The 288,358-nt window shown below is 36.2% G+C and overlaps 4 protein-coding genes across 8 annotated transcripts; 3 read left to right on the top strand and 1 right to left on the bottom strand.

Annotated features, from left to right (window-relative positions):
- Positions 1–48,720: 48,720 nt before the first annotated feature.
- Positions 48,721–50,066, top strand: HTR1F (5-hydroxytryptamine receptor 1F). The gene has a single exon (XM_067737277.1). The coding sequence runs from the start codon at positions 48,721–48,723 to the stop codon at positions 49,816–49,818; it is 1,098 nt and encodes a 365-aa protein (XP_067593378.1). The 3' UTR covers positions 49,819–50,066.
- A 50,386-nt stretch (positions 50,067–100,452) lies between these two features.
- Positions 100,453–107,487, bottom strand: CGGBP1 (CGG triplet repeat binding protein 1). Its single transcript, XM_067739185.1, has 3 exons — positions 107,290–107,487; positions 106,492–106,696; positions 100,453–104,574 (listed from the first exon to the last, which is right to left on the bottom strand). Exon 3 carries the CDS (start codon positions 104,553–104,555, stop codon positions 104,052–104,054), a length of 504 nt encoding a protein of 167 aa, XP_067595286.1. The 5' UTR covers positions 104,556–104,574; positions 106,492–106,696; positions 107,290–107,487; the 3' UTR covers positions 100,453–104,051.
- Positions 107,488–107,706: 219 nt separating this feature from the next.
- ZNF654 (zinc finger protein 654) lies at positions 107,707–201,770 on the top strand. Of its 4 annotated transcripts, XM_067739181.1 has the most exons (9): positions 107,707–107,985; positions 129,771–129,916; positions 166,575–166,656; positions 181,821–181,956; positions 184,649–184,851; positions 185,462–185,601; positions 192,009–192,150; positions 195,719–198,059; positions 198,653–201,770. In XM_067739181.1, the coding sequence occupies exons 1-9, from the start codon at positions 107,797–107,799 to the stop codon at positions 198,658–198,660; spliced, it is 3,387 nt and encodes a 1,128-aa protein (XP_067595282.1). In that variant the 5' UTR covers positions 107,707–107,796; the 3' UTR covers positions 198,661–201,770. The 4 variants fall into 4 exon arrangements, with proteins under 4 accessions (XP_067595282.1, XP_067595281.1, XP_067595284.1 ...); XM_067739180.1 differs by having other exon boundaries at positions 195,719–201,770; XM_067739183.1 differs by lacking the exons at positions 181,821–181,956; positions 184,649–184,851 and having other exon boundaries at positions 195,719–201,770.
- Positions 201,771–206,713: 4,943 nt separating this feature from the next.
- C5H3orf38 (chromosome 5 C3orf38 homolog) lies at positions 206,714–217,697 on the top strand. 2 transcript variants are annotated; one of them, XM_067739178.1, is made up of 3 exons: positions 206,714–207,219; positions 210,084–210,322; positions 211,795–217,697. In XM_067739178.1, exons 1-3 carry the CDS (start codon positions 207,093–207,095, stop codon positions 212,365–212,367), a joined length of 939 nt encoding a protein of 312 aa, XP_067595279.1. In that variant the 5' UTR covers positions 206,714–207,092; the 3' UTR covers positions 212,368–217,697. The 2 variants fall into 2 exon arrangements, with proteins under 2 accessions (XP_067595279.1, XP_067595280.1); XM_067739179.1 differs by lacking the exon at positions 206,714–207,219 and adding an exon at positions 207,303–207,477.
- The last annotated feature ends 70,661 nt before the right edge of the window (positions 217,698–288,358 follow it).

Genomic DNA, 288,358 nt, shown 5'->3' with positions numbered 1-288,358 from the left:
AGTCTGGCTAATGGTTTATTAATTTTATCTTCTCAAAGAACCAACTTTCAGTTTTATTTATCTTTGCTATCCTTTCCTTCATTTCTTTTTCATTTATTTCTGATCTGATCTTTATGATTTCTTTCCTTCTGCTAACTTTGGGGTTTTTTTGTTCTTCTTTCTCTAATTGCTTTAGGTGTAAGGTTAGGTTGTTTATTTGAGATGTTTCTTGTTTCTTACGGTAGGACTGTATTGCTATAAACTTCAGTCTTAGAACTGCTTTTGCTGTGTCCCATAGGTTTTGGGTTGGTGTGTTTTCATTGTCATTTGTTTCTAGGTATTTTTTAATTTCCTCTTTGATTTCTTCAGTGATCTGTTAGTTATTAAGTAGTGTATTGTTTAGCCTCCATGTGTTTGTATTTTTTACAGATTTTTTTCCTGTAATTGATATCTAGTCTCATAGCGTTGTGGTTGGAAAAGATAGTTGATACGATTTCAGTTTTCTTAAATTTACCTAGGCTTGATTTGTGACCCAAGATATGATCTATCCTGGAGAATGTTCCACGAGCACTTGAGAAGAAAGTGTATTCTTGTTTTTGGATGGAATGTTCTATAAATATCAATTAAGTCCATCCTGTTTAATGTATCACTTAAAGCTTGTGTTTCCTTATTTATTTTCATTTCGGTTGATCTGTCCATTGATGAAAGTGGACTGTTAGTGTCCCCTACTATGATTGTGTTACTGTTGATTTCCCTTTTATGGCTGTTAGGATTTGCCTTATGTATTGAGGTGCTCCTATGTTGGGTGCATAAATATTTACAACTGTTATATCTTCTTCTTGGATTGATCCCTTGATCATTATGTAGTGTTCTTCATTTTCTCTTGTAATAGTCTTTATTATAAAATCTATACTGTCTGATATGAGAATTGCTACTCCAGCTTTCTTTTTATTTCCATTTGCATGGAATATCTTTTTCCATCCCCTCACTTACAGTGTGTATGTCCCTAGGTCTGAAGTGGGTCTCTTGTAGACAGCATCTATATGGGTCTTGTTTTTGTATCCATAGAGCAAGCCTGTGTCTTTTGGTTGGAGCATTTAATTCATTCATGTTTCAGGTAATTATTGATATGTATGTTCCTATGACCATTTTCTTAATTGTTTTGGGTTTGATTTTGTAGGTCCTTTTCTTCTCTTGTGTTTCCCACTTACAGCAGTTCCTTTAGCATTTGCTATAGAGCTGGTTTTGTGGTGCTGAATTCTGTGAGCTTTTGCTTGTCTGTAAAGGTTTTAATTTCTCCATCAAATCTTAATGAGATCCTTGCTGGGTAGAGTAATCTTGTTTGTAGGTTTTTCTCCTTCATCACTTTAAATATGTCCTGCCACTCCCTTCTGGCTTGCAGAGTTTCTGCTGAAAGTTCAGCTGTTAACCTTATGGGGATTCCCTTGTGTGTTATTTGTTGTTTCTCCCTTGCTGGTTTTAATATGTTTTCTTTGTATTTAATTTTTGATAGTTTGATTAATATGTGTCTTGACATGTTTCTCCTTGGGTTTATCCTGTATGGGACTCTCTGTGCTTCCTGGACTTGATTAACTATTTCCTTTCCCATATTAGGGAAGTTTTCAACTCTAATCTCTTCAAATATTTTCTCAGTCCCTTTCTTTTTCTCTTCTTCTTCTGGGACCCCAATAATTCGAATGTTGGTGTGTTTAATGTTGTCCCAGACATCTCTGAGACTGTCCTCAATTCTTTTCATTCTTTTTTCTTTATTCTTCTCTGCAATAGTTATTTCCACTATTTTATCTTCCAGGTCACTTATCCGTTCTTCTGCCTCAGTTATTGTGCTATTGATCCCTTCTAGAGAATTTTTACTTTCATTTATTGTGTTGCTCATCATTGTTTGTTTGTCTTTCGTTCTCCTAGGTTCTTGTTAAATGTTTCTTGTATTTTCTCTATTCTATTTCCAAGAGTTTGGATCATCTTTACTATCATTATTCTGAATTCTTTTTCAGGTAAACTGCCTATTTCCTCTTCATTTGTTAGGTCTTGGGGGGTTTTGCCTTGCTCCTTCATCTGCTATGTGTTTTTCTGTCTTCTCATTTTGGTTAATTTACCGTGTTTGGGGTCTCCCTTTCGCAGCCTGCAGGTTCATAGTTCCCATTGTTTTTGGTGTCTGTCCCCAGTGGCTAAGGTTGGTTCAGTGGGTTGTGTAGGCTTCCTGGTGGAGGGACTGATGCCTGTGTTCTGGTGGATGAGGCTGGATCTTGTCTTTCTGGTGGGCAGGTCCACGTCTGGTGGTGTGTTTTGGCGTGTCTGTGGCCTTATTATGATTTTAGGTGGCCTCTCTGCTAATGGATGGGGTTGTGTTCCTGTCTTGCTTGTTGTTTGGCATAGGGTGTCCAGCACCGTAGCTGCCTGGTCATTGAGTGAAGCTGGGTCTTGGCGTTGAGGTGGAAATCTCTGGGAGATTTTCACTGTTTGATATTACATGGAGTTGGGAGGTCTCTTGTGGACCAGTGTCCTGAACTTAGCTCTCCCACCTCAGAGGCACAGCCCTGACACTTGGCTGGAGCACCAAGAGCCTTTCATCCACACGGCTCAGAATAAAAGGGAGAAAAAATGGAAAGAAAGAAACAAAGAAGATAAAATAAAGTTATTAAAATAAAATAATAGTTTTAAGAAAAAAATTTAAAAACTATAAAAAAAAAAAGGAGGACAGACAGAACCCTAGGACAAATGGTAAAAGCAAAGCTATACAGACAAAATCACACACAGAAGCGTACACATACATACTCACAAAAAGAGAAAAAGAGAAAAAAAAAAATATATATATATATATATATCTTGCTCCCAAAGCCCACCTCTTCATTTTGGGATGATTCATTGTCTATTCAGGTATTCCACAGATGCAGGGTACATCAAGTTGACTGTGGAGATTTAATCCTCTGCTCCTGAGGCTGCTGGGAGAAATTTCCCTTTCTTCTTTGTTCGCATAGCTCCCAGGGTTCAGCTTTGGATATGGACCTGCCTCTGTGTGTAGGTCGCCTGAGGTCGTCTGTTCTTCGCTCAGACAGGACGGGGTTAAAGAGCAGCTGATTCGGGGGCTCTGGCTCACTCAGGTCAGGGGGAGGGAGGGGTACGGATGCGGGTTGAGCCTGAAGCAGCAGAGGCCAGTGTGACGTTGCACCAGCCTGAGGCGCACCGTGCGTTCTCCCGGGGAAGTTGTCCTTGGATCACGGGACCCTGGCCGTGGCGGGCTGCACAGGCTCCCAGGAGGGAAGGTGTGGAGAGTGACCTGTGCTTGCATATAGGCTTCTTGGTGGCGGCAGGAGCAGCCTTAGCGTCTCGTGCCCGTTTCTGGGGTCCACGCTTTTAGCCGCGGCTCGTGCCCGTCTCTGGAGCTCCTTTAAGAAACGCTGTTAATCCCCTCTCCTCGCACACCAGGAAACAAAGAGGCAAGAAAAAGTCTCTTGCCTCTTCCGCAGATCCAGACTTTTTCCTGGACTCCCGCCCGGCTAGCTGTGGTACACTAGCCCCCTTCAGGCTGTGTTCACGCAGCCAGCCCCAGTCCTCTCCCTGTGCTCTGACGGAAACCCTAGCCTCAGCTCCCAGCCCCGCCCACCCTGGCGGGGGAGCAGACAAGCCTCTTGGGCTGGTGAGTGCCGGTCGGCACCGATCCTCTGTGCGGGAATCTCTCCGCTTTGCCCTGCGCACCCCTGTGGCTGCGCTCTCCTCTGCGGCTCCGAAGATTCCCCCCTCCGCCACCCACAGTCTCCGCCCGCGAAGGGGCTTCCTAGTGTGTGGAAACCTTTCCTCCTTCACAGCTCCCTCCCAGAGGTTCAGGTCCCGTCCCTATTCTTTTGTCTGTGTTTTTTTCTTTTGCCCTACCCAGGTACGAGGGGAGTTTCTTGCCTTTTGGGAAGTCTGAGGTCTTCTGCCAGCGTTCAGTAGGTGCTCTGTAGGAGTTGTTCCATGTGTAGATGTATTTCTGATGTATTTGTGGGGAGGAAGGTGATATCCGCATCTTACTCTTCCGCCATCTTGAAGCTCCTCCATTGATTCTTATATCTTGTGAAAAATAGCCACATTGTTACATTATTTTCACAAAATGTTTAGGCAGCTACCTAGGATTAACTAGTCAGGAAAGTCTTCTACAGAGTTTATCCGTAGAGAAATATTATTTGTTTACTTAGATGTATTATTTTTAAAATTCCCCAGTTGGAATAAATATCACAGCGATATTTTACTCATGTTCATGTAATTAATTTCCAAGAACTATTTGAAAACTTAAATGTATTTGGAGGCTACAATGTAGTTGCTATATTCTAAATAAAATTATATTTTGAGAGAGAATTCTAGAAATTTTTAGAGTCATGCCCATTTCCCTTCTCAAACCCTTCTCCCTATGCCCTGGTTTCAGTAGGTCTTATCTGAACTGTGCTTAACAGATGTTCCATCGGTATCTGCTAAATAAATGGATGAATGAACGTGTGGGTGTTTGTGAATCTTTAAGATTTAGTCTCATCTTCTCAAGCAAAGAGACTTATATCTCAGTCAAATTGCCTTACTCCTGCCAAAGAGAGATTAGCCTTACAGACATTCTCATCTGAAAATTGTTTATTTTTTTCTTTCTCATAGAAAACTTTTCTATAGAAATTAATTGTAGTGAAATTTTGTGACCAAAAGGTAAAAACATTATTGTGCATTAAAAGTTTTCACATAGATTCTTTTACATTTTAGTAGGGTAGTAAATACCATTTGTGTTTCTCAATATTTGGTTCTCTTCTGATTCTGGGTACAAGGAAGTCTATACTTCCTTACCCTTTAAGTTAGTCATGGCCGTATAACTAGTTCTGACAAATTAAATGTAAGGGGAGATGTATGTCACCAGCAGTAAATACTGGTGCCCAGCTATCTCCTCATTCTTCTTTTCTGTGCAAAAAACAAAAACTTTTCTTACAGTATGGAATGACTACATGGAAAAGGGCCCCTCGTCAACCTGTGTTGGACATGTACAGTGAGCAAGAAATTTTGTTTTAAGACATTGAAAGTTTGTCGTTATTCATTGCCACAGTACAACCTAGCTCATGTGCTTCAGAATACTTCTGGTCAGTCTCTGTATACAAGACCTTTCTTCAAGACTATGCATACATTCCCTAACAGTGGAAAAAAAACAGGTAGCTGGGTGTTCATGATATGCTTCATCTGCTTGAGTTAAAAGCGGAACAGTTTATTCATATGTGTTTAAAAGATTCATTACATCAAATCATACTTCCCATTTCTCTTTCCCTTTAGAAGCCTACTAGTGGTAGACACTATAGAAATTCAAAAACTAATTGTTCTTTAAATAAGAAAGGAAAGAAAATGAATATAAGCCTTTGTGCTGCAAATTTATTCTGATTTTCCTTTCCAACAATTTGTGCTATCTGTACACATACAAATCAGGATTTGCAAACACCTCACCTGGATTATTGCATGTGTTCATTTATTATGCAACAGATATTAATTGATGCTACCTTGTGTAAAGCATAGTACTAGATACTGCATACACAAGTAAATAAGACAGGGAACAGTGCATAGCAAATAAGTCTTCAATGAACTGAGTACACAGTAACCAATGGCCATGAACAGAAGCATAAGGCGCCTGGCACTCTACCGGTAGAGAAAGTGTAATGGTCCTCAGCAGAACAGTGATAGAGTTCTGCATCAGGGCAGAGCATCTTCTTGTTTCTGACTTTGACATGTCAGTGACAGTGTGGTGTCAGAGAGGGCATAATCTTCAGATGATAATATTAGGGCTGTGTCTGAGCATAAAGGTTTTAGAGACTCTCCTGCCACAGGGGGTATAAAGTCTTATTGGTACACCAACAGTAAGGCTAGGTCTTACAAATAAAATAAGTCAAATTTTTTTTTCTAAAAATGAAAACAAATGTCATAGTAAAGATTTGGAATCAGAAATCTTGTTATATTTTCCCACTTTTATTAAGATGTCAACAACTATTTACTGTATGTTCATTATAAGCCAAGGTAGTTACTCTTACTAACTGTAATTAATACCTTAGGCAATTCATTAACTCTCTTGAACTTCAGTTAATTCCTCTGTTTATGACAGGGATTTTTAAAACTCCCCTATCTGAGATTCAAATGAGATAACATATGAAAGACCCTTGTAAACTGAAAAGCACTATACTACTCTCAATTATTAAAAGTTCCCTTATTTTACAGTCCTACCTGAGATTGACTTTGTTCGGTAAACCATCTGGTAGATTGTAAGTTAATTTTTATGTGTGTTGAGTGATTATCTCTGGTGTCCACAAAAATCAGTGCTTGCGTTAAATGACACCAGAAGGGCTACCACAAATTAAAATATCAAAATTAGTAGCAGTTACCACAATTGGATTCTCAACTCTAGGTGTTCCAGACTTGAGTTAATCCAAAGTGATAGTTAACAATTGCTAGACAAGAAATCTTTCAAGCGAAAAACAGAATTTATGTTCAAAGAGAGAAAGAGTTCCTTTCTAAAAAAATATTTTAATAATAACTAAATTCAATGTATGAACTTTCATTGGATCCTATAATGCTAGAAAAATACAAATGGCATTTATTTGACAATGGAGGAAATTTGACTATGTTAGTTATATTAGATAAGAATATAAATGTATTGTTAATTTTCTCTAGTTGTGATAATGGTATTGTGATTACATAAGAAAATGTCAAGCCACAGAATGTGTGATAATCCACAAGACAGATAATTGACAAAATATTTAAACAGTAAAGTAATAGTAACAGAATGAACGAGAAGGAGAAATAATGTGAGGAGTGTAACAATAAGAGCTAACACATATTATGTGTTATTTCTTTTGGTCTTCACATCATCCTATGAGGGAAGTGAAGCAACTTGCCCTATGTACAGGGTTGGATTAAAATTCAAGATGTCTAGCTTTAAAGTTCATGCTCTTAACTTTCTTCACAAAAGTGGACTTTAAAGGCAGAGAACAACAATGTGAGGAGTATTGACAAGAAGCCAAAAACCAAAAGAAAAAGCCAAAAACCACATAGGAGTGTGGGTGGTACCTGACCTCCTCCATACTCATGTCACTGCCTCTCACCATAAGGATCCACCTCTAGGTAGCTTGGCATCTCACTGACTGTTCTTAAGAGTCACCTTCGAGATAGCCTTATCCACCAGAGGGCAGACAGAAGAAGCAAGAAGAACTACAATTCTGCAGCCTGTGGAACGAAAACCACATTCACAGAAAGATAGACAAAATGAAAAGGCAGAGGAATTTGTAACAGATGAAGGAACAAGATAAAACCCCAGAAAAACAACTAAATGAAGTGGAGATAGGCAAATTTCCAGAAAAAGAATTCAGAATAATGATAGTAAAGGTGATCCAGGACCTCGGAAAAAGAATGGAGGCAAAGATCAAGAAGATGCAAGAAATGTTTAACAAAAACCTGGAAGAATTAAAGAACAAACAAACAGAGCTGAACAATACAATAACTGAAATGAAAATACACTAGAAGGAATCAATAGCAGAATAACTGAGGCAGAAGAACGGATAAGTGACCTGGAAGACAGGATGGTGGAATTCACTACTGCCAAACAGAATAAAGAGAAAAAGAATGAAAAGAAATGAAGACAGCCTAAGAGAACATTGGGACAACATTAAATGCAACAACATTCGCATTATAGGGGTCCCAGAAGGAGAAGAGAGAGAGAAAGGACCCGAGAAGATATTTGAAGAGATTAGAGTCAAAAACTCCACTAACATGGGAAAGGAAATAGCCGCCCAGGTCCAGGAAGCACAGAGAGTCCCAGGCAGGATAAACCCAAGGAGAAACATGCCGAGACACAGAGTAATCAAATTGACAAATATTAAAGACAAAGAAAAATTATTGAAAGCAGCAAGGGAAAAACGACAAATAACACAAGGGAACTCCCATAAGATTAACGGCTGATTTCTCAGCAGAAACTCTACAAGCCAGAAGGGAGAGGCACAATATATTTAAAGTGATGAAAGGGAAGAACCTACCACTAAGTTTACTCTAGCTGGCAAGGATCTCATTCAGATTCCACAGAGAAATCAAAAGCTTTACAGACAAGCAGAAGCTCAGAGAATTCAGCACCACAAAACCAGCTCTACAGCAAATGCTAAAGGAACTCCTCTAACTGAGAAACACAAGAGAAGAAAAGGATCAACAAAAATAAACCCATAACAATTAAGAAAATGGTAATAGGAACATACATATCGATAATTACCTTAAACATGAATGGATTAAACGCTCCAACCAAAAGACACAGGCTTGCTGAATGGATACAAAAACAAGACCCATATAGATGCTGTCTACAAGAGACCCACTTCAGACCTAGGGACACATACAGACTGAAAGTGAGGGGATGGAAAAAGATATTCCATGCAAATGGAAATCAAAAGAAAGCTGGAGTAGCAATACTCATGTCAGATAAAGTAGACTTTAAAATAGACTTTAAAATAAAGAATGTTACAAGAGACAAGGAAGGACACTACATAATGATCAAGAGATCATTATAGCAATACAAGCCGAACTCAAGAAACAAGAAAATCTCAAATGAACAATCTAACCTTACACTTAAAGGAACTAGAGAAAGAAGAACAAACAAAACCGGAAGTTAGTAGAAGGAAAGAAATCATAAAGGTCAGACGAGAAGTAAATGAAATAGAAACAAAGAAAACAGTAACAAAGATCAATAAAACTAAAAGCTGGTTCTTTGAGAAGATAAACAAAATTGATAAACCTTTAGCCAGCCTCATCAAGAAAAAGAGGGAGAGGACTCAAATCAATAAAATTAGAAATAAAAAAGGAGAAGTTACAATGGACACCGCAGAAATACAAAGCATACTAAGAGACTACTACATGCAACTATATGCCAATAAAATGGACAACCTGGAAGAAATGGACAAATTCTTAGAAAGGTGTAACCTTCCAAGACTGAACCAGGAAGAAATAGAAAATATGAGCAGACCAATCACAAGTAGTGAAATTGAAACTGTGATTAAAAATCTTCCAACAAACAAAAGCCCAGGACCAGGTGGCTTCACAGGTTCTCAAACTCTTCCAAAAAATTGCAGAGGAAGGAACACTCCCAAACTCATTCTATGAGGCCACCATCACCCTGATACCAAAACCAGACAAAGATACTACAAAAAAAGAAAATTAAAGACCAATATCACTGATGAATATACATGCAAAAATCCTCAACAAAATACTAGCATACAGAATCCAACAACATATTAAAAGGTTCATACACCATGATCAAGTGGGATTTATGCCAGGAATGCAAGTATTCTTCAATATATGCAAACCAATCAGTGCGATACACCATATTAACACATTGAAGAAGAAAAACCATATGATCATCTCAATAGATGCATGAAAAGCTTTTGACAAAATTCAACACCGATTTATGATAAAAATTCTCCAGAAAGTGGGCATAGAGGGAACCTACCTCAACATAATAAAGGCCATATAGGACAAACCCACAGCAAATATCATTCTCCATGGTGAAAAACTGAAAGCATTTCCTATAAGATCAGCAGCAAGACAAGGATGTCCACTCTCGCCACTCTTATTCAACATAGTTTTGGAAGTTCTAGCCACGGCAGTCAGAGGAGAAAAAGAAATAAAAGGAATACAGATTGGAAAAGAAGAAGTAAAACTGTTACTCTTTACAAATGACATGATACTATACATAGAGAATCCTAAAGATGCCACCAGAAAACTACTAGAGCTAATCAGTGAATCTGGTAAAGTTTCAGGATACAAAATTAACGCACAGAAATCTCTTGCATTCCTATACACTAACAACAAAAGATCAGAAAGAGAAATTAGGACATAAACCTACCTAAGGAGGTAAAAGACCTGTACTCAGAAAACTATAAGACACTGATGAAAGAAATCAAAGATGACACAAACAGATGGAGAGATATACCATGTTCTTGGATTGGAAGAGTTAATATTGTGAAGATGACTATACTACCAAAGCAATCTACAGATTCAATGCAATCCCTGTCAAATTACCAGTGGCATTTTTTACAGAACTAGAACAAAAAATCTTAAAATCTGTATGGAGACACAAAAGACCCCGAATAGCCAGAGCAGTCTTGAGGGGAAAAATGGAGCTAGAGGAATCAGACTCCCTGACTTCAGACTATGCTACAAAGCTACAGTAATCAAGACAATATGGTACTGGCATAAAAACAGAAATATAGATCAATAGAACAGGGTATAAAGCCCAGAGATAAACCCACACACCTATGGTCAACTAATCTATGACAAAGGAGTCAAGGGTATACAATGGAGAAAAGACAGTCTCTTCAATAAATGGTGCTCAGAAAACTGGACAGCTACATGTAAAAAAATGAAATTAGAACACTCCCTAACACCATACACAAAAATAAACTCTAAATGGATTAGAGACCTAACTGTAAGACAGGACACTATAAAACTCTTAGAGGAAAACATAGGCAGAACACTCTTTGACATAAATCACAGCAAGAACTTTTTTGATCCACCTCATAGAGTAATAGAAATAAAAAGAAAAATAAACAAATGGGACCTACTGAAACTTAAAAGCTTTTGCAAGGCAAAGGAAACTACAAACAAGGCAAAAAGACAACTTTCAGAATGGGAGAAAATATTTGCAAATGAATCAATGGACAGAGAATTAATCTCCAAAATATATAAACAGCTCATGCAGCTCACTATTAAAAAAACAAACGACCAAATCAAGAAATGGACAGAAGACCTAAATAGAAGGTCTTCTTCTTCCAAAGAAGACATACAGATGGGCAAGAAGCATGTGAAAAGCCTCTCAATAACACTAATTATTAGAGAAATGCAAATCAAAACTTCAATGAGGTATCACCTCACACCAGTTAGAATGGGCATCATCAGAAAATCTACAAACAACAAATGCTGGAGAGGGTGTGGAGAAAAGGGAACCCTCTTGCACTGTTGGTGAGAATGTAAATTGATACAGCCACTATGGAGAACAGTATGGAGGTTCCTTAAAAAACTAAAAATAGAATTACCATATGACCCAGCAATCCTGCTATTGGGCATATACTCAGAGAAAACCATAATTCAAAAAGACATATTCACCCCAATATTCATTGCAGCACTGTTTACAATAGCCAAGTCATGGAAGCAACCTAAATTCCCATTGATAGACGAATGATATAGAAGTTGTGGTACATATATACAATGGAATATTACTCAGCCATAAAAAGGAATGAAATTGGGCCACTTGTAGAGACGTGGATGGATCTAGAGACTGTCATACAGAGTGAAGTAAGTCAAAAAAAGAAAAACAAATATCGTATATTAACACATATTTGTAGAACCTAGAAAAATGGTACAGATGAACCGGTTTGCAGGGCAGAAATAGAGACACAAATGTAGAGAACAAACATTTGGACACCAAGGGGGGAAAGTGGCGGGGGGAGGTGGGGGTGCTGGTGGGATGAATTGGGAGATTGGGATTGACATATATACACTAATATGTATGAAATAGATAACTAATAAGAACCTGCTGTATAAAAAGTAAATAAAATAAAATTCAAAAAAAAAAAAAGAGTCACCTTCACTCCCTCTCCTCTCCCAGAAGATGGGGGGCAGGCAACTCGTCTCCACTCTCCCCAGTGGGTGAGGCTCCAATTGGCCTGTCCTCACTAAGGAGTTTCCACTAAATCAAATTGCTTTGTTTAGTCAGAAGACCTACTCCTGAATTGGAAATTTACAACATAAAAATTTCAAACTGGGTTAAATATGTTACCAAACTCAGGTTCGGCTGCTCACCACTCAAAAGCCAATTATTTGAGAGGCAGGTGTCAGTAGAAAAGAAAGGTGCTTTAATCAGAAAAGCAGAAATCTGGGGAGAAGGTAGACTCCTGTCCAGAGACCAACTCCAAAGATTCTGCTCAGCCATGACAGTTTTTAAAGAGGAAAAGCGGGGGGGGGGGGGGGGGGGATGTCAATGAATCTTAGAGGCAGGAGGCTGTGTTCTGCATCATTCTCCATTGCACACAGGCTGGCTGACTTTCTCTTCAGATGTTATCTTGCCTACGTGATCTGCCTGCAGGATTGCTAAGGGGACTGTGGGTAGAGAGCTAGTCATTCTTTACTTACTTCTTCATACTTACTTCTTTTTATCTAGGAAAAGAGTCAGCAGGTTACTTAGGTTCTTTCAAAATTAGAGGGGAACAGAAATGGGCAAACAGGAAAGGGGCAAAAAAGCTGCTTTCAATTCCCCACTGTCAAAGATCATTCTATTTCTATGGGTTTAGGGGTGAAGGTTCATCTTCTGTAACTTCTATATGCTGACATAGGGTGGAATATTCTGAGTGCAATATGTCAACATGGGTCTGTAGCATCTCTCTGCTGACAACTTTACTTCCCAGTTAAATATACAGGCAGAGCAAGGTGAAATTATTTTGATGCCTACAAAGATACAGATCATTATGAGCAGTAATGTTAATCCCATTCTCTTGAGGCCAGTTCTTGGAATTGTGCTAGCTGTAGATTCAGTACTGCTCAAGATGGAGCCGCTTATGTCATGTCCTCTGGTGGCAGTTATAGTACTTGTAAAACAATAACAATACTCAGGAATGTGCATCAGACACTGAGTCTGTGACTCTATTAACTGATAGGTTTTATACTTGGAGGGTGCCCTGCAGGGTTCTGCTTGGTTCCAAATATTCTACCAAAAGTACTCCAGTTAAAAGTTAGAATTATGAAATAATCTAGAAATAAACTATTTTCGTGTTTCATTAATTTTGTTTTGTTGAAAGATATCCTAAAATCATAAAACTGTGAGAGTTTCATTAAATGTCTCCATGTTAGAAATTGGTTTAATCGCTGCAAATGAAATGATTTGGGCAAAGAAATTAATATATTTGAGAAGTTCAGGCTTAAAAACATTTTCCCACATCTTTAGGGTTTGTTAGTGTTTGCTGATCTCCCCTGTCTATCACATACTCTAAATAATGTATTAGTACTCTAACAAGTTTTACACAATTGAGAATTTTCAAGATAAAATTAGCATCTCAACTGAACAAATGATTTGTGTGTTTAAACATCCTAGTGTAAAACAGGCTCGTTATTAAGATTATTGGCACCTCTGAGCCCCAAACAAAACTATTTTTAGTTGTTTATGTCCCATGATTTCATGTATGAAATCAATTTTAAATTATGTGTTTTGGGGGACTTCCCTGATGGTGCAGTGGTTAAGAATCCACCTGCCAATGCAGGAGACACGGGTTCGAGCCCTGGTCCGGGAAGATCCCACATGCCACCGAGCAACTAAGACCATGTGCCACAACTACTGAGCTTGCACTCTACAGGCCATGAGCCACAACTGCTGAGCCTGCATGCCACAACTACTGAAGCCCGAGCGCCTAGAGCCTGTGCTCCGCAGCAAGAGAAGCCACCGCAATGAGAAGCCTGTGCACCGCAATGAAGAGTAGCCCTGCTTGCCACAACTAGAGAAAGCCCGTGCTCAGCAACAAAGACCCAACGCAGCCAAAAATAAATAAATAAATAATTTATTTATTTATTTATTTTAAAAATTACGTATTTTTGTGCTTCAAAATTCACTCTAGCTATTCTTTGTTTTATATTTTATAACTTACTGTCTTTCAGAAGTTTTGCTGCAACATTTAGTCAGAATCATCACAGATTTTGCCTCCAATTCCATGGTCAGTCTCTAACTGGAGTCCTATAAAAAAGAAAAATTGCTAATTTTTTCTAAGTCATTCACTAATTTATCTTTAAAAATTAAATCTTTATTATAGTCTCTAGTAGAAAATCATAGTATTGATTATGGGACATTTATTTCTCCTTTCCCCTGATCTGTAGTTTTCATACTTTTTGTAATAAAAGTGTCTTTAAGAACTAGAAATAAAGACATGTAGAAAATGGGAAGTATAATTGATTGATTTACAAAGTTAAAAACACTTATGGAATCTTAATTTATTCATATTTGGGGAAATACTGGCATACATTATTCATTCATTTAAACTATGCAGATATTGGTATTATATGATATTTGAATAAGAAGCAAAGAAAGGCAACTTGAAAATATTGAACATTAGCACCAGTGGGCTTCAAAGGATTATACTTGATCTTCCATAATAAATACTCTGTTCTAATATTCTACTTAGAACTTTGAAATGTTTCAAAGCTATTATTGTAAAAATCAATTATTATTGTATTTTTCTGTAGATACAGAGAGTAAAAATAGAGATAAAGCTAAAACTGCAATGCCCACTTTTTATTTATTTTTCATAGTCCATTGATTTATTTTGTTCTTAATTTAAATTCTAAGAATTCTGAAAGCTACTGAAGAACTATAATCAAAGAGTCTGTAATCTTGCCACCCGAAGAACATAGCACACTATAGTAGTTGAATGTATTTAGTTGATTGTTATTGATAAGACTAAAATGAATACAAGTTTTCTAACTTTTCTAAAATCAAATATTAATTTACATTAAAAAAGTTTAATGTTTCTGATAAATATGGATAAAAGAATAGAGATAATTCACATATATACTGATAAATCTAGGGAAGGAGTGAAAAAGAAAGAAACAATATTGTTCTGTCCCTAAATAATTTGATTTGTTAATTTTATAATTTAATGGTTGTGTTGAAAATGGTCATGGATATTTTGAGTCTAGGAACACATTTGGCCTTTCTTTTCAAATATTACTTTCAATGAGTACCTTTAAACGCCTTTTAAAATGAAATCTGTATTTTATTTTTATTCTTATTTTTTAAATGTTCATAACAGCTTTATTTACAACAGCCAAACCTAGACTAACCCAAATGTTCTTCAACATTTGGGGTAAATTAAATAGTGGTGCAGTATACAATGGAAACTACACAGCAATTTTCAGAAAAGGAATTACTGACACACTAATGAATGGATGGATCTCACAGACATTATGCTAGGTGAAAGAAACCAGACATAAATTCTGCCTGATTCCATTTTTGTGAAGTTCAAGAACGAACAAAACCAAATGATGGTGACAGAAGTCAAAAAACACAAGTTACTCCTGGGAGAATTATGGACTAAGATGGAAACTTCTGTGGTGCTGGAGTCTTCTACATCTTGCCTGGGTGGTGGTTACACAGATATAAGCACATAATAAACATTCAATGAGCTGCACAGCTAAGACTGAGATGAAATCTGTATTTTAAAATCAGCAATTTATAGTATTATTTAATACAATTATTTTGGCTACCAAAATAATATTAATGCCATCACAATATTTTCTTCTTGTTTTTCATTCAGAGTAATTTGAAATTTTCATTACTGGAAGGACTGTGCCAAAAATAGATGTCTTTTGCTTTCAGATCGTCTTCGTCTTTAAGTTAGATAAAGTACAGGAAAAAGTGGTTTCGGTAGATAAGCTAACATGATTATACATGGAACACTGGAATAGTTCTCTCTTAATTAACAAATAAAAAATAAATTCATCCTCTCAGAGTATTACTTTATAATTGTAAGTCTAAGAGGAAATTATTGATACTTTTTGCTCAGTGAACTTTAGAAGAACTATTTTCACATATGGTGTTACATAAAGTCATAAGATTTAGAAAGATAGAAATATTTTTGTTAGTCATAACCACAAATGTCAAAGGTACAGAAAGTATTAGAGAAGTTCTATAGTACGGCATTTAAAAGCTTGAATTTGGGAGTCCAAAAGACCAACAATAGCCACTTCCTAGTGCAGGCCCTTGGGGAAATTATTTAAACTTTCTAAGCCTTATTTACCTCATTTGTAAAATATGATAATAACACCTACCACCCAGGATTTTGGTGAGGATTGATGAAGATAATGTATGTGAAAACTAAAATGCCTGGGACAAAGTAACTGTTCAAAAACATTAGCCATCTTTATACTTATTAACATAATTATTATTATGTTTATTATTAACAAGGCTAATTACCATTGGACTTAACACTCTGATGTCTCTCCTTTAATACAGCCAGTTAGAATGATGTTGATGACTTTAGATTTGGCTTAATACTGAAAAACCAAAATTTGAGACTGTCAGGATGTTTTAAAATTTATTAAACTACTCATACATACGGTTTTGTGTTAGACTGAAAAAAAGATTCCTATCTAGTATACTAATATTCACTGAAAATAATTACATTCAGAAAAATATTCTAAAAAATGAAGGCTTATCCAAACATCCTAGAGGGAATAAAAAGTAAAAATAGTTGACCTCAATTTTAAAGGTTCTGAATTTTAGGTTGACTACTTTCACTGCTTCATTCATTTTGGATGGCCGCCCCCAATTTTCGGAGCAGCCTAGTTAATTATTATAATACCTTCTGTGAACTAAATGTATTTGAAAGACCAAAAGGCAGCTACTTTTGCTTAAAAAGGCAGAGGTCACTAGGATAAAAAGGCTCCAAGACAATATACTGTGTCTAAAGATTCATATCTTTGTCCTGTTAAATTACTTCTTCATTAAATCCATGTATGCATAATTGAAAGTCTCAAGTAAGATGAGGACTTAAGAAAAGTCACATTTCAATTCTCCTGCCAGGTGTTATCTTTTTTTATATACTGTTCTGTTAACATCACTATTTCAGGTCTATTCTGTGAAGACTTTGATTTTTAATATTGTTTGCTTTTTGATAACGGTACTGATAGCTGTGTTAAAAGGACCTTGCTTTAGAAGTACTTAATTAACCATAATAACACTCTCAATGTTGTTAAACACTAATACCTTACTCTAAATGTATTTACTAAGGTCTATAAAAGAGGAAGTCTGTTTTCAGATTAGTTACATAAACTATTCTGTTTTAAACCAAATTTTGTATCTCCAAATTCAATCAGCATTTACCTTAGTACTGATTAGGTTTTGGAAATGACAGTTTGCAAAGACAATTCTCAAACCAGACTCCCTGTTTAATAAAATGTGTGTCTAAATTTATTCTTCAGAGCCAAAGGAGTTTCTGTACACACAGGCACACACAGACACACACACAACAGTAGAAGTTAATTGTATTGCTAATAGATCAAAGATCCTTTATGGAGTAGTTTCTAACACTGCCCTACAAATACCTCCATTCTGAACACTCAGGAAATGATTAATTACTTAAAAGCATCTACTGCTGACAGATCAGTCAATTACTAAGAATAGCAGCAGCTTGAATATATGCATCTACATCTCAAGAAAAGGTCATTTTAGGATATGAATCCCTGCCTCTTTTGTCCCAGTCCTTGGGGAAGGACAACTCCTTCAGAAAGGTAAGCTACTGTAAGGACTTCCAAATTCCTTCAAGCCTGAAGTATGTGTTGAGGGAAATAAGTGACATTGGGAAAAGTGAACAGTTTAATAGTAGGTTATAAAGTTCTAATGAAAGCCACTATCATCTTTCTTCTTCCTCATGGAGCCAGGAGTTGCCACTTGCAGATCTTATTTTCATCTGACTCCAAAATCCTCTCCTTCTTGAAGTATACACCATTTTCTTTATATCACCCTTACTGTAACCTCACTATTACCATCTACTACCCTAAAGGTCCGAGGTCAGAGATTTTTTAGAATTGGTTTACGTAAGTCTTCTTTTTCTCCCATTCCCTGTCAGGACACTAGGAAATTGAAAACATAAGACACTGTAGTCTCACAGTTCCCAGTCTGAACAATTTTCATGTAGATTTTATTTTATCCTCCCACAAGTACTGCAACCTCTTGGACTTCTGTTATGCCAAACTAACCAATTGGAAACCCGTCTAATTCCAAAATCTGGTTTTCTAAAACCATCTTTCCTTTCCTACTTTTAATTCTTCATCCATACATAACCAGCTCTTAATTTCTTCTAGTCTTTCAGTTGATCAGTACGCCCCTGGTTTCACTTTCTCCTGGGCTCACCTTGGACCTCAGGGTCAATGTCAGTTATGTTCTGACAAGTCCTGTGAATTTACTGTTGCAAATTCCTCTGACCAGTGGCCAGCCTCTAAAACCTGGAAAACCCTATCAATTGTTTTTTCTCCTATTTCAGTACCACTGAGTGCAAGTGGAGTCAGTTATATAATGATCACTGTGATTTCAGACTATAAGCTTTTACCTAACATTTTATCAAAGACATCCAGCGTATTGCTTGGACTACTGTATTGTTTACACCAACACCACCAACACCACCAATAATAATAGTACATTAAAGTTTACTATGCTCTAGGTACTCTAGAGCAGTGGTCCCCAACCTTTCTGGCACCAGGGACCGGTTCATGGAAGACAATTTTTCCACGGACCAGCGTGGGGGGAGATGGTTCAGGCAGTAATGTCGTCGATGGCGGGGATGGTTCAGGTGGTAATGTGAGCAATGGGGAGCAATGGGGAGCGGCTGATGAAGCTTCACTGGCTAGTCCACAGCTCACCTCCTGCTGTGCAGCCCCAGGGGCGTGGGGGCGGGGGAGGATGATCCTAACAGCCCGAGGACCGTACCAGTCCACGGGCCAGAGGTTGGGGACCCCTGCTTTAGAGTTTAGATGTATCATTTTAGTTAATCCTCTCAACAATCCTAGGAGACACATTATCAATATCCACATGGTAAAAATCATCAAAGTAGGCATAGGAAGTCAAAACCATTCAATAAATACTTGCTAAAGAAACTAAATAATGTATATGGGTACATTACCCCAGAGTTTTTTTTTTTTGAATAGACTTTGTTTTCTGGAGCCATTTTAGATTCACAGCAGAATTGAGCGGAAGTACAAAGATTTCCCTAATGCCCCCCATATTCACAGCCTCCTCCATTATCAATGTTCCCCACCAGAATGGTTCATTTGTTACAATTGATGAAACCTATATTGACACACGATTATATCCTAGAGTTCATAGTTTACATTAGGGTCCACTCTTGGTGGTGTACATTCTGTGGGTTTGGACAAATTTGTAATGACATGTATCCATCATTATAGTATCAGAGAGAATTGTGTCACTGCCTTAAAATTTTTCTGTGCTCCACCTATCCATCCCTCCCTCCCCCCTCACCTCTGGCAACCATTGATCTTTTTACTGTATCCATAGTTTTGCCTTTTCCAGAATGTCATGTAGTTGGAGTTACACAGTATGCAGCTTTTCAGATTAGCATCTTTCTTTTACTAATATGCACTTAAGCTTCCTCCATGTCTTTTCATGGCTTGATAGCTCATTTCTTTTTAGTGCTGAATGATATTCCATTGTCTGGATGTACCACAGTTTATTTATCCATCATCTACTAGAATGATGTCACCAAGATGGTTACATAGGTTGTTCCCAACTTTGCTCCATTCACCTACTGAAGAACATCTTGGTTGAGAACTTCTTTTCTCAAAGTAGCATTAATTTATATCCTGTCCAGTCAGAGTTCCAAAATCAGTGATTTATTTACAGGAGACAAAGTCACATTCTAAGCTGACTCTAATAGATAAGATTTGAGTAAGACATGTTATTTATATTTTACTAAGCTGTAAGAACAAATTTTTATTACTTTATTTCACTTTTTAACAAACAGTAATGTGTACCTTTAATATTTATCATTTGTTATACTTGGTCTTTTAGTTTCTAAAAGTATTTGAATCCATCCTCCAAGGGCAGCCAAGGCTACCAGCATTTCAGAATCTGCTAATTCAGTGGAGATATTGACATGGAAACAGGCAGACTTTGGGAAACCACTCTGAGCCTCAGTTTCCTCATTTGTAAAATTGGGCATCTTCCTCATAAGACCATTGTCAGGAAAAAGACATGGTTCTGTCTTCAACCCCTCATCTTACTCCCATCTACATCTTTGTGTATTATCAGTCTTTCCAGGTTCTCTGAGATAAACTGGCTCTACTCTATGCTGTATGCTGCTTGGTGCATATTCTGGGCTGTGGTTGTCACTACTTTATGACAATAAAGTAGACAATACAATAAAGTAGAGACAATACTTTAGTCTCAATTATGCCTCCGTTTGTTGTCTTCTTTTGTTTTTGCCTTATCAACTTTATTGAGGGATAATTTGCATAAGATATATCATACCAATGTAAAATTCTATGAGCTATAATGGTTGTATATACCCTGAAACCATAATTAAAATACACTAACTTCAAAAAATTGCCCTTTGCAGTCTGTCCCACCTTCTGTCCCTGGACCTACATAACTGATCCGCTTTTTGGCACCTTTATTAGTTTGCATTTTATATAAACATCATACTACAACATGTGCCCTTTTTATTTGGCTCTTTAACTCAACACGATTTTAAGAGTTATCAGTAGTTTGTTGCTTATTACTAATGAGTAACATTCAGTTGTATGGATGGCATATCTTGTTTACAATTCACCTATTGATAGACATTTGGATTATGAGTAAAGTGGATTGAACATTCATGTACAAGGCTTTTTGTGGACATACATTTTCATTTCTCATGAGTAAAGACCCAGCAATGGAATTGCTGAATCATATGACGTGTTTATGTTTAACTCATAGAAATATGCAAATAGTTTTCCAGAGTAGTTGTACCATTTTATACCCCTATTCTCCCATGAGTTTTCCACTTCCTCCATATTCTAACCAACAACTGGTATTTTCCAATGATCTTTTTATCATCATCGTTTAAATAACATTTCCATGATGACTATGATGTTGACCATATACCATGGGATTTGGGCTATTCAAATATCTTTTGTGAAGTGTCTGTTTAAACCGTGTGTCCACTTCTAAAATGAGTCCTTTGTCTTCATATTATCAACTTGCAAAAGATCTTTATATACTTTGGATAAAAATATTTTGTCATTTATATGTCGAATGGTTATTGTCTCCTATTCTATGGCTGGACTTTTTATTTCTTGAGTGTTTTTCAGAAATCAAAAGGTTAAAACAGTAACACAGCCCAATTTAATGATTTTTTTCCACTATGGCTTGTACTAATTTATTCTAAGAAAGCTTTGCTTAATCTAAAATGACTAAGACGGCTTCCCTGGTGGCGCAATGGTTGAGAGTCCGCCGCTGATGCAGGGGATACGGGTTCGTGCCCCGGTCTGGGAAGATCCCACATGCCGCAGAGCGGCTGGGCCCGTGAGCCATGGCCACTGAGCCTGCACGTCTGGAGCCTGTGCTCCACAATGGGAGAGGCCACAACAGTGAGAGGCCCACGTACTGCAAAAAATAAAGAGAAATAAAATAAAAATAAATAAAATGACTAAGATTTTCTTCTACATTTTATAGAAGAAGTTTCAAAGTTTGTGCTTCTCCTTTTATGTCTATGATCCATTTCAAATTATTTTTGTATATCTGTTAAGGATCAGTATTCAACTTTCCATATGAATAACAGGCATTCCAGCATGATTATTGAAAAGACTTTTCTTCCCCTCAGTGGATTACCTTGGCACCTTCTTCAAAAATCAATTAACCATACATATATGTGGTGTTACCAAATGCGGGTTCGTTCATGTGCCCAATGCACAGTGAGGCCCAACAAACTGAAATGTCAGAGTTTGGAGCAGAGAAAGGTTTATTGCAGGGCCATTCAAGGAAACAGGTGGCTCATGCCCCAAAAGCCCCAGACTCCTCCAAGGGTTTCAGCAAAGCACTTTTAAAGGCAAGGTGAAGAGTTTGAGAAGGATAGGTGTTAGCTCTTCTATAATGTTTGATAGGATTCACCTGTGAAGCCATCTGGTCCTGGACTTTTGTTTGTTGGAAGATTTTTAATCACAGTTTCAATTTCATTACTTGTTATTGGTCTGTTCATATTTTCTATTTCTTCCTGGTTCAGTCTTGGAAAGTTGTACTTTTCTAAGAATTTGTCCATTGCTTCCAGGTTGTCCATTTTATTGGCATATAGTTTCCTGTACTAATCTCTCATGATCCTTTGTATTTCTGTGGTGTCAGTTGTAACTTCTCCTTTTTCATTTCTAATTTTATTGCTTTGAGTCCTCCCCCTTTTTTCTTGATGAGTCTGGCTAAAGGTTTATCAATTTTATTTATCTTCTCGAAGAACCAGCTTTTAGTTTCATTAATCTTTGCTATTGTTTTTGGCATGTTTGTTTCTATTTCATACATTTCTGCTCTGATCTAAACTTAAAAGCTTTTGCACAGCAAAGGAAACCATAAATAAGATGAAAAGACAACTCTTAGAACAGGAGAAGACATTTGCAAATGAAGCACCTGAGAAAGGATTAGTCTCCAAAATATACAAACAGCTCATGCAGCTCAATATCAAAAAAACAAACAAACCAATCAAAAAATGGGCAGGAAACCTAAATAGACATTTAGATGTGGAGAAAAGGGAACTCTCATGCATTGTTGGTGGGAATGTAAATTGATACAGACACTATGGAGAACAGTATGGAGGTTCCTTAAAAAACTAAAAATAGAGCTACCAGATGACCCAGCAATCCCACTTCTGGGCATATACCCTGAGAAAACCATAATTCAAAAATAGTCATGTACCACAATATTCATTGCAGCACTGTTTACAAGAGCCAGGACATGGAAGCAACCTAAGTGTCCATCAACAGATGAATGGATAAAGAAGAAGTGACACATATATACAATGGAATATTACTCAGCCATAAAAAGAAACACACTTGAGTTATTTGTAGTGAGGTGGATGGATCTAGAGTCTGTCTACAGAGTGAAGTAAGTCAGAAAGAGAAAAACAAATACCATATGCTAACACATATATAATGAATCTAAAAAAAAAAATGGTTCTGATGAACCTAGGGGCAGAACAGAAATAAAGACACAGATGTAGAGAATGGACTTGAGGACACGGGGAGGGGGAAGGGTAAGCTGGGGTGAAATGAGAGAATAACATTGACATATATACACTACTAAATGTAAAATAGATAGCTAGTGGGAAGCAGCTGCATAGCACAGGGAGATCATCTCGGTGCTTTGTGACCACCTAGAGGGGTTGGATAGGGAGGGTGGGAAGGAAATGCAAGAGGGAGGGGATATGCAGATATAGGTATACATATAGCTGATTCACCTTGTTATACAGCAGAAACTAACACAACGTTGTAAAGCAATTATACTCCAATAAAGACGTTAACAAAATTTTATCTACTGTTATATTAAATTACAAATGATTTTATTAGCTTGTAGCGTTCAACTTGGCAAAATTCACTTATTCTAATAGTTGACTTTTAGATTCCTATAGATTTTCTAAGTAGACAGGTTTGTCATCTACAAGTAGAGAAAGCTTTACCCTTCCTTTCCTGCCCTTATGCATTTTTTTCTTGCTTTTTTTGTTATGTCTATGACATACGATGTTGGATAGGAGCAGCGAGAGCAAGCTTCTTTGCCTGTTCCCAGTTTAAGGAGAATAATATTCAGACTTGCACAATTAAGTATGATGTTATCTGTAGATTTCTTATAGATACCTTTTATCAGATGGAGAAATTTCCCTTCTATTCTTACAGTTTTTCCTATGACTGGGTGTTGAATTCTATCAGAGATTTTTTCTACTTCTATTGAAATGATAACATGTTTTTTTCTCTTATTCTGTTAATATGTTGAATCACATTTTTAAATGTTAGTGTAACTGTGCATTCCTGAGACAACTCACACTTGGTCGTGATGTGTTATCCTTTTTTAATATTTCAGAATTCAGTTGCTAGCATTGTGTTAAGGATTTTAACATCTAGGCTAATGGGGACTTGGGGGTGTTTTTGTTTTGTTTTCATTTTTAATGTCCTTCTCTGGCTTTGGTATCAGGATAATATTGGCTTCAAGAAATTTGTTGGAAATGTTCCCACCTCTTCTATTTACTGAGAGCAGTTTTATTAAATTTATATTATTTCTTCTTTAAATATTTGGTATAATTCACCAGTGAAACCATGTGGAGTTAGTTTTCCTTGTGGGAAGGTATTTAGTGACTAAATCAATTTCTTTCACTGATATAGAGCTCTTCATGTTATCTCCTTTTTTCTTGAGGGAGCTTTACTAATTCGTGTTTTTCAAAGAATTTGTCCATTTTATCTAAATTGTTTAATTTGTTGACATTATTTTCCTAATATTCTCTTATTATCCTTTTAAAATCTGTATCATTTGCATGGAAAACCCCTCTTTCATTTTTTATATTGCTGATTTTGTTTTAATCTTTTATTTTTCTTATCAATCTAGAATTTCATCACATTTGATGATCTTTTAAGAGTACCATCTTTGACTTTGTTTTCTTTATTTTTGTCTATTTTTATGTTATTGATTTCTGCTATCACCCTTATTACTTCCTTCCTTCTACTTCCTTGGATTTAGTTTGCTATTTTTCTAGCTTCTGGAGATACAACCTTAAGTCACTGATATCTAATATAAGCAATAAGTTCTAAATTTTCCTCTAAGAACTGTTTAGTTGTCTCCAGAAATTTTTAGATATAGCATTTTTATTATCATTCAGTTAAGAATATTTTAAATTTCCCTTGCAATTCCTTATTTGACCATGGATTTTTTAGAAGCATGTTGTTCAATTTCCAAATACTTAGGGTTTTACTGAGCTCCTTACATATATTTTACAGTTGTTGGGTGTTCTGTAAATATAAATTAGACCAAGGTAAAAAAAAATGTATTGTTTAGATTCTCTGTGTTCTTACTGTTTTCTATTTTTAAAATATTTTTTGTTCTAATTGTTCTATCATTTGCTGAGATAGGTGGTGTTTTTTTTTTTAACTTCTAGTATGTTGTTTATTTCTCTCTTTAATTCCTTAAATCTGTGTGCTCTTGAGCATACAGAATTCCCAACTCAGGTTAACTCATTTAAAAACATGTAAAACCCTTCAATAGTGCATGGTCCATAGAGAGCACTCCACAAACATTAGCTACTTCTAAATTAAGACTCTTCATCTACTCAATAAGCTAACACCACCTCTATTCCAGCCCTACACGAATATTAAAATCATTCCTTAGAAGATAGCTAAAAATTTGCTAACATTCAAATACAGAATCCATGCCTTGTTCTAGTACATTTCTGTGCATTTGACAATGCTAATCACCATTTCTTTCTTAAAACCTCTTCCCTTGGCTTCTGTGATAGTGTATTCTGTTATCGTGCCATCTTTCTCTCCAATCCAGTTGCGTACTGCTTCACAGTTAGAGGTGTTTCCAAGGGATCCAGTGTTAAAACCTCTTCTTATTTTATGTATCCTCGGTTATTTTACTCACTACCACATTCTTAACCACTGCCTCCATACATATGGTACCCGCATCTTCTCCAGCTCTGAACTTTCTCCTGAATTTCAGATCCATATTGTTAAGTGCCTGATGAATACTACCTCAAGGTAAAATTCCAGCACCCCAAATAACATATGTCTAAGTACAAACTCATTACCTTGACACCCACCCTGAAACTATTAATTTACCTGAATTATATATGTAAGGTTTTTGACATAATGAACCCCTCAATCACTCAATTTTGAAGAAGGCAATAACATATAATGGTTAAGACTACAGCCTCTAGAGCCAGACTGTTTGAGTTCAAAGCCTGCTGAGATTCAATACACCCACCTGTATAGTTGGGATAGTAGTAGTGCCTAAATCCTAGTATTATAAATAGGGTTAAACAAGATCTTGACTATAATGCAATTAGTGCACCATAAATTTTTGCCAGCCTTATTACATCTAGATTCTCCCTTGCTTCATACACCCATCCAGTGCCATAACCTTGCAATTTGAGCTCTTTGTATTTTCAATAAATATCCATTGTTATTGTCACTATTTTAGCATTTGCTTTTAAAAGTTATACTATACTGTTTCTAAAACAAATCTAATAAAGTTTCTTTTTTTTAATTTTGATAATTAGAAAAAGCAAATTAACATCCAAAATTAAAGAATAATTTGAAAAATGTAGTTATATTGAGAAAGTGGTAGTTTGCTTAAGTTCTATTTATGAAACTTCTGGCAGGGTTAGTAAGAGAGAAACAAATATGAGATATAAAAAGTGCATTAATAAAAGGACTTAAGACATTACTATGGATATATTTCATGCTGTTTTGATAATGCAGTTTTCTTAGTGCGGTAATTAAATCTACACTGAGATGTGATGTGAGACCACCATGGTATGGGGAGGATTATGAGTTTTAAAGATTAAATAGGAATGACTCAGTAACCTAACTAATGAAATAAGTAAATATTTTACACCACAGTACTCCGAATGAATACAAATATCATTTAAATAGGAAAAGATACCAAGTTTCAACTTGCTGTTATTCCATCTGAAAAAGGTCTGACTCAGCAGCTATTTTTTTAAATGCGTTTATTAAGTTAAAAGTAACATTAACACATTTCCTTTGCTTCCTTATGGAAATACTTATATGTTCATCTTGATCCTAAAAACAGTTGTTCTCAACCTGACTGCACATTAGAATCACCTAGGTAGGTAGTGTTTTAAAATCCTAATGCCCATGCCACACACTAGATCAATTAAATCAGGATTTCTGGGGCTGAGACACAGAAATTTTGTTTTAAAGTTTTTTAAAAACTTTTTTTAAAGTCCCCAGGTGATTCCAAAATGGCAGCCAGCAAATTGAGAACAGTTGCCTTTTCACTACCTGAGAGCCTTTGAGTAGTGTGAGTAGTTACTGATCTGCAATTTGTAAAACACTCTAGATGAATCACAGAAAGAAGTGGTCATTGTAAGTTACCAGAAAATAGTAGCTGTTCAGGTAATTTAAAAAGAAAAGAATCATTGCTGTTTTACAGTGGTAGTTCTCAAAACTGAAGGAGTAGTCTGGGTAGTCCTAGAGTAGTAGGAGAAGCCAAAAAGAAACTGACTTTAGGTAGATTCCTATGAGTAGGGGAAAAATATGGGTTTGAAACCTAAAAAAACCTGTATCAAATCCCAGGTGTGCCAACTTAACTATATGTGACAATAAACAAATCACTAGACTTCTCTGAGGCTGAGTTTCTTCATCTATAAAAGGATATATCACTTTTGTTGTGACGGCATTATGAAAATAATATAAACAATACAAACAATACCTAATATAAACAAGCTATATTAGGCATCTTGTGTAGTCTCTAGGACTATGTAGGTGCTCAACAAAAGTTCTTTCCAATGTTCCTTATCTCTGTGGCTTCCCTATTCCTAGTTCCTGTTATTTGTTAATATGAGTTTATTCGATTTACATTAATCCAACAATGCTCAGAGTAAGTCATTTGAAATCTGCCCTGTTGATGCAGCCTGACTGATACTGTGGTAGACTGGTTTCTGATGATTGTCACACTACTCTAGTCCTCAAACCACCTGATATCTTGAAATCAGATGAAACATGAGCTGGAACCTTCTTCAGAATTCCGAAACTGTTTCTCCCAGAACTCTAGTGTCTCACAAAAATGTACTTGGTGTGCCACATGCACAAAAAGGTCTACAGTCCAAAAAAATTAAGGAAAAGCAGTATTCTGTTGTTACTGACCAGGGTTCTTGGACTCTTTAATCAACAGAAATTGATAAGAGGCCAGATGAGAAATTCAGGCAAGCCTTTATTGGGACTCATGCTAGAGCACAAGGGAGAGAAAACTAGTAACAGGTTCCTTTGTTTGCCCCCTGAGCAGGGGCGAGCTTGTCTCTTAAATGGGGTGAGGGTAGGGGTGGGTTCTTGGGTGGGGCTGGAAGCGGAAGGGTGGCTTAGGTGGTCTGCCCACCCCCTTGATGGTGCTGTGTGCTGTGTGCATGCACAAGTACCCTGCTTTTACTCCAGACACCTCAGAAGTGGCAGTTGGGTTTTTGGTCTTTTTGTATCTTGTTCCTAATTTGCCCCAACTGTGCATGTACACAGTTATTTTTAGTCCCTTCTAGTTTCTTTGTATTCTGTTGCTCAAGGAGATGTTTGTCCAGGTGCAAGCACTGCAGCAAAGGGTCCCAGGTCCCAGCCTGTCTCACTGCAGTCTCCTCTTACAGATGCCTAGTGAAAAGTAGCATACTTAAGCTTCAGAGAAGTTCTACAGTAGAGATATGCCTTTAACCCAGAATATCCCAATTTTATTTGACCACCCCGCCCCGTTAGGGCCACCCATTAACAGCTTTAGTGAGGAAGTCTGAGGAACATAGCTGAGAAATACTGTTGAATGATTTTGTTCATGACTAGCCAAAAGCCAGAAAACTAATTTCAACAACTCTCCCCTCCTTGTCATTGGAAGAGAACCCATCCCAGCCAACTCTGATCAAGAGAGGAAGCCTAAAAGCTGTGTGTGTGTTTGGGAGTGGAAGGTGGGGGTGAGAGGGGGAGGTTTAAAGTAAATTCTGAAATGAAAAGTTAAACTAGAGGTTTAGAGTTGAAAGTGTCATCAGGATTATGGCTACTTCTTGTAAATAATTTTAATGTATTACCTGTAAACACAGTATTTAGTATCTTACCCAACAAGACAATTTCTCTGTATGGCAAAAATTATAGAACTGAATTCACTGTTTTCTCATTTTGTAATCTAAAAAATGGGAAATGAAGATAGTATAAAAGAGAAGAAATAGGATCTAAAAGAAACAGAATGTTTACACAAAACTTATGAAATATGATGAAATGTGTTAAGGTTGCCAGATAAAATACAAGACACAAAGTTAAATTTGAATTTCAGGTAAACAATGAATATTTTTGTCAGTATAAGCATTCTAGACATACTAAAAATTTATTCATTGTTTATTTAATATTCAAATTTAACTGGTTATTATCCACTTTCTTATTTGTTAAATCTGGCAGCCTAAATGTGTTAAATATCTGAATTGCATCAAAAATGACACACATAGGGCTTCCCTGGTGGCGCAGTGGTTGAGAGTCTGCCTGCCGATGCAGGGGACATGGGTTCGTGCCCCGGTCTGGGAAGACCCCACATGCCGCGGAGCAGCTGGGCCCGTGAGCCATGGCCACTGAGCCTGCGCGTCCGGAGCCTGTGCTCCACAACAGGAGAGGCCACAGCAGTGAGAGGCCCGTGTACCACAAACCACGGACTCCCAACCACTGCGCCACAGGGGAAGCCCAAACATTTTTTTTTAAATGTTTCCTGCTCATACACAATGTTGATATCATTATCATGATTTTTTTTTAAGATGTTGGGGGTAAATTAATTAATTTATTTTTGCTGTGTTGGATATTCGTTTCTGTGCGAGGGTTTTCTCTAGTTATGGCAAGCGGGGACCACTCTTCATCGCGGTGCGTGAGCCTCTTACTATCGCGGCCTCTCTTGTTGCGGAGCACAGGCTCCAGACGCTCAGGCTCAGTAGCTGTGGCTCACAGGCCTGGTTGCTCCGCGACATGTGGGATCCTCCCAGACCAGGGCTTGAACCCATGTCCCCTGCATTAGCAGGCAGATTCTCAACCACTGCGCCACCAGGGAAGCCCCAGTAAGAACATTTTAATTTGCTTCAAACATTTGAAACATGTGTATGGAACTAACATGCAGTGGCTCCTCAATAAATGTTGCATTTGGACAATAATCAGAAAGTTATACTATTTATGAAAAAGTATCACATTATGGGAAAAAGTTTCTGCTACAACTGTCTCTAGGAAAGCTTCTTATAATAGAATATTATGTACAAAGGAGGCGCTGAGTTGTCCTGATCTGCCAAATTACCTAAACGTGACGAACTTAAGAAACCCAGAGTTACCCTCACTAGATCTTATTTGTCGTTAAAGTGAAGCCCACAGAGAAGAAAACAATGAGCCATTGGCTGTGTGTTGTACTCTACCATGACACTACTACACTCTCACCTTTCTCCTGCAAGGTGTTACCCCTGTAACCTCCTCTCCTGACATGTCTGTCAACCTCAAAATATTACCTACAACATTGGTTCCTGTATAGGAAATCCATGGTTTTCTAGTTCAGTTTTGTAAGAACTTCTGGTTTATGACTCCTCAAACTCCATGGTGTTGAAAGGATTCGGGAGAAAGCATCTATGCTTGCACCTCAGGGCCAGAGATATGAATTTTCTATAAATTTATGGTCTATCTTATCCAAACCTACCTAGCAATATGTGCGCTTGTGTCATTTCAACTGAGTTGTAAACCCCTTGAAAGCAAGGTCTGTAACTGGTTTTTATAGACCAGAGCACCGGACTTCATACTTGGTAGAAGCTCATTAAACATCCAGAGATTGATTCTAAGGAATCAAATCCATCTTTCTTCTGTTTAGCAACACAACCTTTCTCCAGTCCAGGCCAGTTTTCTGGGCTTTCCTTTCCCTCTTTGCAGCAGGATTCAGGAACTTAAACCAATTTCTTTTTCCTCAAAACCCACACAAGCTCCTTGAGGTTCTTTTCCCCTAAAATTGATTGCATAGTAGAAAACAATTATCACAGTTTTCTACTAACTTACCCACTTCTCCTACTTGAAAATTTAGATTAGCTCTTCTCAGAGAAGCAAGACAGAGGGAGGAAGGGCCGGCAAAAAGCCAGGCACTATAAAAAGCCATTTAATTAGAGTAATTTCCTCTGGAACTGCCTTGATATAGTCCTACAAATACAAAGTGACCTAGAAAAGAAGACTTAACCACATTTCAAAGAGATTGGGGCAACATCTGTACAAGTTGCCAAAAATATGGCCATCATATATTCATCTGGTTTTTCCCCTGCCTTGGAAGAATGCCTAGGTATTCAGTCTCCTCCAGCGCCCTTCTAATGGCAAGTACACATTCAAATGCTATAAAATTATCCACAAATATTAAAGTATAAAAATGCAGTATACCCCTTACCCTTATGCTGAATCCTCTCATCTTCAACTGAGTATACATCAGGTCAGAGTAAGTCACTCCTCAAGCTCTGATGTCATTTCTTTATCCTGACCGTAAACATTCCAACAAAAATCATTAACATAGAGTAATACATAATTCTTCAATACTATTGAATATTTAGACTTAGTTGACATGGTTCGGGGTAATTGTTACCGAATTAAGTTGTATGGACCCCTGCTCAGGCCCTAGCCTGGCCAAGGCCCTCTGCCTCAGTGGGAAAAGGTTTTTTCCTTTAGGGTTCTTGTAGCCAAATAACAAAACCAAAGCTGAGATCAATGCAGTTCAAGCTTTATTCAATGACCAAAGAATGGAGAAGCAGGAACTTAGTTCACAGATCATCTTCTGGCCCACATGGCAAGAGGGATTTGATTTTAAAGAGTAAAGACATAGGAAGGAGGACTGAGGCTAATGATGGGGAGATATAGGCATCAGTCTACTGGAGAAGGACCAGGGCTTTCTGAAGGAGTGGGTACCACCCTCTTTTTATCCTTTTTTGGTCCTTGACTTCCAGTTATGGCTGCCAGTAGATGTGTCATTAAAACACTAATGTAGTAAAATCAGTGTATTATGAGACCCAGTGTCTGTTGGAGGTCATATTCCTCGCCATCGTGGTTCCATCTTGTCATATCTGTTTTATTGTTTTTCTCTTCCTATAGCTTCCCTTCTTATCTCTGCACCTTGGGACTTAAAGATTTAAGTTAACTCCTGTTAAATGTGGGGCTTTGTGGATTTTGAGCAAGGATCTGGTACCAACTCTGGCAACATAATCACCCAAACAACATCTTACTCTAAAATTGATTCAAACTCTCTCCTCAGAATTTATCAATAAGACAGGGAGATACTAGTCAATTAACTGCTAGATGAAGCAGGACTTGAATGAAAAGGTTATCCAGCACTAGAGCCAGAATTTCATGTTGGTTGACATGCAAGCAGAGAAAGAAAACAGCAAAGAAAAATGCAGATGAGAGAGACCACTTGAATCTGGAAAGTAAGAGGATCTCCTTTCTATATCCCTCTCCAGTCCCCTGAGTGGCCCTTGTGTAATATAAAGTCATTTGTTCTAGTGATCCCCTTTCTTTAGCTGGCTTGATTGCATTTGTTTTTTCTTTTTTATAACTAGACATGTCCTTCATAAACTGAGATTAATACAATTAATAAAATGAATTTGCAGGAACTCTTTGAATTAGTGACACATGTTTCTATGCAAATAACATGCTACATTACATGGTCTTTAAAAAGATGTTCCAAAAGCTGTTTAATAGACATTTCCTATTATTTTTTGAACTATTCACTTAATTGTTCATATATATTACAAAAATAAATTTCAATCTAAAGGAGGCAAGCAATGTCAAATTATAAAACAGGAGAATAGAAATGATAAGATTGAACTGGACCATATAAAACCAAGGCAAGATTTGGGAGAGGCAGCCATTCCATTCTGGACCTTCTGTACGATAAAAAGCATTTTGATCATGTACTGCCTTTCGCACAGGCTCCGGACTCGCAGGCTCAGCGGCCATGGCTCACGGGCCCAGCCGCTCCGCGGCATGTGGGATCTTCCCAGACCAGGACACGAACCCATGTCCCCTGCATCGGCAGGTGGACTCTCAACCACTGCGCCACCAGGGAAGCCCCACGTACTGCCTTCTTAAAAGTAAAGTTAATAGACATATTCCAAGGTTACTAGATAATAATGCTATCTTTAGGAGAATAACTGGCAACATACCATATAAGCAGTACATTTTAGAAGACATTTTGAGGATATGACATGTGCAGAATTAATACAAATGTCAAGGACTATACCCACAAAGCACTACTTTCAGATGGCTTGTGCAGTACAAAATTTAGCTAGGAGAGATCAAAGCAAGGAATATCCATGTGCCCATGAGTTGTTCTTCAAGTCAGTGCCAAAGTGTTAATGACTAATTCTTTCGCTATCCAGGTTAAAGCCACGTCAGCTTAATATTTCACTCTTTTCTTTAGTTCCTCTGTATCTCAGATGACCTTTCAAGCTCTTCACTAAAATGTCCTTTAGGGACTTCATATTACATCTTTCCTTTTCCTAAACTGCGTAGCACACCAAGAGAGGTATCAGAACTGTTGCATGATTAACTCCTAAGTCAATCTTTCTTCCGTTTTTGTGAGCTTTTTCTTTCCAAAGGAGAAAATTGATTGCTAAATATGGTGTTTGATTTCTACCGCCTATTAAACTTTAGCTTTGATAGAAAAATAATGGTCTGTCACATGGACATCTTTTGCACTGTAATTTCATCATTTTTTGACAATTGATATCTGAAAGAAAATGGTAAATGCCTTAATTTTAAGTTGATGACTCAACTGACTCAACCCAAATGGCAAAAAAACAATTTCATTAGTGATCTAAGAATAAAATAAATACTTATTGATTATTAGATCATGTTAGTACTTTTTAAAACTCATAAGATAAAAGATGACTCTGCTTTGACAGGGCTTAGAAAATCTTTCAAATACAATAACTCATATACTCTTTACTAATTGTTTTGCTTGCTGAACCTACAAATGGAGTTTGCTTCCAGAATTATCTACTTGATTCACTGACCTTGAAAACTGCTATTAACAGGCAATGTAGTTTGGGATTAACATATACAAACTACTATATATAAAATAGATAAACAACAAGGACCTACTGTGTAGCACAGGGAACTATACTCAATATCTTGCAATAATCTATAATGGAAAATAAACTTAAAAAGAATATATATATAGTGTGTGTTTGTGTATATAACGGAGCCACTTTGTTGTACTCTTGAAACTAACACAACATTGTAAATTAACTATACTTCAGTTTTAAAAATGGGAAAGAAAGAAAGTATAGGCAACAAAAACATTAAGCTAAGTCTATCTTACTAGTAATAAAATTTAAATAGAAATGGTTTAAATGACATTTATTTAACTCTTGTTCATAGTACTGATGTTTATGGTTTTTAAACCAGTTTTGAGCAAAAAGATCAATACTTTAATAATCAACTGTGCTGGAAACAAGAATCTAAGAATAAATAGAAATTTTGGATACATTTAGTTTCTTGAGTGTTATTGTAGGTGTTCTATCACAGTAGAATACCATCACATGATACAAGTAAATGTTGTTTTAGAAAGGCTATTATAGTTTAGATGTGTTGAAATATGTGTCTATACAAAATAAGCAGTGACAGAAGTGGACAGAGTCTGGAAGACAAGTCTGAGTGGGCTCCCATGTCAACATCAAGCTCTTCAGACAGTGTAGAGACACCAGAAATGAGACACAAGTTCATCATCCGTCTTTATTACCCAACCACCTCCTTCCCTCTGCCCCTAGCTCTTTTCATCCTTCATTTGGCTTTACTTTAGAAGTCAGGAAACAGCCTCGGCATTCTAAAATTCTGCCTTACACTCTCTGGTTACCCAGACTCTCTCTGTGACACTGGATTCATTCTCTGCCTCCACAGAAGCCCTAACACTTTGCTCTTATATAACACATATCATACAACATGAAAATTTGGCTCTTTTTCTTATCTTTTTCATACTCTGAAAGTTTCTTAAGGGCAGGGACTAAATTTTTTTATCAAAATGCTGCTACTAATACACAGCCTGGCACCTAGGAAGCACGCAATAAAATGTTTGTCAAAAATATTTATTGAAGGGCTTCCCTGGTGGCGCAGTGGTTGAGAGTCCGCCTGCCGATGAAGGGGACACGGGTTCGTGTCCTGGTTTGGGAAGATCCCACATGCCACGGAGCGGCTGGGCCTGTGAGCCATGGCGCTGAGCCTGCGCGTCTGGAGCCTGTGCTCCACAACGGGAGAGGCCACAACAGTGAGAGGCCCACACACCGCAAAAAAAAAAAAAAAAAAAGTATTTATTGAAAGCTTACATATTAGATATTGTTCCTGGCACTGAAGTTACAGCATTGAGCCAACAAGTCTAGAGCCTTGCTTTCATGAATCTTAAATTCTAGTGGGGGAGGCAGAGCACACACAAGTAAGAAACATAAGAATTTCCAATAGCGATAAATATTATGAAGAAAAATAATATGATAGGGTCTGAAACTTTAATGAGGACAAGAGCAAGTTTTCTAGGGGAAAATCTTGCAAACAGGGGGAACAGCAAGTCCAAAGGCCCTAATTTAGAAGGGAGTTTGAATTTATGGAGTAGCAAAACTAAGAAGGCCTGTGTGGCTACAAGGATAGTGAGTACATAGGAGAGTGATACCATAGAAGACTGAAAAGGTGGACAAGGACCAATTCATGAAGGGTCTTGAAGGGCAGGGTTAAGGATCTAGACTTTATTCTAAGTACAATGAAAAGTCATTGAAGCATAGCACAGGGAGATCAGCTCGGTGCTTTGTGACCACCTAGAGGGGTGGGATCCACCCTAGGTGTGACCACCTAGGGAGGGTGGGAGGGAGACGCAAGAGGGAGGAGATATGGGGATATATGTGTATGTATAGCTGATTCACTTTGTTATAAAGCAGAAACTAACCCACCATTGTAAAGCAATGATACTCCAATAAAGATGTTAAAAAATAAATAAATCACACACAAAAAAAGAAAAGTCATTGAAGAATTTTAAAGAGCAGAATAAAATCATCTAGTTACGGTTTTAAAGGCTCACTTTGCCTCAATATAAAGAATGAACTGCAAAAGCCAAGCAAGAAGACCATGTAGCATGTAATAAAAACTGAACATTCTGATTTTGGCTGACACCCTAAGAAAATAAGTACCAGCTACCCCATATTCCAATACGAGATGCTATATGGAACCATGCCCTTTTCAGGACTGAGAAAGGAGCAGGGGAAAACCAAGTTTTGTATCTCTTAGGCCTTCACCAGCTCAATATTATGACAGAGTTGAAATTGAAGAGGGTAGGAATCGGAAAAGAGGGTGAGAGTGATCTTTGGAGAAAGTTACAGATTTCTGTGAGTTACCCCCTTTCCTATGATGACTTGTGTCTGGAGGTGAGGGTGCTTCGTGCTTCCCCCTCACCTCAAACAGAGAACGGAGCTTCAGTGAGACTGCTCAGACAGCATGATTTATGACTCCTGGAGTCTGGACGGCAGGGACTGGTGGGAGACCCACACCTGGAACAGCCTAAGGGTGGAGACTATTCACAAACTACTTCTCCACAAACCCAGCAAAGGTGGCTGCTTTGGGAATGGCTCTTTCTTGAGACAATGGACAAAATTCATTTGACAAATATTTATTGAGCTCCTACTAGACATCAGGCACTGTTCTGGGAACTTGGAATATATCAATGAACAAAACAAAGATCCCCACATTCAAATCAATTACATCCTAGTGGGTAGAGATAGACAAAAACATTCATAATAAATAAGTATATAATATAGAAGATCATAAGTGCTAAGGAAAATAGAAAAATTAAAGCAGATTAGGAAGATGAGGGAGGGGTACCATAAAGAAGAAGAGAGGTAAAGGCGGGTTGAAATATTAAGTAGAGTGATAGGAATTTTGAGCAAAGACTTGAAGGAAGTGATAGAGTCAATTAACCAAGTGGTTCTCTCAGGTAAGGCTGGTTCAGGCTAAAGCAGCCGGTGCTAACTTGAGCCTGCATCAGAACCCTCGGGAGGTCTGTTAGCCTCAGGATCCTCCCAAGAGTTTGTTAATGCACGGATGCACAGGTTGCTGGGCTCCACTCCCAAAGCTTCTGATTCAGTGTCAGGGAAGGAAGAAGAATTTGCATTTCAAAAAGTTCCCAGCTAATGCTTATGCTGCTGGACCGGGAATGGCACTAAAGAATCACTGAGCTAGAGGAAAAGCTAGAGAATGTGCTAGATGTTTGCAGATGTTTCCCCGAGTGAGTGAGGGCCACTCAGGGAAGAGCTAGCTGGAGGCTTTCTGAAAGAATTTTACTCTGGGAACCTACCTTCTGAGACTGGGTGCTGAGCAACAGAAAATCATGGGCTAAGGGAGAATCTAATTTCCCAACTGGTGTCTTCACTTACCATTTGATTTTAGCTACTTTTCTCCTATTATCCTCAACTTCCTTGCTACTTTGTTCTCCCACAGCAAGATATATAAGCTAACAATGTTCATTGTCCACTCTTATACCAGGGCTACTGAGCATTCTTAAAGCAAAACAGCACTGTAGTAAAGACTGATGCCTATACAGCTTTAAAGAATTCACAGAATTCTTTTATTTGCCTTTGCTCACCTCCTTTCCTACTCTCTATAGCAACTATGCCAAATGCTCATCATACTTTTCATGATCCCTCCCCCTCAGCTATTCAAAGAAACAACAGAGTCTATGACATGTGAAAGCCTCCAGGTTTCTGCCATTTCCGCCCGCTTCCCCAATACGTACAAGATCACATGTTCACTAGCTACAGACTTATTCCTTTCGTTTATTTTCTTCCTCCTGGTCTCAGATAACACCATACAAAGTACTTATGAAAGTGTTTGACGCAAACTAATGTGCTCAATAACTTTGTTTGCATTGTTAGTTTTTTAGTTTATTCCTTTTAAAAAAACATTATACAATTATACAAATGTATAATGAGTGTAAAATTTTAGAATCTCTTTCCAAACCCTGTTTCACTAGACACACATTTCTATTCCCTGGAGACAACCACAGTTTTCACCATCAGTTTCTGTATTTCTTTCAAAAATACTTGAGCAAAGACATCTTTGACAGTGCACAGATTATACAAGTATTTGAATAAGAAAGATGGCACATGTGTTCTGACGGGTGTCACCACACAGTGCCAATAGCCTGTTAATTCACTTAAGTACTTTAAAACAAAAAAAGTAACAGGCTGAAGGGTAGCTTCTCTCTGTTGTTTTCTTCTGAGCTGTGGGAGTGTCACTGATCATAAAGGAATTTGTGGATGATGACTGTTTGGGGCTATCAACAATCTTAGTTTCAATTTCAATCTTCAGCAGTATTTAAGGGAGAAAATACCTCTATTTTCATCCGGACAGTTACCAGTTGCCTGTGTATCCTTCTGGAGATATTCTATATACAAATAAGCATGTGTATTTATAAATATTCTTTATGTTACAGGAATAGTAATATACTATCCATACTTTTCTACACTCTGGTTTGTAACTTTAAAATATGTTTTGGAAATCTTTTCATATCGGAATATTAAAGAGCTTCTTCATTGAAGGATATACATACAATAATTTATCTGTATTGATGTTCATATTTATTTCTCACACGTGGAAAATATTTACAGGATAAATTCTTAGAAATAGAATGATTGTATCAAAGAGTATTTCCATATTGTCTCCATGGAGTTGGACCAATTTATGTCAGCAGCATGTAAGAGTGCATGCATGCTTTCCTTCACTCTCAATTAACAGAGTATTTTTCATTCATTCATTCCTTCATTCTTCATTCAGCAAATATTTTTTGAGTGACTTTTGAGCCAAATTTTGTTCCAGGCCCAGAGATTAAAGCCTCTCTCCTCTTACATAGCTTATATTCTAATGAGGAAACCCATAATAAACAAATAAATGCCAGTTAAACTTTTTACTTTGCCTGAGAACTTTAGCTTCCTTGTTGCATAAATATACCAAAGTATCTTTTCTTTTTTTTTCTTTGCGGTACGCGGGCCTCTCACTGTTGTGGCCTCTCCCGTTGCGGAACACAGGGTCCAGACGCTCAGGCTCAGCGGCCATGGCTCATGGGCCCAGCCGCTCCGCAGCATGTGGGATCTTCCCGGACCGGGGCACGAACCCGTGTCTCCTGCATCGGCAGGCGGACTCTCAACCACTGCGCCACCAGGGAAGCCCCCAAAGTATCTTTGTGTTAAAAAAAAAAGAAATCAAATTTCTCAACTTGGAGTTTTCATATATTTTTTGCCTTTCATAAAATTTCTAAATTTTATGTTTTCTTTACTTCACACTGACTTTCTCCCTTTCTTCATCTTCCATTCATTCTTTGATGTGTTGTCTTCACCAATCCCTGGTGATTTTATAGACGCACAGGGTTTCAACTAATGTGTGAATTATAAATTAAATTTCCAGTCCAGGTCTGCCTTCTAGACAACTCCATATAGGCTGTCCCATATGTTAACCTCAATGTGTTTGAAACTATCCATTACTTTCACCATGATCCTATCCTTTTCCATGCCTCTCAAACTTCCTTTCCCTGTGTTCCATCATCATCCAACTGGTTGCCCATCACAGAACATAGCAGTCACTCTAGGATCCTTCTTCTTCAAGCTTCACCTCCTCCCAAACCAAATAAACTGTCAAATCTTGTCATATATTAAAAAGGGATTTATCTCTCCCCATCCTCCTGTTTCATTCCTTAGCTGATGACTCATTGTCTCTCACCTAAACTACTTAATGATCTCTTATCATGACCTCTAATCTTTGCCTATCCTGCTTCCTATTCTCCAGTGGCTCTCTATGACCTCCCGGATTGTGGTATATATAAAGTTCTTACTTCCTTTCTGATTTTTCAGCCTCAACTATAATACCCATTCAGATTATTTCCCTACCATACTCTTCCTGATATTTCTTCTCTGAAAACAACTTCTCTGCCGCCTACTCCCCCCAACCATCTGTTGACCCAATAAATTTAATCTTCAAGTCTTAGTTTAAACTCCGGTGTAAGGGTTTTTCTGCCCCTAAGTCCCAGGCAGAAATGCTGCAACCTCATATGAATAATCATGGCTTCCTTTTTAATACACATACTAAATGCATGTATCACATAGTACATTTCAGGTTATAAGTACTGGCTTCATTCTCGGGCTTTATGTGGTGGCAAAGGCATTTCAAGAGATCCAAGCTTAAATACTCACATGTGGCTAGTTGAAAAATAAAATTGAAAAAACAAAAGTCCCCTTTCTGGAAACTCCCTTGTTGTTGGATTCACTTGTCTTTGGAGACAGGCCCACTACCAAACTGATCATTGTTAGTTACAGTCATTGCCAGGGAATTATGACTTTTATTATCAGTCAGGTTCCCAACAGGAAATAGATAGCACATTCAAATTAGGATAATTCAAAGAGAATTTATTTACAAAGGGACTAATTACAAAGATGCAGTGTGGGTAGGGGAACCAAATGGGAACCTAGATGTCAGAATCGCACATGACCTGGACCCAGAGACAGGTCTCAATGACAACAATGCCACCCTATGCTACCTCAGCATGCTGGACAGCTCTAGAGCAGCAGGGCAGCAATTGCTCCTGCCTCTGCTACCACCTCCACCTCCTCAGCAGCCAACTAAGGAAACCAGCTGCCATGCAGAAACAACACACAGGCCTATTACCCACCTCAATGGCACCAATGGACATCTTCGCAGAACTCATAGTCTCAAGAAGATTTCTTAACAGTAACAATGTTGTTCATCATGCAGAACCTCCCTCAACTACTGCTGAACTGATAGCAATGATATTCAAAACTCTGCCTGAGATTTTTCCATATTCAGTATCTCTATTATCAATTCTCAATAAAATAAGAGGGCAATTTTTCAATAGTTTTCTTGATTGACTTGGATTAATGAGATTATTTTAGAATGTATATTATTAGATTTACTGCTTATTGTAGTTTTTAATATTTTATTTACTGACTGGTAGAGAAATATTTCAGTATTTTAAAATATTGAATATCCAACAAATATGGCTGTTAATATCACTACTATTATAAAAAAGAAAAGGTTTGTAAATATTTTTTTAGTGACTACTATAAAGCACGTACCATCTTATCATAATACAGTGATTCATATAACCTGGTAGTGAGATCTTTGAAAAAATGTTTCATGACATACTCATTTTTATATCCAGAGTGCCAACTACAATACTGAAACTAAATAAATATTTGCTAAATAGGTGTATGTCTCTTTCCCCCAACTACTGATAAGTAATATACTCCTGGATGGCATGAATTGCATCTTTTATGCCTATGTCTCACACCCAACACACACTGTGCTGCTTAATGAATATTTATTTTACTTATTTATTTTTTGAGTAGATATCCTTTTATTTTGTCAAAAAAGGTTACAATTTTCTGTGACTTTCTATATTCACAGAGCACGTTAACACATATAGATTAAATTAATTCTGTTTTATTAAAATAATAAATATTTATTGATTGATGCTCAGAACTTAGGAGACAAATCAGGAGGTTCAACCATTGTGTTCTCTGATATTTTGTTATTCCATTCAGATGACAGTTCAGATTTGTCTATGTTGAATCCCAATAGGTAATATATAAATCATGTCATTTAACCATGTCATTTCTGAAATATCCAACCCACTCTTTAGAATTTTTTAATAATTTTCTCTAAAACACATTACTTTATTATTAGTTCCAAGTACATGTATTAAAATATTTTTAATCTAGAGATAATAATAGCTACTAAGATAGTAGTCACCATAGTTTAAAAAAGTAGAAGTAATTGAAGCTACTGAATGAGAACTTGTTTTTTTAAGTTATAAAAACCTAGCTTAAAAATCTTGAAGAAGAGAAAAATTATTTGGTAGTAGCATTTCAATATTCTCAGATGGAAAAGCATGTTACGCCAAAGTACATGAGTAGTTCTCCTTTCTTGTCATTCAGATATAGACAGATTTCTTATAATTATCTTGGGGCTGAATCTCAAGATATTACTGTCTTAACCTTACTTTGTGCTTCAATTTGTACCTTGGCAGTCTAGGATAATTTACTGTGTAGAAGAGTGACAAACAAGATATATTCTACAGCATTAAGTAAATCCAACAAAAAAATAAAATAAAAATATCTATTTTATTTAAAATCATGACTACTTTGTAGTTTATATTTATATAAAGCCAGTGAACATTTAGGTTAAATATGTCTCAGTCACTGCCTGTCTTACCCAAGTTTAAAAGTTAAGGTTTTTTTTTCATATTTTAGTTGATAGCCTTGGTTAACCAGCAGACTGGAAGACCAGATTGCACTTGAGCAGAGCTCCAAATCATGGCTATATAACATCTGCCTTGTGTTCCAGTGCTGAACATTCTATAATATCATTAAAGATGACAAATCAACTACCCAATTTCAACTGACAGCAATTAAGCATTCACACTATGTTATTAGATTTCTGCTTCATTAATGAAGGTGCATTTCTAACCCTCAGAGTAGAGCACTCTGACTTGTCTCATTGGATTTCAAATCAGTGGCCACTATGCGTTTCCTCATATTTTTGAAGGGGAATGTCTATTGTCATTATCCTGTCCCTGACTTACTATTACATATTGGGGATTGGTGAATAGATAACTTGTCTTTTTAGTTCACAGGTCTCTGAATCAAGAGGCACTGCAGCCTAAAGGAGCCTCATCTGCTTCTTGACCTCATGCAAAACATGAGATTATGGACTTCAAGACTGGTGCCATGACTGGATGAGTTTGGGGTAGCCAGGAAAGAAGGTGAATGTATTTTGAGTATGAGAGAAACAGGAGTTATTGGATCCTGCAGACAAACTAAAGAAAAGGTAATCTTAATCTACAGGCTGAGAGTGAGACTAGGCCAGACATCTGGGAATCACAGGCCCATCACCTAAATTGAATATGGGCAGAGTTGAAGCAAGAAGTGGTGGGAAGGAGTGAGTATTCAATATCAGAAAGAAAGTTGAGTTGACAAATCTGAGCAGAGAATATCAAGAACCAGAGTTCAAGAGACTTAGAGATCAAATCCCAGCAGGCCATGATAAAGAAATATAGAAGAGGAAATTTATACACATACAAGGAACATGTGAGCAATTTTTTGTTGACTTTAGAAGTGCTGTGAAGTTTTTGTAAGGACCCACAGGGCTCTCTGTAAGCAAGTCTTCACTGGTCTGAAGGAGTTAGAGCAGTTCTTAACATTTCCATACCCTAGCCCTGGTATCACTTCTTAAGTTTGAAACTCTGCAATCCCAGGCTTTGAAAGTAACTGCAGTCTCTCCTTTTTCCATCCTCACACATTACCTGAGCCTGCATTACACCTGCTCCTTAAACTCATTAAGACCCTGGTCTGTGTCTTCACAGACACAGAATTATAAAGTTCTAATTTCAGCTACATTCTTAAGAGTGCTGTGTAATTGCCTTCCCTGGTCTGGTCTGGTCTTTTCTGAAACTAACATTGATCCAGCATCACCACTATCTTCTCTTGGCCTTTGACCCTGCTTTGCATCCCATTCCTGATCCAATCCTGAGTCAATTTAATTATCTTTTTCTCTGGGATATATAATCCATAATTTTGGATCCCTGATGGAGGAAAACAACAACCTAGGCCAATTTTATTCCAATGACCTTATAAAGTTCTAATTTCAGCTACATTCTTAAGAGTGCTGTGTAATCTTTCTTATGCCTTCTCCCTAGAGAAGTGGCACCACTCTCTTCAAGCCATATCACCCTACTTGTGCACCTTACTATGCCAAAACGTAGATCTTATCCTTTCACTTACCTTCTTAAACATTTTGAAATATTCTGATTGCATGTAAAATAAAATCCAGTTTCTTTATCATATCATGCCAGTCCCTTTATTGTCTTCCTCAGTTAACTTTCATCCCTTACTTGGTGCTAATATGCCTTTGCACTGTCCACACTGAACTGATTCACCTGTCTGAACGCATCCTGCATTTATATGCCTCTTAATTTGCTCATACTTCAACTTCAGCCTGGAGAGGTTTTCACTGTTTCACTATGCTACGATTAGTTCTCTCTCACCAGTATTCCTAGGACACTTTATACAAACCTCTATAATGCCCTTATTGCATTGTATTATAATTAAGTATTTAGCTGTTTCACTACCATGGCAGTTTCTTAAAGACAAGAACAATGTGTTGTTTTGCTGTTTTGTCTTGAATGGGGGTAAGTTTGTTTGCTTGTTTGTTTTTTTGGTATCTTTTAGACCTAGCAAGTTAATTAGCCCATAAATAGCACTCAATGAATAGTTCTTAAAGGAATAAATGGGATAAAGAAATAGAATAAGAACAGAAGGGAAGACTCAAAGTTGGAAAGGCAGTAAAAAAGATTTGAAAACACTGTGAACACATCCCTATACATTTTGCACATTTACACAATTTATACATTTAGACCTGGTCCCTAACTTAAACATTCCCAGCAAGAAATAAGCAGTTGGGAGGGAGAATCAGGCCACGAGGACTCGGAAGGCAAGGTCTCCTCTATCACCTATCAATTGTGGATCTTAGGCTTCCTGAGCCTCAGTTTCTACATCTGCTAAATGGGGACACAAATGCCTACCCTGCCTACTTCACAAGAATGTGAAACCACACAAAACAAAGAGCTTATTACTGTATGAGATGTAATCATAACTGAAGCAAACGTTATGTATTCTTTCTGTATTGTTTTTTAAAAGGACTTTCACATCTGGTATATATTTTATTCTTTAACAGCTTTGGAAGGGTTTAATAAATATTATTTTTCCATTTAAAAAAAGAAGTAAGCAGTTCAATCTATTGGATATTTGCCTCCATTTGAATATATTTATTACTCTATAACAATCTTTATTTTAAATAAAAAGTACTTTATAGATCTCATGACTAGAGTTATTAAGTAAAGTAATAAATACCTCATAGACAGTAAAATGGTGATTAAAGGAATAGGTTTGTTCCACCAACCATTTGTTATGTTTCATTGCAAAGGACTTCATTAAATCTCTATACCTCAGTTTTCTTACCTATGAAATGGAAGATAATAACTGTACCTACCTCATAGGTTAGCAGTGAGGATTAAATGGGTTAACATATGCGAAGCACTTAGCATAGTTCCTGCGGAATTAAACATTCAGAAAAGATAAATATTATTTTCATTCTAATTGGAGCAGCCAAGTTATGGGTTCTTACGAGGTCTTGATAGAATTAAATTTTGCTTTCTTGCCTCTCTACAGTATTATTATTAAAGCTATTTGGTTATTTACAATATAAAGTAAATTAAGCTATGCCCCAGTGAGCTTATAGTTTAACCTGAATGAGAACAATACAGTTGGACATCAAGATCAGACATCTGAATATAAATCAACATTAGATTTAAAAAACTAAGTGTAAGTGGAGAAGTAAAATGCACCGTGTGGCTAAATCAATACATTGGCAAATATTCATGCTTAGTAAAGCCTGGGGAAGTTTTTCTCTCTTTGTTATTATCAAGAAGGCTACACATAAATGATGGGACTACAGGCTCTAATTACAGAATAATCCTATTTCCCAGTGAATACATTCAAAATACAGAATATAGTTTGAGGAGAAATGTGTGTGACATAGTCTATGTCTAGTAACCCAGAAGTGGTCCCTAGCACCATGAGGACTCATTGTGGGAACTTAAGATGTAAAGGAGTAAGAATCTGATTAGAGGCCATGTCTGAATTAATGAAGGTAGATGGTTTATTGAAATTCTGATTAAGTGGCAAGGAAAATAAGACAAAAAAAAAAAGGAACCCAACTGTGATTGGCTGCATTTGTATTCCTATTTTCTTTGTTTTCTACAAAAACAATTTTCAGAAGATTAATTAACTTTCTAAAGTTAATAATGGAAAAATTTCTTGTAAAATGCAGTAGAATTTATATGACACATTTTGGCTTATTCCCTTAGGATTAAGTACCATTTTATTGAGCCTAATTTAAATGCTACAGTGTGATACTTACAGAAATCAGTTAATCAAATAAGTCTTCTTCTAGAAGGGGAGTTAACATGTCTAGAGCAGGGAGTCCAAGAGCTGCACAGAGTCAGGATTAATAATAATCAGGGAGTATAATTGCTTTACAATGTAGTGTTAGTTTCTGCTGTATAACAAAGTGAATCACCTATATGTATACATATATCCCCATACACCCTCCCTCTTGCGTCTCCCTCCCACCCTTCTAGGTGGTCACAAAGCACCAAGCTGATCTCCCTGTGCTATGCAGCTGCTTCCCACTAGCTATCTATTTTACATTTGGTAGTGTATATATGTCCCTGCCACTCTCTCACTTCATCTCAGCTTACCCTTCCCCCTCCCCATGTCCTCAAGTCCATTCTCTACGTCTGCATTTTTATTCCTGTCCTGCCCCTAGGTTCATCAGAACCTTTTTTTTTTTTAGATTCCATATATATGTGTTAGCATACGGTATTTGTTTTTCTCTTTCTGACTTACTTCACTCTGTATGACAGACTCTAGGTCCACAGCAGAAACTAGCACAACATTGTAAAGCAATTATACTCCAATAAAGATGTTAAAAAAAAAAAAAAAGCCTCAAAGATATTCGGCTTAAGTGGAAAAAACCTAAAGAAAATTTTAAATAGATTAAAAGAGACCTTGTTTTGAAGGGGAAGAAAAGCCAGATGGCAGCAAAGACAGAATTCTCCCTACCCTTTTCCTTTTAACTTACCCAGTACTGGCAGGCCTAAGTAACACAGCATATTAGCAATTTTGATAAGAAGGGACTGTAGCAGGAAAAAGAAACAGAGTTCTTTATAGAAACTATTGAATATTTACATTAAAAACTTGCTAGAATGATTCCACAAATGAATATTTCAGTAGAGGCTTATTAAAAGAGAGGTGTTAGGTTTAAACATACATGAAAAGCAAAAATTACAGTTTAAAATAGGTGATTCATCAGCCTTCTTCAGCTTCTCAGTTTCAGAGGAATATTTTAGAAGAGATTGTCTATAAGCAACATAATCCATTGATTTGCTGCTACACCAAAATGATTTTGCTGCTCTCTTTAACTTCATAATCTAATAAAAACGATAGGCTGTGATCCTGATTCTTCCTACAGTATGAAGAGGGGCCTATAAAATATGTCCCACCCCCTTTCATGCAGGATGCATCCTTCTGTTAAGGACCTTAACCCTCCATGTTGCACCATGCAATGATTCTGCCCACTTTCACCATTTGACTGCTGATAAAAAAGTATATTTTACTCTTTTCCACAAAGTTTGAATCCTGTTTTATCTCTGATTATAATTAACACTTGTTTCTGCAAGATTAGCAAAATGATGACAATTGATGAAGTTCTGTAATGGGCACATGGATGTGTACTGCATTATTCTACTTTGTGTTTGAAAATTCTCATAATAAAAAGTTTAAAAAAAAATAATCAGGGAGGCATCAGAAGAAAAGCTAGAGGAAGATCATTTATTTGAAAAACTCCAGGAAATAAGAATGAGAGAAAGAGAGATGCTGACAAAGTTGTACAGCAGAAATGTCAGAGCTGCTCTCTGACATTTATGAGAGGAACTCATAAAGGCTATAGCGGTGAAAGGATTAGACAAAGAGTTGAGGAAGAACTGTATTGATTACCTGCCAGAAACCTGACTCCTTGGACAAACAGCATCAGCATCATGTGGGATCTTGTTAGAAATGCAGTTTTGAAGGCCCTGCCCCAGATTTACTGAATCTCAAACTCCAGAGACTGGGACCCAATAATCTGTGTTTTAACAAGCCCTCCTGGTGACTCTGAGGCAAACAGAGTTCCAAAACCACTCGTTTAGAATTTCTAAGGAGATTGTAGCCTCCATTCTTTATCTGAAGTTGTCTTAGCTGCCCTTTACAAATGGGTAAGTGTTGATATAAATAACTTAGATATACAACTCCTTTTCAATTACATATGGGACTATTTGTATTATGGGTCTCATGTATTCAGATTTCTTCTGTCACTCAATTTGCTTAGGAGAAAGCCATCAGCACCTGCCTTCAATGAATATGAGAAAATAAAAATTAAATTTAGTACTGGTAACTCAAACACTAGGATATTAAATATGCTGCACTCCAAGTTTTTGTAATATATATATATACATAATCTTATATGTATACACACCCACTTCATAAGAAGCATTTGATATAAAAATATCAAGTATTTTAAATTTTGTTCTATCAGTTCCAATTAGTAAAACATAACCACTTTAAAGTAAAAATAATTCAAGGAATATAGAGGTACAATAATAGTTATAACTATAGCTAAGAATGAAGTTTCAGGTTTCCATCTTTTCTCTGTCTTTTCCAAAGATGCAGGTAGCTACTAAAGAATTATTAAAGAAAGAGAAAAGTGCTGATTTTGGAAAATAAAAACTATTTATAAAAACGATTAATCTTATTTAATTACACCCTAATTGCTCGTATTTGACTTGCAATTAAGTAATAACATGGACTGAAGTAAAAATTATAAGCCATGTTTGGAGGGTTCCCTTTCAAAAGTAAGGTTACATGGTCATTACGATGGCGTCTTGTAAAGAATAATTTCCATTTCAGGGTGTGTGACGTTATGAGTTTTTCTTACTGGCAAGGTTCACCTCGTTCAGTGGTTTATTTCAGTCATACACGTCATTATAATTATGGGCAGTGTTGTATGGTTATTTGGTTCCAACTAGTTTTATTTCGTCTTTTTAAACCAAACTAACTACTTATATCCACAAAGACTACTAAACACTCTGATATTTTCCTAATTTCATAAAATGATCATGGAATGCTAGAAATACACTAAAAATATTTTAATTTTGTTTATTTTTCTTTTTATAACCTTTATATCCTGATATAAAATACATTGAAAGTTCCTTTAGTCTCCACAAGCCCAATGAAAATGTTCTCAGTGTAACTTTAAGTACAAAATTGTTTATGATTTTGAATACTGCCTTTAAAATGATATTTTCTTATATTACATTATATAATGCACAAATACATACTAATGACATGTGCTTTTAAACTTTTTCTGCTGTAGACAAAGAGAAAAACATAGCTAATATTAATATAGGTTTTAAACACTTTCATAATAGTAGAGATTTTAGTGATAGGTTATTTTATGCATAAAAATTGTTTTATTTGAACCCTATTTTAAGAAAATGTTTTTAAAGCTATTGTTTTTTACTGTTCTTATTGTATTTCTTAAATGTAAAGAAAAAGAAAATCTGCTATCTGAACTCCACGTTTTTAATCCATAGACTATTCTGGAAAAAGATACATGTATACTTTAAAAAAAATTATTCTGAAAGGAAGAGAAAAATCTTTGAAGCCTTCTCTGAACTGTTTTTCCTCTCCTTTGTTACAGGTGTCCATTCTTTCAGCTATAGTAATCTTTTAAATCAAACAAAAAATGGATTTCTTAAACTCATCTGATCAAAACTTGACCTCGGAAGAACTGTTCGACAGAATGCCATCCAAAATTCTGGTGTCCTTCATTCTCTCTGGGCTGGCACTGATGACAACGACCATTAACTCACTTGTGATCGCTGCCATTATTGTGACCCGAAAGCTACACCACCCGGCCAACTACTTAATTTGCTCCCTTGCAGTCACAGATTTTCTTGTGGCTGTCCTGGTGATGCCTTTCAGCATTGTGTATATTGTGAGAGAGAGCTGGATTATGGGGCAAGTGGTCTGTGACATTTGGCTGAGCGTTGACATCACGTGCTGCACTTGCTCCATCTTGCATCTCTCTGCTATAGCTTTGGATCGGTACCGGGCAATCACAGATGCTGTTGAGTATGCCAGGAAAAGGACTCCCAAGCATGCTGGCATTATGATTACCATAGTTTGGATTATATCTATTTTAATCTCTATGCCTCCTCTATTCTGGAGGCACCAAGGAACTAGCCGAGAGGATGAGTGCATCATCAAACACGACAACATTGTTTCCACTATTTACTCAACATTTGGAGCTTTCTACATCCCATTAACATTGATTTTGATCCTCTACTACAAAATATATAAAGCAGCAAAGACGTTATACCACAAGAGACAAGCAAGTAGGATTGCCAAGGAGGAGCTGAATGGTCACCTTTTGGGGAGTGGTGAGAAAAGCATTAGACTGGTCTCCACACCGTACATGCTAGAAAAGTCTTTATCTGATCCATCAACGGACTTTGATAAAATTCATAGCACAGTGAAAAGCCCCAGGTCTGAATTCAAGCATGAGAGATCCTGGAGAAGGCAAAAGATCTCAGGCACAAGAGAACGAAAAGCAGCCACTACCCTGGGATTAATCTTGGGTGCATTTGTAATATGTTGGCTTCCTTTTTTTGTAAAAGAATTGGTTGTTAATATCTGTGAAAAGTGTAAAATTTCTGAAGAAATGTCAAATTTTTTGACATGGCTTGGATATCTCAATTCCCTCATAAACCCACTGATTTATACAATCTTTAATGAAGACTTCAAGAAAGCATTCCAAAAACTTGTGCGATGTCGATATTAGTTTAGAGAAGTTTATTATGGAAAGATTGGGGTTCTTTCGAGGTGAAGTAACTAAATGAATGATAAGGAATAAAACATTTAAACTTTTAGAAGGACATAAATTAAAGCCACTAGAATGATATTAATATATATTTTAATAGCAAATACATATAAAATGTATTGATTTAAAGACTTTTTTTGACCATTATTCTAGAGTATGTGAAATTAGAAAATAATTTATTGTTTATAAACAATATTTTGCCTATGCAATGTCCCTAAAAACTAACTGGAAATATATATATATATATATATATATATATATATAATTATTAACAGTGATTTTTCAGGTTTATATCTTATAACAACTACAGAAGAATTTTCAATTAACAACATACCTCCATCCATAATTTCTACATAATCTTATTGTTTTATTATATGATTCTATTATTTTATAGACAAGATAAAATTCACCACAAAGCACACATTTCTCCTACCTAACCACTCTTGTCCCCTCTCCATCTTACCCTAGGCAAAATAGGAGGGGGAAGGAGCTAAAAAAAAAAGACTCTTACTTAGTGTGACCAGAGGAAACATAAAAGTCAGAGGTTGATACTGTCTTTGTATTTTGATAGTAAGGAGTAATCATAAAATGAGCTAGGTACTGCAAAATAATTCTGGATACTGAACTTGTACATATTTACCATATTCTTTTTGTTTAATATGAATTCCTAGAAGAATATTTTCTTAATCATATATTATCAACATTTGAAATCAAAGCCTTACCCTAGTAGAAATAACTCAGGGAGGGTCTGGGGGTGGTGTTCTAATTTTGCCATGTTTAGGAATCAAATTTAAGGCATTAAGTACCCTATGTTACTTGCCATAGATATTATATGCCTGACTTTTAAAAAAATATAAGATATGTTTCATTTCTGTTAATGTTAATAGGCTTAGTTACTAACTAAAATGTCTGTGATACTTTGTACTTCAGCAGCTATTTCCCTTTTATTAGAGAGACTGTGGTAGGGATTCTTAGACTTTTCACTGACTTCAAAAAAGTCTCTAGTTTTCCAACTGATAGAAATGAATAAGCAAAGAAGACTATTATACTAATTATATATATTATATATGTATATATCTCCCAGTTGGTCACTCCACAAGTTCAGTGAGCCAAAGCAATTTCCTAAGTTTATCTACCATATTTATATAGGGATTTGAAAATAAAAGAACCATGCTTCTGAGAAGATTTCATTTCATTTGAACCAGCAAGGTCATATACCAACTTTTAATCCTACCATCAACCAAAATCATTTGAAAAAACAATACATTCCCTTTTATTCTAAGCTGTACCTTCATGTGTATTCTAAATATTCTTTCCCAGTGGGGTGCTTAAGAGTACATTACATCAATTTTTTATGTATCAATGACACATTACTCTCAACCTAACAAATATTTACAGAACTTTAATTTTATATAAGGCATTGAGATGTACTCTCAATGTATAGAACATGTATAGAAGATACGGGAAATAATAAAATACTGTTTCTTCCTTTAACATGTTTACAATCTAAAAGGTGAAACAAATAAAAATATGAACACTATAATAGAAAAGAAAAAACAAAGATCAGCATGGAGGTTGTTTACATTTTTATGATGATTCAAAGGAAACACTGATCACATCTAGTTGAGAAAAATCAGGAAATTTTTGTAAAGAATGTATCTAAAATGGATATTTAATGAACAGCATTTGAGCAAGAGATTTGGAAGAGCATACCTCAGGTGGTGGCAACATAAAGATTTCAGACTGCATCCTGCAAGCATTTGACGGGACATGATCATAAAATAGCAATGAGTTGGGCAGCTATTTAGAATGACAGTAGAAGAGCTTAAAAGAGAAACTGGCCATTATTGTGGCTGACTCTGAATGTCAGCAAAGGAAGTCTATAGTCAATTTGGTTGCTGTCTGTCAATGAGTGGTCACTGATGTTTTGTAGCAGAAATATTACAAGTTTAGGGCAATTCTAGAGAAAAAATCTGAGTGGATTTGAGCAGAGAGAGTATTGGACATAATAACTTCTTGTTAGAAAGCAATTATTAATCTGGGCAAAAGGTGATAAAGTCCTGAACTTGATTCTGGCAATGGGAATGTAAAGGAAGAAATAGATGAGAGGTATTGTGGAGGTAGAATCTGCAGGTTATAGCAAATATGTTAATAAGCAGGCAGACAGACAGAAAGACATGAGTCACTAAGATAACTAGTTCTCAACTGAAATGAGGAACTCAAGAGAAGGGGCCTATTGGTGCAAAGGTGACTTCTCTTTTGGGTATGCTAAGCACATAAAGACATATCAGAGCTCACAGGCACTTCCTGAGCAGTCTGGTCCAAGCAAAAGTAAGAAGTAGATGAGATTTATCTAAGGCTCCTGCAACTTCTTTTGTCCTCTTCTCTTTATTTCCCAGGGCCCGTGTGCTGTGTTGACAGTCCAAAGTTTGTTTGAGACCCTATCATTCTCTACTTATTTCTCTTTCTCCTTCTCACCAAAATTTGATTCTGTGATTTATTTACCCAAAGGCCTTGCTAAAGTTAAAATAATCTGTTAAGTTAATTTATTTACACTCACCTCAGGAATGTGTATATTTATATTGGAGAACTCTAAGAGACACAGCCCATCAACCCAAAGGAAGAATTCTCAAGCAGGGTGAGGCTCACCCAAACATACATACTACCCTCTACTCTGAGTTGGACTGAAGCTCAAATCTAGGAAAATAATACTCTAAGTGACAGGGAAGTCAGATTCTCCTTTAGAGCTCTCTGGAGAATCAAGTTTATTATTTCTTCGTGTTTAAAGCATTTTTTTAATCCAAGGGGGGGGTCACAACACATTACAGTAATTATCACTTCATCTATGGGTTTTCCCCATATGCTGAAGATACAGATCATGCCATTCCTCATGAACTGATATGAGTGATTTCTCTTTAATAGATTTAAAGGGTAGGAATGTAGGGGCTAATAATCTGTAATTTGGACTGTTAAAAAAAATTTATGAAGAACAGATTGCATATAACATGATATGCTTCTCTGAATACCTCAGATTTATTCTCTCAATGAAATTTTTCCAAGTTACTAAAAGCTGAAGATTTCTACTGAAGAAAATAAATTTTCACATCCATAACGAATGTAACAATTTAATAATGCATATATTTAACTGATAAGGTAGAAGAAAATATATAAATATCATAGAAAGTGGTTAAATATTAGATAATGGAGGTTAACTTCCTGCTATAATTTTAAATAGACCAGCACCAGAAAAGTAAGTGGAGGATTTGTTTTTGCTCTGCTTCTTCTAAGTATTTTCAAATGAAGGATGTGTAAATGACAAGGTCAGAACACTAAAGAAGAGATAGGATGTCAAACTACTGAATACTAAATTCAGTCCAATACATCTATCATTTGGCATAGCTATGTACAAATCATGTTTGAAAATTCACTTCTGTTTATGAAATATGGTCTTTTTTATAGGGTTGGGATGGGAATATGGATTCTCCACCCTAATTTTTTGTTTGTTTTGTTTCGTTTCACAATAGACGCCCCCAGGGTCAAATCCATAGCATCAACAGTTTATCCAGGTAATGGCAGTTGATGGGTCAGCCCTTAAGTAGGATGAATTTCCATTTGAATCTCCAAAACCAATCTTCCTTTCATTCTTCCGGTGAACTTGATTCACCCCCACTCCCATCTCAACCCACTCCCTGTGCTCCAGGTTACACAAGTTCCCCACTTCCAAGTGAAGAAAAGCTTCTTTGGGACTCACTTCCAAATTCTTCTAACAGTTCCGAATTTTAAAATTCCTTAGCAAAGCATAATCCCCATATTCTCAGGCTCAAACTTAAGCTTGCCCCTCTTTATCAAGAGCTTTGTGTCAAAAAGAAATAGAGAAAAATTGGAAGGCAGTTAATAGGACATGTGCTGACTTGCTTCACCAAATATCATGAAAAGTGAGAGTGGTTATTTGCTTCCTGCTGACATGCTTTCCTCTACCTCAAGGAGTGAACAGCTTCCTCATGAATTTACACAAGACTTTTTTTGACTTGCAGTCAGAAAATCAGGTTTACTGTATTTCAGGAAAGGAAACTTGAAGGATTTTTCCTTAATATTTTCTAAATTCCTTCAAAAATAATCCTGCACAGGGCTTCCCTGGTGGCACAGTGGTTGAGAGTCCGCCTGCTGATGCAGGGGATATGGGTTCGTGCCCCGGTCCGGAAAGATCCCACATGCCGCGGAGCGGCTGGGCCCGTGAGCCACGGCCACTGAGCCTGCGCGTCCAGAGCCTGTGCTCCGCAACAGGAGAGGCCACAGCAGTGAGAGGCCCGCGTACCGCAAAAAAAGTAATAATAATAATAATCCTGCACAATTCAAAATGTGTCCACATTAAATTGTTTAAGAAAATGTGTCTCTAATACCCTCCTAAAAACTCAAATGATTATATTCAGACCTTTATTTTGCCAGAAAATATTTCCAAAGATAAGTTAATATTTCTGTCATGAACAAAGTAATACTTTCGTATGGCATTGTGATCATTTTTCATGGGCTTGTGAATTCATATGCTTCCCCCAATTATTTGAATGAGGCACTTGTTGAGAAAAATACTTTCCAACATTATAATAAATGTATGGTTATTGATAAAGAATATCTTCTCTATACAAAGCACGATAGTACTTGAAACCTACCTGAGAAAGATAAAACTTTTTCAAAGAATTTGCATTCCCTGATTAGGCCAGAAATGATAAAAATTCTGAGAAAAAAATGTATAATATTTTGATCAACAATAAATCCTGTCAAACTAGCCTTTCAGTGAAGTTTGTGTCACAGCTCTAATTTCTACCATGGAGAGTTTCCACCTCTGCAAAGACAGTAAGATGACCTTATTGGTTTATGTAGATACAGAGCAAAGCTTGCTATGTCTTTCTTCCTTTGCTCTCCAATAAACTTTTCACTATATCCTGTTAATATTCCTAAATTATATGTAATTAACATTCATTCCTAAAAATTATACTTATTATATCATTATATATATATATATATATATATTTTTTTTTTTTTTTTTTTTTTTTTTTTTTTTGCGGTACGCGGGCCTCTCACTGCTGTGGCCTCTCCCGTTGCGGAGCACAGGCTCCGGACGCGCAGGCTCAGCGGCCACGGCTCACAGGCCCAGCTGCTCTGCGGCATGTGGGATCTTCCCGGACCGGGGCACGAACCCGTGTCCCCTGCATCGGCAGGCGGACCCTCAACCACTGCGCCACCAGGGAAGCCCTCACTATATTTTATTTCATATGTTGCATCATTGATTATTATATAATTATAATTGCATTATATTGCTAGGTCTTGCTGCCTTGGGGTTTCCCACATCCCCCCATACACACACACACATTGACAATTTCCTCTTTGTGTTAGGTGGCTTGGCTTGGATTTGAGTGGATCTGTGACCCTAGTAGCATGTTTGTGTATGTGTGTGTGTGTGATTTTGCAGATGTTAAGAAGGACTGAACTGGAAAAAAGAAATGCTCTTCTTAGCATAGCACACTGTTGAACTTGAAAACGAAAGAGGAGGAGGAGAGGGGGTTTTCAGCAGCAAGGGAGTCATTTAAATTTGAGCTTTTTAAAATCAGTGTGCAGAAGAGTCACCTGAGATGCTAGTTACAAAGGCAGATCCCAAAGACTCTAAGTCTGTGAGTCCTGAATGGAACTCCAGAATCTGAGTCTTTAGCAGGATTTTCCAGCTGTTCTAATGAAGCTGGAGCTTGGAGCCTTTCTAGAGACCATTGCTTGAAAGCTCCCAGCTAGCTAGATAAGAATTTTATAGGACACAGTTATATAACTGAAAATGAAATTTCACCAACATTTCACTAGTTGAGTTCCAGTCAGAATTGCTACTATATGAAAAGTACCTAATACAAAACTGAACAGAAGTAAAAATCACATCAACATTGCTCAGTAAATTATAAAGCCCTCAGTTAGAAAAAATATTAAAGTCTATTCTCAATCAGTATATTATTTAAATTTTGCTAGGACAAAGAATGAAAGCGTTTCATCACATATGAAGCGACAATTTAAAGGAGTAAAGAAATCTCTAGATTTGAAATCAGAAAAGGCTAAAAGAGAGTCCTGATTCTGCTAATCACTGACTTGATGCTGAGCAAGTTTCATCTATCCTGCATGCCTCAAATTAGAATTGAAAGACTAAGGAAGTAGAGTGAGATAAAGCAAACACCCTTGAAAAACACTAAAGCACCACAAAATGTAAATTAGCATTGTTATTATTCTCTGTGGCGGGTCTGGAATGTGTCAGAGCACACGACAGGGAGACGGGTGTTCTTGATTGTGCACTGCCTTTTCTGAGTCTGGAGAGAAGTGAGTGATTGATGGCCTCCTGCTTCTGACTCTCCCTCGAAGCTCTGTCCTTAGTAGGGCAATAACTCCCAAAAACCCCATCTGCAGCTATAGAAATGCCGCCCTGCTGGGCACTCACGAGTCTCTTCCCTTGCTGTATCCTGCCATCTGTATTACGAAAAGCCTGGCATTGTTGAAACTTGGTTAGCTTTCTTGAAGGATGCAATACAATCCTTCCACCCTATTAAAATCAGAACCGCAATTATTCCAGCATGGATTTCTCCTGTCGATATATTCAAAAGTGATTTCCCATATGTTTCAGGATCAGGGCTTTAGTTTCATCCTTTAAATACTAAAGGGAAAACCTTCATTTGAAATGAGAACGCTAAGTTGCTGAAAATAAGACTGGAGTCTTAATTTTAGGCTCTACTGAGTGTATGAAAAAAACACTACTAATTCATATAAAAATATTAAAATTTAAAGTATTCAATAATGGCTCCCTATTGCTTATTACATTGCATCGAGACTCTCTGGCTTGGCCCTAATATTAGGGCCTTAACAAAAGATAACCACCCTCTATAAAATCTTATTTCCCACTATCCTCTCTACCCCAACAAGTGCTGTCTTCTCCAGTCCGGTCCCTCTCTTCACTGTCCTCACAGTGTGCCTTTCTCATTCTTGTCTCAATTACTCTTTTAGCACTTTTTTCCCTTCCACCTGATGTGCCCTCCACCTACTTGATCCAGCTTATCTTTCAAAGCACAGATTAAATTCCACTTCCTCCTTGAAACTAAATTTGTATGCAATTTCAATATTGTGAGGACACAATATTGTCTTCAATAATTCCTTATCTGTTTTTCATATCACTAGTTTCTTCATGAGTGTTTGGTTTTTATACTAACTAAAAAGAGTAATGTTGGGGCTTCCCTGGTGGTGCAGTGGTTGAGAGTCCACTTGCTATGCAGGGGACACGGGTTCGTGCCCCGGTCCGGGAAGATCCCACATGCCGCTGAACGGCTGGGCCCGTGAGCCACGGCCACTGAGCCTGCGCGTCCAGAGGCTGTGCTCCGCAACAGGAGAGGCTACAGCAGTGAGAGGAGAAAAAAGAGAAAAAAGTCATAAGCAAAACACTGCAGGCTCAAGTTGGATCATTGACTTCTTATGTTTTGTATTTTCCACTGAGTAATCAATGAACTAGAATTGTATATGTGCACTATTAAACCTGAGGCAAAACTTTAAATGCATTTTCTTTCTCAAAATCTTCCCATGATGAAAAATAATATATAGTGGTTATTATCTTTAGAAAAAAAAAAAAAACATGAAAAACCACGTACGTTTATTTTAACAATTTTAATAGCGATTGCCCAAACTATAGAAAATGTTCAAATATGAATTTTAATAGTCTATGAAATATGAAAGTCTGCTCAGGTTGTTGCTGTTAAAAGGGTAACAAAAATAAATATATGCTGAAATTTGATGTTGCTTAGCCCTGAAACAGTAAAATGTGAAATAAATCATATCCTTCAAATAATGAGTGTTGGCTTTCACTTTATCATTTTAAAACATCCTATAGCATTCTATTTAAAAACTACAAAGGAAGAATAAAAATATGAAGCAGACGTGGATTTTAAGTGTCCGAGTGTTTTTCCATAAGTGTTTGTGGAAGACTGAGCTATGAGTTTCCCTTATTCGACAATATAACCTACAATAACTTCACTTCTGGTCCTTCAGTTCACTCAAAGAATTTACATTCTCACTTGTAAAGTTCTGTTTAGAATGAAGACAGTTCCTTTTATTTTCCTAAATTTAAAAAAAATCAGTAAAAAGTACTGATATATTGTTACTAAGTAATACTCAAGTGCAAATGGAAAAGAAGGATGGGAGTTCTCTCCATCCCTGCATTGTGTTCTCTTTTGAGTCCCAATCTTTTAAGAACGTTTTGAGTGTAATCACGTTGTATGTATGTATTAGGTTTTGAGAAATAGCTTATTTCAGCTTTTCCCTCTCAAAATAAACCTTGATAGAGACGAAGTGGAAAAAATGTTGGCACTTAAAAGAGGACAAGAAGAAAAGGTTATAGTGCCAGTTAAATAAAACATGTTTGCATATATTCCATAGAGAAAGATATATATTCATCAGTTATTTCAAAAAAAAAAACTATGTTAGAAGGAAACAATAGGGGGAAAAATAAATATCTCCACCTATTCCCAAATATTTGTGAATAGGTAATTGTACTTCCCAGAGAGATGTGAGTTTGTTTGGTTTTACTTGGTTCTTCCTTACTCCTTCTCCTCCACTCTCTCCATCCTTCTGCTTCTTTTGATTATAGTATCAATTTAGTATACACAGCTGCGATTTATTTATTTTTTAAAAGGAAGATTTATTCAACAAGTTTCACTTAGCACAATACACCTAAAAGGAAAATCACAATACAATGAAAGATTTAAATCAAGGCCTCCAAATTTCATACAAACACCAAGACCAAAATCCTAAAGTATTGGTATTGCGTCTCAAATTTTCCCCGTTAACTTAAAAAAAAGCTTAAACTTACGTGCCATCGAGGTTATTAAATGAAACTAGAATTAACAAACATGCGAAATGTTTCACTTTTAATTGTACACACAGATCCTATATTGAGTTTTACAAAAAAGCATGTCTTTCAACATGCATCCAGTGTTCAATGTAATGTGGTGTAAGAGCAACATTTAACATAATTCAACTGCTTTAACCTAAATACACCTACTGCTTAAGTACATCCTACAATAGAACTAACTTGAGAACAGCTGAAAATTATTTAACAGTAATAGATTAGATTATGCAACCTAGTTGTTACATCCTAAATGAATGTTTGTGTTCAAAAATACTGAAACTTAAGTCTTTAAAACACTGCTGATTTCCACTTAGAGTAAGCATAAATCACAAGCCTGTATTGCAAAACTGTTAAAACTTAAGTTTTGTTTTTCTTTTAAAAATGTTGACCAAGAATCAGCGATCAGGATCAATTACATTCCCCATCCACCACTCACACTGGACATGCTGTAGACATCCCTCCCATTCCGTTCACTCCCATAGATGCTCGGCTTCCACTACTGTAGTAGCTGCTGTTCACTGCTCCTTGACTGCCTATGCAATGTTTGATTGAAAATCACTGATGTGTTCCTGTAAAACTTGGTCGTATCCACTCATCAGGCTGCCCTGGCCAACCAGCAGCCTCCATAACCTCCACTCAGCTGCAGGCTGGCTGGCTGGGCCGCCATAACTGGACTGGTTTGCTAAGCCCATGCCTCCCATCGTTTAGCTACCATAAGCACCACCGCTTGCTCCTGCCCTAGAATTAGATAGTGGAGCTTTCGAGAGTCTCGGCGACTTGCTTGCTGCGGTGTTAAGTGGAACCTGAAGCCGCCTCTGCAGAGCCGAGCCCGCAGCCACACCCGCCCCCTTGCGTTCGCTTGGGGGATTGGCTTCATTCCGAGAAGATAGCGAGCTTGGCGTTTGGAGCATGCGCAGTCACAGGAGCTCGCGGGTTCTGTGAGTACCCTGACCTCTGTGCTCCGCGTCAGCAGCTGGGTTCGTGCAGAATTAACTTAACTGTTCAGAGACGGGCGACTTTACTTCAGACTACTCAGCTTGCTGGTAACGATTTTGCCACGGCAGTGGATCCCCGTGATGAGTCTTTAGAGCAAACTTTGTCCTGTACTTTGTCAACTTAACTCAGCTGAATTTAACTTTGTGATAACGGCACAATTGGAATACCAGGTTAGCCTGCTTGAAGATATAGATGCTCATACTATGTCTTGACACTGGTCTTAAAAGATCTCACAGGTGTCAATTAAAATAGAACTGTTACAATTGACAAAAAAAAAAAAAATCCATATTCAGGAACAGGATTTATAGCATGGGTTTCTCTATATACTTTTCCAAGTATTTGTGGAAAGAATAAGACAAAGTATTTCTTAGAGATAAGGCAGAGAATGAGATTTGAATGAATTTCCTCTTCTGAAAAAACTGTCATAGAACTTTAAAGAATTTTTTTCCTCTTCTTTTCCTTTCTTTTTTTTTCTGTAAGGGATCTGCAGTTTAACTATGGTGGATCTTAAATTTGGATTTAAGTTGTCCTCCTTGAGGTTCATTGGAGTTCCTGCTTCTAATGCTTATATCCTTTCACCAGTTGTGAAAAGTTCTCAATCCGTATCTTCAGATATAGCCCCTACCCCATGCTCACTCTTCCTTGCCTTCTCCTGCTCTCTCTCTCTCTCTCTCTGTCTCTCTTTCACTCTCTCATTCTTCTCCTTCTGGAATTCCAATTCGATATATGTTAGACCATCTTATTCTGTCCTTCATTTCTCTTTCATATTTTTCTACTGCTTTGTATCTCTGGACTTCAATTACAGACAATTTGGTATAAACCATCCATTGAGTTTTAAGTTTCTATTAATTTTTCATTTCTAGAAGTGTTGGGTTTTTACACATCTGTGTATTCTTTACTCATGATTTTCATGCCTTTTTATATTTTAAAACATTTTAAACAAATTTTTTTATTTTTTTATTTTTTCTCTCTGACAATTCCTGTATCTGAAGACTCCTGAGGCTTAATGTTGTTTGTGCTAGCTCTCATGCGTGGTGCCTTGTTTCCCTATGTGTTCATTGACTTTGTTTTTCTTTTTACGTTGAATTCTCACTTTTATTTGAACTTTCTCTGTGGAAATTCTTTGAGGCCTGGGATGAAGGTGGATTCCTCCATGGGAGGATTAGCATTTGTTACTGTGAGACACCTGTGGTCATTATCAGTGCTGTATTAATTTAAACTAATTGTTGATTTGAGAGGTTTGCTTTTGTGTGTGTGTGTGTTTCATAATATCATGTGATGTGTGTTCAGGATACAAATTAAATGGAAGCCAGATTGTGGTTATGAATTTTCAGGAGAAATCCTTTTCTACCTCCAATCAGAATCAAGGTTCAATGTTCATGTTTCAAGATGGGCAATTTTCTTTTTCTTTCTTTCTTTCTTTCTTTCTTTCTTTCTTTCTTTCTTTCTTTCTCTCTCTCTTTCTCTCTTTCTTTTCAGTTCTAGATTGGTGTCAGTGTGTATTTCTAGTTCATTCTTAAACTGGAAGTATAACACTTTGGGGTCCAGTTTCATTTGAAAGGGGTCTCCTAATATAATCCCTACTTGAGTGGGGTGTGGGCTTTGTCTTCCATCCCTGAAACCTTAAAAATTAATGCTTGAGATCATCTGAGCTCAGCAAATGCCATTAAGGCAAAAAACAACCTCAGTGCTTTACTTATCACTTGGAGTTCCTGCCGTTAACTTATTTTTAGCCTAAGTAGTATTAACTTTTTTTGGTAGCATTTGCACGCATTTAAGATTTTTAAAAATATTTTTGCTCAGCAGTTTTAGTTGTTTTCAGCAATTAGGGTCAGTCCTGGTACTTAGTTAACCCTGTTACCAGTAATGGAAGTAAAGTTGCCTTAAACTTGCTTTTTCTTCTGTACCCATTACAGTTTTCTCAAGCCTTTATTCCATTTTATTATAATTTATTTTTTCCCTTGGTGTTTCTGGTATTACAGTTTATTTGTTACATCTACAATTATGGCTCAGATTGTTTTCTTATCTCTGAATCTCCCTTTAACCTTTTAATTTTAATCATCTTTTTAGCTCTTCTTTTATTACTTACTTATTACTTTGACATTATGTTATTGTATAGCATAAAACACTTGGGGACTCTGCCTCTGTAGTTTGAGTTATGCTAACTTCCAGACTTTTGCCTGTTATGAACTATAAGTCTCTCTTCCTTTTTTCCTTGTTTTCTTCCTTCCTCTGTATTCCCTCCCTCCCTCCCTCCCTTCCTTCCATCTTCATTTTTGCTCTATCATAGTTCTGTAATTGCCATGTGATTTAGTTTTACCTTGGTCACATTTATCATCAGGTACTGCTACAATTCAACATAATACGGATTTTCTTTGAATCACTTCTCATTTTATCTATAACCAGCTGGTCTTTCTTTCAAGCTTAAGAGCATGTAGAGATGGCAGAGGTGTAGGCCGAGCGTGTGGAGATGGCGGGGGTGGAGCCTTGCTGTGGAGGAGTGTTACCCTTGCTGTAGATCTGGCATCTGAGTTCTTCTCTGAGATTCTGTCATGAGTGGATTCTTGGGTTGGCTGTCATTCCAACATTGCACAGTACCATTAAAGATACTATTAAGCCATTGGCCCTTCTTTTCACTGATGAATTCTGAAGCTAGGGTTGTACTTTTGTGGCTCTCTCCTTCATTTTTCTCAGGGATACCTACTTAACTCCTCAGTCCACATATTTCTAAATTAGATGACATTAGTGAGAACTTTCATAATACTCTAGACTCATTTTTCATGATAATTCTTCTGGGAGATGAAGGCAAGTTTAGGTGTAATGCAATGTGACAGTATTTTCTATGTCTTTCTTTGACCCCATTTCTTTATGGCATTATGTTGTGACCCTTTATTTATTTTGTTGCTGCTGGTAAGTTTTACCCTCCCCCCTTTTGTAGGTTTACAATCCTGGGAGTTTTACCCTCCCCCCTTTTGTAGGTTTTTGTAGTTATTTATTTGATCACTGACTTAGGTATTGGGGAATCTTGCTTCATACCTGTCTTCTTAGGCAAGTAAAACTTACTTAAAAATACCACCCTGCAATAAAACTTATTCTTTTTATGAACAGCTTTATTTTAGATACTTAGGTTTTAAAATATATATCTGTTAAGGATAGTGAGCATGTAAGAGTAGTTATTCTATATAAATTATCACTACCCATAGAAGAAAATACAGGTAGAATTACAAGATAATTATTTTTATTGGAGGGGGCATAATTCTGAGTGCCTGGCATATGTGAGAACCCACTGGGAGAGCCAGTGTTCTCAGTATCTAGAGGCAGTGAGCAGGTCCTGGTTGTCTGGAAGAAAGATCTAGAAGTACCAGAGGAATAAAGTCCTACCAAAACCAGATTTGACTACTTCTTTTTCAATAACAAGCAGCCCAGCACTTATTTTTACTTAAACAAAAAAGCCACTAAAATCTCCCTTACATTAATAAAAACTTTCAGTGCTGACTTTAGATAATGTGAACTCACATTTATGCTTTATTCCTCATCCACCGCTACTACAATCCTGAAGTTTATAAAGCACAGGGATTTGCACTACTATTTGCTGCCCTCTGCAGTCTGACTTAAAACTTACAGATAATACTGGAATTGCGGAAAACGCAAAACCCCTATATTTCAGTACAGATATATATTCGTGAACTTGAAGCAAGAAAGCTCATGAAATCTTACAAAGTATTTCTATTTCTGCTGCATAGATGCCATGTGACTGGGAACTATTACTTGTTAGATGATTGAGAAATGGAGACCTCTTTTGAGGAGTTCAGCATTAAAAGGAAAAGAGAAATATGCTTGAGGTAGAAGTTAAGTGTTGATTTGGGTTTGATTCTTAAATCACAGTGTAGTTCAACCTATGGGTCCATATGTGAAACATTGCTTGTTACTTTTTTTTTTCCCTGCATCTTCTTTTATTAGTTGACCCTCCCTCATTCAAGGAAATTTCTCTGGAATAAATGCTAAATATTGGCTTTCAAATTCAGAAACCTTGATGCAAGTATAACATAGAAGGAATTAAAAACAATATTTGTCTCATTCAGTCTCTCCAATGATTAAGTCGCAAAGTATGTGGGTAGATAGTAGAAAATCCAGAATGTATTGAGGGGACTCTGAAAGTGACGGGTTTCTGCACCTACTTTCCACTAGGACCCTGAGCATCTAAGAGTTCCCACAGAATCAGCTACTCTAGAAGGGTACAGTAGCAATCTCTTAAACATAGTTAATAGGGTATGGGGGCAGAAATAAGGCTGACGCAGGCCCAGTGAGCATCCTACGGCCTGTGGTGGCATGAGAATTGCCCCCAAAGACCCCAGATGTAGAAGTGAGGGAGAGAGAGAAAGAAGCATCTGTCCTGCAAGGGCCCTAGGGGCACAAGAAGGCATTACAGAAGATCACGTCTCAGTTGCAGTCACATCTTGATATTGATGCCAGCATGGAGAAAGAATGCTTGAGTACCTTATAACATGAGTTACATTTCAAAGATTGCAACACAGCATTGAGACAGACTGAACAAGAGAAGTAGATGTACTTTCCCAAACACAGGAAGAAAGAGGGGTGTGGAGGGCAGATTCTGAATTTGAATAAAGCATGAAACACTCAGAAATCCCTGGAGCAATAGAATTTATTGGAAATAATTAAGCTTTATCCTTCAGAAGAATGGGGTCTTCAGATAGAGATCTCATCCAGATATAAGAAAAATAAAGTTACATTTTTTTCATACCAGCATTTGTGATTGGAAAGATTCAAGTGAAGGTTTTGAAAGAAAGTGAAAGATTTAATGACCTTATATGGGAAAAGAATCTAAAAAAGAGTGGTTATATGTATATGTATAACTGATTCACTTTTCTGTTCACCTGAAACTAACACAACATTGACACAACATTGTAAAGCAACTCTCCTCCAATAAAAATTTTTTTTTTAAAGTGAAAGATTTGGGGCTTCCCTGGCACAGTGGTTGAGAGTCCGCCTGCCGATGCAGGGGACACGGGTTCGTGCTCCGTTCCGGGAGGATCCCACATGCCGCGGAGCGGCTGGGCCCGTGAGCCATGGCCACTGAGCCTGCGCGTCCGGAGCCTGTGCTCCGCAGCGGGAGAGGCCACAACAGTGAGAGGCCCGCGTACCGCAAAAAAAAAAAAAAAAAGTGAAAGATTCAAAAGAATGTTCTGAAGAAATCACTCCAGCACTAGGACTTGGCACTTGTCCATCCTTCACTAGCATCTTACTCTCTGTTCACATTTGGTGTTCAGAGTGTCTCCTTTTCTTGTCTACCTTTAGCCCCTCTCTTAGTTTGAATAACTTTCCCCAGCTCAAAAGAAAGCAGCAGGAGGACAGGTATTGTATCGGTTTTGCTTATCATTTGTCTCCACTGCCTAGAATGGTTGCTGGCTTATGGTACATGCTTAATAAATAATGATTAAAATGAAATAATTTCTTAACTAGATGACTAAAGCTCAGATGAGAAACAGTCTTTTGTGAGAAATGCAGAATTAAGGCAAAATATTACTTTCACATTTTCCTTCTCATTAATGGCCTGTGAATAAGTTTTGTGGATACTTAACTGGGTGTGTGGCAGTTCCTAGGACCCAACTTGGAAATTATAAGAGATTCGCCATTTGTCAACACAGAGGTCTGGCAGATTTTATCTTTTCTTAGAATTATATTTTAAATGTTACAGTTTACTGTCTTCTCTTTTAGGTGACTCTTTCATCATCAATTTCTCTAGCTCAGCATCCCTAGAAAGAGTGGGAAAGGGGTCAGAGATGTGTTCATGAAGCAAAAAATAAAAGGACAAATTCCAGATTAATTTAGCTTAGTATTTCAAACAAACATTGTTGTCTGCTGCCCCTTACTGGTAAGATAATAAAATTGCTAAATCACATTTTAAAAGTGTAGTTCTTGGCACTGAAATCAGATTTTACAGGAAATAGCTCCTTTATCACACACACACACAAAATTACACAAGTGAATTGTCTCAAATACTGAACACCATGTGGGAAGACCACTTAATCAAAAGCAGTTTTCTGGCCTTCAGTTTGGATAATTGTGGAGAAAAGTTAAGTAGGAAAAGTACTCAAACAAACCTCATATGTGTAAGATGCTCTCGCTTGCTTGAAAACTTGGACGTTTTCATTGGCAACGAATACTGTCAGTTGATTCACTTGAAGTGACAAGCTCATTTATGAGAAAATACCTGCCAGGTGCCCATGTCTGGATAATCAGGGTTTGTCTGCCAGTCACTCTTTCACATAAAACTGGCATTCGTTGAAAAGCAGCAGCTAATTTAGATTTCAGTTGACACTAGAACCCAAGAGCTTTTGTCATGATAGCCATCATAATACATCATTATTCAACAAAAGTGCGTTATGCACGCTTCCCATGTTATCACACAGAAGTTAGCAGCAGGCCTGAACCGCTGGGAAAACTGGCAGCAGAACTTGGAGGGCTCTCAGAGCCTTGGGGGTTGGGCCTCTGAATGTAGAGCCAGCAATTCTGCCCTGGTCTCTGTTAATGGTTAAAGAGCCCAGGGATTCCAGTTATTAGAGTAATGTTCTACCTCTAGTGCCAGGTTGGCTAGCCATGGAGGACTTTAATTTGGACATGAAAAATGGCCATGGTTTACCAAGGAGGTGATCCAGAACTGTAGGTTAACAACCTAATCTGTGGTTTCCTCTGCTGTATCTTCAGGAAACACCACATCTCCTGGGGCTGGATTGAGATAGGCAGCCCAAAGCAGTGTACAGGAAGGACCTAATTCTTGGAAAACAGGTAGATAAGAATATGGGTAAGAAGACAATGCTGAAAATCTAGTCTAAAAGACAAGGCAAGGTTGAAAATGGAAAGTGAACAATGAAGGCGGAAGTCAGGATAGCGGAGAACAGACTGAAGGAGGAAGCAATTGAAGAATCACTTTGTGCAAAAGCTGAAGAAATAAAAGCCTCCATCAGCACAAGAGTTCCGGCAGTCACCTCTTTGTGGTACCTGATTTGCGACATGGGGCTTAAAGGCAGTGCCCTAAAGGAATTGTGCAGGGCCAAAGAGGACAGCTAGGCGGGGAAAGAACTACCTGAAGCTAAAAGAAAACAGGATCAGAAAAAGTGGCCCCAGGAAGGGAGCTAAGAGTCAGATGGTAATTCTAAGCAGAGACCCATCAGGTCCTGTATTGTTTCAGATATGCATGTTCTCCCCTGTCGCTGTCTCTCCTCTGTCTGCCCTTTGCAGTGAACTACTGGAAAGAATAACACTGTCTCCTCTTACTCGTTTTCAGCCCTTTGCACTCAAATTTCATGCCCTGCACTCCACTCAACATTGTAAAGGTGGCTTCCTAACTGAAAAATCCTATAGATTTACCTATTTTAATCCTCATTTTGCTACTTTATTTCCATCAAGCCTCTTCTCAAAAGTCTCCTGATCAAAAGTCTTCTCTCGAAAGAGAAGCCTTTCCTGATTCCCCCAAATAAAACATTGCTTACTGTCATGGTGTCGCCTTTCCCTATGTTGTCCTCTTTTTATGTTTATTTTAGGAAATTCCGGATATAGGAAAGTAAACAGGTAATTCAAAAATTACCTAATTCATGGGCAAACTTGTTTTACCTAGTTCCACACCAAATTTCCCCTCCTATGCTATCTTGAAGTAGTGCCCAGACATCATATCTTTTCATACATAAATACTTCATATGTATCTCTATAAAATAAGGAAATTTTTTGTTAATCATAATACCATTATCATAACTGAAAACAAGATAATAAGTCTTGGTATATATACAATGGAATATTATTCAGCCATAACAAAGAGGAAATCATACCTTTTTCAACAACATGGATGGATTGTGAAGACATTATGCTAAGTGAAATAAGTCATACAGTGAAAGACAAATACTATATTATCTCACTTATGTGTGGAATCTAAAAAAAAAAAAAGAAATAGAGCAAGAGAGAGAAAACCAAACTCATAGAAAAAGAGATCTGACTTGTGGTTACTAAAGGCAGAGGGTGGGAGGAGGGTAAATTGGAGGAAGGTGGTCAAAAATACAAACTTCCATTTATAAGATAAATAAGTACTAGCGATGTAATGAACATGATGGCTATACTTAACACTGCTGTATGATATATAAGAAAGTCATTACAAGAGTAAATCCTGATAGTTCTATAAGGAGAATTTTTTTCTTTTCTTCTATCTTTTCCTTTTATTACATCCATGAGTAGATGGATGTTAGCTGAACCTATTGTGGTCATCATTTCACAATATATGTAAATCTAACCATCATGTTGAACACCTTAAACTTATACAGTGTTGTATGTCAATCATTTCTCAATAGAACTGGGAAAAATATCATAATTCTTTAATATGGCAAATAGTGTTTAAATGACCAGTTTACTCATTAATATCATTTTCTGCCTTGTTTGAATCAGTATTTAAATAAGGTATATAACTGATTTGTTGATAAGTTTCTTAATTCTCTTTTAATCCATAAATTCCTTCTCTCTCTCTCCATATTTTTCCCTCAGCAGTCTATTTATTGAAAGAAAAACTTGATCATTTGTCCTGTCTAGTTTCCCATTCTGGATTTTGCTGATGAGTTTCACTACTATTTTCCTCTTGTATTTTCCTTCTGTATTTCCTGTGCAGCGATGGCTGGATCATATGAGGTTTTCTTGGTGGGACTGCTTCATAGGGGTTGTGGTGTTGTTACAACACAAAGTATACTATCTGCTTTTGTGATGTAGGCAGAAATTGGTTGGTATTGACTTGATCCATTAACGCATTAGGAGTTGCAAAATGATAAATTTCAATTCTGTTGTTCTATCTCAGTTTATTAACTGGACTACTGCTATAAAGAAAAACTTCCCCTCATCAGTTTTTTAGTTACCCAGCAATAGAGTTCATACAGGAAAGATGGGATAAATGCTTGATTGCTTCTCTTGTTTAAAATTAAGGTTCAAAATAATGAGTTCCTTAGCATCCTGCAGCAGTTACCAGTTAGTGTTGTTATTTATCTCAGTTTGTTAAAAAAACTCCCCCATTCCCCACCCCTACAAACTCAATAGCTTAAAAGAATAAAGCACTTTTGATTTTCACCAAGATGGAGAAACAATTTCTTGTTTCTCCACAATATTCTTCTGCCTAAAATATTTTTTAAAAATACAAAATATATGAAACAACAATTTGTAAGACAGTGGACATTAGACAACAAAGGACAATTATCTCTGAGAGACATGAAGCAAACAAGGTAAGTTCAGTGAATGCTCCACTGTACTAACTTGGGGGAATTTAGAGGCCACAGCAAAGGGAGGGAAAACTGAGGCAGATCCCAGCATACTCCTGGAATGAGGAGATGCAGCTAAGATTTTAGCGAGTCCAAAGAAACTAGAGTTCTCAGGACGTAGTACCAGAGAAGAGAGAAGTGTTCATCTAGAGAGCTGTGGAGATAAGCATAGGTACATCCTCAAGTATCAGCTTAATACTGATCAGTATATGCATGTGAGGAAACTCCCTGAGGTTGAAGGAAGAACCAAAAGAAAAGATTAGAGGCAACAGTGCCCAGCACTCACACAGGGCCACAAATAGTGCTTGTTTCCACCAGCCAGCTTAGAAAACCCATGATTTATAAAACATTAGGAACAGTACATGGAAGGGCCTTATCTCAAGAGTAGAGATTATGTAGCTCTGGACTAAGCACTGAGCTGATCTCACCTAAGAATCTTAAATTCAAGAGTCTGAAAAGTCAAACCATTTTCAGGTCACATAACTGTAACCCAGAACAAAGTTTAAGAATCCTTATAGGAATGCAGAAAATATCCAATACCCACAAGGTAAAATTTACATTGTCTGGCATCCAATACAGTATTATTAGGCATGGAAAGAAGCAGGAGAATAAGACCTATTATTATGAGGGTATAAGCTATTTAAAACCCATCCAGAATGGACACACCTGTTAGAATTAGTGAACAAGAACATTAAAAATTTATTATAACTGTATTTCATACATTCAGAAACTTAAGAAGAGACATGAAAGATGTTAAAAAGACCCAAACCAAACTTTTAAAGATTAAAACTGCAATGTGTAAAATGAAAATGTTGACTGTGAGTAATGGCAGGTTAGAGATTCTAAAAGAAAAGATTAAGGATTATTTACCTTGAAGGTACAGCAAGAGAGCTATTCAAAATAAAACACACAGAAAAGAGGGGATTTTTTTTTTTGAATGAACAAAGCTGTGAGTTGCAGCACAATTGAAGCAGACTAATCTACACATATTTGTAGTCCCTGAAAGAGAGGAGAGAGAGAGAGAAGGAGACAGAAAAATTACTTGAAGAAATATGGCTAAAATTTTCCAGATTAAATGAAAGCTATAAAGGCTCAAATCCAGGAAGCTCAACAAATCTTAAGCACAAGAATCATGAATAAAAATATACCAAGGCAAATCATAATGAAATTGCTCAAAACCAGGGTAATCTTAAAAGCAACTACACAAATGCACAATACATACAGATGACAGCAAATTTCTTGTCAGAAACAATGCAAGTAAGACAACAATGGAGCAAGCACTGAAGAAAAAGTGTCAATTCTATACCCAGTGAAAAATGTTTCAAAGATGATGGTAAAATAAAGGCCTCTTCAGACATATAAAAGCTGAAAGATGTCCAGTATACCCACACTGTAAGAGATATTCAAGGAAATCCTTCAGTTAGAAGAAAAATGATGGAAATATTATCAATACCAAGGAATGAATAATTCTAGAAATGGTAAATTCATAGGTAAATAAATGTGTGTTTCTTTATTATTTAAATCTTTTAAAAGATAATTGGTTATTTAAACAAAAATAGTAACAATGTAGGGTGGAGTTTATAACACAAAAACTATATAACAAAAACCATAATGACCACAATAGCAAAAAGGTCAGGTGAGGAGAAAAGGAAGTATGTACTATTGTAAAGTTCTCTTGCTATATTTTAAGATAGACTGTGAAAGTAAATGTATATACTATAAAACTTAAAGCAACCATGAATATAACAAAACAATAAATTACAGATAATAAGGAAACAATGGAAATAAAATAAAATTATATAAAGTATTTACTTAAATGAAGGAAGAAAAAGATGGAAAAAGGAGAAAAAAACAGATGAATAAAGTGGAAAAAAACAAGATGATGCTGTGAAATCTCATACTAGTCACATTAAATGCACATTGTCTAAATACCCCAATTAAAAGGAGAAAATTATCAAATTGTTTTAGAAAATCAGGACCCAACTGGTATGCTGCCGACAAAAAACACACTTCAGATATAAAGATACAAATAGGCTAAAGGTATAAGAATGGAAAGAGATACATCATGCTATTAATAATCAAAGAAGGTTAGAATGGCTATGTTAATATCAGACAAAGTAGATTTCAGAACAAAGAATTTTACCAGGGCAAAGAATGTCATTTCACAATGATAAAATTGTCAATTTATCAAAAGGACAAAGCATTCCTAAATGTTTATTCACCTAATAACAGAGCTTCAAAATACATGAAGCAAAAATTTATAGAACTATAAGGAGAAATGGGCAAGTTTGCAAGTATACTTAGAGAGTTCAATACCGTTATCTTAATAATTGTTGGAACAAGTAGATGGAAAATCAGTAATTGTTCTTAGATTTCAGGAATCCATGGCCTGAGAGCTAAATCCATCCTCTCCCTGTTCCACCTGTTTTTGTAAATAACTTTTTATTAGGTTAAAGACAGGTTTTTTCACTTATATGTATTGTCTATGGCTTCTTTCACATCACAACAGTAGATATTTATGGCTGTTTTCACATTGTAACAGAATAGTAGTATTTAGGGGGAAATTTATAGCACTAGGTGCCAATATTTTGTACAGAAAGAAAATAAAAACCAACACATCAAACTTTGTGAAACACCACTAAAGCATTACTTAGAGGGAAAGTTATAGCACTAAGTGCCAATAAAAGAAAAAAAGATCTGAAATAAATCACTTTAACTTCCACCTTAAGAGTTGCATAATGGTGCCAAAGACTCTATGGCCAGCAAAGCCTAAAATGTTTACTATGTTTCTCTTTAAAGAAGAGTCTACTGATGCATGACAGAGATTAGAAGAGTACAACCACTTTGACCTAATAGACATTATAGACCACTCCATTCAGCAATAGCAGAAGACATTGTTTTCAAGTGCACCTGGTACATGTACCAAGAAAGACCATATTCTGAGCCATAAAACAAGTCTCACGTAATTCAAAAGGATTAAAGTCATACAACATTCGTTCTCTGATCACAATAGAATTAAGTGGGGATGATGGGGATACATCTGTCAAATCATCACAGTGATGGTTTTATGTGTGCACACATATGTCACAACTTATCAAGTTATACAGGTTAAATACGTGCAGTTTATTGTATGTCTGTTATAGTTCAATAAAACTGTTTTAAAAATAGGCATGAAACATAATCTGAGCAGTTCAGCTTCTCCAGGCTGAGCTTTGTTGGTCAGCAGATGGCTGGCTGGTCTAGAATGACCTCAGCTGAGATGACTTAATTCTGTTACACGCAATGTCTCATTGGCCAGCAGGCTAGCTTGGACTTTTTCACAATGTGGTAGGAGGGTGGCAAGAATGAGAAAGCACAACTGTGTAAGAGAGCAAGCAGAAGCATGTAAGGCTTCTTGAGGACCAGACTCAGAACTGGCACACTGTCCTTTCTGCTACATTCTATTGGTCAAAGAGAGCTAGAGGGCCAGTCCAGATTCAAGGGATGGGGAAAAATACACTACCTACTGATGCGAGGAACTGCAGTCATGTGGTAAGGGGCAGAGATACAGGGAAGGAAATAATTGAGGCTGTTTGGGCAATCAATCTTAGGATCATTATTAACTCATGGATTTAATCCTATTTGATGTATTTTAGTCAATTGCAGTTATTCTTATTGCTAGCATTCAAATTGTCCATACTAGGACAGTAGGAGCCACCGTTTACTTGGAACCCCCTGCCACGTCCTCTCAGTCTGGAAACTACATTTCCCAGATTCCCCTTTCCTATGTGGGTTTGGGTCAGAGTTTGTCAATGACAGGAACTCATGCAAAATTTGAAAGTTGTAAGTGGAGACAGAAGCCATTATTCTCAGGAGTTTGCTGTGACCAGGTTCATTGGCTTCACAGACCCGTCCATGAGCTCCCACTTCAAAGTCACTGTAGGTTGAGTGACAGCTTCTCAAACTCTTCTAGAATTCTTGCTTTTCAAACTGATCCAAGCTTCATGCTAAAGACATTAGTGATGTGATCCTCTGGCTGCTTTCTCAGCTTTTCCACACTCATGTGAATTCAGACTCTTACAACAAACCCTTTTATTCCCATAATAATTGTTGTGGCTCTTCTCTTATTTGAATCTGGGCTGATAAAGAGTTTCTTCAAGTTGGCTTCTGAGTCCTTTTGACATTGTGTAGTCTTTAATAACTCTTACTTTCTGGTATAAGAAGATATTCTAAGGTTATCCTGTATTATTACTGCCCAAGATCTGGAATCAGCCATTTCTTCAGAGACCAGCTGGTTTTTTGTTTGTTTGTTTGTTTGTTTTAAGTTACTTGGAATAGTTCCTCTCCGAATACATGGTTTATTAATAATAGCTCCTTTCATTATCTCACATTAAATTTTTTATATATTTGCTTATTGTCTGTCTCCTCTAGAATATGTCTAATGAGAGCACAGACTTTGTTTACCACTGTATCCCTAGTACATTTTCAGATACTAAAAATTTTTATTTTCTTACTCTTATCAAGTGATCTCTTACATTTTCTATTTGATTACTAATAGCTTCAGCCCCTTTAATACAGGATTAACTCCTGCACCAGAAATTTAACAGTTTGTGTTCTTACCTTGTTTATTTATAAAATACATCCCACAGATTTCTGACATCTTTTTTTTAAGGCTATGTGTAATGAAGAAAATGTTGGCAAGATAAGTTTAAACTTTTTATGTCAGAATTACTATGCAAGGTGACAAGTCAGCTGCTATTTTTTTGTCTTTATTACACTAAAATTAAATTCAACGTTTACAATTTCAAAAAAAAAAATCCCAGAAAAGTGCCTGCGATATGCCAGGCATTTTTCTTCCAAGGACAAGCCTTGGAATACATACAGTAAAAATCCACTACACTGGGGCAAAAGTAAGCGTGGCTTTGAGCAAAAATTTGCTGCAATGCAGCTGTCATGTGACACCTAGTAGCCCTGTGGGTTTTGTGGACACAAAAAATAAACAGTGAACTCAGAAAAATACCACCGCGGTAGTCTATTTTATATAAGTACCCTGGTGCCAAACATTTGATGCTAACCACAGAGCAAAAAAGCCAGTATGCAGATTAATACATGGTAAAAATTGAAATGTAAATAATCATAGTCACACCAGTACAAACCACATGTTTTTCATAAAATGTCTCCGATTTACTTACTGGCAGGTTAAGTATCTGTAATTGGACAAAGCCTTCAGACTGGAGAAATATAATCTTTCTACTATAAACTTCAGTGATTTGAATTGATTGAGATAGAGGAGTAGCTATAAATTTCTTGGTGTTTTAACAAATTTGGTGTTTTAACAGCTGAACTAAGAGTGCAGTTAGGTCCTTTATGTTTTACCAAGTCAATATACTTTAATATAAAAATAAACATGTTGAAATTGTATTTGTAAAAAGAGTTTCCAAAATTCATCAGGTTTTTAAAAACAATTCTTATCTTTATATTTTCAGTCTTCTTTATAACTTGCCTATACAATCCATAAAGATATTGTGAATTACTGGTATCTGAATTCTTCAGTTTTAGTGTTTTGTAAAGTAGGAACACATTGAAAAATGGAAAAAATAACTCTAAATGAGTCAGAAACCACTCACAGATTTCTTAAAGCCAAAAAAGTAAACAGGAATGACCAAACTGATACTGTCAAACCAGTATCCAAGCTGTGATCTACTGTGATCTACCAAATGAGTCTGTTTGGTAAACTACAAATGGGTTAAAGAGATAATAGTAAGCATTTGTATTCTTTTTATACTATAAATATAAAATACCTTATCTCAAGCGAGGGAATGCTATAATAAAAAGAATCTATTGATCTATAATAAAAATATATCTGTTTTGATAGCTCAAGATTCATTTCACTGCAGGCCTTGATGCGAAAGGAATAAGGAAAGCAGAGCATGCTGGGTAACAGTAGTATATGTCCCGCGGCAGCATATGGAAAATAATCAGATTGCAAGCCTTCTGGGCTGGGCTTTCTAGTTAACTAAATACCATACACACACATTCATTTTCTCCTGTCTGTGTTGTCCCAGAAGCAGACACCAAGATGGAGTTTGAAATGCAAGAGTTGCAGTAGAGATAGCACCTGCGCAAGATCAAGAGCAGAGAGAGCAAAAGTGGTCAGAGAAAGCCTACAATCCGCACAAGTCTGACACTTGTGAAAGTGAAAGGGTAAGGACAAAAGACTGGGGAGGAAGAGCCTCAGACCATGCTGCAGCTCTGAGAAAGTCTCAGCCCAGTGAGGAACGCTGGTGCAAAGACTGCCCATAGTTTCTAATTGGGAGGAGACTTCCATCCTCCAAGAGCGTGCTGTGCTGTCTCTCCAGGGAGCTGCTTGAAGACAGCTTAACCTTGATTTGAACCCTGGGGTATAACCTGAAGGCACTGCAGTTGGAGACTGTCAGCTCACGGTACTCATGGAGAGCTTCTCTCTCTCTTTTTTTCTAATATTTTTTTAATTGAATTATAGTTGATTTACAATGTTGTGCCACTCTCTGCTGTACAGCAAAGTGACTCAGTTATACACATATGTACATTCTTTTTATATATTCTTTTCCATTATGGTTTATCACAGGATATTGAGTACTCTGTGCTATACAGTAGGACCTTGTTTGTCCATTCCAAATGTAATAGTTTGCATCTACCAGCCCCAAACTCCCAGTCCATCCCTCTCCCTCCCCCCTCCTCCCTCCCCCCCTCCCCCTTGGCAACCACAAGTCTGTTCTCTATGTCTGTGAGTCAGTTTCTGTTTTGTAGATAGGTCCATTTGTGCCATATTTTAGATTCCACATATAAGTGCTGTCATATGGTATTTGTCTTTCTCTTTCTGACTTACTTCACTTAGTATGATAATCCCTAGTTGCATCCACGTTGCTGCAAATGGCATTATTTCATTCTTTTTTATGGCTAAGTAGAATTCCATCATATATATATGTACCACATCTTCTTTATCCATTCATCTGCTGATGGACATTTAGGTTGTTTCCATGTTTGGGCTATTGTGAACAGTGCTGCTATGAACATAGGGGTGCATGAATCTTTTTGAATTATAGTTTTGTCTGGGTATATACCCAGGGGTGGGATTGCTGGATCATAAGGTAATTCTATTTTTATTTTTCTGAGGAACCGCTGTACTGTTTTCCATAGTGGCAGCTTCTCTCTTGAGGGGAGATCCGAACAGCACACCTTCAGGCTGCCACATTTCCCATCAAATTATAGTGATCCATAAAGCTATCTTTCTCTTTAATGGTAGGATAGATTGCTTTTTGTGTTTTTCTTGTTTGTTTTTATTGAAGTATAGTTGATGTGCAATGTATGTTACAGGTGTACAATATAGTGATTCACAATTTTTAAGGCTTATACTCCATTTACAGTTATTGTAAAACATTGGCTACATTCCCTGCATTGTACAATATATCTTTGTAGCTTATTTTATACATAATAGTTTGCACCTCCTAATCCCTTACTCCTATAATTCCCCTCCACCCTTCCCCGCTGGTAACCACTAGTTTGTTCTCTATATCTGTGAGTCTGTTTCTTTTTTGTTATATTCGCTAGTTTGTTGTATTTTTTAGATTCCACATATAAATGATATAATACAGTATTTGTCTTTCTCTGTCTGACTTATTTCATTTAGTATAATACCCTGCAAGTCCATCCATGTTGTAGCAATGGCAAGATTTCATTCTTTTTTTATGGCTGAGTAGTATTCCATTGTATGTATGTATATATACCGCATCTTCATCCATTCATCTGTTGATGGACTTAGGTTGCTTCCATACTTTGGTAATTGCATATAATGCTGCTATGAACATTGTGGTGCATGTATCTTTTTGAATTAATGTTTTTTGGATATATACCCAGGAGTAGAATTGCTGGGTCATATGGTAGTTCTATTTTTAGTTTTCTGAGACGCCTCCATACTATTTTTCACAGTGGCTGCAACCAATTTACATTCCCACCAACAGTGTACGAGGGTTCCCTTTTCTCCACATCCTTGCCAACATTTGCTATTTGTGTTCTTTTTGATGATAGACATTCTGACAGGTGTGAATGATATCTCATTGTGGTTTTTATTTGCATTTCCCTGATGATTAGTGATGTTGAGCAACTTTTCATATGCCTGTTGGCCATCTGTGTGTCCTCTTTGAAAAAATACTTATTCAGTTCTTCTGCCCAGTTTTTAATCAGATTGTTTTTGACGTTACATAATATGAGCTGTTTATATATGTTGAATATTAATCCCTTATTGGTCATATCATTTGCAAATATCTTCTCCCATTCAGTAGGTTGTCTTCGTTTTGTGGATGGTTTCCATTGCTGTGTAAAAGCTTCTAAGTTTAATTAGGTCTCATTTGTTTGCTTTTGCTTTTATTTCCTTTACTTTAAGGGATGGATCCAAAAAAATATGGCTGTGATTTATGTCAGAGAGTGTTCTGCCTTTGTTTTCCTCTAGGAGTTTTATGGTATCCGGTCTTACATTTAGATCTTAAATCCATTTTTGGTTTATTTTTGTATACGGTGTTAGAGAATATTCTAATTTCATTCTTTTCCATGTAGCTGTCCAGTTTTCCCAGAACCACTAATTGAAGAGACTGTTTTTTCTCCATTGTGTATCCTTGCCTCCTTTGTCATAGATTAATTGGCCATAAGTGTTTGGGTTTATTTCTGGGCTCACTATTCTGTTCCATGGAAGGAGAGATCATTTTTAAATGCCAAATGTAATATATGTATCTTAACAATAGATCATATGGACAATTTGCTCTTTTATTTATTGTAGAAATAAAGTGTGTACAAGAAAAAAATACTCTAAAAGGTTTCAGAGAGCTTCACCAAGACACCTACAATGGAACAAGAATTAAACTGACATCAGGCTTCCCAACAGCAACAGCAGAAACAGGGGGACAAGAGAGCACTCATTTGAAAGTGCTGAAGGAACTTTGAATTAGAATTTTATATCTAAGTGATATTCAAATGTGAGGGTAAGATGAAGAGGTTCTCAAGCATACAAGGTCTCAGAAGTTTTACCACACATAGCCATTATCGAAAACACTTTGGGAGGAAGCACTCCAGAAAGAAGAGAAATGAACAATTAATACCATTTACTGTTTCTTATATGACCACTACCAAAAAATAAAGAAAAAACATTAAAAAGAGGGAAAAAAGGAAAAATACCCATCAATAAGGATTCTGAGATAAACTAATAGTAATGTTAACACAGTTGGAGGCTTCTAGAAAGACTGGAAAGAGGGCTGAGAGAGGGTTAAGGTACTGATTGTTTTAGGCTGGATTTTCCCCAGTCAGACCCTGAGCCAAAGATCTGAGTGCAAATATTTTATTTTTGTTGGTGACTTAAAAAAGCACCAATAGGGGAATGCAGAAGTGAGACAGCGAAGGGAAGAAAGTCAATACAGAACATTTTAAGGAACAAGTTATCACTTTGGACAATGAAACTAAATCCCACAGGGGCCCTCTGGGAGATGTCGAGCAGGCCTCAGATTTACCCCATTCGAAGAGCAAAAAAACTGGGTATTCACCCACCAACTCCAGTCCCTCATTGGTTAAGGGCTGTTCCCATGGTCATTAGCTCCCTGGACATTCCAGTCTGCCCCATATATGGCCAAGCACCCTCCCAAGATCCAAGAAAACCTCTGGCTAAGATTCACTGTACCTGAAGTAAGAAGCTATTAGGATGTATGGGAAACATAATCACACAGGGGGTCTGGGTTGAACACCAATGGCAACTGCTGTAATCTTCCCCTTGCACTGCACAGATCTACTTATGCCCCACTGTCTAGTCACTATTCTTCAGTTTAGTGGACAGTCACAATTTTTAAATGAAATGAAATGAAATACTAACAACAGGAAGCTAATAGGACAAACTGCAATCTCCACTGCTGCAGTTGGTCGCGAGCCTATGATGGCTGTGCAGCGTCGTACTTCTGTAGAAGCCATTGTACAGTCCACTCATCCTTGGCTAGCATTTCCACTAGTCTAGGTTGCTTCACTTTAGGAAAATTCAGACCCTCATCCCTGAGGGGTCTGATCCCTTTTTTTTACCATTTTCTAACTAATTCATGGTTGTTGTAGTTGCCTTCTCACTGTTATCATCAGACATATGATCATCAAGAAGAAACCAGTGAATCCCCTAAGTTCCAGACATACTTCTCTTTGCCCCCATGATGCAGCAGTAACTCTATCTTCTCATGATAGTAACTCAATTACACCTTCCTGTATAGTAACTCTTATTTGCTTCCTGGCCTATTGACCTGAGGAGTCAAAAGTGACCAGGTGGCAGCCACAGCCTCAGATTCAGTAGAACCTTACTGGTCCCCTGTTATCCAGCATAACCCAAGTTTTGCAGATAGAAGGACAGACATCCAAAGTGGTTCATTGTGAGTGATGCCAGGAACAACTTCTATTTCTATTGTTTCATTCCTATACCCATGTGTGCTGGCCGTTGCAACATATAAAATGACCATTGGTTCAAAGTATATATCGCATCCTGAAGGACAACACTCCAGTGCCACAGAGGGTCATCCGCAAGCTGATGCCTTGGCTTGTACCTGTTAAGAGGCTATTTCAACATTCTATCATACTGGCAGATTCTGGTAATGCAGTATATGGTAGGACTGGTGGTTCCTGGTCATCTGAATATTGTCACGCTTCCTTTGCTGTAAAGAGGTCCAGTGCAACCAGTTTGCTGCAGAGTTGTTGGTTGAGCTCCTTGAAGGACAGTACCATTTTAAGGCTCAACATCAGTCTGTGCTGCTGGGAGATATGATATTCAGCAGCAGCAGTAGTTAGGTTAGCATCAGTAAAAGGAAGCTACGCTATTGAGCTAAGCTATTGAGTCCGTATACAGCCTCCATCTCCACCACCATGACTACTCTCTATAGGCCCATTGTGAGCTATGCCATGACCAAGGACAGAGACTGGTAAGGGTCCCTGGATGAGTTATCCTGTATACTTTGTTGTTCATTTTCTCCTCCTTATTCTATGCTCATTCCAAAGATTTATCCACGTGTCTCTTCCTCAATCTTCCTTCATCTGATCTTTCAGTGCTTCACCCAGGCTCCTGACCCACCAGCCAAGCCACATGGCACTTCTCAAGATCTTATGTACAGTCTTCTTTCAGACTACTGAAAGTGGTGACCTAGTGTGAGTCTTGAAGCTCAGCTCTCTGGGAGGATTTCCCCTCATTACCGTGTCTTAGGGCCATGCTCGAGTAGGTCCACAGTGTAGCAGTGGTTTATGTTTAGCTCACTCCAACGTATTAAGCCAACTTATCTGTAGAACTAGGCTTAAAAGAATGCCTTAAAAAAAAAAAAACATGTTTTGGATATTTTAAATAGCATACTACTAAATGACATTTTGTTAAACAAAAAAAAGCGGGGTGGGGGGAACTTGCAAAATACTTAGAACTAAAAGACAATGTACTATATATCAAGTCTAAGGAACTTTACTCAAGCCATGTTTAATGGAAACATTATAGTTTTGAATGTATTTATTAGAAAACTAGAACAATTGAAAACAAATGACTTAGGAGTTCAACCCAAGAAGATGAAGAAGGAACAACAGAGTAGAGCTGGTAGAGAAAAAAGAGAAGAAGAAGAAGAAGGAAATAATAAAGATAGATGCAGAATCAATAAACTAGAGAATGACAAAAAATTAAAATTTGATAGGAGAGATCAAAAAACCAAGAGCTGGTTCTTTAGAAAGACAAATAAGATAGACAAGTAAATATGCATGTAACCTATGACTCAGAAACCCCACTCCTGGTCATATGCCCAGAGGCAATCTTGCACAGGCCCATAAAGAAACAGATACAAGATGATTTACCTCAGCATTATTTGTGAAAGTGGGCATTTGAAGGCACCTTAGTTGTCCATCACTGAGACAATGGATAGATAAAATGTGATGATGCATATTATAGTATGCTATGAAGTAGTCAGAAATAATGAACTAGATGTAATCAAAGCCACATGGATAGATCTTGTAAACATGCTAAGTGAAAAATACATAGTGCAATACCATTTGTGTAAATTAAAAGCACATGTATAGAAAAGAAACACTGCGTGTTTTAGGGATACAAAATTTTTCTGAGACATAAAATACATCAGCATATACCATGGGGGAGGGGTGTAGATATAAGTTGGAGTAGGATCTGAAGAGGAAATATATCAATAGTAAAATTAAGACAAAACCCAATAAGAGAAGTGTGTGCCAATAATGATGGTGTACCATGATCCAAAAAATGAGAATGGCAACTATTTGTACCTGAGATTAAAAAAAATTTGTATGTCACTATTAACTACTAATTACATGACATGGAAGTTGTATTTTTTTATGTAATGTAGAGATAATTTTCTTTCATAGTGTCAGGTAAATACATACCTCTCTTTGAAAGATTTTGAGATTTGATTTCTGGTTCGGTTTCCCTTGGGCTTTCTTATTCTTTTTCTGAGAGCAAAGTTTGGGCATAATATTCTCAGTCCCTAAGGAATTCAAATATTTATTTCTGTGTATCAGAAATGTATCAAATGTTACAGGCAGAAATTCCTAGATTTCTTAACATTTATTCATATAGTTTAAGAGGAAACATTTTTCTAGTAAATATCAAAATAAAAATCTAAAAATACTTAGCAGAATAAAACATTCCATAAATAGGGTCAGAATCAATTTTATCTTTATACATTTTCTAAAATTTTTATATCTAAATAGGAAAGTTGGAAACCGTGGAAAAATATATAGTTAACCAAATATCAAGATGTCCTATAAATAATGAATTGCAGTATCTGATCGTAAAATCCTAGCTTTAGAGCTCTAGTTTTAATATTTCAATTCCATTTTTGGAGGCAAGGTACCTTAAGGCATTTTTAGGTCAGATCTAACTATTAATTTACTTATGTTATAAATTATGTATTTTATACATTTTAAAGTATACATTTTCTAACTGTAAAGATCTTTAACAGTGATATTAATTTATCTCTGTTTTGGACACTTTCAGAACAGAATAACCAAATTCATGTGTTTTCCATTGCTTTGAATACGGATGATAGCTTTGTCCTAAACCAAACACAGTTTTGTACAAAAATAGACGTATTTAAGTTGGGTAATCAATTTTGGACTGGAGATAGAATAAAACCTTCCTTTAGGCAAAAATAATTGTCCCAAAGAAATTTCTTGGCTCCAGGATCCCTGGGTGTTAAGGCTGGAAGAGACCTTAAGTTGGTTCATGAAAACCAATTGCTAAAAGAATCATTTGTGTTAAAAAATAAAATTTATATAATTTAATATGTATACTGGAAATATAGCTGGTACTCAATCAATACTTTTGAATGAATGAAATGCTAACATATGTTATCACAGCATATCATTCTCTTTTAAATACCCTTCATTGAACTCTTTTGTCTGGAGAAGTAGCAGGAAGGATCAGGAGGCAGGAGGCAGGCCCTGAAGGATGGTGCACATGGGGCTGAGTGAGAGCTTTGTCTATTCTTTTTGTTTTCCCTACTAATGCTCCTCATGTTGCCTATAATAGGCCTCTGGCTGAATATGTATCAGGGGTTGTTTTATGTCCCTAAGGGTACAGATTAGGTGACTTTTAGAGCTGCTGTCCAACAGATTAAATATACACATGTATGCATTAATGTTAGTAGGTGGGCTACTACGAGTTTATTGCCATTAGTTTCACTTTCAGTTTCTCACAGTATAATGGTCTGGTTTGACAATGAGTGTTGAACTACTGGCACCAACTGTCCAAATTTACCTTCCTTTAAATCTCTTTAACAAAAGAGCATCATATACCAAGCCTTTTACAAAATGCCTGTCTAAAGGCTTATTCTGCATATTTAATTCACTTGGGTTTCTGTTGCCCAGGTTTTACTTAACACTATTTTTCTTGTTCTTAACTTCTTCTCTGACTCTGAGAACATGATTTGTCCTGCTTCACTCTGTGCTTGTAGATAATCTCTTTTGCTGAGTTTCATTCTGTATCTTAATAACTTCCATTTTTTTGTGTTCTGTAAGCTGCCATGATGTGTAAATGAGCCCTTACAATTCCTTAGGTGTGAGCCGTCCGATTTTAATTGCCTGATTTAATTTCCAAATTCCTTCTTGATCTCTGAGCTCCACAAAGCCAGAAGCTGTAACTTATCTATCTTTGTATCTCCAGTATATAGATCAGAACCTGAAATACGGCAAGCATTCAGTAATTGTAGTGAATAGAAAGAGAAGCAGTGTCAGGGACTGGAATCTGGGAAAAACTTATTCTAATCATCAAATTTATTCTGTACTATATGTCATATTTTGTGGCCAGGTTATTTTATGGAATATACTTTTGTCGATGAAAAAATAGTCAGTCGATCTAAGAAAGAAATGGAAAATTTTATTCAAGCCAAATTTGAGGATTATAACCCAGGAAGAGCATCTCAGAAAGCTCTGAGAACTGTTCCGCCCATTAGAAGTCAAGGCATAGTTATATGACACACAGTCAAGGCACAGTTTGAGACAGAGGGCTGTACCTCAAATGACATATTATTGACAGTTTACATGATCCAGATCTAAGTGCCATGTGACCCCTTAAGAGATCAAGAAGGAATGTTATCTTTAAGGAGTCATCTTGTTGATGCTAGGGGAATGTTGTTCTTTATGGGTGAGCAGGTATTTCTGCAGGTGGGGGAGATTTGGTCAATGCATGATGCAGATACACAATGCAAAGTGTGGGGAGAGAGGAGGTCAAAAGGCAGAGATTTTTTTGTCAATATTTTTCTTGTCTTGTCATAAAATATGAATTTTATTTCATACTTTGTATGTGTATATTTGCTATCAACCTCACAACAAAGAAGGAATTATTATCCTCATTTTATTAAAAAAAAAAAGCAATCTGGTGCTCAGAGAGTTTGAGTAATTTGCCTGAGGTGAACAGGATTAGTGTAAGTAGCAAAAAATTCTCTATCAAAAGTCTTGGCTCTTCTATCTAAATCTAGTTGATAGAAAATAGATAGGGAATTTCTCCCAATCCCAATATGGTATCAACCATGAAAGGCAGAAATATTTGGGGAGGAATTCCCAGTTCAGAATAAGAGGTTGTTGAATCTTACCTAATGGAGCTTGGATTACCATTCAACAGACATAAAGGAATTCCTGTCCTCTAATGGACAGGCAGCCAACCAAGAATATAAAGGAGAAGGAGCAAAAAGATGTACAGAAGTAATGTAATTCTCTTTCTAGATGTAACACTCCAGGAGTCATCCAAGATTAGAAGATCCAAGATTAGAAGGTCTGATGTCATAAACTGTCTCCCCAGTATACCACAAACCAAATAAAATTTCAGGGAAAAAAGACCTACTTCTAAGAATCTTTTATCATCTTGTTTCAGTTACCCACTGCTGCCTAACAGCTTACCCCGAGCTTTAGGAGTGTCAAAAAACAATTTTGCTGTATCTCACAATTTTGTGGGTAAAGAAGTTGAACAGGTTTTAGCCGAGAGACTCCTCTCCATGTGGGATTGATTGGCAACATCAAGTTATATAAACTGGTGAATGGGATGGTCTGGAAGGTCCAAGACCTTTCACTCACATGACTATTACTATTACTTCTTGGAGGGTCTAGAAGGCTGAGGTCAGCTGGAACTATTGCCCAAAGTATCAACATGTGACCTTTGTAGCATGACAGTTGCAAGGTGGTTGGATTTCTTACAGGACAACCCAGGGCTCCCAGAAAGAATTTTTCAAGAAACAGGAAGTAGAAACTACCAGTTTCTTATGTTCTGGTCCTGGAAACTGGCACAGTGTTGTTTCTGCCGCAATCTAATGGTAAAAGCAGGCCTGGAGCCCACAATGATCTAAAGTGAGGGGACATAGACCCTCACTTCTATATGGGAGAAATGTCAAAGAATTGGGGTTCATTTATAATCCACCAAACAGCCCAATTACCATTCAGCAATTCTTGCTTATAAATGATATTCTTCAATATATTTTTTCGGTACCCAAAAGAAAGGAACTTTTTGTTCTTCTCTGTTTTCAGATTACTACTGCTATAGCTATCACATAGTACCTTATATTATGCTACTCTATATTTAATCACCACTTATCTTAGTCTACACTAAGATATTTTTACATTTATGCCCAAGTTGTTTGTATACCAATATGAATGAAAAGTTAAGGCAGAAATTTCGTAATGCTTATTGTTGTCCCTACTCTTTCCTTCTTGGCCTCCAACCGTTTAAATACTTCCAGACTCTTTGCTCTTCTAAAGCAGATTGAATGTGATACCGTTACCAGCATCTCAGCGTGGACAGACTTTTTCTCATTATCATTAAATGATAGCCTATAAACCCAAAAAGTATTTTGGGAACCACATAGACCAAACTTGGCATTTCACAGAAGTGAAATCTAAGGCTCAGAGAAGTCTGTACAAGCTTGACCAAATCATGCAAGTAATTTATAGGTGAGCCTGAACTAACATTGAGGGCTCATTGAACTTCTTCAGTTGTACAGATGGCATATGTGTTTTGTGTTGGTATTTTTTGCAAATGGAATTTTTTTAGAAAACTAAAAAGGAAAACCTTTTTATCTTTAAAAAATTTTTATTGGTGTATAGTTGATTTACAATGTTGTGTTAGTTTCAGGTATGAATCAGTTATGCATACACATATATCCACTCTTTTCTAGATTCTTTTCCCATATAGGTCATTACAGAATACTGAGTAGAGTTCTCGGTGCTGTACAGGAAAAACTATTTTTCAGTGCTAAGTTAATCAAACCCAGAGTACCAAACCATAGAAATGATTGGATTTCCTCTGGTTACCCAGTTAGAGCCTTCCTGTGTCTAAGATTGTTCTGGTCACTTTAGTCTAATGTGACCACTGACTCTTAACTGTTTACAAGATAATGTCTTGTGGAAAATAGAATGTATTTTCCTTCCATAGAAACGCACGAGCTTGTTAGTCCCCATCTCGGATATCCGGTAGAAAATTTACTTCTCTTAAAGAACCTACGAAAGGCAAATCAACTTTAGATTTCATCGTAACCTATTGGCAAACATAGTTTCCCTGAACTTCCTCAGACTGCTTGCCTGGTATTGAGGCTATAGGTGATAAATAGCGCTTAAGTAGATAAAATTATAACACCAAGGTTTATAATTAATGCATTTATTCATTTAATTGATTTTATAAATAACTACGAGAAATTCAGTCATTATAAGAAATCTCACCCCAAGGAAATGATAAATCTCATTCAGTCAAGGTGACAACCAACTCTCTCAAACTACAGAAGCAAGTTTAAAAAAATTTTACATACTTTTCCTGTAGCCTGTTCTCATCCCTGAGGATATAACATGTACTTTATGTGACCACTATCATTAAGCTCTAGCTGTTGTAACACTGGAAGTGTAGACAAAATTCTTTAAAAAGAAAGCAATAAACATACTATTCCGTTTTGCCAGGGTTATTAAGTACTATACATATGCTAGTGTGTCATAATATCAGTTGGGTAAAGAGGGAGGAAACCAAAATGTATCAGTGATTCCTGAATTTTCAGATTATCAACCATATAGTGAAACAATTGACACCTTTTATACAGATCCTCAAGATTTTAATTCTAAATTAATATGACCACCATACCTTGGGCCCCTCTCATACTCATAAAAGCAGCACATATATAACAGAGTCTCTTTGTAATGGATTTGATAGGCTCCCATTTCCCAATGGTCAGTTGTTTGTTCGAGGGACATTTCCAGGTTAGAAAGTATAAATATGCATGTACCAGAAAATAAAAATCCCTGCAACTCTATTACCCAGAGATAAATGTAAACACCTAAGGATAGATATATTTGTAATTTATTTTTTCATTTAATACAAAAATAGAATGTGAAAAATTTTTCATGTCGAAATCCTCTTCTACAGCATCTTTTTCTAAAAGCTGTGCAGCATTCTACCCTATGGCTGGTTTATAAAAATGTACTGATTATTAGCCATTTAAATTAATTACAATTTTTTTCACTAATAATAGCAATGCTGGATGAATTCCTAGAAGCATATTGGTTGCATACATTCATGAATATTTCTTCATGTCAGAATCAAAGACATGGAATCTGTGGGCCAAAGGTTTGCACATTTTAAGGCTTTTATGGCATATTCCCAAATTGTATTCAGAATCTATCATTTTTATTCTCGCAGCATGGTATGAGATATCCATTTTTCCCATACACTGACTAACATTAAAAAGTAATATTCATCTTTACCAGCCAAAAATAACTTATCTCACTAATATTTCAATTTTCATTTATTTGACTAGAGTGAACTTATTGTACTATACTGGAATTTTTTTCTCTCTCCATTTTCTCCCCTATTAGAGCTTCTTGAGAATAGGAGCCTAGTCCTGGTCCCTCAGGTCTAGAGCAAAGAGTGTTTCTCACAACACCTGACTGGTTTGTACCCAGTAATGTTTGTTGAATAAATGAAAGTGACATCAGAAAATATTAGTCAAGAACTTAATAGATAGTGAGTATGGGTCACCCATGATTAGAAATTTGTTAAACACGCATACACACAAAAGAACAATTCACACATACATAAATAATATTAAGAAAGAAATTCATTCTCTCATCGTTATAATGTAAGAACCTTTTTTGGTACTAACTGGAAAAAAATCAGTCTAAAGTAATGAAAATCTTTAACCTTGGAATATTTTTATGTGATTTTACTAATTTATGGCCATACACCCACAACTTGAAGTAGGAGCTTCCAGATCCTTTCTAAGACTACTTATGGGCCTGCTACAATGAACAGATGAGATGTATTTATAGTTAGAGCTTTCCCTTGCCTGTATTAAATTCATTGCTAAAAACCTCAAAAAAAAAGGTATATTCCCTTAAGTAATATGATGAATTCTGTTGATTATTCAAATGCTGATAAAAGAAAAAACCTAGTTATCATACATAATATAATAAAAACCTCTGATCAAGGAATATAACCAGTAGAACACTAAGCACAAGTGTGTGGAGTGAGTGAGTGTGTTTCTGTGTGTGTGTCTCTCCATCATATTACCAACCAGTTGAGTGAAAGAAAAAGTTCACTGCCCTGAAGACTTTCTAGGGGGAAATCTTCCTGGATGACAAGGCAGTATGCATCAATATTTGCTGTTACCTCTGTGGGAACACAATTCAACTCCCAAACTCCTTTTGTTTTATCATTTTTCCTTTCACTAGAGCCTTGGGTTCAGTCATCAGAGGAGGAAGAGAATAGAAGATGGCATGATAGAGATTAAAATTTGACTTCCACTCACATGCCATTGGCCAGGACTCTGTCACCTAGGAAAGGAGGCTGGGAAATGCAGTCTCGCTATCTGCAGGTTTGGTGAGCAGCTAACCATTCTGTGCCACATCACCTTTTGTTTTTTGTCATATTTGTGTAGCATCACATGGTACCTTCGAGTATTTTGTCCTACCGAAGTCTCACAAATGCTACTGTTTCCTTGGTATGTTTTACATTCACTTGCCTTTTATACTTCAAAAATTTATTTAAAAAGAAAACCATCAAAACTGTAATTGGAAAGCCAAAGTGAAATATCCACAAATAGAACTTAACTATAAAAATACATGTACTAAAAACAAAAAGTTATAAATGCTGAGGCATTATCAGTGCTTGCAGAAGCCTCTAAGCTGAGGTTGGTGTTTTCTTTGTTGAGAATGGGGATTATAAAAGGATAGAAAGAGGCACAGTGTATATTTGACCAATATCAAAAATTATTCTTTTCTGTTTTATTATAATTGTAAATTCTATTTGTTCTTGATTGTAATATTGTCAAAGTTGTTCTTATTTTCTGAGCATTTGATTAATATATCATTTTCAAACTTTCAGTGCAATTTTGTTGTAAGTACAGTTTTTTCAATCATACCTTGTTTTTCAAAAATCTAATTATTCTTTTAATAGAAGACTTTTATAAATTATAATAACAGATATATTTGAACTTACTCCTGCCATCTTATGTTTTGTCTTTTGCAGTGCTGTTTTCCTTTTCTTTTTTTGTTCCTTTCTTTTTTTGTTTGATTGGATTTCTTTTACTAAATTTCTTTTTTATTAGTGGCATTGGAAGTTACACATCCAATTCCTGTCTTTTTGTTTGTTTGTTTGCTTGTTTATATACAAATTTATATTTTTAGCAATATCTATAGTTAATTATAGCAACATCTGAAAGTTATAATTTTAGCAATATCTAGGATTAATCTTAGCACTAATTAATCTTAGCATTAATCTTAGTTTTAGGTTTTATTTACTTTGGTTTTTACCCCATCCCTTTATCCCAATGTCTAAATGTTAGTATCATCAGGAATTTTAATGACCACATTCTTCACTCTTTTAAAGCATTATATATCAATAGTATTAAGACTTAACTGTATATTTGTGTGTTGCCCTTTCTTGTATATCACGTTTTCTGTTCTCTTATATTTAACATTTTTTTATATCTAACATTTTTCTATTATGATTCTCATGTAATTATCTCAGAGAGGTTCTGTGGGTGGTAACTTTTGACCTTTGCAAGTCAGAACATTTGTTTATTTTGACCTCACATTTAAATTCTAGTTTGGAGGAGTGTATACTTGTGTTTTTGAAATAGTTCATACTCAGCATTTGGAAGGTATTTCTGGAGTGTTTTCCAACACCACCAATTTTTCCAGTGCTCACACTGACTGGGTATCCTACAAAGTTAACTCAATTCTGATACTATCTACTTGGAGATAGCATTAGATCTGACCAGTTAAGGGCTCCATCCCATAAGACTGCCCTCATGTCAGAAGCCAATCACAGTCCAGGTCGTCTGTCACTTGTGTTTCTGACTGACCAACCTAACCGTATATCAAATGTTCCCATGCCCCCCTCCTCAGTTCTATTAATTTGCTAGAGCAGTTCACAGAACTCAGAGAAACATTTTCCATTTAATTATAAAGGATACTATAAAGAATATAGACGAATAGCTGGATAAAGAGGTACATAGGCAAGGTCCCTCATGACTGCTTAATGCTGATAGACCACCTTCTGACCCCTTATGGTGATCTATAGGGAATTCCTTTGGGTAACACTGATTTCATCATGGTTCACTGATGGTTCTTATTTAAAAACTGACAATGGCAAATGTAGTGCTGGGTATGCTATTACAACTCCTGTTTTTTTTCATTTTTTTTTAATTGAAGTATAATTGATTTACAATGTTGTGTCAGTCTCTGCTGTACAGCAAAGTGATTCAGTTATACACATAGAGACATTCTTTTTTTTAAATATTCTTTTCCATTATGGTTTATCCTAGGAGATTGGATATAGTTCCCTGTGTTATACAGTAGGACCTTGTTGGTTATTAATTCTAGATGTAATAGTTGGCATCTACCAACCCCAAACTCCCAGTCCATCCCTCTCCCTCCTCCTCTCCCCCTTGGCAACCACAAGTCTGACCTCTATGTCTGTGTGTTTCTGTTTTGTAGATAGGTTCATTTGTTGCAACTCCTTATGATTCTGTTGAGGTAGTATATTTACCTATGGCTATTTCCGTCCGACAGGCTGAATTATAAGCTCTTAGATAAGCTTGTACTTTAGCCAAGGACAAAACTGCCAATATTTATACTGATAGAAGGTACACTTTCAGAGTAGCTCAAGATTTTGGAATGTCAAGGAAGCAACATGGCTTCCTTTACTTCCAGTAGAAATAAAGTTTAAAATGGCCCCTATGTTCAGGAATTATTGGTTGTAGTACTATTACCTACTGCTTTGGCTATTATTAAGATTCTGGGGCATTGTAAACTTGACTCACTGGAAGCTAAGGGAAATCACTCACCTTGCTGGCATTTTTGCAAGGAATGTTGCTGTTAAAGAGACCAGAAACAGCCAAATCTCTGTCATGGTTCAAAGGCATATTTCCCCAAATGATAACTTAGAAAAACTGGCTAGAAAAGCCCAATAGTTGGCCTCAGAAAAAGAAAAACAAGATTGGAAATCAACAACTGTTAGTTTGATTAAAAGAGAAAGCTCTGGTTTGGACCAAATAACAACCCAGTCTCACTGGAGACTCAAATTCCCAGTCCTAACCACTGTACATGCATTAAATCATTGATCTATTGACAAAATGATAGCTTTCATGAATAATGTTGGTGGGGAAACATTAACAAGGCCGCAAAAATACCTACCTTTCTTATCCCACTTGTCCAAAATACAACCCAGGGAAGCCTGTTCATACTGCTCCTGGACATTTTAAACTGTCTAACAGACCATTTGAAGTCTGGCAAATGGATTTCATACAACTTCCTCTGTCTCATGGATATAAATCTGTTTTAGGCTTGGTCTGTATGTTTTCACATTGGACTGAAGCCTTCTTTTGCAGACAGGCTACTGTTTCTTCTAAAGCCCTTTTGGAAAAGATTATCCTTACCTGGGGAACTCCTCTTGAACTTTTGAAGAACCTATCTTGCTGGACAGGTACTTCAAAAAGTCTATGCCGTTTGGTCAGTTTTACAATACTCTCACTATGCTTACCACCCTCAATCCTATGTTGAACACACTAATGGCATTATTAAGACCCAGTGATAAAATTTGTAGAGGCTCTCCAAAAACCTTGACCAAAATTGTTGCTGCAGTCCTTCTAAATCTCAGATTCACCCCTTTTGGAACACATTAACTCTCACCCTTTGAGATAGTCACAGGATTCCCACTGCACTTGGCTCCTGCTTCTTTTGACCTACAATTCATAGAAGGAGATAAAAGGAGAGATACTCCAATATTACAAAGGCCTGATTGCTTCTGTTAAAAATAACATGTTTTGGTAGAGCAGTCTTTTCACGGTGTGCTCTCAGGAGATGAAGACCTTAAGCATCACACCTCGCAACATGGAGATTTCATCTATTGGAAAAGGCACCTCCAGAAGAACTCTCTTCAACCTCACTATAGAGGCTTCCATCAGATACTGCCAGACTCCAAGGAATAGACTCTTGGATTTATGTAATGCACCTAAAGAAAGCACTGAACTCTGACTGAACATGCACATAATCTGGTGACTGAAAGTAGATTTTCTAGAATAGAAGCAGAGGAAATCTGATTCAACAGCTTTCCAAAGTTATCCAGATCAGACCTCACCAATGTCTATGAGCTTGATAACATATGGATTTTAGATAAAAAGTGCCTGAGAGATCTCCCTCCTACCCCTCCTTGTTACTCAAATGTGATTTTAATTGGTTTTCAACCTGTGCACTTTCCTTCATATGTGGGACACTACATCCAGGAAAGGTCCTTCCTGGCACTAAGGAAGAGAAAGCCACTAAAACTATAAAAACCTGATGCTTGATCATCAATGCTTTCAGAGCAAGATCTTGATCAAAATGGGGAAATGTTTAAAATTAATAAATAGAAACCTCAATTAAATAGAGTCTGGAGAATAGAAGCGGGGAACTCTCACACCCTGTGACAATAGAAGATCCCAACACGGGGGAAGAAAGTCTACTCTTCTCTCCTGGCAAGGGCTCAGCCAATGAAAAGACATAGATTCTTTGTTTACTATGGCCCTTACAACTTCCTTTCCCTCTCTATAGAAGCATTCTCCTTCCCTTGCCCTGTGGGGACTTGTATGTGACTTGCCATGGTTGCAGAGCCCAAACTGCAATTCTCTGCTGATCCTGAATGAACTCTTCTTTCCTGGAGAAATATCTGGCAGCCTATTTGTTTTCCGTCAACTCCTCCCTATTTCCCAAAAGAAGGAAGACTTTACTTGGGTGATGTATTAGAGTTCTCCAAAGAAACAGAACCAGTAGGATGGATAGATAGACAGATAGACAGGTAGATAGATATAGATATAGATGCAGGTAAATAAATATAGATGTTTATCTGTAACTATATATCTTACCAATACATATTATATGTATATTATATATGAAGAGATTTATTTATTATTATTTCTTTTAATATTTATTTATTTATTTGGTTATGCTGGGTCTTAGTTGCAGCTCGCTGGCTCCTTAGTTGTGGCACATAGGCTCCTTAGTTGTGGCATGTGAACTCTTAGTTGTGGCATGCATGTGGGATCTAGTTCCCTGACCAGGGATTGAACCTGGGTTCCCTGCACTGGGAGTGTGGAGTCTTAACCACTGCACCACCAGAGAAGTCCCTGAAGAGATTTATTGTAAGGAATTTTCTCATGCCACTATGGAGGCTGACAAGTTCCAAGAACTGTAGTCAGCAAGCTGGAGACCTAAGGGACACCCTAGACAGCCAATGTTGTAGTTCCAGACCAAATATTTGCAGGCTTGAGACCCAGGAAAAACCCATGCCTCAGCCCAAGGCAGTCAAGCAAGAGGAGATTCCTTGTCAGTTAAAGGAGTATTAGCCTCTTGTTCTATTCATGCCTTCGACCGATTGGATAGGAGGACAATATGTTTTACTCATTCTACTGATTCAAATGTTAATCTCCTCCAAAAAACATTCTCACAGACAAATCCAGAATAATGTTTAACTAAATATCTGGGCACCCCATGGCGCAGTCAAGTTGGCACATAAAACTGATCATCACAAGCCCACCCCTTGTCAATGTGGCACCCATATTCATCTCATTAAACAATACTCAAATGAAAACAATATTAAGACCAAAGTTCCATCTAACATGATACAACTATCCTGTGTACAACTGAAAATGTACCAACCCCTTCCCTAGAAGAGGAGATAAAATCCTTCAGTGATGTTTACTCTTCTTCTTGATATCCTATACTTTCAATACTATGATGTAAAATTAACAGTACTTAAATACTGCAATATAAACTCAATACGCCTATGTTATAAGGTAATAGGAGAGGTAAGAAGACAAAGACATATAGATACAGATAGAGATATATAGATACACAAATGTATTCATAGCAGAATAAGGAGGAAATGCTCAATGACAGTTACAGTCCTTATATCTATAATTGGTCATGTGGTTGTAGTTGGTAGTTTTACTTTTCTTTCACTACCCATTCTATATTCCTTTTGCCTTTAGCAAGCACCTTGCCTTGTCATGTATCTTTACCTGGGGGGTGGGGGGTGATCCAAACCTTGATTCCTGAAGGCTCTGAGGCATTGGTAGTCCTTCCTGGATTGAGTTGTGGTAGTTTTCCATTGATTTTAATCACAAGTGTGGTAATACTAAGAGACGCTAAGAGATCTGTGTATTCCACACATATTCTTCATTACCTCCATTGTGGAGCAGCAGTCCAATTTCCCCTGGGTAGTCAGGATCGGTCTCTCCAGTCAGTGCAGTAACTACCTTCTAGGCCTACTGATTCAGAGGCATGAGGAGTCCAAAGTGGCGGGGTGGCAGTCTTAACTTGCAGTTCAATTGAAAATCATTGCTGTGTCTCAGTGTGGAAGCATTCCTCCCTTTGGAACTAAGACCTCTAGGCCAGCAGAACATAAAGTCATGAGAACAGGAAGCACAAATTTTGCTAGTGATCACTAGGGGTAATAGAGACTGGTGCCACTCGCATTTTCACCTCATGATTCCTGTACACCAGCTATGGGAGAAGTAGCACCGTATATCGGATGTTGATTCAGACTATATACAGCCTTCTGGAGAATCTTGCCCCCACCCTGCAAGGTATAGCTGTCCTTATTAGCCATTTACCCTGATAATTACTCAGAAACAACATCTCCTATTCTTCATATTTGTTCTTGAGCTTGCTGTTTTTCTGGTTCTGCTGTGAATTCAGCAGTGGTTTTCTTCAGGATGTGGTTTTCTTCAAAGCATTTGAGCTTTGGTTTTTCTAGCTGTGTCACTTCTCAATCAGTCTACAGTTGACCCTTGAACAACTCAGGAATTAGGGACACAGACCCCACCACCACGCAGTCAAAAATCCAAGTATAACTTTACAGTTGGCTCTCATATCTGAGTTTCCACATTCTTGAATTCAACCAACCGAGGATTGGATTGTGTAGTGCTGTAGTATGTATTTAGTGATAAAAATCCATGTATAAGTGACCCTACACAGTTCAAACCTGTGTTGCTCAAGGGTTAACTGTGTTTTTCCAACATCTATACAGTTAATTGTCCCATACAATCAATTTTTCCATCATCCAGGAATTCCTCAAGAAGTCTTATGCATTCATGAACCTTTTCTTATTTTATGATGCTACTATGAATTTCTTCGCAGAATTTAAGGGATTTGAGGCATAAAGGGAAGGAAGTGCATGTGTCTGACCTGTCTATCCAGTCTCTGGCTTTGATGTTCAAACGTAGCATATTGAGATCAGAAGCAAAAGGCTTCTGGTTAAAATTGGTGGATTAGCATGTATTTATCTCCTTTATCTCATAAAACTTCACTAAAATAAAAATACATGAATTACAAATATATGTATGTATATGTGTGTGTATGTGTGTGTGTATTTAAAACTTAAGGACAAATGAAATGGAAAAGGACACATAATGTATGAGAAATTTCCTGAACCTTCAAAACATAAAGTGTAGTTGGGTAGGTAATAAGTGACTGAGTGGCACAAGTACACAGAGCCAGTCAATTCACTCTACAGAAACCCCCAGGGGCTCAGCACTTGCAGGCTGCAAGGAAGCTCTTGGCATGCTCCAGGCCCACTTCCTTAGACCATACCAGTAGGCAACTATTTCTCCATTCACATCCACACCCCAACCAAGCAAGGGATCAGAAGCTTATTCTCTGGATAATTTGAACCAGAGAAGCTCCAGGTTCAGGAAAGCCAGTGAATAAAGGGTTGCAATGAGGCACAGGGCTAACAACATGGGATTAAAAGAATTATTACATATTGAACCATAAGCTCCTGTATTAATTTCCTCACACTGCTGTAACAAAGTACCACAAACCACAAATTTGGTGGCTTAAACAACATAAATGTATTGTCTCACAGTTCTACAGGCTAAAAGTCTGAGATCAAGGTGTAGGCAGGATTGGTTCCTTCTGAGGGCTGTGAGGAAGCACCTGTTCTATGTTCTATGTACCTGTTCTATGACCTGTTCTCCTAGCTTCCTATGGTTTGCTGGCAATCTCTGATATTCCTTGGCTTCTGCCACATCACCTAGAGCTCTACCTTTAGCATGGAATTCTCCCTGTTTTATGTGTGTGTGTGTGTGTGTGTGTGTGTGTCTGTGTCCAAATTTCCCCTCTCACAGGCACTAGTCCTATTGGATTAGGGGCCCATCCTATTCCAATATAACTAATTACACCTGCAATAATCCTTTTTCCAAATAAGGTCATATTCTGAGGTATTGGTGGGTTAGGACTTCAAGTTACAAATTTGGTGGGGGAGGACACAATTCAACTCATAATAGCTCTCTTATTCATCCTGTTCTCAGAATTCCAGTAATTGGGCATATTATTCACATTCTTGTGTTGACTAAACAAATAGACTGCCAGATATTTCTCCAGCAAAGATGGGTTTATTCAGGATCAGCAGAGAATTGCAACTTGTGGTCTGCAACCATGGCCATGTGTAGGCAAGCCATGGGCAAGTCCCCACATGGGGGAAAGCTTTTATAAAGGGGAAAAGGAAGTTGAGAGGGCTATCATAAACAGACCCATGGCTTTTCATTGGCTGAGTCCTTGCCAGGAAAGAATAGGAGTCTTTCTTCCTCCTGTTGGGTTCTGCCATCATCACAGGGCATGAGAGCTCCCCCTTCTGGTCTCCAGACTCTATTTGATTGAGGTTTCTGTTTATTACTTTTCTACATTTGTCCCTGTGAGTTTGAAGAAACTGAATGCACTTAGATAAAAGATTTTCAGCAACTTACTTCTGGAGTTCTTCAAAAATTGTGTTTTATTTCTGATTACCTGTTGCCTGGTCCCATTCATGCACATAGGGATTCCAATCAGCTATTTAGTTCTTAAATATGAATCAGCATTTATGAATCACTAGATACTTAAATAATGCTTCCAATAAGGAAGAGACAGATTAAAATTAAACAGTCAGAAATAGAGGAGCCTGGAGGAAATAGAGACAGTGCAGGAGCAGAAGAAAGCTTTTAAAAAATTACAGTTGTCACAGAGATAAAAGAAAATTCTGCAATCATAAACCTAAAATGGGATGCTATGAAAAGGAAGTGTTCAGAAAACAAGAAAGAGGTCTTAGAAATCAAAAGCAGGATGGAATAAATGAAGGAGAGTAGATGATCAAAGAAATAATATAAATATAATACAAAATAATATATATTCCATTTGTTTCCCTGGAGACCTTCCTTCCCAGCCCTTTTTTTCCTTTTGCTCCAATATGAACCTGTTTTTCTGTAGATTCAATACAGTGGTACACTTAAAAATGTGGATTAACGACTACACAGATTAAGACATGAATTTGCTACTTATAACTCTTGTGATCTCACAGTGAGTTGATAATATTTTGTGTTAGTCAAAGGAAGGTAATAGCATTAAGAATCCACAAGGGGAGATGACGAAGAAGCATTAGAGGAGAAAGAAGGAAATCAGGAAAGAAAGATTAAGGACAGATGGCCCTTGGTAACAGGGAAGGATTGCACCTTAATTGTTTTGTGTCACTACTATACTAAGTAGTAAAGAAACTGCTGTTGCGTCAGCAAGCAAAGTGATGTTAGGTGATCCCCCAGTAGGAAAAGAGTATTCAGAAGAGTGTACATTCCACAATAGCAACCTTCATGGAGAGGAACAGAATTAAATGACAAATGATTACCAGACATGGAGTTCCAATCCTGATCTAATGCTGGTTTTCTGAAATAGGAAATTAAGGTATTAGATAGAAAAACTACCTGATATTTTATGACATTTGTTTTATTCTCATTAACTGACAGATTAGGAAACACCCACAAGGTTTTAGCAGTTATTAGATTTATGTTTGTTATAGGTATTATTGAAGCATTGTGGACTAGTACTTACAACTACTGTAAAAAACTAGAAAAAGTTTAGGCTATTTATAGAGTACAGGGATACTAGTCATAGCTTTGAAAATGACTCCCCATTACATACTTAGTAATGAATAACTTGGGGAGAAGAATAATGACTTCACTTTGTAAATATGCAACTAAATTTTATAAAGATAAGTTTTAAAGAATTCAAAAAGATGTTTTAAAATATTTGTTCAGCAATTAAAATTCTTTAATATTCTCATTAATAAGGTCGATGAATTATGTGCTATTGCTGTTCTTTACAGTTAGGATATAACTACTGTGGGAGCAAGTTTCAATAAAAGTCTAATTCATATTTTGTGTGTGTGACACAGATAATGTGCTTGTTGTAAGTCAACATATGGGAGTATATAAAACAAGGCAAATATTGCCCCCCGACCCCATTCAGTATCACCATGTCAGTAATCTTAACCATTTAGTGTGTGTTTTTTACCACATACAAATGTATTGTACTTTGCATAGCACTGTTCTTTTATTTTTCCTCAAAACAATATATATATTTATAAATGTATATATAGAGAAACTTAACAATCTTGTAGGTGTCTCTTTTAATCCACGCTTTTAGGGCACTTGAATAACTCCATAATATTGATGTGTCATAATTTTTGGACCATTGCACTTTTGCTGGACATTCACAGTATTTGCATTTTTTTACGATTATAATATTAAAATGAACTTCTTTTTACATATATCTTTATATATTGGCCATTTTGTTTCTGATATATTCATAAAAGTAGAATTTGTTAGATTAAAAGGAATACATAAATTATTACTATTACTATTGAATATGTACTACATGAGCATTCTAAGAAAAAAATTTTTAAAAATCAATGTGTTCTATTACATACTGATTCCTTGTATGCTTAAACAGAAGAGGTTGTAGAATCTGTCATTTAATATACATACCAGCTCAGGGGTTTGGATTATGATCATCATTAATTAATGTCTAATTGATTAGGTACACCAGTGACTATCTTGATATTCAGTATTCAGTGAAGCTCTTGATGTATCATGGGCATTGCAGTAAAATGTGTGGCAGGTTCTTATTTACATTGGTCAATCCCATTGTTTAATAGAATTTAATCTGGAAATTGATAGTTTCTGTATAACATATACTACCAGATTTTCAAAGGATATGCACACCATTTAATTTGGAAATTTTCAAATTTTATTGCTCTTCCTGTACAGAATAAGACTTGGAGAGTGAAGATGAAACCAATGATAACTATTTTGTTGGTAATTTACTAGTCTTACAAGGAATGCTTAAAGAAGTTGGCTAGATAAGACAACAATATATGCCCTCCCGCTCTTCTGCCCCCATCACTGTGTTAGCGACAATAAATCATCTTTATTTTCTCTGATGTAGAGTAGATGTGATGGAGTGGCTAGAGTTAGCCACTAGAGTAGCATGGCTGGAGTAGCGTCAAGCACATGATAAGAACTCAGTAAGTACTAGTTGATTGCATATTATTCAAATTTAACCAAGAACTTGAGGCCATGGACTTTTAAATTATTTGATTCCAACATTTAAACAAGAGAGATCTAAGCATTCATTCTAAATAGTATGCATATAAAACAAATGAAATCAAGTAACATATTAGAGGGGTAATCAGATGGAAGTCATGCCATACGTATCAAATGCATCACATCACAAGTTTAAGTCCTACTCTACTTCCTAGTTTTAGTCTTTACTGGGCTAGGTTAGCTAGTCTGATCCCAGAAACATCTTTGCATCATGAGATACCATATTACAGGTGCATAATACAACTCAGTATACACACAGAAAGAAAAAAAGGAACTATTATGAGACCCAAAGGCACACACATTCAATTGGTTTACATTTAATAAAGGTTATGATGAGATTCTTTAGGAAAAATGAAGACAAGCCTCTGTTGATTTGGAGATATTAAGCTGGAAACAGAAGTACTGACTAATTTCTTAACGTCCTTTCTATCATTTTGATTTCAGAAAAAACAAGTCAATTACTTTATAAATTCATTAATTTTTTCCAAATAGAAGTAAATAGGAGGAATAGCTGTCCTCAAAACTATGTAAAACTAATAAAAGACAATTTTCCACTTCTATGCATTTTCTCCCCAGTGCTGGTAAGAGTACAGCAAATCTTTCGAAAACCCGATAAAACTTACGAGATGCAAATTAGGTCCTTGTCTTCCATAATTAGTCTTTCTAAAGGTAGAAAGTTAGAGTATGTTTCCAATTAAAAGCACTGATTAAGCTTATTTAAATATTACCTATATAATTTTAGGGGAAAGGGGCTATCTGTAGCTATGATGTAAATTTGGTTTGACAGAATATATATGCTTTTACATTGGACATAAGGACTAATAATCTTACAAAGAGATGTAACTAGTAGAAAAATAAATCTAAGTTTTATTAATCTGTTGGAATGATGAAATATATGCTATTGACCCACAAAACAAAACATGCTTTCAAAAACTTCTGAAACAATTTTTGAAATTTATTTCTAAAAGTCACAGAGACAAAACTTTAAAAGCGACACATTTATACTAAGGATACATGCGTGAGCAAAAAAAATAAGAAGGGAATACAAAAATGAACATAGTAAAATTTTAATGAATACAGTATTCTGGATACAAGTAGAATACCACTACATTAAGAACTGTATTTACCTCAAAAGTCTATGGTAGTATGGATTGAGATAAACCAGGTTTAGGATAGTCACTTCACTATTCACATTTTAATCAGTGCTGACTAGAAGCCAAAGCAACTTATTTTAGGCTAAGATTTTCAATTAAATTATAGAATGAATCTTCTATTTAATAAACATGTTTTAAGGTGATCTGTACTCATTTAAAGGCAGCTGGGGCAAGTCAAACCACAGAGAGCCCTTACAAAGACTAAGCACCAAATGACAAATTGTTTGTGGCTTTTGTTTGGGGCCACCTTACGTTTTATTTTGTTTAAATGTGTTTTCCATTAACATTTACATACGAATTCTTTCAGGCAAAAGATTTTAACATGGAACTTTCTGCTTAGAGATCTTGCCAACTGTTACTTACAATAGTTTTTAAGCAATGAAGACTTCAGAACAATCCCAAGCTGATACTTAATTGGTTACAACTGTAAGATGCAGAACTTTTTAAGTATAGGTATTTTGGTCCCTGAAATTCAGTAGGGCCAAATGCATTAACTGGAAGTAACATTTGTTTAAAAAAAAAAAAAAAAAAGAAAAAAAGTCTTACTCAAAGATGATAATGAATAAAATAACTATTTAGGCTCCAATACACAATCTTTCTAAATTTCCACCCTGTAAGAAATGATTATAATGTCTTTCAGGCTTGCTATGTGCCCCAGAGAATCAAAAGAAACCAACAAGGAATTTAACATTTCAACAAGCTAGGAAATATTTACTGTAAGCATATAGTGAAATTCTGGAAGACATACTATCATACTTTGAGAAAACACTATTAACAGGTAAGCATGTGTTGAAGGCAGTTTATAAATGAAACATTACAAATCTTATGTTTATGCATACAACTTATAAAATAGAAAAAATGTGCTATTTTTCCCAATAGTATAGCATCACACTAACACTATATAGTTGAGAGCTCTGTACACACGTCCACACCTCCACAGCAGCATATGCCTCTTAGACATTCTCCATTTGTTACCCAACGTATGCTAACCATGGTTTCACAGATTTGTACCAGTTTGAGCAGGCTAAGACAATCATTCTGCCTTAACTATGAAGTAAAGTTAACCAGTTTCAGGGAACGAAAAGTTTCATAATTAGTAAAGAAACACATTAAACCTCTATAACAGGATGGAAAACGCTTCTAAGGACATGATATAATCCTAACAGGAGGACGGATTATGCCCCTAGATATACTGGATATACAAAAAGTTAGGAGCCTGGAGAAATACATTAAGCTATATGGGACCTAAATGATCATCAAATTAGTAATAACTGCTAGAAACTCAAATGTGAATTATTGGTATTTTTCTAGTACAACGTCATCCAGTTTACTGTTTAGGACTACTTAAAGCCTTTCTGCCACTATGTGTTTGCTGTTAGTGCAAATTAATGTCAAAACAATAGGGAGCAGTCTGAATCACATGAAAGTCTTGAAAAAATTAGAATGATTGTATATCTAACCTTATCTTTGTATTCTGAAAATACTGCTATAAAAATCAATTATTTTCCGAGTTTCTTAGATCTTGTACCATCTTAGATAATTCAAGTTAAACATGGTTGTCTGCAAATTCTTTACTAGAGGAAGTAAAAGCAAAGTACATTTTGGTTATGTTTTGCCACTGGTTTCCTCTTGCATGTGCTTAACAAATGAGAGCACTATTCTGGGCATTAATTGTGCTACTTTAACATAACTGAACATGAGAAAAACTGGTAGCTCAAATTTTGACAAGTGATTTTTTTTTTTTTGGTGGCAGACTTATTTAAAAATGAAAACAACAACAACAAAAAGCCCACATAAAATCTAAAATAAGATGGGCACTTTGACACCTCATACTAGGAACTTAAGTCCACCAAAAAAACTTAGACATGGAAAGCCGATTCTGAAAAACCTAATATCTAATCTTTTTCTTATTCACTTTGGCTGTTTTTTAATGAAGACTTGTGGTAAAATGACCTCAAAGATAACTCCCTCTAAGTCACATAGGGCATTTTTTGTCAGTGCTTTGTAATAGAAATATACTTTATAAAGATTTTTAACTTGAATGTTTTCAAAGACTTTAAGATATTTTTTTAAAGCTCTACTCCAAGTTTTCAGCTCTTTAATTTTTTTTAAAATATAATTTGGGTATCCAACAAAGAGGACATACCTGGGCTAAGCCACTTTAATAACCTTACAGGATAGTGGAATTCAGATAGAGATCATTTCCTGAACATGGTTGACCTTTAACAGAATTGATTATTTCCTCACCCAAACAGTTATGCAGGATACTGCCAGATCTCCATTACAAAAATCTTGCCAGTATTTTTAGACAATGGTTTACCATCTGTTTAAAAACCTTATACCACCAGAGGCAAAGCACATAAAACTGAAAGTAAGTAAACTTGTTTCTAGTCTATCTAAATAAACTCTTATAAAATCCTGTGGAAAAATTAATGCATAAAAAGTAATTTCCTTATCATCTGATCTGTCAGCCAAAAAGTAATTATTAATTCTCTGTAAAACAGGAAACTCAATCATAAAATGTCTACCTGTTTAAATTAAAATGCCAATCTTGAAGTCTTTTAACACCATGACATAAAAAAAAAGTTTCAAATTCAAGATGATGCTTGAAATGAAAGCTATGGTTCGAACATTTGTGTTTATAGTACGAGACTAAAATCGTGTCACTGCAAAATTCCCGGTGGCTTTTGGCACTGACATTAAAAGATTTTAGTCTTTTGGTCACTTGAAGCTGCTACTAAATACAATAAGCCTTTAAAAAAAAAGGAAAAAAGACAGTGAGGAACTGAAAGATAGTTAACTACCTCATATACAAGTAAAGCATAGTCTGAAATAAACGATCATTTTCTGCTAGGAATCTGAAGATGTAAGAATAGTTTCCCACCATTTTGAGGATGGGAAACTTCCTTTTTGAGGATCCTCTAATCAGAAATAATTCCTTTAATTTACTGTGAGTGGTATTGCCTGGCAGCAGCTTCAATTTCCTAGGCTAGTCTTCAATCCAAGTAATTAGGTAATCTCACAAGGAATAATCATACATGGCAATGGGGTAAAAAAGCAGGGCAGTTCTTCCATGCACAAACATTTCAGGAGAAAAACCATCAATTTTAAAGATAACCATCAGGTTTCAGGTATCCTAGCACACTCTAAACCCTAAGTTTTGCTTTACACCATTGGTGACTAAAATTAACAATATGTTTTGCAGTGAAGTTTTTTTTTATGTTTTCTTTTTTTTTGCCTGCAACTATATATACATTGCAAAACTATTCTGCATCACATGATTTAAAATGAAATAAATATAAAAATGAACCACACAATCAACACATAACTTTAATACTCCACATTATTTATCTTGATCATAATGGTGGTAACCTCCTTGTCAACAATCTTGTGAGTTAAGGAGTTGATTCTCATTCTCATATCCATCAGGCAGATATGCTCTCCTCAGTTGGTCTGACTTGGGTATGGAGCCTCCATTCTTCACATGGCGAGACAGGAAAGCACGGACTGCTGGGTGATCAGCCTTCTCAAGTGGGATGTTGGCTTCCAGGCACATTTTCACAAAGTCCTGGATAACACTGACTTTCTCTGTTTGCGCAGTACTGTTGCACTGAAGCGATGCAGTTAGAGGCCTCTGCTTCTTTCTCACATTCTGCTCTTCAAATTCTGCCTTCCTCTTGGTATGAGTCTTTGACTTGAGGTGGTCACTAATGGCAGACTTGCGAACGTGATTCAGAACCACATTGCAAGAAGTGCAGAAGAGTTTTCCTCCATCTTCGTGCAGCTCACCTCCAAACTCAGTGACTCGATCCAGGGGAGTCACGTACAAAGCAGTCTTAGAACGGTTTCGAGCAGGTGGTGCTGTCACTACAAATCTTTCCATTCTGACTTTGAATAGGGTTCTTTCAAGACAAGAGAAACAGAGTGTTATAACAACACTTCATGAGGGAAGGAATAATAAAAAGGTAGGTATAAACATTTTAAGATTAAAGGCTTCAGAAAACTTAATTCCAATTAATAGACTGTATGTCTATTAAGTCTTAACTTACCTGAGATACGTTAAGTGAAGGCAAAACCAGAGCAAGTTACTAGTAACAACTAGGTCCATTCCTTGATTATGATGAAATTCAAATAAATTCAAAGTATGAAAAAACTATCCCAGATGTCACTATCCTTTAGAAAAACCTAACTACAGGTCAACATTTATGGTATTAATCTCATCCAATTCAGATATGTGTTCAAGTTTAAAAGAACTTCTTTCCCTTCACAGCTTTGGGGCAACAGATTTTAGGAAAACAACTGCAAGGAACTGTGTACAAAGTTTGTTCAAACAGGTGGGCCACTAAACTGGCATAATTCTATATGAAGTTGAATATAATTTCCCAAATTGTTCTGAGAAGAAAGAAAGTAAAAACCAAGAAAGAACACAGGCCAAATGCAATTAAAAGTAGGAACAATGATGTTAAATTTTAAAGTCAAAATACAGAGCTCAAAGTAAGTCATTTTTTTTAATGCATATATACCTCTACTAAGATACCTTTCCAAAAGGTGATAGACAAGCTATGCAAAGTGCCTTATCTAACACTTTTTTTCCACTAAAGAATAATATTTACATTTGCTAATATTTATTTCACTTATTTAACTATTAAGTTAGACCAAAACTAAGAACACAGTATCTTGTACATGACAGATGCTCAATCACAATTTGTTGATATGGAATAAGTGATTATCTTCACTATTTTTCCAAATATTTAACTCAGAAGCAGCTTAATAATTTCTCAGTTGAACCCCAAAACAAATTTTTGTGATCACTGCCAAAATTGTAAGGTTATGGGCACTGAAAACTTGAGATAACAGAAGTTGTAAGTGATAACCATTTGTTCCCTGAGGCCATGCCATTGGATTAAGCTCTTACATTAACCTAGATATAAGAAATTGAAATGAATTTGATAGAATTCAAGATGGAATTCTGTTCTGTATAAATACATTAGAGAAAAATTCCCAGGTATGCTCTGAAGAACTGTACTTTATAAGTGTAATCAGAAACAATGGAGTATTCCGTTAATCTATGCTACAGAATTCATAGCTAGTTACCATGAAATCTCTCTCAAAAGAATTTATGTATTAGACACCTGTGGACATAACCTCAGAGAAGAAGTCAACATTCCAAAGAAATTTTGGAAAGTATGATCAAGTTTAGGTTTTAATAGGTTTAATTCTTTTTTTTCCCATTAAAAATGTGTTTAACGCAAGGCTCCCGTGTCAAATACTATTTAGGTTATAGGTTTTCAATGGCAGGTAAGACAATTCCTGCTTACTAAACAGTGAATTATCATTACACATATTTGTACTTTAAGTTAATGGTATGTGTTTTATAATCATATAGCAAGTCAGTCCCAATTATAATTAATGGTTCTAAGCTATTTATGAAAAACATTACATATTTGTGCCCAGTAATGCTTAAATCATTCTATGTGAAAAGTCTTCTGTCTTTGGATTTCATACTCTAAAACAATTAACATGTTCCTTATTCTTTGAAGCATAAAACGCGCAATCACTTGTGCTAATATGAAAGGCCTATACATTCCAAAATCTTTTAAGTTTTAAAGTATATTTGTGTTACTGCAGAGGTAAATATCCACCCAGTAGAGGATGCTCGAGTTTACAGAACCGAAGAACCAAAGTGTTTTCCATAGAAGTAAAGATATTTTAAACGAGGAAGTTACAAAGTTAAGAGCAGGAACTGGCCAACAAAAGAAGCAAATCATTTACTAGATAAAAATAAAACTCAACAGAAGTTTTCAAGTTTAAATGTTTACCAGATTAGTTTCCAGTTTTTTTCGTCTTGATACCTAGAAGCGAAGGGTCTCCAGAGCAAAACCAAAGACGCATGAAATCCTGGCACTTTCAGTTTGTTCAAACCCGGAGATGCCTTCAAATCAGTTTTTCAACAAGTGGTGGTGTGGAAATAGTTTCTGGGCTTGCACCCTATTTTCCCTGAGGTGCTGGGAAGTCATGCCTTTACTGTAAAACACGAAAAACAAATGGAAAGAAAAAATGGGGGAGGGGGAAGGAAAAAGGGTGGATGAAAAAACGAACAAGAACGTCCACCACAACCACCACGCAGGTGTGCTTAAAATCACCCTAAGTCCACACCACAAATTCGGATCCCAACGTTTACTCCAACTCTCCTCATCTCAGTCCCTCCACAGTGGTGCGCCCGGATCTGCACCTCCCCGGGCGCCCAAGCCCCAGGGTTCGGGAGGAGGGAAAGGCGGGGCTCGCGACGCGCCCGGCGTCTAGACTCCCTCCTCCCGCGCGGAGCCCAGCACGCCGGCGCCCCACCGCCCCTGCCCGCTAGCTGGGCAGGGCTGAGTCCCAGCTGCCGGCCGTGGGCCCGGGAACTCGACAGCCGAGTTGGCGGCAGTCTCAAGGGAGGAGGCAGCAGGCGCCTGGCGGAGGCGACCGCTGTCAGGCTTTCCGTCCCCTCCCTCTTCCTACCGCCGACAACAGCGCCCCGGCCCCGCCCCCGGCTCCCGCTTCGGGCCGGAAGGCCCCGGGCCCAAAGCCCGCACCAACGGTCGGGCCCACCCTCGGCCTCCCTAGCTCCTTGGTACCGTAGGATCGGGGCCGCCTTGAGGGGAAATGGACGATACGCGGCCGGAAAGAAAAGGAAGAGGAAGAAAAGGAGGTGCAATGGGGTGAAGGAGGAGGACCAGTCGCCACCGCCGCCACCGCCGTCGCCGTTGCCCGATCGAGCCCCGCAGCGGCCGCCGTGTCCCCCGCCGAGCCCAGACCTCCTGCGCCGCCTATGGGAGAGCTCGTAGGCGGTACCCAGTAACCGCCGAGCAACATTGACCAACGGACCGCGGACCTATCAAACAGACGGCTGAGTTGGCCAATAGTAGTGGAAGGGCGGACATGTGCATGATTGGCATCTAGAGTTCTCCAATGAAAACTGGGGGCGTGGGTGGGCGGAGCCGGAAGTAGAGCCAGCGGAGAGGCCCCTGTCCGGCTGGGGAGGAGGGAAGGGGGAGGGAACTAGAGAAGGAGGAGGAGGTTAGCCGAGGCAGCTACAGCGGCGGGGGCGCAGGGGCTGGTACGCGCTGGGCGGCGAGAGCCTCATGGCGGAGGAAGAGAGCGATCAAGAGGCCGAACGCCTTGGAGAAGAGCTCGTGGCCATTGTGGAGTCCCCTCCAGGCCCTCCCGGGCTTAGAGCTGCGGGCGAAGGCAGAGGCGGCGCTGGCGGCGGCAGCTGCCGTGGCGGCGGCGTCGGGATCAGCAGTCGGGATTACTGCCGACGCTTCTGTCAGGTGAGGCGCCCGTCGGCCGCCAGGACTTGTCAGCCAGGTCCTGGGCCTCCCTGCTTTTCCTGGTCTTCCAGTCCCCGAATTTGGGCTGTGTCCAGCGCTCGCGCCACCAGCCCAACAAGGAGCGTGAGGGTGAAGCTCCCCCCTCCACCTATCCGGCTTGGGGTGGGGGGCGGGGAGCGGGACGGGGATGACCTGCGCAGGTTTAGGGTTGCTGAGAAAGTGAGAGTTTGTCGGGGGTGGAGGGGCTGGAGAGGAGGGCCAGCTGGCAGGAAAGCTCTGTACTGACAAGCCTCCCCTGCCCCAAACAGACCCCTTTCTGCCCGAGGGTCCCGCCTTTCTTGTGTTTCCTACCCGGTTTCTTGTCACCTCATTTGGAATCTCTGGCAACATTTCCTGCCTTCCCTTCTCCGCCCCTTGCCCCCGTATTCTCCCCTTTTCCGGAGATGGGAGGCTTGCCATCTCTCTACCGCCCCCTCTTCTGTCATCGCCACCCCTCCCCCTCTGCTAGGGTCTCCTGTCATCTCTTCGCGAGACCCCGCTGGGCCGGTTCTCCAGTTGGTTTAGGCGCTGACCCACAGTGACTTAGTTACTTTTCTGGGAGGTGGGGTTAAGGCAGTGGGATTGTCATCTTTCCTTTTCTTACCCCTTTCCCCGATACACGCAAGCTCTTTTCTAATTAACTGCTAATAGAGAAAGTAGCTTTCCTGAAACTATTGCTCCAGTTACATCACCACCAACCCCCTTCCTTTAAATTATAGTGTATTTATTTAGCTTGTTAAAAAAAAAAGGAAAGTGTCTGAATAGTGACAGTAAATTATTTACTTGGTTGACTGCCACTAAAATTTGATGTAGTTTAGAATGTTTGACCATAATCAAATATTAAAGCACCAAAGTACTTGTGTAGGGGTAAAATTTGTGTTATCTACATTCACATCTACATATATTTATAGTTTAAACATTTTTTCTCTTTCACAACACTCTTACTTTGAAAACTCTTTTGGAAAAAAAATTTAACTCCTCCTTTTCCACCCCATTCCTTTATTTGTTTATTATCTTGGCTATATAGCGTTCAAGTCATGGCTCTACTACTTCTAGCTGTGTTACCTTGAACAAATTACTTCACCTCTTTGTGCCTTAGTTTCTTTCCTCTTATGTCAAATAGGGATAGTAATTAAAGGAATGAATATGTAAAGGGTTTGGATCCTTTACCTATTAATTAAAGTAAGCCATTAATTTCATTCCGGTTAACAAATAGGAAATAAAGTTAAGCAGAAGTGGGCATAATGTTTGCTGAAATTTGATTTTATGTATTTCCAAGTATTGAAAGAAAAAGGCTGGGGTTGACATATTCAGGTAAGTTTTTAATACTTTAAACTGTTTTTTGATTTCATCCCCCCTTCCCCCAATAGATAAGTTGGTTTGACAGTGGAAATTGTCTTGGTGTAAAGGGTATGTCAATTTTCTTTGGCATTGCTCTCTATTTAGTGACTTTATTAAAAATTTTTTTGTTGGTATTGGCATTCAGGATTTAGAGGTTCAGTGTCTTTACAGAGCTTGTCTTCTATGTTTTATATATAGAAACCGTGTTATCAGTAGACTGTATCTACAGGAGTTTTAAACTTCTGAAAAATTAGGTTACAGTTGCTCTTTTTAATATAGTCATAGGCAGAAAGTCTTTTTATCTTTTTCTGTATTTTGCTTGTATATCATTAATGAGCAACTTGGCTTTGGTTACATTTAGCTTTGTAAATTTACCTGAACAGATAACCCTTACTTTCTGTAGAATGCGAAATTTAATTTGAGGGCCACAACATTTTTGGAGAACTCTTAATTACTCTTATTCTGTTTCTTGAAATCAACTTTAAGAACAAATGAATAAATTTAGTTTGTGAAATGCAGTGTCCGAATAGTGACAGTAAATTATTTTAAGAACAAATGAAGTTGACTGTTTTATAAAACTCCACTACCTCCTAAAATATCCAAGGAAGCAAAACTAAACAGGATGAACTTAATGAACTTTTATTTTATATTGCTAAATTATGAGTGTTACGTTGATATACTTTCATGTTACCAACTTTTACCTGAACCCTTATAACATATTTTATAATACTCTAGATTACCAAACGATCTCTTCTTAGAGTTCTTGTCTGGTTCCACATTGTAGGTGAGCTTTGTGAAGTCCTTTTTTGTATTAAAACTTAGATGGAATAAAAGATTACCTGTATTAAGTTGAATTTTACCGACTGATTAACAAAATTCTAGTATAGTAATTCTGTTTTATTTGCCAGTGAGGGAAGCAGTAGATTATATAATCTAATTCCTAAAGATTGTTTCTTTTTAAACGTTTGGTTTCCTAATGTTCGCTGAGGGTAACTTGCCTTCATTAGTAAATGACTTAATTGTGAGTAATCCATAAAATGGATAATATGCACTTGGGTTGGTGACAGTTAACTAAATATATGAATTATACACAGAGCCTTGTGAAGTTGAGAAGAAAGGCTCCAATTTATCTTCCTCCTTTTAGAGAGAAATATGAATCAAAATTTCTTGGCAGTTAGTTGTGTGGGTGAAGGGAGAGGAAGGAACACTTCTTTTCAAAAATGGTTCTGTGTCTTTTACCACAGGGAAAAGTAAAAAGGAATTGCATTTTGCTGCTATTTCACTTATAGATAATATAAGTGAAAAATTATGCATGTACTCAGTGTATTTGATGATATACTTTTCTATTTGAGAAACAATACAAGCATAGTAATTAAAAATCTCAAACTAAGGGCTTAGGCTACAGCTTTTTTGAGATGATGGATTTGGGAGATTGAATGTATTCATTTCCAGTTACATTGAATAATGTTAGACTAACTGCCCCATCATATCCTCCCTTTGCTCTTATTAGTGGACTCTCAACAATTGCTTAAATAGAATTGGCACTTAGCTGATATTTAATTTCAGGATGAAAGGAAGAGGAATGTAATTTTTATTGAGGACCTACTAACTCTTAAGGCCTTCAGATAGGTCTTGTTATGCAAGTTACATAGTTGAAATTGAGGCCTGAACAAGTTAATTTGTCAGGTGAAGAAGCTGGGATTTTGGATCCAGCCTTCAATTTCTCCTGAACAACAGATTGAAATTACAGATGAATCCTCAAATAATTATAAAGTGATTTTTTTTTTCTTTGTCAAGTTGTACAAAGGAGAAAAAAAAAGGTTACTGAAAGAACTCAGGGAATCATGGAAGAAAAATTTAAAAAGTGCTCTTTCATTATGCCACAGTATAAAAAATATTCCAAGAAACAGTTAATTATTATTTCTCTGACTTGTTAGGGGCTGTGAACATTTCCCCAATTCCTGAAGTTTGTGGTAATTCAACTTAATTTTGTTACTAGATATATTGAAATATTTTTTATCATAAATTGTAAATTAAGCAAGTAAAGGTACCTTCTTAGTTCAGTGCCAGAGTGAATATAATGAATGATAAATAATTATTTCTGGAAGCATTTTGATTTGTTGACTAAAATAGATTTTAAAATTATTTTTTATTACAGTGGGGTTAAGTAGCCATCCCACGAGGATGTCAGGAGTATAGAGAGAATGAACATGAAGTGCTCAGTACTATACCTAGCACATAGATAGGCTTAAATAGATAGAAGCTATTAATATTTCTTTCATGTGAAATCCTCTGAAGGTTTAAGAGGGACATTAGAGATAACCTAATCTGTAGGTCACTTTGAGTTTGTATACCACAATCAGCTTTAGAGAGAATTTAGAAATGTTACAATTCTAAAATTCTTTTATTTACTAGAAAAGCCAAATGTTCCTGATGAAGCACTAAATGATTTGCAAAAACAACTACATTTTTTTTTCAGATTTTATTTCCTGTAGGGACATTGGGCAGTGTCGGGAGATATTTTTGATTGCCTTAATTGGGGCGTTGCTGCTGGCATCTAGTACGTAGAGGCCAGAGATGTTGTTGAACACCCTGCAATGCACAGGGCAGCCCTAACAACAAAGAATTGTCTGGTCCAAAATATCAATAGTACCAAAGTTGAGAAACCCTGCTATAATCTTACTTTGGAACCCTTAGTGGATACTTTATGTCTTAAAAAAAGTCTTTAATGATCCTCAGATAATTTTAAGCAGCTACTGGGTACCCGGCACTTTAATAGATAAAGAGATAATCTAACAGAAAAAGGGTTCGCTTCATAGTTTTATAGAATACATGCTAATGCCTCTTACTTTAGAGAAATTAAAATTTAATTGTTTTAGGAAAATACAAGTTTTATCTCTTAGTCTTGGTATAAAATTTACATAATATTTATAGTTTCTTGAGCAGTTTCTTAGGGTATAATAATATGTTTTTACTAGTCTTGGAATTAATTGGAACTATTTTTTGATTTGCTATTACTTTTTATATGTGTTTTACATGTACTTGGTTTAATGAGTCATATAAAACTTAAATATGAGGAATTGAATTTTGCTGCTAGTAGAGACCTGACTTAAACAGCTCAAAACAATAGTACACATTTCTCACATGAAAAGTCTTGAATGGATAGTTTAGGGATGATATGGTAGCTTTATCATCATTTTACCATCATTCACTCTTTCTTATCAGTCATCCTTATCTTCCTATCTCAAGTTGGCCTCATGACCCAAAATAATTGCTGAAGTTCCAGCCATCACATCTGAGTTCCATGTAGCAGGGACAGGGTGTCTCTGGGGTAAGCCAAAAACATCTTGCCCTAAGTTCTACTCAGTAACTTCCATTTCCATCTTGTTAGCTATTCTCATCTGAAAAGAATGTTAGGATTTGGGGGTTTTTTTGTTTTTGTTTTTTTTTGTATTTTTTTCCCTGATAAGACACATGTCTATGATTCTATTAATAAGGAAGGAAGAAAACAAGATGATATTTTAGAGGCAATTGTTGTTTGTTTGTGTTTTTATTTTGTTTTTGATTTTCTATTTTGCCACTGGTTATAATTTTATTATATAATATAGTATTTTTTAAATAGCAGTCATTCCTTGTCCCTTTTCTTCCCTGCATCTTCCCCAGAGGCAATTACTTGCAGCTCTCTTAGCAAGTATGATATTTATCTCCATGTTATTTATTATAATTATTATATTATATTCCTTATATAATATTCCTTATTATAATTATTATAATAAGGAAAAACAGAACAAAATGAACCCTAGATCTTGTTGGCTGTGTTTGGAGAGCTAATGCTTTGTTGTTATTTATGCTTTTTTTATGTTGACTTTCAGAATTGAATAATGCTAATTGTTCATAATGACATTATTTGTAATACCAAATTATTGAAAACCTTTAGGCCAAAGTTAGGGGAATTGTTACATATAATGGAACCCTATCTTCTCCTAACAGTCGTGTATTTAAAGAATATTTATTCATATGGGAAACTGTTAGTGGTATAATAATGACTGAAAAGACACAGATGACAGGTGATTTCACTTTTGTAAATAAAAAAGACTGAAAACAAATATACCAAATCGTTAACAGTGGATAATTTATTAGTGATATGTTTATAGCTAAATTTTTTTCTTTGCATTTATATTTTCTTGATTAAACCTACTATCTTTATAAACATAGGAAATATAAAAAACACATTTTATTTTTTTCTCTCCCTATTTCACAGATTGCTTATTTTCTGTGAATAAATGCAAGAATATTTTGAGCATGATGAAATTTTAACTCCTTGTTTCTCAAAAATAAGTGAAATGCTTTTTTTTTTTTTTTTTAATGAGTTGGTTAAGTGAACTTATGAAGGTCATTTTAGGTTAACCAATGAGATCCTAAACTTATGTAACTTCTTTATACACAGCCTTGCATTAAAATATATGTTCATTACTGCTTTCTAATAAGCACTCATGACATTGGCTTAAAGAAATTTCTCAATTTTTATAGATAAGATGGTAGAAGAAAATATTTTTAAATGAAGTTCATTGCTTTAAAATTTTTAGTGATACCATTATTTTGCAGTTCTGCCAAAGAGAAGGCACCAATTGTACTGTTATTGTTGGCACAGAATCTTTTTGATTTCCTTGCCAAAATGTGGTAAACTATACCTTAGCATTTACAAACAAAAGCAAAAAAGAAAAGTTTAAATTAAATTTAAGAAAGCTATGGTAAAATGTGTGTCTGGTGAGGTATTTGAAAAAATAAAACATGATCAATAAAATATGGTCAATTAATATGCCATTTAAAATGTATATTAACATATAATGGATGGACTTCCCTCGTGGTGCAGTGGTTAAGAATCCGCCTGCCAATGCAGGGGACATGGGTTCGAGCCCTGGTCTGGGAAGATCCCACATGCTGCGGAGCAACTAAGCCTGTGCGCCACAACTACTGAGCCTGTGCTCTAGAGCCCGTGTGCTACAACTACTGAGCCCGCATGCCACAGCTACTGAGCCTGCGCTCTAGAGCCCGTGCGCTACAACTACTGGGCCCGTGTGCCACAACTACTGAAGGATGCACCCCTATAGCCCATGCTCCACAACAAGAGAAGCCACCACAAGGAGAAGCCCGCGCACCACACGAAGCGTAGCCCCCACTCGCCACAACTAGAGAAAGCCTGCACACAGCAACGAAAACCCAACACAGCCAAAAATAAAAAAATAAATTTATATTAAAAAATGTAATGGAAAGGCTATTAGGCCATTTAAGATCTAATGTAATTTATTTAACTAAATATTAATTCTAGTTATGCTGTAAATACAGCAGTACCTAGTCTGTTTTGGAGAGCATTTTTAAGGTTTGTAATTTCGAATGAATCTAATACAAGGTAATCTTCAGCTTTCATGTAATATATATCACATTTATTTTTTAGCTCCTTATTTCTCTGACAGGTCAGTTCATCATTTCAGCAGTACACTCTATTCAGTTTGGGTCTGCTCTCTAGGATGAGACCCAGTCAGCATCACCTGGTTAGAGCTATGGTGGAACACTTGGTGGCAACTAAACATGAGAGGAGGTCAATCTGTATAAAGTGCTACATAAGATCCTAAAGTTCAGTACATTGACACTCTTGTACCAACCTTTTAATACCCTAAGTTCTCCAAAGCAGCCATGAATGTGAAAATAGCTGAAAGGCTTTCCATTTAAACAGTAGAAAAAAGAGTCCTTGATGTTAGGGTTGACGCTTGTTTATAGTGTTGGCCCTCCATATTTGCAGGTTCTGCAGCCCCGAGTTCAACCAACCGGACATGAAAAAATATTGGGGGAAAAAGTTCCAGAAAGTTCCAAAAAAAAAACACTTGAATTTGCTGCACACCGGCAACTATTTATGTAGCATTTACATAGTATTAGGTATTTAAGTAGTCTAGAGATGATTTAAAGTATACGGGAGGATATGTGTAGATTCAAATACCACATCATTTTATATGAGAGACTTGAGCACCTGTAGATTTTGATATCTGTGGGTGGGGGTAGGGGTTGGGGGGTGGTTCTGGAGCCAGTCTCCCAGATCCTGACGAATGACTGTATAAGGCACTGGGCATATAGTGATAAAGAGGCATTGTCTCTGTTTTTGTATGTAGGTATAACTTTGATAAGTTCTATGAAGAAAAGGTATAATACTATAAAATGCAGGCTAATAAAAGGCATTCTTGGGCAAGTTGAACTTGGCTGAGATTCTTTGGTTTAGTTTGAACTTGTTGAATTTAAGGTGCGTATCCTCACTGAAGAAGAGATCTTAAAGATGGCTAGATTTACATAATCCAGAGCTCAGAAGTGAGATCTGGTCAATCGTAGTTGTGTGGATGGTATTTGAAGCCGTGTGTGTGAATGAGCTCACATAAGGAGATAATATAGAGTGAGTAAAGAAGAGGACTTAGAAGTGAAGCTTCAGAAACTCCATAGTTAAATGGCCTGGTAGAAGAGGTTGAGTCTTCAAATGAAGTCTGAGAAGGATTAAAGAGCTTGGAGAAAACCAGGGAACTATGGTGTCACAGAAGACAAGAAAAGAGAATATTTCAGGATGGAGTGAATAGTAACTGGCATCAAAAGCTAATGAGATCCAACCATTGAATTAACGTGCAGGTCTTTGGTGACTTTAAGCAGAGCTGTTTTGATGTAACGATGGGAGCAGGAGTCAGACTGGAGTAGTTATTCAGAGTTGAGTGATATACTGTAATTTATCAGTTAATTAACTTTGAGAAAGAAGGGGATATCCTCATTTTCTGGCTACATTTGTGGTAAAAGAGAGAAGTGAAAGGAGAAGGAGAAATTAGAAAAGTAGTTGTATCAGTAGATATTAATAGATAAGTGTACAACATTGTTCTGTGTACCTTGAAAATATGTATACACATATGATACCCCAATAAAACATGTACACAATTTATTAATATATAGTTCTATAACTAGAGTTTACTAAAATTAACCCATATCTGTTTTGGTTACCCTAAAGTTGAAATGTTCTAAATATTCGCTGATCACTGTTGCCAATGATTTTATATGTGTGTGTTATATTTTTAGTATCTGGAAGATTTATTTATTTTATTGGAGTGCTATGTATATAACTTATAATATTTTGAGTGTTTTCCATGTGTCAGGTACTGTGATAAGTCTTTTACCTATTCTGTCTCATTTAATCCACTATCCCACAGGGTATGTGCCATTATTCTCATTTTACAGATCAGGAAACTTAAGGCCAAGAGAGGTTAAATGGTTTGATTAAGTCAGGTTGGAATCCTGGCCCATCTGTCAAGAGCCCGTGTACTTAACCATTCCAACATACACATATATTGTATCTAGGAATATGCATTTGGTATCTGTTATAGCATCTGCATATGTATTGATATGTACTACAGCATACTTAAGCAATTATTGACTGAGTAAAAGTAGTGATTTAAAAAGACTCAAGGCAGCAGAAACTAAAGATGTTCATGAATGTAAAAGAGAGAAAAAAAATCGAACTTAAGCTATCAGAGGTTCCCTGTAAGAAGTGATTCTCAACCTTTTTTATTTTTTCCCCCAACTTACCTGAGTGGGATATGCTTTGCTCTGAAGCAGTGGTTCACTATAATGGTTATTTTTTAAATGCAAGAGTTATGATGATTACAGACCTGCTACTTTATGTTATTACCTTGTGTTTTGAAGGCTGGAGGGTATGGAATATATTTTAGATGTTTTTCTTAATGATTAAAATTTTAAAGTTTGTTTCTCCATATTATTTAAGATTCAACCTTGAATATCTTGAAATCTTACTAACCCAGAGCACAGTGGATGTACATTTTTAGACTTTATTATCTATCCTTTACTATGTTTTGAAAGCTTTTGCCAAAGATCTTTCAGATTATAGAACTTGTTAGTAAAGTTTAAGATTTATATTCCATGCTCATGAGGGTATGATGAAATGGATATCTCATTTTCAAATGGTGGGAGCAGAAATCACCACAACCTTTCTGAACCATAATTCATCAAAGTATATTAGAAACTTTAAAAATAATTTGTACTTTTTGACTTATAGCATTAATTTCTGAGGAAATGTAAATTTGGATTAAAGTGCTTCATCATAGCATTAATTGTAATTAATGAAAGGAATGAGTTGAAAATGGAAAAGCAACCAGAACATCTAAAACAGTTGAACATTTTTCAACCCTCATAAACTAAAATATTATTCAACCTTAAAAAATTATGTCCTCAATGATTATAAATGATCTAGGAAAATAAAGTACAATGACAAAAATATTAGGTGGAAAAATTTGTTTGTAGCAGGATTATACAGTTCGAATATAGGCTGGTCCATTCTCACCGTATTTTAGAGGGGGAAAGTGCTGTAAAGAAAAATCAAATGAGCTATTTCACTAGAAACAGGATTTCTTGATGATAATCCGTAGGGGCCATTCGTGTACTTCAGGAAGTCTGTGAACGCTGAAATTATTTGCAAAAAAAAAGTTGTATTTACATTTCCTTGGTGAGCCAGTCTAAGGTTTTTTGTTTGTTTTTATCACATTCTCTTAAGAATTTCAAAACTTGCTAAACAAACACAGACCACAATCATCCAAACACACCAACAGGTTATGAACCTTTGCTGTAAGCCATTGTGATACAAGCAGCACTGCCTACTTTTGCAAATAAAACTTTATTGGGGTTTGCCCTTTCACTTCTGTATTTTCTATGGCTGCTTTCATGATATAGCAGGGTTAAGTAGTTGAGATGGAGAATGTATGGCCCATAAGCTGCTTTCTGGCCCTTTCAAAATAAAGTGTGTCAGCTCATGTCCTACTTTCTTATTTATTCTTTTCAACAACCCTGTGAGATAGATACTATTTTTATCTTCATTTTAGATGAGATGCAGAGAGGTTAAACAGCTAACCCCAAGTCACACAGCTAGAAAAGAGAAATTACCAAGATGTTAATAGTGGTGATATATGGGCAGAAAATGATGGATGATTTTTTTAAGTATCCAGATTCACTATAGTGAGTGTACATAACATAATCAAGAGGGGAGAAAGTTGTGAAAATAAATTAGATAGAACTGAGTTATGAGAATCTTAAAAGTCATTCATCCTTTTTTATTATTTTGATTTGCTACATTTCATCCTGTGTTTGTAAAGAGCAGATATGCTATTTCTGCTTCTCTTTATGGGACTTAACTCTTATGCAGTCCTTTCTTGATGTTTTTGAAAAAAATAAATTCTTCTGTTATTCTGTTGATAGTTTCTTAAAAATTCTTTATTAACTGAAGCCATTTTGTCCTTTAACTTTTTTTTATTATTGTTGTTCAAATTTTATTATTTTGAATTACTAGTTAGCCTTTTTTAGTTGAAGTATAGTTGGTTTACAGTGTTGTGCCAATCTCTGCTTACAGCAAAGTGACTTAGTTTTACCATATACACATTTTTTTTAATATTCTTTTTAAAATATTGCTTTGCATTATGGTTTATCCCAGGAGATTGGATATGGTTCTCTGTGCTATACAGTAGGACCTTGTTGTTTGTCCATTCTAAATGTAATAGTTGGCATCTACCAACCCCAAATTCCCAGTCCATCCCTCTCCCTTCCCCCTTCCCCTTGGCAGCTACAAGTCTGGTCTCTATGTCTGTGAGTCTGTTTTTGTTTTGTAAATAGTTTCATTTGTGCCATATTTTAGATTCCACATGTATTGCCCTTTAACTCTTTTTTTAAATTAATTAATTTTTAAATTTTTGGCTGCATTGGGTCTTCGTTGCTGTGCGTGGGCTTTCTCTAGTTGCGGCGAGTGGGGGCTACTCTTCGTTGTGGTACACGGGCTTCTCATTGCGGTGGCTTCTCTTGTAGCGGAACACGGGCTCTAGGCATGGGAGCTTCAGTAGCTGTGGCACGTGGGCTCAGTAGTTGTGGCTCGCGGGCTCTAGAGAGCGGGCTCAGTAGTTGTGGTGCACTGGCTTAGTTGCTCCGCGGCATGTGGGATCTTCCCGGACCAGGGCTTGAACCCGTGTGCCTGACATTGGCCGGCGGATTCTTAACCACTGCATCGCCAGGGAAGTCGCCCTTTAACTCTTGAGATTCTTTATCCTCTCTTTTATATTTTGAATTTAACTTCAACAACTATTAATTGCTCATAACTTAATAGGTGGTCATAAAATGCTGCATATGTGCCTATCTGACAATGTATACGTAACTTACTTTTTCTTAATGTCAGTCAATTGAATTATCCTTAATTATCTTAGGCATAGATCTAGATACATAAAAGTGTTGTAGAAGATACTCCTGAAAGAAAACATTGGCTGTGTACTATGTGGAAAGCTTCATCCTAATGATTACAGGGGATTTAGGGAGGAAAAGGTCACAACCCCTTCCCTCAAGGAACTGAATCATCTAATAAGGGAGAAAAAGCATATCTGACTACTGTAACTGCTGTTACAACCTTGGTCCAAGCTACAGTTGTCTTTCTCCTGGACAATTTTGTCTCCCAGCTTTTAGTTTTTCTCAGTTTTTTCTCCACGCAGCCAAAGTGATCCTTTTAAAGACATGAGTGAGGTCTCTTCTAAACCTTCCATGCTTTTCTATCTCAGGGTCAAAGCCAGAATTCTTACCATGGACTGCAGGGCTTCGTGATCCAGCCCCTGTCTAGCTCTTTGACTTGTCCCCTATTACTCTTGTGTCTACTACTTACCTTCAGCTACCCTAGTGTTTTTGCCCCCTCCTTCGACTTGAATAACTATTCTCCTGCCACTTGGCCTTTGCTTTGTCTGTCAGAAACACTTCATTTGGGTCAAATGAATTGTTTCCCATTATCAAGTTCACAAAGAGAAATTAAAAACTAGAGTCCCATAGAGGTTAGGATATGAAATTCTTGCCTTCCTGGAATATTGCGTAATCAAAGACAGAGTGTGCCTGTCTGGTTAGGGTTGGGGGGTTTTCAGGAGCTATAGCTTGGTCGTGCTCCTCTGACTGGGAGTGGCTTCTTTCACACCTCAAAAGGAAAATTATTTAGCCTCCAATCTTACTTTTTAAAGAATCCGGAAGGTCAGTGGGCAAACACTTAATATTTTAACCAGCCAACACCCATTAAATTTAGAAACACTAGTAATTCCTTGAATTTAGTACATAATACAGTTGACTCACATCACTTTCGCCAGTAGGATTTAGTGATATCACTAAAGATGGATATTAGAGGAAAGATGGGTGCACAAAAAACAGGGTAACAAGTCAGTTTTGGTTTCAACTTTACCAGGGTGCCAGTCAGTTATGGCAACTGCCAGTGTCTATAACTTGTAAAGTTGTACTGGGAAAATTCATCAAGTGGTTGTGCCACTGTGTGCTTATGATATTTTTCTGAGGGGTGGAAGCACTTTACCTGAACGTTTCTACTTCCTTGAAAGCTGTGTCTGAATTTCTGTCTTGCAGAGTTTATAAATTTCCATGGATTATAGCCACAGGCACCAAGGTCATACTTGATGTCTCTTCCTTTAGATTTCCTTTATATTAAAAGCTTTTACGGGCTTCCCTGGTGGCGCAGTGGTTGAGAGTCCGCCTGCCGATGCAGGGGACACAGGTTCGTGCCCCGGTCTGGGAGGATCCCACATGCTGTGGAGCGGCTGGGCCCGTGAGCCATGTCCGCTGAGCCTGCGCGTCTGGAGCCTGTGCTCTGCAACGGGAGAGGCCGCAGCGGTGAGAGGCCTGCGTACCGCAAAAAAAAAAAAAAAAAAAAAGCTTTTACTTTCCATTTTTTCTGTGTTGTCCTGGTACTCCTTTGCTACAGTGAGTATAGATTCTGTTTAGTGGCACCAATTTCTGTACTGCCTCTTGTAAAGAGTGTATCACTTACTTGCAGTGTGTAAAGCTCAAAGTATAATCTCTACAAGGCCCCACAAGGCTCCAGCCTTGCAGTTTCCATAGCTCTAGTGTCCTGCTCTTGTCTCTGGACTCCTCCGTCCCCAACCTGTGCCAAGACATTTTTAGCCCTGTGCTACCTTGGCTTTTGCCACTTCCCCTGAAATTCTTAGGCCTATTGAGCTAAAATCATAAAAGCACTCCTCTTGTGCCCCATATTTGTATTATTTGGATAATAACCATAAATGGGTACCTGAAAGGAAGCTACTTTTAATGTTTCTGATGTCTGCACTCATAGGAGCCCAGTAAAGACAGTACCTCTTCAGCTACTTGCTTCTCTAGACCTTTTCTTTATTCTGCTTTTAACTGTTATAGGCCTTGCATAATTTGTTCTACCTCATTGGCAGTGTAAACATTCCTTTTTGTCACGTTCCTTTCAGCAATAATAGGATATGCCATTTCAGATAAACATAGTTGGTTTCTGTTTTTGTTTATATTTTAGCCTATTCTTAAGTTGGCCCCTCTTGTCTTCCTTTCCCTTTCTCTTTGCTTTTGGGCTTAGGTTTTATTATTCTTCAATTATGTCTTCTAAGATCTGCCATAATGTCAGAGATGAAAGTCAAGGAATTCTGAGTTTATCAAAAAGCATTTATTATCAAACAGATTTTTCCCACTCTCTTCTCCCAGGTTTAAGGAAGTCTTACCAGCTCAACATAAAACCTAGGTCTGACCTGTTATTTTGTTTTTCTTCAGTTTTGCTTTTCCTTGTCCACTCCCTGAGGCCTAACTTTGAGTTCCTGGGGCACTTTTCTTTGTGACACCATGCTGTACCATACATTGCCCTCTGTAATAACTAGTAATTTGAAATGCACCTGAAATTCTTCAGGTATTTAAAGGCAATCTCTTAGCTTTTTTTAACCTTTCAAATCTGTACGCAGTCTTCATGGTGTGTTTTTTTTCACTTTTATTATGTACTTTCTATCTGTTTCTTTAAAATACCATCTTACCATACTTGAATTTCCAGTTCAGTTCACCGAGATTTCCATCCTACAGTTACCTGCTATCCCTCTGTTAGATACCTTTGGAGTCAGTCACCCTTCCTTTCTGATGAGTAGCAACTAAAATACTTTCTGCCCCCATTCCATCTTTAGGAACACATAGTTCTGGTATATATAATTCCTTTGTCTTTTTTCATATCTGACTAGTCTAGCTTCTGAGATTGAACTTACTTTTAAGGAAGTCCCTCTCTTCTTCCATCTTAACATGACCTCCTTTTTTTTATTTACTTTAACTCTTCCACTGTTACTTTAATTGAAAGTTTATCATCTTTTTAAAACAAATTTAACTCTTCTTGAGACTAAGCAAACCTGGTACCTAAAGTTAGTTTTTGAGGCATAGGCCTTTTAAAAGTTTCCCTTTTGGCTTTGACTTTGTAATAATTCCATTGAGCTTTTCTTCTTCCTCATCCTAGGAAAGTGATTTATGCCCTAAACAATAAAGAACCTTGACCCTTCTTTATCTCTGCACTTAATAAAATCCACTGGACATCTTCACTGAACTCAGATAAAATCTTGACATCTATAGCTTTGATTATTTGTGTACATATCAATCTCAGAAGTTACTAGAGATTATATTATGACAGTGACTCTAGAAGCCTTTGGACAAGTCACATGAATATAAGAGCTGTTCTCTGAGAACAAAATTAAGAGGAACAGAATTAAGTCAGCTGATCTAAGACTAATATTAACAATTTAAAGTCTAGACATTAACACACTAGTGTGCTAAGACCCATATGGAACTTAACCAGCTTTTCAGTTTAATCCTCTGGCTTGTAGTCTTTGTTGAGAAACCAGACAGAAGGAACAAAAAGGATTTCCACCTACTAATATCTAAAAAACCTATATGGCTAATGGACATTTAAAAAATTCAATAATATAATTATTGCCTCAGCCACACCTGTAATACCATCTGTGGCCAGGCTATGCTAATTTTTTTTTTTTAATTGAAGTATAGTTGATTTACAATATTGTGTTAATTTCAGATGTGCAGCATAATGATTCATTATTTTTGCAGATTATATTCCATTATAGGTCATTACAAGATAATGGGTATAATTCCTTGTGCTTTATGGTATATTCTGTTGCTTATCTCTTATATATAGCAGCTTGTATCTGTTAATCACACACCCCTAATTTGTCCCTCCCCCCTTCCCATTCCCCTTTGGTAACTACGAGTTTGTTTTCTATATTTGTGAGTCTGTTTCTGTTTTGCATATACATTCATTTGTATTATTTTTTAGATTCCACATATTTCATATAGTATTTGTCTTTCACATATTTCACCAAGCATAATATTCTCTAGGTCCATCCATGTTGCTGCAAATGGCAGTATTTTTTAATTTTTTTGTGGCTGATATTGCATTGTATATATATGCCACATCTTAATTCAGTTATCTCTTGATGGGCACTTGGGTTGCTTCCATGTCTTGGCTATTGTAAATAGTGCTGCTGTGAACATCAGGGCACATGGATCTTCGAATTAATGTTTTTGTGGGCTTTTTTCCATATATATACCCAAAAGTGGAATTGCTAGATCATATGGTATTTCTATTTTTAGTTTTTTAAGGAACCTCCATACTGTTTTCCATAGTGGCTACACCGATTTACATTCCCACCAATAGTGTAGAAGGGTTCCCCTTTCTCCATATCCTCTCCAACATTTGTTATCTGTACACTCTTTGATGATAGCCATTCTGACAGGTGTGAGGTGATACCTAATTGTGGTTTTGATTTGCATTTCTCTTATAATTAGCGATATTGAGCATCTTTTCATGTGCCTGTTAGCCATCTGTATGTCTTCTTTGGGAAAATGTCTTTTCAGGTCTTCTGCTCATTTTTTGATTGGATTTTTTTTTCTAATTGAGTTGTATGAGCTGTTTGTATATTTTGGATATTAACCCCTTGGTCGCATCATTTGCATATATTTTCTCCCATTCCGTAGGTTTTTTTCCTTTTGTCGATGGTTTCCTTTGCTGTGCAAAAGCTTTTAAGTTTAGGTCCCATTTGTTTATTTTTGCTTTTATTTCTTTTGCCTTAGTGGCCATGCTAAATTGAAGTCAGATTTAGAATTTTGCTTAGCCCATGCTAGTTAAGACATTATCATGTGCACACACATCTGTGGATATCACCAGCTGCAGGCAAAAGAAGATATTTGTTCACCCAACATGTTCATTTGATATTCATATACATTTCCTTATATTTGGGGTTCCCTTGTCTGTGTGCCAATTTTAATGTTTATACAGGGAGCATTTAGTATATTATTCTCTCTAGTGAGTTTGAAATCAAAGAAAAAATTGATGGGTACCAAAACTGATCTAAAGCCTTTAAAATGAGCCTACTACTTACCTTTGGACCTACTTAAGAGAAAAGTTGGGTCTTTAAGTTGATACTCAGGCAGCCACAGGGAGAACTCTGGCCAGCCTCATACCATATGGATGCAACATACTCAAGAAGGGAGATGAGAGTCTTCTGGGAGTGATACTTTTCACTGGTTTTCCACCAATGCTCTTTTTCTGTTCCAGGGTGTTATTTCTGATCTCACATTGTATTTAGTTGTTATTTCTCCTTAGTCTGTTCTATTCTGTAACAGTTCTTCTGTTTTTCCTTTCATGACCTTAACATGTTTGAAGAGTACTGATCAATTTTTTTGGTAGAATATCCTACAGTTTGGGTTTGTTTGATGATTTCTCATGATTGGAATGAGTTTATGAATTTTTGGCAAAAGTACCACAAAAATGCTTTTGTATTTCTTGGGGCTTCATATCAAGAGATTTATGATAATAATATGCTTTATTACTTATTAGTGATATTACCTTGATGGCTTTGTTAAGTTTGTGTCCGTGGGGTTTCTCCACTCTAAAGTTGCTATCTGTTTGTAGTTGATAACCGTCTTGTGGGAGATGCTTTGAAACTGCAAATCCTGCATCCTCAAACTTTTCACCCACTAATATTAGCATTGTTCCATGGATTTTGTCTGCAACATTCATTGCTGTGTACGGTATTTGCCTAATGGTGATTCTCTATTTCTCTCTTTTGTTCTATGTTTATTAATTAGTCTTCTTCTGTGAGGAAGAGCTGTCTCTTACACTTACTGATTAATTTGATTATTTGTAGGGACTCATGGATATTTATCTGGTTTTATGGATTAAAGTCCAATACTACCATCATTTATTTTGTTGCTCAAATTGTTCTAGCTTTAACTGCTCGGAGCACCTTCAGGTTGGCTCCCATGTTCTTATATTCTATCACTGTTTCAGCATTTCATTACTTAGTCCTATCTAGTTATTTTCCCTGTTCCATCCCTGCTGGAGGAGGGCTTGAGCAGCCCAAGTTCCTTGTGCCTGAGGAGCCCCAAGTTCCTCATATTGGAGAATAGTGTTTAGAAACCAAGATTTGGGCCCTAAGTGTGTATGTTGCTACTGAGGTGTCATTGCTCTGTGGCCCTCTCAATGGACAGAGCTAGGAAATTATATATATATATATGTGTATATATATATATAGATATATATATAGATATATAGTAGGTATATTACAAATGAATAACCTAATCATACTGAAAGGGGGTGGGGAAAAGGCTAACTTAATGTTTCTTACAATGTTTATTTTAGGTATTTAGAAGATTAACAAATTTATTCAGTGCATAGATTGGCATGTATTATAGGCATTTTTTGAAGCTCTTAGAATGGAAGGTAGTTGTGATGTGGCTAATCACATACGATAATGGCCATGGTTTGTAAATCAGATTTTAAAAGTGGGTGGATTCACTGTAAACAGGTAATGAAATTAACATTAGTGAACAGCTCCACTGACACCTGTGAAGTGTTTGATATAAATAATGAAAGTTGATGCCAGTGGGAGGTTTCAGGTAGGAAAATGACAGGGATGTGAATGGCCAGCTAATGGAAGTAAAGTCATGTGTGATAACTATGTTAATGATCTAGTCTATTGTTACCTGGATTTAGAAATCAAGAGGATTGTTTGCTCAGTGACAAACTAGTGTTTGGTAGTCTTCATTGTTACATTAGAAAAAAGGAGAATTCAGTTAAGAAACAGATAATCATATTTTAGTCAATCACTTTATATGACATTTTAGGGGTTCCAAGACTGCTACGTTTGTATTATTTTTATACATTTGTGTATTAGGCAGCTCTGGCTGCCATAACAAATATCACAGACTTGGCAGCTTAAACAATAGAAATTTATTTTCTCAGTTCTTGAGGCTAGAAGTCTGAGATCAGGGTGCCAGCATGGTTGAGTTCTGGCAAAGATGCTCTTCCTGGCTTGCAGGCTGCTGCCTTCTCTCTGTGGCCTCACCATCGCCTTCCCTCAGTGCATGCATGTAGAGGGACAGAAAGATCTCTCCTCTCTTCCTCTTGTTATAAGGCCACCAATACTATCTGATTAGGACCCCTTCCTTATCACATCATTTAACCTAAATTACTTCCTAAGAGTCCTATTTCCAGATACTGTCACACTGGGGTTAAGACTTCAATACATGAACTTTAGGGGGACACATTTTAGTCTGTAGTAAGTTGGATGATGTTCGTAAGTAAAGAATGTAATTATACAGCAGTTCTTTACATAGTAACAGTAAAAACTGTTGCTTATTAGAATACCAAAGAAAATGACAAATGTAGGATGTGTTGCTCACCGCACAGTGACCTGGTAGAGCACATTCAGATTATGATGTCATGGTTATCAGCTCTCATTACCTGAGTGCTTATGATAACAGTTATAATGCAGGAGAAAACTTTCAAAGTAAAAAGATAGTGTAATGTATAGTTTTACATATTTTAAGGAAAATATTTAAAAAGTGGTGTTATAGTGAATGTTATAGTGAATTATTAGTGTCTGGCATGACATTAAACAGGATAAGAAGATACAGTCAGCCCTCTGTATCTGTAGGTTCCACATCTGTGGATTCAACCAACTGTGGATTAAAAATATTTGGAAAAAAAATTCCAGAAAGTTCCAAAACACAAAACTTGAATTTGCTATGCGCTAGCAACTATTTACATAGTATTTACATTGTATTAGGTATTATAAGTAATCTAGAGATGATTTAAAGTATACGAGAGGACGTGTGTAGGTTATATGCAAATACATTATTTATATAAAGGACTTGAACATCTGCAGATTTTGGTATGGGGTGGGGGATCCTGGAACCAATCCTCCACAGATACTGAGGGCCAACTGTATGTAAATTTCAGCCAGTTTTGTTTATGTCCCTTAAAGGGTATTGTGGGAAACCTACTGGAGGTGTCGTGCACAAGTACTTTTATTGTGTTAGGTTTGGGCTCAGCTGGATCAGGCAGGGTATTAATAGCCGAATCTTGGTGAATGAGGGAAGCTACAATGAGAACAGAACCTGAGAAAGTAGAAAGCTTCTCTTCTAAGGAGATAAACCCAGCCCATAAATAGGAAGTGCATAAGGTTGTAAGTAGAAATGTATTAGGGCAAACTATTTCGGATTAAAGGTAGAAAAAATGTGAGTCTGTTAGTACCTGTTTTTTATGTGGCACCAGAATCGTGGTGTGGGGGCCAAAAAGAGGCAATAAAGGTGGTCAAACACTTTAGTGAAGAGAAAATTTAAAGCCAGGAAACCACCATTTATCTAACCTTCTTCTCCTTCTTCTTCTTCTTTTTTTTTTTTTTTTTTTTTTTTTGCCTGTGGTGGTTTGGATGACTACTTGGAGTCATCATAGTTACTAGTAGTTTTTACTTCCCAGCTAGTAAGGACTACTAGATATAGAAGGGGGATACAAGTTCACAGAGCTAATACTCTCTAGCTTTCTTCTTTATCCATACATGTTCCTAGAAACATTGGAGACATGCTAGACACCTGGTAATGCAATTTAGAATTGTCAAACAAGTGTGAAGTGTCTGGGATTTTATCTAAGGTAGATTGCCACAGTTTCACAAATGCTGGCCCAAGACATGAAACTCCTGGATCAGAGATAGCAGACTCTGTTACTCATGGCACAGCAAGCAGCATGTGCTTCAAGTTCATGATGGTTCCCTTTGCCCCTCAAGTGTCACAAAGGTGATGTGAATGGCCCAGGTGGATCCTGAACTCATAGTAAGTTTATATCACAGCTTACGAACCCCAAGCTTAGGGAGTCCTAATCTTTTATAATGGTCTGCAAGCATATCTGCCTGACCTTTGCTCCAGAGAGACACATTGCTTTGGGCAGGGGCATCATGGATATCATCTCTATTTTTCAAGGCTGTTCCCTGTAAACATCTTTGAAAGGATGAAGGCAGTCAGGGCCTCTTTTAAAAAACTGTGGAAATACAAGAGACTCATGGAAAATTATCTCCAACAGGAAGTGATTAGTATGAAAAGTCCTTGAGCTCTGAATGTTCTTGGCTTTTCTACTCTGCTCTAGTTTTACCAGCTTTTAAATCAGGAGTTGGCAGACTTTTTCTGTAAAGGGTCAGATATTAAATATTCTAGACTTTGTGAGCCATATGATTTCTGTCACAACTACTCAACCTGTTGTAGCAGGAAAGCAGCCATAGATAATATGTAAATGGATGAACCTGGTTATGTTCCAATAAGACTTTATGGACATTGAAATTTGAATTTCATGTGATTTTCATACATCACAAAATGTTTTTTTCAACCATTTGAAAATGTAACATCCATTTCTTAGCTTGTAGGTCATGCAAAAATGTGTAGCAGGCTGAATTTGGCCTATATGCCATAGTTTGCCAACCTGTTTTATAAGGTGAATTTCTAGAATATAATAGTTTTAATACAGCAGTCTTGCATATGAGATATCATAATTAACATTTTATAGCAATTGATGGTTCTAAAATGTTTTCTCATAAATTATTCCCAGTTTAGCTTCAGAGTAAATCTGCAAGATAAGCATTATTATCTCCATTTTATGGTGAGGCAACTACTGCATAGAGAAGGAAGATGACATACCCAATTCATAAAACTAGTTAAGTGACAGAGCCAAGACTGATTATATTCTGTATTCTTTTCTCCTCAGTATGGTACAGTTTAAACTTTCCTAATCAGAGTATCACACCACTATAATACTCATTTGTTGCCAGAATGTTTACAGTTCAGTCTTGTAAATATTAATGGTAATAATAATGCATGCTCATTTCTAATTTTCTTTATTACTATAGTCTACTGTCTAGCTATTTTAATATTTGATAATTGGCATTTTGACAAAAACTAGATATGGGATGTAAAGGCATTTGTTACAACATTTGGCAGCGGAACTGTGTGGCCATTTATATACTATATTTCTTTTCCACATTTTCAAATAATAGTTCATTTTGTTTTCAGATGTATACCATGAAACTAAACAATAAAGAACTTTTTCCCCTTCCTAAATCATGTGTTCATGCTGAACTAATATTTTAATTTATCTGGTATAATTTAATTTATCCAAATTTAACATTTTCTCTAATAATGTACTTTTTGGATTGCTTCCCTATCAGGTGGTTGAAGATTATGCTGGAAGATGGCAGGTCCCTTTGCCACAGCTTCAGGTTCTTCAGACTGCACTTTGCTGTTTTACATCAGCCAGTGCATCATTCCCAGATGAATGTGAGCACGTACAATATGTTTTGAGTAGCCTTGCTTTGTAAGTACTCTTTACTTCTTACGAAAGTATTTTCTTGATATATTTGAGAACTGGTTTTTGATTATTTTCCCTGCAGAAGAAACCTTTCCTAAAGTCTTCCCTCAAAAAGATTTCTATTTCTTCATTTAAGTGTTTAGGTTTAATTTTGGACATTTAACCACAATTTTACTTTTAGCTTTAGAGTTAAGTGGAATTGTTATATAGATTCTTAGGTTTACTACTAGCACTTTCCTTTCCTTTTTAATTCCCCAGATTCCCTTGGCAAACTTTAATGGTAAATCCCAGCAGCAGTTGAGGCCATCATAGATCTTAAATCGGGCCAGAAAGAGGTTAGGAAACTTTGGTTTTTAAAAATACTTGTAAAGGACTTCGAGTTAAAGATCACAAACTGAGCACTTGTATTTATCGTTTTTGCCCTCCTAGATCCTACTAAAATAGTAAAGAAGTAAAAGAGGGAAATACAGTGAAAAGAAAATAGAGAAGAGTCATCAGTGAATGAAAAGATTTCAACAATTTTCTTTGGGAAAGAAAACAGATAGAGGAGTGTCTTTGAAACATGTCAGAGCAAGTCACAACTTAATTTTCTTTTCTTTTTTTGTTCCTCACATTACACTCACATCACATTAGTGGGTTTGTATTCATTTATCAACATTACAAAATACAATAGAAAATATCAGAGTGTGTCTCATGGGATAAGTATTATTTTGTAAAACTCTTGTTTTATATATTTATTTTTATGTATGTGTATACTTTATTATTTGTAAAACATTTTTTGAAACTGTGGGTAGCATATAAAACAAAATTATCCTCTGCCTTATAAGATAGGAGGAAGACCATCTGTCCTGCCTCCTTCCCTTTGGAATCCTAGGGAGGTATAGAATTTGAACACTATAGGTATGAAATAGAGAGTAGGGAATGAGATACTTTGGGAGAATACAGATAAAGGAGTTAATTGCAGTTTTTCCATTCAGGCCATTCACTAGACCCTAGGGCCTGGGTAGGGTGGGGAAACAGCATTGATTCTTTCTTTTTTTCTCTAATGAAATTAAATGACTTTGAAGCAGTGACCTTTGTATTCTGGCAATTAAGTGTTCTTCTTGAGACAGCTACCTAATCACTTAATTACCCTAAAGAAAAACTTACCAGTCACCAAACTCTAGACATGCTTGCTCACAGGGCTCCCAATTAAACTGCTTGTGGCTTTATTCTTAGATATTAATGGATATTCAAGAATCATCAGACATTTGGGGAATGCCTTCAACATGAAAAAAATACAATGAAAACAAACTAAAAAAAAAATTCTGGAAGAAATACAGTTAATGTTGAAAACAAAAAATTTAAAAGAGAAATGTAAAATCTATAATTAGCATTTTCAGAGAGAGTTGAGAAGATTTGTAGGACATTAAAACATCAACATATCATGCTGTGTGAAAGGAATAAAGAGATACCAAAAATGAGTTTGTGGAAATTAAAAATATGTGATGGTTAAAATTTAAAATTCTGTAGGAAAGTTGCAAGGTAAAGTTGAAAAAATAATCCAGAATGTAAAACAAAACCAAAGTGAAGGAATGCTCAGAAGAACACTGATACAGTGACTTCATGTAGGAGGTTCATTATTTAACTAGCTGAAGTTCCAGAAAAAGAATTTAGAGAATATATGTTGGAGGAAATTTTCAAATAAATATATAATAAAAGAATTTCCCAGAAATAAAAGTCATAAACTTCCAGACTGAAAGAGCCCAAGAAGTGCTCAGCACAATGAATATAAAAAATACTCAGCTAAATACATCATTTTGCAATTTGAAAATAACAAGAATGTAAAAGCAGATTTGAACACCTTCTAGAGAGAAAAAACTAGGTCACCTACAAAGGAACAAACATCAGATTGATGTTTGTTGATATATTCTACCACCCAACAGTGGGTGGTAGAATATAATGAATCAATGTCTCTGAAGTTTTGAAGAGAAATTATTTTCAGTGTAGAATTTTATACTCATTCAAACTGTCAGTGAAGTGTGAGAGTAGAAACAATATTTCCAGGCATGTAAGGACCTAGGAGATTGATTTGTCCACATTTTCTTGGGAAGTTATTAGAGAATGTACTCCAGAAAAATGGGGTATAATATAAAAAGACCAGATGACAATGGATCTAGAAAACAGTAGCTTTTACTTAAGATAGACAGAAGAGAAGTTCCAGGGTCGCTGCTAAATAGTAGGTCTTACAGATATGTCACCTCCAAGAGGGGAATATCCAGTAAAAATGGAGACTTGAAACACCTTGAGAATTTGGAACCATTTAAGGTAGTGATAAAAGTAGACAAGGCAAAGGAAATAAAAAAGCAATTAGAAAAAATAATCTGAACAGGAAATGACACAGAGTCATAACAAACTACTTAGATATGCACTGAATGTTACTTATATATAGTTTTCTTCGTGTAAATGATGCTTATTGACTTCAAACTTTTAAAGCACAAAAATAATTATAATTACAGAACGGAGGAGAATTATTAACCTTTCAATATAAGACTATTTGATGGAAATTGCAAGTTGAAAGTGAAGGACAAGGGCACTAATATCCTTCCTTAAAATTCTTATTTTACAAAATGGAGTGTCAGTACATGAAACCGTAAATAAAGGTGTAACTAAAGTTACAAAGATAAATAATAGAGGAAATAATAGTGAATGACTGTTGGGAGGATGTACTTGTGTGAGGAGTTTAATTCTCTTCTATCACAGCAGGAAGTTAAAAGATAATATTTAAAATTGGTAAATCAAGAAATACTAGCAGAGCTTATTATCACCAGCTATTAAAAATACTGAAAGTTGTTAATTCTGGGTAATTGGCAGTGAGAGAGTGTTGAAACCTTTCTATACACTTAGCATTTTTAAATATTGAAGATGTGTAAATTTAATATATGTGAACTTTTATGTTTTTTGATTTACATACATGCATAAAAATTTTAAAGAGTGCATGTACATTGTGCTTCTTTAAAAGTTTATATATATTTAAAGTTATAGAAGCTATGTGAAGTGATGGATATGTTAACCAGCTTCATTGTGGTGATCATTTCACTATGTATCAATTTGTATACCTTAAATATATACAGTTTCTATTTGTTAATTATAGCCTAGTAAAGCTGAAAAAAAATTGTGGGGGGGAAGAGTTTACAATATAACGTTATTTAGACTTGTAAGAGAACAGAAGTTTTAAAAATATATGTATTATTTTTAAAAAATAGATTTATTTTTGTGATACCTAAATAAATATGGGAAGTATTAGGACTTCTTGATTATAATTGACAAATCCTACCCAGCCTAGTTTAAACAAAAAAAGAAGCGCTTGGAGGGATTTATTAGATAACTAAATCATGGAAAAGCAAGGACTAGAGCTAGTTTCAGGATTTTCCGAATCTAGAGAATAAAATATCTAGAATTGTTCTCTTCCTTTCCATCATTCCTTTTTTGGCTTCATTCTCTCAGGGCTGTTGACAATTCTTGGATTAAGTTTACTTTATTAACCAAGGGAGAAGAAACCCTCTGCTCCCACTTCTATTCCCCAAAATATTTTGGGAACTCAGGCCTGTCTGAGGTTATGTGCCAATTGCTTAAACTAATCACTCTGTTGAGAAGAGTATGGTAAGATTTTTGGCTATCTGATAGCAAGCCCACCTCATGGCTAGTGGAAAGGAGGATACTACATTGGCAGCCCTGTGAGGACCATAGAAATGTTGGAGGGATAAGCAGTTTGCTCAAGAAGTGAATGCGGTAGTGTGAAGGAGAGCTGGCTAAGTAGACAAAAGTAATGGATGTCACTACAAAGAATATTTTTATATGATATTTTGAAAGCTACTGAAGCAGCTTCAGTTATTCTCTGCTGATTTCTGAGGAAAATAAATAAGTATTGAAAGAAATACATTATTTGTAAGCAAGAAGCATTGTTCTTGATTCAGTGCCCATTTGGATATTTCCCCCTTTTCATCTGTATAATCTTGTTAACTTTTGTGTTGTAATGTGAAAATGTTTTTAAGGCTTTCAAAAGTAAATTAAGTCATTTGTTGACTTACGTTTCACTGCTTGCTAGCTTTTTTTTTTTTTTAACTACTGCTCATGAAAAGAATAATGTATTAAGCAAAGGTAAATCTTACCTAAGATGGACAGCGCTGGGCAAAAGAAAGTAAATTATCTTAGTGGTTTGTTAAATGGTAATGTTTCTTATAAAGAAAACTTTCTGCATTATTTGTATTTACTTTAGTGGAAAAGATAATTGTACTTTTAATACCAGAAGAAAAATGGGGAAATGGCCATATGGTGGTGCCATTGAAAGCGTTAGTGAGTCTGGAACAGTGTTCTATTTTATTGAAATATTTAAGCTAGAAAATTCTTCTAACAATTATTCCATAATCATTCATTCATTCATTCATTCATTCTGTAAATCTCTGTGCTTGGTTCTAGAGGTAAAATAGAAAATAAGATTGGTGAGTCCTTGTTTTAAAGACCTTACAGAGCTAAAAGATATTACACAAGAGGCTCCACTAGTACGTATTGTTAAGTATGAAAGAATTATAGGGTACAGTGAGAGAGTTTAACAGGGGACCTTTCCCTGTCAGGGAAAATTTGCTCGGTGAACTAAAACTTGAGCTGAGCTCTGAAGGGATGATGGGAGTAAATTAGATGAAGGAGCAAAAGAGACTCCCAGGAATGGTAAACAGAATGTTCAAGGTGCCTGGACAGGATATCAGGTTATTAATGGATTTCATTATAACTCATATCTATTTGTAGAATTGTTTATGATATATATAATGTATTTTAAAAGTTTTAGTCACTTAAAAAATATATAGGTGAGCTAAAGAAGTAATGTTTATAACATTCTGTCTCATGCTAATATATATATGTATAATATATGCATACAAAATATATGTTAAACATAAAACTACTATATTCTCTGGTAGTTTTGTCTGGTCTGTATATCTACCTTCATAAAATCCTATACCCACCTTGTAAATTAATACGTATGTGAAGATCTGCCTTCTGTAGACTGGGAGATTCTAAAAACTACACTTTTTCCAAGATGTTCTTTACAGAGAAGGAAACTGGATTCTGTTTTTATTCATACCTGACTGTTTTTTTAAAGTTTATGGAAATGAATAGCTATGTAGAGAATTGTCTTAAATTGATTAATTATAATTTTACCTGGGTTGACTCTCCTTGTAAGCTGTATTTTCTAAAGAAATGAAGATTTTGCTGTGTATGTATGTATGTGTTGGCACTAAAAAGGACCTCAAATTAATTCCTTTTTTATAGATAAGAAAACTGAGGCCTGAGAAGTTAGGGGGCTTTTGCAAATTCAAGTTAATTAAATTCTGACTGTTTATTTTTCCTGTTGTTTTCTTGTTTTAGATCGGTTAAATACTGATTTCTAAGTTTTCCAGGTAGAGCAAAGCCAAACACCCTGAAACTAAGCAGACCTTCAGGCAGAGAACATAGACTTTGTAAGTTTTACATAAAAGCAAGCTTTAATGCTGCCTTTCTAGCCTCTTTAGCCAGGCGGAAAGTAAATGTTCATAGATTTCAGCAGTCCAGGCAGGGTTCAGTAATGGAAGTAGTAATTCGCCTGGCAGCCATTAGGTCCACAAGGACCCACATAGTCCACTGGAGGAGGAAACTAGTTCAGCTAGTAGCATTTAGTATATGCAGTGGCAAACACTAAAAGTATATATGTCAAGTTGCATAGGGAGAGAAGACCAAAGGGCCTTCTTTTTCATGGAACTAAGTGGGTATACTCAGCCTCTTGTTTAGAGTGACTAGACAATCATGGGCCACACATATTACATGAGAGATCAGTGACCCTTTCTGATTATGTTGCTGAATTTTACCATATTTCATAGAATTTGTGCCTAATTTCAGTCTCTACTATATTAAACCATGTTTTATTTGATTACATTTATAACTTAAGTCCAGGCTTCAACTAATTTAGGAGACAGCCTAGAAATCAGAGGAAGAAAGACTAATTCTAAAGTGCCATTTTTTTTCAGTGGTGCCAGGCCCCACAAAAGGTGTTAGTCTTGTAGGCCCCAATCAGTACGTATATCCTTTCTCTACAACATGTAACAACTCTTATTACTTCCTGACTCTTCAATTATTTTTTTTTAATTTAATTTTATTTATTTTTTTATACAGCAGGTTCTTATTAGTCATCCATTTTATACACATCAGTGTATACATGCCAATCCCAATCTCCCAATTCATCACACCACCACCACCACCAGCCCTGCTGCTTTCCCTGCTTGGTGTCCATACGTTTGTTCTCTATAACTGTATCTTAATTTCTGCCTTGTAAACCAGTTCATCTATACCATTTTTCTAGGTTCCACATATATGCATTAATATACGATGTTTGTTTTTCTCTTTCTGACTTACTTCATGATGTATGACAGTCTCTAGGTCCATCCACATCTCTACAAATGACCCAATTTCATTCCTTTTTATGGCTGAGTAGTATTCCATTGTATATATCTACCACATCTTCTTTATCCATTTGTCTGTTGATGGGCATTTAGGTTGCTTCCATGACCTGGCTGTTGTAAATAGTGCTGCAGTGAACATTGGGGTGCATATATCCTTTTGAGTTATAGTTTTCTCTGGGTATATGCCCAGTAGTGGGATTGCTGGCTCATAGGGTAATTCAATTTTTAGTTTTTTAAGGAACCTCTGTACTGTTCTCCATAGTGGCTATATCAATTTACATTCCCACCAACACTGCAAGAGGGTTCCCTTTTGTCCACACCCTCTCCAGCATTTGTTGTTTGTAGATTTTCTGATGATGCCCATTCTAACTGGTGTGAGGTGACACCTCATTGTAGTTTTGATTTGCATTTCTCTAGTAATTAGTGATGTTGAGCAGCTTTTCATGTGCTTCTTGGCCATCTGTATGTCTTCTTTGGAGAAATATCTATTTAGGTCTTCTGCCCATTTTTTGATTGGGTTGTTTGTTTTTTTAATATTGAGCTGCATGAGCTGTTTATATATTTTGGAGATTAATCCTTTGTCCGTTGATTCATTTGCAAATATTTTCTCCCATTCTGAGGGATGTATTTCATCTTGCTTATAGTTTCCTTTGCTTTACAAAAGCTTTTAAGTTTCATTAGGTCCCATTTGTTTATTTTTGTTTTTATTTCCAGTACTCTAGAAGGTGGATCAAAAAAGATCTTGCTGTGATTTATGTCAAAGAGTGTTCTTCCTATGTTTTCCTCTAAGAGTTTTATAGTGCCCGATCTTACATTTAGGTCTCTAATCCATTTTGAGTTTATTTTTGTGTATGGTGTTGGGGAGTGTTCTAATTTCATTCTTTTACATGTAGCTGTCCAGTTTTCCCAGCACCACTTATTGAAGAGACTGTCTTTTCTCCATTGTATATCCTTGCCTCCTTTGTCATAATTAGTTGACCATAGGTATGTGGGTTTATCTCTGGGCTTTCTATCCTGTCCCATTGCGCTATATCTCTGTTTTTGTGCTAGTACCATATTGTCTTGAGTACTGTAGGTTTGTAGTATAGTCTGAAGTCAGGGAGTCTGATTCCTCCAGCTCCGTTTTTTTCCCTCAAGACTGCTTTGGCTATTCGGGGTCTTTTGTATCTCCACACAAATTTTAAGATTTTTTTGTTCTAGTTCTGTAAAAAATGCCATTAGCAATTTGATAGGGATTGCATTGAATCTGTAGATTGCTTTGGGTAGTATAGTCATTTTCACAATATTGATTCTTCCAATCCAAGAACATGGTATATCTCTCCATCTGTTTGTATCATCTTTAATTTCTTTCATCAGTGTCTTATATATAGTTTTCTGCATACAGGTCTTTTGTCTCCCTAAGTAGGTTTACTCCTAGGTATTTTATTCTTTTTGTTGCAGTGGTAAATGGGAGTGTTTCCTTAATTTCACTTTCAGATTTTTCATCATTAGTGTATAGGAAGGCAAGAGATTTCTGTGCATTAATTTTGTATCCTGAAACTTTACCAAATTCATTCATCAGCTCTAGTAGTTTTCTGGTGGCATCTTTAAGATTCTCTATGTATGGTATCATGTCATCTGCAAACAGTGACAGTTTTACTTCTTCTTTTCTAATTTGTATTCCTCTTATTTCTTTTTCTTCTCTGATTGCCATGGGTAGGACTTCCAAAACTATGTTGAATAATAGTGGTGAGATTGGACATCCTTGTCTTGTTCCTGATCTTAGAGGAAATGCTTTCAGTTTTTCACCATTGAGAATGATGTTGGCTGTGGGTTTGTTGTATATGGCCTTTATTATATTGAGGTAGGTTCCCTCTATGCCCACTTTCTGGAGAGTTTTTATCATAAATGGGTGTTGAATTTTGTCAAAAGCTTTTTCTGCATCTATTGAGATGATCATATGGTTTTTCTCCTTCAGTTTGTTAATATGGTGTATCACATTGATTTGCGTATATTGAAGAATCCTTGCATCCCTGGGATAAATCCCATTTGATCGTGGTGTATGAACCTTTTAATGTGTTGTTGGATTCTGTTTGCTAGTATTTTGTTGAGGATTTTTGCATCTATATTCATGAGTGATAGTGCTCTGTAATTTTCTTTGTTTGTAGTATCTTTGTCTGGTTTTGGTATCAGGGTGATGGTGGCCTCATAGAATGAGTTTGGGAGTGTTCCTTCCTCTGCAGTTTTTTGGAAGAGTTTGAGAAGGGTGTTAGCTCTTCTCTAAATGTTTGATAGAATTTACCTGTGAAGCCATCTGGTCCTGGATTTTGTTTATTGGAAGATTTTTAATCACAGTTTCAATTGGTCTGTTCATATTTTCTATTTCTTCCTGGTTCAGTCTTGGAAGGTTATAACTTTCTAAGTATTTGTCCATTTCTTCCAAGTTGTCCATTTTATTGGCATAGAGTTGCTTGTAGTAATCTCTTAGGATGCTTTGTATTTCTGTGGTGTCTGTTGTAACTTCTCCTTTTTCATTTCTAATTCTATTGAGTTGAGTCCTCTCCCTCTTTTTCTTGATGAGTCTGGCAAATGGTTTATCAATATTGTTTATCTTCTCAGAGAACCAGCTTTTAGTTTTATTGATCTTTGCTATTGTTTTCTTTGTTTCTATTTCATTTATTTCTGCTCTGATCTTTATTATTTCTTTCCTTCTACTAACTTTTGGTTTTGTTTGTTCTTCTGTCTCTAGTTCCTTTAAGTGTAAGGTTAGACTCTTCAATTATTTTGACCAACACTTACTCAAAACCGTCTCCAATTTTGTATCCATCATCTTTACTAATCATTTGTGACAGGCAAACCTTGTTTATTTTATAGAGAAATCAAGACTGTCTAGCCTATTTCTTTGTTTTCTCTCTCTAAGGAAGAGATGTCTTCCTTTTTGAGTCCATTTGGGGTCTTAATTAAATTCCCTCACTAACTTCTCTCAACATTGTTTTGTTTCTCGTTACTATTTCATTAGAATATTTTGTTTTCAGGATTTGTTGTATTTAAAGTCAAATTAGACAAACCTATGTGCATTTATTTATATTGGCCATGTTTAGGTGCTCAACATTTCATTTGGCGCTAGTTGTGGACTGGCGTCTTTTTTCCTTGTAATTTTGGTTTTTATTACTCCTTTTGTTAATTTTGGAGTGAAGTAGTTGAGACTATAGTCATTTTAATGGCAAAGAGATACAGGGATTGTTAAGTGGTATATTTGTATTGGCAGAAGTGAAAAGTGATCGGATAATGACATACTCTCTTCTCACCCATACTATGTATCAAAATCTAGAAGGATGTATGTGTGTAGTTTTAAAAATGGTATTTATTTTTTTCTGATCTAACTAAAGGAAGGACAGCTTGATAATTGCCTTGATCAGTGTGGATACACTAAAACTAGAGTGAAAAAGCAGTAGACTGAAAGGTGTTACTATTTCTGCTGCTATCAGGAAGATCGGTGATATTCTTTAGAAGAACATGTATATAGTCATTATGAAGGATGTAAATACATGTTTGAATTTTTCTAATATTTGAATGTCTTAATTTTATGCTCAGTCAGATCCCTGAAAAACTACAGATCTGAACATTTTAACTTTTCCTTCCTTCCCCCGCTAGCTTTGGTTCATAGAGCTAGACTACAGCATTATACTGTCAGCTTTCACTGTGGACTGAAGTAAGAAGGAAAAGAAAACAAAAACAAAACATATACGAAAACATCTGTAGTTGCTGAAAATTTGACAAAATTTTGCTCATTGCTCCTTATGCAGAAATCTTAAAAGAAATTCCCCCAGACACACCTAAATACATAAAGCAAATATTAAGAGACCTTAAGGGAGAAATAGACAAGCAATATAATAATAGTAAGGAACTTTAATACCCCACTTTTCATCAACAGATAGATCTTCCAGACAAAATCCGTTAGGAACCATTGGCTTTGAATGAAACTTTAAACCAGTTGTACTTAACAGACCTACAGAATATTCCATCCAAAAGCAACAGAATACACACTCTTCTCAAATGAATAGGATAGATCATATGTTAGTCCATAAAACAAATCTTAGTACATTTAGAAAACTTAAATCATATCAAGCATCTTTTCTGACCACAATGGTGTGGAACTAGAAATCAATTACAAGAAGAAAACTGAAAAATTCTCAAATATATGGAGATTAAACAACATTCTTACTGACAATCAGTGGGTCAAAGAACAAGTCAAAGAAAAATTTTAAAATACCTTAAGAAAAATGAAAATGGAAATACAACATATCAAAGCTTATGGGATACAGCAAAAGCAGTTTTTTTTAAGTGTCTTTTTTTTTTATTTTTAACATCTTTATTGGAGTATAATTGCTTTACAATGGTGTGTTAGTTTCTGCTGTATAACATAGTGAATTAGCTATGGATTTACATATATCCCCATATCTCATCCCTCTTGTGTCTCCCTCCCACCCGCCCTATCCCACCCCTCTAGGTGGTCACAAAGCACTGAGCTGCTCTCCCTGTGCTGTGCAGCTGCTTCCCACTAGCTATATCTATTTTACATTTGGTAGTATATTCAAGTCCATGCCACTCTGTCACTTCGTCCCAGCTTCCGCTTCCCTGTCCCCTTGTCCTCAAGTCCATTCTCTGTGTGCATCTTTATTCCTGTCCTGCCCCTAGGTTCTTCAAAACCAAGTTTTTTTTTTAGATTCCGTATATATGTGTTAGCATACAGTATTGTTTTTCTCTTTCTGACTTACTTCACTCGTATGGCAGACTCTAGGTCCATCCACCTCACTATAAATAACTCAATTTCGTTTCTTTTGTGGCTGAGTAATATTTCATTGTGTATATTTGCCACATCTTCTTTATCCATTCATCTGGCAGTGGGCACATAGGTTGCTTCCATGTCCTGGCTATTGTAAATAGAGCTGCAGTGAACATTTTGGTACATGACTCTTTTTGAATTATGGTTTTCTCAGGGTATATGCCCAGTAGTGGGATTGCTGGGTCATATAGTAGTTCTATTTTTAGTTCTTTAAGGAACCTCCACACTGTTCTCCATAGTGGCTATATCAATTTACATTACCACCAACAGAGCAAGAGGGTTCCCTTTTCTCCACACCATCTCCGGCATTTATTGTTTGTAGATTTTTTGATGATGACCATTTTGACCGGTGTGAGGTGATACCTCATTGTAATTTTGATTTGCATTTCTCTAATGATTAGTGATGTTGAGGATGCTTTCATGTGTTTGTTGGCAATCTGTATATCTTCTTTGGAGAAATGTATATTTAGGTCTTCTGCCCATTTTTGGATTCGTTTGTTTTTTTTTTGCGGTACGCGGGCCTCTCACTGTTGTGACCTCTCCTGTTGCGGAGCACAGGCTCTGGACGCACAGGCTTAGCGGCCATGGCTTACGGGCCTAACTGCTCCGCGGCATGTGGGATCTTCCCGGACCGGGGTATGGACCCGTGTCCCGTGCATCGGCAGGGGGACTCTCAACCACTGTGCCACCAGGGAAGCCCCATGTTTGTTTTTTTGATATTGAGTTTCATGAGCTGCTTGTAAATTTTAGAGACTAATCCTTGGTCAATTTCTTCATTGGCAAATAATTTCTCCCATTCAGAGGGTTATCTTTTTGTCTTGTTTATGGTTTCCTTTGCTGTGCAAAAGCTTTTAAGTTTCATTAGGTCCCATTTGTTTATTTTTGGCTTTATTTCCATTTCTTTAGAAGGTGGGTCAAAAAGGATCTTGCTGTGATTTATGTCATAGAGTGTTCTGCCTATGTTTTCCTCTAAGAGTTTTCTAGTGTCTGGCCTTACATTTAGGTCTTTAATCCATTTTGAGTTTATTTTTGTGTATGGTATTAGTGAGTGTTCTAGTTTCATTCTTTTACATGTAGCTGTCCAGTTTTCCCAGCACCACTTGGTGAAGAGGCTGTCTTTTCTCCATTGTATATTCTTGCCTCCTTTATCAAAAATAAGGTGGCCATATGTGCGTGGGTTTATCTCTGGGCTTTCTATCCTGTTCCATTGATCTATATTTCTGTTTTTTTGCCAGTACCATACTGTCTTGATTAATGTAGCTTTGTAGTATAGTCTGAAGTCTGGGAGTCTGATTCCTCCAGCTCGTTTTTCTTTCTCAAGATTGCTTTAGCTATTCAGGGTCTTTTGTGTTTCCATATAAAGCGTGAATTTTTGGTTCTAGTTCTATGAAAAATGCCAGTGGAAGTTTGATAGGGATTGCATTGAATCTGTAGATTGCTTTGAGTAGTATAGTCATTTTCACAATGTTGATTCTTCCGATCCAAGAACATGGTATATCTCTCCATTTGTTTGTATCATCTTTAATTACTTTCATCATTGTCTTATAGTTTTCTGCATACAGGTCTTTTGTCTCCTTAGGTAGGTTTATTCCTAGGTATTTTATTCTTTTTGTTGCAGTGGTAAATGGGAGTGTTCCCTTAATTTCTCTTTCAGATTTTTCATCATTAGTGTGTAGGAATGCAAGAGTTTTCTGTGCATTAATTTTGTATCTTGCTACTTTACCAAATTTATTGATTAGCTCTAGTAGTTTTCTGGTAGCCTCTTTAGGATTCTGTATGTATAGTATCATGTCATCTGCAAACAGTGACAGCTTTACTTCTTTTCTGATTTGGTTTCCTTTTATTTCTTTTTGTCTCTGATTCCTGTGGCTAAAACTTCCAAAACTATGTTGAATACTAGTGGTGAAAGTGGGCAACCTTGTCTTGTTCCTGATCTTAGTGGAAATGGTTTCAGTTTTTCACCATTGAGAATGATGTTGGCTGTGGGTTTGTCATATATGGCCTTTATTATATTGAGGAAAGTTCCCTATATGCCTACTTTCTGGAGGGTTTTTTTCATAACTGGGTGTTGAATTTTGTCGAAAGCTTTTTCTGCATCTATTGAGATGATCATATGGTTTTTCTCCTTCAGTTTGTTAATATGGTGTATCACATTGATTGGTTTGCGTATATTGAAGAATCCTTGCATTCCTGGGATAAACCCCACTTGATCACAGTGTATGATCCTTTTAATGTGCTGTTGGATTCTGTTTGCTAGTATTTTGTTGAGGATTTTTGCATCTATATTCATGAGTGATATTGCTCTGTAATTTTCTTTGTTTGTAGTATCTTTGTCTGGTTTTGGTATCAGGGTGATGGTGGCCTCATAGAATGAGTTTGGGAGTGTTCCTTCCTCTGCAGTTTTTTGGAAGACTTTGAGAAGGTGTTAGCTCTTCTCTAAATGTTACATAGAATTTGCCTGTGAAGCCATCTAGTCCTGGGCTTTTGTTTGTTGGAAGATTTTTAATCACAGTCTCAATTTCAGTGCTTGTGATTGGTCTGTTTATATTTTCTTTTTTTCTTCCTGGTTCAGTCTCGGAAGGTTGTGCTTTTCTAAAAAATTGTCCATTTCTTCCACATTGTCCATTTTATTGGCATATAGTTGCCTGTACTAATCTTTCATGATCCTTTGTATTTCTGCAATGTCAGTTGTTACTTCTCCTTTTTCATTTCTGATTCTATTGATTTGCGTATTCTCCCTTTTTTTCTTGATGAGTCTGACTAATGGTTTATCAATTTCGTTTATCTTCTCAAAGAACCAGCTTTTAGTTTTATTGATCTTTGGTATTGTTTCCTTTATTTCTTTTTCATTTATTTCTGATCTGGTCTTTATGATTTCTTTCCTTCTGCTAACTTTGAGGGTTTTTTGTTCTTTCTCTAATTGCTTTAGGTGTAAGGTTAGGTTGTTTATTTGAGATGTTTCTTGTTTCTTGAGGTAGGATTGTATTGCTATCAACTTCCCTCTTAGAACTGCTCTTGCTGCATCCCATAAGTTTTGGGTCAGTGTGTTTTCATTGTCATTTGTTTCTAGGTATTTTTTTATTTCCTCTTAGATTTGTTCAGTGATCTCTTGGTTATTAAGTAGTGTATTGTTTAGTCTCCCTGTGTTTATATTTTTTACAGATTTTTTCCTGTAATTGATATCTAGTCCCATAGCGTTGTGGTCGGAAAAGATACTTGATACAATTTCAGTTTTCTGAAATTTACCAAGGCTTGATTTGTGACCCAAGATATGATCTATCCTGGAGAATGTTCCATGAGCACTTGCGAAGTGTATTCTGTTGTTTTTGGATGGAATATCCTATGAATATCAATTAAGTCCATCTTGTTTAATGTTTCATTTAAAGCTTGTGTTTCCTTATTTATTTTCATTTTGGATGATCTGTCCGTTGGTGAAAGTGGGGTGTTAAAGTCCCCTACTCTGATTGTGTTACTGTTGATTTCCCCTTTTATGGCTCTTAGCATTTACCTTATGTATTGAGATGCTTCTGTTTGGGTGCATAAATATGTACAAATGTTATGTCTTGTTCTGGGATTGATCCCTTGATCATTATGTAGTGTCCTTCTTTGCCTCTTTTAATAGTCTTAATTTTAAAGTCTATTTTACCTGATATGAGTGTTGCTACTCCAGCTTTCTTTTGATTTCCATTAGCATGGAATATCTTTTTCTATCCCTTCAGTTTCAGTCTGTATGTGTCCCTAGGTCTGAAGTGGGTCTCTTGTTGACAGCATATATATAGGTCTCTTTTTGGTATCCATTTAGCCAGTCTGTGTCTTTTGGTTGGCGCATTTAATCCATTTACATTTAAGGTAATTATCGATACGTGTGTTCCTATTACCATTTTCTTAATTGTTTGTGGTTTGTTATTGTAGTTTTTTTCTTTCTCTTGTGTTTCCTCCATAGAGAAGTTCCTTTCGCATTTGCTGTAAAGCTGCTTTGGTGGTGCTGAATACTCTTAGCTTTTGCTTGTCTGAAAAGGTTTTAATTTCTTTGTCAAATTTGAATGAGATCCTTGCTGGGTAGAGTAATCTTGGTTATAGGTTTTTTCCCTTTAATCACTTTAAATATGTCCTGTTACTCCCTTCTGGCTTGCAGAGTTTGTGCTGAAAGATCAGCTGTTAACCTTGGGGATTCCCTTGTGCATTATTTGTTGTTTTTACCTTGCTGCTTTTAATATTTTTTCTTTGTATTTAATTTTTGAGAGTTTGATTAATATGTGTCTTGGCCTGTTTCTCCTTGGATTTATCCTGTATGGGACTCTCTGTGCTTCCTGGATTTGATTAACTATTTCCTTTCCCATATTAGGGAAATTTGGAACTCTAATCTCTTCAAATATTTTCTCAGTCCCTTTCTTTTTCTTTTCTTCTTCTGCCACCCCTATATTTCGAATGTTGGTGCATTTAATGTTTTCCCAGAGTTCTCTGAGACTGTCCTCAATTATTTTCATTCTTTTTCCTTTATTCTACTCTGCAGTAGTTATTTCCACTATTTTATCTTCCAGGTTACTTATCCATTCTTCTGCCTCAGTTATTCGGCTATTGATTCCTTCTAGAGAATTTTTAATTTCATTTATGGTGTTCATCATTGTTTGTTTGCTCTTTAGTTCTTCTAGGTCCTTGTTAAACGTTTCTTTTGTTTTCTCCATTCTGTTTCCAAGATTTTGGATCATCTTTGCTATCATTACTCTGAATTCTTTTTCAGGTAGACTGCCTCTTTCCTCTTCATTTGTTTGTTGTGGTGGGTTTTTACCTTGCTCCTTCATCTGCTGTGTGTTTCTCTGTCTTCCCCTTTTGCTTTACTTACTGTGTTTGGAGTCTCCTTTTCACAGGCTGCACATTCATAGTTACCGTTGCTTTTGGTGTCTGCCCTCAGTGGCTAGGGTTGTTTCAGTGGGTTGTGTAGGCTTCCTGGTGGATGGGACTAGTGCCTGTGTTCTGGTGGATGAGGCTGGGTCTTGTCTTTCTGGTGGGCATGTCCGTGTTCAGTGGTGTGTTTTGGGGTGTCTGTGACCCTATTATGATTTTAGGCAGCCTCCCTGCTAATGGGTTGCATTGTGTTCCTGTCTTGCTAGTTGTTTGTCATAGGGTGTCCAGCACTGAAGGTTGCTGGTCATTGAGTGGAGCTGGGTCTTAGCATTGAGAAGGAGATCTCTGGGAGAGCTTTCACTATTTCATATTACATGGAGCTTGGAGGTCTCTGGTGTACCAATGTCTTGAACTCCACTCTCCCACCTCAGAGGCATAGGCCTGACACCCAGCTGGAGTATCAAGACCCTGTTAGCCGCAGGGCTCAGAATAAAAGGGAGAAAAAAAGAAAGAAAGAAGGAAAGAAAATGAGAGAGAGGGAGGGAGGGGAAATAAAATAAAGTTATTAAAATGAAGAATAATACATAATTATGAGAAAATAAAAAAATTAAGTAACAAGAAAAAGGAAAAAAAGAAGAGAGCAACCAAACCAAAAAATAAATCCACCAATGATAACAAGTGCTAAAAACTATACTGTAAAAAAAAAATGGAGAGACAGAACCCTAGGACAAATGGTAAAAACAAAGCTATACAGACAAAATCACACAAAGAAACATACACATACACACTCACAAAAAGAGAAAAAGGAAAAAAATATATATGTCGTTGCTCCCAAAGTCCACCACCTCAATTTTGGGATGATTGGTTGTCTATTCAGGTATTCCACAGATGCAGGGTACATCAAGTTGATTGTGGAGATTTAATACACTGCTCCTGAGGCTGCTGGGAGAGATTTCCCTTTCTCTTCTTTGTTCTCACAGCTCCTGGGGTTCAGCTTTGGATTTGGCCCCGCCTCTGCATGTAGGTCGCCTGAGGGCATCTGTTCATCACTCAGACAGGATGGGGTTAAAGTAGCAGCTGATTAGGGGGCTCTGGCTCACTCAGGCCTGGGAGAGGGAGGGGTACAGAATGTGGGGCGAGCCTGTGGCAGCAGAGGCCAATATGACATTGCAACAGCCTGAGGTGCGCCGTGTTTTCACCAGGGGAAGTTGTCCCTGGATCACGGGACTCTGGCAGTGGCGGGCTGCACAGGCTCCTGGGGTGTGGGGGGAGGTGTGGATAGTGACCTGTGCTTGCATACAGGCTTCTTGGTGGCCGCAGCAGCAGCCTTAGTGTCTCATGACCGTCTGTGGTGTCCGTGCTGAGACCCGCGGCTTGCACCCATCTCTGGAGCTCGTTTAGGCAGTTCTCTGAATCCCCTCTCCTCGTGCACCCCAAAACAGTGGTCTCTTGACTCTTAGGCAGGTCCAGACTTTTTCCTGGACTCCCTCCGGGAGTAGTAGCTGTGTTGCACTAGCCCCCTTCAGGCTGTGTTCACGCAGCTAACCCCAGTCTTCTCCCTGTGATCTGACCTCTGAAGCCAGGGCCTCAGCTCCCAGCCCCCACCTACCCTGGCAGGTGAGCAGACAAGCCTCTCAGGCTGGTGAGTGCTGGTCGTCACCGATCCTCTGTGCGGGAATCTCTGCTTTGCCCTCTGCACCCCTGTTGCTGTGCTCTCCTCCGTAGCTCCGAAGCTTCCCCCCGCAACCCCTGCGTCTCTGCCAGTGAAGGGGCTTCCTAGTGTGTGGTAACTTTTCCTCCTTCACAGCTCCCTCCCAGAGGTGCAAGTCCCATTCTTATTCCATTGTTTCTGTTTTTTTCTTTTTTCTTTCGCCCTACCTAGGTACGTGGGGAGTTTCTTGCCTTTTGGGAAGTCTGAGGTCTTTTGCCAGGGTTCAGTAGGTGTTCTGTAGGAGTTGTTCCACATGTAGATGTATTTCTGATGTATTTGTGGGGAGGAAGATGATCTCCACCTCTTACTCCTCCACCATCTTGAAAGTCTCAAAGCAGTTGTAAGAGGAAAGTTCATAGCAATAAATACTTACATCAAGAAAAAAAAATGATCTCAAATAAACAGCCTAACTTTGCACTCTAAGGAATCAGAACAAATGAAGCCCAAAGTTAGTAGAAGGAAGGAAATAACAAAAGATCAGGGTGGAACTAAATGAAATAGAGACTAAAAGGATGATAAGAAAGATTGATGAAACTAAGAGCTGGTTCTTTGAGAAGATAAATAAAATTGACAAACCTTTAGCTAGACTCACCAAGAAAAAAAGAGAGAGGACTAAAAGTAAGAAACAAAAGAGGAGATGCTATAGCCAATTCCATAGAAATACAAAGGATCATAAGAGGTTACATTTGTCCCTTGTTATCCATGGGGGCTTAGTTCCAGGATTTCCCCACAGATACCAAAATCCATGGATGCTCAAATCCCTTATATTAAATGGCCTAGTATTTGCATATAACCTAAGCACATTCTCTCATGTACTGTAAATCATCTCTAGATTACTTGTAATATCTAATACAATGTAAATGCTGTGTAAATGTAAATACAAAGTAAATGCTATGTAAATCATTGCTAGTGCTCAGCACATTCAAGTTTTGCTTTTTGGAACCTTCTGGAATTGCCCGTACCCCCAATATTTTTGATCTATGGTGGATTGAATCCATGGATGCAGAACCTACAGATATAGAGAGTTGACTATACCATAGATAATTATACCCCAGTAAATTTAACAATTGAGAAGAAGTGGATAAATTCCTACATACATATACTGCCTACCAGGAGTGAATCATGAAGAAATAGAAAATCTGAACAGTGCAATTATTAGTACGGATATTGAATCAGTAATCCAAAACCTCTCAAAAAACAAAAATCCAGGACCAGACAGCTTTACTGGCAAATTCTACCAAACATTAAAACAATTAAATACCAGTCCTTCTCAGACTCATCCAGAAAATAGAATAGAGGGGAACACTTCCAAACTCATTTTATGAGACCAACATTACCTTAATATCAAAACCAGACAAGGGTATCATGAAAGAAAATTACAGGTCAATGTCCCTGGTGAACATAGATGCAAAAATCCTCAATCAAATATTAACAAACTGAATGCAACAATACATTAAAATTTTGACAGAAATAGAACTAACAATTCCTAAAATTTGTATGGAACCATAAAAGACCCCAAATAGGCAAGGCAATCTTGAGAAAGAAAGACAAAGCTGAAGGCATCATATTTCCTGATTTCAAACTAAGTTGACCCTTGAACAATGGGGGGCTAGGGACACCAACTTTCCCATCCCCTGTGCAGTTGAAAATCTGTGTATAACTTTACATTCAGCCCTTGTATCCAAGGTTCCACATCCACAGATTCAACCAACTGAAGATTGTGTAGTACTATAGTACATATTTAGGGGAAAAAATCCAGGTATAAGTGTACCTGTGCAGTTCAAACCCAAGTTATTCAAGGGTCAACTGTATATTACAAAACTATAGTAATCAAAACAGTATGGTACTGACATAAAAACAGACACATAGGTCTTCGAAAAGAATAGGGAGCCCAGAAGTAAACCAACACATACATGGTCAGTTAATTTATAACTTAGGAGCCAAGAATATACAGTGGGGATTGGACAGCCTCTTTAATAAATGGTGTTGGGAAAACTGGACAGCCAAATGCAAAAGAATGAAACTGGACCACTATCTCAAACCATACACAAAAATCAACTAACAATGGATGTAAGAATCAAATGTAAGACCTGAAACTATCAAACTCCTAGAAGAAAACATAGGTGGCAAGCTCCTTGACATTGTTCTTGGTGATAATTTATTTGGATTTGACACCAAAAGCAAATGAAACAAAGAAGAAAAATCAACATGTGGGACTACATCAAAGTAAACAGTTTCTGCACAGCAAAGGTAACCATCAAAATGGAAAGCAACTTTACTGGATGAGAGAAAATATTTGCAAATTATATATCTGACAAGGGGTTAATACCCAAAATACAGAAAGTATAAAGACTCATACAACTCAGTAGCAAAAAACAATCAGATTAAAAAAAATGGGTAGGTCTGAATAGACAGTTTTGCAGAGAAGACATACAGATGACCAACAGGTATGTGTAAATATGTTCAACATCACTAATCATCAGGGAAATGCAAATCAAAACCACAGTAAGCTATCATCTCACACCTGTTAGAATGGCTATTATCAAAAAGACAAGAAGTAGTAAGCGTTGCAAGGATGTGGAGAAAAGGAATCCTTGTGCACTGTTTTTGGGAATGTAAATTGGTGCAGCCACTGTGGAAAGTGCTACTATGGAAGTTCCTCAAAAAGTTAAAAATAGAACTACCATATGATACAGCAGTTTCACTTCTGGGTATTAATATGAAAAAAGTAAAAACATTAACTCAAAAAGATATTGCCAACCCTATGTTCATTGCTATTTACAGTAGCCAAGATACGGAAGCAACCTAAGTGTCCACTGATAGATGAAAGGATAAAGAGATGTGATATGTATGTGTATGTGTGTATATGTATGTATATATATATGACTATTATCAGCCATAAAAAAGAATGCAGTTTTGCCATCTGTGACAACATGGATGGACCTTGAGGTTATTATGCTAAGTGAAATGAGTCAGACAGAGAAAGTCAAATACCCTAATGATTTCAGTTATATGTGGAATCTAAAAGAAAGCAAAACAAAACTGAACTCATAGCTATAGAAAACAGATTGGTGGTTGCCATAGGTGGGGGTTGGGGGTAGGCCAAATGGGTGAAGGTGGTTAAAAGGTACAGACTTTCCAGTTATACGATAAATAGGTCATTGAATGTATGTATAGCTTGGTGACTATATAGTTAGTAATTTGTAAGATGCTAAGAGAGTAGATCTTGTAAGCTCTTATCACAGGAAAAAACATTATGGCTATATGATGACGGATGTTAACTAGACTTGTTGTGGTGATCATTTTGTAATACATGCAAGTATCAAATTATTATATTGTACACCTGAAACTAATATAATGTTATATGTAAATTATATTGCAATTAAAAATTTTTCCTAGGATGAAGGTACCAAGGCAAACTTATATTTTTTAAATATTTAATAAAAACAAATATGTGACTCATCTTGGCTGTAGCTTATTGGTTATATTTTTCTTAAGCCATGGACTTTAGAAAAAGTTTTCCATTCTAATTTTGGAACTGGGGGGATGGAGTATAATTTCCTGCTGGTCTTATAGGGAATGATCACAAGTAAGTTTATTTTTGTTTCCTTTTTTACTTCCTTTTTGATTAAGATAGGTTTATAGGTGGAGATAAGTTTATAAGTTATGGGTGAGTTTTATAGGTTATTTAAATCAAGATCTCGTTAGGAAAATGTAAGTCATGCTAGGTAATTCAGTAGAGAGAATTTAATTTAATTTATAGAACCAGTTCATAGTTTGAAGATCTGAAAGAATAGACCAAGGAGAGGATGATGAACCTAGACTTAGCAACTAGTAGTTAAGTCGCTGTTAGTCCTGGAAATAAAAGGACAAAGGCACAAGGATGGAATACTAGAACTCGGAGACTGGAAATGGTTGATGAGGGGAAGAAACATTGACTTGTGTGAGAGGAGACCTCAGAAGAAATATAATTACTGCTAAAGAGGTCCCAGAAGAAGAAGGGCAGGGGGAAAAGACCACTTATTCCTCCCTTCTTCCTAACTTTCAGTTTTCTACCATTGCCTCCCTTGATCAAACTTAACCATTAACCAGTTGGCTTCTGCATAACTGACAGAGATCTCTGGGGTATTTTCCCCCATCAGTTTAGATAATAAAAATGTACTGAGAAGTCCTGGGATGGTAGTTATTGCCTCCCAGCCTCGAGGGAGGAACCAACAGTGTAGGAAACCACTGAAAAATCACACACTGTTCCAACACCTCAGGCCAACACAGTGAGGAGGAAAGTCATTCCCCTGAAAATGGGTCAGTTTTCATTCATCCAAGAAGCGTTGGGAGGACTGGAGCAGAGGGGACCATCACACGATACTGGGGTCAGGGTGGGGTTTGCTGGACCCCAAGCTGGCTCCTCAAACACCAAGGGAGAAAGAGATTCATTTCTTCTCTGGGGGAGGAGTTCTTGGTCACTAGGCTCAATTCTTACCCTTTATAAAGCTGTCACTTCCTTGGGTGAAACTTTCATCCTATAGGTTCATCACAAGGTTGTCAGCAGTGAGATGGATATGATTCTGTAGTGTGCTGATTGATTTGGAGGTCAGAGACCTCTGTTTTTGAAAGATATTTTCACTGATTATTGAATTTTTGGTTGACAGGATTTTTATCCTCAGTACTTTAAAAGGTGTCCATCCATTGTTTTCTGGCTTGCACAATTTTTTTTTTCCTGATGAAAAGTCTGCTGTCCTTATTTTTGTTTCCCTGTATATAATGTGCCCTTTTTCTTTTTTTTTTTTTTTTTTGAGTAGGTAACACATGTTCGTGTTTCAAAATTCAAAAATTATGTTGAGCATACAAGGAGCATACAAGTAGATATTGTTCAATTTACATCTTTCAATTTTGTTTACAGTGGAAACACACTTAGTTCCATTTAGTTTCCATTTCCATAGGCAAACAATGTAATTGTTCTCTTGGGTTTCCTTCCAGACATATTTTATGCATGTACAAGAAAAAAAATCATGTTTCCTTTTCCTCCATTTTACAAAAATGCTAGTGTAGTGTGCGCACTGTCTTGTACCCTTTCTTAATTCAGATATCTTCATTCAGATATTTTTCCCCATCATAGAAAAACTATCATCAGTCATTATAATGGTTGTAGAGTATTTAACTGTTATGGATATATAAAAATTTTAACTAACTGGTACTCTATTAATGGGTGTTTAGATTATGTTCCAATCTATTGCTGTTGTCAACAATAATGAATCTTGAATTTTAATGAATTGCCACGTATGAGTGACACTTGGAATATATACAGGCATACCTTGTTTTGTTGCACTCTGCTTAATTTGATTTGCAGATAACTGTGCTTTTTGCAAGTTGAAGGTTTGTGGCAACCCTGCGTTGAGCAGGTCTGTTGGTGCTCAACAGACTTTGCTCATTTCATGTCTCTTTGTCATGTTTTGGTAATTCTCATAATGTTTCACACTTTTTCATTATTATTACATTTGTTATTATCTGTGATCAGTGATCTGTGATGTTACTGCTACAACTCACTGAAGGCTCAAATGATGGTTAGCACTTTTTAGCAAGAAAACATTTTTAAATTAAGGTATATACTTTTTTATACATAACATTATTGCACACTTAATAGATTATAGTATAGTGTAAACATAACTTTTATATGCACTGGGAAACCAAAAAAGTCATGTGTCTTTATTGCAATATTTGCTTTATTGCGGTGATCTGGACCTGAATCTGCAATATCTGAGGTATACCTGTGCAAGGAGTTTTGTATATTGTACAGGTATCCTGGGAGAAGAATTGCTAGATCAAAGAGTCTTAGGTTTGTCATTTTGATAGTGCCAAATTTTCTCTGTAGAGTTGAGGCAATTTACAGTATTGCCAGCCATATAAGAGAGGACCTGTTTCCCTACACCTTTGTCAATGCATTGTTTTATAAATTTTTAAAATTATTATAATTTTCAAACCTACACAGAAGTAGAAGGAGTAGTATAATGAACTGCCCTTACCCATCACCAACTTCAGTAATTATCAATATATCGTTAGTCTTCTTTCATCTATACCTCCACACTCTTTACCCATTGCTAGTTATCTATTTTTTATAGCTTTATTGAGGCATAATTTCCATGTCATTAAGTTCATACAGTTTAAGTATAATTAAATGATTTATAGTAAATTTATAAAGTTGTGTAGCCGTCACCACAATCCAGTGTTACTACATTTTCTCCACCTCTAAAATATCCCTCATACTTACTTCCAGACAATTCCCAGCCCAAGGCAACTACTGATCTGTTTTCTATCTTAATAGAGCTGCTATACCTAGACATTTCGTGTAAACAATATGTCACAACATGTAGGCTTTTACATATGAGTACTTTCATTTAGAGTAATGTTTTTAAGGTTCATTCATGTTTTAGCACTTATCAGTAGCTCATTCATTTTTGTGCTGGATAGTAATCCATTGTATGGATATAGTACATTTTGTTTTTACGATCAGCAATTGATGGATATATGGATTGTTTGCAGTTTTTTCGCTATGAACATTTGTGTACAAGTGGACAAATGTTTTTATTTCTCTTGAGTAGATACCTAGGGATGGAATTGCTAGATGCTATGATAAGTTTATGTTTAACTTTGGTTTAACATAGAACTGCCACACTGTTTCCAAAGTGACTAACTACACCATTTAAAATTCTAACCAGCTATCTAGAAAGGTTTCAGTGTCTCCATATGTTCACTAACACTTGTGATTATTTGTCTTTTTCATGATAGCTATTCCACTAGTTGTGTAATGGTATCTTATTTTGGTTTTAATTTGCACTTCCTCAGCGCTGTTGATGGCAAATATCCTTTCATGTACCTATATGCTATTGCATATCTTCTTTGGTAAAATGTCTGTTCAAATCTTTGCCCATTTTTAAATTGGATTGTTTGCCTTATTAAGTTGTAAGAGTTCTTTATATATTCTGGTTGCACATTCTTTTTCAGATCTATGATTCGTAAATACTTTTACCTATTCTGTGGCTTGTCTTTTCATTTTCTTATTGGTGTCTTTTGGAATCTATTGCTGGTTTTAAGAAATTTGATTGTAATTTTCCTTGTGTAATATCTCTCACATTTCTTACTCTTAAATTTCTTGGAATTTTGGTTTTGTACTTTTTTACCAAATTTGGGAAATTCTCTCAAGAATTTTTTAGGAAAAAAAAAGAAGTAAGGTGGAAACTTATGGAGGTCTTTCACAGGATTATCATAAATTATATCCTACATTGCTTATTTGTCAGAATTTTCAGAATTCACTATTTAGACAACTGATAAGAAAGCTAAGAAAAAACATGTATCTATAGATACTTCACAAGAATATGTAGAAATGTATTTCCTTTCTTAAAATGAATTAAATAAATATTACAAATAAATTTTATTTTCAGTTGTAAAAAAAAAAGAATTTTTTTAGAAATCACCATTATGTTTTCTTAAAGGACACCACTTGAAGGGAATCCACAGTTGACCTATACTTGACTGATTGTTCTATTCATTTTTTTCTGTCTTTTTGTGTGTGTGTTTTGTTTTAGTAATGCTATACCTTGTTTTCACTGATTTTATCTTCTGCAGAGTCTAATCTGACATTAATCCCATACAATGTATTTTTCATTTCAGACATTGGATTTTTTTATTTATGAAAGTTTTAATTGGGTCTTTTATGTCTTCTATTTCTCTGCTTAACCTGATTATTCTTTACCTTAGGAGTTGGCAGACTATGGCCCATGGGGTCAAATGCTGCCCATGGCTGTTTCTGTTTTTTTTGTTTTTTTTTTTAATATGGCTCCCAAGCTAAGACTGGTCTTTATATTTTTAAGCAATGGTGTGTAAAAAAAAAAATGTGAGAGAGACTTAATGTGGCCCAGAAAGCCTAAAATATTATCTGGCAACCCAGGCTCCACCCTCAACCTAATATAACATTGGAGGAAGACAGTGGTGCACTGAAGGTCATGATAGCAACAACCCACATGATAGCAATAACACAAACTCACTTAACTCATGAGTAGATTTATTTAAATGCCCAACAGTAAAGGCTAGCAGAAGAAAAGGCTTGTCTGTTTCCAGGCACCAATTTTATTAACATCTGTTTATACTTTCATATATTATAAAGTACAGCTTTCAGTCAAAAATTATAGACACATAAAAAAGAAAAAGAAAAAAATGCACTATCAAGAGACAAAGCAGTTTGTAGAATCAAATTTAGATATAAAGATCTAGTGGGAAAAATGGATAACATGGTTGAACATATTGAGAATTCCAGCAGAGAGCTGAGACACTTTTTAAGAAAGATTCATATGGAAATGCTGGAAGTAAAAGATATAGTAACAGATTAAGAATGCCTCTGATGTGCTCATCAGTAGAGTCAACACAACACAATTGTGGAAAGAATGAATGAACTCAAATATAGGTCAGAAGAAATTACCCAAACTAAATGACAAAGAGAAAAAGAGAAGAAAACAACAGAGCATCTAAGAGTGTTGGGAAAATATGAAATTGTATAACATACGTCTGTTAGAATCCCAGAAAGAGAAGAAAAATGAGGCAGAAGAAGTATAAAATAGTAGCCATGAAGTTTTCAAATATAATGAAAGATGTTAAACCACAGGTCTAAGAAACTCAGAACAACAAACAGGATAATTTCAAACTCTCTCAGACTACCACCTAGGTCCCCTAGGTGCATCACATTCAAACTCAAAAAATCACAGAGAAAATCTTGAAGGCCACCAGAGAACAAAGACATTACCTAATTTAGAAAGCTACAGCAGGCATCTCAGAAACTATGCAAGCCAGAACACAGTCAAGTGACATCTTTAAAGTGCTGAAAGAACAATTCTTTCAACTATCAGTTCAAGAGGGAGAAATAAAGATGTTTTTGGGGAAGCAAAAACTGAAAGACTTATTCCCAGAACACCTGAACTACAAAAAAAAGTAGTACAAGTATGATGCCAGACAGAAAATCTACCTAAAGAAATGAGATCTGAAAATGGTACAAGCTTGAAGATGCAGTTGACCCTTGAATGGTGGAGGGGTTAGGGGCACCAACCTCCCACACAGTCGAAAATTCATGTAGAACTTTACAGTCAGGCTTCCATTTCTGCAATTCTGCATCCATGGATTCAGCCAATCACAGATTGCATAGTACTTCAGTACGTATTTATTGAAAGAAATCTGCATATAAGTGGACCTTCACAGTTCAAATCTATGTTGTTTAAGGGCCAACTGTAAATATAAAATTGAATTTAAAAAATTTTTAGTCACTGTGAAACATAACTGTTTAATGCAGGGGTTGGCAAACATTTTTTTTTTTTTTTTAAAGGCCATATACTTTAGCCTTGCAGATCATAGAGTAACTACTCAACTCTGCTCTTGTAGCACCAAGGTAGCCATAGACAACATAAGTGAATGCATGTGGCTGTGTTCCAGTAAAACTTTTACAGAAACTGGCAGCCAGCCTATGGGTTATATTTTCTAAGTGCTGAGATTAAAGCAAAAATTGTAGTGAAGTATTGTTTGTAGCATGTAAAATTTAAATGAATGACAAAAAGAGCACAAGGATTATTATATTATACTTAAAGCAGCATAATATCATTTGAAGGTAGGCTAGGACTTATATATAAGGTAAACCCTAGAGTAATCACTAAAAACATTGAATACAGAGATGGATATATTAAGCGAAAATAGAGATAAAATGGAATCATAAAATCACTCAATCCAAAAGAAGGTGGAAGAAGCATCAAATGGAGCAATGAACAGAGAACAAATCCATGGTAGGTTTTAATCCAAGCAATATATGTAAATTGCCTAAACCTATTAAAAAAGACAAATTAGTTGGATAGAAAAGCAAGTTCCAACAGATATATATCCATACCCCTACACCCTTTTTTAGATAAACAGGTACACACTTTTCTACACTCTGCTTTTTTCACTTAATATTATATCTTGGAGATCACTCCATAGTGATACAGCGATAGTCCAAATTCCTTTTTACATCTTACAATATTGTGTAGATATACCATAGTTCATTCAACATGCCTTCTATTGATAAGTATTTGGATTGCTTCCATTGTTTTCCTATTACAAGTAGTGCTATGAGTAATATCCATTGGCATACATCTTTTTGTATGTTTGCCAGTAGATTTTTGGGGTAGGCTCCTAGAATCTGTGTCAAAGGATGAATAGATATGTAATTTTGCTAAGTAGTCTCAAAGTTCCCTTTATACAGCTTGTACCATTTTGCATTCTCACCCATAAAATAAAGCTTTACCTCCAACCTCACCACAGTTTTTTGTTGTCAAACTTTTGATTTTTTGCTAAGCTAATAGGAGAGAAATGGCATGTCAATGTGGTTTTAATTTGTATTTTTCTTATTGTGAGTGAAGGTGAACACCCTTTTGCATATCCTTAAAGACTATTTTGTTTCATTTTCCATGAGCTACCTGTTTATATTATCTCAAGCCCATTTTCTATAAGTTAGTTGGACTTTTTCTTCTCAGTTTTCATAAACTCTTTATGTATTAGGGATATTAACCCCTTCCTCTGATACTAGTTACAAATGTATATGTTTTCATTTATGTTTTGCTTTCCTTATGGCAATTATACTTTTAGACATTTTAAAATGTAATTAAAATTTATCAGTGTTCTGTTGCTTCTGACTTTTGAGTCATAGTTAAGAAAAAGTTCTCTATAACCAAGTTATATGTGATTACTTCTGATATTTGTAGTGTTTAATTTTTTATATTTAGGGTTTTTAATCCATTTTGAATTTTTTCTTGTGTTTGGAAATTGGAGTGAATCAATTTTGTCTTTTAGTATTGGGCTATGTGATATGGAGTAAACATTTTCCCTGATTTGAGATGCTGTTTTTGTCATATACTCATTTTTCACATGCAGTTGTCCTATTTTTGGATTTTCCATTTGATTTCATTAGGCTATTTGTTGATGTGTCAGTATAATGCTAGTTGAATCATAAAGGCTTTACAAAATGTTTTAATATTGGCAAGTTCCTTTTCATTGCTCATGCTATTTCATGGTTTTCCTAGATATTAACTTTGTAATCAACTTTCTACTTTCAGAAAAACTTGAAGTTATGTAAATTTATAAATTAGGAGAATTTAATATTTAACTTACTAAAGTATATATTTTATATGCTCTTTATCTTCCTCCACTTCAAAAACACTGGAACACTAAGGCTGAAACTTCTCCTTCCAACTTTAATGTTTATTGATACCATGTATTTTTGCTATGACTTTTAAAAGCCCAGATGAAATTATTATTATTGCTTCATGCTGTCAAATGTTTTAGCCTATATGCTTACTAATTTGCATCTTAGACTCTTCTTGCTAATTTAATTACCTGTGTCTTTGTAAACTGTCTTTATTATTCTCTGGTTGTTTATATATTGTTCTTTGTATTTGGCATTTTATAGCTTACTGTGATTAGCTAGGTATAGATTTATTTTTATTAATCATTATTGAGATTTTCTGGGCTTCCTGTACCTGAGGATTGGTATCTTTCATCAGTTATGAAAAAATTCTTACCCAGTTTTTGTCTTAGCTTCATTCTCTCATTCTTTTTTTTTTTTTTTGAAGTATGATTAGGGATGTTAGACTTGTACACTCCATTCCTCATGTCTTTAACTCTTGCTTGTATTTTCCATTTCTTTGTCTCTCTGTATTGCACTTTATTTTTTTACAGATCTTTCTGTTTACCAGTTCTTTCTTCAGCTGTGTCTAATCTGCAATTAAATATGTTCATTGGCTTTTAATTTCATTGATTTTACTTTTTATTTCTATAATTTTTTGACTACTATTTTTTATTATTTTAATATTACTTTATTCCTTAATATTATCCTCATTTTATATTCTGGGTCTGGTTTAAATATATAAAGTCTTTATGGACTTTCTGTTGCTTCTTGCTCATGGTGTTGTGTTTCCTTATATACTGTGGTTTTTATTGTCATCATCATTATTATTTACATTGTGAATTTGTATTTTCTTGGAATAAATTTATTTGCAAAAATTGAGGCCTGAATTTGAAGTGGATATTCAGAAAGGATCTACATTTGTTTCTGGCAGGGACCTGGAGATATTACTAGTCCAGGACCAATCTTAGCTAAATTCTTGGCTTGAGAATTTTTGGACCATGTACGCAATATGAATTCAGGTGACAACCTATATGAGAGGATTTTAAAACTAGATTTTTTTTTTTTTTTTCTTTTCCAGGGTAGTTCAAAGTGCAACCAGACAGTTTTCCTTAACAGTCTTAGAAATGTGGTGAAGTTGGTGGGAGGAGCATATTGGCATAGCTGTTTGAAGTTTTAGTCAAGGCAAAAGCCAGCTGTTTTATCCAGCATTTTACTTGTTTTCTGATGGTGAATCGCTAAGGGTACTAGTCTGTCATACTTTAGAGAAAATAATGTTTTATACTGATACAGTTTATCAGTATATAGTTGAAAAAAAAAACTATGAACCTCTTCTTTCCTCACTAAAGACGTTACTGAAGAAAGTATTTTGAAGATAAATGCATTGGAATGCTTGAGTATGACAAAGTAATGCTCTTTGTTAATATTAAGTAGTGCTGGGACTTCCCTGGTGGTCCAGTGGTTAAGACTCCACACTTCCACTACAGCAGGTGCAGGTTCGTTTTCTGGTCAGGGAACTAAGGTCCCACATGCTGCACGGGCATGGCCAAAGGAAAAAAAAAAAAAAAAGATTAAGTACTGCTGAGTTGAAACATCTATATGATCAAAGATTTAGAGTTAGTAAGTGTAGAAGAAATTGTTAAAAATGAGTGTTTAAAGTGTGGGCAATAACATTTTATTCTATTCTTATTTAATTCATGTAGAACAGACCTAATTTTCTTTGGCTTAAATTAGTAAGTGGATTTCTTGTATTTGGATAGTTAAGCATCATAATTTAGTGGAATTTTCCTATGGCAGATAAATGCACAAATCCACATTCTTATATTTTAGTGTGAAAATTACTTATCTGCTTCAGAGACCCAAAAAAGAAAAGTAATTCTGGTCATAATTACCAATCTATTTATGTGTGCCTTTGTATTTTAAGAAGTCTGGCACCTTATTACCACTTGTAATATATGTGAAATCTGGTAAACACTTGTAATATATTGTCTGAATTCCAAGCAACCCAAGGATAGAATATAGTTTGTTTCATAACTGGAGACTTTAGTGATATTCTAGTTATTTAAACTTACGTAGCTAATAGGAATATACTGATTGATGAAAGTCAAATAAAAATGATGGTAAAAGGTATACTTTTTTAAATTCAAAGGGCATACCATCTATAATATACTTGTCCCACTGCAAATAATTTATGTTTTTATATAAATCATTTTACGTAGGTATTTCTATTTTGAGTAATTATTTCAATTTAGGTGAATGAACTGTAGGTAACCCATAATTTGGACTAATATTAATTATAATTGGTTAATGTACAGACTATGACATATTAAGCATTATACTAAATATTTTATTACACAAACATTAAACACTATATGAAACATATTCAACATTAAAAACCAATATAACATTATACAATAATAAATTTTTGGAAAGAAACATTTTGATGAATTTAGTTAGATATCTTAAAAAATCTTCATAATTTAAGTGAGGAAAAATTGGTGTCTTACATATCAACAAAATTGACATATGCAGAGCTGAGAAGAACAAATCTGTGAAGACCTCAGGTTTCTTCTTAGATTGTTGAAGGAAACTTTGATGGCAATGTTAATAATAGAAGTAGTAGTACTATATTATTATTAGCATGCACCTATAGCACCTCCAGGGATTGTTTTAAGTGCTTTACAAGAGGTAGCTACAGTTATTGTTCCTGTTTTATAAATAAAGAAACCGAGGCACAGAGATATTAAGTGACTTGCCCAGGGTCACATATCAAGGAGATGGTGGTGCTGAGATTGAAACCCAGTGTGGCTGTAGACCATGGGTGAGTAAAGGGCCAGATAGCAAGTATTTTTAGGCTTAACTCATAAGGTCTCTGTGGCCACTACTCAGTTCTATTATCTAGTATGAAAGCAACCATAGTCAATATGTAAATATATGGGTGTGGTTCTGTTTGAATAATAATGTACTTATTGACAGTAATATTTAAATTTCATGTAATTTTTACCTGTTAGGAAATATTATTCTCTTGGGTTTTTTGTTTTGTTTTGTTTTGGGGGGGGGGTTGTTTGTTTTTGTCTTTTTTTTTTTTTTTTTTTTTTTGTGGTACGCGGGCCTCTCACTGTTGTGGCCTCTCCCATTGCGGAGCACAGGCTCCGGATGCGCAGGCTCAGCGGCCATGGCTCACGGGCCCAGCCGCTCCGCGGCATGTGGGATCTTCCCGGACCGGGGCATGAACCCGTGTCCCCTGCATCGGCAGGCGGACTCTCAACCACTGCGCCACCAGGAAAGCCCGTCTTTGTTTTTTAACAGTTTAAATATGGCTAACTATTCTTATCTCATGTATTATACAACAACAGGCCTTCCTGCTGTAGACTGCTATGTATATTTTGGAGTCCTACCTTGTTCTACTGTGGACTCATTTACTCTGCATCTTGTAGAGTTTGTCTCCTTGAGGGCTAGACAATTTGATCTCTAAACACTTAGTTGATCCTTTACACTAGGCAATAGGAAATTCAACAGGTCTGAGACAAGAAGTTTCTACTTCTACATATACTCTAGGTTTTTCCCTTAGTGATTTCACTACTATGTAAATACTTGTTGACTTTCCTGAATCTTACCCTCAGGCAGAGTTAGCTAGACCATATTGTTTTATCATTATTTACTCTACTTATTTTGCATATAGTTTTTCTCATTTTAATGTCATTATAATGGACTTGGGCCTTGTTATTGAGGTAGCTGATAGTGAGGCATATACAGATCTCTTGTAATGTTGGCTCCCCTTTCATGTTCACATAATACATAATTCTGCATATTTAGATTATCTACAAGGTCATATTAATCTGCACATTCATCTCTAAATTTACTGCCATAGCATATTTTATTTCTACTAAAAACCTTTGTATCTCTTCCTCCTTCAATAGAATTAAGTGGTCTACCAGTCAGTACTATCTACTCAATGTAATGATGCAATTTCTACCCCATTCTACCTAGCACAAAGTTAACACCTCCTTGTTTCAACATGTTATAATAGTGATACATGCAAAGTACAGTACTATGATAGTACAGAAGAATCACCTATGTATTAGTCTGGAGAGAAGCAGGGGAGTTTTTAGGCTAAGTTCCTAGGTGGAATCATATAAATAGGTCTTGAGGAAGCAACAGATCTAAACACCTTTAAGCACACAGGAGTTTTAGGCTATGTAGGAAAGTTTGCTGCAATTTGAGCATGGAATTTAGTAATATCTGTGTGTAAAAGTAGTTTTGGATCAGACATAAAGGTTCTTATGTCAAAATAAGGAATCTGAATTTCCTCCTCTTCATCAGTGATCTCAAATACCTAAATAAAATAGAATGGGAATATAAGTAATAAATAAGTCAAGCAGGCAGTGTGCTGGGGAAATGGGAGATGGATGGACACTGACAAATTGGAAGAGAGGTCCATGCCCTGACTAAAGGCAGTAGCTGCTCAGCTTATTTTGCTATGGAGAGATGCAAGCCCTGTGTTACAGGGGTTCCTCTTTATCAAGAGCTCAGAGAAATCTACATTTAATCTGAAATACGACAGTTTTTAAATATTGGAAACTAAAATATTTTTTAAAAATATTTGATCTATATAAACAAATGTGTCAGCTGAAGGTCTTTAGATGGTAAAATCTACACAGCAAGTGTTAAGTCTGTAAGTAGATCATTCTGTGTTTTAGGAAGATAACAATGGCAGCCATGTTGAACATGGATTTTAGGTAAGTGTGGAATAGCAAGACAGGAGATAGGGTCTATTAGAAGTTTAAAGATGAGATAGATGTGAATTAATGCTTTATTAATAGGGATGGAGAAGATTCCAGAAGTACGTTGATGGTGCTATTTTATACTTACTTATTGATGGTAAAATAAATACATAATGGTTGATAATGAAAAATAATTCTCCTTTTCATCCCTGACCCCTAGTTTCTTTTTCCCCTATGTAAAGGCAACTGTTTTTACCAGTTTGTTGCATATCCCTCTAGTAGTCTGGCAACATGCATTGGTGTACATGTGCCTTCTACTCTCTCCCTTCCTTTACACCAGTGATAATGTAATGAATAGATTTCTCCATCTTTGTTTAACAATATATGCTGGAATTTTCCCCTTATCTATTCATATAGATGTAAATATATTCTCAATAATATTCTCATTAATATTTGTATTATATTTCACTTCATGGGTATATTATAATTTAACCAGTCCCTTGTGGTAGACATTTAGTATGTTTCCATTGTTTTACTGCTACAAACCATCTGTGGATGCATATCCATATATATGTGTGTCTTTGAACTTATGTGTGTATTATTTGGAGGATTAAATTCTTATAAATGGAAATGGTAAGTCTAGTGGTATGTGTGCGTTTAAAATTTTGTTGACTATTACTATGTTGCCTTTAAAAGTAGTACCACTTATCATCCCTCCAACTAGATAGCAGAGCCTATTTCTGTACTTCAGAGCCATCATGGGATATATCAACATTTTTATTTTTGTAAATAAGATAGGAGAGATGACATTTCATCTTTATAATTTCACTTATTTAATTATAGAGAATCTTTTCATATTTGAAAAAAAATCCACTTGCGTTTCTTTTCTGTGGTCTTCTCTCCCAGTTTTCTACTAGGTTGTTAACTGGTTTTTTTTAAAACAAAAATTACTTATATAAGCTTTTTAATTAAGGAAATCAGCAAAGATTCTCAGTGTATTATTTTACTTTTGACTGCTTTTATGTGGTTTTTTTCTGTTGACATTTAAAAATTTTAAGTAGTCAAATTTATAAATATATCAGTTTATGGAGTATGGTTACTATACTGTATTTAGAAGGGTCTTTGTAATTATTGTGTAATACCTAGGTCTTTTATATAATTTTAAAATTCTCAGTTATATTCTACATTTGCATTTGTATTTTAAAAGTTGTCTTTATTAGTGATTTGCTTTGATTAAAGGCAAAAAGTAAAAAGACAAGAAATAATACATGTTGGCACGGATGCAGAGAAAAGGGAACCTTTGTACACTGTTAGTGGGAATGTAAATTGGTGCAGACAGTCTGGAGTTTCCTCAAAAAATTAAAATTGGAACTATCATATGATCCAGCAATTCCACTTCAGTATTTATCCAAAGAAAATGAAAACACTAACTCACAAAGACATATGCACCCCATGTTTATTGCAGCATTATTTACAAGAGCTGAGATGTGGAAACAACCTAAGTGTGTCCATCAGTGGATTAGTGGATAAAGAAGATGTGGTATATATACACAATCAAACATTATTTAGCCATTAAAAAAATGCAGTATTGCCATTTGTGACAGCGTGGATGAACCTTAAGGGCATTATGCTAAGTGAAATAAGTCAGATAAAGACAAATACTGTATGAGCTCACCTATATGTTGAATTTTAAGACAAAAAAACCCCAAGAACCCCCAAAATACCAAGCTCATAGATACAGAGAGCAGATTAGTGGTTGCTAGAGGTGGGGGGTGGGGAGTAGGCAGAATGCACGAAGCGAGACAAAGGTACAGACTTCCAGTTATAAAATAAATAAATCATGGAGATGTATTAATAATACACAGCATGGTGACTATAGTTAATAATACTATGTTGCGTATTTGAAAATTGCTAAGAGAATAAATCTTAAAAGTTCTCATCACAAGAAAAAAATTGCAACTATGTATGGTGATGGATGTTAACTAGACTTACTGTGATCATTTCACAATATATACAAATGTTGAATCATTATGTTGTACAGCTGACACCAATATATTGTTGTGTGTCAATTATGCCTCAAAAAAAGGCACCACAAGTGTTTAAAAAAATACGACTTCAGGTATTCCTAGTTGAGTCTTCTAGGTTAATAAAATTTAAAATTTTTCGGGGATTCGTCATTGTGATACTTTTGGATTACTAAATAATTTTTAATAGTTTTCCATGCTCATGATTAGGAAATAAGTTATATTTCTGCCTGTGTGAACTCATGAATTGTTAAAGGCACATAAAGTACTTAGTAACAGTATTTTCCAAATAATTTATTTAAAAAGGAGGAACCACAGAGTTTGGACAACTTAACATAAATGGGATAATCAAGGTAAGCCTAGGGTTTGAGGACCATGTGTCATGTATTAGGTATAAAATTGGTGATATTGCTATAATATAAATGTTGGCTGAGACTTTTCATTGTGCCTCTTATATTTTTGGGTCAATTTTACCACCCCTTGTATCTCTTTGAAAAACAATCAGATTTTGAGTTTTCTCTGGGGTCCATTGTATTGGGGTGAAGCTGGACTATGTGCCCATTTTGAATCATTGTTATATGTATAGCCACATTTTTGCCACCTGGTATACCATTGCATTTTTTCCCCCACTGTGAACACTGGTAGACATAAGTAATGTAATTGTTCATTCTATAGGTATAGAATTTCAGTGTATTTCTTTTTATTATAATTTTACTGAAAACATAACATGAATCCTAAATGATCAATATAATTTTTCAAAGCCAACTATTTTAAAACTAAATATCTGATATTATATAACTGGTATCTCTTGAGACTTTTAAATTGGGGCAAAAATTCAGAGAAGCAATGAAAGTTATCATTCACTTATTCTTTCCAGGAGTTTCTTTGAGTTGCTGCTGTTCTTTGGAAGAGATGAGTTTTATGAAGAGCCCTTAAAGGATATTCTTGGATCATTCCAGGTAAAACATTTTGTCTACATTTTGTCTACATTTAAAACAGGCCTTCATTCCCCACCTAAAAATAGTATATTGATTATAAGCTTTTATATTTACTTAAGGTGGCAGTGCTTAAGATTCTGTTATGTTGGCAAAAAAGAAAGTTCTTAAAATTAATCTTTAGCTGTACTTCTAAGCAATTCATACAGAGGATTCTAATTCCACATTTGCTAGACTAGAGCCTGCTGCCACCACCCTTATAGATTCCCAAGCGCATCTTGGACATATACTTGCTTTTTATTGCTAAAGGCTTTTGTTCCAAAGCCCCATGTAGAACTCAGCCTGGAAAAAGGACTCTTTTTGCCTAGACTAGAAGCAGGCTGTTTGTCCCATGCCACTTTTTCCTTTGGTTGTCTCCTGATTTTGTCATCTGTTTTCTTAATAGCCTTCCCAAGATAGGAGACAGTTTTTTGTTTTTTTTTTTTTTTTTTTTTTCACATGCTCTATGAGTGAAGAGTAAATCCAGAAGGGAATGACAAAAGATCTAAGACCTCACCTGTAGATAAAAGAACATTTGATGTTTTTACCATTTTGTTGGGAAGCAATACGTAGTACCGTGGCTCACTGATGGGTCCTTGGCAGTCTCATTGCCCTTTTTTGGGGTGGAATAAAGAAAGATGTACTTTGAGCTCCCCCTAGAGGTATAGTTGTTCAGACAACGTATTGCAATCTACCTTGAGGAAGGAAGTCATCAGAGTAACAGAAAGTCATGCAGTGCTTTCTCTCACCTAGAATTTTTATTTCATGTTTATTTAAAGAACTTTTAGACTGAATTAAAGCAGATTTTTATGAGTGATCACTCTGGTACATACATAAAATAGGAAAACTATAAGCAAACTTAATTGGCTAAGGTATATCTAAAACTTCTTCACATTCAGAAGCTTACTCTAGAATTGCTTTTCCTTTCCAGTCATCAGTGTCTATTTTTCTATACCATTTTGTCTTCAGTGGCATCAAAAGTGTTGGTGATGCAGCATTTCCTAAAATAATTAATAAAAGAACTCAAAGTCACTGGTACTGGGCTTTTAAAAGCTTAAGCTGGCTTTATAATAAGTTCTGTTTAATCAACTTTTGACTCCTGCTTCAGGGGTAGTGTTAAATTAGATTAATTACCCTATACCCTTCCTATACCATCTGATATCCAAGAGTTAAGAGAGTGCTCTGCTAGTCTCCTGGATTTTATTCTGCGTCACCAATATACCCTTTTGCAAGTTTTCATATTGTCTCTGAATGTCCGTGCATGCAGAATGACAACTACATCATGACCATTACCAGGCTGACATGGATTCAAAGATAGCATTGAATGTAAAACATAATCTGATTTCAGAGTTATAAAAATATGAAAAAATGTATCTTAGAATCAGTGAAATTAGGTACATTATATTGAACTTTCTACTTTATCCATCCTTACATTCAGCAAGTGGTAAAAATACCTGTTCTCATGGAGCCTGCATTCTAATTAGAGTCTATATTCAAGTATTTAAAACTTCTTAATTTTCCATTCCATTTTTCCTTTGACACTTGTGTTCTTGGCAATCTATTCTTGAACTTTTACTTCAGCAAATATTTATTTAGTCCCCATTGTGTGCTAGGTGCTAAGCTCTGGAAAAACCAAAATAAGCAAAAACAAAAGAGCCCCTACTACTGTGCAGTTGAATTCTGGTGTAGAGACACAAAGACAAGAAGTCAAACCTTTGTAAAGTAAGAGTATTTTAGAAAGTGACAGATGACTTTAGTGGGAACTACTGAAGTGTTTTTAGAGTAGATGAGAGACAATACTTGACTTCTGTTTTAAATGTGTGAAATCATAGCATTTGTGAAGGGATATATCCTTTTTCTTTTTTTCTTGTGAACAGGGTTTCCATTCAGTTATCAAAATAATTAATCCCTCAAGGGAGAGTTCATGGTTTTGTATTGTTTTCTATCTCCTACTCAAATTCTAAAGCCCGTCCCTTCTCCTGTTTGTTTTTAATCTCTGCATTTCCACTACTTTTGTTGCTGTTCTTTCTTCCTACTCTGAATTTTCTTGGGCCTCTAACTCCTGCCTCCTTGGAGAGATTTTACCTTCTCTTCCCATCTTAGCTTTATCTGGAGAATAGTCTTCCATTTTCTAACTGAACTGCTGCTGCTGGTGCTTTGCTGCTGGTGCTTCCCAGACATGTGCCCTAAGCGACCCAGGAAAGGCCAACACGTAGTCCATCATGTATACTCTTCTAAAACCTCACATTTGCTAAGTTTTGTGAATTCTCCAGGCTTTTGACTGACCTTTGATAACCCAGTGACAATCTCAATGTCACCTTTTGAATTTTTTAATACTTTCTACTAGTGCAAGCCCTAGTTCCCAAGTGGTACATTTCTATCCATCTTTCATACAGCTTAAGATCATGCTCTTTCTCCTCTACAAGAAGTAGGACAAACACAGTGCTGCTAATACTTTAATGTACATAAAGATCACCTGGGTATCTTGTTAAAGTCCAAGTTATGACTCAGTAGTTCTGGGGTGAGGCCTGAGAGTCTGCATCTCTAACCTGCTCTGAGGTGATGCTGATGGTGCCGTTCCCTGATCACGCTTTGGGTTAGCAAGGGTCTAACATTCTTTGCTGGGTTTGAGTTAATCGCTTATCTGTTCCCCCACCTACTCCCCTCCCATTTTCCAACTGTGAGTATCCCAGCTTGCCACTCTGTCATCTTGGGCAAGTTACATAATTTCTGTGTCAGTTTTATCATTTGTAAAATGGGGATAATGATCGTACTTGCTGTATATAGGTTCATCGGTTTGGCGTGGTTCTTAGAAAAATGATCAGGCTTAAGGCCTAAGGCAGGCCTGTAACCTGTCTGGTGAAATGTGTGAACTCTGAAGTCATACTGTTCGTATTTCTGTTTTTCACAGTGAGATCAAAACCTACCTCTTAAGCTTATTCTGTTCTCCAGGAATTTCAGATTTCCTAAACCTTGAGTTGTTCAAGTAGAAATTATTAATTTTTCTTATCCACTGACTATATTTTTCCAATGCTTTATTCCAAGAGGAAACTTCATTCTTAGAGCCAGATGTTCCATATACAGATAGTCCCCAACTTAACGATGGTTCAACTTACAATTTTTCAACTCTACAATGGTGTGAAAGCATACCATTCAGTAGAAACTGTACTTCAAATTTTGATCTTTTCCCAGGCTAGTGATATGCCACATGATATTGTCTCATATGCTGGGCAGCTGCAGCAAGCAGCAGCTCCCCGTAGCTCCCAGTTAGCCATGCCATCACAAGAGTAAACAACCAATACACTTACAACCGTCTGTACCCAGACAACCATTCTGTTTCGTTTTCAGTATAATCAATAAATTACATGAGATGTTCAACATTTTATTATAAAATAGGCTTTGTGGTAGATGACGTTGCCCAACTGTAATGTAAGTGTTCTGAGCATTTTTAAGGTAGGCGTGGCTAAGCTATGATGTTTGGGAGGTTAGGTGTATTAAATGCATTTTCGACTTATATTTTCAACTTACGGTGGTTTATTGGGACTTAACCCCATTGTAAGTTGAGCAAGATCTATGCTGGCTTCTAAGACCCTTGCTTACTTGGCACTTGGCTTCCAGTAACTTTTCTTTACCTCAACACAAGAAGATGACACATTTCTTATATGATGCCCCTACCTCATTATTATTTTTAATCTGTTCATTGGTGAGCTTTCCATAGGCTCGTGATTGAATTCATACACTCCAAAATCCATTAATTTAATTAAATATTTTAGATTCCTAATGAAATGACAAAAATAATATAAAATTTGGAAAAACTTCCTTGTAAATTCTGTTAACTAGGATGAGGACTTATTAACAGTCAATTAACTGAATGTGATTAAATAGGGAAATGAGAGAGAGCGATAAAAGAAAGACCCTCCAGTGCTATCCAGTAATACGCCACTCCCCCTACCAGCTTGTAACAATAGGGGCTGGAGGAAGTAGCAGGTGGTGGGGCATTTGGTATGTGACCAATCTCATTCTTGTTGGTGCTTCTTCAAAATGCACTAGGTGTGCAGCAGAACCAACAGAACAGGAATCGTGTTATACCTACATTAAGAATGGGATGTATGGCTCTGCATGAGAGCATTCCTTCCACTGAGAGAATGACTGTATGACCCAAACTAAATGCAGCCTGCCCCAATACCCAGAGGTCAGAAAGTTTTGTAAAGTTTTGTCTCCCACTGTAGCTTCCTCATAATTTACTGCCTCATGGGCCATTCATCTAACAAATCAAACTTATAAACTTTTACCTTCTCTGTTTGGGCTTGAAGGATTTGACAGAAACCTGTTTACCCATTAGTAAAAGAGCTCTCTGTTCTAAATACTCTAGGTAAAGATGAATAAAGAGACTAACACCAGTTACCATCAGTTACATGGTAAGATAAGACAGTTTTTAAAACAAGGATCAGTTATGTTCTTGCTGTGGTTGAGTCTATGGTATCTTCCATGAAACTGGAAGTGAAATTGTAAAGAAGGGACAACCTCAGGAATGTATGGAAGTAAAATATTGTATGGAGATGAAACTACTAAACTAAAAGTGTAGTGAAGGCGATCAACAGCAGATTAGCTCCAGGAAAATCCAAATCAGTGAAGGAAATAATTTTTAAACATTAATTTTCAATTCATAATTACATACAGCTGTATCTTATTTCAGTTTTCAAGATAAAGAAAGATGCAGGACTCCTGTAGAACAAACAGGATTCTCACAAAGGAAAGAATAAAATCAGGTCTGCAGTGAACTTCTTCATTGTAACAAATGCCAGAATAAATAAATAATGTCTGGAGTTTTTAAAGGGAAAAATATTATTTAATAATACAGCTGCCAGGCCCTATAGTCTATGAGAGAAGGCAACAGAAATAAATAGTCCAAATACTTGGAAAACAAACCAGCTACATCTTTTATCAGGAAAACAAATAAAAGAAGTATGCCAGCTGATTTAGAAGTGATCAAAACAAAGAATTTACACAGAGTTGTTACAGAAAAAAACAGGACTGACCTGAAGAAACAAGTAAAAATTAGCACACTATTGTTAATATCGTTATTATGAAAATCCTATTAATATCAGAAATGATTCCAAGAAAAGAAAATACAAGTTTTAAATAAAAGCACACACACAGTAATCAGGAACTAAAATCTCAGATTATGTTATTGATTGGATGGAGGTAAGGAAGATAGGGAGGAATCAAGTATATTCTTGGGCATCTAAGCTGAAGTAACCACGTAGGGTAGTGCTATTCACTAAGTGAGCAGTGATCCTAGCAGGAAGAGGAGGATATAGAAAGAAGATAAGTTCCATTCTAGATGTAAGAGTTTTAAATATCTTTGGAATATCCAAGTACTGATGATGCACAATAATGTTTAGTTTCATGGGTCTATATATGTATCTTCCTAATTTGTTTCTTTTTAATCCAAGAACATGTATAATTTTTATTAATCAAGAGAAAAATAGATGTTATAAAGATTTTTGTTCACTTGTTTAATTTAGGGGAAAAAAAACAGAGACCGTGGAGTAGTCAACAAAATGCCAACCAGTAATTAAAAGCGTTACTGCTAGAGCTCTACAAATGTTTTAATGAGCCTACCTTTTATCTCAGAGAAAACTCTATCCCCATCCTTTGGGGTCAGTGTATAAATCACAAAGATCTTTTTTGTTTAGACTAGAAGTTGGCCTTCCTTAAGCTTTTTTTCCTGGGACTTCACCCTATTTTTAAATCTGCTTGATCTTCCTTGGGGGAGTAGAGGAAGGAGATGGGAGGAGGTGAGGTAGGGGACATAAACTTCCAAACAGGAAGAGGCCCAAGGCTATCTTACTGCAATAGCATCTTAAAAGGAGCAAAAAATAGGGGCTTCCCTGGTGGCGCAGTGGTTGAGAGTCTGCCTGCCAATGCAGGGGGCATGGGTTCATGCCCCGGTCTGGGAAGATCCCACATGCTGCGGAGTGGCTGGGCCCGTGAGCCATGGCCGCTGAGCCTGCGCGTCCGGATCCTGTGCTCCGCAACGGGAGAGGCCACAACAGTGAGAGGCCCGCGTACAGCAAAAAAAAAAAAAAAAAAAAAAAAAAGGAGCAAAAAATAATCAGCAGTAAAACAACCAGCCACAATAGATCGTTATGCCCACCCTGTTGCACTGGGGCAAGTGTTGATCTCCCCTGAGAAGTTAGAGTATATATTCATCGTGGTCATAAGACCAGCACATCTCCCAGATTTTATTATTTGTAGCTAATAGGAATAAGTTTAGAACTATTAACATTCCACTGAAACCTTCTCAAAACTGGGATCATGTCCCCTCCTCCCTAGGCTACTTGGAAGAAATTTCCCAAATACTTAATTTGGCAGTTTTGAATACCAAAATTCCTCATCTTGGTATTCAAAACCACCTTTGTATTGCTGGTTAAAAGGTTTTTAAATATAACCATATCAGCTTAAGAACAAGACATAAGTGAGAAGCAGTTTCAAAATTGTGTTCCCATATTTTCTGCTTGAATAGAAGCTCTCCTGTCTCTGCACAACTCCATCTTGACTGCATATGACTTGCCCCACCTAAGTTTTTCCACTGTTACAAAGCACTAATCTATATTCTGTCTGTGGTTTGATAGTCTCTCCAACTACGACATAACTAGATTTGGTGGGCAAAGACTAACTTTCATCCCTTTGTTTCCAACACTTAGTAGTCTAAGTCCCCTAAGGGGGACTGGTATGTCTGCCAGTACAAAGGAAGGATAAATAAGTCCATAGACATTTCCATCTGATGTCTAGCCATTTCTTACTTAAAAAAAAAGTTCTATTTAGAGATGTATTATCCTTGCTGAACTCTTAAAAAATAAGAAACAATGAGGTGTATTGTCTGAAGCTGTTTACTTCATGGTCCATTGGTTACCACTGTGTACAATAAGATAGGGGAGACATCAATAAATGTATTCATGGGATGAAACCATCAAATGTTTACTTGTAGATTATACTTTGACGATGTGTAGGAAAAAAGAGAAACTAAAGTATGTTTAATTGTGAGAAAAGTATAAGAGAAAAGATTTCACTATCTATGAAAGAAACATGTTTGACAAGTGTGCCACATATTTAGCACTGGGAGTAAGAGGGATTGATGTTAAAATTAAAGTTGCAGATTCTGAAATCATTTTGTAAAGATTGTATTCCTTAGATAAATCTTGTGTTGAAATGGGTAAAAGCTTTGATATTTTTCCTCTGGCATTTATCTTGAAATTATTACTCATGGTTAATAATTCTTATATATCACCGCCTCAGAAATGTTTTCACTTTCTCTGTGTTTTTTTTAATAATCTGTTTGAGTAGGAAACACTTTACTTTGGTTCAACTGTTGAAGTTCTACAGTCACTTTGAAGAGATAAAAGACCCAGAATTATTTCAAGCATAAAATATATAATAAATAAACTTGAGATAGTTAAGCTCAAGGGACCAAGAGCAAGCTTCCAAAAGATAGGGCTGTCAACATCAGTAAGTTGCATATCTCAGGAAAGGCGGGTATACCTGGGCATATGGAAGAGCAGTCATCTCAAAAGAGATGAACATTGATAGTTATTCACACCATAGTATCCAACATAAATGAAGATCTTAATATCCTGAGTATCTTGCAATCTGTGTTGTCAGGAGCAGACATATACGTGCCTTTAAAGTCAGTGATAGGACTTAACTTTGAAATTAGTTCTAAAAGCATATCAGGATCACTGAGGCACTCATTATTCACTGAAAGCTGATTCTGTAGAGTGTCTTTAATACATAATAATTAGAATTATCAACATATTAGTGCTTGAAGTAGTTTATATTTTCCCAGATAAAATATTAGCTCATAGAAAATTTAGCTGTAAAGAACTGTAGAGGATATTAAGTCCAATCTAATTTTTTAATAAATGATGAAACCAAAGACCAGAGAGATTCATTAATTCATTCATTCAACAATGTTTACTGACGCTTAAGTAACTTGTTCAATTTGTAGCATAGCCCGTATTGTGACCTGTTCTCTTGACTGACTCCAGTACTCTTTCTGCTGAGTTATATTTTACATTTAGCTCTCTGTGTAGGAAACTGTGCTCAAATAAATCTTGCATATACTTTAATTCTGCTTCAGGGTCTATCTTAGAGGCTAGAACTGTAACAATAGCACTTCTCTGTTGGCCATAATATCTCATTACTTATTTAAAAATATTGATAGTAGGGCACGGTTGTGCTTTTATTAGCATGGCAACCACCAATTAATTTTGAAATTTGATTATACTCTCAGTTGATAGTTTTACTGTATTTATGATTGGCTTCCGCTTCAGAAAAAAACTGATTGCTAATTTAAGTAACATTTACATTGTTACCTAAAATTTTTTAAATATAATAATGCAATCAGGTTTATTACAGGAGACAGTTACTCATATTTAAATATTTGTTTTTTTCAAAAGCCCCAAAAGAGGTATCTTAAATAGTTCACTAGGTACGTGATTCTAGTTATTTTAAAAAATCAAATATGTGTAATTTATGTGCATTAATGCATTTTTATAATTTTAAGACTGAGAGTCACTTTAGAAATTATTTAATCCAATAATCCCTTATTTTATAGATCAGAAAATTAAGCTCCAGTGGAGTTGAGGTTTATAGAAGCAGAAAAAGGGCCTAAATCCTGTTCTCAACCCAGCATTCTTTCCAGTATTCCCTAATCTATTATATGAAATGATGTAACCATGTGTTTGCAATAATGTATATGTCAAAAGAATAGGTTTAAAGAAACGTTTTTATTTATACTACCATCTTAAATGCTTCATGGTCTTAACATTTTAAAGCCTTTTCAAGACCACCTTATCCGGGAGAGGGAAGAAGAAGAAACTTTAGTTTGGTTACCTGAATGATAGCAGATGAAGGCATCAACTAGAGTGCAAATTATAGAAATGGCAAGGAAGAAGCAGATCAGGAGATGTTGAAGAAAACTGCCATGACATTAGGATCAATAGAAGCAGATGAGTTTTATATTTAATTCCAAACACAAACATAAAAACAAATAATACCTAAAACCAAGAATCCCCAGACTTCTGATATAATACTCATCGAGATTTTTTTTTTAAGTTTGAGCACATATCCCCAATATATGTATATTTGTTATTTATGTACGTGCACTAATACTATAATACATTATAAAACACAAAAATACATAGTAAAATATTTTAACAGTGTGAGACTTTAATGACATCAGTATGACTGAATGTGCTTTTATTTTTGAAAAATTTTTAACAGTTCACATAGTACTTCAAAGTCTGATTTTTTAAGTTCAGTTTGCTTTGATACTTGGTTTTAATAGTTGTCGTAGGTGAAAAAGATACCTTTGGTAGATCCAAATGGAAAAATTTTTTTTTCTAAATGTGGATACTCAGTTTTAAATGCCTTCCACCAAATTTATAATTTTTTTAATAAAAAATTTGCAATTTTGCAACTTTTTGCAAATTTGCAATTTTTTGTTGCAATTTGACTGCTGAATTTCTATTGTTTCTGAAATCAATCATTGTTTTCTTGAATAGCAACCATTTTTTAAACAAAATAACTCATTTAAATGCTCCAAATGAAGAATTTTTTTTTTAGAATTTTATTTATTTTTTTTTATACAGCAGGTTCTTATTGAAGGATTGTTTTAAACAGAAAATTCTAGTTTAAGTTTTTTAATGGCATAGATACAAGCATTATAGGTGATACCGATTTTGGGCAACAACAATCACGTAATGATGTAAATACGTCCAAACATCCATTTTAAATGATTTTCTCCTTAAGAACTTTCTTTTACAAAGCAGTAACTTTTTCACTGTATACTATTCTCTTTATATGAGCAAACTCAGAATGTTTATGTTTTCAAAAACATAGGTAAATACTTCTTAGGAACTTATCACAGAAATGAACAGCAAATTTGTGAGAACTGTCTTTTTGTAAATGAAAACTGCATAACATCTTTGAATTTTACCACTTTTAAAGTGCTTTGCCATAAGATAATCGATGAAAATATAATAATAAAAGATATCATGAGCATTCTCATTTCAAAGTATTATAAAGATTTTACTGTATTTTAAGGCTTTGTTTTTATAAATTAACCACATTGAATACCTTTTGTATTTTTGCTTTGATTTACTGCAGTAGCTTGCTTATGAATGAATTTGACATGTGGTATTTTATACTTTTCTTCTGGAATCTGCATTTCATTCAAAATAAGACAGATATTCCATAGTGCTTCTACTTACACAGATTTCTATAAATTCCTATTTTGATTTAAAAAGTTATTTATTATTGCAAATACGTCTTCTCTGATATACCTTTCCTTTTCTGACTGTTTGAAGAAGCTTTTAACTACCTAGGAAGTAAGATGGCAACACCTAATTAGTAATGCAAGGCCTTCCTCCTATATTATGAGTACCAGAAGAGTGGAGTGGTACAGATTTTCAGTACTGCAGGAGAAAGAATTATTATGGATTGAGGTGGCTAGTGGAGGCTTCTCTGTGGAAAAATAGTTAAGAAAGGATTTAGATAGGTTTACCAAAAGTTGTAAGAGAAAGAGAATGATACGAGAAAAGGCATAGGCAAGAAAGGACAAGATAAGTTTGGGAGACATGGAAGAGACCAGGATGGAGAAAAGGAGTCATGATGTGCAATAATAGGTGAGTGAGTAGGTACGTAAATCCAGAGGTCCTTAAATATGAAGTCGGGGCATTAAGAACCTTTATCCTATGATAAGCGAAAGGGTTAAGATCAAGTTTGTGTGATGTCCAGAACACTGACCTGCAGCTTCACAGACATGTTGTGGTGGCCAACTCTAAAGTGGCAGCAGGTGCAGGGAAGAAACATCTTCTGGAACTAAATGGATTCTAAAAGAAGAGTGAGGTAGTTATGTTTTCTCTCTGCCTTTGGCAAAAACACAAGATTGAATGTAAGTTTCTGAGGAAATTGTATTTAGCACAGTGCAGTGGGTAAATAAAGGATGAGGTTAATACACAGGTCCAAATTTAATTAAGTAAACATTCTAAAAAAACACAATATGAATATACTCTAGAAAAGATAAGTTGTAAATTCTGTAGTGATTTAAGTGTTTCCTTTTCACTTGGGAGGCTTTTAAATTGAATATCATCCAAAAAAGCCACCATACTATTTAAGGAAAAATAAGCCAGAAGATACTTAGAAACTTTTCTTTCATCCTTTGTCTTTTTAAGTAGACAAAAGTGAAATCTTTCTTTCATCTCTATTTCCTATCCAGAGTTATTTCCCCATAGAAGTGGCCTCCAAAATATGGTGCACTTAACGAGTGCACGCACACAAAAAACAAAACTTTCATTTATAATTTTTATATTAGAAAGATGAATTTAAGCTAATTTACTAATCTTTAATAGAAGGATTGGTAGGAGTACAGGTATATAACTTACAGTATAAACATTTATGAAAGTGCACTCCAAATGTAGGAGGGATTGGGTTTGCCAAAAAGTTCATTCAGTTTTTTCTGTAAGATGGCTCTAGTAGCTAGTAGTGCTTAGTTGTCTTTAACTTCATTTGGAACAATTTTGTTAGATTGTATTCTGACAGCTCTCATATCATCGTGTGTTAAAAAAAAAAAACTTATCAAAATTGGTGAATTTCTGTATAGCCATTTTAATATTGAAGATGGAAGAAAAAAGCAACATTTTTGGCATATTATGCTTTATTATTTCAAGAGAGGTAAAAATGCAACTGAAACGTGAAAAAAAATTTGTGCAGTATATGGAGAAGGTGCTGTGACTGATCAAATGTGTCAAAAGTGGTTTGTGAAGTTTTGTGCTGGCAGTTTCTCGCTGGATGATGCTCCGTGGTCAGGTAGGCCAGTTGAAGTTGATAGCGATCAAATTGAGACATTAATTGAAAACAATCAACGTTATACCACGTGGGAGATAGCCGACATACTCAAAATATCCAAATCAAGTGTTGAAGATCATTTGCACCAGCTTGGTTATGTTCATCGCTTTGATGTTTGGGTTCCACATAAGTTAAGCAAAAAAACCCTTCTTGACCGTATTTCAACATACGATTCTCTACTTAAACGTAATTAAAATGTTCTGTTTTTAAAACAAATTGTGACGGGCGATGAAAAGTGGATACTATACAATAATGTGGAACGGAAGAGATTGTGGGGCAAGTGAAATGAACCAGCACCAACCAAACCAAAGGCCGGTCTTCATCCAAAGAAGGTGATGTTGTGTATATGGTGGGATTGGAAGGGAGTCTTCTATTATGAGCTCCTTCTGGAAAACCAAACGATTAATTCCAACAAGTACTGCTACCAGTTAGACCAACTGAAAGCAGCACTCGACAGAAAGCATCCAGAAAGTCAACAGAAACACATAATCTTCCATCAGGTTAATGCAAGACTGCATGTTTCTTTGATGACCAGGCAAAAACTGTTACAGTGGCTGGGAAGTTCTGACTCATCCGATGTATTCACCAGGCATTGCACCTTCGGATTTCCATTTATTTCGGTCTTTACAAAATTCTCTTAATGGAAAAAATTTCAATTCCATGGAAGACTATAAAAGGCACCTGGAACAGTTCTTTGCTCAAAAAGATAAAAAGTTTTGGCAAGATGGAATTATGAAGTTGCCTGAAAAATGGCAGAAGGTAGTGGAACAAAATGGTAAATAAAGTTCTTGGTGAAAATGAAAAATTTGTCTTATTTTTACTTTAAAACCGAAGGAACTTTTTGGCCAACCCAATACAATCAAAAAGTATGCCAGAGTTGACTGTGGGGTAGGGATTGTTAAATATACAGATTATCAGGGTTTTCTCCTAGAAACCTTGATTCAGTAGGTTTGAATTGGGGTCTGGGAATCATTTTTTAACAGGACCTCCAAGTGTTTCTTATTTTCAGCCAAGTTTAAGAAATTAGCAATAGACCTATTTCACCATATCTTGACTTTAGGCCCAAGTCCAGTTCTGGGTCCCACAGCACTAATGGCTGTATGATTGGTGCCTCACCTATCCTAACACAGCTAGAAAGAAAGATTGTCCAAGAGCTCAGCAGCAGAGCTAAAGCCTAATCAGTGATTCATGGGCTGGCATCCAGCTCACCTTATTTCTTATGCTTTGCCTGGACCAAAAGCCAGCTTACGGTAGTTTAATTTGTATGGGCAGCAATATGTATGTCTAGAGTAATTTAGGAGTTTGTTTACCTTGAGGTTTGAAATCGATGATTATTTTTAACCATGAAGTCATTGCCACAGATCATTACTATGTTCCATGTGTTAAAAAATCATGGCTGATCAATAACTTTATACCATATTTTTATGAGTGCTATAATATGCTGACACATGGAAATGTAGAAATTAATTTTATGCTAATGCAGTTGGGTGTCCTAAAATGAAATATTTATTCAGAATCTTAAAAAATAGAAAAAAAATATCTAACATTAAGTACTTATGCATTGTCCTAAGCACTTTTCAATACTGTGTATTATTTAATCCTCACAACAATCCTATGAAGTAGGTGTTTTTAGTATCCGTTTTATAGAGGAGTTAACTGAAGGAGCAGAGAGGTTAAGTAACTTGCCCATTTGGTTATAGGGTTTTTGTTTGCTTGCTTGCTCATTTTAATTTGGGAATTCCCTAAGTAACTTTTAGAAGATACTTACTTTCATGTTTTGACTTAATGATCCTTTGGCTTCTTTGAATGATTCTTCATCTTGAAACTTGATTCCTTCTACTGCCTTGTTCTCTTATAAAACAAAACCTCTTTCATGTATTTTAACAATGAATGAAAAGTGGCATATAGATATCACTTTGGAAAGTTGAAACGATGAAAGAGCATGACAATTTAATAAAAGCACAGTGTTCACTGCCACTTTGAATATGTAGCCTAATGATTCATCTGATAAATAAAATTTGTAAATATATATGGTTTTATCCTGAAGCTTCGCTTTATAACTGTTACTAAGTTTTTCATGTCTGAGGGATTTTTTTAGCACAGAAAGAAATTCTGACAGTTGCTTGTATTTTAATTGATGTGCAGTTTATTCCAGTTTTTAGCATTGCCAATTTCAATATCTAGTTTTTTCTTAAGGCCTTAAGCTCAATTTATGCATTAAAAAATAAATCTATCCATACCTTCACTAGGCCTTCAGTTAATCTTTTTAAATTATCAAATTAAATTCCATGAAACATTTAAAAAAATACCTAACAAAGTATATAATGAATCAAAGCATCATAATCAAATGATTAAATCTTGTAAATCTAAGTCTAATAAATTTATAAATTCAGTAAACCAAGTTCTCCTAAATATTAAACATTGTTCACAAACTTGTTACATATTTCGTATTTTAATCACAAGTCTGAGATACCAGATTCTCTAAAAACATTTCAAATATCTTTTTTAAAAAAGTCCTCCAAAATGCATAGACAAATTATCAGTTAATGCCCAACTTATCAATAGTATCTTTATCTTAAGCCTAATGCAAAGTCTTCATATTATAGCCTGGATTCATTCCTTCAGCTTGTCATTTCTCATCCCAAGACTATAAATCTACTTACACAACAAAGTGGAATAGAATTTCCATCTTCCAGCCTTCTGCTACACCTAAGATTCTACATTTGGGATCAGTGACAGAGACCTGTACCTACCTGCCAACCAGAATCTGCATTGGACAGGGACCTCTCTATTACCTTCTTATTGTTAGGCCTGCCATTGTTAACAGAGACTTTATGAACTCTCACATAACTGAACGTACACGTTTTACATTTTTGCAACCTGGTTCTTTTCCTAGGAATGATGCATCCTGTAAGTTTTTCCATTAGGTTTTGCAGCCTGGTTCTTTTCCTAGAAATGATGCATCCCATATGTTTTTCCCTTAGGTTACACTTCATCCCTGTTATAATGGGATTTTCTAAGTCCAATTATGTACAAACTGTGTAACCTTTGGCATTAAAGCCTATTTGTGTACTAATGGGGTTTTGACACCCTAATTAGGTTACTAAAGCAACCCTTTCTCTTCTGTAGTTTAACAGCTGCCTCACTGACCATCAGTCATTTTATTGACAATGATGATCAAGTTTAGTTTTTAACCCCTTTAAATTCACAAAGCCAAAATGATTTTTCTCTCCTAGGAATGCCAGAATCACCTCCGCAGATATGGAAATGTGAATCTGGAACTGGTGACTCGAATCATTAGAGATGGTGGCCCATGGGAAGATCCAGTGTTGCAAGCTGTTCTAAAAGCCCAGCCAGCATCTCAGGAGATAGGTACTTCAGGAGACTCAAACTCTAAACCAACATTTGTGAGAAGCAAATACAATTTCATTTTCTAACTAGAGCAGTAATAGTGATTTTTCTTTATTTTATAATACTGAATAAGAGTAATGTATTTTCACATGAAGTGTGTCTAATTTGTTACATTAACCCAGCCCAAGAGTGACTTGACATAAGATTAGGTACAATTATTTCTAGTAATTTCCTATTAAAATGGGAATTCAGAGTGTTAACATATTTAGTATCCCCATGCTTTTTACAGAGTTTGTTTTCACTTCAGTTATGTTTTTTAAAATCTATTTAAGTAGGAACACCCTTTAAAACAAACAAACAAACAAAAAAACACCCTCCTTAAGCACATGGAATCTCCCTTATACAGGAAACTCTGTGAAGGATGGAACTCCTTCAGCTTTTGTTTTGATGTACACTACCATATATCCTACACCTAGCCAGTGCTCAGTATAAATATTTGTTTACTGAATGAATGACCACATGATGAATGCATAACTGAATGAGTGACTAATAAGTAAATTTCGATTCCAAATACTCTAAAGCAGTATTTCCCAAACTTCATTCATTAACAGAAGTTAAGTTTTGTTTCATCCCCTTACCACCTGCATACCTTTTGGACATCACTTCCTCTCCAACCTAGATACACAGTGGTTCCTGTGAGCCAAAATCTGCTTTTGAAGGCAGGAAGCTCTGTCAACTATTTCTAGTTAATTCTTTTTAAAAAAACATTTGCCATATTATTCCTGAGCCCCAGAACATTTGGGTCACCAAAACATAGAATGTAAGCTCAGCAGTAGTGAATAAGCACAAAAGTGTGGACACATTTGAGAGCATGGAGAGAGCCTATGGAGTGCAATTATAACATGGCCAAAGGGAAAGACAAGACCTGCCAGCTGGAACCATTCAGATATTGGTCTGGTGAGAAGACGTTTCACACCACCAATTGCCTGTGCAGGTTAGGATCTTTCCATTTGTCCCAGGTAAAGGAGTGGGGTGGGTTGTGATTAGAACTGAATGGAGAAGGGGCTATGATTCTAGGGCTTAAGAGCAAGCTGACCCCAGATACAAGTGTAGAGGACTAGAAGAGATGTTAGAGAAGATGAAAAAAGAGATAAGACCAGGAGAAGCAGTGGTGGAATGAGATGGGAGGTAGGACAAGACTAGAAGGAAAGAGCTAAGGTATATGTGACAATGGTGTGGTATAAATATAAAGGATACAAAGGAGAGTAGCACTTGATGTGAGGGTCTTGGAAAGGAATAAAAAGAAAAGAAAAAAACTGAAGAGGCAGGCAGTAGTTAGATCAGAGGAGGAAGAGTCGGCTCATTGAGGAAAAGTATGAACCGTCAAATATAGGGAAGGCAAGGGTGACAGCCTTGAAGGAATCTCTGAGGAAACTGGAGAATGTGGCCAGAGGGGACAGGAGCTAGGCAAAGACAGAATCATAGGGAATGAGAACAGGGGAGGAGAGTTTGGGGTTTTAGGGTAGCTTTTAGGCTCCTTTCAGTAGGAGCTAGAACAAACCTGTTGCTTGTTGGTGTGAGGGCTGATGGCCTCAATATATACAGTTTATAATATGTATATAGTCCTTTCATATATATTCCTTTTATACTTACACTAGCATACCCCACTTTGGGAAAAGCTGCTCTAGAACCTCATTAATGTAGATGACTGTACTCTAGTTGGTGATCATCAGGGTAAAGATCAGTCTGAAGTTTATCTTTGCATCAACTATACAAAATCATTGTCTGCTTAGCTTATAGTGTAAACAGAATTGCAAGGCAAATGTTGAAGCCCAAATAAAACATTATTCATAGGCATTTCAGAAACTACTGATTAAACATATATAACTAATTAAAAGATTTTTGGATTTGAAATCATGAAATATGGGTTCCGGTTCCTGCTCTGCCACTTATTTAATTAATTCTTTGTCCTTGGGCAAGTCATTTGACCTCTCTGAGACTCAGTTTTGTGATCTGTAAAACAAGTATTAATATTATACCTGTCATGAGGTTGTTGTTAGGTCTAAATGAACTTTTATAGATAAAGGCTTTTATATATTTTAAAATTGTGTAAAAGCAAGTATTAATTAGTAATTATCCTTAGTGACACATGGGCATATATTAATAAGCAGTCCTGTTTGGCACTACTTGTAACTTAATTTTTTTGTTTGAAAGTAATAAAATATATTTCTTTTATGATTGAACTTTTTCATTAATTCAGATTACATTTCTCTATAATTAATCTGAATTAATATGGTTTAATGACAAATTACAATTTAGCCTTTTAATCTTATAGGAATGAAAATACTGGTCAGTAAGAAGATAAAGTATGTAATCTTAGACTAGAAAGAAATTTGAAACATATTTTAACATTAGTGAACACAAAAAAAGAATATTTCTTTTTTTGTTTTGTTTCTTAAATTTTGCTTACTTTTTAGACTGAGAAAGAATCAGCAAATATTTCTTGGACACAGTTTTGGTGTCTCTTACTTCCATTTTTCCAATCATTTAACTGAACATTCCTTTCACAAATAAACTCCTAATAAGAAAAATACTATTTAAGTAAATAGTTGATTTAATTAGATACCACATGTTAGCGCTAAGGTGTCAAAGAACAAAGTTTGAGACAGTCTTTTCATGAGAGTAATAAGAGTCTGTTTTCTTTTTAATATAGTGAACAAATATTTAAGTTCTGAAAATCCACTATTCTTTGAACTACGTGCCAGATATCTAATTGCTTGTGAACGCATACCTGAAGCAATGGCTCTCATTAAATGTTGTATAAATCACCCAGAAATCAGTAAAGACTTGTACTTCCATCAAGCACTCTTCACATGTCTGTTTATGTCACCTGTAGAAGATCACCTATTCCGGGAGGTATTGTTTGAGATTATGTTTGCCTATTACCATTTTAACCTTACCAAAAAAAAAAAAAAAAAAAAAGTAGCCCATTCTTGTTAAATTCCTTTTACAGTAATATCAAAGGTTTTAAAATTACATTATCTAGATGTTCCCTTTGGCACCATTCTTTAAGCTCATATTGAATTAGAGTCTGATATTAACAAATGATGAAATTAAAATTTTTGTTGATAAGCATTATTCATGTTGAGTGAGCTTCTGGTGTGACAGAGGTTAAATAAAAACCGAGAAGCATTATGATTTTGCATTTTAAATAAAATCGTAAGAAATTAAATGCATATGTTTGTTATTTTGGTTTTTTTTTTTAAGATGAAAGAACCTTTTTCGAATATGGACCCTACATACCGACAAGCTGTGGACATTGAGATTAAAAGTAGTCATTGTAAACTGTAGGTTCTATGTAGTGAAACTATGAAAACATGAAAATATCTCTGTACAATTCATCATTGTCTTTGTAGAAGAAAACTAGAAATCTAATTTCTTCTGAATGCTTAATTTAAACATTTATTACACCTATCTTTCTAGATATTTTTAATGATACAAACTGGTTTTTCTTTTTCTGTTATAGCATTTACTGAAAACTGATTGTAAGAGTGGAATTGATATCATCTGTAACACTGAAAAAGAAGGCAAGACTATGTTAGCCTTGCAACTCTGTGAATCCTTTCTTATTCCACAGCTCCAGAATGGGGATATGTACTGTATCTGGTAAGTGTTCCTAATATAGAAATTGAAATGGTGAGATGGGGTACAGAAGGAGAATTGGTTAGCAGAATTTGCACTTTATATATTTTTTTAAAGTTATGTGAAAATGTTAAGCCACTTTTTCCCCCACATTTATTGTGCAAAAAACGATAGGTTGTAAGACCTATCGTAAGGATTAAAAAAGAAAATGATCATGTACCAGTAATTGATAGTGTTGATATTTAAGGAATGTGTTACAATAAAATAGTTATGTTTTAAATTAAATTTAGAGTGTTACTTTTAAATTTTTTTAAGAGTTCATTTTTCGGAGCAGTTTTAAGTTTTACAACAAAATTGAGAGGGAGGTACAGGCATTCCCTATATATTCCCTGCCCCCACAAAGGCATTTCCTCCCCCATTATCAAGATCACTCACCAAATGGTACATTTTTTACTAAGAATGAACCTACATTGACACAATTACCCAGAGTCCACAGTTTACCTTTAGGGTTCACTCTTGGTGTTAATTTTCTATGGGTTTGGACAAATATATAGTGACATATATCCATCACTATAATATCATACAGAGTATGCCCTAAAAATCCTCTGTGCTCTGCCTATTCATCTCTCCGTCCCACCCCTGCCACCACCTCTGGAAACAACTGATTTTTTTTTTTTTTTTTTTTTTTTTTTTACTATCTCCATAGTTCTGCCTTTTCCAAAATATCATATAGTTGGAATCATACAGCATGTAGCCTTTTCAGATTGGCCTTTTTCACTTAGTAATATGCATTTAAGGTTCCTCTGCATCTTTTCATAGCTTGATAGCTCATTTCTTTTTAGTGCTGAATAATATTCCATTGCCTGGATGTACCACAGTTTATTTATCCATCATCTACTAAAGGACATCTTGGTTGCCTCCAAGATTTGGCAGTTATGAATAAAGCTGCTATAAACATCTGTGTGCAGGTTTATGTGTGGACATAAATTTTCACCTCCTTTGGGTAAATACCAAGGAGCACGATTGCTGGAACGTATGGTAAGAGTATGTTTAGTTTTGTAAGAACCTGCCAAACTGTCTTCCAGAGTGGCTGTACCATTTTTCATTTCCACCAGCAGTGTTTGAGATTTCCTGTTGCTCCACATCCTCACCAGCATTTGTTATTCGTGTCCCAGATTTTGGCCATTCTAATAGGTGTGTAGTGGTATCTCATTTTAATTTGCATTCCCCTGATGACATATGATGTGGAGCATCTTTTCATATGCTTATTTGCTATCTGTATATCTTCTTTGGTGAGGTGTCTGTTAAGGTCTTTGGCCCATTTTTTAATTGGGTTGTTTGTTTTCTTATTGTCGAGTTTTAAGAGTTCTTTGTATATTATGGATAACAGTCCTTTATTGGATGAGTCTTTTACAAATATTTTCTCCCAGTCTGCGGCTTGTCTTTTAATTCTCTTGATATTGTCTTTCACAGAGAAGTTTTCAATCTTAATGAAGTCCAGCTTATCAATTATTTCTTTCATGGATCATGTCTTTGGTGTTATATCTAAAAAGGCATCAACATACGCAAGGTCATCTAGGTATTCTCCTATGTTATCTTCTAGGAGTTTTGTAGTTCTGTGTTTTCTGTTTAGATCATGATCCATTTTTAGTTAATTTTTGTGAAGGGTGTAAGGTCTGTGTTTAGACTCTTTTTTTTTTTTAATGTGGATGTCTAGTTGTTCTAGCACCATTTCTTGAAAAGACTATCTTTGCTCCATTGTATTGCCTTTGCTCCTTTGTCAAAGAACAGTTGACTATATTTATGTGGGTCTATTTCTAGCTCTCTGTTCTCTTCCATTGATCTATGTGTCTCTTCTTTCATCAGTACAACTCTGTCTTCATTATGTTAGTTTATATTAAGTCCTGAAGTCGGGTAGTATCATTCCTCCAAATTTGTTCTTCTTCAGTATTGTATTAGCTATTCTGGGTCTTTTGTTTCTCCACATAAACAGTTTGTCCATATCCATAAAATAACCTGCTGGGATTTAGATTGGGATTGAATCTGTAGATTAAGTTGAGAAAAACTAATAACTTGACAATATTGAGCCCTCCTGTCCATGAACATGGAATATATCTCCATTTATTTAGTCCTTTGATTTCATTCATCAGAGTTTTGTAGTTTTCCTCATGTAGATCTTATACATATTTTGCTAGATTTTTTCCTCATGTAGATCTTATACATATTTTGCTAGACTTATACCTAAGTAACTCATTTTGGGGACACTAATATAAATGGTATTGTGTGACTATTAGTTATTGTAAGCATTTTTAAAACCAGTTAAAAATTATTAGCAGAAAAAAAATTATTAGAATATTATGAAGCATCAAATTTATCTAGCAATCATGTAATTTAGAATGTGGTTTGAGAGTATTTTTAGTACCAACCCTTAAGTGCTATTAGATGAAATCATGAATAATAATTAGAAAAGATTCTAATAACTTCTGCCTCCCCTACCCCAGTACACACACACACACACACACACACACACACACACACACACACAAAAGAAAAAAACCCTACCACTTTGACATGTCATTAATTCTTAAGAGAAAACTAGGTTTCATGTGCCTAACATCATAATATGAAATGATATGGGCTATAAACATTTTTTAATAAATGCTTTCAAATTTTAAGTTCTTAGATACTTAAAACAATAGCTTGAAGGGGGTTTAAAGATAAACTTATTTAATATATTACAGATTTTATAGATTAAAATCTTCAGATTCAGAGATAGAGTCAAATAGCTAATTAATAGAACTGGGTCTAGAAACTAGTGGATTTTGTCTTCTATGGGACTGTACTCTTAGAATATACAAATTTTTATTCAGAAGTTTACCATGTAAATTGAAATCACAAATAGAGTGGAGGATCAGGAGACAATGGTAAGACATACACTTCTAAATAGTTTTCAAAGTATTATCATTTCTTGATATGCAGTTATTTTGAAACAGGATATAGTCATTACTATTATAGTATATCTTTTCCTATGGTGATAGGAATGTTCTCTACCCTTGGCTATATTAAACTATTTAAACAGAATATCCATTGTTTTCATTTTAACACACTCATAAGTAAACTGGAATCAAGTATAAACAAACCAAAAAGGACCAGGAAGACATTTTATTTTCTTCTTCTCTTGGCTGACCAATTTCTACTCTTTAGGGAAGAACTTTAAAAATAGAACAGTGCCTATCTTTCCTGCTCCTGGCCACAGTCACCTTCTAAGAATAGAAGCTGGGTGTGTGACTCCCAGCTGCCTAACTGAAAAGGAATCTTTAGCCTGCTTCTTTGTCCTTCCTTCTGAGTAGGCTGAGTTCTGATCGCCTGCCCTCTTATTTCTTCTACCTCTCTCCTTTATATTTCTGAGTGCTGGGGTCCGAAAAAAGTTGATTTTCATGGTAACTTCAAGAGCAGGATTCTTTCCAGCTTATAAGGTCTGTGTTGTCTGTTTCATCTTGGTCTTCAGATTACTCTTCATCTCCCCTCTCTGAGGACAAAACCTGATCACAGTCCAGTTTTGCTCTGTCTCAAGCCAATGAAGCAAGCTACTAATCCAGTTCTCTCACCATCGATAATAAGAATATTATAATAATAGCAGCTGCTTATATTTGCTGAGTGCTTCCATTAGTCTATGCTTTGTATATGCATTATCTCATTTACTCCAGCAATCTTATGGGGTAGATAATATGCCCAAACCATTCAACTAGTAAATAATGATTCAAACCCAGGCAGTCTCTGCTACTAAACATTAATTACTATAAAATGGGTATAGTATGAAAAAAAATCTATGTGGTAAGGGTGGCTATAGACCTTGTTATAGTCTCTCTGCAACTAGATAACTTGGAGGTTATATTAGCAGTTAGCTACCTGGGAAATGTGTTTGTACACCAAATCAGTGCTGTGTTGTTTCTTTTTTAAGGACCCTTTTTTGGAAAGGAAAACTTAAGCTTCATTAAACTTTCCCTTTCATCTTCACAAAGAATACTATCTGAGCAATTTATTAAACATCAGTATATACCAGACATTTCACCTAGGTGTTTTCACTTATCTCTCTTAATTCTTTTTATGTATAAGAAAACTGTGGATAAAAGAGAGAAAAGCCACACAGCTAGTAACAAAATGGAGTTGGAATTTATACTAGCCAGTTTCCAAGTGATAACATCCTATGTCTAACTAGTTCAGGGAGAAGGTAGTATTTATTGAATGTATACTGGGGTATGACGTGAGCCACAAAAAGGGCAGGGTTATAGGTGATCCTCAAAGATAATTGCTAACAGGGACGTTGAGATTGCTGGGGTTTTTTAGAAGTATCTCTGTTCTGCCATTTGGCTTCAGTCTTTCCTGTTGCAGACCAGAAGAATGCCAACAGTCCCCAGGCTTCATAGTTTAGAGCTGAAAACATTCCAGGGATTCTGACTTAATTGGGGTCAGTTTCCCATTCCTGAATTAATATTTTAAGGAGAGTGAGGAGGGTCACTTAGGAGGCACGGCCACTGAGGTTCCAGCCCTGTGTATTCGGGCTATTCTTAGAAAATGGTGGTTCACTGTGAACTGGGGAGTACCATCTCAGTTGGCATGTAATGCCCTATTGAAATGTAGGTCTCTTATTCCCAATCTCCTGTTCTTCTTCACTACCTCCACTATATAATGTGTCATTGAGAAGATTTACAATGTATTAATAGTTGGGGAAACAGGACTTATAAACAAGGAAGTATATGAAAGGCATTAAACCAGTAAGAGAGATAAGATCTGTTCTGAAGTAGTTATCACTTTAAGTTTGGGGTATTCATGAAAATTTTCATGAAGAAGAGGCACTTGATATGGACTCTGAAAGATAAGCTTATCTTAGAAATAAATATTTTCCAAGTAGAGCAATCAGCACAACAAAAAGTGAGAATAAATGAAGCACATTAACTGACACTGAGGAAACCAACTTAGGAGAATGCCCAGGATTCAAATCCTGATCCTTCTGACACCAAAGCCCATGTTTCTGTTGCTTTTAACACAAGGCATATTGAACAAGTCCTAAATGAAATAATCTGGGAGGCTGGAAGCAGATCAGTTTAGCAACCCCTATAGAAGTACATATGGAAAATTAAAGGGCCTAACGTGGTAGCATTGAGAAAGAATGATATAACTGTGGGCAAAAATATAATAAAAATATAAAGACTATGAAAAACAAGCAGGTTAGAACCAGACAGGTTAGAGAAATGTTTAGTGTCATTGGTCTAGGAAAAGGTAATCAATTTTGCAGGAATTTGATTTGTTCTAAATGGATTAAAGTGATAGAAACCAATCTAAGTTGAAATATCCAGTTACGGAAAGTGGGAAAGAAGTCAGAGCTAGAGATTTGGGAACATGGTGTGAAACCTGGTGAGCTTTCCAAAGGAATATGTGTGCCAAAAAAAAGTGAGTGGTGGACGAAAGCTTAGGAACACCCACACAGCTTGTGTGAAATAGAAGAGGAATTTTGGTTTTACTTTTTGTGTTGCTTGCCATCATTTTTTGTTTTGTGTTCTGTGTTGTCTCTCTAAATAGAGTATGCATACCTTCATGATAGTAGTCAAGGTGTCCTTAGATTTAATAGCTGTATGTGCTGGGTTCAAAGTACATTCTCAGTATATCACTTTTTTTTTTTAACATTTTCATCAATTATTTTAATACGTTTTAGATTATGATGTTTTATGTAACTTTTATGACACTTTTCAAGGAATTCTAATTTGCTAAAATGTGATATCCAAATGTAACAATTATATCTTATGATTTCCTTTGCCTCAAAACCCACTGCTCCTACCTTGTTCATCTAATAACCTTGGCCATATTTTAGAAAAGAATCTACCTGTGAAATACTTTAAATGGTCCATAGCTTGTTTAAAATACTACATCTTAATGGAAGAGTAGATGATATAAAACAAAATTTCAGAATCAGTACTATAATATACTTACACTTTTAATCTGTAGTACTTTTGGTATCTTAATAGATTGAAAAGTATGAACCATTCTTTGCAGAAATTCTACAACATTGATTTCTAAATTTGCAAGTGGGTATTAATTAAAGGTCAAAGTTAAATTTTTTAAGCAATATCATTAATATTGGTATACTGAGATTAGAATTTGTTTTGATCAAATACTAGAGATGCCTTAGGTTTGTTGGCATATAATTAGAATGCATTGCATATAGCAAATTGCAATTTCTAATCTCACCTTTTCTCCTAGCTTCTATTAGTCCCAAATAGGTAGTGGAAGTAGCCTGGAAGTTAACTTAATATCCATTTACACCCACTTTGTATACATCCCAGCCAGGGCACTACAGAATCAGGGAAAGACAGCTAATGTCTGTATTTGAATAAACTGTATCTTTGATATTTCTCTTTTTTTCTCATTTACAGGGAGTTGATTTTCATATGGAGTAAACTTCAGCTAAAGTCTAATCCTTCAAAACAAGTTTTTGTAGATCAATGCTACCAGCTTTTAAGAACAGCAACTAATGTGAGAGTCATATTTCCTTTCATGAAAATCATTAAAGATGAGGTAAATAGTATATATTTATCCCTTCATTTTAAATTAAATTTAAATGACAGTTCACTGAAACTTGAATCTCTTGTGGTAAAATGTATTTGATCATGTAATTGAAGAAAAGGAGGATTGTAAGGCATTCTCCATATATTATATCCTCCCCTCCCCCCACCTCAAACTCCCAACATGGTACAAAAAGTATGCATAAATGAAAATAACTGAAAAAAGAAAAAAAATTTAGTGTTACATAAAGTTTAGTATGGGAACTGCTTCCATAAGAAGCTATTATCTCTTTTCTTATAATTAAATAAGCCTGGCACTTTTAACATTATTCTAAGCCCTGTATGTAGAATCTTAACTAATTTGCAAATGAACTTTCTGTAACTATAGCTAATACCTGTTCACCATCATAGAGAAATAGTTCATAGTTTTACGTTTGGTGTTTAGGTAAAAAGGAATAATGAATTCTGAGACATTTTTGAAACCTAAGGACAAATTTTTAAAGTGTTTATTTAAAATAATAGTAAAAACCCATTACCTATTTTTAAAAATAGTTCTGAAGCAAGTTTTTCATGGGCCACTGGCAAGTGAGTAAAATTCTACATATGATTCTTACATAGACATGAAAGTAGATCCTACAGATCCTTTTACTTTTTCTCCTCAAGTATTAACAGAACTTTGAGTACAAAGATAGGAAAGATAAAGCTACCTTACATTTTAGGTAGCTCCATTTAACTGAATCTTTATGTGGGTTACTTTTAAATATATAAGGAGGCATCCATTAAATAATATATTTTAATTTTTTTACATATTTATGCATTTATTACATTCATTATCACATCACTCATTAGATGTATGACCATGTAGTGATCATATTCCCGTGATAAAAAGCACTATATCAGAGGGTTTGGTTTTGTTTTATTTCCTATTTATTTTGCTAACTGCATTAATAGCTTCATTATTAAAGAGTAAAATGTCATTTAAATGCATTGTCAAAGTTAACCTCTCTCCCCACCAAAAAAACAAAGAAAAAACAAACTATGCTATAGAATACTTCTTAATATTTGAAGTACATCAGAATTACCTGTAAAACTTTCTAAAAAATATTTATCTATCTCTGTTTTTTTAACATATGATTCTCATTTGTACCAAAAATCGAGAGACTTTGTTATAGAAAATTTACAATATAGGTGAAGTTCAGCCAATTATCATAGAGCTTTCTCGTTTTCACATGTGTGGTCAACCTAAGAATACATGATAAGGGGAAAAATTCAAAGATGAAATAAATATTTAAAATGTGCTTAATTTCTTATACAGTCTATTAAAAACATTTTTATCTGATGGAATAGATCATTCACACGCCTCAGTGCTAAGAGGCACAGGCAATGCTGTGTGAGTTCAGAAGGAGACATTACAGATAGCATATCTGAAAAGCCTTCACAGAGGAAGATGCTTTCAGTTGGGTTTTAAATGATAGGGGAGGATAATACTAATATTTGTAGAGGATTTTGTAGTTTACAGAGCCCCTTCTCCTCATTTTATTATTTGGTTCTCACAGCTGTCCAGTGGCATTAATAGGGTGGCACAGAAACGGGGAAGTGTGTGGATGACAAAACTAATCGAAGAGTTTAGTTTCTATGGGGTTGGGGGTGGGGTTGCTATAGACCCTAAAGGGACTGAATGCTACTCTAAAAATTGAAATGTCAGTCCATAAATATACTGGAATTGTTAAAGGCTTTCAGGTAAGAAAGTAGCCTGTTCCCTTTTGTGATGATCCTGAAATTTTTAAACCTCAGCAACTGTGAGTACATTATAATTTCATGAGAAAAGAGAGGATGTAGATAGAACATTGGACAAAGAGAATGAATTGTTTTGAAGCAGTGGATTTGAATTTGCTATATCTGGAAAATCTAGGTAGGTTTTATAACTGACAATTATAGAAATAAGAAATTTGAATTCAGAAAAGGATTCCAAGCTGGAAATGGTGGATTTATAGGAGACTAAATCAGTGGAATATATCTGATCTCATTCATTCTGCAAACATTTATTCAAAGGTCACTGTATGTCAACTCCTATGTTAACCACAGAAGGATACGAAAAATGAGATACTGTCCCTGTGATTTAGGAATTCCAAGTCAAGAAGTAGGGGCGTAGACAGTTATAAAACAATATTACATGCTTTTTAGAAATAAGTATAAATTATTCTCAGTGGAAAGAATAGAGAATGTTTTTAACTCTACCCCAAGGTAGGGGCCAGAATGAATCAGAAAAACTTTGAAGGCAGAATTGATTCTCAAAGAATGAATAGGAGATGGGTAGGAATTTACCAGCGAGGTAAAGTGATATGCAGAGTTAAGTTCTGCTTGTGGAACTGTAAGTGAGGGTTGCATAGCACATAAGGAACTCAGAGGACATGAGGCTGGCATGTCATCTGTAATATACCATATGCAGGCAATATGATACACAGACACAACTGTTAAAGACATATTATTATTTTATCTCTTTCTATTCAAACAAGCATTTAGGTCATTCTAGAGCCATTATTTATAACTTGAATTAAGGTGGATAGACAACAAATTCCCAACTAAAAGCTGATGCAGTTATCTCTGAGTCATCAGTCAAAGTTTCAAAGCTTGAATACTTTTCAGATAACTTCCAGTAGGTTCATTATTCTGATACCTTATTAGATTTGGAAAGTTTATAATTGCCTTCTTCATGTGGATTACACTTCTCCCCTTATTTGGATAAATAATGTTACTTAATAAGTACAATAAGTAATATTATTTAGTGCAGCTTTATGAAAGAGTTTCCATAAGCAGTTCTTTTTGTTTTTACTTTAGTATTTTTTTAACATCAAAAATTGATAACTGGGCTTCCCTGGTGGCTCAGTGGTTGAGAGTCCGCCTGCCGATGCAGGGGACACGGGTTCGTGCCTCGGTCCGGGAAGATCCCACATGCCGCAGAGCGGCTGGGCCCGTGAGCCATGGCCGCTGAGCCTGTGCGTCCGGAGCCTGTGCTCCGCAACAGGAGAGGCCACAACAGTGAGAGGCCCGCGTACCGCAAAAACAAAAACAAAGACAAAACAAAAAAAATTGATAACTGTGTTTTTAAATACATATAATTTAACCCTTCTGCCACAGAATGTAAGGTTGGTACCTTAAAACAGGGGCCTAGATATGTAAGAAACTTGAACCACCATAAGTTCATGAAGCATTTTATTTTTTTAATAACCATAAGGTTATGAAGCATTTTGTATTATGGTCAGTAGGGCTTGTCAGACTTGAAAATTAAATAAATTGGAAGCTAAAATACTGTCTTTTCCAGGTTATTCTCAAGTTAAAACAGATTTATTTATATATTAAAAAGTAGTTAAACATGGCTACCCATTGAAGAAAATTGCACATTTAGAATACTCTGTTTGTTTAGCTTTCATTTCAGAGTTGTATTGGGTTGGCCAGAATGTTTGTTCGAGTTTTTCCGTACGATGCTATGGAACGTTTTGGCCAACCCTGTATTTTAAAAGGATAATCTAGTAAGTGTTAATAATTTTTTTTAAGAAGTAGTAATATTTTTCTTTTTACAGGTTGAAGAAGAAGGCTTACAAATTTGTGTTGAAATATGTGGTTGTGCTCTACAGCTAGACCTTCATGATGATCCTAAAACTAAATGTCTAATTTATAAAACAATTGCACATTTTTTGCCAAATGATTTGGAGATTCTCAGGATTTGTGCACTCTCAATATTTTTTCTTGAGCGCTCCTTGGAAGCTTATCATACTGTTGAAGAACTTTACAAACGTCCAGATGAAGAATATAATGAAGGCACAAGCAGTGTTCAAAATCGTGTTCGTTTTGAATTACTTCCAATTTTGAAAAAGGGATTGTTTTTTGATCCTGAATTCTGGAACTTCATAATGATTAAGAAAAACTGTGTAGCGTTACTGAGTGATAAATCAGCAGTTAGATTTCTAAATGAAAGTACACTGGAAAATTCTACAGGTAATGTAAAAAAGGCAGTGGAACAGCAAGGTTTAGATGAAGGACTTGACTCTCTTACAGATCAGAGCACTGGAGAGCTTGATCCTGATGATATATCTGGAGTGCAACCAAAAGGTCATATTAATGCAAAGAAAAACCTCACAGCTCTTAATGCTTCCAGAGTAGATCACAATGTCCCAAGGCATCGGTGTATGTTATGTAACAAGGAATTTCTAGGTGGTCACATTGTACGGCATGCCCAGGCTCATCAGAAAAAGGGCAGTTTTTCATGTGTGATATGTGGTAGAAAATTTAGAAACAGAGGACTTATGCAGAAGCATTTAAAGAATCATGTTAAGAAAATACAGAGACAGCAACTTGCTGCAGCTCAACAGGAGGATCAGGAAAATCCTGCTTTGGAAGAAATAAATTGTTCTGATACTTTCATTTCATTTGAAAATGGGAAGTCTGATAATAAGGATTTGGAAGTAGAGACTATTACCCGTTCCAGTGATGGAAACAAAGATGTCATCCCTTCACATGTGGGTGAATTCATTGAAATTCCTGGAAGTGTATCGGAAGATGTTATTGAAAATATTACTGAAAATGGCAGTCCTGATACTTCTTTAAATAATGTCTCAGAGCCATTACCTGTATGTGTGGATGACTATGAGGAGGAAGAAGACGAAGAAGGTGATTATGAAGAAGATGATTACGACTTGAATCAGGAAACTTCAGTACTTCATAAAATCAATGGAACCGTGTGCCATCCAAAAGACATATATGCGACAGATCAAGAAGGAAACTTTAAGTGCCCCGCTCTTGGCTGTGTCAGGATATTTAAAAGAATTGGATTTCTAAATAAGCATGCAAGGACTGTACATCCAACTGATTTAAATGTGCGGCAAACAGTAATGAAGTGGAGCAAAGGAAAATGCAAATTTTGTCAAAGGCAGTTTGAAGATTCTCAACATTTTATAGATCACCTTAATAGACACAGCTATCCAAATGTGTACTTTTGTTTGCATTTTAATTGCAATGAGTCATTTAAGCTGCCAATCCAACTTGCTCAGCACACAAAAAGTCACAGGATATTTCAAGCTCAGTGTAGTTTTCCAGAATGCCATGAGCTTTTTGAAGATCTTCCTCTGCTATATGAACATGAAGCTCAGCACTATTTAAGTAAAACACCAGAATCATCTGCACAACCAAGTGAAGCAATTCTTTGGGATGTTCTTACAGACTCAAAATCTAATCATCAGGAAAAAGACTCATCTAGTAATGAGAAACAAACTGTTAGTCTACCAGTTTCTACTAGCAAATCAAGGAAAGATCCTACAGAACCAAAGACATGTATAGAAAGTATGGAAAAGAAAGACCGTTTAGTTCAGAATGGAAATGAACATTCTGATCACACTGTTTCTGATATAAGCTTGACAGACCAAAAGATGCCTGACATAGAGCCAAATTCTGAAAATAATTGTATTAGTGATTTAGTCAATGGACACAGTGGAATAGAGCAAACACCTTTAGTTTCCTCAGATCCTGCTTTGAAAATTGATACAAATAGAATCAGGACAGAAAACGGTTCCATTTTACCTAGTGTTGTACCACAAGAACACAGTACCCTGCCAGTACCTCAGGCACCTTCCAAACCAAATCAGACGAGTGAACATACTTCATATGGCTTAATTTTAACAAAGCCATATGTCAGACCATTGCCTCCCAGTTACCTTGATGAACGGTACCTTAGTATGCCAAAACGCAGAAAATTTCTGACTGATAGGGTAGATGCCTGTTCTGATCAAGATAACGTTTGTAAAAAATCAGTGAAAAGATTAAGATGTGGCAAATGCCTGACCACCTACTGTAATGCAGAAGCACTTGAGGCTCACCTTGCACAAAAGAAATGTCAGACACTCTTTGGATTTGATTCAGATGATGAAAGTAAGTCTTCTGTCTTCTCAGCAGGTATATCTGTAGAAATAGAAAATGCCATAGATCTTTGTAAGGTTAAAAAAATTAACATTTATATAACACAGATAATAAAGCACTACCCCATACATTATTTCCTTTAATCCATACAACCACCATGAGGTGCTATCACTATTCCTGTTTTATAGATCAAGCAACTGACATTCACAAGTAATTTGCATAGGCATACACCTGTGAACTTGTGGAAGCCAGAACTTGAACACAGTTTTTTCATACTTTTGGATCATACTCTTTAACTGTATCTGAGGCTTTTCTTCATTCCAAGTTTTATGTAGTAAGAGATCTAAAAACAAAGTAATTATGATGGAAATGTTTTTCATCTGCATGCCAGAAATGTAAACCAAGTTGAGCCTCTATTACAAAAACAAAAATAAGAAAGAACCAGAAAATAATTGAAAAATAAAACTGAGCAAAAGAAGAGCTTGCCTTTCTACTAATATTAATATTCTTTAAATGAGTAAGGGTATAAATAAACAGGAAATCTAACTTAGAATACTAGATGAACATCTATAAATATGAATTAACAGACGTGTTCTGTTTTACAGGTGCCTGATAAAAATGTTTCAGAACGATCTGTCGATCAAGCAGTAGTGTGCAAAAAGCACTACAAGAAAATGCATCATCAGTTTGCTATTTCCCTGATGGCCTTAATTTTAGAGCGGTCTTGGATTACTAAAGATAAAGACAAAGCACATTTTCTAGAATGAACCCACAGAGGAGATGTGCTGGTTTAGACTCCAAAAGGGTTATTACAAAACTCCCAAAGTACCAGTTATCCAGAAAAACCACATTTTTTTTAAGAAGTCGATGATGATTAATAGCAGCATGTTCAGTTTCGCTTATGTGAGAAACATATGCAGGCAACTAGTCAAAAAGAATAACCAGCTATGGCCTTACAGAAAGGGAAAAACCCATTATAAAAAAGGGGGGGGGGTGGTTTACAACTTAAAAGTATTCCACAAATAGGGTTTGTTTTCTTGTCATGCCTAATCAGATTATGTCCTCCTTTCTGGTCAAACATGCTTTAAGGAACCATTTCTGTTTGATTTATTATTACTTAGAAACTGATTGATAAGATGAAAGTAAAACGATTTATCACCATACTAGCTATAAAAGATTGTACCTTGTTTCCAGATGATTGATTAGTTCAAAGTTCAATGAATGACATACCAGCATTTAAAATTAACAAACAAAAGAAGACAAAACAACAGTGCTTTGCTAATAAGCTCTTGACAGAACCTTCCACTTTCCCTTTTTATAATACCAATGAGTTATATTTAAAAGGCAGCAGCGTCAATAGAAAACATATTATCAGTAACTCTGGGAAGAGATGGGAGGATCTAAGACCATTAAAGGCTATCTTAGTTGAAAGAAAACACTGAATTGCAAATTCTTCAATGTGAATAATGGTATAAGCACACTGGGATATTTCTGTTTGTATATAGAGTAGTGTTAGGACATTGCTTGATGATTCATAGTAAGGTCCTTTAGACATTAATGTGAGTTATCTAAGTACAGTCCTATAAAAATAACTGACTATAAAAAAAAAATATGCAGCTAAGAATCCGGTCAAGAATTCATTGGTTTTATTCAATTAGGAGAGTTAATTCTAAAATAAGCCATATTACTTATGCTTTCTTATTTATTCCTGATGAATTTGGTCTGAATAGTAATTTTTATATATAAAAAGAAATATTTACACAAAAATTTGCACAGCAAGAACACAGTAAGATATATTGATGCATTTATTTTCTTTGATGACCAGTAATTTTCCTAAGGAAGATTTTAACTTAATAGTCAATAAATCGTTAAAACAAAAAGGTTTTTAAAAATACCCTCTCAGATGTGTTCCATGCCTTTAAAAGAGGAAGCTTAAAGACTTCCTTTTACCTAACAGTGTGTTAATCTATAGCAGGGGTAAAATGAACAAAAATGCAAAGGCAAATTCTTCAAAAACAGAGCTATTAATGTACCAATGTCAACCAGATATTCCAGTTATTCCAACTGATACATTCTTGTTCAAAGTATGTAATCTCATCAGACCCTACTATTATAAATTTCTGGATATTAAAGCTTCTTGAATGAAGTCACTAAGGAAGTGTGACTTTTCTTCCAGGGTAGCATCCAGGCTTTATTAAATTAGGATTTCCAGGTCATGATAAATCAGATATCTAAAAAACTACCCAATTTTATTAGTTTATTTATCATAGGCGTTCACTACTATGCAATTGATAGTCATAAGTCCATATCAATCAAATCAGGTTTTTGTTTTGTTATGTAGCCTACATTAGGCTGTGGAATTTACATTTAAAAACATAAGTAAACAACTCGATAAGGTTTTTAAATCCTTTAAGGTCAACTAAAGAAAAAAATGTTTTCCATACTTCCTGATACTAAAAATATAATACTTGAGTTCTTTTTCAGTTCAGTCTAAAATACATCATATAATAAAAAGTATTTGGAAACTAGTTCATATGGACAATGAAGTTATTTTAAAATATTTCTGCTTTGTACATTTTCCAGATGTTTAAAATCACAGCTTAACATTTTATCACATTTTTAACTTTTTATTTTTTATAAGTTGTAACTATTGACATAAATCCATGTCTGCAACTTATTTTCATTCATTTTGCAGTTCATACCAAGATGTTTTAAACATATTCCACTTGTTATTTTTTTGTCTTTGAGGTTTTATTTCTACTTTTGTGTTGGTAAGGGAAAACTTTCTGAAAGACTGAGATCAAATTGGTTTATACATAACTAGATCAAGGAATGTTTTATAAAATTCTGTTTGACCACATTGTTCTAACCTCTTTATATACTTATCAAATAATTGCTATTGAAAGAATGTGTACATTTTCTTATGTATGCCTTATAAAACATAAACTTACATCATTTTGCTTTTACGGGGTGCATAAACTTCCAACAGTTCCAATGTGGAATTCAGAAGACAAGGAAGCTTTCTTCTTATTCCTCAAATTCTTCTCTTTTTCTTTTCTACTCCTTCTATTTTAAGGATGTGTTTATCTTACGTGGACCAAGTTTCCATCCTTCATTTTCAAATAAAAATTTCCTTTGAAACATTAAATATTAACTTTCTGCTATGTTTCAGTAAGGTCAAAAAAATAGCAAATCTGAATTTTTGCTGCTCAGATATTATGGAGAAGATAGAAAAGGAGAACCTTCGTGGACAGGGGCACTGGTACTTTGGGCTTCAGTCATACTCTTTTTTTTTTTTTTAATAAACCACCAATTATATAATGAAGACATAACATAACATTGAACTTGTGATTCTTTTCAAATCACACTTGAAGGTTCAGCTGTACTCCTTTCATGTTTCGTTCAAACTAGTATGGGTGAAAAACCTAAAAGGGATGGTAGTGTTTATTTTTTAATTTATTTGGTACTGTAAAACACCATTTCAGAATGACTAAATGCTGCATATGCATTTTGGAATTGTTAATATGTGAAAGATATTACAGATTCAGCAAGAAAGGAAATTTGTGCTTCCTTGTTGAACATTAAATTATTTTACTTTGCATTTTATAAGAGTACAAATTAAAACTGAGCCATTGAACTGCAATAAATCAACAGTGTCTCATTTCAAGAAATTTTTTGTACTGTACATAGATTTGTTCAATAAAACATTGTCCTTGTTGGTAATGAAGTTGTTCAGTTTTATGTAGCACGTTACTTCAAAAGGAATTAGGCTTAAGGTATATGTTAAATAAGAAATTTCTATTATGTTTCATAAGAGAATGAGATATTTCAGTTAATATTACCATATTCAGGTTATTGAGTGATTTTAAAGAAAGAACATAGAAAATGCTAAAAGTCTACACAAAATAGATATTTTTGACATTACTTAAACTAATGTCCATATGCAGGAATTACAAGTTGATAGAACACTGGTTACTAAAGTCATTTCAGGTAAGTGGTTTCAGTGTGAAATAGTACGCTCTGGAAACTTAGTAGGTGGAAAACAAATATCAGAACTCTCCAAGACAGTGGATGGACTGATCTGCACTGGTAATTCTTCAGAGATGAAGAGCCTCTGGTGGAACTTAAAGACTGAAGTCGCTTTGAAATAAGATGTAAATTATGAAAATTACTTCCTACGAAAGTATTTCAATGGGAAAACGTTCAAACCAATTAGTAATCTGTATCTAAAAGTGGGGTTCTTGGGCATGAGGGCTCTACTCTTTTGGCTCACTAACAAAGGAAAACCTCCTACACTTTTTGCTATAACTTGCAGCTTGGGGCTGAAGTAGAGAGAAACTCTGATACGATGAGAGCACTGCAAATGAAAGAACAGATATTGTGTTAATTATGGTGATTTGCACATATTACAAATGTTATGCTTTGAAAAACTATGAGAAAATTACTGAAACATTCTAGAGCTGAGATCTAGAATTCTCCATCTATGATTTATGGTCATATGATCTTAGACTATTAAATAAATGTATTGAGGTATTTAGATAAAGTTATTGGGGTTATCTAGACTTTCCATTTTTTTCTTTTCTGAAATTTGAGAAATGCTGGGAAGCAATCAAATATTAAATACACTTCCAAGATAAATTAGATTGCTTTCATAGCATAAGGTCCATACTAATTCAAGAATCAACTGATAACAAGGCCAGAAGTTTGGGCTATATATCAATATTTAAAATGGAGGCGATCCAATATTACATGGAATAAAAACTAAAGGGAGAGAGGTTCATGCCTTATTTATGGGTGCTGCAACTAGAGAAGAAATTACTGTGTACCAGGTTACTTTATGTATGTTACCTCTTATTGTTAAAACAACCCAAAGGTAGATATGAACAATGCTTTTTAGACACCAAGGCTCAGAAAGATTAAATAACTTGACTAGTCACACAGCTAGTAAATGGAGAGGTGGAACTGAAAAGTCGGATGTTTCCTCCTAAAATCCTGCCATGCAGTTTCCATTCTGCCATGCAGTTTTCCCTACAAATTGTAGAGCATGAGTGGATCTAATATATCCAGATGGAGAGGGTTAGTCTTGCCTAAGGATCAGTGATTTCACAAAGGATGAAGTCTGGTACGGACATGGCTGTTTGATGTTCCATTCTCTTCTACTAGCAGTGATTCTTAAGAGTGTGGTCCCTAGAAGAGCAGAATCGCTATCACCTGAGAACTTGTTAGAAATGCTAAATTTGGGGGAGTTCCCTGGCGGTCCAGTGGTTAGGAATCTGTGCTTTCACTGCCATGTCCCCAGGGATCGGGGAACTAAGATCCCATAAACCATGAGGCGTGCCCGCCGCCCCCCCTCAAAAAAGAAAGAAATGCTAAATTTTTGATCAGGTGAGGGACCAATCTGTCATTTAACAAGTCCTCCAGGTAAGGATTGAAAACCACAGATACAAAGCAACCAGTTTCTTCATAAAGTATTAAATTTATAGAGCCTTAGAAACTCAATTTCCAGGACATTTAAAGAAGTCCCCTATTAATAGGTACTTAAATAACTACTGTTGAATGAATGGATATTTTAACAGATCTAATACCCCAAAACAATTCTAATCTAGAGAACTTTTTTCAAAGTATTCAGTGATTGAAACTACCACAATGTAATTTAATGAAAACAGCTCAAAGATGTGTGATCAGCTATATTCAAATTCCAGCATGATAGTTTTAAGGCAATTAAGTGTATCCCACTGAGCTCAGACTTCCACATCTGTTAAAAGGGGAGAGCCGTTCTTGCAAGGTTAAGAATTAAGCTCCTGAAGGGAGCTGAGGCCTTCCTGTTAGTGATTTTACTAACTTTCTCTTGGTTCCAGCCAAAAACAGCCATGCTGTTTTATTCCATGCATTTTTCACTACTGCTCCCTTTACCTGTAATTCTTTTTCCACCCCACTCCTCATTCTTTGCTTTATCTTCTTGGGCATCACCACACTCTCCAGAAAGTCTAATCTCTTGACAATTCTGGATTTCTCTATTGAAACCTGTTTCTCCCAGTCTTCCTCCTCTCAGTAAACAGCAACTCCAGTTGCCCAAACCAAATCCTTGCAATCATCCCTGACTCATTATCGTGTCCTTCACTCTCACCTGGACTACTGTATTAATCTTCTAGTTGGGTTCCCTGCCTCTACTGTTGCCCTTCTGGCAGTCTGTTCTAGACACCAGCAGCCAAAATGATACTGTTTGAAACAAGTCAGATCATGCCATTCCTCAGTTTAAAATCCTCCAATGGCTTTACAATTCATTCATTCAACAAATACTTATTGCATACCTACTATGTGCCAGCCTCTGTAATAGACAATTGAAAAAATAAAAAACATAAAAATCCCTGAATCTCAGAACTCACATTCTACCGGGGGGGTGGTAGGGAGGGGGGACAAAAATACAATATAAGTGCTATAGAGAAAAATTAAGTGCGTAGGGAAAGTATAAGTAAGCATGGCATTGTAGGTGGTGTTTAAACAGGATGATGATAAAATATGATGATACCACCTCTTTGATAACTGTTGAGCAGGGATAGTAATGAATGAAGTTAAGGGAAAGAGAGCCACTCTTATATGAGGGGAAAATGTGCTAGGCTGAATAGCAAGAGCAAAGGCTCTGAGGCAAGGACCTGCATGGCAAGTTTAAGGAACAAAATAGCAAGGGAACCACTGACTGGTCTGGAGTGAGAGACTGAGAGAATAAAAGGAAATGCAGAGAGAGGTAAAAGATAAAAGCCAAAGTTTTTACAATGGGCTGCAAGACTCTAGACTGTACTGATACAGTAGCCACTAGCCACAAGTGGCTATTAAAATTTAATTAAAATTCAAATAAAATTTAAAATTCACCGGCTGAGCTGCACTAGCCACATTACAAGAGCTCAATAACCATATGTGCCTGATGGTTACTGTATTAGCTCAGATGCAGAATATTTTCATCTCAGAAAGCACTTTTGGACAAGTGGTTCTATATCAGTGGTTCTCAACTTGGGGAATTTTGCCCCCCCACCCCAGGAAACATTTGAGGAACAAGGTATTTTTGGTAGGGGAGAGGAGGTGCTACTGGCATCTAGTGGGGAGAGGTCAGGGATGCTGAAGCATCCTACAATGTTGTGGGACAGACCCACAACAAAGAATTATCCTGCCCAAAATGTTAGTAGTGCCACGGTTGAGAAACCCTGCTCTAGATCAATCTTGACAACTCCAACCTCACCAGTCACTGCTTCCTCTTTGCACAAGCTGCTGCAGGCTCCTGGCCTCCTTCCTACATGCCAAGCACTCTGTTCTTTCCTCAGAACCTCTTCTTTTGCTTCTTTCTAGAACACTCTTCTGTGGTTCAGTTTCTCACTTTTTTCAGGTCTTTCCTTCAATGTCACTTAGAGAAGCCTTTCTTCACAGCCTGTATAAAATAGCAACATCCTCTCCTCCATCCCTCTCTTTTTGATTTCTCTCCACAGAATTTCCTGCCATAGTATAGTTTCTTTTATGTTTATTGTCTATTTCCTTTCACTAGAATACAAGCTCCAAAGGACTTGCTTTTGTTCCCAGCATAAAGACCAGTGTCTGGCAAATCATGCTCAGTAAACACATTTTTAAAAAAATGAACGAATGAAAAAGTTGGGCATGTCTTCTTCCATTTGGTTCCACACCAGTATTGTGAGCACTTATCTCTTTATTTGCAACACTCCCAAAAGCTCCTTGAAGGAGGGTCTGTGTCATTTCTCGGAATCTTCAATATCTAGCATAGTAGGCACTCAACGCTTAATGACAAATGAAGAATTGGTATCTGATGAGTAAATGGTACCCCCAGTAACATCCACTGGCAAATCAGTTTAACCATGGTTTGAATGCCTTATTTTAAAGACTGTATTTACAGTTCATTTTGACTATTTAGCTGTGATATTTTTTTTAAAAAAGTTAAATCTGCTCACCTGTATCTGCAGGTGTGTACATTTCAGCTACTAACTGGCAATAATCTAATTAAATGTTAAAAATCTAAAATATGGCTAAAACAATGGAAGGAGACAGAAGCCAGTGACAATGCGTTGAAGTCTGAAGTTTCCCTCTCGTGAATGTTGACACCAACAGTGGTAACAATAGCTGATATATACTGGGCTTTTTCTAGGCGCTAGGCACAGTTCTTCACCCCCTCCCTGCGCTTCAACAACCCTATGAGGTAGGTATCTCTACTAGATTCGTTTCGAGACAGAAAACTGGAAGACCAAAGAGCTTGCTCTCGGTCACAGTTAGTAAATGACGGGATAAAACCCTGGTAATCTGGCTTTCAAAGACCCCAACCTTAAACTATTCGTGATACTGCCTCGCCTAAAGCCAAGCCGGCGAGAATAAGAAGGGAAGCAACAGCGGACCGCAGCTTGTTGGGGAATTTAAGTCAGCTGCAAGGCGGGCAGGCGTGGCAGGATAGGTGATTTTTTTCCCCTTAACTTTTCCAAGTGTAATGTTAAACAAAACCAAATTGTTTTAACACAGAACTACGTAATTTAAGAATATCAAACTACAGGTGCTCCCAACGCAGAAGTGGCCGCAGAGAACTTTCGAGCGCTCCCGGGGTCCCGGCCCAAAGGCGGGGAGGAGACGCCTCCATTGGCCGGCCCCGCGGCATCACGGGAGCTTGTCTTGCGCTGGGGCCGCTGCCGGCTTTCCGCGCACCTGCCCTGCGCAGCCTCCCAGGCGTTCTTTTGGAGAAGGGACTCCTGAGGAGTTTAGGTTTCGTTTTCCCTTGTGGAAGGTCGATGTTCCCGGTGTAAATGCGGAGTTTCCCTAAAGTGAGACCCGTGGGACTCCACTCAGTCCCCGAGAGCCCGGAACCACCGGTCGGAGCACCGCGTTCCCTTAGTGCCCTCATTAACGATCACTTACGCGCCCACGGCTCTGGAATACCCGAGGCCTTTTGGCTGCGAACAACGGGAAGAGCATTTCCGGTACCTGTTGCCACGGCGCCGGCCCAGTGGGCCTAAGGGGGCGAAGTTATTGGCGTCCTCTCCCCGCTTTCTGGGGGTAGAGATGTCGGGGCTCAGCTACTCAGAGATGGAGGGCTGTCGTAGCCTGCTCGGTCTGTTGGACAACGACGAGATCATGGCCCTATGCGACACCATCACCAACCGCCAGGTGCAGCCGGAGGACCGCCAAGGTAAAGGTAGACCCTTCTCCCCAAGGGCGGCCGTCCCTCCCCAGACCTCACCCGGCCCCCAGCTGGCGGGAGCGTGTGAGTGGAGGCCGTGGTAGGCCTCCTTCCCAGCCCGTCCGGGATTGCGCTTGTGCGGAACCCTCGGGAATCTCGGCCCCTATAGCTGCTCTGTTGCTTCAGATGCACGCTGAAAATGGCGCTGCTTCCAGGTTTTATTCATTATACGTTGTGGGCAAATGCTGCTTGTTTCGAAGATGCAGAGTACGTGAATAGTGATTTTGTTTGTTTGTTTTTTGAAGATTTACGGGGAGTCAGGGTGTTTTCCATTTTCAGTTTCGATCAGATGAGGAGTGTCAGCCGCTGCTCATTTTCTTCAAGCTTGGGGGAGGATATCTATCATAAACACTTTTTATCAGTGTGCTGCGTAAAATAACTACTGTGATAAAAGAGCAGATAGGATCAATCCATGTCTCTTTGGATCCAAAGTTTTTCAGAGATGATTCTGTGTACTAGGACTACATTACTTTCAGAGCCAAATAAACATTTTGGTAGAGTAGATTTCATGGATTATAAATATTCAGTGTGGTTGTAATGTAATGAGTAGCTTAAGCATTTATGATTTTGTATATTACCTGGCTAGTTATATTTTAAATTTGCTGAATTTTAGTTTAAAATGAGAAAATGTCCGCCTCCTGTATTAGCATATGACTTAAGTATCTACAAAAGAGTCTGCCTTTTAAAACTGTCTTTCTCTGCTTTTAACATTTCTGCCATTTAAGGTCATTCATTTGAAAGTGAACCAGGAAAACTAAGTGAATAAATTTCTGAGAATTTAGACTGAAAATAATTTTAGACTTAATGTAGTTCTTTGGCATTTATATATTTTACATGCTAATCGCCTTCTAACAGTCTTGGTGAATGTGAATTTAAAATTGTAATAGATAAAATTGCTGAATTTAATTGATGGTGGATCCAAAAGCAAACAAGAAACGAAACTACCCAGTACAAAAATGTTAAATGATTTGAAGTCATTTCTCAGAGAGGAAAAAATAATAAGCATATTGAAAGATACTCAACATCTTTAGAAAGCAATGAAATGAAAACCAAAACTACATGGTGCCTTTCATATGTACCAAGTTGGCAAAAACTAAATGTAAAAACGTCAAGTGTTGTTGATCTTGTGAAGTATGTCGTTGATAACTACTGGGGGAGTGTAAATTAGAACTAGTACTTTGGAAAGAAAACAAGTTCGATATTATCTCCTTAAATGGAAGGTTACTTACCTGAGCTTCTCAAACTTGAATGTGCCTATGTGTCCCTCAGTGATCTTGTTAAAATGCAGATTCTGATTCAGTAGTTTTGGAGTGGGCCCAGAAATTCCACATTTCTAACAAGCTCCAGGTGATGCTCATGCTGCTTGCCCCTCTGGACTGGGAGACAAGTGTGGAAATGTCCAAAGTAATAGTATTTGTAATTGGATACACATAATAAAAGTCTATAAACGAAAGGATAGATACCTTGTGGTATAGTCTATAATTACCTATGGTACAGCTCTGAAAATGAATTAACTACAGCTGTGTCTAGCCACATAGATTAATCTCAGAAACATTAAAAGTTAATTATAGAAGACTATATATATTGATGGATTAGATTTATAGAACATTCAAAGAAATACCAAACTATATTTTGTAGGGATACATAGTTATGCTGTACAACTCTAAAGAAAATCGAGGGAATTCTCTGGTGGTCCAGTGGTTAGGACTCTGAGCTTCCACTACTGGGGGGCCCTGGTTTGATCCCTGGTCAGGGAACTAAGATCCCGCAAGCCCGGCAGAGTGGCCAAAAAAAAAAAAAGGAAAGAAAATCGAGAGAATGATAAAATTTTGGAGAGTAGCTACATGTGAGGTGAGCGAGGAGAGAGAGGGAATAGCATTAAATAGGGAGAGGTAAAATGAGGCCTCAAAGATACCAGTAATTCCTGTGTCTTAAGCTGTGTTGTGTGTATATAGGAGTTCGTTTTATTACCATTCTGTATACCTCACATATGTAAAAATAATCTTTAGTCTGTTGTTTAATAGAAGTTCTTTAAAATTAAGAGTCTTGGTTCTGCCACTTCTTAGAAATATGATTGTTGATACTTCATGTATCCCTGACTTTTGTTATCTGTAGAGTGAGGAGATTGAAAAGTATTGTAATTTTACCTATATTTTAGGGATTGTAAATGAATTTAGTTCCATTGACCTTATTAAAATTTTTTCTTATTCAAATTTTTCTTAAAATACAACCATTCTTTAAAAGAAAATGCTTAAATTCACAATCTCGTATGAGAAGTGAAAGGAAGGAGGAATTTTAGGTGGGGAAATTTATAGTTTAAAGAAATTTTTTTAAAATCCAAAACTTGACAACCTACTTCCTTTTTTTTTTTTTTTTAATAAATTTATTTATTTTTGGCTGTGTTGGGTCTTCATTTCTGTGCGAGGGCCTTCTCTAGTTGTGGCGAGCAGGGGCCACTCTTCATCACGGTGCGTGGGCCTCTCACTATCGCGGCCTCTCTTGTTGCAGAGCACAGGCTCCAGACGCGCAGGCTCAGTAGTTATGGCTCACGGGCCCAGTTGCTCCGTGGCATGTGAGATCTTCCCAGACCAGGGCTCGAACCCGTGTCCCCTGCATTGGCAGGCAGATTCTCAACCACTGCGCCACCAGGGAAGCCCCCACTTCCTGGTTTTTAGAAATGATAACCGTCTTATACAAAAGCAGTAATGCCATGACAAGAGTTTATAAGTATTATTCGATAGAGTTTCTGCTGACCCTGGACAAATTTACAAGTGACTCATGATTTTCTATTAATCTTCATAATTTTCTTTTAGATGCCATTCATGCAATATTAGTGTACAGTCAAAATGTCGAAGAACTTTTGAGGCGTAAAAAAGTCCACCGAGAAATCATATTTAAGTACTTGGCAACACAGGGGGTTATTATACCTCCAGCTACTGAAAAACACAATCTTATTCAGCATGCAAAGGATTACTGGAAAAAGCAGTCACAATTGAAATTGAAGGAAACGCCAGAGCCAGTTAAGACAGAGGACATTAGACTCTTTGAACAGGTAAAACAGACCTTATAGTCATATCCTGAACTGTAGTTCTGTGTAAAAATCTTTAGATAATCCTAGATCTGGAATGATGTGGTTAATGTTCTGTGTTTTTTTTTATAATTTTAGCTTTACTTTCTTTTTTTTGCATCCTAAAGAAAGAGCAGTAAAGCACCTGAGACAAAGTGTTTTTGATATTTAGTAATGTATATGTAATATTCTATTGATTTGTGAGAAAAAATGTTTTGTATCCCTTTATCAAATGGGGACTATTAATTTTTAAAGAGAATGGATAGACTACAGGATCAATTTAATTTTAATTTAGCCTCTGGTTCTCCAATTTCTTTTTTCCACTTTAGAAGAATGCTGTTGTAAGCCCTTTCTCATTTTGAAGACTTTCTTTGGTATTAAATTGCAAACATTTCATGAAAGAAACTTAAATTTTTTTTATTTGTTAGCTAGGAAAAAAATCCTGTTTTAGTAATTTCCTCCAGCTGACATTGGCTGTTCGTATTTCTTTTTATCTTCACTGTACATTTTAAATATTGTGTGAATATTTAAATATCGATTGAACCTTTAGGTAACTTGCAGTTTTTAAACTACATACCCACATTGAATTAATGGTATTTTACAGTGAGAGAGGTTTGCCTTCACATTAGGAAAGGAACTGCTAAGCCTTCCTTAATGTACTGAAAAGAATGTTGACTTTAAATTCATATAGATATGACTTCGTATTAGGGTCTGCTGTATACTAGCTGTAAATGAGCAAGTAAGGACCTTTGTGAGCCTTGTTTATAAAACGGGCATAACGATAATATCTGTGTCATAAAGCTTGTGGAGAAAGACGGAAATAGCACTTAAGTGCCAAACACAGTGCCCAGTACATTCAGTAATAGCATGTGCCCGGTAAATACAAGATCTTTCACCACCTAGATGAGGTACTGTGCTCTGGAATACATTGTTGAATAAAATCTAGCCTATCAGGTGTATTTTTGCAGTATTCATTTTGGAAAGAAATAATATAAAATAATCCCAATCATAGAAAATAAGCAATTTCAATCATATTAGAAGTGTCTGTTTAAAGACGTGTTTATTATAAACTTTGCTGCATATAAAATATATCACAGTGAAGTGTATTCATTTACAGCATACAGTTTGAAAGTTTTGACAAATAACACACCTGTGAAATCACTGCCACAATCAAGAGAAAATGCTTATGTAAATCCTTATTATTGGCTCTTAATTCATGCTGATATTTTAAGAGACTTTGAACCTTAATTTCTTAGAGGAATTTTCAGAAGTTTAAGCTGAGAAATTCTAAAATGACCTCCCCTTTTTGAGAAATAATTTACTGTGCAAGATGGGCTCAGTGAGTTCACAGGTAGTTCATTTCCTTTCTGCTATAATTAGTACCTTAAAAGTTAGCTATGAAACAGGCAAGATAGTAAATAGATACAAGAATTAACGTTGGTTTTATTAATCAACAGGAGAAAGAAGATAAAAAAGCTGAAAATGTTGATTTTCGTCGATTAGGTGAAGAATTCTGTCACTGGTTCTTTGAACTTCTTAATTCTCAGAATCCTCTTCTGGGACCACCTCAAGATGAATGGGGGCCACAGCACTTCTGGCATGATGTCAAGCTTAGGTTTTATTACAACACATCTGAACAAAATGTGATAGACTACCATGGAGCAGAAATTGTGAGCCTTCGTCTGCTGTCACTAGTGAAAGAAGAATATCTTTTTCTCAGTCCCAACCTAGATTCCCATGGACTGAAATGTGCTTCTTCTCCCCATGGTCTAGTTATGGTTGGAGTTGCTGGGACTGTCCACCGAGAGAACACTTGTTTGGGCATTTTTGAACAAATTTTTGGACTCATCCGCTGCCCTTTTGTGGAGAATACTTGGAAAATCAAATTTATCAACCTGAGAATTATTGGAGAGAGTTCCCTTGCTCCTGGAACATTAATGAAACCAGCTATTACACTTGAACCAAGTGATCTAGAAGCCTTTTATAATGTAAACACTTTGTGTGGTCCAGTGAAGGATGACTCAGTGTAAGGCAGGCATTGGATAGTGAGACTGGAGACCAAACTTTATCTAGTGGAAATGAGGCACTGTTGAACAAAAGAGAACTAATTTTACCTAGCCCTTGAAGCACTGAGTACTATATTTCAGTCTGAAAAATCTTCTATACAGAAATTCTTCCAAATACTACATCAGTAATGTCTAAGTGATTTCAGTTTTGGGGATTGACATATTTTAGTTGAAATGTCTTTCTTGACTACAGACTAACATGTTATGTGAACACTTGCCTCTTTCTACTTGAGTTGCAGCAAATGTTCTGAAGGCTTCATGCAATTCATCAAATAAATCCCACTTTAGATGTAACTAACTGTGTGCCTTAGAAACCAGTTAATATTTTCATTTTACTTGGTGGATATTCTGCTAATATCTGTACTTGTCATGCGGGAAAAAATTAATAGTGTTCAAGGCTTCCCCTTTTAATTTTCTCATTTACTTTTGTCTAAATCTGGGTAATTTTACAAATGCATCTCATGACAGTATTGCTTAAAAAATACAAATTTTAGAGATGTTTACTGTAAACTCAGTAAATGAGTAAGCTCACTTTCTAAAATGAGTAAACTCATTTTAGAAAACTTGAATGACATTCTTATACAAAAAGTCCAGTAATTTAGCTGGTAGAAAAAAATCTAATTTGCCTTTCAAAATATTTGAGGAACATTTTTCAGAGTTATCTGCTGTTGTCCAAGCTAAATATCTTAAAATCTGCAACACTTTCTGAACAATTTTGGGCAATGGTAAGTGCTGTTCTCAAAACAGACTTTTTTCTTTATCATCTAAAGTTTCGGCTAACAGTTTTATAGAGCATTTATTGTAATAGCATATAAAGGAAACATACTACTGAAAATTTTTTTAAAGGTTTGCCCAGTTCCTAATTTAAATGAGTTACTGTGTTTTCTCTTGAATGATTTTAGAAGAGGTGACCAAAAAAAAAAAAAAACATATATTGAGATATACTCCCACATCATAAATTAAAATTATTAGGATTTTTTTAACCTCTTAATTTGTTTTACTAGATTTGAGTTACCAGGTTAAGTTGCCAGGTTACACAGTTGGTTTCAAGTTTAAATTCCTCATCACCCAGCAGCTACTTGCTGAATCTGAATTTAATTAGTAATTTTAATTTACAAAAATCCCATTTGGAAAAAATTCAACTGGGAAATGTGATGAGGTATTGTTCATATTAATTTTTTTAACTTTAACTCTGCTCATGACCATCTAGGGTAACTGATAAAATTTTGGAAGCAGGAGGAAAATATTAATCTTTTTTTTTTTTAGTCCTATGCCTCTTACGAGGAGTACAAATTGGTATGTCCTAAAATAAGAACTTAATAAAGAAGGGAAATCCCTTTTTCTGCTGTAAGAATAGTTTTTTGTTTCGATTTAAACCTGTTATCTTTTTCTTTAAGTTTGAAGTATCATTATAGCATGTTATCGATAAATATACAAAGTAAAGGATAAAATTTGAAATTATTCCCATCTGTTTTCTTTGTGCTATTGATGTCAAGTATTATTATCAAGAAATAATACCAAAGATGCTCAGGATGGGCAGAAATTACCTGTAGATATGTTCAGTACTGAATTTTTGAATGTGTAATGCTCAAGGAAGGCTGTAATCTGCATGTTCTTTTAATCACCCTTAAAAATGTGAAATCTTTCCGATAGACCAAATGAGAATTAGAGCTATATTTTATTTCCTTTGAATCCCCACCGCTGGGCGCACAGTAGGACCTAATGTCTAAGTGAATGGGTGAATGAATGAGCAAAAGAAGCTTATATACTGTATAAAAGACTTTTTTGCATGTAGATTTTGTCTTTGGCTCTAGTCATTAGTGGTGGTTTTGGGGTTATATCATGTTTGACTTTAATACGTGAATACACAAACTTTTAGACCCCAAACTAAGATTTAGGATAATTTTAACTTTCCATTAAAATTTACTGACTTTCAAAAGCCCAAGGTCAGAGTAGGATATACTGGAGGGCCCTAAGATACTTAGAAACCATTATAAGGGAAGTGTATACTTCCTGTTCAGAGAAAGAAGACCTAGAAGAACTGAAATTTGCTCATGAAGCTTAAAGCTTGGTCAGGCCTTTGAGAAGGTCCAAAAGCACAGTGCAGATTGAACGCTACTTTTACTACCACTCACTACTCTGTTTATGTTAGGGAATAGTAGAGACTATAGCTTTGTCTAGTACTTCATTATACTCAGCTGGTATTTGTGAAGTTTGTGGAGTAAAGTAGTAAAGAATACAACTAACTCCACACATAATTCATAGTAATTGGGTGGTCAAACCAGGGGACACCCGATCTTTATTTACTGGAGGCTGATTTGCTATAGCCAACAGTATACATCAATATCCTTTTTTGTTAAAAACTTAAAAGTAATAGTTGTATTGGGATGTTTTACTAATATCCAGAATACCAAAAAACGTATTTCATGTGTCTTACTAAAATACCAAATAATAGAAAAAAAGCCGTATCTAATTTATTAAATCAACTTGAAAATGGCAAACAGGAAAACATTCTTGAGTTTTCAGAAAGGCAACATTTTTATGCTAAAGGAAGGCTACTTAGTCCCAGTAAGAAATTGTAATAGCACCCCAGAAAAGGATTTAAAGAATAATGGTTTAACTAAATGAGATAATCAGAAACATTGTGTTTTAACAAAATGGCTCTTGTGGCTTAAAAGGTCATAAAAATGAGTGAACCATACCTTGATGTTTTTCTCACCATCTATTTTCACAAATTTAGATGCCCTTTTCACTGTTTTTTTGGGTTGCAGGGGATAGTCATTGACCTTTTGAAAAAGAGAGCTATATTCTTTCTAGAAAAAATATGTTTGCATATAGTATTACAATTTTTGCATATTTCATTGAGTTCTTGGACTTCCCTGAAGCACATCTGTGAGTCCTAACAGGGATCCTTCTGCTCCATATTCAAATCCTGCCATAATAATTTTATTTCCCCCAGACTACTACTCTACTGTGTTAAAAATTAAAATTATTTTTAGAAACTTTTGTGCCCTTGCCAGAGTCCTTAAGCTAGAGGACTAAATTTTACGAACGAAAGAATAATCTCTAGAAAGTCTGTCAGTTTATGATAGTTGTTTGTATTTTGTTTTTCAATAGATGTTAGCTATTAAGGCAAAACCTACTGCAGTACTGTCAAGTGAAACATGAATGCAGAATTCATTTTATTTGGACAAGACAAGTTCAATGAACATGCTTTGGAGAAAGTGATAAAAATGTGAAAAAAACATTAATGTTCTTAAGATCTTTACAAAACTTTATCCTAAGGAGATGTCTATTTGGTAATGTTTGCATATTGCTAATTCTAATGAAAGATTTTAAAAATATGAACATTTCTTCTGAAGGGTCTATATTTGTGATCAGCTCCCTCCCCCTCTCCTCCCCAACCCTATTTATAACCTTTGTATATAGCCAGTTTGAAGGTACACAGCCCAGCTGTAATGCTGGGAAATAAGACTTATGGATCTGGGTTCTCTTCAAGTTTATATGCATATATTTATTGAGCATCTACAATCTGTAAGTCACTGAATCAAATATAAGATAAAATAATACATCAATAAGTTGATTTACCTCAACTTCTCATGTTGAATTCAAATCTCAGTCTCTGGGTTTAGATATCTTAAAGTGAGAGCTACATTAGGCCCTTTGCTAGAGTTGGAAGGAAAATAATTTCAGAACTGTGTCAGAGTGCACTAAATCCTTTCAGCTTTACTTTTTCTAGTTTGAACCTTTCCTGTAGTCTTTCAGTAAAGTAATATTAAAATTGAGTATGATGTTTACTGTGAGTTATAAAAGCCTATTTTTTCTTGCACTTTATTTTCAGTCTGACTTTTGCTACTCCCTTATTTTGAAAGAATTTAAACTCGATTCCTCATTTCCTCACATGTAAAAATGAACCAGTTAGATGATTTCTAAGATCTGGAACAATTTTGTTACAGGTTACACGATTTTGTGATTGTATACCTTCTCAGCAACTTAAGAATATTACTTTCAAATGAATTTGTAGTTCATTATTAAGGAAATTCTTTTATTATTTTGCTTCCTCATAAATCATGCTCATTGAAAAAACAAAGAATGAAAAATGTGTTTTTCAATCATTTTTAAGGATATGTGTATAGTATGTTTCTATTTACAGAGGAAATAAAAAGATTAAAAAATTACAGATCATATCTAGAATAGAAAAGGGAAAAGTATGAAGCCTTTAAAATACTGTCCTACTTTCTAATCACTAGAAATGCTTAAGTTGTTTGAAAAATTGATGTTCTGTACAACTTTTTTGCTTTGTTGCATATGGTTAAAATATATGTCCATGTTTTAGTCAAGAAGAGTGTAAAGTGGTTGACAGAAGGCCAAATTATAGACTGACAGCAATCCCTAGTAAAAATAAAGATGTTAATAAAATAATCAAATATAGATGACTCCAAGAGATTGAGTAGTAGGAGTTGGCAAATATTTAAGAGTGACATTGGAGACAAGTGGCAGATTTGGGGTAGGATTTTTCTGTAGGAAGCATGGCCCTGGATGGATACTGCTCTTAAGATCACTGAAAGTGGGGCTTCCCTGGTGGCGCAGTGGTTGAGAGTCCGCCTGCCGATACAGGGGACACGGGTTCGTGCCCCGGTGTGGGAAGATCCCACATGCCGCGGAGCGGCTGGACCCGTGAGCCATGGCCGCTGAGCCTGCACGTCCGGAGTCTATGCTCCGCAACGGGAGAGGCCACAACAGTGAGAGGCCCGCGTACCGCAAAAAAAAAAAAAAAAAATCACTGAAAGTTATTCTAGGAAGTATAATGGAAAAACATTTGTTGAGCAGATAGGAGGTTTTGCTGTACTGACTGCATTGATTAGAGAAGTACAGCTTTATGATAAAATGAGTTTAGAATGCAGAAACTAGATAACGATAGAAAATTTTAGCATGTCAGGTCCTTTAATGCTGGAACTAGTAATAGAACAATCAAAATCATTGACCAGTAGACTCCTAGAAATTAAGAGAAATGTAGAATAAGCCATTATTTTAATTCTAAGAGCAGCCTTATACTAGAGCAAGAGTTTTAGACTGAGGAAACAAGTTGATTTTAAATAACATATCAGTGTTTTCTCTTAAATGTTCTTTGAATTTGGTAAACATTTATTGGGCACTTACTATGTACCAGGTATTTTAACAGAAGACAGTCGGTACATAAAGTAGCTTATTGTTTCTTCTAGTTTATGTTTTTCCTCACTTTAACTTGTATAAAGTAATTTTACTGTTTAATAAAGAATTTATTTTATTAGAAAGTGCTTCTCTGTGATCTCTCATTGAGATCTCTCTCTTACTACTTTAACTATTGTCATCTTTTGGTGCTTAATCTAAATTGTAGGTAAAATCCTAACCTTCAGATCAGAGCAATGCTGCTAAAAGAATGGAGACCCTAGTAAACAGTTTCACAGTTCAGAAGGAAAAAAATGTACTGAAACATTTTTTTTTACATGTATTTTTTGCACATAATTCACATATTTTGCAAATTTTAAATGTAAGATGATTTTCATAAAGTCTCACTTTTTAAAACGGTGTTCTGTTCATAATGTACATTCATTAGGTACATATGTATACAACAAGGACTGTGTTGGTCAATTTACTCTAGCCAACATGAAGTCAACAAGGTGTTCATCTTCACTAATGTACTTTCCTATTAATTTTCATGTTTATTAAACTTGCATTTTACAATTGATACTCCTTTATTCCCAATTCACATAAACGACTTACTGAAAAATGATAAAATAGTACAAATACCACCATTCATAAAAATTCCATAATGTAAATAGTGGAAGGAACTTCAATGTGAATGCAGAGTTAAAAATCTGTATATTCTGTGCAGGAGATTCTGTGAGTGTGATGTCTTCAAAACATCAACTGAACCATATAAGGAAGGACAATGATAAACATCCAAAATTTTTTTTGGACTGCAATCCATTTACCACTGGTCAATAGCACACAACCTATCAAATATTTGTGGTGAACAGCACACAGCCTATCAAATATTTGCATGTCGCCAAAGTTTTCACATCCTTTTTAAAGCACATTGATTTCTCTCATAAATGAACTTAGGTAATTTTATATTTTCTGGATAATTATAAAATAATACATCTCAGTTTAAAATTTTTTATGCAAGATGGGAGAATAGTCCAAAATTATCGAGGCATCATCCTGAGTTGCATTCCTTAAAGCCAAGTGTAAGATACTGTTGCCAGTTTCTGTCCCAGGCACCTGGCTCACAGGGCTCACTCAGCACCAGGTGGTGTGAAGCCACCTCACTTTAATGACTGGAGTCCCTGCCTGTCTCCCATCTTAGCTCAATCACTTGGACAGTAAGGCACATTTTAGCATCCCTTAATGATTATGTCCATCTGTCCTTTGTTTCCTGCCATCAGATGTAATCCTCAGAAATTACATAGATTTTTATATATATAATAATATAATAATAACACTAGCCTCTAACAACCATGAAGCAATCCATTACATGTGGGTCTGAACTTGTAGACTCAATTCAAATATCAAATCTATAACAGAAGGTAATAATAATAAGGATAAAAAACTGGTTGAGAGGTTATAAAAAAGTCTCACCATTAATAACAAATATTATCAGAGAACAAAAAAGCTACTGGAAAAATCCTATCAGAAAATTTCATAATTCAGTGACATGGAAGAGTAGTTCTTTTCATATGTGTTCTAGAGGATGTTTTATTTTGCAGACAGAACCACTGATGTGCAGTGTCTGGATCATTATTTGGTGTTTGTGTTAACATATATTAAGGGAGAAGTCCTTAACAACTTGTCCTATTCACCCCTGAAAACTTGTGAATATAGAAAACAAGATTACACTGGAAAATAAATTTTGGTGAAGACTAGAAAGGATGTATCATGATCTTTAATGATAGAACACCAGCTATTTGGGTAGCAATGAAGGTGGTGGTTAGGTAAATGAAAGTGTTATGCAAAAAAGCCAAACAACTCATCCCCTTCTTAAAAGAACAGCTAATTATCAACAGTAAACTGTCAAGATGTTAATCCAGTGCTGAAGGGGAAAGAAAATACTAAATTTTATCTCTCAAGTCTACACCATTTACTTTTATAACACTGCATGAAAAACTGGGCAGGAGGTGAAACAAAACTTTTTCCTCGATACTGCCTTTTTAGAGGAAAGGTGTTCACATGAGGTTTGAGATCAGAACAGAGATTAAAAGTATTTCTTTGAAACACTGTTAATGTCAGTAAAGGGCTTTTCATTGATTTTAGGTGCCTTGCCCATGTGGCATATCAATCAGTCGACCTACTGTCTTGAAGAGACATCCCTCAGGTCCATAATGTGAATTATAATAGCAAAGAGATCAGATTATTTTAAGATTACACAACTCTTGTGCAAATGGCTTAGTTGTACAGAGCTTTATCCCCACCTAACTCCCATCTCATTTTCCTGGCTTAATGTAGAAATATTCCATAGTATATTAGAGTACTTCTTTAAAACCACATCCAAATACTGCAATATAACATGAAAGAATTCTTTCCTGAGCTGAATGCAAAAGACAGATTGGGAACCCATTTAACATCATCTGCAGGTAGTTTTTTCTTTTGGTGATTCAAGGTAAGATTATAGTGAGAGAAAGTATATGACTAAAAAATAATTTTATATGTGGATCATAAAAACAAGAGGTTTTGTGCATCACATGCCTATTCTTAGAATACCACAGCAGTGACAAGCTTCCTCTTTCATTTGAACATGGTAATATAGAATAGAATTGTGGGAAAAGATAAGATTGCTTATATATCATTCTTTTTTTTTTTTTTTAATTTTTTTGGCTGCACTGTGCGGCACGTGGGATCTTAGTTCCCCAACCAGGTATCGAACCCGCGCCCCTGGCATTGGAAGTGCAGAGTCTTAACCACTGGGCTGCAAGGGAAGTCCCTTATACATCATTCTTAACAGAGATTCAACTAGTTGTACACTAAAAGCTTATACTGACCTGACTTTATATACTTTAAAAAAAAAAAAAGCAGTAATCACCTTTTCTCACCAACAATTTAACTGAAATCATTACCTGCATTTTTTTTTTTTTTTTTTTAGCAATGATTCAATGCTCTTATTTTCTGTCCTTTCATAACCCCCATATTCTGGCAATTTGTCAGAGATCATTTCACTGTCTTCTTTTACTTTCTACTCAAATAAGGCTACTTTGAAATATTTTCAGTACTGGAGTGAAAAAACTTTAAAAAGAACCTATTTTGGGGGTTCAGATCAAGATGGCGGAGTAGGAGAATGTGCAGCTTACATTCCCCAACAAACAGATCAAAAATACATCCACGTGCAGAACAATTCTCATGGAAAACTAACTGGAAACTGGCAGAACTCCTATACAACCGAAGCTGTAAGAAAGATCTCCACATACTGGGTAGGACAGAAAAGAGGCATAGGGTTGGGACCTCTGCCCCTGAAAGGAATCTGAAAGGAAGAAAAGGTCTTCATGGTCAGACCCTCATCCCGGGGAGCAAACAGATTGAGCCACAGACTGGGCATCCCAGTCGTGGGGCTCTACACAAAGGAGACAATTGCCCTTGGCTGCTGGGACAACCACTGGGACAGATAGAAAGGCTGGAGAACCCTAGACTCCACTCGTGAAAAGTGTGCAGGTGCTGGCTGTGAAATAAAATTCATAATTTATGGCAAGACAAGAAGAATTTAAATGTAAAAATTTTTCTCTGCCCTTTGGCCTCCTCCCTCTCCTCTACTGTGCATTGAGCATCTGCATTATGCATCAACCAAACCTCCCCCATCGGGAGAAATACCTGCTCAACCACAAAGAGCAACATTCTCCTAGCATCAAAAAGACAACATTCCTTCTTGATCTCTTGATCACACTGTCCTCAGAAAGTTGTTCAGATCGTATCTCATATCTGAATTAGACTATGAAATTAATACTGGGAAACTTTGCCTCAAAGTCCAAACAGCTCCCATGCAAACAGTCACCTATGGGAATATCGGCTGGGTTTCTGTATGTTTGCAAGTACTTAATTGGAAACTAAAGGAAATCGGGCCCTGAAATGGTCAACTTGGGGTTCTTTTGACACTCTAAAAAGTTTTTGAGAGTGCAGTTAAAACCAGCAGTTTTCTGGATCTGTGCCTTTAGGGTCTACTGGAAACAACAGTGGTAAATGTCTTTCTTTTTTCTAAAATTAGATTAGCAGGGAGAAATATTTGTATGGCTAGCTCCATGGATCCTTTGAATTGGTGCAACATCTAAATTGTTAAAATTCTAGAGAGCTCTTGAAACTGAGCAGGACCCTGTGGAGCCCTCCCAGGTACAAATCCTTTCCATATCCCCTGTTTCTTGTTTGTAGGAAATAGGCTTCACTCAGCCTCACTGACTTTCCCTGAGTTCCAAAGAGCAGATTCAATAAGTTGCTTATCAGGGAAGGAAGGGAATGCAGAAACAAAGGAAGAACAGTCAAGAAACAATACTGCAGCGATAAAGCAACATTTCGGTTCCTCCTCAAGAGATATACATAACAATATCTTTGAGTTCTTCTGCAGGAACTAAGGCTCCCACCCAGATGGAGGATGGTAACTTCAAGCTGAGCACAGGATTCCTGGAACACCACCCTGTTATCCCATCACCAACCAATCAGAAGAAAGTCTGCACAGAGTGGAAGATAACGAAGATTCTGACTCCTTCCCCAAATGATTAACTTCCCTTTCTCCCTTTAAAAACTTTCATGGTCAAGCCTAATCTTCGGAGTTTGTTTTTGGACATGGGTTCGCCTTCTCCCCAGGTTGCTGGCTCCTGAATAAAACAAGCTTTCCTTTCCAACCAACACTTATCTCTGGAGTACAGGCTTTTGAGTGGTGAGCAGCCCAACCTGAGTTCAATAACACTCTCATCTTAAACTATGGTACCTAACAGGTATGTGAAAGCCCCCAAAGCCTTCAAAATTCCAAAATAGCCTCATTGAAAGATTTGTTGTAGAAGTCTATAATGAACGATTAATGATATAAAAGGTACTTAAAACTTTAACTGCTGCTCCCCTCTATCCTTCTTTATTTGAGTACTCATTCTAGTAATATTCTGTCCAATTGCCTTTCCACTCTGAAGACATTATTAAATGGTTACCTTTAGAAATGGGACCATATGAGGCTGTAAGGGAAGCCCCTTCAGATCAAAGGCTGATCTGAGGGCCACAGTTAAAGAATGTCTTAAACCCAGGGAGAATCTTCAAAAGTGTTTGAAAATGAATTACCAAAATGGGTGGTCACAGATCTGATTAAACTGACCATAGCTGATATTCAGCCTGATAAGAATTTTTTTTCTTTTGTGGCGTAGGTGGGGGTGGGGGCTCTCCCCTAAGCTAAATGAGGAAAAATAAAACATTCCAACTCAGGTGAATGGATATGTCAGTCCTTTGATATCATTGAGATGGCCACCTGATTCTTCGAGGAAAAAAAACAACTCTTCTTGTTTTATAAATCAATCAATGTGATGCACCACATCAACAAAAGAAAAAAAGCATGATTATCTCAAAAAGATGCAGGAAAAGCATTCGATAAAATTCAACATCCAGGGACTTCCCTGGTGGTGCAGTGGATAAGACTCCAAGCTCCCAATGCAGGAGGCCTGGGTTTGATCCCTAGTCAGGGAACTAGATTCCACATGCATGCCACAACTAAGAGTTCACATGCCACAACTAAGGAGTCCATGTGCCACAACTAAGGAGCCCTCCTGCCACAACTAAGACCCAGTGCAACCAAATAAATATTCAAACATGCCTTAAAAAAAAATTCAACATTCAATCATGATAAAAACTCTTACAAAATTGGGTATAGAGGGAACATATGTCAAAATAATAAAAACTATTTATGACAGACCCACAACCAGTATAATACTCAATGTTAAAAAACTGAAAGCCTTCCTACTAAAATCTGGAACAAGACAAGGATGTCCACTCTCACCATTTCTCTTCAACATAGTATTGGAAGTCCCATGCACAGCAATCAGACAAGAAAAAGAAATAAAAGATGTTCAAATTGGTAACGGAAGAGGTAAAACTGTCATTATAGGCAGATGACATGACACAATATAGAGAAAACTCTAAAGATTTCACACAAAAACTGCTAAAACTGATAAACGAATTCAGCAAGGTATCAGGCTACAAGATTAACACAGAAATTGGTTGTGTTTCTTTACACTAACAATGAAATATCAGGGAATGTAAACAAACAATCCCTTTTAAAATCACAGCAAAAAAAAAAAAATTTAATACTTAGAAAAAAACCTCACGAAGAAGGTGAAAGACTTATATGCTGAGATTAATAAAGGAAGCTGAAGGTGATTCTAAGAAATGGAAAGATATCCCATATTCTTGGATTGGAAGAATTAATATTGTTAAAATGGCCATACTACTCAAAGCAGTCTGCAGGTTTTATGTAATCCCTATCAAATTACCCATGACATTTTTCACAGAACTAGAACAAATAATCCTAAAATTTATATGAACTATAAAAGACCCAGAACTGCCAAAGCAATCCTGAGGAAAAAGAACAAAATAGGAGGCATAACCCTCTCAGACTTCAGACAATATTACAAAGCTACAATAATAAAAACAACATGGTATTGCACAAAAACAGACATATGGATCAATGGAACAGAAGAGAGAGACCCCAAATAAGCCCACACACTTATGGACAATTAATCTTCAACAAAGGAGGCAAGAATATACAATGCGGAAAAGACAATCTCTTCAGCAAGTGGTATTGGAAAAGCTGGACAGCCATATGTAAGTCAATGAAATTAGACCACATACTCACACCATACACAGAAATAAGCTCAAAATGGCTCAATGACTTAAATATAAGACATGACACCATAAAACTCATAGAAGAGAACATAGGCAAATATTCTCTGATATAAATAGTACCAATGATTTGTTAGGTCAATCTCCCAAAGCAATAGAAATAAAAGCAAAATAAACAAATGGCACTTAATCAAACTTACAAGCTTCTGTACAGCAAAGGAAACCTTAAACAAAATGAGAAGACAACCTATGGACTGGGAGAAGATATTTGCAAATGATGTGACCGACAAGGGCTTAATTTCCAAAATATTACAAACAGCTCATACAACTCAATAACTAAAAAACAAAACAAAAAAAAAAACACTTGAAAAATGGGCAGAAGACCTAAATAGACATTTCTACAATGAGGTACCACCTCACACCACTCAGATGGCCATCATCAAAAACTCTACAAACAATAAATGCTGGAGAAGGTGTGGAGAAAAGGGAACCCTTCTACACTGTTGGTGGGAATGTAAATTGGGGCAGCCACTGTGGAAAACAGTATAGAGTTTCCTTAAAAAACTAAAAATAGAGTTGCAATATGACCCAGCAATCCAACTCCTGGGCATATACCCAGACAAAACTATAATTCGAAAAGATACATTCACCCTTATGTTCATAGCAGCACTATTTACAATAGCCAAGACATGGAAACAACCTAAATGTCCATCAACAGATGAATGGATAAAGAAGATGTGGTATATATATACAATAGAATATTACTGACCCATAAAAAAGAATGAAATAATGCCATTTGCAGTAATACGGATGGACATAGAGGTTATCATAGTAAGCGAAGTAAGTCATAAAGAGAAATACAAATACCATATGATATCACTAATATGTGGAATCTAAAATATGACACGAGTGAACATATCTATGAAACAGAAACAAACTCACAGACATATAGAACAGACTTGTGGTTTCCAAGGGGGAGGGGGGTGGGGGAGGGAAGGACTGGAAACTTGGGATTAGCAGAGGCAAACTAGTATTTATAGGATGGGTAAAAACAAGGTCTGACTGTATAGCACAGGGAACTATATTCAATATCCTGTGGTAAACCATAATGGAAAAGAATATGAAAAAGAATACATATATATACATATACATACATACATATGTACACATGTATGTATAACTGAGTCACTTTGCTATAACAGCAGAAATTAACACAACATTGTAAATCAATTATACTTCAATAAAATTAAAACAAACTAACAAAAAAAACCCCAAATCTAGTCTTTACAGGACCGGAGTTGTAACTCCAGGAATAATCCTAAAGCTCACCAATCCTTTTACCACTCCCCAAAACTCCCCTATCTATCTTAAGAGGCTTGTAAGTATTGAGAAAAAAAATTTTTTTTTCTGACCTTAAGGGAACAAAGTCTTCCTAGAAGGAACTTGCCTTTCTCCTCCTATGCAATTCAGATGCAAAATTTCTACCTGGTCTTCAACAAGAACGCTTATCTCAACCATCTTTTTAAAATGCAAATTTTGGGAAAGGGCATAGGTAATTTGGATCTTGACTGGTCAAGGACAAATAGAAATCTTAAGTGTCTTTTCCATAAATATTAGTTTAAAAGGGTTTAGCCATCTAGACAGGTGATGTTGATTTGTTTCATCTACCAGAAACACAACTTGAATCCAATCTCTTTCATAACTGATGGGTTTTATATTGTTGTACCTGATTCATGGCTGAACTTTTGGAGTGTGAACTATGAGGTCCATGTCTGTGTGTTTGTATGTGTTTATATATGTGTGTTGTAGATGTATGGTACTGCCAAAATTAATTTGTAAAAGAGCTGTATTTAATTGGCTTAAAGGGAAATAAGGGTTCAAATACTCAGAAATATAGAAGAAACTGGCCAGAATGAATTTCAGGTTCACATAATCTGAAAAATATTCAGTACTGAATTAATGTCTAGCATTAATGGTAGCTTAAGCTTGTTGATTTAATTAATACAGACGTCTTTAGAGTCATCAACATTAAGTATAATGCTTTTATTGTATCTAGGTTTACTAGAAATCAAATATTCTTGTTACAAAATATGTCATCAAAATTTGTCAAGAAAAATAATAATATGATGAAACTTTTAATAAAATATAGGTAAATGAGATAAGGGCTTTAAAGTAAACTCTTTAGGAATAATTGTGTTTTGTGAATGTTTGCTTTAAGGACAGCATCTCCAGATTTTGGTAACTTGAAACTAAGTTAAATTATGAGAATTCATTCACTATCTGGGTCATTTCAACTTGGATAAAATACTGGAACATTAATTGCTGGCCAGGTCTAAGTTTACCTACTTTCATCTTCTTATGAGAAATTAAAGATGTTTGAGTATATTACATACATGTCTTGTACCACATTGAGGAAAGAAATTCTGAGAAGGTGTATGTTTCTAGAGGTTATAAAATACATTCACATAAGTGCCAATCAGGAATTGCTGGTATGACAAACAGTTTACAATTACTTGCTTTTGGCTTTTCACTAGAGATTAAGGTTTTAAGGTTAAGAATTTTCCTTATGTGAAACATCTCAGTATGCAAGGAAAGTGGGATGTGTGTTTTCAGCAAAGAAGGTATGAGGAATGGAAATGCATTTTGTTAAAGGAAAGAAAGGTGGTTTTGTCCTAGAGCTAGTTGTTTCTGAATGGAAAAGAAAATAAGGGACAAAATAATATGGATAAAGGAAGTTGTAGAAGGTTTGTGGAAAAGGAACACTGAGAAAACTGTTTTGTACATGGTCAGGATAGGTTAAGATTGCATTAAACTTAATTATGTAAACAGATTTTGTTATTAAGAGTAGGCTGGTGCAAGATTGGAGTTTGGTTCTCTGTCTGTTAAGAGAGCAAAGTTTTCTTGGAACTCTTCTTTTGTGTGAGGTTCTTTGCCTTTAAGTGATTGGTATTTGCCACTGAAATCTTTGTCACTTTGGTTAAATGAATGGGTGTTGTTTCACAGTGACCTATGATTCTATTTAACAAAGAGATTTAAAACTTTTGATATTTTTGGCAGACTTCCCAAAGATTAAATTCTAAATGAAGTTTGTCTGACCCATGGCTAATTCTGAGGTTTTCCAAAGGGTCCCTGGAACACCTCAAAATATTTGTTTTCTTGCCATCTAAGACAGAGGAATATTAAACTAATTACACTTATTTGGTATGTTAAATTACATGGGAAGCATTGTCAAATAACTGGTGATGAAACTTCTTAAGTTGTATTGTATGGGTAAACATTATTATTAATGTAGATATTCTAGAAATTACATGGAGCTCCTAAAATTCTGGTATGTCCTGGTAAATGATATCAGTCATAATTTTAGTAATTATCTTAAAAACTGTTTCATGTCACAGCAGTAACCAAGTTTCTTTGTCAGTTGCATTGTAATCAGTTCTTTAACCTTGTATCTTAAAGTCTTTTGTCATTCAAAGACAGCTATTATTCTACTCCAACACTTTTGCAAAATGCTTCATCTTCAAGAAGATTCATAGAAAAGAATTTTTGACAAGTACAGATTTCTGATAACTTTCATATTATACCAGTGAACTGGGTAAGAAATAAAAGAACTCTAGTGGAAAACCTGATGGCTTCATAAAACTGTTAACATAAGATTAAGATTAATGGTTATTTACATAAGACTGAGCAAACTTATGAGTATGGTTATAATTTTTGGTTTTTGTCTGAAATATTACTGATTTTAATATGTATTTTCTAGATATAAGAAAACCTTTAAATTACACCTCTGTAAGTAGAAATGAAACATTTTTCTTTTCTCTCTACCTGATCTCTCCAGAGTTTGTAAACTTTAGGTTCCCAGCAGCTTTCTCAGGTATATAAAGAAGGCCACCTCCAAACTGGTGCAGGAATCTCAAGATATTTTGGGGACCTTGAGAGGAGAAGAATTTGTCCAAATCTATCACTCAAACTTATAGGATATCACAGGCAGAATCGTTGACACAGCCTTTGCATGGCTTTCTTGGCCTTGAGGGTTTTTTAAAAGCTCAATCTGAGATTCTTTATGAAAAGTTCCAACACAGCTAATTTAAAAGAGTCTATGTGGTCAGTTAATGATATTTGGTAGTATGAGGGTAATTTTAGAGATAAAAAGATTATGTTTCAGTGACAATTAAATTCTAATTTTCTTAATTGAGGTCTGTATTTACTAGCTAACACTCACTTCCCAGAGAGCTCCTTATAAACTTCAGTTATTAAAAGGACACTCTAAGTTTGTTTCCAAAATTTATCACAGTAATCTAATTTTGGATGAAGATCAGATGTGCTATGACCTGAAACAAGGAGATTATGCATATCAGAAAAGACGTCATATAAAGGACTCTTTACAGCCATGTCAGAAGGGACCATATCAGGCCTCTCCTGAATGAACTGCAATTCCTCTTTCTGACTTTGACTAAGAACGGCACTACCCAATGAGGACAAGAAGACAATGACATCTGAAGTAGACAGCTGACCCAAGATGCTGAACCAGGCCTGTATACTGATTTCTTTGACAACTGCTCACACTTTTGCTTGTGAATCAAGTGTATTTCTTTGGCTCAGTCATATGCAAGTTTTAAAAATTAATCCAATTATTGGGTTTGTGGCCAATTACCAACGTCCAGTACTCCCTGGTTGCTTTGGTGGAATTCTCCTTCCCAAAACTCTGATTGGATGGTCCTTGGAAATTTTATTTTAAAAGAAAGAAACTCTAGCATTGTGCAAGCTAATGCTACCACCAATATCACTAAGTGAGACTCTCTTACCAGGCCAATTAATGAATGATGCCTATTCTGAGTCTGGCCATAAATACTGCTTTTCATTACATGTTGAATATTGGGTAGTTCCTAATAAAAATCCCAATGGATTTATGTTTGTAACAAGTTTGTAACCTTGGTTCTCTCCAGGTTGGTTAGGAAGCTACATAATTAGTTTCTGTTGGGCTCACAGTTATCTATGGGTAGCCTTGGAAAGAGCCCCTGTCAATCTGTGATGTCAATCTGTAATTGAGGACAATTGGTTTTTGAGCACAATTGGTAATTGGTTTCTATCAGTTTTCCAATGGTATGACCATTTGGCCACAATATTTGTTAATTCATCTTATGACACAAGAAGTGTCAAATTTCTGCTTCAAACAACCCTCTTCCCAGATAGGGGAAATACTAGGAAAATGGTTTGGTTCAGGAGGAATATGGCTTAAATCTTTGCTAATGATATAGTTGCTCCTACTACCAATTTAAATTACAGTTTGTGGAACTTATAAGGTGATAATTTCTTCCCTTTTACACTGTGTGTCTCTATTCGTACTAAGATAATGATGTCTAAACAACTTGAAACTAGATCATATCTATAGTTCTCTATAAAATAATGGACATGTACAATGCACATACAAGGGAAATTGGCTTAAGTCTTATTGGACAACCTAGAGTTGCATGTCACTCCCTGTTCAACATTCTGCTAATATAACTCCCCCAAAAGGAGAGAACTGGGCTATTAGGACCAGCATGGAGGGACATGATGGATCCCAGGGCAGGCCATGGCATTGAGGGACCAGACATTTGATCACCTACTGCTTTCTATCGAACAATTAATGATCAAAAGGGGAAAATTGTGAAATAAAATTCGTATTTTGTGGCAAGACAAGAAAAGTTTAAACAAATATTTTTCTCTGCCCTTTGGCCTCCTCTCCCCCCGCTACTGTGCACTGTGTATCTGCATTATATATTGATGAAACCTCCTGCATTGGCAGACTGAAAGTAAGGGGATAGAAAAAGATATTTCATGCAAATTGAAATGACAAAAAATCAGGGGTAGCAATACTCATATCAGGCAAAATAGACCTTAAAACAAAGGCCATAAAGAACAACAAAGAAGGGCATTATATAATGATAAAGGGATCAATACAAGAAGATATTACACTCATTACCATATATGCATCCAATACAGGTGCAGCTAAATATAAATAGCAAATATTAACAGACATAAAGGGAGAAACAGACAATAACACAATAATAAAAGGAGACTTCAACACCCCCACTTGTATTTGGGGATAGACCATCCAGTCAGAAAATCATTAAGGCAACAGAGGTTCTAAATGACACAGTAGACCATTTAGACTTAATTGATATCCACAAGACACTACATCCAAAAGAAGCATAATATGCATTCTTTTCAAGAGTACATGAAAAGTTCTCCAGGATAGAACACATACTAGTTCACAAAACAAGCCTCAACACACTTAAGAGGAGAGAAATAATCTCAAGAATCTTTTCTGACCATGAGCGTATGAAACTAGAAATCAACTACAAAAAGAAAAATGGGAAAAGAACAAACATGTGGATACTAAACAACATGACTAATAATGAAATCAAAGAAGAAATCAGAAAATACCTTGAGACAAATGAAAAGATAACCTTACAAAATGTATGGGTTGCAGCAAAAGTAGTTCTAAGAGGTAAGTTCATAGTGATACAGGCTGCCCTCAAGAAACAAGTAAAACCTTAAATAAGCAACCTAACTTACCACCTAAAAAAGCTAGAAAAAGAACAAATGTAGCACAAAGTCAGCAGAAGGAAGGAAAGAATAAAGATCAGAGAGGAAATAAATTAAACTGAGATCAAAAAAAATAGAAAGATCAATGAAACCAAGAGCTATTTTTTTTTTGAAAAGATAAAATTGACAAAATTTTAGCCATGCTCACTAGAAGAAAAGAGAAAACCCAAATAAACAAAATAGGAAATAAAGAGGAGAAATAACAACCAATATCACAGAGGTAAAAAAAAAAAAATCATAAGAGAATACTATGAACAGTTATATGCCAACAAAATGGACAACCTATAGGAAGTGGACAAGTTTCTAGAAAAATACAGCCTGCCAAGACTGAGTCAAGAAAAAACAGATAATTTGAACAGACAGATCACTAAAAGTGAAGTGGAATCTGTAATAAAAATATTCCCTCCAAACAAACGTCCAAGACCAGGTGGCTTCACTATGGAATTCTACCAAACATACAAAGAAGAACTTATACCTATCCTGCTCAGAATATTCCAAAAAATTGAAGAGGTGGGAACACTCCCAAATTCATTCTGAGGCCACCATTACTCTGATACCCAAACAAAACACTACAAAAAAAGAAAATTACAGGCCAAATTCTTTGATGAATGTAGATGCAAAAATCCTCAATAAAATATTAGCAAACTGAATCCAACAATACATAAAAAATATCATACACCATGATCAAGTTGGATTCATTCCAGTATCATAAGGATGGTTTAACATACACAAATCAATCAACATGATACACCACAAACAAAAGGAAAGACAAAAAACACATGATCTCAGTAAGATGCAGAAAAAGCATCTGACAAAATTCAACATCCATTCCTGATAAAAACTCTTACACAAGTGGATATAGAGGGAATATATCTCAACATAATAAAAGCCATTTATGACAAACACACAGCCAACATAATACTCAGTGGTGAAAAATTTAAAGCCTTCCCACTAAATTCAGGAACATGACAAGGATGCCTACTCTCATAGCTTCTATTAAACATAGTACTGAGGGACTTCCCTGGTGGTCCAGTGCGTAAGACTCTGCGCTTCCAATGTGGGGTCCCTGGGTTCAATCTCTGGTCAGGGAACTAGATCCTGCATGTATGCCACAACTAAGAAGTCCACACGCTGCAACTAAAGATCCCACATGCCTCAGTGAAGATCCATGTGCTGAAACTAAGACCCGCTGCAGCCAAAATAATAAAATAAATATATTTTTTAAAAAGAAAAACAGTATTGTAAGTCCTAGTGACAGCAATCCAAAAAGAAAAAGAAATAAAAGGTATCCAAATTGGAACAAAAGAGGTAAAACTGCCACTATCTGCAGACAACATGATACTCTATATTGAGAACTCTAAAGTCTCCACACAAAAGCTATTAGAACTAACAAATGAATTCAGCAAGGTTGAAGGATACAAAGTTAATATACAAAAGTCTGTTGCATTTCTTTACACTAGCAATGAAGTTTTAGAAAGAGAAAGTAGAAGGACAATCCTGCTTAAAATTGCATCAAAAAATAAGTAAGTAAACCTAGGAATAAACTTAAACAAGGATGTGAAAGAGCTACATGCTGAAAATTATAAAACACTGACTGATAAAGGAAATTGAAAATGATTCAAAGAAATGGAAAAATATCCCATGCTTTTGGATTGGAAGAATTAATATTGTTATAATGGTCCTACTACCCAAAGCAATCTACAGATTTAATGCAATCCCCATCAAAACACGCATGATATTTTTCACACAACTGTAACAAGTAATCCTAAATTTTTTATGGAACCACAAAGGACCCAGAATTGCCAAAGCAGTCCCGAGGGAAAAACAAAGCTGGAGGCATAACCCTTCTAGACTTCAGACTAAAGAACTACAGTTGTATGGTATTGGCAACAAAACAGACACATAGATCAATGGAACAGAAAGAGAGCTGAGAAATAAACCCACACACCTACGGTCAGTTAATCTACAGCAGAGGAGGCAAGAATAGACAATGGAGGAAAGACAGTCTCTTTAGTAATTAGTGCTGAGAAAGCTACATGTAAATCAATGAAATTAGAACACTCCCTCATACCACGTGCAAAAATAAACTAGAAATGGTATAAAGACCTTTCTAAGACATGACACTGTAAGACTCATAGAATAGAACACAGGCAAAACATTCTGACATAAATCATAGCAATATTTTCTTAGGTTAGTCTCCCAAGGCTAAAGAAATAAAAGCAAAATAAACAACTGGGACCTAATCCAATTTAAGAGCTTTTGCACAGCAAAGAAAGCCAACAAAATGAAAAGGCAACCTATGAATGGGTGAAAATATTTGCAAACAATGCTACCAACAAGGAGTCAAAATCCAAAATATACAAACAGCTCATACAACTCAATATCGAAAAAACAACTAAATCAAGAAATGTGCAGAAGACCTAAATAGACATTTCTCCAAAGAAGACATACAGATGGCCAACAGGCACATGAAAGGATGCTCAACATCACTAATTACTGGAGAAATACAAATCAAAACCACAATGAGATATCACCTCACACCAGTCAGAAGGCTATCATCAAAAAGTCTACAAATAATAAATGCTGGAGAGGGTATGGAGAAAAGGGAACCCTCTTACACTGTTGGTGGGAATGTAAATTGGTGCAGCCACTATGGAAAACTATATGGAGGTTCCTTTAAAAACTAAAAATACAATTACCATATGATCCAGTAAATCCTGCTCCTGGGTATATATCTGGAAAATATGAAAACTCTAATTTGAAAATATACATGCACCCTAATGTTCATAGCAACACCATTTCAATAGCTAAGACATAGAAGCAACCTAAGTGTCCACAATAGACAATTGGCTTAAGAAGAAGTGGTATATATATACAATGGAATACTACTCAGCCATGAAAAAGAATGAAAAAGTGCCATTTGCAGCGATGTGAATGGACCTAGAGAATATTATTCTTAGTGAAATAAATCAGAGAAAGACAAATGTTATATGACATAACTCATATGTGGAATCTAAAAAATAATACTAATGAATCTATACACAAAACAGAAACAGGCTCACAGACTTAGAAAACAAACTTATGGTTATCAAAGGGGAGGGGGAGGAAAGAGGAACAAATTAGAAGTATGGGTTTAACAGATATAAACTACTATACATAAAATAGATAAATAACAAAGGTTTACTATATAGCACAGGGCATTACACTCAGTATCTGGTAATAACCTATAATGGAATACAATCTGCAAAAAAACCAAAACCAAACCAAACAAAACCTGAATCACTTTGCTGTACAACTGAAACTATACGTCACTAAAAAATTTAAAAATCACAAAAAATTCTTATTTTCTTTTGTTCACATTTTATGAATTACGATTACTAACATTTTCAGAACATCATCATTGATCAGTATACCTTCTTTATTTTAGATGTATGTAAAGCAAGGGCATGTTTTTGCATGATGTATTGGTGGGAGGGGATATTTTCATCAGATAATTTTTATATTCTTTGTTATTTCCTAGCCAAAATAAAGCATTCATTCATTATCATAATTAGTAAATGGGTAAATATATCTTATTTCTATCCCTACATTCAGATGGTGTGCTGTGATGTCTTTCTTCATTTTATTAGTTAGTCTTTGTAAGGCTGGATCTTTTGAAATTCTTGGGTTTGCACATTAGGGAAAGTCCCAAGAACTGCACACAGGTACCTTTAAAATACTCCTGGTCTCAACTGCTAGATTTTGCATAGTGATTAACTTTTATTGGTAATAAATGTAGCACGCCAATAAACAAGGTATCAAAATACATAAAGTATAATGAGTATTATAAATATACACCACTCTTGAATAACTAAGCTATTGCTAATTTTTCAAGTCTAAATGGACTTGAATTATAAAAGTTTTAGGGACTGCATAGAACTAGGTAGATGAATAAACAGATAAATCAAATATACCTTAGGAAATTTAATGTAATGGTTTATTTTCACTTATAAAATGTATAAATTTTCTGAGGATTTTAATAAAATGTTATTTGATGTTCCATTATAGAGTACCCTACTTTAAATTATTAAATTTTAATTCCATTTAAACATATTGGATTACATTTTGCTAGAAACAAATTTGTACAGGCTCAGATAGCATGAAATAATATTGCAAAACTATCTTGCCTGTCTTCTTTATCCTTTCTTTCTGGAACACATTTTTTTCCTTGAAAAATTAAGACGGAATCAGGGGTACTTTATCCTCTTGTCTAGAACTCAAATGCTGTTGCTGATTATTCTGAAGGAAAGGAGCTTGCAATAGAATCTTAAAGTAGAATGTGTGGAATTTTAGTGACATCTTATGGCCAAGGCTTTTCTCTGAGTGTTCTATGTCTATGTTGTAGAATTGACTTTGTACTAGTGGAATTCCAACAGGAAAATGTACTACTTCTGAGAGTACCTGAAGACTCCAAAAATTTAAGCTGTTATAAAAGGTTTTAAGGCAATCAATTTCCTTATCCTCAATCTCCTGCCCTCTCCCTACACTATCTGACCATGTGCCTGTGGTCTAGGGACTGTACTATTTCCCTTTTTTTTCCAACCTTCCTTTTACAGTTACCATTCTCCCCTTTACCAAAGAAAGACCTACTTCTCATCTCTCCTGAGCCTGACTGTAGTACATTAACCTATGGTATCAAAACCTTTGGGTGCTAACTACAGAGAATTTTGAATTAATTGATATTGGTATAGGGAAAGGGAATCACTACAATTATCATTCAACAAAAGCTTTGCAAGTCAGGTGGTTGCTAAACTTTCGTTAAAATTATTTGTTTTCAACAAAATTAAAGAAAAACTGAATTAAGTTTTCATCTGATAATTTATTAAAATGAATCTTCGCAATAAATTACCATCTGATTTTTTCCTTTTGATCTAAAATTTATATACACTAAAATGTACAAATCTTTACTTAGAAAATGTTCAAAATATTGGGGTTCAAAATATTATAATTTCATTCCTCTTTACTGATTAGTGTAAGCATGATTTCTCATGCTTATATAAAAAGTAGAATTGATGACATACTTATTTATATATGAAATAAACCCATCTCATTAAATTATGGATTTCCAGTGTGAATTAATTATATTATTTTGATCAATTATATAATACTGAAAATTATAATAATTCAATCCAGAACACATGTTTAGTACTTAAAACACTGTAGTAAAATTTTAAAAAATTGTGATTACATTTTTCTTGTATAGAAGTGTTATACAGTGATTAATAGATTTTTAAATCATAAAATATGTCATATTGGGATAAAATTCTGTGGGACAACTGGAATAAAATACAAATTTATATATATATATATATATATATATATATATATATATATATATATATACACACACACTGGAATATTAGCCATAAAAAAGAATGAAATAATGACATCTGCAGCAACATGGATGGACCTAGAGATTATCATACTGAGTGAAGCAAATTAGACAAAGGCAAATAACATATGATATCACTTATATGTGGAATCTAAAAAAATGATACAAAGGAACTTATTTACAAAACAGATATACACTCACAGACATAGAAAACAAATTTATGATTACTGAAGGCAAAAGGGAGGGTAGGGACAAATTAGGGATTTTGGATTAACAGATACACACTACTATATATAAAATAGATAAACAACAAGGGCCTACTGTCTAGTACAGGGAAAAATAGATAAACAAGGACCTACTATATAGTACATGGAACTATATTCAATATCTTATAATAACTATAATGGAAAATAATCTGAAAAAGAATACTTATATATAACTGAATCACTCTCATACACCTGAAACATTGTAAATCAACTATACTTCAATAAAGAAAAGTAGAAAAAAAACTACAAATTAAAATAGTGCAAGTAAAATTTCTAGCTGTTAAAGGAGTTTGTTTGTAAATGTTTAAATAGATACTGGTGGGTAGAGAACACAATGAAGTTGGATACATTTTAAAAAATTAAGACATTTTAAAAATGGAAATTACTTCTTTTCAACTATTTAATATAATGAAATATTTCAGATGTCAACTCAAAATTTGTGAGGGAATAAATTTTGCAAGCATTTTTTTAGGGGATATACAAGCAAACAAGTTTGAAGGGCAGGACTTGACATCATTTCTACTTGGCTTTCATTTCATTGACTCAGAGAGATGTTTGGGAGGAAAACCACTTTCACTTGTACTTCAGACTGTGGTAATATTTTCTGAAACTAAAAGTAGGACAAAATCTGAGTACTCTATAGAAAATTTCAAATCAAAAATTAATCAGAAAAGATTAATTTGGCAGCAGTATGTAAAATAGATTAAAATACAGTCTTAACAACTGAAGTAGAGAAGCAAGTTAGAAGACTAAAACAATGGTATGAATATAAGGCAGTGTGTATCTGGAGCTCAGTGGTGATTTGGGAATGAAAAGAAATGTAACAAATTAACTCTAATACTTATTAATAACTAATAGTAATATAATATTAAATATATTTTAATCTGAATTTCATCCCAGGTCTAGTACACATTATTTGACCCAACTCTGTTATATAGAACTATGTTTATAATAAGGCACCTCGCCAAATGTGAAATTAACAAGACAATCACAACATTACCCTCTTGAATGCAATGTTGTTAACTTAGTCATCTATTAAATCATTTATTCACTAAGAATTTATTCTGTGCCTACTATGATCTAAGCACTATTCTTGGTGGTGAATGAAAGAGCAGTGAACAAAGGAGACAAAAAAATGTCATCAAGATGACAGAGTAAGAGGATGTGTAGCTCACCTCTCCCCACAAACACATTAAAAGTATACCTATATGTGGAACAGAAAACGAATTGGAAACTGGCAGATCTCCCATACAACCAAAGCTGCAAGAAAGATCTTCATTTAACTGGGTAGGATAAAAAAAAAAAAAAAAAAGAGGCATCAGGTTGGGACTTGCACACCTGGGAGGGATCTCTAAGGAAGAGATGGTCCACATGGGAAGACCCTAGCCCAGGGAAGGGGGCATGTAGACCCATAATATAGGCATCCCAGTAATGGGGTCCTGTATGGAGGAACAAAGCTCCTTTGCCCGCTGAGAAATCTGCTGAGACAGATAGAAGGGCTGGAGAAGCCTAGACTCTACTTGCAAGGAGTTTGCATATGCTGGCTTGCTAACAGTCAAGGCAGAAAGAGCCTTGCACTGATAGCTGCCACCTCACCACACTTCCCAACCCAAAGAAGCAAATGCCTTGGCCTCGCTCACTCCACACCACAGCCTGGTGCTAGATCAGGGCAAAGATTGATCTAGCTACACAGGGAGACTTGGGCATCTGGGGTGAGCCCTAGAGACCATGATCAACCCACACATGGAGGTGGTAGGATGAGCCAGGCAGACGTTGTCAGTGCATGCGCTGGGTAGCGCCATAGAGCATGCAGTGGCTAAGCACTTAGTGTCAGGAAGACAGAGGACTTTATCTAGTTACACAGAAAGAGACCAAAGCGCTTAGGATGTGATCTGGGTGGAGCCACAGAGCCCATTGTCAGCATGAACACTGGGCAGTGCCACAAGAATGTGCAGCAAATAACCACTGAATCTCAGCCTGACAGTCCCTGGGCAGGGTTACACAGAGATTCACTTCCCAGTGAGAGCATCCTGGCTCTGCCTACTCCACTCTGCCGCTTAGCCCTAGCTCTGGGGCAGACAGGTCACAGAAGAAATCTGTCACAGAGGCAGCCCAGAGCCCAGGCAGCAGGACAGCCTCCTCAATTTCTGCAGCCATAACACCCTGACACCCAGCCTAATCTACACCTCAGCCTTGCACTAGATCTGGGATGAACACAACAGAAAGGGGTGCAACTTTAGGCTGCTTCTGGGTAGAACTGCAGATGCCTATACCGGTGGTGCGTAGATTTGCTGTGATTTCACGGGCCTCACTTGCTTCACCAATCTACCTCCTTTGAGGTGGGGCATGAAGTCAAGGTTAATGGAGCTTGACCCAGCCCACCCACAGAACTTCTATGCCAACAACTGGGGAGCTGACTCTGTCCTAGACAGAGTGGTGACAGACTCAGAGGAAAGATGAAGCCCGGCCTCACATCCAGTTCAGGTTCTAAACACCACAACATCAATCACCCATCAAGGGGATAGTGTCCATCACACTGAGGAAAGATGTGGCTGGCATCCATACCAAAACAAGCCCTCATGTAGAAAATATTGGACACACACAGTAACATAGAGATGCTCCCACATAAAAACACCCCATTCAAGACCAAAACAGATAACTGTTTCTCCTAAATTCATAAAGACAGAGAAAGTTAAATAAAATGAAAAGCCAGAGGAACTACTGCCAATTGAAAGAACAAGTAAAATCCCTTGAAAGAACAAATAGTGAAACAGACCTCACCAGTCTACTACACCCCAAGTTCAAAAAGGAGGTAATAAAAATGCTAAAGAAATTAAGAAAGATTATTGATAGAAATGCAGATCACTGTAACAAGGAAATAGAAGCTATAAAGATTAACCAATAAAAATTAGACAATTCACCTGCCAAGATAAAAAACAATTTAGAAGCAATGAATAGCAGACTAAATGACACAGAGGAATGAATAAGTGACCCAGAGATACAATAATGGAAATCACTCAATCAGAACATCAGACAGAAAGACAAATGAAACAAAAAAGGAAAGCAACATACAAGATCTATGGGATAATATAAAGCTTGTCAACCTATCCAAAATAGGTATCAGAAGGAGAAGAAAAAGAAAAAGGGATTGAAAATGTATTTGAAGAAATTATGGCTGAAAACTTCCCAAAACCTAAAGAAGGAAACAGATATTCAGGTACAGGAAGAACAGAGGGTCCCAAACAAGATGACACCAAACAGACCCACACCAAATATATTGTGATTAAAATGTCAAAAGTTAAACAAAAAGAGAGGATTCTAAAGGCAGCAAGAGAAGAACAAAGAGTCATTTACAAGGAACTGCCATAAGGTAATTAGCAGATTTCTCTGCAGAAACTTTGCAGGCCAGAAGGGAGTGGCATGATATATTCAAAGTCCTGAAAGGGGAAAATCTGCAACCTAGGATACTCTACCCAGAAAGATTATAATTTAGAATAGAAAGAGATAATTTCTCAGACAAGCAAAAACTAAAAGAATTCATCAATACTAAACCTATGCTAAAAAGTATATTGAAAGGTCTTCTCTAAATAGAAAAGGAACAAAAATCTATAGAAAAGGGAAAAAAATCACAATAGGAAAAGCAAATATATAGAAGGATTAAAACATAACACTGTAAATCAAATATACTCCTATAATTTTTTTTTAAAAAAAGGATTGAAGATCATTTAAATAAGCCAGTACATATATTTTAAAAATAATCAATAAACTTTCAAAAGCAAAATGGAAACAGACTCACAGACATTAAAGATAAACTTATGGTTACCAAAGGGGAAGGGGGGCAAAATAAATTAAGAGTATGGTAATAACAAGTACAATATATATGTATAAAACAGATAACCAAGAAGGATTTAATGTACAACACAGAGAACTATATTCAATATCTTGAAATAACCTATAATGGAAAATAATCTGAAAAAATATATAACTGAATCACTGGTATATAGCTGAAACTACACAATATTGTAAATTAACTATAATAAAAAAGTTTCAGGGCTTCCCTGGTGGCTCAGTGTTGAGAGTCCACCTGCCGATGCAGGGGACATGGGTTTGTGCCCCAGTCCGGGAGGATCCCACATGTCACGGAACGGCTGGGCCTGTGAGCCATGGCCTCTGAGCCTGCGCGTCCGGAGCCTGTGCTCTGCAACAGGAGAGGCCGCAACAGTGAGAGGCCCGTGTACCGCAAAAAAAAAAAAAAAAAAAAAAAAGTTCAGAGATTTTAACTGAAATTAAAAAGAAAAAAAATGAAAGCGATCATATCTACAATTAACAGTAAAAGAATAAGCATGAAGATGTAAAGTAGGACATCAAAATCACAAAATGTGGGAGAGGGGAATAAAAAATGTAGATCGTTTAGAATGTGTTTGAAACTTTATGACTCATTTCAGGGCAAAAGACACACACGCTGAAAGTGAGGGGATGGAAAAAGATATTTCATGCAAATAGAAATGGCAAGAAAGTGGGGGTAACAATACTCATATCAGAAAAAATAGACATTAAAACAAAGGCTATAAAAACAGACCAAGAAGGACATTTGGGAATTCCCTGGTGGTCCAGCATTAAGACCCCATGCTTCCACTGCAGGGGGTGTGGGTTCGATCCCTGGTCAGGGGACTAATATCCCGCATACCGCGCGGTGTGGCCAAAAAAAAAAAAAAAATTAAAAAAAAGAAAAAAGACAAAGAAGGACATTGTATAATGATAAAGAGATCAATGCAAAATGAAGACATTATGTTCATTAACATATGCACCCAATACAGGAGCACCAAAATATATAAAGCAAATACTAACAGACATAAAGGGAGAAATGGATAATATTACAATAATAATAGTAGGACATCAATAGAGAAATCATCCAAACAGAAAATCCATAAGGCAACAGAGGTCTTAAATGACACAATACAATAGATCAGTTGGACTTAATTGATACCTATAAAACACTACTTCCAAAAAACCCCCACAAAAACCCAGAATACACATTCTTTTCAAGCATGCATGGAATGTTCTCTAGGATAGACCACATACTAGGTCACAAAACAAGCCTCAACACATTTAAAAGAATACAAATTATCTCAAGCATCTTTTCTGACCGCAATGTATGAAACTGGAAATCAACCACAGAAAGAAAAATGGGAAGAGAACAAACAAATGGAGACTAAAAAACATGCTATTAAAAACCCAATGGGAATACTTATGAAATCAAAGAAGAAATCAGAAAATTCCTCAAGACAAATGAAAATGAACACATAGCACTACAAAATCTATGAGATGGGAAATTCATAGTGATACAGATCTTTCTAAAGAAACAAGAAAAATCTCAAATCAACCTAATCTACCACCTAAAAGAATTAGATAAAGAAGAACAAACAAAACCCAAAGTCAGCTAAAGGAAGGAAAAAATAAAGATCAGAGAGGAAATAAATAAAACAGATCAAAAAAAGAGTAGGAAAGATCAATGAAACCAAGAGCTGTTGTTTTGAAACGATAAAAAAAAAATAAACAAAGCTCTAGCCAGGCTCACTGAGAACAAAAGAGAGAAAACCCAAATAAACCAAATAAGAAATGAAAGAAAAGATAAAAACTGATGCCACAGAAATACAAAAATCTTTAGAGAATACTATGAATGGTTGTATGTCAGCAAATTGAACAACCTAGAAGAAATGGACAAGTTTCTAGAAACATATAGCCTGCCTAAACTGAGTCTAGTAGAAACATTAATTTGAACAGACCGATCACTAGAAGTTAAATAGAATCTATAATAATAATAAAAATAACTTCCTCCAAACAAAAGTCCAGGACCAGATGGGTTCACTGGAGAATTCTTCCAAATATACAAAGAAGATCTTATACCTATTCTGCACAAACTATTCCAAAATATTGAAGAGGAGGGAATACTCTTAAATTCATTCCATGAAGCTATCATCACCCTGATACCAAAACCAGACAAAGACACTACAAAGAAGAAAAATTCTTTGATGAAGAATTTCAGGCCAGTATCTTTGATGAATATAGATGCAAAAGCCTCAACAAAATATTAACAAGCTGAATCCAACAATACATAAAAGGGATCATACACCATGATCAAGTTGGATTCATTCCAGGGTCACAGGATAGTTCAACATATGCAAATCAATCAATGTGATCACCATATTAACAAAGAAAAGGCAAAAAACACATAATCATCTCAATGGATGCAGAAAAAGCACTGGACAAAATCAACATCCATTCATGATAAGACCCCTCCCAGATAAATTTAGAGTAAATAAATCTCAATATAATAAAAGTCATTTATGACAAACCAACAGCCAACATAATACTCAATGGTGAAAAACTGAATGCTTTCCCGATAAATTCAGGAACATGACAAAGATGCCCACTCTCGCCACTTCTATTCAACATAGATTTGGAAATCCTAGCCTCAGTAATCAGACAAGAAAAATTAATAAAAGGTATCCAAATTGGAAGAGGTAAAACTGTCACTATGGGCAGATAACATGATAGTCTATATAGAGAACCCTAAAGTCTCCATACAAAAACTATCAGAACTAATAAAGGAATCCAGCAATGTAGGATACAATATTAATATACGGAAATCTGTTGCATTTTTTTACACAGATAACAAAATATTAGAAAGAGAAAACCCCTAGGAATAAACTTAACCAAGGAGGTGAAAGAGCTATAGGCTGACAATTATAAAACATTAATAAAGGAAATTGATGATTATTCAAAGAAATGGAAAGATATCCCATACTCTTGGATTGGAAGAATTAATATTGTTAAAATGGCCATACTGCCCAAAGCAATCTACAGATTTAAAGCAATCCTTATCAAAATACCCATGACATTTTTCACAGAACTACAACAAATAATCCTAAAATTTATATGGAACCACAAAAGACCCAGAATTGCCAAAGCAATTCTGAGGAAAAACAAAGTTAGACACATAACTCCTCTAGACTTCAGACTATACTACAGAGCTACAGTAATCAAAATTGTGTGGTATTTGCACAAAAACAGACATATTGATCAATGGAACAGAATAGAGGACCCAGAAATAAACCCACACACCTAAGGTAATTTAATCTATGACAAGGGAGGCAAGAATAGACAATGGAGGAAAGAGTCTCTTCAGCAATTGGTGTTGGGAAAGCTGGACAGCTACCTGTAAATCAGTGAAATTAGGATACTCCCTCACACCATATATAAAAATGAACTCATAATGGTTTAAAGACCTAAATATAAGACATGACACCATATGACTCTTAGGAGAGAACACCAGCAACACATTCTCTGACATAAATTGTAGCAATATTTTCTTAGATCAGTCTTCCAAGGCAAAAGAAGTTAAGGTGAAAATAAATGGGACCTAATCAAATTTAGAAGCTTTTGCACAGAAAAGGAAACCATCACACAAAAACACAACCTATGGAATGGGAAATTATATTTGCAAGTGATGCTACTGACAAGTGGTTAATTTCCAAAATATACAAACAGCTCATACAACTCAATATCAAAAAAGTCAACAACCCAATCAAATATAGGCAGAAGACCTAAATAGACATTTCTCCAAAGAAGACATACAGATGAAAAATAGGCACATAAAAAATGCTCAACATTGCTAATTATTAGAGGAATGTAAATCAAAACCACAATGAGGTATCACCTCGTACTGGTCACAATGACTATCACCAAAAAGTCTACAAATAATAAATGCTGGTGAGGGTGTGGAGAAAAAAGAATCCTTGTACACTGTTGGTGGGAATGTAATTTGGTGCAGCCACTATGGAGAACTGTATGGAGGTTCCTTAAAAGACTAAAAGTAGAGCCACCATATGATCCAGCAATACCATTCTTGGGTATATATCCAGAGAAAAGTAAAACTCTAATTTGAAGAGATACTTGCACCCCAATGTTCATAGCAGCACTATTTAGCCAACACATGGAAGCAACCCGTGTCTGTCCACAGATGATTGACTTAAGAAGTGGTATATATATATATATATATACAATGGAATATTACTCAGCCATAAAAAGAAAATATTGCCATTTTCAGGAATGTGGATAGACGTAGAGAATATTATGCTTAGTGAAATAAGTCAGAGAAAGACAAATGCTACATGATATCACTCATATGTGGGATCTAAAAAATAATACAAATGGATCTATGTACAAAACAGAAACTGATTCACAGACATAGAAAAGAAACCTGTGGTTACCAAAGGGGAGAGGGAGGGGAGGAGAAACAAACTAGGAATATGGGATTAACAGATACAAACTACTATACATAAAATAGATAACCAGCAGGGATTTACTGTATGGCATAGGGTATTATACCCAATATCTTTTTAACCTATAATAGAATATAATCTGCAAAAATCAAAACAGACAAAAAAACCCCAAAACTTGAATCACTTTGCTGTACAGCTGTAACTAACACAATATTGTAAATCAAATATACTTCAATAAAAAAATAAAAATATAATTATTAAAGAAGGGGAGTGCCTTAGGATATATAGATCATTGCAACAGTAGGGCATTGTTTTGCATAGTTTAATGGCTTGAGATTCAGAGCTGAGTGTTTTCAGGGAGGAGTGAGGGAGAATGGTCATCTTCATGCTGACTGATAAGAGAACTGTAAGAGAGAAAATAGCTTCTATTTGATGAGGCTGTAAAGAAATATCTTTCAGGTAGACTTTGAGCAAGAAGTTCGAGAATATTCATAGCAGAGGCCAGATAAGACATTTACCAAAAAAAGCAAAATTTTATTTACCAAAGTACAAAAAGCTTCACTTGAGGGATCAATCTTGAGGGATCAATCTTAACTCAGAAAGTCTTGGCCTTCCTTGCTTTCACAGTTATATATGAATTGCCTTATTGTCTGACTTCTCTTTTATCAAGAATTCAGTTTCTGGGAACTGTGTGTAACTAGAATGTCAGTAAATAAAATAAGTGCCGTATGGGAGTTTATCATTTAAAGCAACACAGTGGTAAGTCTTTCTGTGCTGTGCCATGTCTTTCTGAACACAATTTCCCATGTTCTCTTTTGACTGACAGATCTACCACAGGAATAACCATGATTGCGATGAGGGGAGTCATCTATGCCAGAAGGGGTTAGCTGGGCAAGGACTAGAGGGGGTGCTGGGGCAGATGCCAACAGTGGGAGTTAACAGCTGCACTGGTGGCTGCAACAAGGGGAAATTGTAATCACTACTCAGGAGGAGTCAAGGGGCATCATGGGACCCAGATAGAAGGAGAGACACTGAATCAGCATTTTTTTGAGGGGGAGGGTACTATTTTTATCCACATCATTCTGGTTTTTCTTTTCCAAATTAAGGTTTTCTCTGTTTTACTGATGATGGATGCAGGCTATCTGCTGAAAAGAAGCTCTGGAATGCCACCCTGTTTTATGCAAGTCTCAAGAAAAAAAAATAAAGGATTTTGCCCACTCAAAATAACCATTACTTTGCTGGAATAGGATTATTCTGGAAGAATGGCTAACAATTTAAATATGAGTGAGAGATTTTATAGCTAGTCAAGGTGGTAGAGGTGGTTAAAGAAGATTTATAGAAAGTAAACGTTTAACGGTCTACAACAGGATTGGCAAATACTTGATTCCAAACTCCTCCACCCTCCTATAACCCCAACCTGTAGTGGACACCAGTAATCAATCTTCCCATTCTTTCCCACTGAGCTCAAAGGAGGTCACACATTCTTGAATACATTTTTCCAGGCACCATTCCTAATCAATTGACATTAGAAAGAGAAGTAAAATCCAACCATCATCTCAGATCTAGATGTCTTTTGTGCTTCCTGGGAAATGCAATCTCCTTGCTATGTTCTTCAAAGGGGGCCGTGTCCTTGAACCACAAAGTTGGCATTTGTGAGTATGGTCAATTATTCAGTAACATGTGTTTTATATTTGACTATAAATTTTATTGTTTCATGAATGTGGGATGTATCCTTCAACAGTTTGTAATGTAGATATATTATATAGTGCCTCTGGTATTGGGAGATGATTACTTATGCAGTAAATCCTCCATGGTTATTATAGTGATTATATGTAAGACTTGGTTTAATAATTTGCAAACTGTATTTCTAATATAATTATAATGTATAAATAGACTTTTTAGTTAATGACATTATTTATGTCTAACATTTACATTTGAATAGATATTTGTTTATGTTTTCTATTACTTGTGATTTCAATGAGAAACTTACCTTGGTAATTTAAATATCTTTAATTAAAATCACATTTAATATAAATAATGTATTTCATCATATAATTATATGGTTTAGAGTCTGAAGAGGTCTTAGAGATTATCTATTCCCCCCTAAAAAGTAATGCAGAAATTCTTTCTACAGCATTTTTTATAGTCACCCAAATTTCTTAGACCATATTTGGTAAAAGGGAAGTCACTGTATCCCTAGATAGCTCTTTTAATGTGCAGGCAACTATAATTATTAAAAGTTCTTTCTTTTAAAAGCAAATCCCAAATATATCATTTCACCGTTAAATACTTCAACAAATACAGTAGTCCTCCTTTATCCACAGGAGATTCGTTCTAAGACCCCCCATTGGATAGTACCAAATCCTATGTTTTTTCCTATGTATAAATACCTATGATAAAGTTAATTTATAAATTAGGCACAGTAAGATATTAACAACAATAGTTAATAATAAAATAGAACAAGTCTAACAATATACTGTAATAAAAATTATGTGAAGGTGTTCTTTCTCCTTCCCTCTCTCTCTAAATATCTTATTGTATAAATTTAAGTGCTTGGTTAAGATGGAAGAGGCATTATTGCACACTATGGCTGGCAGTTTGAGGTGCATCAGCAAAACTAGTACAAATTTCTTTTTCTTTCTTCACAAGTTCATGCTATCTATGAAGACCTGCTCTTCCTGTAGATCTTAGCAACCTCAGCATTCAATTTTTTTCTTTCCTTATTAAGTCAAGAACTTTTTCCTTCACATAGAGGAAGCATTTCATCTCTTCTCCTTGGCATATCTGAATTGCCAGTATCACTACTCTTGTGCTTTGGGGACATTATTAGGTAAAATAAGTCACTTTAGCACAAGCATTAAGATACCGTGACAGTTGATCTGATAACTGAGATGGCTTCTAAGTGACTAACAGGTGGGATACTCTGGACAAAGGGATGTTTCACCATCAGAGAGGGGTGGCTGCAGATTTCATCATGCTGTTCAGAAGGCACACAATTTAAAACTTAGGAGTTGCTTATTTCTGGAATTTTCCATTTAATATTTTTGGGCCACAGTTGAACATGGGTAACTGAAACCTCAGAAATCAGTACCATGGATAAGGGGGTACTACTGTAATTTTTTTTTTTTAATGGAGGGGGAATTTGCTAACAAAATAATTACACTATTGTTACATCTAACAAGATTAAACAGAATAGATTAATTATTGAGAAAATTATGGTTGTTTTAGCTGGGTGAGTGGTAAATGGGGATTATTATGCTGCCTACTTTTGAATTTGTTTAGTTTTCCTAATTAACTTATTTAAAGAATATTACTAGAAGTTATATATATATATATATATATATAAAATAAAAATTTTATGTTGAGTGGAAATCTGCCACTTTGTAATTAAAACCCATTTCATCCACTAGAGTAGTGGTGCTCAAACTTTAGCGTGCATTTCGATTATCTGGACGGTTTGTTGTAACACAGATTGCTGCCTCACTCACAGCCCCCCAAGAAATTTGGATTTCTTAGTTCTGTGGTAAGACTGTCTTACCTAGGGTAAGATGTCTATCTAAGGACTCATTTTGAAAACTTCTGACCCATGTTAACTCTATTGGAGCCTAAGGTATGGCCCTAGTACCTGATGACATAATTACTAAAAGCTATAGGGGATAAATAATGTTAGGGTTTGAGGTGTTTAAATAAGAAATGGGCAGCAAGTCAGCTTCTATACCATGTTCTCATACATCCCTTTACATTTCCAAATATAGATCCATAGAAACTTTATACAACCTGCCCACCTGAACTGAGCTTTGGACTAGGTATAAGTATGAATTCTATATGTGAACATGTGACTTTTACCATGCAAATTAAAATTTAAAATACTTCTACTCATATAGAAAACTCAATTATTCTGATATCTGTGTTTAGCTGGAATAAATAATTGTGCTGGGATGGTAAGATCTTTCTGGATTGATAAGGTTGGAACCTCCATGGGCACCATAATCATTTCAGTGCCTGTTATATTTTCTAGCACTTTTACTCCTAGAAACTCACTTACTCAGCCTGGAGGATATAGGTGAAAATATAATTTAGAAATGATACATGCATTTTTCACTTTTATATTACAGAGTTGAAGGAAATTTTCCCTTCATAATAGCCTTGGATCAAAAACCGGAAGGGACTAACTTTAGTCAAAATTGGCAAAGCGTATAAAACACTATGCTTAGGAATCATCTGGGATAAGGACATTAAGGAAACTGGTTTCTTCATCAAATAGGTATTGAGCACTATCTATGTATAGGATACTGTATTAGTATATGGAGTATGCAAAGATGAAAACACATGAATCTTGTTTTCATGCTACAAGTGAGTAAGCAAGATATATGTACATAAGTAAACTTCAAATTAACTCCCATGCCTAGAGAGTTCCACAAAAGATGCTAGTTACTGAATTTAAAATATTCTCAATATCTGAAAATAAAGCTATTAGATATTCTCAATTCTACCTCATTATTTCTTTCCTGTCACACCTACGATCTGGAAACCATACTCTGTATTTTTTCCTTTTCTCCTTTACCTTGCATTTACTTCACCTACTGCAATTTGTCTTCTGTTCTAACTATTCCTCTTAAAATTCCTCTCGACAAGGTCATCAGTGACCATTTTAACTGCAAATTAAAAAAAAAATTAGATTTTTTCTCTTACTATCTTTTTGCTGACTTAGTAGAGTTGGAAAATTTCCTTGAAACTTTTTATTCCCTTAAAATCTATGACATCCTGCTCTCATACTTCTTCTACTGCAGGTAAATATGGTGAATAATATATTAATGAGAGCAACCTAATATGTTTAATCCATTTTATTTTTATATCACCCAAAGCTTGGCACATTTTAGGTTTGGTGTCCTCCAGGAGGAATTAGGACAGCCAGCCATAAATCTTCAACAGCAAATATATTATGGACATTTTCTTTATGCAAGTAGTCTTTAAAGGTACTAAGAGGGAGAAAAAATGAGGATGTATGTATATCCTAAAGGAATTTACAATCTATTGGGTACTATATAGTCAAATATCTATACTATTAGGAAGTTACAAGAAGTAGCAAGTACTTTTCAGCATTTCTTTTCTGGAAATATGGCCAACAAGACATTTAAAATCCTTTAGTTTTTTAGGAGGAGAATAGAAATATTGATTAACTTTAGAATTTATGTAATTGTACATGTTACAATTTTAAGTGTGACCACTAAATTGAATTTAATTTATAATTTTCATGCATTAAAATGAGGGGACACATGAAGTCAACAGAAAGTGAGGTTAAAATCCAAGAGAAAAGCAGGACAATTAGAAAGCACAAAATAAAATATTAGCAATATCAGTAGCCATAATAAATGTAAATGGATTAAACTGTCAGTTAAAGGAAAAAGATGTTCAGACTTGATAAAATATTTTTTTTAGCTATTAGTATCACTGATGATCCATATGAAAACAAATGACCGAACACTCTAACTCCTATAGAAGTCACTTCCATATGGTTTAACCAAACAAAAGAGAAAAGCAAAACTTCAATCTCTCAGAAGAAAATAAAGGAGAACACATTTAACCACAAATAAAGAAGTATTTATTAGACAAGGCGTAATAGCACAAACCACAAGGGAGAAGATGGTTAAATTGACTACAAATACATACAATTATTTAATTTATGTGAGGCATTATTGGACACTAATCAATATTAGCTATAGTAATATTTTAAAAATTCTGTTTAATGAAAATATAAAAAACTAAAAAGATAAGCTAAAGTTGAGCAAAGATATTTGAAAGTAAAAGAGTGATAAAGGCTAGCATCCAGAATTTTAAAAGATCTTAAGGAAAAGATAAATTCAATTGAAAAATTGATGAATAGGCAATTTTTAGGAGAAGACAAGTGACTAATAAACTTGTTGAAGTTAGGGGAGGAGTCAATATGGCAGAATAGGAGGATGCAGAATTCGTCACTCCTCACAAGTACATCAAGACTACATCTACAAATGGAACAGTTCTCATAGAGCACCTGCTGAACATTAGCAGAAGACCTCAGAACTGTAAAAGGACAAGAAAAATCCCCTTGCAACTGGGTAGGATGAAAAAAAGAAGAAAAAAAGAAAAGAGGAATCAAAAAAGGGACCAGCAACCTTGGCAGGAAGCTGAAGGGGAGGGGAGGTCTCTGCACTCAGAAAATCTCCCTCACAGTGGGGAAGTCAGCTGGGACAGAAAAGGACTTTTGGGGGATCAAAGGAGAACACCACAGATGGTCTGTGGAAGACAGGACAAAGTAAGAACTGCACGCATGGTCTACACCACAGCTCTGCACATTCCAGCCTGAGTCGTGAGTTGCCAGTTGTGAAGGGGGGCTGGGTGCTGGAAAGTGGGGTTTGGAGCATGGACCCAGGGAGGGGACAGCTGTTGGCTATGAAAAGACAGCTTGAAGGGACAGGAGTAAGGAGCTCCACAACCAGGAAAGTCTTTGGAAAAAGCCTGGGACACCATAAAAGCAAGGTGTCATTGTTGAGTGGCTCTCAAGGGGCAGAGCTGCCATCATAACCCCTCTCCCCACATTCCAGCTCCTTCGGCCTCCTCCATGGGCACTGGGGGGGGCTTCCATCTGAGTGGGCCTGCCCACCCCTTGGGCCGGGGTCTCCTCTGCCCATGGGCTCCGGGAGCCTGAGTGTTGCCCATCCCAAAGCCTCCTTGGGAATCAGCCCTGGGTGCCCCTGCCTCGGATGAGAGTCTGCTGATGGTGGCAGGGGCTGAGTGCTAAAGTGTGGAGTTGGGAGAACAGATCTAGGGAGAGGAGCACTGTTGGCTGCATGGATACAGCAGAGGGGACGGGAGTGAGGGGATGTGAGGCTGGGAATGCCCCTAGAGGAAGTGTGGTCTGCCTGGAAAGTGAGGTGCCATTGTTGAGAGGTGCTCAGGGGACGGGGTCACCATGGCCCCCATACGCGTGCTCCTGCCTCTGTGGTCACTGGGAGGGACTCCCACCAGAGCAAGCACACCACAGTCTGTTGCAACTGCCTGCTGGTTCCACCCCTGCAGACAACTCACATAAACCTCAATTGTGGCTGCCATACCCCTCCCTGTCTTGAGAGAGTAACTGTGCCTCAAGCAGCTGCTGCTTTCGCTCCCTCTGGCCTGGGCAAGGAACAGATGCTTGAGGGTGGTGCACATGCAGAGGTGGGGTCAAAACCAAAGCTGAGCCCCAGGGGCAATGCAACTAAGGAAGAGAACAGGAATCCTTCCGTGCAGCTGCATAAACCAGAGATTAAATCCCTGAGATCAGCTTAGTTAACCCTGCATCTGTGGAATACCTGAATAGACAATGAGTGTTCCCACAATTGAGACAGGTCTAACCTTTGTAGCAGTGGACACTGGGGGGCAAGTACACACAGGAGTCAGGCCAGTTCAGAGTCTGAGCTGTCCCCACAGTGCCCACAGCCAGTCCAAAGACCTACCTAGAGGTATTGGAAGACCTCCTGGGGAGGTGGGGATTGGCTTTGGCTCACTGTGGGAGCAAGGACACTGACAGAGGAGGCCCCAGGAAAATATTCTTATTACTAATATTCTTTTTTTGTTTGTTTCATTTTGTTCAGTTGTTGGTGTTGTTGCTTTTATTATTGTTTACCTTTTATTTTTAATTTTGACATTTTGTATTTTTTTAAATATATATTTTTTAGTTTTCTATTTTTACTTACCTTTTTAGCTGTTTTGTGGTTTTCTTGTTTTTGTTCTTTGTATTTTATTTTTTAAATTTATTTCTTTTCTTTTTTTTTGATTGTTTTTGTGTATATATTTTATGTTTTCTTTGCTTTTTTTTGTTGTTTGTCTACTTTCTGTTTTTGTTTTATTCCTCATTTTTTGTTTTTCTTAGTTTAGTCCTTACCAACTGTTCTCATTTTTGAGTTATTCTGTTTATTTGTTCTCTTGTTTGCTTGTTTCTTTTTCTGCATGGGTGTGTGTTGTGGTGTTGTTGCTGCTGTTTGTTTGCTGTTTTGTTATTTGTCTTGGGTTTTGTACATCTGTTTTCTTTTCTTCCTTTTCTTTCTTTTTTCTCTGGGTGCACTGTGTGGCCTGTGGGCTCTTGCTTCCCTGGCCAGGGTGCGAGCTTCAAGTCCATGAAAAAATCAACAAATAACCTAAAAGGGAATCCCCATAATGTTATCAGCTGATTTTTCAGCAGAAACTCTGCAGACCAGAAGGGAGTGGCAGGACATATTTAAAGTGTGTGGCCTGTGGGCTCTTGCTTCCCTGGCCTCCAGGGTGGGAGCTTCAAGTCCAGGACTCTGGACCACCAGATAATTCCCAGGCCTAGGGAATATTAATCAGTGTGTGCGCTCCTGGAGGTATCCATATCAACACCAAGCCCTGGCCCCACACAACTGCCTGCAGGCTCCAGTGCTGGATACCTTATGCCAAACAACCAGCAAGACAGGAACACAGCCTCACCCATTAGCAGACAGGCTGCGTAAAGTCATACTAAGCTGACAGATGCCAAAACACACCACCTGACACGGTCCTGCCCTTCAGAGGGAAAAGACTCAGCTCCACACATCAGAGCACAGGCACCAGTTCCTCCTACCAGGAAGCCTACACAAGCCCCGGGTCCAACCTCACTCACCAGGGGATAGACAACAGAAGCAAGAGAAACTACAACCCTGCAGCCTGCAGAAAGGAGACCATAAACACAGTAGGTTAGACAAAATCAGAAGACAGTGAAATATGTTGCAGATGAAGGAGCAAGGTAGAATCCCACAAAACCAAATAAATGAAAAGGAAATAGACAATCTACCTGAAAAAGAATTCAGAGTAATGATAGTAAAGATGATCCAAGATCTCAGAAATAGATGGAGGCATGGCTTGAGAAGATACAAGAAATGTTTAACAAGGACCTAGAAGAACTACAAACAATCAGTGATAAACAACACAATAACTGAAATGAAAAATATACTAGAAGGAAACAGTAGTAGAATAACTGAGGCAGAAGAACAGATAAGTGAGCTGGAAGACAGAATGGTGGAAATAACTGCCAAGGAGCAGAATGAAGAAAAAAGAATGAAAAGAAATGAGGACAGTCTCAGAGACCTCTGGGACAACATTAAATGAACCAACACTCAAATTATAGGGGTCCCAGAAGAAGAAGAGAAAGGGAAAGGGCATGTAAAAACATTTGAAGAGATTATAGTGGAAAAATTCCCTAACATGGGAAAGGAAATAGTCACCCAAGTCCAGAAAGCACAGAAAGTCCCATAAAGGATAAATCCAAGGAGAAACATGCCAAGACACATATTAATCAAACTAATAAAAATTAAATACAAAGAAAAAATATTAAAAGCAGCAAGGGAAAAAATCAACAAATAACCTACAAGGGAATCCCCATAAAGTTATCAGATGATTTTTCAGCAGAAACTCTGCAGACCAAAAGGGAGTGGCAGGACATATTTCAAGTGATGAAAGGAAATAAACCTGCCAGCAAGATTATTCTACCCAGCAATGATCTCATTCAGATTTGATGGAGAAATCAAAAGCTTTACAGACAAGCAAAAGCTAAGAGAATTCAGCACCACCAAACCAACTTTACAACAAATGCTAAAGGAAATTTTCTAGCTGGGAAACACAAGAGAAGGAAAAGACCTGTAAGAACAAACTCAAAACAATTAAGAAAATGGTAACAGGAATATAGATATCTATATTACCTTAAATGTAAATGGATTAAATTCTCCACCAAAAGACACACACTAGCTGAATGGATAGAAAACCGAGACCCATATATATGCTGTCTACAAGAGACCCGCTTCAGACCTAGGGACACATACAGACTGAAAGTGAGGGGATGGAAAAAGATATTCCATCCAAATGGGAATCAAAAGAAAGCTAGGGTAGCAATACTCATATCAGACAACATAGACTTTAAAATAAGACTATTACGAGACACAAGGAAAGATACTACAGAATGATGAAGGGATCAATCCAAGAAGAAGATATAACAATTGTAAATATTTATGTACCCAACATAGAAGCACCTCAATACATAAGGCAAATGCTAATAGCCATAAATGGGGACATTGACAATAACACAAAAATACTGGGGGACTTTAACATCCCACTTACACCAATGGACAGATCATCCAGACAGAAAATAAATAAGGAAACACAAGCTTTAAAAGACACAAGAGACCAAACAGACTTAATTGATATTTATAGGACATTCCACCTGAAAGTGGCAGAACACACTTTCTTTTCAAGTGTTCATGGAACATTCTCCAGGACAGATCACAGCCTGGGTCACAAATCAAGCCTCAGTAAATTTAAGAAAACTGAAATTGTATCAAGCATCTTTTCCAACCACAACACTATGAGATTAGAAATCAATTACAGGAGAAGAAATGGTAAAAAGTACAAACACATGGAGGCTAAACAATACATCACCAAATAACTGAGAGATCACTGAAGATATCAAAGAGGAAATAAAAAAAATACTTAGAAACAAATTACAATGAAAACACGATGACCAAAAACCTATGGGATGCAGCAAAAGCAGTTCTAAGAGGGAAGTTTATAGCAATACAATCTTACCTCAAGAAACAAGAAAAGTCTCAAATAAACAATCTAACATTATCTCTAAAGCAACTAGAGAAAAAAGAACAAACAAAACCCAAAGTTAGTAGAAGGAAAGAAATCATAAAGTTCAGAGCAGAAATAAATGAAAGAGAAACGAAGAAAACAAGAGCAAAGATCAATAAAGCTAAAAGCTGGTTCTTTGAGAAGATAAACAAAATTGATAAATCTTAACCCAGACTCATGAAGAAAAAAAGGGAGAAGACTCAAATCAACAGAATTAGAAATGAAAATGGAGAAGTAACAACTGCCACTGCAGAAATAAAAAGGATCATGAGAGATGAGTACAAGCAACCATATGCCAATAAAATGGACAACCTGGAAGAAATGGACAAATTCTTAGAAAAGCACAACCTTCTGAGACTGAACCAGGAAGAAATAGAAAATACAGATAGACAAATCACAAGCACTGAAATTGAAACTGTGATTAAAAATTTTCCAACAAACAAAAGTCCAGGACCAGGTGGCTTCACAGATTAATTCTATCAAACATTCAGAGAAGAACTAACACCTATCCTTCACAAACTTTTCCAAAAAATTGCAGAGGGTGGAACATTTCCAAACTCATTCTATGAGGCTATCATCACCCTGATACCAAAATCAGACAAAGATATCACAAAAAAAGACAATTACAGACCAATATCACTGATGAACTTAGACGCAAAAATCCTCAGCAAACCAAATCCAGCAACACATTAAAAGAATCATACACCATGATCAAGTGGGATTTATCCCAGGGATACAAGGATTCATCAATATACACAAATCAATCAATGTGATACACCATATTAACAAAGTGAAAAATAAGAGCCATATGATCATCTTAATAAATGCAGAAAAAGATTTTGACAAAATTCAACACCGATTTATGATTAAAAACTCTCCAGAAAGTGGGCACAGAGGAAACATACCTCAACATAATAAAGGCTGTATATGACAAACCCACAGCAAACATTATTCTCAATGGTGAAAAACTGAAAGCACTTTTTCTAAGGTCAGGAACAAGATAAGGATGTCCACTCTTGCCACAACTATTCAATATCCTTTTGGAAGTTCTAGCCACAGCAATCAGAAGAAAAAGAAGTAAAAGGAATCCAAACTGGAAAAGAAGAAGTAAAACTGTCACTGGTTACAGATGACATGATACTATACATAGAAAATCCTAAAGATGCCACCAGAAAACTACTAGAGCTAATCAATGAATTTAGTAAAGTCAAAGGATACAAAATTAATACACAGAAATCTCTTGCATTCCTATACGCTAACAATGAAAGATAAGAAAAATTAAGGTAACAATCCCATTTGCTATTGCAACAAAAAGAATAAAATACCCAGGAATAAACCTACCTAAGGAGGCAAAAGACCTGTACTCAGAAAATTGATACTGATGAAACAAATCCAACACAACACAAACAGATGGAGAGATATACCATGTTCTTGGATTGGAAGAATCAATACTGTGAAAATGACTCTACTATCCAAAGCAATCTACAGATTCAATGCAATCCCTATCAAATTACCAATGGCATTTTTCACAGAACTAGAACAAAAAATTTTTACAATTTATATGGAAACACAAAAGACCCAGAATAGTCAAAGCAATCTTGAGAAAGAAAAATGGAGCTGGAGGAATCAGGCTCCCTGACTTCAGACTCTACTACAAAGCTGCAGTAATTAAGACAGTATGGTACTGACACAGACACAGAAATACAGATCAGTGGAACAGAATAGAGAGCCCAGAGATAAACCCACACACCTATGGTCACCTAATCTATGGCAAAGGAGGCAAAAATATACAATGGAGAAAAAACAGCTTCTTCTATAAGTGGTGCTGGGAAAACTGTACACTACATATAAAGGAATGAAATTAGAACACTCCCTAACACCATACACAAAAATAAACTCAAAATGGATTAAAGACCTAAATGTAAGGCCAGACACTAGAAAACTCTTAAAGGAAAACATAGGCAGAACCCTTTGACATAAATCTCAGCAAGGTCTTTTTTGACCCACCTCCTAAAGGAATGAAAATAAAAGCAAAAATAAACAAATGGGACCTAATGAAACTTAAAAGCTTTTGCACAGCAAAGGAAACCATAAATAAGATGAAAAGACAACCCTCAGAATGGGAGAAAATATTTGCAACGAAAGCAACTGACAAAGGATTAATCTCCAAAATATTCAAGCAGCTCATGCAGCTCAATATATAAAAAAAAAAAAAGAAAACCTAATCAAAATATGGGCAGAAGACCTAAATAGACCTAAATGTTCACTACAGCACTATTTACAATAGCCAGGATGTGGAAGCAACCTAAGTGTTCATCAACAGATGAATGGATAAAGAAGATGTGGTACATATACACAATGGAGGGACGAAATTGGGTCATCTGTAGAGACATGGATGGACCTAGAGAGTGTAATACAGTCTGAAGTCAGAAGGAGAAAAACAAATATCATATACTAACACATATATGTGGAATCTAGAAAAATGGGATAGATGATCTTATTTGCAAAGCAGGAATAGAGACACAGATGTAGAGAACAAATGTATGGATACTAAGAGGGGGAGGAATTGGAAGATTGGATTTGACACATATACACTATTGATACTATGTATAAAATACACAACTAATGAGAACATACTGTATAGCACAGGAAGTCTACTTAATGTACCATGTTGACCTAAATGGGAAGGAAATCCAAAAAAGAGGGGAAATATATATATATATATATATATATATATATATATATATATATCTGATTCATTTTGCTATACAGTAGAAACTAACACAACATTGTAAAGCAACTATACTCCAATAAAAATTAATTAAAAGAAAAAAATTTGTTCAAGTTAGTTAATAATCTGGAGGGTACAAATTAAAACCACAATAAGAAAGAAGCTGCATCTCTCAGATTAACAAAAGTTGAAAAGCCCTGAAAATACCAAGTTTTGGTGAGAATGTGGAACAATGGGAACAACGCTGGGAGTGAATATTGGAACAAATCCTACAACTCCAAAATTTAACTTCTAGGCATATAAACTCAGAAAAAACCTCTCGAATATATGTACAAGGAAATTGTTTTAACAACTTTTCTGGTAATATTAAAAGAAAAGCAGAGAAAGTTTGAATGTCAACACGGAGAATGGATAGAAAATTGTATATAATGATGATGGAATACTCTATATTAATAAAAAAAATGAATTAGGATTACATGCATCAGCAAGGCTAAATGTTCATCACCCCCATCCCACCAAATCCCCCTAAATCATAGGATAAGATGAATAACATGACATCATTTTAATACATTTTAAAAAATGAAAAGCTATATTACATATTATTTAGAATATATAATTAGAAATATGCATTTATATATAAATATTTGTTATGTGTGTGTATATATATTTACATATATACATATAAATTATAATGAATGCACATGAATGAAAAATACCAAAATTATGATTATGATTATGGTTACCTCAGAGAGAGGGAGAAGAATTCCTTTGGGAAAGCGTTCTGAGATCCTCAGCTATGTTTTTAATTCTTTGTTAGTTGTATTCTTCTCTGTATCTTCTTATATATTTGAAACAGTTCAAAAACATGAATATTGGAAGGAATTTTCTGAAGGAAAATAAGAGTTGGAGGAGGGTGGGGAAGTAAACTCTGACCGGAGGGAATCAAGGAAGATAACGAGCTGGTCAAAGCAGCAAAGCCGTGAAAGGCTGGGATGGAAGTAAAGAAGGCACTATAGGGGAAGGTAACACCTTGAGCTTCTGCCTGAAACTAAGAGCAACCGTAGAGAACTGGGGATGGCTTGGTTCCACTTGAACATGGAGACAGGTAGAGAACAGGAGGAAATGTAATTTAGGAAGCTCAGGAAAAGCTTTGACCATTAGGGTTTTCTTTCTTTCTTTTTTTTTTTTTTGCGTTACGCGGGCCTCTCCCGCTGCGGAGCACAGGCTCCGGACGCGCAGGCTCAGTGGCCATGGCTCACGGGCCCAGCCGCTCTGCGGCATGTGGGATCCTCCCAGACCGGGGCACGTGTCCCCTGCATCGGCAGGCGGACTCCCAACCACTGCGCCACCAGGGAAGCCCACCATTAGGGTTTTCTATATTGTTCCCATAGAGTGGAAAGATACATACAGGACTTTTCAGCAGGGAATTATAAGATTTGCTGTGTGCTTTAGAAATACTAAAATGGTACACAATAAATCAAGACTTGTATTGTAAAAATGATGAATCTGATATGTGAAGCATACTTAAGAAACCACTGCAAGATTCCAGGCAAGAGATGATAGAGAGGTACCTGTAGCTAGGAGGGTGGCCCTGGAAGTGGGAAAGAAAAGACAGTTGTGAGAAAGAATATTAAGATAGGAATGAAAAGATTCAGAGTCCGATTGAGCATGGGGTGTGGGGATGCCATGTAAGATTCACAGATAACTACAAGGTCATTAATAGAAACAGAAATCTCAGAAGGATGTGCTGGTTTTGAAAAGAAAGTTCAGTTTTAAACGCATTGACTTTTATCTATTCCTTACAGAGATATTGAGAAGGCAGCTGAGAACCATGTAACTGGTCAATGATGATATTGAAACACATGTAACATCCTAAAAAAACAAGAAAATATTGGTGGGATAGAATCTTCTGGAATGACTATTTTTAGGATGCTGAAAAAGAACCAGGTAGAGTTGCATAAGTGGTGCTAAGAAAGGGTCTAAGTAGATGGTCACAGCATCATGCTGAAGCGAGGTGAAGGAACTAGAACTGAATTTGAAGATTCATAGGTTACCGGTGCCTATTGAGAGAATAATTTTAAAAGAAAGGCTAAAAGTGTAATGCATTGTTTAAAAACTCTAACGAAGTTCTGATTATAACTTAGTTTTAAAGCATTTCTAATGCTATTTTAACTAATTATGTAATTTGATTCCAATTCTTTGATTGTTTCTTACTTCTTTTTCTATTTATCACTCTTGTAGGGACTTTCTCATCTTCAGGGCATTTACCAAACAATAGTTTCCAGAAACAGTTACAGGACGAATGAAGTAGAGTCAAACAATCTAGCTTCATTTTCCCCCACTGACAGAAGTGTCTTCCAAAGCCCTAAGGTTTTGGTTTTTTAACTTTTTGGCCTTGCCGCGGGGCATGTGGGATCATAGTTCCTGACCAGGGATCAAACCCGTGCCCCCTGCTTTGGAAGTGTGGCGTCTTAACTACTAGACAGCCAAGGAAGTCCCCTAAAGCCCTAAGGTTTTAAAAATGACTTTGGGCCAGGAATTTTAGTGATAATGCCTATTATGTTCACCTTTTTTAGCTACATCCATTGAATTAATGGGATTAGTTTGTGTTTTTCTTTTTAACTAATTAATCTGTCAGCATATGACACAACCAGTTCCTCAGATATAACAATATAATTTTGGTATTCCATGTACTCAAGTCTTTTATCAATAACATTTGTATGGTCCAGTTCATATTTTTACAGACTTACAGTAGCTTTCTCCTTCAAGTACTTCTCTAAAAAATGTCATAGTAAATCCTAAATCTTAGGCATTTGATTAAAAAATTTATATTTATTACTTATAATTCTTAATAAAATTATTATTATTTTCACATGCAGAATCACCATAGCATCTTAAATCTGGAAGAGGCCTTAGAGAAAATTAACCTAATTTAACCAAATTAAATTTGACATATGAGTAATGAAAATCCCAGAAAAATTAAGAAACTAGGTAAAAGTCACATGGCATGTTAACACATCATATATGATTCAGTTACAAAGACCAACACATAATAAAATGATTAAACAATTATCTGCCTATTTAGTCATCCTAATATTATTAGATTTCCACTATAGATATCAAATTATATTAGGAGCTTATGAGGAAACAAAAGGAGGTGATAACATTGTTCCATCCCTCTAGGAGGTACATATTTGGGAAAAATCTTTACTGTGCCATCTATAGAATCTAATATAGAAAGCTGTCAATGTTGGATGAAGGAAGAATGAGGAATTTTAGTTAACAAAATGCCTTTTCTCTATTACATAGTAAAAGTACTAACAGACAAGCCAATCAAGGGATTTTATAGATTAATATTTTTAAACAAAGCAGTCAAATTCATTATCAAGTGCCAGATGCTTTAAGAGTTCACTTCAACTCAAATTTTTTTGTTGTCAGAAAGGCTGACCAAGCAGGATTGGGAAATTTAGCTACATTTTTCTCCCTTTTCCCTTCATTTGGGAAATCTCTTTACTTCTCACTCAATACTAGAAGTAGAGGGGTGTGCACAAAGGCACTTTGAAGTGAGTATATATGAAAACAGTAGATCTTAAATATTCAATGTAATGGCACAAAGATTTGAAATAACTATAAAATTTAAGCTTAAGGTCAGAACTCAGGTTATTGTATAGTAGATAATTTGGGGGGAAAGGAGTAACAGTTGATAAAGGAAGTTACTGTTAAAATAGAGGAAGAGAGATATAATATAGTTCCAATTTTTTTCTAAATCATGTATTTGAGTTTTTTAAAAAATTGCTTTTGGATATGAGTAGGATGAAAGACAGAGGAGGGGGCCATTAGAAAAGCAGCCACAGTAAACTATGCCATTGTGACATTAAGCCATGATGATTAAGGGGTACTAATAAAATTCTGAAAGATTAATTTTCAAGAAAGTATTCAAATTAGTTCCGTTTAATATTAAATGAATGCTTGGGTGCATTACTCTTACTTAAGACATGAAAAGCTTATGTTCCCACAGAGTAGTAAATGATTCTGGATTTGGCCACAGTGTGGAGATGTTGTGACACAGATTCGCCTTGCCATGCCAGCGGAATGCTGAGTTCTCATATTGGAACAGGGATTTCCACTACCTGCTCCAATTTTCCTTTCCATTTTATAACATCTTATCATAAACGAGTGCTTCCGTTTTCTAGTATAAGTTCACACGTGTATGGCACACATTTTGGGGGAAGGAACATTAGAATTTCTATGCATCTGGTACCCCTAAATGTTCACATACGATGCTTTTAACTGTTCCTCCATATTACAACTAGGAATCCATGTAATGCCAAATGAATCAATTTCAATATACAGTGTTCTTGAAAGACCCACTAGAGCATATAAAATAATAACAAATACCACCACAGTTTGTGGGTTTCATCTAAGAATGAAATGGCATTTGTGGTAAAAAGCATTCATGAACTCATGTGCAAATCAAGCTGTTCACTCATTCCACAAACATGAAGTTCCTACTCTGTGCCAGGCATACTTTCTGGATGTTCAGGGAGAGACAAAAACATGATACCTCCCTACTGGAATACAACGCCATTGCAAAGATATAAAAAGACATAATTACTATGTGAATTAAACATAATGAAGGGAAAATAAAGAATATAATAAAATATTTTAAATTGATACAGATGAGAAGAGAGGAAGGAGGGAGGTGATGTTATCCAGGTGGAACGTGTTCCAGGCAGAGGGAACAGCATTTGGGGAGGTCCTCAGGGGAAAGGAGTTTGGCAAGGTCAACAGACTGAAAGGATGTTACTAGGTCAATAGGGCTTGAACCTGTTGAGCACGGTGGGCTGCGAATGGCAGGAGATGACCTGTCATGTCAGCAGAGGCCAGAACATTAAGGCCAGTGAATGAAATGACAAGGATTAGTAGATTTTGTTCCAGATTCTGTGGGAAGCCATTGGAGGGTTTATAAGAAAGAGAACAAGAAGATTAGCTTTTTGCTTCCTGCTATACTATGTAGCTTTTTGTTTCCTGCTATACTATGTAAATTCCAACACTGAACATTAAAAACTTTAAGGATTTTTTTTTACTAGTTTTCTTTTTCCTTCAATTTTATATTTATTTTCCCAGAAAATACCTTGTACAAGAGATGCTTAAAGTTTAAGGATTAGAGCTTTTTGGGTAAAAAAAAAAATCCCTTTGAAAATATGTTTGATTCTGGTGATAATATTTCACTTTTTTACTACAACATAATTCTCCATTCAGCCATGAATTTGTGTAATTTGATAGTTGAATGGACTTTACCTTTATTTGAAAAACAGTTGGATCATTAAACTACTAAACTGTATTTTAGCAATGTTCATTGAATTTATTATTCAGGGAAAAAAAGAACAAAAAAATCCCAACGATGGTGTTCAGTACATAATTTGCAGGAATGTAGATCCTTAAAACTGAGCTGAGTATCTTTAGGCAGACAGTGAGAAAGCCTAGGCTCTTCCCTATTTAATGAATTTGCTATGTCACTCTTTGTAAACTATTTACATTCTTTTGCTGGCTGAGAATTCCAGCACCTACATTACCACACAGCGTGTCTTGGAGAGTGATTGTTATGTGCTGAACTGACTGAAGGTGCTTCAGAATTGGCTACATATTAAAGTAGTTAAATGTCATCCACACTCACCGGCTACAAAGCTGCAACATAAAGGGAAAAGAAACAGAATGATAAAGAGTGGATAATAATTACAGAGATGAAATTAAGATACAGAGTTCTCTCAAATTGACTCTACTTGCAATCCATCCTCAGGGTAAAAAGTAAAAAATTTACAGAAATAAATGCATGGGAAACTTGCTTCAAAAACATACAGGTTTGGAGGGATAAATTTATTTAATGTTTTTTTAAAATGACATTTTAAATAAATTAAAATTGATGATGAAGGTTTTTGCATTTGCCCACATACGACTTTTGAGATGTTCTTCTTTCTTTTGTGTATATTCAAGTTTTCATCTGGTAGCATTTTTCTTCTGCCTGTTCTATTCCATTATCATTCTTCCTAATTCCTGACTGTTAACTATGAATTCTCTCAGCTTTTTTGAAAAGTTTTTCGTTTCAATTTTAGTTTTAAAAGATATTTATTCTGGCTACAAGATTCTACGTTGACTTTTTGTTTTATTTCAGGATGTTAAAATGTAGCTTCATTCTTATTTTTGACAACAAGAAGTCTAAAATCATTCTTATCATTGCCCTCTATACATAATGAATCTTCCTTTGCCTCTGGCTGCTTTTAAGGTTTTCTCTTTATTACTTGTTTTCATCAATTATGATGTTCGCAGTATAGTTTCCTTTTTTTCTTTATCTTGCTTGGGATTTATTAAGCTATTTGAGTCTGTGGGTTTACAGTTTTTATCAAATTTGGAAAAAAATTGTCATTTTTTTCAAATATTTTTTTCTATTCTACCCTTTTCTTTCACATTTTTTCCCCTACCTGGAGAGACCATAAACACAGGTTAGGCTGATTGATATTGTCCCACAGGACAGTGAGGCTCTGTTCATTTTTATTTTCACTTGATTTTCTCTGTGCTTTTTGGGGGGACAGTTTCTATTGCAATGTCTTCCATTTACTTTTCTTTTTCCCTCCTGAACTGTTTAATTTGCTGACAACCCATCCAGTGAAATGTTCATGACAAAGTATTTTTCATTTCTGGAAGTCTCATTTGAGTATTTTTTATATCTTCCAATTCTTTCCTCATTATATTTATGTTCTCTTTTAAATTCTGAGCATATTTACAAAGTCTTTAGTTGCTTTAAAGTCTTTGTCCACTAATTTCATCATCTCTGTTATTCCTTGGTCTGTTTATATTGATTCTTTTTTTTTTCCGGGTTAAGATTTATGTTTTCCTGGGACTTCCCTGGTGATCCAGTGGGTAAGACTGCACGCTCCCAATGCAGGGGCCCCGGGTTCAATCCCTGGTCAGGCAACTATATCCTGCATGTGTGCTGCAACTAAAGATTCCACATGCCGAAGCAAAGATCCCAGTGCAGCCAAAATAAATAAATAAATATTTTAAAAAGCATAGGCAATTTTAAACATACATTTAAAAAAAAGATTTACATTTTCCCACTTCTTGGTGCATTTAGTAATTTTTGATTGGATGCTAGACATGGTCAATTTCTTGTTGTTGAGTGCTAGATTTTGTTGCATTCCTTTAACAAGTTCTGTACTTTGTTCTGGCAAGTTGTATTACTTACAAATAAGTTTGGTCCATTCAAACCCTGCTTTTAAGTCATTTTTGGGTGGGTAAATATAGCCATTCTTTAGGACTCGTTTATCCCCAATATAAAAAGTAGTCTTTTCTGGAGACCCTATAGACACCCAGTGTATTAGTCTGCTTGAGCTGTGATAACAGAATACCACAGACTGGGTAGCTTAAACAACATAGATTTATTTTCTCACAGTTCTAGAGCCTAGAAGTCCAAGGTCAAGGTGCTGGAAGGGTTGGTTTCTGGTGAGAGTTCTCTTCCTGGCTTGTAAAAAGACACCTTCTTACTGTGCTGTCTTATGGCTTTTTCTCTGTGTATGTTCTGAGACAGACTGAACTCTTTAGTGTGTCTCCTATCTTCTTATATATAAGGACACCAGTACTACTGGATTAGGGTCCCACCCTTATGACCTCATTTAACCTTAAATATTTCCTTAAAGGATCTCATTTAACCTTAATTATTTCCTTGAATGTCCTATTTCCACACACACTTACACTGGGGGTTAGGCTTCCAATATTTGAATACTGGGGGAACACAATTCAGTCCATGAAACCAGTATATTCAATGAGGCTTTTCCACTCTGGTTGGTGTTTTACCCTACACTTGTTCACATTATTCTTCAAAGACTTCATATCTCTATAACCATATGTAGAGTCTAGATAGATAGAAGGCAAGTCTACATATATCTAGAAGGCAAAATATATATATATATATCTTGTTAATCTAAATATATTATGTCATACCGTGGTTCTACTCACAGCCCCCAAAACCTAAAAATTATATTTAATTAAAATCTGACATGAAATCCTTACAAATAAAATTCAGTCTCACAACAGTGAAAGTGTTGTGAAGTATATTGTGGAAAATTGCCCCTAGTTGAGAACCACTGCTGTAATGTATATTTAGATTGACCAAACATGTGAAAATAATGAAGCTCTTTGTTAAACAATTGAATTTCACTGCTCTCACGAACATTCTACAGCAATGTCGCTTAACCTTGTGTAAGTGAGAATTACACAGATGCAAGTAACTGTAGGGAGTGCATCTGAGTTTAAAAAGTTGTACAGGTGATAATGATGCACAAATATTGAGAATTACTATTCTAGAGCTCAAACTTGAGTGTGTCTCAGAATCAGCTGGAGGCCTTGTTAAAACACAGATGCCAAGGCTCACTCCCTGAGACTTTGATTCATTAGGACCAGAGCTTAAGACTCTGTACATTTCTAACAATTTCCCAGGTGATGCAGCTGCTGCTACTTAGGGGACCCTAACCTTGAAAACCATTGTTTTATAGCATAGTTATTTGTGCTATTTAACTCTGGCAATAGTAATTTTTCAAACAAAAATTCTATTAATAATGTGATAAGTTTGAGGGCACCGTGTTTTATAGTCGAAGAAGTATGGGAATTAGAATCAAAATGAAAACAAGACACCTTAGTTCAGATCTTGCTCAACGCTTACTGGAAAGTCATTTTGTGTTCCTGAATCTCAGATTCATCATCTGTAGAAAGGGAATTATCCTATATGATTAACTATCTTGTATAAGCAGCACTTTTACATTAATTAATTTTCAGTAATAAACACTACTTTCACTCCACCTCTTTCCTCATACACACTTCACTGAAAAAAAAAATACTGATGATAGTGTATGGACACTTTTAACTAAAAAGGCTCTAAACAGTTAAGGCAAAAGTCACTGGTGGATCCTCTATTGTGATATCTGGAGCATAGTAATCATTTTAATCTTCTTGGTCAATTCTGGAATAGTCCTTAAGAAGTACAGTGGGCCCTGAGTCCTGATTGGTTAGATTACATCTTGAATCTCTTTAACCCTTCTTGGAATACACAAATTCTGGATTTACTTTAGAATTAACCAGAACTTTTGAGATTCTAATAATTTGAGGAATAACTAGGAATATATCCACTATGATTATTTCAGACTGAACTGAAAACATTTATATCTACCTTATTGAACTTTCTGGTTACTTTTGGTCATTTATGAGAAATAAACATGACTTCACTTGAGAGTCTGCTTGAAAGCTTTGCCAGTAAGATCCATCAGTCATTAGGAGCTTGCTTCGTAAGATAGACATATTACACAATGTTCTTTACTACATTTTCCTGATGGAAAGCTGTGTAATGCATGTTACCACTTCTGTCATTAAGGGTATGGATCTTGCTTAGCATGACAGTCTGTGGGATCCTAGTTGTGTGGTATATTTATAGGCATCTAACCAGATGAATAATATCTGATGAGTTCAAAGCACACACATTAATGGTAATATGGACATCTTTCTGAATAAACTACAAAAACAAATCCAAATTCTGTGGTAATGCTTCCATCTGTCCAATGATATTCCTTATTGTACAATATCATACAGTGGTGGTGTCACTAATGTTATGTCTCTGGAGCATCATGTAACCTTGGGAGCAGAAATATCTGAAGAACCAAAAAAGAGTAAAGGCTGTAATTAAAAATAAGCCCCAAGAAATAGTTTCCATGTGGTTGTGAGAAGCCCTTGAGCACAGCTGGAAAATTTCAGGCTGAAATATGTTGGAACAATAGTTTACAGAGGAAAGTAGCTGGGTTTGTGGTTACACTTGGAAGTGAAATTTCCTTGCTTGGTCATAATAGCAAACTAGCTATAAAGTTTGGAAGAATATTCCCTAAAGAAGATTGTCACTCCCTGAATTACAAAGAGAAATATAATAGAAGATGATTTCTTAAATGAGCAGACGGGCTTATACACACATTAAGTATAGTTTAAGAATAGTTTATTATATACAAATGAAATTAAGTTTCTAGGTGTAAAGAAAAATACAGATTTATTTAATAATAAAGGGTTGAAGAATCCAAAGTTTGGGAGAGGAGATTAGGATTTAGTATAAAGTTGTAAAATAAGGTTACATTTTAAATCTTATGGTACAAATCTCGCCTTTTAGTATTTGAATAAACATCCCAATATATCCAAAATCAACTCACTGTTTCCTTCCAGAATTGCTTTTTCTTCTGCATTTCCTTTTTTGTTATTGTTACTGGCATAATCTTCCTTCAAGTCATCTACTCTTGAAACTTTGGTGTTATTTTTTATTTCACCTTCTATTCATCTTTCACATTAAATCAATTGTTAATTTCTTTCATCTTGACTGCTAATAAGTCATTCACATCCATCTCTATTTTTTAAATTGTTTTAAGATGCTGGGATTATTGAAAATAGTCTTAAAAGAAATGCCAGACAAGCAGAAAAGTACTGTAAGTTGTAAAGTCTTCAGGTGTGGATAATCATTTGGAAATGGGAGGGGGGGATGGGTGGTTAATTTGTGGTTGATGAAATTTTAAGAAATCAACGCATTGAAAAGCTAGAGTGGAATTCAAGAGTAGGGATAGAAAAGATGAAAACAGATGTGTGGCAGGCATATGTGGGCAATCATGAACAATATTTTGGATGATAGAGGTGCATTTTAGAAGAAGAACGTATATTGCTGCTGACAAGCAGTATTATCAAACTATTAAAAATGATTCCTAATATGGGTCTATCTGGGGTGAAAATGAAATCTCCCTTCTAAGAAAGTAGCTTCAATCAATGTTCTTCAACCTTCAGACATATATTAGTAAATTATGTAGGTGTCAGAATATAACGCTAGAGATTTTGTTCAATGTTTTTTTGTTTTTAAAATAATAATAAAAATGTTTATTGCTGTAGAAAAGGAACTTAAAAGACCAGTGCAATCTATAGTTGCTATAATGTGCATGCTGGCTTAGTGGTTAGGATACCAACATATGACAAATTTAAGTACTTTGTTAGAGACCCAAATCATCATGTAAGTTCAGTGAATCACTAGGTGAACATTAGGGTTGTTCCTAGTTGAATTAGTTTTCTATTGCTGTACAACTAATTACCCCACATTTAGCAGTTTAAAACAAAACCCATTTATTACTCACAGTTCTGTAAGTCTGAACTCTGGGATGGCGTGGCTGGGTTCTCCGCTCAGGGTCTCACAAGGCTGAACACAGGGTATCAGCAGGATTTGTTCTCAACTGGAGCGCGGCGTCTTCCCATAATTCCTGTTATTGGCAAAATCTAGTTCCTTGCAGTTATAATAGAGAGGTCCCTGTTTCTTTGTTGGCCATCAGTGGGCAGCTGTTCTTATCTCCGTAAGGCCATCTGCAACCCTTCTTAGGAGGCTCCTTCCACCCTCATAACAGCAAGTCCTCATGCTTCAGATCTCGCTGACTTGCTCTTCTGTCATCAGCTGGAGAAAGCTTTCTGCTTTAAAAGGCTTGTGTGATCAAATCAGACTCACCTGGATAATCTCCCCGTCTTAAAGTCAACTGTACCACAGAACACAACATAATCGCAGGAATGATACCTCATCATATTCACAGGCTCTGGGGGTTATGGGGAGACATCTCTATGTGCGCCTGCCACAGGCGGCAGGGATGCATTTTAGAAATTTTGCCTGCCACACCTGTGTGATGTCAGCAATGGGATAGTGAGGTGGTGGGTCACAGTGTGAACCAGTAAGAAAGAAAGGCAGGATGGGATTGTCCTTCCTATTGGATCTGCAGGTACCAGAATGCCCTGATTAAGTGAGAGTTAACAATGCAGGAATCAGTAATTTTCAAAGAATTAGAGTTAAATTCACTTAGGATGATATTTAACAAAATGAATATGGAAACATTTTTGGTAAATTTGAAGACAATGAAGCCACTAACATGCAACTATTCTTATGATCCTAATAAATTGCATACATGTTGGCCAAAGGGCTGCAATGAGATAAAATAATTTACCATTCCTAGACATTCTCAAGGAGAAGCATATAAATGAAATCTTGGATTGCCATGATTTTCTATGGTTTAAGAGAAAAACAGGGCTTCCCTGGTGGCGCAGTGGTTGAGAGTCCACCTGCCGATGCAGGGGACACGGGTTTGTGCCCCGGTCTGGGAAGATACCACATGTCGTGGAGCGGACCCATGAGCCACGGCCGCTGAGTCTGCGTGTCCGGAGCCTGTGCTCCACAACGGGAGAGGCCACAACAGTGAGAGGCCCGCGTACCGCAAAAAAAAAAAAAAAAAAAAAAAAAGAGAAAAACAGTGAATTGGAAAATACTGCTTACTTAAGAAAACATTTCCTAATAAAATGAGTGGGCCTTTTCTAAGATTTCCTTACCCAATGTATATATACTCCTCTCCAACCTCCCTGCCCCACACCTTGTGGTCTTAAGAATGCTATAAAAAACTCTCATAGGAATAATTTTTTTGCAACAAAATTTGGGCAAATTATGCTTAATAATATAAACCATTATAATTGAACAAAATTTCATATTAGACACATTCAAATGTATACACGTGAATTCAATCCCCTGAATATGTCCTTTGGAAATATTAATGGATTTAATTCTGAAATAAAATATGAAATTGAATTACTAAAAAAAAGAGTAAATCTGACTAAAAAATATAAGAGTAAACCTGTTTCTGGATTTAACCATAAATAGCAATATTATTTTTTCTGCTTAGTAATGGTGAATAATTGATTTGAAAATTTTTAAGATATTGAGCTATAATTTGAGTGAATTCTCATTTCTATTTTCTCATAGGAAATTTGGTGGTAAGGGAAGAGGACAAAAGTTATTAAAAAGTTATGAGAGTTGGAAAATTATGGATTATTGGAAGAGCCTTATAATGAGTGTCATGTGATTATAATGTAAAACTAATTTTAATGATATTCAATTTACTATTTTTAAGGAATATTGTATAAGCATTAGTGCTTTTTGTTTTTTTAATTTAATATTGTTATTATACTGGCCCCTACAAATCTAGTCTGATTATCATCTATGAATCTTTTCCTAGAATATTAAAGCCAAACTATATTATAAATTAGTAACATTAATTATGCCATGGAGAAACGAACCCTTTTCCTTCTTTCCCTTTTCATTTTTAAATAGGTAACTTTTTTCTTTTAATTTCACAGGTCAAGTTTTGTCTTATCATAATATATAATTCCATGAATATACTCTATTCATGAGAAATTTTATTCAATTATTTCATTAAAAATGCTTAAATGAATCAAATTTAATGATTTATCAGCACGTATAACTTACTTTTAGTTTAGAATAAACCACACATACAGAAAAACTCAATCAGAATGCCATTAATTCAAAATGTGTAAATATTCAACTTGGACTAATTGGAATTAACCTTTACATGATCTGTAAAGAGATAATTAAGACATATTTTAGTTTTATACAGAGCAGGCATTGAAGAAAGGGAAATGTTTAGCCTGATATAAAAAGAATAACTTTCCTTAGTTCTCTCATATACTACTACCTTATCTTTCAAAATATATCTTTTAAAATATCTAAAATGTATATAAATAAAATATAGAACATCACATAGAAATATAGTACTTTCTCTAAAGCAATGTTTAATTTTCACCATTCTTCCCATAATTAAATGCTTATTGAGCACCAACTGTGTTCTAGGCACTGTGCCAGAGATAATAATAATAGAAATACTAATGGAAAATATTTATTGAGCACATTATGCTATGTGCCACATCTTAACATGTATTATTTCATTAAGTCCTTACCACAACCGTATTAGACAGATTTTACTATTATCCAAATTTTTGTGATAAGAGGACTGAAGCATAAGAAATTAGATGACTTACCCAAAGTCATAGCTAGTCCTATATCCAGAATATACATCAAGTAATGTGAATCCAGAGAGAAAAATTATCACTATTATATCAACAATGGTTATAGAAAAAAAAATAGTATTCCTGCCCTCATCAAACTTACATCCTACTTACTGGAGACAATATTAAAGAAATAAAATAAGCACATATTCAATTACAATTAGTAATATTTTATGAAGAAAAATGATAAAGACTTGTGGGAAGACCTATTTTAGGTAGCGAGATGAGGTTGTCTCTGAGGTGATGATACTTAAGCTGAGACTCTGGTGAGTGGGAGTGAGTAGGGTGAGTGGGAGTTAGCCAGGACACAAATGCAATGGAGGGAGGAATAGCATTTTCCACCTGGAGAGTTGAGTATGGAGAAAGATCCTAAGATGTTAAGAGCATGGTAGGTTGAGGAATTGAAAGAAAGTCAGCAAAGGGGAGAGTGTCATGAAATGGGCTGAGGCAGGACTTTGTAAGATTTTAAATTTTATTTTAAATTCATTGGGAAATAATCCAAGGGTCTTCAATCTTTAAATCATCATTCAGAGTGTAATTTGAAAAACAGATTAGAAGGTGGAGGAAGGCGTTGAGGGAGACCAATTAGGATGCAGGAAATCAGGTGCTAGAGAGTTTGGGCTTTGACTAGATTAGGAGCAGTAGAAATAAAGATAAATAAATGGATTGAGCACTAGTTAAAACAGCGGTAACAACTTATGTGCGTGTGTGTGGGGGGGGGATATGGTGATGGTGATGAAGAAGAGGGACATGAGTAGAAAAAAGGGAGGAAGTAAAAACACTAAGAAGAAACAGCCAGAGAAATAGGAGGAAAACCAGAGTATGGTGTCAAAAATCCTAGGGGAGAGAATCTTTAAAGAAAGTGTTAACTGTGTTAAAAACCACTTGGAAGTCAACATAAATGATACTGAAAGTTTTCCAGTTTATTTGAGAACATGGAGGTCATTAATGGCTTCTTCATGACAAGTTTTAGTGGTATAATGGGGGCTAACACTAGATTAGAGGCTATTAAGGAGTGAGTAGATACGGCCTGGTAAACAGTTCTTTTGAGATGGTTGACTGTCATGGGCAGTAGCTTGAAAAATATATAAAGTCAATGACTTATTGACTTGAGATAGATTTAAAAATACAAATTATTTGCTTTTTTCCCCATTTCTAATTTTCTTCCCCTTGATTTTGTGCTAGCTTTAGTGACTTACTGAACAACAGAATGTGGCAAAAGTAATGTTTTGGTGCTTCTGAGATCAGTCATTAAAAGCTTTGCAGCTTCTAGTCTGGCTTCTTGGAACACTTGCTCTTAGATCCATGAACCATTAAATGAGACGTCTAAGAATGAGCAGTGCATGCTCTAAGGAAGCCCAAGCTAGTCACATGGAGAGGCTAAATGAAGAGAGAGATACCTGGACATCCCCATCTATTTCAGCCATCCCAGTGCCAGGAATAGGACTTGAGTGAAGAAACCACCTGAACACTGCAATCTTAGCAGATGTGACGTGGAGGAGAATTGAGAAACCCAGCAGCCAGCCAGAAATGAGGCTCTAGACATATGGTCTCAGTTGAGCTGTTTTAACCATCTCAGCCCAGCTGAGACCTCAGCTATTATGCAGCAGAGACAAACCATTACCACTGTGATCTGCCCAAATTCCTGATCCACAACATAATGAGCATAATAAATTAGTTACTATATAATGTCACTAAGTGTTGGGGAGGTTTTTCCAATGATAATAGAAAATTGGAATAACTTTACACACAGTGGTTGTTCAATAAATATTCATTTAATTGAATAGCACAATTCACAAAATTCAATGTATTTAAAATTTTACAGAAGCACTTGTCAAAACTGAACAAATAATTATGTGCAAATTAAAAATTTCTTAATATATAATTCAGTATTTCAATCATTTAATTGCTCATTTGCTTTACTAGTCAAAATTAGTGAAAACTTTTATATTCATAAGTTATTTACACTCAAATGATGTAAACTTCTCGTATATTTCAAGCAACTATTTTATCCCCCATTTTGAAAACTATTCTGCATTGACTTGATATACACTTACTTTGTCCCAGGCATTATTTTAAGAACTTTGTGTGTATCAAATCATTTAATCTAAGAACAACCATGCCTAGTAGGTATGATTTTTATCTGCATCTTGCAGAAGAGCGAATTGAAACCAAAGAAGTTAAATAATACCGTCAAGTTTGTATGGATAATAACCTGATCAAACACAGAATTTGAATCCAGGCAGTCACAGGCTCCAGAGCTTGTGTTTCTAACTACTCAGCTGTATGACAAAGGCTTCCTGATAACCTTGAAGCAGGGACAATCCTTCCTCCCACCTTCACTCCCCCCCCCCAATATTATTTGGGTCCTTTCTTAACTTCTGTTTGAGAAAGGATATGGTAATTGGAGTGCTTGACTATCAAGATGGGAGGAAAGTGAAGGAAAATTCTGTAACTGAGAGCACGTCCCAGACCAGGTGTGACAGTGAGCGCTTATAGAGAAGAAGGTGGTTGCTCAGAGAGATGAACCCCTCTCATATCTCAGCCTAGATCTGACACTCATCTCTTCCTACACCAGGGAAATTGAGGTGCTGAGCCTGAGTCAGTTACAGGATACATTTAAGATTTTGTATCTGTTCCAATATAAAATCTCCAAGCCGAATTTTACTTAGAGTTTCCTATACTTTTTAGTTATGTGTTAAATGAGGTCTGAATATTGTCACACATCCAAATAGAACTTAATTGTTAAGCTTTGAAGTCTTGAATATACTCAACTCAATACTCAACATTTGTGAATAAATACAATGCCCCTTCTCCCAAAGTAGGCGTAATCGGTGAAATAAAGGTGTTATACTGTTCTTCAGGAAGGTCTTGGCGGCTTTTGAATATTCTTCAGCAACAATATCCTACATCAGCCTTCAAGGAAATGACACTGGCCTGCTACGAAAGCTTTGTTACATGTCACCCAGAAATATGATTCTTAGTGGTGAATTCTTGTAGCTTTCTCTAAATGGATTATTCCTATCATGTGTTAGAGGTGACTACTGATTGAGATGACAGGAGATAATTCTTTAGCAGGAAAAGCAACTTGAATTTTTTTATGTAAGTTTAACTTTATCCCATTGAAAGTGGTGGTATATTAAGTTAAAAAGTCTTTTTAAAAATGAAATTGTGTATGGACTACAATGTCTGTTTCTCCATATATTGAATTCTTTTTCACAGGTAAGAGCAATATTCACCAAATAATGTTTCAGATTGAGCAGATGTAACTTCTAGAATGGTAACATTGTGACCAACAACACTCTCACCATCAAGCATGCCTTTGGTGCAACTCCCTTTGAATGGGGACAGAAGGTGTGGCTATAAAACTGTATGGTGGTAAATGTGAATTTATCATATGGAGGAAGCAGGGCAAGAGAGAGAAAGATGAGGTCACCCAAGACAAATGAGTGTGCAACAGAGCAACGAGATCAGCAAGTAATAAAAGGAAAAGCCAGGTTCCATCAGAGGGCTAGGATGATGGTGGTTGGGTAATGAAATAGTTTCTGGAGCTTCTGTAAGTGAGAATTAATCAATTAAAATTAATCAATTTTTTGGACAGATACTTGAAGTTTCTCCCATTCTCCTTTCATATCAAGCAAAGATTAACATTTTTGCTTCTCATAACAAGCCTCTGGTTTCTAGACAATGATAATTTTCACATCATGAAAAACTTATAATCTTCTAACTCAGCTCCTTAAATACGAAAAGATTCTGCTCTCGGGTATCATCTGCTTTCAGATGCTTTTGCTACAGTTATTATGTTTCAGAGACCATTTAAAAAATTAAAAAAAAATAGACTCTAGGTTTCTGCCATTCATTTTCTGACCAGGGGTATCCCAAACCATTGAAACAGAAGGGGTGCGTGGGATAGCACACACTGTGGGTTGTCTCCCCATGTCCAATCTCAGGCTTCTTCCTGAGGGCAGAGCCCTGACTGGCCTTGTGGGTCTTGTGCTCCGGAAAGAAAGCTCCTTTCCAGCCCTAGGGAGGTAAATCTTGATTAGCTTAAGCCATATATGGTGATTAATTCCATCCAGTTATTGGTTTAGGCATGGGCACGTTATGCACTTCTGGCCAGGTGGATATGAGGGAAAGCCATCCAGGGCTGTATCCGTTCCTAATTTATTGCCTCTCAGCTCTGAACGCACTCTTGGACATTCACTCTGTAACAATGGAATTCCTGTAACCATTTCCCCTTTAAAGTGAGTAGGATCATAAGCTTTTTCAATAGAGGCCGCTGGAGAGACATTGCAGGAGGAAGAGGCTTCTGCAATTTACAGCCTGAACTGGAGGTGGGGGGACTTTGGGTGAGACCTGCCTGAGCCCCAGGCCCAGAACACCATCTCTCTGTGACCTTGTAGCCTCGGCCTGGCCATAACCTGGCTGGCCTGCGTGCAGCTACCTGGGACCCAAAGAGTGGGTCACGGGAAGGGGAGAATGCATACAGAAAGCTCCCTCAGCAAGCCCCTCCCTGCCAGCCCTGCCAGCCCTGCCCCCCCTTTTTTTTTTTTTCCGGTACGCAGGCCTCTCACTGCCGTGGCCTCTCCCATTGCGGAGCACAGGCTCCGGACACGCAGGCTCAGCGGCCATGATTCACTGGCCCAGCCGCTCCGCGGCATGTGGGATCCTCCCGGGCCGGGGAACCCGGTGCAGGCCCCACCCTACACAAGGGAGCCCAGACCCCCAGTGGCCACCCATACCATGGGTAAGTGACCCCCTGCTCCCCGGCCTGCACTGGGCGGGGCTGCCTATGATTTGACCAGCAACTCCAGATGGACCAATTTCCCTGTTGTCCTGTGGCTGAAGCACACCTCCTTCAGCAAGGCCGGAGCTCCTCAAGGGCTCCCCCTTAGTGCTAGGGTACCATATAGAGGTTCCTTATATGTTATAGTTTCTGTTTTATTTTAGTTAATAATTCTTTTGTAAAACTTCCCATTTTTAACCTACTGGGTGATGTCTCTTTTGAGTAGGTGCAGACTGCTACAGGGGGTTACTGAGACACCGTATCTTCACTACTAAAAAGCAAAAATTGGGCTTCCCTGGTGGCGCAGTGGTTGAGAGTCCGCCTGCCGATGCAGGGGACCCGGGTTCGTGCCCCGGTCTGGGAAGATCCCATAGTGCCGCAGAGCGGCTGGGCCCGTGAGCCATGGCTGCTGAGCCTGCGCGTCCAGAGCCTGTGCTACACAACGGGAGAGGCCACAACAGTGAGAGGCGCGTGTACTGCAAAAAAAAAAAAAGCAAAAATTAATTTATGCTTCATTTTTCTGCCTCTGAATGTTAATACATGTAACCCCTGGAACTTAAGCATTTTTGGCCAATGGGAAAAGACAAGTAGAAAGAACCTGGATTTTTTATGACATCATCATGTTATTGAGTCAACCAACCTACAGACTTATTATGTGAGGTGGGATCAAAAAATACCCTCAAATTTAAGATTCCAATTACTTGTAGCTCAAAGCCGTACACAAAGGTATATAATATTCCCTTGTTTAGAGTCATCGTTATTCTAAAGGGTTTTATTTTCAAGTAGTCACATTGTCTCTTGGCAATCCTAAGTGATGACATCGACTGTTACTCTTTTCAGTCATTAGGTTGAATTACCCACCTTGCTTAACAAATTCACTGTTATAAAGTTCTTAGTTTCCTTTCACTGCTACACATATTCAGGTCCCTCATATCATAAAATTATATAGGCATTTAAAAAAATTTTAGTTTTCCTTTCTGATTATGTTGAGTTTCTATCAGTGTTTATGACAAAAAAGCCATTGACACGAAAGAACTGCATGTTTTTTGTTTGTTTTGGGGGCTAAAACCCCTCTTAAATGGCAGTTCTTTCTCAGAAATCTAGGATAGTCTTCTGGAAAGTAGACACTTGCAGATTTCCAACTTCTCTACAGGGAGGCGGCTGAGTATAAACTTCATTTTAAGTCTGTATTTAGAATTAACATATACACATAAAAGAAATAAAAAAAGAAATACAGCATTCTAAATTCTATTGTCTCACAGTGCCTGTGTCCCATAACAATTCTTACAAATTTCATCCTTGATTAAAAGGAAATCTTTCCAGAGAGGGGTGGGCTGCAAGGAAAAACCTGGCCACATGGCTTCTGCAAGTGTGCTCTGCTCATCATCCTGTACTTGCATGGCTACTTTGCTCTTTATTTTCCATGTGTGGTTTCTGGAGTTTCCTTCGTTTACTGTTACTTCTTTGAAACTTCCTGCAGAAACACGTGCAGCACTCTAGGACTCATCAGTCCTGTCCAGTTGGAGCCAGTGATCATAACGCTTTCTGTGGAACAGTGAAGGTCTTAAAACAATTCACCCATCCCACCCCATCCAGGCATAAGATAATACATTTGACTATTGCTCTTCTGTCTCTTAATGCTAAGATCTTCTCCATGCTCTGGTTCTTTTCTTCTCTTCTTTTTCTTCACAAAGCGGCTCCCTCCACACTCCTTTAGAGCACTGCTTCTATTCTGGGCTTTGGGAGACCCAGCATCCCTGGGTCCTTTCCCAGACAGATTTGGTGACCTGCATGAATATACTTCCAACCCCCATATGTCTTCTAGTGAATAATGACGTTCATGCTTTCTCGTGGACCTACTGAGGCAGTCTGGCTACTACTAAAATTAATCACTGCCTTACAGGAAAGGAAGGCTCAAACACTTAATGTAGAATATTAACTCTTTGGTGTTTACCCCAAAAGAAGTAGGATTCAGAACTTAGATAAGGGTTGAGGGCAGGAGAAGAGGACAAAAAAAATGAACTTCCTCTTACTGTCCACCTTCAATGTCCCTCCTCTGCAGCTGCTCAAGGGTAACTGTTAGTCTAAGAAAATGAAGGCGAGACCCTGGATATCTAGTGGGATGGGGGTAAGAGGAAGGAGCCCCTCAAGATGGGGTCATAAACCCTAGAAATCAGAAGACCTCACCTAGCCACCCCCAGGTGAGGGGTATGCTTTCCATTTCCATTCTCAACCCCACAGTGCAAAATGTCATAACTGATGACCACTGATCAGAAAATGTCTTGATATTTGATTTTTAAATATCAGAAAAATAAATGTCAGTGAATGTAACTCTTTGAAAGTCATGGAAGTCTCCAAAGATGAAACACTAAAATCAGGAGCTGAATTTGAGAAGCTATTCATTTTGCAGTTGGGGCAAGGAGACTGGAAATTAGAAATGAAGAGTGTAGCTTACTTTTGTGAGTTTATTGAAAGACCTGTCTACATTCTTGCAGTTCTTGCTTCTGTTAGTTTGTTGCTTTCTTCTTTGGAAGAAATGAAGAACTCCTAAAATGATCTTGAAGATTGGCCTCCGTGGCTCTGTTCTACTTGTCCTGCCTCCCTTCCATCCAGAACTGACTGGGGATGAATTAGATGAGGATGGCTGCTCTTGCCACGGATCAGGACATGTCACAAGTGATCTCAACTTCTTATACCTCAGCGTGCCTATCCTGAAGCTCTCTTCAGGAGACAGACCTCTAACCTTAAGATCATTAAGGTCAAGAGAGGACAAGAAACTTCCTCACGTCCCACTTCCCTTTGTATTAGGGATGACATAATTTTATCCTAACTGTGCCTCAGGTCCTTAATAAGGTATTCATTAATGTTTTTATGAACTGTCAAGTCTTAAAATTTTACATAGTGTTCCTATACTATCTTTTATGTCTGGAAATTTAACTTAAAAATTATGGATATATATAAAAATTTAGCTGCAGGACATTTGTTATAAAATTACACAAGTCAGGGACTTCCCTGGTGGTCCAGTGGTTAAGACTCTATGCTTCCACTTCAGGGGGCACGGGTTCAGTCCCTGATAGGGGAACTAAGATCCCACATGCTGTGTGGCCAAAAGAAAAAAATAAAAAAGGAAAGAAAAAATTACACAAGTCAATACACATACATGTATATAAGCTCTCACACATGGAATATATCTATAAATAGCATATATGTTTACCAGTCCTTTGTTGCTTTTGAAAAACATTTAATAACCTAAGAACATATTTATTTTTAAGTGTCAAACCAAGTTCAAAAATGATAATTGTGTGCTCTATCTATATCATCTTACATCATTTGTCTATACGTGCCATTATCTACATCTACATCTAGAACAGTTACATCATTTATTACCTTTATTGCCTTCACCATCTGTCTCTTCTTTCCCCCACCATGTCTTCCACCACTCTTCTACCCTCTTCCCTTCTTCTATTCACTAAGATCTTAAGAATGTTACTATTTTAGAGTTAAGATTATGGCGGTTTATATTTTCCTCTCCTTGCCTGTATTTTATAATTTTTCTGTAATAATTGTATATAATTTGGCTTGCTCTCTGACTCTTACACTTCCTGGAATGACTCACGAATAGAGCTTTAGAAGCCTTAGAAATATTCTCAGCTATAAAGATGACAATAAAAAAAGGCCATTCTGCCTGAATTATTAGTGGTTTCATACGGTTTAACTGGTTCTCAGTTTACATAGACTCCAAGAGCTGGAAAAACCTTAGAGGTTATCCAAACCAGTCTCTCATCTTAAGGGGAGTAAACTGAAACCCAGAGAGGCTGACACTCAGTCAAGAAGTCACAGAGTTGGTGGTGAGTCCAAGATTGCTTTAATGATAACAATATGAACTTATCTGAAATTTCATTGTTTAATTCAGTGGCTGTTGGAACACATACATACCTAATAGACACATGCTTAATGATGACAACAAGGTTGGCATCTCTAAGGCGGAATGTTTAAAATGGGAGAAAACATCTTAATTCCAACATAATTGTGACAAATTTAAATGTGTTGTGCTCAAAATAGCTTCAAACTGCGAGTTTAATGCTGTTTCATTTTGAAAAGGGAACTCATCAAAAATGTCCATTATAAAAAGAGACACTTCGTAAAGATACTGTGCTAATGATACTCAAGCTATAACTTTTATTCCTTAAGAACTGAATGCCAATATATCAAGAAATTCTTCCAGAAATTGTTATATTTTAGATCAAAATTTATTGTAAAAATCAAGTACAAGCTTAAAATAATTCTTATGCTTATTATATAGGTATGTGGGTGAAAATAATTGTTGCCCTGGTTGGAATACAGTAGTAGTTTTATCTTACCTGAGCTACATTTTTCATCTTTGAAAAGAGGACTTCTGGGCATCCTACTACCCAACACACACAAATCGACAATCTAGACCAGACCATGCTCTGTAAAACTGCACCAGAGAAATTTGTAACACCCTCCATTTGAGCTCCTGGTTCCCTGATTTCCCATTATTTGATCTGGTTCAGTCTGGCACGCTGTTTGTGTTTATACAGCGTAATAAGACATCTGCTGCCCACCAGAACCCATTATGATCTGTGGCACTTCCCAGCTGACTGCCATCCTATTTATATTAATAGAATGCAGTATATTCTGCATACACCACTGATTACCCTCATTTATTTCGGTTCCTAAAGACACAGGATCTCACTTCGTGCCCTTACAACACTGCTCTACTCATTTGGCTCCAATTAGCTTCAGCTAACGAAAGTACATTACAACGAAGTTCTGGTTAGCCATTGCTGTTTCTAATGACATAATTCGTGAGTTTTTAGCCTATGAAAGTAAAGACATTGGGAATTAAGTTATAGTATCTTCTGTGGGGCTGAGAAATATTAATTGCAGGCATCTGGGCTCACTTCCTTAAAGAAGATTTGTGATTTCTATTTAACTAATAAATGTTGACATAATTGAAGAGCTATAAGCTCCATATGCTGGACTTTCTGAAGAATTTCTGATTATACCCTTGTTCAGTTAGGCAACAAAATACTCTGGCATTAACACTATATCATGGTTTACTTGCACTAATTATTTTATAATTATATTGCATGGTTAGAGATCTTATCCAAAAGAGCTTCTTTAGGATTTATTAAAAGATGCAGATTTATCCCAAAACTATAAAAAAGTCTCACTAGTTTAGTGAATAGTTATTATTTTCAGTTTAAATTTTTCTTCTCAGTGAACTGATTTTTCCATTCTAGGGTACTGTTTTAGCTCCAGAGTCTGGGATCAGACTCTAATGGTTTATGTTTTAAAGATAATAGTCTTTGCAGTGACATTTTTGAATATGATTCCTTCAAAAAATATTTTCAGATGTATTCCAGACACTTGAAAAAAATTGAGTGGATCACAACAGTTTCTATAACAAATTACATTACCTTACTCCTTAATAACAAGGTTATAACCAAGAAGTCCAGTAATTTTCCTGTCTTTTCAACTAGGTGTTTACATACTGTACAACTGTCCTTCATGGTATAAAATCCAGATTTTGATCTGTTTTGAAATATAATCAATTATCATATACTAGTCTGAGGAAATTTCACTGCTAAATTATAACCTCAAGGAAAAAGTCTTTCTACTTATCACTCCTTTGAAAGTTTTAGTTTTTAAATGTTCTCATTGCGTTTTATGTTTTTTTTTCCCCTTCCATCCCAAACTTGAAAAGACAAGGCCAATCATAGTCAAATACAGTAAAAGCTGTGCTCCCATGGTTTTTATGTAAAGTTAATAAAACAAATAAGAGGCAGCTGTGCATTTCAGGAAATCACTCGATTGAAGGGTTCTGCGACTACTATAATCACAAGTGTGAAACTGGAGTCACCAGAAACCCTCAGTGGAATTATAGCTCAATAAATCAAAATTCGCTCCTTTTTACCTTTATGGTATAACTCTGCATTCTCTGTGGTGCCTGTGCTTTACAGCATTCCTACTGCTATCTTTTTAATTATCATGGAACTTCTTGTTTTCTGTTCCAGCAGGTTTAGATTTGGGGGGAACTTTTGCTGTACCTTGGTTGCAGTGTGTCTCAAACACTTAGGGTCTAGGACTGTGGCATGGTACTAAATCCCTCTCACCTGCCACCACCAAATAAGAAAGAAAGAAAGAGTGAATGTGAAGAACTGTGAGGCATTTTGATAACATTTCATGGAGGTACATAATAAATACATCCATGCAAGACTGTAATATAATACATGTTAATAGGTCCATGGACTGACAATGGTCCACACAGATGACCCTGCAGAATACTGAGTCTTGTAGTTGACTGATAGGCTATGAATTACTGTTTTTGACAATTGCAGCAATACAGTTATCATTCTTCTCATTAACTCATGTATTCCTTGATGACAAACCTAGTGAATTATTTTATCCCAGAATGTCTTGGATGTCTCCTCTACCCCAATTTAATTTAAAAGTACTAGCAAAATCGGAATTTCTTTAATTAAGAAAACACTATGCATATTCTTCTAGCCAAGCAGATCAAACACCAAAAAAAGTACACATCAATCTAGAGCCTGGGTTCAAATTCTGGTCTTTATCATTTGTTAGCTCTATAACCATGGGCAGGTTACTTAGTCTTTTTAAGTCTCAACTTTTATCAAAAATATTAGTACCCATCTCCCAGGATTGCAGTGAGGTTTATCAGTAAGCTTCTGCTGTGTAAAAAACTACCCAAAACTTAATGGTTCAATACAATCAACATTTATTATTTCTACTACTCTTTGGATTGGCTAGAAGGTTCTTCTGATCTGGAGAGGCTTGACTGAACATGGATGGCTTAGGGTGGTTTTATTTACACGTCGGAATGTGTCTCATCATCCAACAGGCTAACCCAGGCTCCTTCACATGGTGCTCTCAGAGCAGCAAAAGAGAACAAGTCCATTTTTAAGCCTCTGCTTGCATGATGTTTGCTAATGCCTTTTGATCAAAGAAAGTCACATGGTCAAGCCCAAATTAAAGGGGTGGAGAGACAGACTTTATCCCTTGATAGGAGGAGTGGGAATTCACAACACAAAGAAGCATACATTCAAGGATGGGTGGAATTTGTGGCCTTTTTGCAATTTGCCATATGAGGATGAGGTGAGTTAGTAGTTCTCAGAGTAAAGTGCTTAGAATCAGAGATGGCTATATATTGAGTTAAATATTATCTACCATTCTCATCATATGCGTAAATAGCACCATCTTCACACTTAGCTCTTGCCATTAGAGCAGGTTTTATGTTGTTATCTCTTTTATACGTAAATAAGAAATTATATCAATTTAGATGCTGTTGAAATTCTGATCTTCAGTTTATGAGTCCTTTGCAATATCCTACCAGATGGACTCTCTTGAGGAAGGTAACATGGTCATTACAGACAAGAAAACTTATCTCCTCAGCTCATTCTTTTTTTTTTTTTTTTTTGCGTTACACGGGCCTCTCACTGTTGTGGCCTCTCCCATTGCGGAGCACAGGCTCCGGACGCGCAGGCTCAGCGGCCATGGCTCACGGGCCCAGCTGCTCCGCGGCATGTGGGATCTTCCCGGACCGGGGCATGAACCCGTGTCCCCTGCATCGGCAGGCGGACTCTCAACCACTGCGCCACCAGGGAAGCCCCTCAGCTCATTCTTTACACTGCTGCCTGAGTGATATATTTTTACAAAATCTGGGTTCCTCCTTTTTTTTTTTAAGATTTTTTTCATGTGGACCATTTTAAGTCTGTATTGAATTTGTTACAATACTGCTTCTGTTTTATGTTTTGGTTTTTTGACTGTGAGGCATGTGGGATCTTAGCTCCCTGACCAGGGATTGAACCTGCACCCCCCACTTTGGAAGGCGAAGTATTAACCACTGGACCACCAGGGAATTCCCCTCCTTTAAAAAAAAATAATTATTTAAAAAAATGTTTTTGGCTGCATTGGGTCTTCGTTGCTGCATGTGGGCTTTCTCTAGCTGCGGCAAGCAGGGGCTACTCTTCATTGTGGTGTGTGGGCTTCTCATTGCGGTGGCTTCCCTTGTTGCGGAGCACGGGCTCTAGGCATGCGGGCTTCAGCAGTTGTGGCACATGGCTCAGTAGTTGTGGCTCACAGGCTCTAGAGCGCAGGCTCAGTAGTTGTGGTACGCGGGCTTAGTTGCTCCGTGGCATGTGGGATCTTCCCGGACCAGGGCTCAAACTCATGTCCCCTGCATTGGCAGGTGGATTCTTAACCACTACATGACCAGGGAAGTCCCCCTCCTTTTTAATTTCTAACTTTCTGGCCCTACTTCCCACAATATTCTCACCCTGCCCCCAAACCCAACCCACATGCCTTGAATTGCTGCTTGAACTTGCTGGCACTTTTTGCAGTGCATTTCCTTCTGCCTATAATGTTCTCCAGTAACACGTAGAGAATTGGAACTTTGCGAAATGTCATGTTTTTTTAAAGACCGTCCCTCACATCTCCTGCAGAGATAAGAACTTCCCTCTTCTGAGTTCCCATAGCATTCTGCATATGCCAGAAACCAAATCCATGTTTCATTTGCCAGAGAATCCTTTTCAACACAGTACTCCAGGTACCTACTAACATTTAACTGTTCAGCATGTGAACTTACAATCTAAGGGTGGATTCTGACTATTATGAACAATCCCTTTTTTCTATTTTTTTATTTGCTCTCTATGCTCATGGTTTCACAAAAACATAAACCAAAAGATTGGTACAAATCGAGGGAATCACTCTTCAGTGGTGAGAAGAGTTGAAATAAGTGCATGATCAGGATAGCTCTGTGAAATTAAGGGACCTGTGGGGGTCAATTCAAGCAGTACTGAGATGTCAGCAAAATGAACGCTGCCTTTCAGAATAAACGGACAACTGCCCCAGGAACATGCGTATATGTTTCCCTGTGTGAGGCCAGGATCTATAAACAAGGGCAGTGGAGGGTGGAGCTTAGCAGGAGTGATGCTGAAAGGAAACCAGACCAGAATAGTTCATGAGTTGATTATTAGCTTCTTGAAGGCAGTGACAATTTCTGATGATTTTTCTGTTTTTTGTTTGTTTGTTGTTAGCACATTGTACAGTGCAGGGCACCTAAAAAACCACTGTGAACTACTCTATCTGTGTGATGAATGAAAAGATTCATAATGCAGTACCCAGCTTTAGCTCATATAGTGAATGCACACTTTCTTGCCCATTAACACAAAGTATAAGAACAATTTCTGATCTGGTGAATAGCTTTCCTCAGAAGAAAAGCACGTATCTTGGTCAGTGTTCTCTAACTTTGCCTTGGAGGTGAGGATCTTGAACTACGTCTTCCTAGAGTCTGTTCAAACCAGTAGATTCAGTGGTAAATGAAGTTGGACTTGGGTGAAACCACTCAGATTAGACAGGGGACACAAGTGTCTACTCTAGGATTATTGAAGGATAGGCCTTTTATGTGGGACATAGTTCATGCAGAAGATCCCACTTCTACCCTGAAATAATCTTAGCTCTTTCTTTAGACAGGGTTCTCAATTGTGGACAATTTTGACCCCTCAGGGACATTTGCCAAAGTCTGGAGACATTTCTAGTTGTTACACTAAGCAGAGGGTGCCACTGGCATCTAATGCAGAGGCTAGTGATGCTGTTAATCACCTACAATACACAGGACAGCCCCTCACAGCAAAGATGTCGATGCTGCTGCTGTTGGGAAACCCTGATTTCAAGCATAGCTAGTATTGGCCGGGCTCAGATTTTGGGATTTCCAATCCTTTATAGGATTATGTCTCAATAGTGAAGTACAATTCTTCCCTTCCCATAATTTTATTGAGATATAGTTGATATACAGCACTGTATAAGTGTAAAGTGTATAGTGTAATGGTTGACTTACATATATTGTGAAATGATTACCACCATAAGTTTAGTTTAATATCCATCATCTCGTATAGATACAAAAAAAGAAAAAGAAAAAAAAATTTTTTTTCCTTGTGATGAGAACTCTTAGGATCTATTCTCTTAACAGCTTTCAAATATGCCGTACAAGCAGTGTTAACTACAGTCATCACGTTGTACGTTGCACCCGTAGTAACTGTCTTGTAACTGAAAGTTCATACCTTTTGATTGCCTTCATGCAATTCCCCCTTCTGAAGTATTATTCTTTAACAATATGGTTAGAATACAATAACTTGATTAACTATATCATTACCATTCTCTTTCTTTGAAAATAAAATCTTTAAAGATTTAAAGTTAAATGGTTTTGAAGAGATTTTATTTTAAATGAAGCAGAAACTGATCAACCAAACTTAAAATGGCCTTGAAATAAACTAAACTGACTTCTCTCAGACTGGAATCTCTAACTGATAGTAACTGCGCTGCAGCTACAAGCAGTATTCACAACCTGGACCTTCAGAATACGAAATGGAGCCCTTGAGGCTGATACAGTAGATGAACTCATATTCGTTTAGATTTCATTATGCTTGATAACTATGATAAATGCCAGTCATGGATTCTTGCAAATTCAATCCTGGGAAAGTTTCCATAAAGATGTGACTCAGGTAAAACGAATGTATTTTAAGTATCTAATCTACAGTGAACAATTTGTCCTATCCCCAAGGAATGAAACAGTAATTTCAAACACATGTTTGGGTAACCGGACAGTAAAGGCAATCTGAGGATTGCCATAGTAGCTTGTTTGAGAAAATGGTATATATGTCTAGTCTCACTGGCAAGATTCTGCTCAGATAATAAAAATGATCCTGTCCAGTGAGGAGAGGCATCAGTTCGCTCTCAAGGGTGCCCTCCCCTCCTCCCACCCCAGACACACCCCCTGCCAAATTGGGAACCAGCAGTACTTTATTCGGACCTCACAGAGCCCCAGAGGGCCGCCTGAGCTTTTTCATTCACAGGAGGAGCTGGTGCCTCAAGTCAACCCTTTCCTCCCACCTCTCATCCTTTCTTTCCCATGAAGTGTTTATGGAGAGATCCTGAAACCATGCAACTGTTTGCATGTTTGTTGACAACTGGTAGGTGGAAAATAGCACAGCTTGACACAGTAATTGTAAGAAGATTGAAAAAAATTCTGCATCAATGCCAGGGGACATAAAACTATTTCCCTTCCAAATATCTTGATGATTTAGATGCAGAACATTTCCCTTATATTTAGCTGAAAACTTCAGTTTCTTTCCTTTGGGTTCATACGGCTTCTTTATCTGGCATGGGAGAGAGAGGAGGCCTGAGGACCAAAGGTGAATTTAGAGGGTGAGGGCCAAGACCCCAACCCTGACCCTGGGCCCTCTGCACCTCCTTGGCGCACAGTCTGATGGCGACATTACTGGCACCTTAATATGGTTGAATCTAAACTTTAGACAGGACAAAAGAAAATAAAGATTTTTTTCCCCTTAAATGTGATAGCAGAAACCTCCTTGGGAGCATGTGTTTTGAGTAACCACAGGTGATGGACACTACTGGTAAAAATAATTAACTACCTCAATCCTTATAATAACATTA

The sequence above is a fragment of the Pseudorca crassidens genome, chromosome 5 (assembly GCF_039906515.1).
Source record: "Pseudorca crassidens isolate mPseCra1 chromosome 5, mPseCra1.hap1, whole genome shotgun sequence".
NCBI classification, from domain to species: domain Eukaryota; kingdom Metazoa; phylum Chordata; class Mammalia; order Artiodactyla; family Delphinidae; genus Pseudorca; species Pseudorca crassidens.
The sequence above is the reverse complement of the archived record's forward strand: the minus strand, read 5'-3'. Positions and strand labels throughout refer to the sequence as shown.

Coding starts and splice junctions, on each gene's coding strand:
- HTR1F (XM_067737277.1), top strand. CDS start 48,721: ATGGATTTCTTAAACTCATCTGATCAAAACTTGACCTCGGAAGAACTG.
- CGGBP1 (XM_067739185.1), bottom strand. CDS start 104,555: ATGGAAAGATTTGTAGTGACAGCACCACCTGCTCGAAACCGTTCTAAG.
- ZNF654 (XM_067739180.1), top strand. CDS start 107,797: ATGGCGGAGGAAGAGAGCGATCAAGAGGCCGAACGCCTTGGAGAAGAG. Junction 129,917..166,574: donor GTTTTGAGTAGCCTTGCTTT/GTAAGTACTCTT, acceptor TATTCTTTCCAG/GAGTTTCTTTGAGTTGCTGC. Junction 181,957..184,648: donor GCCAGCATCTCAGGAGATAG/GTACTTCAGGAG, acceptor TTTTTAATATAG/TGAACAAATATTTAAGTTCT.
- C5H3orf38 (XM_067739178.1), top strand. CDS start 207,093: ATGTCGGGGCTCAGCTACTCAGAGATGGAGGGCTGTCGTAGCCTGCTC. Junction 207,220..210,083: donor GCAGCCGGAGGACCGCCAAG/GTAAAGGTAGAC, acceptor ATTTTCTTTTAG/ATGCCATTCATGCAATATTA. Junction 210,323..211,794: donor ACATTAGACTCTTTGAACAG/GTAAAACAGACC, acceptor ATTAATCAACAG/GAGAAAGAAGATAAAAAAGC.